Here is a 287,642-nt window from a genome sequence, read left to right as displayed (position 1 = left end):
AGATTAGGATTTTAACAATGAGCATACGGGCTTACAGCGCATCAACCAGAGTTAGGTAGATTTAGAATAAAACTGTCTTTAAAAACCAGTACAAGTATATATGTACGTTTCCGGAGTTACTTATAGTTTTTTCCGTGTAAGTGTTTAACGTTTACAAAACAAAAAAATTGTTTTACCCAGTCTACAAAAAAAAATCGACTGTATTACATTGCTGGCATTTATTCGAAAATTATAAATATATAGACTGTTATAAAGACGTTAGACTGTATAAATATCGTGGTACGTCTTACCTAGTTTTAACCCAGCTTCCTTTCTTAATTTAATTCATATTTGTTGTCAAAATCATTGGTTTACAACATGGACCAACAACATGGACCAACAAACTTGCGATGCGTCTATGTCTAAAGAATCTGTATGCTGTGACCTTTTCGCTTTTATAGTTCGTTCATAACGATGGATAAGGTCTTTGGCCTAATCGACTTCGCATTCCTGATCCAGAATATATATACTTTATATGGTCAGAAACGTTTCATTCTGTCTGTTACATAGTTTTCAAGTAATATAGTATATCCTTTCACCTTACGAGCAACGGGTATACAACTACAGAGGTTTAATAATACTATTACAACAAAGTGGTTGCCTTGCCGACAAAACAGAAATTGACAAATTTACACCGTCGACATATGTAAATATGTATATCGACTAGCTAAGCAAAGGGTGTTCTATAGTTGGGTAGTCAAGAATAGCGACACTTTTTGCTTTTAAAAGGTAATTTATTAATTAATAGTATAAAAACCTTTAGAAACTGGTATAAATTCATGCCAATATGTCGTAAAAATTGTATAATGAAAAACCGGTTGTGCATGTACACTTTATTTATTTTTGATTTATTATAATGTTTTTAAAGAAAGGATTAAATAAAACATAAATCCGAAAATGAGCAATCTGATGGCGCTCTTATAGATTACCTACGATGCAGATTCGGTATACTTTAAATCCAAATATATATACATACAAACATTAAATAAACTTTCTATTATGTATTTTGGGGATGTGTGTATACACCGCGCTTTCTACAAAAAGAATAAAAGTCCACTCGGAAATGCGAGTGCTAAAACAAGATGGGTGTAGGTGTAATTGGTCGAGGCCCCTTTTATCTTTTAAGAGGCCCAACAGAGACAGCGCTAACACCATGAATGGCCTGAAGAGGACAGGCCAAACAACACCGAACATTTGAATGCCACCCTGAGAGCGCGTGATGTTTTCGACCAATGGAAAGAGCTAGGGTAACACAGGGCGTGGCCTAAGCCGCGTTCGAGCTACTTGCACCCTAATGGCCAAGCCCTGAGCCATTTTCGCCCGACTCAGACATAGTTTGAGCACCGCGTCGACCGCACGTTCCCGTTTTTCACTAAAATCTCGATTGATGAAACTTTAAAGAAAGTCACATCAAAGCCAGTGTATATTCGCGTCCATTCCATTTGTGCTATAATCGTGTTTTTATGAATAGTTATAGTTTCCCATTTAGTGACAGTGATAATCAGTTGTTGTCCAAAGTAATTACTATTAAATGTACTAGAAATGGAGCGCCAATTGCAGTCATGCTTTAATTATACAGTTGTATGCAGATAAATCGTAAGTTCAGACGGTAAATATATTATAAAATACAGGAGTACTAAGAACTAAATATTTATTTTAATACATATTCTATTTATAAATATCGATTCTAAATTAAAAAGTGTCATCTATCCGGGAGAAATTTACTATACTCACCTTTTTTTAAATGAAAGATCTGCAATGGCAAGCTGAGTATTTTTTTTATTCTTAAAAACGGGATTAAAATAGCCCCGTTCTTCCCGATAAAATTAAAAGACAAGTATTTTTCATTACTTTAAGAGATAGTAGTAATCTAAACAGTTTTTTTAGAAATAAAAATAGTGTCAATAAATGGCGTTACCAAGCGTTTATTGTGTGGCCATGTGATGACGACAAAATTGTTTTGGAACTAACTTGCACAGCTGTATGCTTAATTGCAAGAACAGGCGGACAGGCGGCGGACATGGCTCGATCCAGTGACTAGTGATCTAAATCAAAAGTATGAATATATACGTTATACGGCCGGAAGAACTGTGGCAGTGTATCGCGTCGCACCGGACATGTCGATTGCCTTAATGGAAACACCCGACATGCCTGCTCCAAGGAAAATACAGTCATAGTTGATGCTATGGTGACGATTCCACAGCCTCTTACTGAAAAACTGAAGCCAACCGTGGCCTACACAATGGATCTCCGTTCGCTGGACTTTTTGAAAATATTGATTATCGAGGACTTTCCGCTGTTGTCCAGTCCCAGCTCCTTTTTAATCTTTATCAAATCGGCCAAATGAGCAATATTCCCATTTTACTGGCGGACACCCATCAATTTTATTTAGTTTACCGCGATTTTACTGACATGTTTGGCCCTGCACAGGACTTTCAATGGCCATGGCAACCCGCTTGGTGTTGGCATCGATTTATGGAAACTTATGGCCACCTTCAACTTTGGTATAATTTCTCAGATCGAACGACATTATCAAATAATCAGCCCCACAGAAAGATCATGTTAACACATTTTTGCTTGTTTAAACAAATTTTCAACATCTATTTTGTTACTATTTTGTGGAACGCGTTCAATAATTTTGATTTCTACATACCATCGCTCAAATTGAATTTAATATTTCATTGGATAAAATCATCCAAAGCAAATAAAAACTTCCATTCCTTCAAAAGTGGCTTAAGGAGGAGTACTTATAAACATCTGATTAAAAACTTTGCAGAACCTTACAGCAATTTAAACAGATGACCGTAATGGGACCGTCTTGCATTAGCTGAGGAGCTGATTTATATGTGGAATATTGAATAAATTACTTTTTGAAGTCTGAAACTTGACCACTTGGCTCAAGCCCAAGTGAACGGTTAGGCGGCTTCAAGGCGTTAGACTGGACGTGGCAAAATTTTTGTTGGAAAATCGGTAGAAATTTACACGACTAATAAAATTATAAAAAATATCGAACAATTTTTCAAAAATGTGGGCGGCATATTTTTTGGCGCCGCAAAATAAAGATATAAAAAAATATCAAGACGTTTTTCAAAAGTATGAGCGTGGCAGTTTTGTGCGGTTTGCGGGCGTAAGAGTGGGCGTAACAGCATGGGTCAACAAACTTACGCTGCGTCCTTGTCTCTAGAATCTGTATGCTTAATCTTAACCTTTACAGTTCTAGCTTTTAGCTTTTATAGTTCCTGAGATCTCGACGTTCATACGGACAGACTGACAGATCAATAGCCGATCAATAGCCGAGACGATTTGACCCTGTTAGTTTTGTAAATTTCTATCAATTTGACAAAAAACTTTTTGCCACGCCCACTCTAACGGTCACTAACCGTCCAAAACTGACACGCCCACAATATTGAACAATTTTTTGATCATTTTTAATATATACAATATTGAAAAATGTTTTGATATTTTTTAATATATACAATATTAAAAAATGTTTTGATATTTTTTATTTCTACTAGCTGATCAACGGGTATCTGATAGCCGGGGAAGTTGGCTAAAGCATTCTCTCTTGTTTTTTAATATACGCGTTACTCGAAAAGTAAAAGGGTTTACTAGAAGGAAGCATTTCCGACTGCCCAAAGCTGCCACACCAACAGTTTTGAAAAATGTTTTTTTCTCATTTTTATATTAGTCTTAACAGGTTCCATCCATATGCTAAAAATATTTGGTCTCGTCCACAAACAGCAAAAAGCTCCCATGCCGAGGATTTCGTATATAGTATTTTCTTTTTTTTTTTATCTGGTTGACTATATAATATAATACATATAATAAACTTATTTTAAAAGGAAATCTGTCTTTTTTTATTTTAAACAGGTGGAATTGGATGGTCTTCGATGGTGTCACCAATGTCGTTTTGGTGTGAATGTTAAGTAGGAAATGGCGCACTCTGACATATGTGCTTCACAGGCGACCACTGCCGACCAGGATCAGGGAACGTCTTCAAGCGACAGCAATGTTCCAAAGCCATCTTTGCCCAACATCTATCCACTTGGAACGACAAGAACTTCACAAGCTCAATCAACGACGATGAATTTGGAACAATACCGCCTCCAGCTGTATAACTATGCACTCAATATTGAACGACTACGCTGCCCCCAATATGGTGGGACGGGTGCCAGTGGAGCTAGTGCTCCTTGGTTGCATTTAAGCCCCTACGGACACCATGGCTCAGGCAGTTTTCCATCAGTTAATCGAATGGCCGCTCTTTCAACAATTTCTCTCTTCCCACAAACGCAACGCATCTTTCAACCCGAGGAGCCTAAACCGCAACACAGCTATATTGGTTTAATTGCCATGGCCATATTGAGCTCAACTGATATGAAGTTGGTTCTCTCAGACATTTATCAATATATTTTGGATAATTATCCTTACTTTAGAAGTCGGGGGCCGGGATGGAGAAACTCCATCAGGCACAATCTCTCCCTAAATGATTGCTTTATCAAATCTGGACGAAGTGCAAATGGCAAGGGGCACTACTGGGCAATACATCCAGCCAACATGGAGGATTTTCGCAAAGGGGATTTTAGACGTCGCAAGGCGCAGCGTAAGGTCCGAAAGCATATGGGTCTATCGGTGGATGATGCCAGCACTGACTCGCCCAGCCCGCCGCCTTTGGATCTTACAACTCCACCCCCACCGAGTTCCCAGTCCGCTCTGCAACTATCTGCCCTGGGTTATCCATACCACCAGCATTATATCGGCCAGTTCTTTAATCGGAGCTCAGCACCTGGTATGACGCATTATTCCCCCCCAGATCCATCCTTGTTAATGCAACGACAAGAGACGAATAACCTGGATCAGACAATCCAACCAACTCAGCTTCAGCAGCCACATTCCCATCATCAGCACATTGCCTATATCAACTCCACCACGACAACAACTATCGCGAATATGTTTTCGCAGACGCGAAAGCGCCAGTTTGACGTGGCTTCGCTACTGGCACCCGACGTCCAAATCGTTGATATTGTCTCTGAAGACCAGGAGTCCTCAGTTACGCCAACCACTTCGGCGAGGACAACAACTCAAACTCATCATACTGTCATTACCAAGCAAACAATTCACCGCGAAGTTGTGTTGGGATTAGAAAAGCCTGTGCAAGATGCAGACATTGACGCTGATATTGATGTAGAAGTTAATGTCGACGTGGTAGACGATAGCATTAATCCTGATACTGATTCTTATTCGGGTGGGGAAGAAAGGAAAAAAACAAGGGGCACTTTGAAGCAAATATTTTCAATTGAGGACAATAACTCGTACCTAACCGATGGCAGGCTATCTTCATTTGATGCCGGTCCCGATCATGACCCAGACCACGATCCCGAAGACCTTGAACAGCACAACTTTTCAATTGCCAGCTCCGCAGCCAGGTCCTTGGGTAGCAGTAGTAGCCAACACGAGGAGTCAAGCTCACTAGAGGAATGTCCTATACAAGATACTCATATCGTCAATGGCTACTGCGAAAACATCGACCCTGACAGTTCCCATTTCAGATGCATATATTGAACTGAACCAAGTTGATCCACACATGCTGAGTAGGTACTACGGGTCGTATATTGCCGCAGCTGCCCGACGAGCAAGTATAGATGCATCAAAAACTTCGCGGACTTCCTCTATTACGCCGCCTCCAAAAATAGAAATGCTCTCACAAAAGTAAAAGATAATTTCATTGGCAAGAAAAGCAAACAGTTATTGTAAAATATTTGGAAGCTAATTGTCTAAAGTTATTAACAACCAATATTAAAAACTGACCACCCACCCACAAAAATTCATACCATAAATTTATAGTTATTAAATAGAGTTCTTTCAATGTAGATTAATATTTAAACATGCATAACAAATGTTAAAATATTGTTAAACTTCATAGAATTCAAAATAAATTTAGTGAATAAAACAATTCGAATTTCAGTCATCTTGATGTTAAAAAGGTTATGTTTTCAGCGCGGTTCCAGTTCTAGTCATTACAAGTCTTTAGCAACACACAAAATGCTGGGTCTGACCAAGAAAAATGAACATTCAAGACTTTATTTTAATAATATCTTTCAGCTTAATAATAAATAACAATTTTCAAAAATGCATGGGTCTCAGATACTTTGGGCTTGTGGGCGCTAGTGTCGAGTCGGTCTTCGATATGAGATCGCACTGGTAAGGGTTACAGTATATAAGGTTACCTAAAAAAATGAACCTCATCTAGTGACTTACCCTGGTGTTCACGAAACCTTTTTTTAATAATCCAATTTTTGTTTTTAATTTGTATGTCATATTATCAGAGATAATTGAGAGAGAGTTTGCTATTGACCTAATAAAGTATGGAAGCTTTGGAGATGCTATTATTCGGCGTTTTGTAGGTGTGAGAAGGGGCGTGACCAAAGTGTTCTTGGTATATCGAAAGAACTTGGAAAGACAAATAATAAAACGAAGTATAATCGAAACATTTTTCAAAATTGTGGACGTGCCAGTTTTGGGCGGTTTGTGGGCGAAAGAGTGGGCGTGACGCATTGGGTGAACAAATTTACGCTGTGTCTGTGTGTTTAGAAGCTGTATTCTTCGTAGCCTTCTAGCTTTTATAGTTTCTAAGATCTCGACGGTCATACGTACATACATACTGACATTGCCAGATCTACTCGGCTACTGATCCTAATCAAGAAAGTATATGCTTTATATGGTCGCAAACGCGTCCTTCTTCTGTCTGTTACATACTTTTCAACGAATCTAGTAAACTCTTTTACTCTACGAGCACAAGAGAGAACGATATAGTCGAGATCCTAGAATATCAAATACCCGTTACTCAGCTGGCTTGATTGATAAACGAAGAATTTCAAAATTTTTGAAATCGACAGAAATTGGCATAAAAAAAAATAAATCTGAAAAACCCAAAAAATATATAAAATGGCAGTTTGAGCGGCTTGTGGACGCTGAGTGGACGTGGTTGATATAATATAACGAAAAAACTGTGAAATCATATTTCAAAAGTGTGAGCGTGGTATTTAGTTTTTTTTGGCAAGTGGATAGAAATTTAAAAGACTAATGAAAAATGAAAGAATATCAGCACAATTTTTAAAGTCAAGGTCTTCCGCGTTATATTGGGCGTGGCACCATCAGGAAACAAATTTGAGTGTCTAATCTCTTTCTAGCTTTTAGGACATGCTATTGATTCTGAATATATAGAGTCCTTTTTAGGGCTCTACCTGTTACATTCTTTTTCAACGAATCTAGTATACCATTTTAAAAAAGACACTAGAATAATACTGTTTCAGTCATAATTGCAGTAATAAAAGTGCCATCTATTGGTAATTTTTCATAACTATACTTAAATTTACAAGGTTGGTGCCCTGCCAACCTGCTATCTACACTTGTCAAGGGCTGCCATTCTGATTTCTACACATAAGTTACGATATGGCAGCGGTTCGTAGATGTTGGAATGGCAACGCCAACCATCCTCGCAAATCAGGATAGCATTTTTGGAAATACTGAAAAAATACCGGCGATTTCTGCAAAAGTATCTCTACTAATAACTTATGTTGGGCTTGTACAACCTTAGAAATCTCCAGGAGAAGCATTCCAGCAGAGAAGCGCATGGCTTAAGCTCAGCAGGGCGCGAAAAGCCTGCTTCTTCGAAAACTTATCGTTGTTATGAAAAGTTGTTATCACTTATAAAGTATATTGTATATATTAATAAGGATTTTTATCTACTATTATGTCATGCGGTTTTTATATTATGACATGTAAAACATCTTGTGTATATATAAAAGACCAAATTTATACAATGGGTGTTGCCTCTGCTACTGAAATACCAAATTTCAAGAAACGAATAATAATTATTTCCTACAGTTTTTCTTTTTAAAACGTTATTGGTTTGGTTCATGGTTCAACCCTTACACACCGATTTCCAACATCATTGAAAAATAAGTAATGGATTTGAATGGAATACACATGTATAATATAGGGATGGTTACAAAAGTTCATAATTTCAAATTGCCACGTTGCAAAGAAAAGTGTTGGTTAAATCTGGAGGGTTACATTTTGTGTATATTTACAAAACGAAATTTTTAGAATAGGTTTTGCGTCTGCTACAAAAATTAGTATTATTAGTATTCCTTTTTTAAAACGTTATTGGTTATTTTTTTGGTTCAAGGACCAAGTGTTATTTAACTTAAAGTTTTATAGACACTTAAACATTTGTATTTTAAAATACTTTAATGAACATAAAGACGTCAGGAACATATGTATATATAATAAAATGTTTTTTAATCTTCCACTTCTCTTTAAAATAGTTCTTTACTAGCTTAAACGTTTTACCAAATCCTAAATTACTGAACTTAGCAAAGTGTTAAACCAATCGGAGACATCTCACGAATTAAGCGAGCTCACTTACCAATTCTCAACAACATCAACAAATGAATAATCGATTTGAATGCAGTCGTGATGTTAACCAAAGTTCACAATGTAAAATTGGAACCAACAATTTTTGTTAAAGCATGAAGGTTGAGAGTAAACATGCAGATCTCATAGTATCTCAGATTATTGCCATGCCCACTCTAACCGTCATAAATTTTATTAATATTTATTAAAATTTTTCTAATTTATTATTTGCCTGTTAAATTTTTATCGATATGCCAAAAATATTTTGGACACACCCAGAGTGCGGACAAAATCATATAAAAATATAATCATGCTTACCATTACGTTTCCGCTTGATCGTATAGTTGTTTATAGACTTAAAGTAAATCATGTTAGCGATCTCAACCTGCGTTACGATCTCCCAACGAAAACAGTTCCCTGACTGCAATTGCAATTCCAAAATATCGGAGACGCAGAACGAAGCGTTAAATTCGCAAAGTATCTGCTGTAAAACTGGACGTGCGCAAGAATGTCAAACTTCAGACAGAACGCAGAGCCGCGATTGGATAACAAGTCACAAAACCAAATTCCAAATTGGCCACGCCTCTTTTACATTATTTGCTTCTCTGCAAAAAAAGAGAAAATTCATTTCAGAAAGAGAAACCAAACATGCCCAAAAAATTCTCTTAATGTTAAAACTTAACATGTGATTAACATGCAGTTAACAGGAAACAGCAATGGAAGTGGTATTGGAATCAGTGACCAGTGAACATCGCTACACAGTGGTGGTAACATTCCACGTGCGCGGGCTAACCTATGCTGCATAAGACCACACGACTTTGAGTCGGAACAAAATGACTTTTGACTCAAAGCCCGCAATGCACCGATTGCAAAGATTTGGTTGCACACACAAGTTGTACACAACGGATTCTCAGGGTGTTCTGCCTTAAGATCGTGCACTCACACCACTATAGGACCCAACACATTTTGCATGTGAATGCGGTGCACGTGCATCTGCCTTGTACTCTGTGTTGTGCATTTGTGTTAAGTGTTAGCTACAAATCATTTCCCTACAAATGTCCACTGAGCCTAGTGATGACGCAGAGCGTCATGTGTATTCTATATTTTCGTAGTATACCGTTCCATGTAGTTCACATTTTTCTTAGCATGGACCCAAGTCAACGCCAAGAAACAGCAATTAAGCTCAAACACGCTGAACAGTGCAAAACGGTTTTTGTGCGGATCAAAAATTATTCTTGCAAGCTCCGAGCACGAGGTGCATCCTTGGTAGAATCAACAGATACGAAGATGAATACAAGTAGTGTCTTTACACAAAACGCAAATTAGGAACTGGCAATGGGTTGTCTGGAAATCCAAACCAAATGGGAAAATGTATATCTTTAAGCTCATAGCTCGCGGGGGGACCGACTAGGAGGTTTTTGTATGGCCCAGAAAAGTATCAAAACGTTTATCGACGTGTCGTAAGGCACACAAACGGAAAATAATCGGGCGCTATAAATGTGACGCAGAAAAATAAAGTGAATTTTCAAAGTGCCATAATATACATAGATATACGCATCACATTTATATATATTTGTCCTATAAATATCTATAACTTGCCCACGGCCGATAATAAAATCCTTGATGCACCTAGTCAAATGAGTACAACTCAAAAATATCTAATCTCAACCGGGTTCCGTAAGAAAAGGTGAGTATACTATGTTTCCCCGCAATGGCACTATTCAAATTCCACATACGACAGTCGTAAAAGATTTCCCCTACCACAACTTTTGGCATTGTTCTTCCAAAAGCTGAGATCTTAGGCCCGTGGTTCGGCCAGAGTGCCCGAATCATCGCGGTTTGTTATGCCGGTTGCTGCTCTAAACAAGCATTGGTCGCGACAGGTGCATTGCCACGCAAGAATATCTTTCGGGGAGGGGAGGGAGGTCTAAGGCAATGGTCGGAACTGGAATCGAAATTCGGGCTGGTCGGGCTGATGGGTTGGAGGATGGGAGGAATACTTCATGAGTAGCTGGCTCGAAGAAGTTGGATATCGTATACGAATGGCTCAGAGTGGACTGGTTTTTTAAGTCGCATGTGCTTGTGTATCCGTGCCCGAATGGGGACGTAATCGAAGTCCTAGATATATTAATGTATTTTATTGCGGATTTCCAAATCCTGTACATACTAATAATTGGAATTCTACATTTCTGTTCTTCAAAGTATAGGCTCCAGTTTCGATCGCGATATCTAGTTTTCATTTGGCACTAATGATATGGGCATTGAATATCTTACACAATTGTACTTGTCGAGCTATTGCTTTTGTTGCCGCTTTCCGACTGTCTACTGGAATTGTTTAGTCGTTGTCCCGTGGTGTCACTCTGGATCGCCATAAATTCTGGAGCCCATAAGAACAGAAGGCCGTGTTGCGCATCGTTTTTAACAGGCACCTCGGTTACATCAAAGAGACAATCAAAGGAAAAACAATGATTAAAGCACCACCGTCTTTTAGGCATCACCTTTAATACTGTGGTTCATGCAAATCTATGCCAATCTATCTCAAGAAGCGCAATGATGATTATAGAACTGTAACATCTTTTTCTGAGAGTTCATATAAATGAATGATGGTTTAGGAGATGGTGAAGCATCGAATATATCGTTTAATTCCTTAGTGATGTTTTCATGAGCTTTGTACGGTTTGTAGCGTACACTTCACAGTACTATGCTTGTTATCAATTGCGGAGGTATATGGAATAGTTATTTTTGCGCAGAAATACTGCTTGCATTTTTAAAAGATCCACAGCGCTTACCCATTTGCACGCACGATCATTAACTTCAACTTGAGGAGTACGTACGGGGGCAACATGACAGGTTGTTTATCCAGTTCTGCCTGAGAGATCTGGCAAAACTGGCCCACAGAAAAATTAGCAACAACGAACTAAACAAGAAAATAGTTTTCTTTCGGGACCGAAGCTTGAAATACACTTGGAGTCGGTTTTGCTCGTATAGGCATCCTTTCATAATAATTAGATTAAATATGTTGTATTTGACCATCCTTTTTGGTACAAATTATACTAGCAAAATATGTTATATCTGCTAATTGCACAATTCAATTAGAAAGTTATTAACAATAGAAAATAACTATTCGTCTCTTTAATAAACGATTTTTAATAGATATTTTTTAAGTAATAAGTAAGTAAATTTTTAATAAGTAATAATTTTGTTTCTTTAACAACTTAACTCTTCGTGTCAATAGGATCTAATTAGAAAAGTATGTTCATAAAAGCTTACAACTAATTTCCATCCCTGCGAACATGCTTTTACGCAAGCGTCTAGATCTTGCAAACTGCAGTGAAAAACATGTTTTGGGTTATATAGATAAAGCCCGAATCCACATAGCCATGCTGCAAATAGCGTCGATCCGCCGGGAGGACATAAGACGACAGTTGGCGGGAATGCTGCATGAAAACTAGTTGTATAGCTGACGCTAATGCTGTTGTTTTTTACGGCGGTGCACAAAAAAACAGCAACCCAGTCGAAATATCAACAGGTGAATGCGTATCCAAGAAATCAATAAAAATGAAACAGGAAATATCTGCTAGCCGGATCGATGATGCGAAGGTAGCCTTTTGGCAAGCTGAGTAACTAAACCACAATAGCCCGTCGAGCTTTAGATGTTTAAATATCATTGTTAAACAAAAAAAAAAAACAATTCAGAAATGTATTAATCTAATAAGTATCCGATCCGTATCGACGTATTTGGATTTACCTTACCTTACTTTAAACATTCTCCATGTTACGCATAGAGATGATTACAATTATATACGCTAATCGTATTGTAATAATAAGAAGAATTTTTGACCAAATATAATAAAATATAATATATAAAAAATATAATAAATAAAATAAATAAAATAAAAATATATAAATTTATCATGACAAGCAGTCCGTCTGTCCATATGATCGATATGATCTAGCTTTAATATGATCTAGACGAAGAGATGATGTCAACGGTAAAATGTAAGTGGGTAGAATCAAGTCAATACGACAATTGCATACAAAAGTTGTTTTGTTTGTCCTATATGAATTACACTTCTCCACCCATTCTGATTTTAATCAACAGACGATGCGTCTGTTTTCGTATTCTCGAGTGAAATAACAGCGCGGCAGCCAGAGAGAGTTTCTTTGAACAATACAATTTGATCACAACTTTAAGATTGTCAAATGTATAGTCAGGAAGTTTATATTTTAGTTTTATATTCGCGAATCGCGTAATGCAGAATTAAACATTAGCTGTTGTGAAGGAAATGAGTCTATTACGTTCGTCGAGAACAGGCACAAGTAAGCGTTTCCGACTTTTTAGGGTAATACTAGCCGAGCAAATCTAGCCAGTTTTCCATTTCCCTCGTTCTGTATGGAATATCGGATAGTCGAGGCACTCCACTTCAGCTTGGTCAGTTGATTTTTTTATATTGTCTTTTGCAACAAACGTACATATGTGTGTTTGTACAATTTTCTCTTCTTGCACAAGGCCTTAAGAGCAAAATAAATGAAAAACAAACAACACCGCGCTTCGGCGCAAAAAAAAAATTAAAAAACAAAGATAACAAGAAACACAGAAAGAGTTCAAGTCAACGACTCTGTGACCATTGCAGATGCGGTACTGTGCCTGCATCTGAGGCTTCGCCCAACGCAAAATGATGTATTGCTGATATCCCAACGACGCGGGGAAACGGAAGGGACCAAACCAAACCACTTCGCTGCATTTCGCTTCTTCGTCTTACACGCAGTTTCAATCTAGTTGCCGATCGTCACTCACTTTCTTAAACAGTACAACACGTTTCCGTGCGAGTGTACTCAAATATAAACCTAAAACTATAAAACGAAGTGATACCCTTTCAACGACATGTACACACCATTTACACAATGCCTTTAGTAATGCTAGTATGTATAAGGCTGAATGTAAAAGGCAGATATTTAATTAGGGGAAGACATTTCCAATTACATTGATTGACTCGTGGGCGAAAAGTTAGCACAACGGGACCTATAACAGTGACCTCCCTCGTATTTATACCCGTTACTCGTTGGGGAAAACGGTATATTAGGACTCACTTCCAACCATATAAAGTATACAGATTCTTAATAAGGATCTCTAGCCAAGTCAACCGGGCTTATGGCCGTATGTCTGTCCGTTTGAGTGTCAGGATCTTGGGAACTATAAAAGCTAGAAAGCCATTTCTAGCTGAAATTAGCCATTTAGCCATTTCACTCCAATGTCCACAAGCCGCCGACACGCTCACAATTTTAAGAAATGTTTTGATTTTTTTTATTTCTCATTTTTTTGCCACGCCTATCTAACGCCCACAAACTGTCATCCCGCACTTTGCCAAACTTTTATCGGTATTTTGGCCACGCCCAATCTTATGCCCCAAACCGTACATAGCCGCCACGCGTTTAATTGTTTTCCGTTTTCTAGTCTACCAAAAAAATGTTAAAATATCATATTTGCACTCCCGTTCGCTTAGTAACGGCTATCTGATAGGCGAATAGCTCGACTAATCCGTTTTCTTTTGTTTTATATCCGTGCTTAAAATATTAACAAATATATAAACTTAACGTATTAGGTTTAAGCACCAACGATTGCAACGAGACAGAAGGCTGTAGTCGGGTTTTCCCGTTGTCAGATACCCGTTACTTATCCGTATACTTAATCTCAACATTCTTGCCTTTATAGTTCCTATGATCTCGACGTTCATACGGGAGGACAGACGGACATGGCCAGTTCGACTTGGCTATTGATCCTTATCAAGAATATATATACCTTATATGGTCGGAAACGCTTCCTTTTGCATAAACGTTCTATAGCTTCTGGCCCTAAACTCACGCATTAAAACTTTAAACCTGAATTAGCTTTAGGATGTGGAAGAGAGATGCATAAAAGGAGAGACCCTTTTTATACCTTTGCTATGGACATTGATATCAGTCAGAACGCAATGAAGGTTTATATATCCTTGATCAGTATCAACAGCTGAGTCTCTTTATAACTATATATACTAGTCTCTGTCTCTAACTGTATGAAACAAACGACAAACGTTTAAATCGAATAGAATATAAATGCTAATTTTTACTGATAGTTGTGTCATCTCATCGGCTATAAGTACATGGACATAAGTATGGCATGTGGACATCCATTAAAGTACTATACGTTCGCTTTAAAAAAGTCTAAAATTAACTCATATACTTACCGTTTTAACTTTAAAGTGACTTATTTTACCTGGCAGTACTCAATACTAAAAATAACTTTCAAAATGCACATTTGTGGAGTGGGTAAAGTGGGGATTGGCGTTTGAATGTACGTTTTTGTTAATATATGCATAAAGGAGGTGGTTGCATATGCAGAGCAGATGTGGCTCAGATGTGGTTTATAAGCAATGATCTCACTGTCAATCGGTTAAAAGTCTTATGTTTTAGCACTATAGGGAAAGTGAGTTTTCAAACATTTCTTCTTCATTTATGGTTTGTAAGAGATTCTACTAAAACGGTCAAAGCCTCTTTTCCTCAGTTGCAAAGGTCTAACCGAAACACTATCACATTCATAAATAATTTCGTGTTTTTTCATTATTAAGTTCCTCATGATCAAGGACTATCCCATTCTATTTTATATTCTCATGTAAGCCCAAATGGATTGGCGCACAGCTGCTACTGCCATGGACAATTTAAAATGAAACCATGAATACTCAATCTATCGAATGTCCGAATGGTCACATTTCAAGTATTTCAATAGCAAGAATATAAGTATCCCTATCTGGTCTTTTTATGGAGACACCATATGGAAAAAGGTTGCGTTATGAATTCTATCGTAAGTACTTTCTGCTGAAACATCATACATTATTAGCAGCGATTGAAAGGAAAGAGAGCGTTGGAGGAGGAGGTAGAGGAAATCTTAAAGTTGTGATGATTCTAAGATTAAACTCCACACAGCCAAAAATCAATTTTGTTGCAGATATCGTATCTTGAGAAGTGGGTTAGTAATTTTTTTTAAAAACTTGGCATCGATTGGGTAAAAAAGGTAAGAAGAAAAAGTGCAACTTTAAAAGCCTGTCAAACTTGGAATTTAAAATGAAAAGTGTAATTGCTTATATCGTAACTTCTGTATGTTGGAGGTGTGATCGTCACATGGGTGAATGCGGATGTTTTTGTTGCCTCATAACTTTCAAATGGGTGGGGAAACTATACATTGTTGCAGCTGTAGAACCTATGTGTTTTTATTTAAAAAAATTCTCCCAAATGAAGGCTAGAATCGACGCCAAACTCAAACCAAATTGAGCATCCTTTCAGGGTCAAACCGAGAGACACATTTCATGCTTATTACACTTGTCGCACCCCATTGGGTTTAGCCATGGTGTAATTCTTTCACCCTGCTGATTACTATGTTTTCAGACTACGTCACTCTCCTATACTTAATATATGAAATCTCCCTTGTCTACACGTAAATGCAAAGACATTTGTCGGCTTATTATTCTGGACGGTTTTCTTACCACATTTTAACAGTAGCGATGAGGACCTTGAAAGGGGATGAAACTTTTTTTAATACCATATTGATTTGCACTCACTCAAACGAAGTCTTTAATCTTTTGAGATCTTTTGTAAATCACAAAACAATAGTATATTTATCAAGAAATGTTGGTGCGTGTCGTGCAGTGGTAAAAGTGTCATATCCACAAAAGTGCTCTGAAAATTAACCCTTTCGGACCGACATTGTATGGTTCAGGTTAACATATATATAATAAAATTTATGGGGTCGGAAATGCTTCGTGTAGTGCAATTTTAGCTTATTCTTGACTTAACATAATGATCCTCTAGGGGTATTCAAAAATTATACGAAAGTCCCTCTTAACACTGCACTCGGGTAGAATATATCCATTAAACGTATGTATGTTACTGCCCAATACGAGTCTGTAAAAAAATGTATAAGGGAGTAAAAAAAATGCTGTTCAACAATATTCAAACAGCGCAGTTTTAATGTTAGCAGTCATATAATATTTATCAATTTAAACAATCAAAAAATGCTTAAACGTATCCTCAAGCACTGATCTTAGCAAACGAGCATATATGAATCAAACCAGTGTCAAAGTTATTCCTACAATGTTAAGCAGAGTCCTATCTATAAGTAAGTATATATTTACTAATGATAGGAAAATTTTCAGTCTTTGTTTCGGAAGGCTGCTGCTAGATAGAAATGCTCATAATAATGCACATAAGCCTACATAAATAATACATGGACCTGTCGGCGGATGGAGTCTCGACAGCCGGATAAACGGAGCAGAAAATGTAGTCCTTTGTAAGCTATGCGAGGTCCAGTCAGCCTTTTGTTTGCGCCTTTTTGACCAAACAAGTGCACCATCAACAAACAAACAATACACACACAAAGCGCATTCAGTAACAAAACAGTCTTAAACAAAGCAAACCACTCTTTGAACTCCGATTTGTATGAGCGCCTCGATCCCCATTCACTGCCTTGAGTAAAAAGAAAGGATTTGACAACTCTTCGTGGTTTTCATATGTAAATTTAAAATGGCCATAAAGTGCATCATAGTCTTAGAAAGCAGCGACATCTGACCATAAAGTAAATGAAGGTGAGTAGAATTTTTTTGGCGACACGACAAAACCGAATGAGTTAGTATTTATACCCGTTACTCATAGGCCAGGTTGGCTGGTCTAGTGTTACTGATCAAGAATATATATATTTTCAAAGAATATTGCATACCCATTTACTCCAATTGTTATGAGTATACCACGTAAATAATCCGTTCGGTCAACACTTTTTGAATTTTTTTTTAACAAATAAACTTAAGGAATGAAGGGTGCATTGAAATTACAAAAAATACCCTTACATCGATATATAGTTGACGATTAGAAGATTTTGCGAAAAGAATGTTTCGTTCGTCGAGCTATTTTCAAAAATGTAAATAGTTTTCAGTTAAAAACATTTCAGGGGGGAATACAGTTTGTAGTTGAAACCGAAATCGTTGAATCATAACGACAATAAAGTTACATTACATTACAATGCTATTAAAAAATTGAAAAAATGAGGAAAAAATTGGAAAAAATTCGCATTTTTTTTTGCCATATATGAGTCCGAAGTACTATATTAAAATTTGATTAAGGAAATCTATAAAAAGCTTCTCGTCTCTGTGATTTACGAAATATTTCGTTTTTAAAAAACTTTTTTAAATTTTGTATATTTGAACGCCTTAAATATAGTTGAAGCTGTTTGATGGAATTACATGTATGTGTTTCTTCAATTTGCAAAGTAGCAAACGATTCCTTTGAAAATGCCAGCAAGTTTCACCAAAGAACGCTCGTTGCCTTTTCCCCTTAGAACCGTATTCATTTTTAATGCCAGCACGTGTTTGAGCAGCCGCATTAGGTCTACTACCAATGCTCGTAAACAATGCTCGCCACAATCAATAGAACAGACCAAAAGTCATGGGAAGGTTATGACCTCAATTGAAAATTCATTAATGCACCAAAAGGATTTTTATGTGCTTAGGATGTTTTTTGTGGCTCTCAAAAGAGGGGGAACTAATATTTATTGTATGCACCTTCGAGCCCACACCAATCAACCACCGATTTGGGAAAGAGATCGGCCGAAAAAAAACCTTTAAAACGAGTGGTGTAATAACTGTTTGGCCTATGTTTTTGTAACCATTACAACTGTAAAATGTCTTTCATACAACCTATATGGTTAGCATTGTTATTACTAACAGGGAAGTACTATATCATAATATCATAATAGTCATTATCATAGATCATAATATCATATCATATCATAAGCAAGCTATTTTCTGCATGCCTATTCTCAGTTTTCTAGCTTTTATATTTCCCGAGATATCGCATGTCATACAGGCGGAACAGACTTACTGTCCTACCCGCTTAGTTATCCTAATCACGAATATATAAAATTCTACTTGTTGCATACTTTTCATCGGATCTAGCAGGTATAAATAGTTCGGGCATCAAACGAATTACAATTCTGTTTTCATAAATTTCAATTGAATTTTCAACTTTATATTGTATGGTATATACATATAAATTGAAATGTAGCTTTTTGTTAGGAAAAAACCCTTATTAGCCTTGACATATCAAAAATGTGTTTTAGCATACTTCAGAATCGGGAATTAAAGTATGCTGCTGTACTTTTCAACGAAGCATTTCCAATAACTCCCTTATCCCTCTGGTGTTTGCAATCCTACTTGCTTGCCGTAACTAATTTGTTATTTATTTATTTTCGGTTTCCATTACTAGCCCTTTGCGTGTCTTCTTTAATATACAGGATGTAATTTTTTTAACTTACACGCGTCTACGTATGTGTAGGTGTCTATAAATATTGACATTTTAATACAAGAGCAAAAACAGCCTGAGAGGAACAAACCATTGAAGCAAATTTGCGGAAGCTATTTGTAAGTGTACAAGTCAATATTTGTCTCTACAACTGTATAAGACTCCACATCCACATAGACGGGCTTATGTGCAACCCTCTATGCGCTTACATAGAGGAATACGGCGTAAGCAATATAACTCGTGCGGATGGAGTCGCACTGAACGGAAGTCATCATTATAAATAAAATGTTTAGTTCAAAGCGAATCGGGCAAACAATCATTTGTTGTGGAATGGCACGGTAGGCATATAGTGCATTGGACAGAACTTCGCTTTCTTAATATAAACTTTGGGTTAAGTATCTGCATATTTTTCTAGGCAAGATTTATTTTCACGTTGTGTATATACAAATGTATATTAAAAGACACCGGCCAAATAAAAATATTTTTTATTAAAGTAATTTCTTTTGGCTTTTGGGCGTTGAAGTGTTTTTGGCATATCGGTAGAAATTGACTAGACAAGTGAACTATTAGATACCAGTTACTCAGCTAAGGGGAATATAAACAAGAAATTTCAACATATTTTTGGCATATCGATAGAAACGGGACGAAAAATAATAACTTGAGATAAACTACATTTACAAAAGTGATGGCGGGACAGTTTTGGGCGGCTAGTGGTCGTTAGAAGAGGGGCGTGGCCAAAATGTTTTTGGTATACCGATAAAAACTGGCAACCTTATAAACCTTTTTTATAAGTTTGGGAGTATTTTTGGTCGTAACAAACGGGGTTTGTAAGACATATTAGACAATGTAAAAATGGTTTAAAGTAAAGTCCACAGTGTTACTTTCGATTGCGAGGCTAGATTCCTTTTTTTTTACCTATATGTTAAGAAAGAACATAAGTAAATTAAGAATTGTTTTCATTTTAAAATTCGTTTAACAAACATTTTACAGAGATTGCCGAAATGCCGATATGAAGCCTCCTGGAGAAGATCAAACGAATGAGAAGGAGCATTCCGACTTAGGGATGATAAAACAACTTCAATTAATACGTAATCGAATACTCAGTCAGGTGCGTCAAAACCCATTTATATAAAATTTAGCTGAGAACAATATTGAAACAATAGAGAACTCAATAGTCGAGTTCCCCGACTATCAGATACCCGTTACTCAGTTGGTGCAAGTGGGACCAAGAATTTTCAAAAATTTTCAGGAATATAGGTAGAAATTGGTGGAAAAAATTCATTTTAATCCTCTAAGGTGTGGGCGAGATAGATAAAAGTGGTTTTATGGGTAAGGGTGAGCGTGGACAAAATGTTTTCGGTATATCGATAGAAATTGGGAAAACAACTGTAGTAGGCTAGAGGGTATGTATGGTAGGTAGTATGTATACACATAGTAGATAAGTTAAGCATATCAACATTGTATATAAACATTATGCTTAAGTCATTGTTCGTTTTCGGGTGGCGTTCTCTCTGTATAGGTATAGAGGCAGATCGCAAACGGAGAGGGAGTGAGTAGAATGCTAAAGCTGAACAAGTGAAGTACCAAATAAGCCAAGAGAGGCTTATTGGTGCGTTTGTGTTTTATTTAAACAAGAGGACCTATGTATATAATACGCCTACCCAACTGATTTAATAAAAAAAAGTTTGTTGTTGCCACGCCCACTAACCCACACTTTTGAAAAATGTTTTAATATTTTTTTCCATATTTTTATTAGTCTTGTAAATTTTTGTCGATTTGCTAAAAACTTTTTGCAACGCCCTAAAACCGCCCGAAGCGGCCTCGCCCTGACTTTTGAAAAATGTTTAGATTTTTCTTCGTTTTATTGTTTGTCTTGCCAATTTTTATCGGTATACCAAAAATACTGTGGACATGCCTCTCCTTTCTCCTGCAAAATGCGCAAAACGGTCACATTCACATTTTTAAAAAATTTTTAAATGATTTCTCATTTTATTCCCAAATATCTTTCGATATCGCAGAAAAATTGTAAAATTTTGCATTCGCATCCCTACTAGCTGAGTAACGGGTATCTGATAGTCGGGGAACCTCGACTACGGCATTCTCTCTTGTTATATTTAATTTCATTTTTATTTGATTTACCCTGTGCCTGAAAAAGTTTTTCTTTTACTAACCTCTTCGCCGCTTTGTGTGTAAGACCTATTTGTTGCTTTCAGTTTCTTTCATCATTTGCACAGGTTTGAATAACCATTGTATTGTTTCGCCTATTCAGAACTCTAACAATAAGCTTTTCTTTTTCCTGTGTTGTACTTTCCATTCCATTTGGTCCTTCTTTATACATGTGCTTGCCACGAAGCTGTATTCACAGCCGTGGTCCTTCCACATTTACAGACGGTGGAAGGAAGTACATACATACATGTGAGCGCCGTCCATTATTAGTTTATGAATAACTTTGAGCAGGTGCAAGATTCCTATATCGATCTACATATGTACATATGTCATATATACCCTAGCAGTAATTAGATACATATATATTTTATCAAAAAATTATGCCCGTTAGTCGTAGAGTAAAAGAGTATACTAGATTTGTTGAATCGATAGAAACTTACAAGACTAATAAAAGTATGAAAATATTTTAAAATATTTTTCGAAATTTTTGGGCGTGGCATTTTGGACGGTCCATACGCGTTAGAGGGGTCGTGCCAAAAGTTTTTTGGCAAATCGATAGAAAGGAAGCGTTTCCGACCTTATAATGTATATATATTCCTGATCAGGATCAACTTTTGGCCACGATTTTTTGTCAGTATGTCGATAGAAATGGGCAAGGAAAGCAGTAAAATACAACTAAAGAGAATGATATAGTCGAGCTCCCCGACTATCAAATATCCGTTACTCAGATTGTGGAAATGCAAACGATAAATTTTAATATTTTTTTGGGATATCGATAGATATTGGGGATTCAAATAAGAGAACATTTTCGGGCGTTTTGAATGTGTGAGAAGGGCCAAAGTGTTTTTGGTATGCCGATAAAAATTGGGAAGACAAACATTTAACGAAGATAAATAAAAACATTTTTTAAAAGTGTTTTGGCCGGGTTGTGGGTGTTAAGTCTAACGCTTGGCAACAAGTTTTTTGGCAAATCGATAGAAAATTACAAGACTAATAAAAATATGAAAAAATATCAAAACATTTTTCAAAAGTTTTGGGCGTGTACGTTTTGGACGGTCTATAGGCGTTAGAGTGAGCGTGCCAAAAGTTTTTAAAGAAAAATATAAAATACAAATATCACCAAAATTTTCAAAAGTGTGGGCGCGGCAGTTTTATGCGGTATACAGTTTTTTAACTACGTTTAAATCTAACCCTAAAACTGACCAGATCTCCGGAATCTACATATAAGAAATAGAGGAAAGCAGAGTGTTAGGCGTCGAATTAGTGCAAGTTAGTTTCAGGATGTATAACAAATGATATTGATATTGAACCAATGAACTTTTGATATTGAACCAATTGGTTAAATTGGTTAAACCAAAGACACTAGAATAATTAATATAATAATAATAATAATTATTCTAGTGTCTTTGGTTAAACTATATTGATGCATTCATGACGACTTCAGGACGACACCTGCTTTACCGAGCTATAATTCAAGTTGTGGCAGCTACAAAAGCCCTTCCGGTAAATACAAAATTATACAATGTTTTACAAGATTGGATCTTCTGTAAGAGTTAGTATGTATTTTTCAATAAAGTATATTTCGACACATTATCCTTATTATTCTTACCACCACCCAATTTAAGTGTACCTATTATTCACCGGGGAGTTACTCTGGGCATTAAGTAACGGTGAGGTAGCAAATTTTTAGCTGAAGCCGTCAATGAATAAGCACATTCTATACATTTCGGATCCATACTCTGGCTTAGCTAAGCTAATCGGCTTGGAATCACGCTAATGTGATGTTTATCTGTGCAATACTTAGCTGAAAAAAGGGGATGATTGACGATGATGATGGCCACTGATTATTATTGTCAATGCGCAAAAGATCTAATGAAATCTCACTGTTTTTGTTTAAGCTTGCGTTTTTGGGGTAGTTGTCACCCGTATGTATTAAAAAACAAGCAATCATAACCGCCGCAAACGTAGTCCCAACGCATATACCTCATACCTTAGTCATCCAAATGGTTCTCATTAAAAGTATATAGCCATACTTTGTTTTGCTAAATATTAAAAATATGCAATTTAATTACAATGAATTGGTCAAGAACTTTTAAAGTACAGTATTAATGGAAGTAAATATAGGATGAAACGAGTTTATATTGCCACTAAAAGCTATTAGCTGTAGTTTGTAGAATTTGATATATATATTTTGGGAAGGCGAATTAACTTAACTAAATATCAATATCATACTTATTTTTATGTTTATATGCTTATGTATACACATATAAACTATTTTGAATACAATATTAATAAGGGAGAACGGAATAATCGACTTCCACGACTCGTTAATCAGATGGCAATGTTCGCTAGGTTTTTCAAAATCTTTGTTTCATAAACATATAAATTGCGAGGTAAAATATTACCAATAAAAAAATCGAAACATTTTTACAATTTTTGTTGCTGATTATACCCTTTCAGTAATTACATATGTATATCAAACCAAAACATCTCTAACGAAAAACAGAAAATTTCGGACATCAACTTTTTATACTCATTACTCGTAGAGTAAAAGGGTTTACTAGATTCGTTAAAAGGTATGTAGAAGGAAGCGTTTCCGACCATATAAAGGATAACGCCCACAAGCCGAACAAAACTGCCACGCCCACATTTTAAAAGAAATATATGATATGTTTTCATAATTTTATTAGTCTTGTATGGTTTTATCGATTTGCCAAAACATGTTTTGCCACGCCCTAAAACCGTCCAAAACTGGCAAGCCCACACTTTTGAAAAATGTATAGTTTTGTCTTTGTTTTATTGTTTGTCTTGTCAATCTGTATACCAAAAACACTGTGGCCACGCCTTAAAAAACGTCCAAAACAGTCAAGCCCACACCATTAAAATTTGTTTCTCATTTTATTCCCCAATATCTATTGATATCCTATGATGCAATGCCTTCGCGTTCCCACGATCTGAGTAATGGGTATCTGAAAGTCGGGGAACTCGACTATAGTATTCTCTTTTGTTTTTTAGGAATTCTGCAAATATGTTTTTGGTGAGTAAAGGTCGCCTCCGCACACAGTCATTTCTTGCGATTCGCGGATGCGGTCCAAAGTGGCAGTATTATATTGATATGGCTGCCGGAACGGGCCATATATAGTAACATAAAAAAGACTTTTGATACTATTTTATGCTTTAAAACCGAGAAAGTAATTTTCGTATACATATGGATTTGGCTTTAGCGATTTGATTTATAAGATTTTATAGCATAAAAAAATATTTATAAAAGGATAACGTTTTCATTGTTTATCATAAAAACATTTATGCTATTGATGTTTCACATATCCTGAAGATTTTTAAATTATAAAGTACATTTTTGTAAGTCGGTCGATAATATTATATATCAGCCTTACATATCAGCAAATATATGTTGTACATCGATTCATTACTAATATTCAACATATAACATAAATATCACATTATGGCACCGCGTAATACTAGCAACTGAAGACTGAACTTACTGCTGAGAAGTACGTTTTCATATAAATTTAAAGTATTTGTATTTTATGATAAATGGGACTTCGTACACTGCAAAGCTATAGCTCTAGTCACAATATAAATTTAGTTAGATGAATCTTTAAAAAGCATGTATAAATTCCAAAAAATTACGTATATGTACATACAATTTCGTGCATATATCCTTGACGCAGATACATATGAATTATCCTTGTTAAAAATATGCCGACATTGACTAGAAACACGCATTTGAAAGCTAATGCCGTTTTGCCGTTCGGAAAATGTAGGAACTATTGGAATATGCACATCGTAATTAAACACGTTTTGAAATAAATATTTTTTTCCTTGCTCAGTGTGGATGTTTATTAACAGTTTATCCAACAGGTGTAAATATTATTTAGGAAATTTAGCAAACTACAGCACACCGTCCTTGCGTAAAAAAATCAAGAAAGTTAGAAGGCATTCGCATTAATGTGGTAAACAGAGATTCTTTGTGTATTCATATCTATCTCTTCGTATCTGTAAATCGGTCGATATAATAAGAAAATCCCACGCAAGCTTCTCAAGATATTGGTTAGTCTAAATCATTTCAGTGAAGAAGCGCACATTTTACAACAATAATTATGAGTTTTGTGACATTTATGGATGATTCCACAATTTTGGTGTTGTCATGTGTATAAATTATAGGCTGAAATGTTTTGATTTTTCTTAGCCCACTCTATAAATTGGCTCATAGATTGAACAGCAATATAAATGGAAAATGTAAATGTTTGGTAACGCAACAGAGAGCCTTTCACGAGTTGTGTACATAAATAAGATGTATATATGTATGTAGATTTGGTCGTGCAATGATCTACATATATGCAGCATTGGAACATTATATTGTTTTTCATTTTTTTTTTTGAGATTTCTATATTTATATGGGTTGATTGCAAGTGATTATGTTTATGGCAGGCACACCTATGAATCGTTTATTTGGTTTCTAAGACTTATCCAAAATATAAGATAACGTAGTACGTATACATATATATATATAGAGTACCAGCAACAGTAATACACGTATGTGTATATAATTTTAATAACCTTTCCAGAGGATATGTTTCTTTCAGACAGGAGCATGGATTATAGATATGTATGTGTGTTAATATATAATCTTAAACAGTATCAACAGCAGAGTCTATATAGCCGTCCGTCTGTCAGCGTGTCCGTTAATTATCTGATCGATATTTTTCTAGACAAACTAGTCTCTAATTTTTAAAGCTAGTCCGAAAAATATTATTGTCGATGATTACCAACAAATCATAGTTCGTAACATCATATATTCTGCAAGGGTTTATAGTTTCGACTTGCCGAAGCTTGTTAATTTATTGTCACTTGCTACGCCTGTCATTTCTTGACGCTAGGAAGTTCCTAATAGGAACAGAGTTTGGCGTGATCAAATTAAATTGTGGAAAAGCATTTATTTTCCATTTTATTTTAACTATTAACTTTTTAAAAGACATAAAATAGTCTTTTACAGAATTATATTTTATTCTACCTTTTTTTAATGCTATTTCATAAGATTTGACTTCTGACTACAGTAGTCACCGGAGAAGTTATTGTGAAGCAAAAGGAAAATACACGTACATACATACATACATAAGAATTGGTATATTTTATTATACAGCAACCAAATGTGTTCGTTTTTCTGGCGTAAAATCTGTTTCTGTATTCATTCATAAGTTTTTCTTTTAAAAATAGATCTGTCTTTCCTTCCTATTTCTATTCCCTCGTAGTACCGCTCCCAGACTTACGATTGCATACTACTTCATACATATACATACATGCATGCATATGTACATAAATATGTATAAATCTTCCTTCTTATGCAGCGATGATGTTTTCTTGCCATGATGTTTCAGTCTCTTTGCAAGGTTAGCACTTCTTGATTAATGTTGAAATATTTTGAAAGATTTTGCAAGCATATGTATTTCCGGTGTGGTTTGGAAACCTACAACCAGAAAAGAACATTTCCTCAACAATTTCGAGAAGGGTCCATATTTAAAGTCAGCCAAAATTAACTCTTAGACAAAATATAAGAACTGATATTGCTTTTTTGTAACTTGAACATCGAAAAAATATAATCCATCTTTTAAACGGACTTCAGTCCGATGAACAAGACAACATTAAATGGGACAGGGCAAGTAACAAGTAAGTAATTTTTGTAATATACGTTAAATGGTATTTATTAATTTAGACTTGAGTAACGTTCTCAGAAACAACAACTTTTCGGTTGCCTCTACGAGACTCAACATAAGCCAAGTACTTTCGAGTCTCGACATGCCGTTTTTTAAGATAATTGCTTGCTTGATAATAGCTTGCAGTATGTGTAAAATGGTCGAGTTCTCTTTTTGTTTGAATTTGTTCGGCAACAAAGACGCTCTCCGTTGACACCGTAACTGTACCTTTCAGAATCAAAATAATCGGTGTGACTTCGGCAAACGTATTCGGCTAACCTCGTGCGGGCAGGGTTCCCGGTCAGGCGCTTTTTCCCTAAGCAAAGCGAATTTTTGGTAACATCCCTGAGTGAATTTTAGTCATAAAAAATCTGGAGGTGGACATTTTATTTGGAAAACAGGAAGCAACAGGTCTTCGAATAAGGCTAATGTTGCGAAACAACGTGTTCTGAAATTTAATGTCTTAATATATACATTCATATATTTTTTAATTATAATTATAATAAACATATATAATATAATAACTATACCAGTGTATAGTTATCAGTATATATCATGATATCAGTATATCATAATCCCAACATTTCCACGTCATAATAAAATTTATCTTTCAAACAAGAGAGAATGCGCAACTCGAGTTCCCCGACTATAAGATACCCGTTACTCAGCTAGTGTGAATGCGAACGCGAAATTTCATCATTTTTCACGGATATCCACAGATATTGGAAAATAAAATGAGAAAAAATTTAAAAATTGTTCCATATTGTGGGAGGTAACGGTTCGGCGGCTTCAAGGCGTTAAACTGGGCGTGGCAAAAACGTTTTTAGCAAATCAACACATTTTTCAAGAGTGTTGGCGTGGCAGTTTTGTGGAGTTTGTAGGCGTTAGAGTGGGCGTGGCAACATGGGTCAACAAATTTGCGGTGTGTCTTTGTCTCTAGCTTTTATAGTTCCTGAGATCTCGACGTTTAACGGACAGACGGACATGGCTAGATCGACTCGGCTGTTGATCCTGATCAAGTCGGAAACGCTTCCTTCTGGATGCCACATACTTGGCAACGAATATAGTATACGCTTTTTCTCTACGAGTAACGGGTACAAAAAGAAAAGAGAACGCTATAGTCGAGTTCCTCGACCCTATACTCAGCTAGGGGAAACGCGAACACGAAATTTCAATATTTTTTTGAATTTGCAAGTATTTAGGAAGAAAACTGTATTTTACGGAGAAATATCGACTGTGAAAAGTTTATCCCGATAAAAACGAATTTTCCTTCGATCTAAAACATACATTGATTCTGCGTCGACCAATTATTTTACTTTTGACTATACCCTAAAGATGTAAAATTTGTTAATACGTTAAGCTTAAGCGAAATAATTATTCCACGTTGGCATTTTATATTTATAATTGTGGGGCTGTAATATCAAGCAAAAACACCTGTGAACAGGGTAAAAACTAGTGAAAATCGAAACATACAAAAGTTCTGATATCATCTTTCGTGACATAAAACAATTTTTATTCAACTAAGAATAAACAAAAATGTATTCATTCGGCACGATTTATCAAAATATTGGTTTGCCCTTTTATTCATTTTCTATTGAAGTGTGCCGAATTAATTTACTAAAATAGCAGCATTAGTCCCCTGCCGCATGAGTTTAGTTATGGGTATAGGAGACATAGCTATTTACAACTGTTTTTTCAAAAATCAAAATCAAATGGAAATAGTTCTTAGAGTTAGTAAGACATCCGAAACTCATTAGGCGACCTAAGCCCATATCATCGTGTCCTATATAAAGAAGTGAAGTTTATGTAGAAAAGTTATAAGAACTTGGATGATTATAAGAATTTGGATTATTATAATATGTGTTATTGGAAATGACTTTTCCAACATCCAACAACCACAATTCCCAAAAAGTCGTTTGCATTATCTCTATTAAGTCCCGTAGAAAGCCCCTTTCTTCTAATAAAGCAAGAGAGCACTTGAAATAGGGCTGACTTCCTCTTCGTTTACGAAGCTAATGACTCCTGAAATAGCAAATAAATCTGTGACGAAGTGCGTGTTTGTGGTACACAATTAGTTAAAACATTGTGTCCGGTAAGTGTTGTTCGCACGTGTGCAGGTCATTAAGAGGATGGAGTAGTCACATAAAGAAAACTTTTTACCAGCTTACAAAATTAGCTGTGTAATTATGTACATTTAAGTGCAAATAAAATATAGTGTTAATCCGTTCTTAGGCCCAATTTTAAGAAAGAAATATTTATGAAAGCCATAGTTCAGGTAAGAGGAAAGTAGAGTATCAGTATATGTTTAGAGGCTTCAGGCAAGAAAAATACGTTATTTCGTGATTATTATACCAGTTCCTATAAATTCTTGATCTGGATATAAACAGATCTATCTCAGGAACTATAAAAGCTGGAAAATTGATATTAACCATACATATTTACGAGCAAAAGAATTTTAAAATTTTTCATTCGCACATTTATTTATGACAATTACCTATGATGTATAAAAGGTAAATTTTGTTGCATTTCGTATTTAAATTTTATTATTATTTTATTATGTTTCGTCGAACATATTATTATTGCCTTCGATTTTAGATTAGAACAAGAGAGAATGCTATAGTCGAGCTCCCCGACTATCAGATAACCGTTACTTAGCTAGTGTGAATCCGAACGCGAAATGTCATCATTTTTCTGGGATATCGATAGATATTGAGGAATAAAATGAGAAAAAATTCAAAAATTGTTCCAAAGTATGGGAGTGGCCGGTTCGGGGGTTTAGGGCGTTAGAAAGGGCGTGGCAAAAACGTTTTTTTTTTGCAAATCATTAGAAATTTACAAGACTAATAAAATTATGAAGAAATTTGGTAAAATGGTTCAAAAAGGTGGGCGTGTCAGTCTTGTGCGGTTTGTGGGAGTCAGAGTGGACGTGGCAAAATGGGCCAATAAGGTTACGATGCGTCTTTGTCTCTAGAATCTGTATGCTGAATCTCAACCTTCTAGGATTTACAGTTCCTGAGATCTCGACGTTCATACGACATTCATGGCTAGATCGACTCGGCTATTGATTCTGATCAAGAATATATACACTTTGTGTAGTCGGAAAAGCTTCCTTTTGCCTGTTACATACTTTTCATTGAATCTAGTATACCCTTTTACTCTACGAGTAACGGATATAATCATAATCCAAATTCCCTTTGATATAATTTTCTGACTCTATTTGAGTACAACCCATAAGTTTCGAACTATCAAGTTGTCAAGTCCTGAGGAATGCTATGTTTTCTTAGATTGGTACTGACATTGCTATTGCGGTGGCTGTTACTATTAAAATTCATTGGCACGCTCCGTGTGTCGTCTGCCAACTAGGCTTAATCTGATAAAAATTGAAGCAACCACAATCCCGCAACCACCAGCTGAGACATTCAGCCGCGTAGTTGTCGAATCCGAATTCCCAAGCGGCTGTTCCTGTCCCCGAAAGCTGTAACAAAAACCGTTAATATTCCAATAACACAAGGTATACGAACAGTAGTGACAGTGAACGAATGCGGGGGTATTAGAGCTGCAAATTACACAGATGACACGCTGTGTCATCGCTTCATTGACTGACTCCTTAGTTCTAAAGGATGACTCTGAAAAAAGTTTCTTTCGCCTTGAGCCTTTTCTTATTGAATAATTTCGCATTGTCGTACACATCTTGCGGCATTGTTGTTGATAGGAAGGTTGTACAAGTGCTTTTGGAGGGTTTCTCGAGACCATTTCTTTCTCAGATGGCACTAACAGAAAATCAATACCGTTCTCTTGTAAAAAGGAGCCATCCTAGATCCATTGATGGGATAAGATAAAAATAAATGTTTAAAAGCAAACCCCACGGGAAAACAAATTAGACACAACGGGTGGCTGACTAGCCTTATTTTAAATATTTTAACTTCCTTAGAGAATTCATAATAATGGTCCCGGGTTCACAGGCATTGGATGAACTGCGATACGAGCGATATTAAATATTAAATGCAAAAGTAATTATTCTGATTCACATTATTTTTTTCTTCGCCACCAAAATGCCGTGAAATTGAAATTAAATGCAACTCAATTATCATGATAAAATGATTCTGTTTTATTGCTGACGTTAGTCTACAATTTTGTTGTTGCTGGTGATGATACCACGTGGTACAGTAAGAGACGACTTTGTTATACTTCCAGCAAAATATTTATGCATAAATAGTAACTAAAGAATTTGAAACTCCCATTAACTGAGTAAAGTAAGGGGCATCTGCTGGCTAAGAAACTCGACATAAAACACGACCACTCAAACTCCCAGATGGCGGCGAAAACTATGAACATCGCCCGATCAAGGATTTCTTTATGTGCACGATGCAGACTGGTTAGCTCAAGTTTGTTTTAAACTTTTAAGTCTCAAAGTCGAAAACAAAACTTTAACAAGTGCGTACATATATTACATAGTATTTTATTTGGAAATAGTTTTATCTCGTATGACAGCAATTTTAATTATAAAAAAATAATTGGCTTGGAATTCAATAATGTAACTCCTTTATTTCTAGTGAGGTTACCATTTAAATATATATAAAAGCTACTAAATCTTTTTATCATAATTATGTTCTGCATCCCAAACTATTTATTTATCATTGTGTATTTAAATAAAAGTATAATTTCTTCAAAGTAATTGTAATCGAAATTATAAGAAATGTATGTGTATAATAGAAATTTAGGTCATGTTAAACATTTGTAAAATAATATCGATAATTAGACATGTTCTTAAATCAAGAAATCAATACTTCACGATTACAACAAACATTACTTACCTTTGCTACAGTTCGTTGTTGCTCTCACATTCTTTGTTTGGGTGAACCCCCTGGGCTTATCCCACCAGAGGTGGTAGCGTGTCCTCTCCTCTGTGGAAACACACCTGAGATTTTTCAACGTATTTGTCGATAGACTTTAAAAAAAGGCAAGCGAATATAACTTCAACGCTTGTCTTGATGGACCCTTAAAACAACATATACAAAAGGGAACGTACTGTAAGCAGGGTGATGCAACTGCACGTGCGGGTCATTGAATTGTTTGAGAATACAAATAACTGATTTGTATTTTCATGGGGACGACTATGAGTAGAAGTGGCAAAGGCGCTGTGGCTGCTGCAAAAACCGCCACTCAACTTCTGGCTTTATTCTAATTACGAATACAAGCCGCTGTAAAAACCACCCTCGGCCCACCCGCGCGGCTAATGTCAAGTGCAAATGTCTTGGTCAAAGCAAAGGTCGCGGCATATGAGGAACGAGATGGAGGGGCCCGTGGGCCAGGAAACAGCATTCACTTCTTTAATAGAACCGTATTTCATCTTGGACCGCCCATCGTTTGCTGGGTAATTGTTTTTTCTTTCTTTGCACGACGACTTGCAACTTTGTCCCTGCCCTTCGACGCCCACGAACAAACTGAATCCTGCATCCTGGGTCGGCGTCAACTCAATTACGAATTATTTAACGTTCGCACTGCAAACGTTATACGCATGAATCTTCCACATATCGCCCGCAACTCGCATCTCTGTTGCCCTTAACCAGGAAATTCAGAAGTATATTGGGGAAATTGAAATTTGAATTGAAAACAGTATTTGAAAAAATTGAAAGGTTGGGTTTCAAGTGCTTCGTCTATCACCAAGTTTCAAGCAATCCGATACAAAGTATTAGAAGCTGTTAGCAAACGCATCCCATCTCAATTTTAAAAGAGCTATTATAAAATTCACATGTGTAAGTTAGCTGCTCCAATCTTTTGACCACCCATCACTCGCCCTCCGAATAAAGCGCTTATGTAATACCGAAAACAATGGCAGCTCTAATGATGGAAAATGCCAGGCAGCTACAGACCCGGCTAGAAGGAGATGATTAAATCTCTGACAACAAAGGACAAAATAGCATTCAAATTAGATGCTCATTGTCAATGTTTTGTTGCCAAAGTAGCGCCACATTCAATGTATTGGGATATTCAAGGCCCATTGTTCCCGCCAGACAATGGGGTCACAAATGAAGAGCTTGGGCGTATTCACTCAAGCTGTAGCCTTCGGATGTGACGTAGATCCAAAATCCAGGACGGTGACTTCTACCAAGGATATGGGCAATAAAAGTAGCCGAGCAATACGGTATCACGCGACACAATTCCAAGAACAGCAGCAACCCCTCCAATAATATGGATACTAACGATCATCAATCGACGTCATCAATCTTCATCCATAACCAACACACTCAACCCAACAATTTACGTCAAATAAATAAAGCATTGGACATGCTTAAAACGTTAACTCGACTAGCACGATTGGCACCCCACTCTTACCCTCTTGCATTTAAACTTAACTCAATCCCCAAAAAGGTAGTGTTTACTTAACATCATAGTGCCCTTTTATATTTTCGTCCTAGGTTTCTTTTTGCACATTTGCATTTCACCTGTTCGTTCACCCATTAAGTCCGCCATGAAAATGTAGGGCATTTTTTTAAATTGCCGGTAAGGTTTTTTAATATAAAATTATGTGCTTTAAAATTTCTAATACATATACATATTTATTGGCTGAAACGAAAGCCTAATCGACTGATTTGTTTATAAGTTACCTGTTAGTTAGTTAATCAATTTTAAATGTAGACCTATAGTTAGCTAGGACTTTGATAAAGTAGTGTATACCAACGAAACTATGATTTCCTTTCTAATATTATTAATTTATTTTTTAACTGTTCCTACGGGACATATATAGGATATAGTCTTCAAACTTTGAAGAAATTAAAACCGAGATTAAATATTAATTTAACTTTATTAAGTTATCTATATTCGAATTCCGAAAAAGATATACCATGCAATGCTGTGGTATATGGTCTAGTCAACATCAGAAAGGGGTAAATACGCATTTTCTGTCACTGGTGTTTTTAAGACCCAAGTTGCGTCAGACAATCCTTTTGTGTTTTTATTATTGCTGACGCCTTCCCCACAATAATGAATAAATAACGAAAATAAAAGAAAAGTACATCCCCGCTAGAATATTGAGATGTTTGTCGCAACTTTGAGATATGTATAAGGGAATACGCCGAAGGACGCCGAATGATATAAACACACATCCAAGCACAAGCAACATTTGAACATGCATAAGTGAAGTTTATGTTACCATATATATATGGTACTTTCATATGTACGTATATTTTTCCGGCGCAAGGGTACACAACATTTTTTTAAAATGTATGCAGAAACTGATCCTGAATAGATGGGACAAAGTCACATTTTAATACCCTGATAAAAAGTGTTAGAATTTGAGTTCGCAACTGAGAAAAGGACGCTTTTCCAACCTTATGAAGAAGAACCACAAATCGCCGAAAACTATCACGCTAACACGTTTAATTATTCTTTTGATTTCTATACCCTTAGGGTATATACTAGGGTATATTAGGTTAGTGAAAAAGTGTTTACGCAACTGATAGTCTTCATAAATATTTTTCCCATGGATCACTAGCCGCGTCGACCTGGGGTACTGTAATATACTGTAGAAAATTTAGATTAAGCATATATATTTTTTAAACGTAGACAAAATTTGTTTTAAATGACTACTACATCACTCCAACGTCCTCAAAACGCCAAAATCGGTCACTTCCAAGGATTATAGTTTTTATACCAGTTACTCGTAAAATAAAAGGGTATGCTAGATTCGTTGAAAAGTAGCAAACGGGCAAAAGGAAGCGTTTCCGAGCATATCAAGTATATCATATTCTTCATCAGGATCAATAGCCGAGTCCGTTCGGCTCTCTGCCGCTCGTCCGTTTGAACGTCGAGATTTCAGGAACTATAAAAGCTAGAAAGTTGGGATTAAGTATGCAGTTTCCAGAGACATAGACGCAGCGCATGTTTATTGGTTCATGTTGCTACGCAGACTCTTTAGCAAACAAACCGCCAAAAACTGCCGCACCCACACTTTTGAACCACTTTTAAATTTTTTCTCATTTTATTCAGCAATACCTAATCGATATCCCTGAAAAATTATGATATTACGATAGTCGGGGAAGTTGAATATGGCATATAAAATAACGCATATATATCGCCATTGTGTTGATATTACGATAGAAATCAGAAAGGAAAATAGTAAAATAAAAAATGAACTATTTTAAAAAAGTGTGCGTAAAAGTTTTGGGCGTGGCAATGTTGGGGATACAGATAATAAAATGAATAACAATCGAACGCTTTGGCCAGTTTCGTGATTACAGCCTGCATTCGGACGCACGTGGCCAGGACCACTCGTCTAGTTAAACGTTTTTTGTCTACAGATAGCTACTTAAAATATAAATATATTAACTTAGTTTTGTATATCCATTTTTTAGAAACACACCATAAGGCAACCCAGCTTATAAAACTAACATTTCTCGTTAAGGAAAATTCTTGTTTAACTTTCAACAGAACCATAATTGAAACTAACTTAAGCAATTTGTGTTTGCGATTTCATTTGTCTATCTCGTTACTTTTGACATTGCCTTCAAAAGCATCTATGAGCCATTCGAAAATTACGCTTTTATAGGGATGGGTTGAAGGTGGGTCGGTGGAAAAAGATCAAAGGACAATTTCCTGATTGTTTTATTCCGTTATTTTATTTTGTTTGCGTTCCGTTTCGTTTTGAGCTGTTGTGTATATGTAGCTACGGTTTTATTGTTGATGTTTGGGCGTATGTTGTCTTTACTTATTTATTCGATTCGTTTACTTTGACATTCAGCGTCAGTCAGTTTCAAATACCCCTGGCCAGGCGCATCCGCTTCCTTTATTGACAACCACCCACCATGGTCAGACTTATTTATTTATTTGTTTATTTTCATTATTAAATTGTACTTCATTTGTATATTCCGTTTTGTTTAATCTTATTTATTGTTTTGGTATTACCGAAGTCTTTGTTGTGCCCCAAAAATTTAGGAATACAAAAGCTGTTCGACTTAATGCCGATTAATTAATTGATGAGTGTTTCTTTGATAATATATCCAAATTGATGTTTTCAATTTTCGCTTGCAGTTCGGAACATAAGGTGGTGGGTTTTTGCAATTTGAGATTGTCCACACACTAGTTACACAAAATAAAATAAGGATAAGTATCTGCTTTAATTAAAGCAGCAAGAGTTTTGAGGCCCCAGGCCCTCCAATCTGCACCAACAATATGAATATGAACACTCTGGCTTCCATTCTAGAAAAACCCGCACACCCGGACACCGGTACCTCATTAACGCCGCGAAACGAACTCGACACATTGTCAAGCTCTCAAGTATATACTTCTAGCCCAGCTCATCGGAACAGTTCCGTGGGTAAATGAGGAAGTGGATTTTGGGGATGGGACTTGTTGTTAAAATTTTTTGTTTACCACCAAACAATATCACCCCGTACTGAAATCCTTAAAGTCTTTCATAGAGAAGTATATATTCAGGAATGCTTAAGGTCATATAGTCAAGCCTGTTACGCATCTAATGATTCGGTCGGGGCTTCTTTGACTTCTTCTAAATCTGGGTGGTCACTATAACTGTCACCTGTTACTGTTTTGTTAGGGTAAATTAACAGTTATGATATTTATCCCAATTATTTCCAGAAAGCATGCTTGGAATTCGGACCTAATATATAGTTGAAGTTGAAAACTTTACCGGTTCGGATGCCATAGAAGTTTAAAACATATCCTTTGGCAGCTGTTTTCCCTATTTGTCTAGAAAGCAACAAAATTAAATTATGTGTTTTATTCATATATCTTTTAAAATTAATAAAACGACGTACTTGATGTCCAAGAGGTGTATTTATTTAGCAAATGCAAAGTCATCATTCTTCACCAAATAATATACTAGTGATTTTGTGTGCTAAATGTGTGATCTTCTGTAGTTTTTACCTCATTCAGAGGTATGTATATATTTTATATATATTCCTGATCAGGATCAATAGCTAATCTCTCTCAATAGCCAATCTCAATCCCTGTCTGTCTATCCGTCCGTATGAACGTCGAGATTTCACGAACTAAGATAGCTAAAAGGTTGAGATAAAGCATAAAGCTTCCAGAGACATAGATACAAGTTTGTTGACCCATATGGCCCGCCCACTCTAGCGCCCAAAAAAATGTAAAAATTGTTTCTCATTTTATTCTTCAATGTCAGAAAACTGTTCTGAGTAACTGAGTATCTGATAATCGGGGAACTTGACTATGGCATTCCCTCTTGTTCTTATTTTATTCCCCAATATTTACCGAAAATTTCATGAAATTTCGTGCTCTCACTTCCACTAGCTGAGTAACGAGTATCTGATAGCATGGGAACTCGACAATAGCATTCCCTTTTGTGTTTGTTTATTGTATTTTTACAAATTTGTTTAAGAATCTTTGTTAGCATTTAGAAATGGCGATTTTTCTTCTGAATTATATGGTATCAAAGTCCTGGGGTAATTGGTGTAACACTCGTAATGATCGGACAACTACAGAAGATATTCATGTCTATGTGTACTTTTAGTAATCACAGTGATTCACAGATACCTAAACATATTCTTGATCGGGTTTACCAATGTGGTTTTTTATCTTATTAATTTACTGGCCAATATTTATCATTTACTATCTCATAATAGCGGCTGTCTGACAGTCGAGGAACTCGGGTTTCACTTGCTATTTGTTTTGATATAAAAGACCAACAATAATGCGTGTACAAATGCAGCCATTACATTCATAGCTCAAAATCAATTCTTTGACGAGTTAAGTCATTTCCTATTATTTTCATTCTTTTGTATATAATATAAAAATTATTTTACGTTAAGCAAGCAATTGAATGGCTTTAAAACGTAGGAACTAACAGAGGCAATGAAAATAACATTAAAACATAACAGCAAAGATTAATTATAAATTTGAATAATAAGTTCGATCAGCTAATAGTTTTCGCTAGCACTTGCGTTCTTTGCCTCCCCCTTGTCTAAAGGTCTCCTGGATGTCGCCTCAGTCTTTACCTGGTCGTCGTATTAGCCATTGAAGCCGATTTGTGGTTGGTGTGAGCGTGAAGCCGATCGCATATCGACTTGAATGGCGATTGATCTGTTGTCTAACTGTGGGGACGTTGACGGCGTCATTTCCTATTTTCTTCCAAAAATACATACATACATGTTGTATATTTTTTCTACAAAATATGCTTTGTGCTAAAACTGGCCATAGAGAGTTTCCTGGCTACGCCCATGCGTACATGGCCAAAATTTAAAGGCTAAAGGGCAGGTAAATAATCACTCACATGTACGAGTTGCCAGGGCGAGTCCATGTGTTGCTTATAAATATACCAGCTTCCCGCTATTCGTCCACCAACCGAAACGCAATACTGCAGTACAATAGCAAATAATTGACGAGACAATTGGCTGAGACAAGCGGAGCAGTAACCACCACTACTCGTGACGTCGCTGCACGAAAAGGGGCGGAGCTTCATTGTACATAGGTACGATTTTGTTGGACAATGCCCTCCTTGGCTTTCTTTCTATCGATTTTGGAGTCGAGTAGAAACAAAAAGGTTTTTGTTTCTTGGCATTCATGTATTCACTCGGCTGAGTTAAGCATACTCGCGTACAGGCTAGACAGAGACAAAAGCTGTTCTATGGGGAAGGGGGCTGGGGCCGATTGAGTGAGAGAGATAGAAAACCGTGGCTTTAAATACAAGGAGCGAAAGAGACAATTCTCGTAATTCGTGCAACAATATGTATGTGCAGAACAATTGAATCCACGCCCACACACATTTACGTCGATCCCCAGCCAACCACTCGGCGAGCTGTTTCGTGACCTAAATGGGGGAGTGCTTATGGAAAGCGAATAGCAGCATAAAGAGATGCGAAGAGCGCATAAAGAGTAAACTGTAAGCTGCACAGTGGGCGGAACTGCCGAACAAAGTGAGGAAGATGTCGCTCTCGGACTAAAAGCAAGATGTAGTTAATCTTTATATTTTTGTGTAATAGATAATATAATTATTGCAGATCGGTCGTAAAATATTAACTTCCTATGTTGTTGGTGCGGGCTTAAATGTTAGTTAAATGCTGGTGTCCAAAAAAATTCTTACATATTTGGTTAATGCCTAAGCTTCGATTGAAAATGTGTCGCAATGTGAAACTTAATTTCCTGTAATGCATTTTTTCAATTTTCAATATATGACCATTTATATATCAATGCACCCACTATGCGCAGCTGCTGATTTCTAAGCGTCTCGAAGAGTAATGCTCTGACATCACATCAGCATCCTCAGCTGTAGTCGGATGTTCCAGCGTCGTCAGTTTCCCGCGATGGCTCGACCGGAGAAGTAGATGCCAAGGCGTCTGCGACGACGAGGGCTACCCTAACCTAAGTGCGCAAAGAACGGCAAGTTGATTCGGAAGCTAAAGGCCCGAGGGTCAGAGCAGAACAGTTGCTCGGATACCCTCTGCCTGATTTAACAGCGTATGTATAGCAAACGCTGCCCGCAGAGCTGAGCACTAAGCAACGAACACCGAACAAAAAATATGTGGTCGGTGGCGGTGGAGGGACAGTGTTGCTTTGCAGTGACGTTTACGGGTACTGATACCGATAGTGATACGGGTCACACTCCGATTTGCCATTGTGTCGCATTGCCCTAGCCAATCAGGCGCAGACGTTTCTGACCATCCTCCCTATTTAAATTTTTAACAGCTCGATTGGATTGACTGCTGTTATGGCACAACTTCTGAGGGTGCGTGAGGTGAACCATTTGATAAATAAACGAAAGCCCATGGCTAGTGTGTGAGAGTCCAAAGCAAGAAAAACAATATTAAACTAACACAGGTTTGGTTTGTGCAAGTGAAATAAAAAGCCCCACAAGCTAATAGTGATAATTAAAAAAAAAATATTCGGAGCAAATTTTCAATTTTTAAAAGTGGTTAATGAGATATCTTTATATTTTATGTTCAATATTAATATTATTTTGTTCAAATATTAATAGTGTGTTCCATTACCAATCCCTTAAAAAGGTTGTAGATTTATTTACTTTTTTATTCAATAGGATTAATTTTTTTGCCAAAAAAAAAAAAAATTTAATTTTTAAAGTGAGGGCGTAACAGTTTTTTCTGGTTTGTAGACATTAAGCGGAAAAATGTGTTTGGCATATTAATAAAAATTAAAACCACAGACAGTGCGGCAGTCGAGTTCTCAGACTTAAGATACCCGTTACTCAGCTAATGGGAGAGCGAACGAAAAATTTCATAATTTTTCTGGGGTATCGATAGATACTGGGAAATAAAATTTAAAAATGTTTCAAAAGTATGGGCGTTTTGTAGGTGTAAGGAGCGGCGTATACAAAGTGTTTTTGGCATACCGTTAGAAATTGGCTAGAGAAATGATAAATTATAAGACAAAAAAACATTTTTCGAAAGTGTGGGTGTGGCAATTTTGAGCGATTTCTGAGGCACCGTTCGAAAACAAACTGCGTCTGCGTCTCTAGAATCTGCACGCTTAATCTTACCTTAGTTTTCTAGTTTTCTTTGTTCCCGATATTTTAACGTACACACGGACGGTCAATCAGACATGCAGACACACAGGAGGACATGCATAATTCGACTCGGCTAGTAATCCTGATCAAAATGTACCTTAGAAAACCAATTTACTACACGAGTAACGGGTATATAGTGTGCGCAGTTTACAAAAGATTACCTCAAATGTCATACGGCGAAGAATCTAATTTTAATCAAAGATAGGCAAATAAAATCGTTAATTGTCTTCTTGTTGATGAGTTGGCATGGCTCGGAACTCCCGAAAAATGTCTGAATGCCTTGAGGATTATTGCCGCATGCAACAGCCTTGGCCCTGTCCTACCCTGACTAGCCGATAGTCGTAGCTGTGATTCCCAATGCTTACAATGAGAAAGCACATTCTTTTCCTTTCCTTTGACTTTCAGATTAAGGAATTTTTCAGGAAGACGTCTTGTGGGATCTTCAGCAAAACCAAAATGATAAGCTAGAATAATCAATTTCGATTCCCCGTTTAAAAGATTATAAAGGAAGAAGACTTTTCAAATTGAAAACTTGTATCTCTGAATCAAAATTGGAGAATCAGATGCTGAATAATTATGTCCGAGGTCTCGAAAAGACCAGACATGCTTAAACTAAGCTAAAAGCTGCAGTGGCTTCGGCTGGGTATAACTTCTTAAAATTATTTTTCTTTTTCTCATATTGTATGCATTGCTGGGTAGTAATCTAGTATAATTGTTGTATAGTACTCTGAAGTATCGAAATGATATATTTAATTTCAACATGTAAAAAAAATCAGAATAAAACATTCGAAGTAAATTAATAAAAATTTGCTTATCAGATTTGGAAGATTCGACCCCACAACTTTTATAATGTATTGTGTAGGGGTATAAGTCCGGTAAATGCTGCAAATGATTCCATTGATTCATTTGGAAACAAACTTGACCTGCATCTATGTATGTCCTGTCTTAACCTACTAGCTTATATAGTTCCTGAGTCCGAGTAATAATCTAACTTCTAGCTTTAAGTTGCCAAGATCTAAAGGTTCATACGGACGGAAAGACAGACGGATTGACATGGCTAGATCGACTCGGCTATTGATCTAGATCAAGAATATGTATACTTCAAGGGTGGAATCTCTTTCTTATACCTTCTACATACTTTTCTACGAATCTAGCATATTAACTTCCTATACGAGTTACGGGTATAAAAATGTGGATTGCAAATGTCTCATTCACTGTGTTTGCAAAGTACGACGACAAAGTTAGACGATTTTTTTTGGTTTTATGGACGGTCAAATGATATCTTCAGACATTTTTGAGTTTATGTAGCTTTTGTTGTCTTTTTTCAGGTCCATTACGATAGCATGACCGACATTGATGCGAGTGCTCAACAGCAACAACAACTTCAGAACGTGCAGAGACTGCAGCACGAAAGCTGCCTTCAGGAATTGCACAATCATCTGAGCAACCAGTTCGGGGCAGGTTGCTTTGCTGCAGCGAACCCCCAACATCAGAATCAACAGGCAGTTTCCGTATCTTCCGGAAACTTGATGCCATTCCTTCCGGCCTTCCTACAGCCCCCAATGCCTCCCCAACAGCTCCTGCAGCTCATTCCCGGTCATGAGAATCCCCAATCTGTCCCAACTCATCATCACAGTCACCCGCAAAGTGAGCCATTCAGCACACACAAAATGGCACTAGCTCCTATGTGGTCCACTGCGGCTGTGGCAGCTGCGCACATTCAAGCAGCTCTGGCGGCTGCAGCAGTAGCAGCTGCCAAAAATAACAAAAACAGCAGCCATTATTCGAACAACACTAATATAGTCGGTTTAGCCACCAGAGGTAATGAGCTACTGAACACAGATTCTAATCCCCAAATGGAAATCGGAGAAATGAGAAGGGACGGCAATGGGGGGTCCTGCATGTCAAGGCCGGAGTCCCCAACATACGAGAATCCACCTTACGAAATCCTCTCATACAGCCATAACACACCTCCGGAATCTCCACATGGTCGGATAGCTGATTATTCCAAAAACTTTCCACCATCCCCGACAGACAATCACAGCATTTCGAGTCCGTCTGAAGCCCAAGACTCGGAAATGGATGCTCCACTTAATCTCAGCAAGCCAAAGGGATCACCAAGTTCATCGCCGAACAACTCTTCTCAAAGGGATCACTGCGAAAGTCTTACTCCTGTTGTGTCCAGTCCTCCCCTCAGTTGGCACCAGGGGCAACCACATTATGCGGAGATAGAGTCGCCCCTTCTAAAAAGTCATGTAAGTAAAATTAATTTTGTAGATTTTTTTTTAAATCGGATTAATTTATTTTATTTAATAGCACGTCTTTGTGAAGGTAAATTATCTTGCTAAGCAAAATGTAAACCATTTTCTTGATAATAATATTTGGCTGTAGTCCCTCTTGCCTATCTTAATCTTGCTTGCACAAGTGGTATCTATATAACGTAATGTCGACCGCACTCTTTCTAAAACAGCACTTGGTCTTGTTTCTTTTGAAAACGAATTTACTTTCTAGGTTATTAATGCGGACTTCTTTAATTTGTTCTAGGGGAGAGTGTGGAACTCATCTGTTGTATGTTCTGGAGGATCGCGGGCAACGCGAGTGAGTCGTGACTCAGTAAATAGTTGTGGTACGAATTCAGAACGATCGGCTGCGTTGGACCCAGAAAGTTTGAACTCAGGTCAACTAGGCCCTGTACCTGCATCGCCCTCATCGCAGCCACTGAGACAAGGAAATGGTCATGGACACGGAAGCAACCACGGCCACGTGCACAGCAAGCCACACATAAAGAGGCCAATGAATGCGTTCATGGTGTGGGCAAAAGATGAGCGAAGAAAGATACTCAAGGCTTGCCCGGACATGCATAATTCGAATATATCAAAAATTCTTGGTGCTCGTTGGAAAGCTATGTCCAATGCCGACAAACAGCCGTATTACGAAGAGCAGTCAAGGCTCTCAAAGCTTCACATGGAGCAGCATCCGGACTACCGCTATAGACCTCGACCCAAGCGCACCTGTATTGTGGATGGTAAAAAGATGCGTATTTCCGAATATAAGGTCCTGATGCGAAACCGGAGGGCTGAGATGAGACAGCTATGGTGTCGCACAGGCGGGGTCAGTGGGGGCTCAGGAAGTCTCTGCGCAGATTCCTGTCCAAAGGGATCCGGAGGTTCTAATGCTCAGGTGGCGGTTGCAGCCGCTGCAGCTGTGTATCACTTGCAGGATATGGCATCTTCAGCTGCTTCCACCGCTCATGGGCATGACTGTGGACATACGCCCCCTCAGCAGTTCTTCTATCCCCCAGAAAGCTTATCGCCTTCTGGTTTTTCTTCCGATGATGTGGAACTTGCATCTCAGCGCGAACCAGACGACTAGGATGGTGATTACCGAAAGCCAATTCCGGAATAGTGGCAGTTCTGTCCAATGGTGCCAGTTCTCAGAAGATAAATGAAAAATATAATTAAAATCTGTTTGTAAATACACAAAAATAGGATAGTCATTATTTAAAGTAAGTTTCAGTTCAAGTGCCATTAACGTACATAAATACACATACATACATATATAAGTAATTTGTGAATCCATAGTTTACAGGGCATTCGGTCTTGGGAACCTTGCAATTTTTGTGCCATTTACGCACCAATGCTGTAGCCATAATAACATACCCCAGATTAGCCGTAAACAAATAGGTAGTTAGTATCGATTCAAAAAAATACAAAATATACAAATATGTACATGTCAAATTTGTATGCGTCCAAATACTCAAATCTAGTTTAATAGAATTCACTTAAATCAATACATATTACATATATTTAATTACTTGTAGATTTTCATAAATACTGTCAAATTTATCATAAAGATTGGCTTGTGTGCATACTTAGTAAACACATTACGATGTTGTTATAATAACATTATAGTATTCCTATTCCGGCCGTAAGCCGCTATTTCATAATCCTGGTATTATAATATGCTGGCAATCTAAATGCAAATTTAGGAAATCTAATTCACATGTATTGTATATGATGAACATGCCTAAGTGTACATTGAAATTATTATTTCACTCTAACCTAATTAATTTTTAACATATACAATGCAATCGAATCAAAAAGCTCACAATTTAAATACAAATTCAAAATTGCTTTTCAAGCAATTGTATATTAACTGCGAGTAATAGAACACTAGAATAATGGCTTGGAACCAATTAAACAAGAACACGAAATATATCTTTTTGAAATTTCAATGAATGATTTCTTTTTCCTTAATCCCAAATCCTTGACAGCGCATCAATCCCGATCCCGTACCCCTCAAAATTGTTATGTCACTAGAAATCAGTGTAGTGACTAGTGAAGTAAAATTGTATTATAACTTGGTTTTTTTGATTGAACTTTCTTTTATTTTCACATTTGTATCGATTAAATTAAGTTAACAACAGGCAACAAAGTATTTTAAAAATTTAACATTTTGTATGATATTGGGCTAATATCGACACAGTACTTTTCTGTTCAGCTGTTATCTGATTGTTTCCTAGATGTTGACACATGAAAATTCAAACAGTCTCTCCGGGCGACGAATAAATATCAAGAAATCAGTAAATATTTTGAGAAATTAAGAATTACAACAATTTCAATTTGAGTTGCAGCCAGTCTACAGTGTAAATGAAAGACAGCTTTCTTTTGGGAAAACTTTTGGTATTTATTCCAGATCCGACCAGACACAGTGGAAACTTCGTAAGCCTTAATTGGCCTACCACCATTATGTATTTTTTTTTAGCATCGGGAGCCTTAAAGCTGTTGCAATTAGTTTTAGTATATGGTATTGTAAATAAAGGCCTTATTTTTTTGTTTTGTGTTAATATTCTTAATTCATTTATAATTTCTAATTTATTGATCATCATCCATATGCTATCCTAATATTTCGTTGTTTACCATATATTTACCATTTACTTATGTATCTACATTATACATTTGAAATTACTTGTTTGGAATTGCATCAACCGATACGGAAAGCCCACCGAAATTTTTTTTAGATAGGTGTGTTGGTCACGATCCCGTCAATGCCCTCCACCTCGCCAAAACTTGAATTGAACACGTTTTTTATTTTTATATTTGCTACGGGCAGAACGTGGCTCCTGGAAGACGGCGCAGTGCGTCGTGACCGGATTGAGAGTTCGACGAAGAAGACCGAGGAGAGGGAATGAGAAAGTCCAGAAGTGCCAGGCCTCTGGGCTGACAAAGCTCTTATTTTTGGGTGACATAGGTTTGCCGCCGGGTAAGTATCGAAAGCCCACTGGAGTGATGGCGTTAGGCCATCGACCCTTATAGACGGTTATCGATACATGAGAAAATGGCGTGGTAGGCATGCTCTAGTATCCTCTAGAAACGAATGGAGCGTGTCGAGCATGACTCCAAGGTATTTTATCGAGCGTTACAATGTCACTTTGGTGCCTAGAACTTGGATTCTTGCTGCCTCGACCAGCTTTCTGCTCGAGTTACGGACACCTTCCGTTTTTTAGAGGCCAACTCCAGGCCGGCAAAAACTAGCCATGCTTCGACAGCCGTGATCGCTGTATTTGCTGCTGCTTCGGCCAACTCCTTTGCGACCACTTTCAGCGCCACGCCGTCAGCGAAGCCTTGGTGCTTTCCGGAAGAGCAAGCTTTAGAACACCAATGTGACTCCAGCGTCCTTTCCCAGTCAGCCGCGTTGAACGCGTTACAGTTGTCAATCTTCACCACCAGGCAAACTTCTTCGTACCACCCTTCCACTTGGAACCTGCAATGGCTCTGGCAGCAGTGTTGGTGACCGTGGAGATAGCGGAATCCGGTTTGGAGAAAGTCCCCCTGCACCTTTCCAATCGTGTCCAGCAGAGAGATGGGTACGAGGATAGTTCGCCCAAGGGCAAGCTAGCTCGGGAGCCGGAGTTAAAAAGCGTAGCCACTGTCTTTTCGATTCCGAAATATCCACCAGTGGTGCAGTTATGGGTGCTGAGTAAGCTTTCTTCCAAAAGAGGGCGCGACACCACGAAGGCGGCAGATCGTGCTTCCTAGAAAAGGTCGCAAAGTGAGTCGTCTCCGGATAGAATGCGTACAATAGAAAAAGTCCAGAGGGATAGGGACTCCGGGCGATTTGTTTGCACACAATTTTTTGGTGCTTGTTGTCTTCAGGCTCTTTCGAATTTTTGTTCAAAAGCAAGAGAGCAGAGCTCTCTGGCCAGCAGCTCTCTTGTACGCATAGAGTGACAGCCGAACACTGTATGTGTGCACACGTTCCCAGTCGGAAGTGAAAATACTCCGGAAGGCCTTTTCTTCGTCGAGTGCAAGTGCTGCCTCATATGTAGGTAAGTTACCCCACACCAAAGACACTAGAATAACAAGATGCGTAACGCAATACAAATTTTTGGCACGCGATTTTTTGGCCGTGGCTCCAGGCTCTCTCGAGTTTTTGTTCGAGAGAGAAAGAGCAGAGAGCGCTACAGCAAACAGCTCTTTTCTACGCATACAGTGATAGCAGACAACTGTATGTGTGCACACGTATGTTCATGCATTGTAAATTTGACAAAATATGCCCTTCATCTTAGAAGTTCGTTGACTTTAAATCTATATTATTTTTTATCAATTCTTCTTTTGCATTGCCTTAACGGTTTTATTATTTATTATTTAAATAAAGCTTACAAATAGCCGAATCTATGTACATCACAAAATAAATTTATAAAATGACTTTATATTAGAATACTTGTCATTAGGGTATTCATTCGACATGAGAAAAATTAATAAGGCAGTGATTGTTGAGTGCTTGTGTCCGCACTTCGTGCCTCCAGATATGACTTTTGCAATAAACAGTTTTCATATTTTTATTTATTTTATTAATTTTTATTTTCTACTATGTATTATTTTTATGAAATATTTATTTCTCAATGTAATGTGTTTCAAATTACAATAATTTCCTTTGTATTTGCTTTAATTATTTTGAATACTTATTAAGTCATTTGAGTTAATATGACGTATGTAAATAAACAATTTTTATTATTTAAAATGCGCATTATATTCAGCTTTCAGTTTAATTTTTTTTTATGGTCTATTCCAATTTTATATTTTTAAAAAGCGCGCACTTTTGGGTGGAAGAAAAGCGCGCTTAAAGTTGACTATACGCAGAGCTCCTCGATTTTTTGATCTTTTCGCATATAATCGAGTTTATATTCAACTAAAATCGTTTTTTTGCAATAGTGAAGTACCGAAATATAATCCGAGCGGCGATTTTAACAAACGAATTTAAAAAACTTTAAAATTATAATAGTCAGGGCGTTAATTTTTAATTATTATTTTATATCATATTGCTACGAAATTGGCCACAACTCCAAATATGTAAATTCGTTTCTTCGATCATAATTGATTTCGGCCCGAAAATAGTCTTCTAGCTCAACACGCACACATATACGCGTTCTTGTCTCTTGTTTTTACTCACATAAGCAAGCATATTCTATTTTTAGATTTCTTACTCAGCGTCAGCGAGCGGAAAGAGAGCAAATTTGGCCTTCACCAAAAAAGTGGCTGCATAGTGCCAAACCAATATATGGCCGTTACGCATCTTGTTATTCTAGTGTCTTTGGTAAAACCAAGATGCGTAACGGCCATACATTCGTTTGGCACTATGCAGCCACTTTTTTGGTGAAGGCCAAATTTGCTCTCTTTCCGCTCGCTCACGTTGAGAGCGTAAGAAATATAAAAATAGAATTTGCTTGCTTGTGTGAGTAAAAACAAGAGACGAGAACGCGTATATCATGTGTGCGTGCTGTGCTAGAAGACGATTTTCGGGCCGAAATCAATTCTGATCGAAGAAACGAATTTACATATTTGGAGTTGTGGCCAATTTCGTAGCAATATGATGAAATAAAATAAAAATTCCCTGACTATTATAATAATTATTATAATAATAATTAAAGCAAATACAAAGGAAATTATTATAACTACTGTAATTTGAAACATAAATTTTCCAAAAAGAAGACATAACATTGAGAAATAAATATTTCAAAAAAATAATAATTATTTTTTAATTTCATAAAACGTGAGCGAGCGGAAAGAGAGCAAATTTGGCCTTCACCAAAACAGTGGCTGCATAGTGCCAAACGAATGTATGGCCGTTACGCATCTTGTTATTCTAGTGTCTTTGACTCAACAATCATTGCCTTATTAATTTTTCTCACGCCGCAAGCTGAATACCCTAATGACAAGTATTCTAATATAAAGTCATTTTCGAAATTTATTTTGTGATGTACATAGATTCGTCTATTACTATTTCTAAGCTTTATTTAAATAATAATAACGTTGAGGCAATGCAAAACAAGAATTTTTCGCATGGTGCCAATTGATAAAAAATAATATAGATTTAAAGTCAACGAACTTCTAAGGTGAAGGGCATATTTTGTCAAATTTACAATACATGAGCATACGTGTGCACACATACAGTTGTATGCTATCACTGTATGCGTAGAAAAGAGCTGTTTGCTGTAGCGCTCTCCGCTCTTTCTCTCTCGAACAAAAACTGAAGAGAGCCTGGAGCCACCTCTAGAGCCACGGCCAAAAAATGGTGTGCCAAAAATTTGTATGGCCGTTACGCATCTTGTTATTCTAGTGTCTTTGGTAAAACCGTATACTAGATTCGTTGAAAAGTATGCAACAGATAGAAGGAAGCGTTTCCGACTATATAAAGTATATATATTCTTGATCAGTATTAATAGCCGGAGTCTAGCTAGCCATGTCCGTCTGTTCGTATGAACGTCGAGATCTCGGGAACTATAAAAGCTATAAGATTCAACATACAGATTCCAGAAGCAAAGACGCAGCGCATGTTGAATCTTGTTGCCACGCCCACTCTACCGCCATAAAACCTCCCAAAACTGCCACGCCCACATTTTTGAAAGATTTTTCGAAAATTCTTAATAATTTTATTAGTCCTGTAAATTTCTATCGATTTGCTAAAAACTTTTTTTCCACACCAAGTCTAACGCCTTGAAGCCGCCGAACCGTTCACTGGTATTATATGAAGCAATTTTTAATTTTTTTTTTTAATTTCCCAATATCTGACCATATTCGTGAAAAATAATGAAATTTCACGTTTGCATTCCCACTAGTTGAGTATCGGGGCCGGGGAACTCGACTATAGCATTCTCTCTTTTTTTTTTTAATAATTCCTTTCTTTTTTTAAATTATGTGCCATTTTTTTCGATATATTAAAGGCTTCTGTCTCGATTTCTTTGGAGTTGGTCCATTATGATAGACTTCTATCAAATTTTTTACCAGATAGTTTTTCATCGGCTTGCTAACGTTGCCAGTGTGAACAAGCATTTTTCCTGATTTTGTACTAACCGTTTATGTGGCTTATTATATGAAATATATATTTTTATCAACACAAGGCTTCCAAAGATTTGCAATAAGAAAAAATATATACTCGATTTTTGAGGTGAAAATAAGTAGTAAGTTAACTTTGTTTCAATTGTGAAATGATATCTTAACTCAAGTTATGGGAATTGGTAATTTTAAACCGTTCGTCTGTTGTTGAAGAACAATATGTATTTAATATGTATTCATGTTTATAAGGCACCGAGAGCACTTGTTTTTTACACATCATAACACACTTAAAAAATCATTCTTTATTGGACAACGGGAAAAATCCAAAACGACAAAGCAACAAAACCTTCATTTTCTGCTCTGGTATATTTCCCCCTTTTGGACCAAAAATTGGCGTTTATTTTCTTTGTATAATCTTTTAGGTTTTCATGCCATCATGAACACAATTCCTCTTTAATTCTGTTGGATACTAGTATGATCAGGCCTTCCTGTTTGAAGATATTCACGTGAAAGTGTATCGATAATTCTTTAATACTTATCGATTTTCTACCACCCTTAAAGTGCAGCTGTCATTGGTAAAAATGGCGAATTGTGATAAAGTCGGGACGTCGACCATAAATTATTAATTTACGTTATTTTTGGAGAAATACAAATTTTCATATTCAAGGAAGTGCGCTGAGGAAGCACAGACTTTACATTCGAAGTGTGCACATTTTAGTTGTAAGCATAACGTTTGAGCAATATACGTCTTGTATTGGTGTGAGTGTTTCACAGACACGCTACTAACTCGGACATTATACTTTTTCAACTGCTGGGTCTTCAAACTTTATTATATGTTTTGCAACAACGTGAAGTGAATACACCTTATTACTTTTAATTTTCTACCGCGGATACTTTCCTAATTTTTCTAACTTGGACAGTATTTGCATTTCGCCGTCCCTTGAATCTGGATCAGGGCAATCTTTACACACCGCAAGATATAAATGAACCAAATCGAAATCCAGGAACTTACGACTCACCTATCCCAGGCACTTGATCAAAACTACGATGTAAGAAAACGTATTACCTTATCAACAAATCAGTTAATATAAAGATATTTTCAGGTCGTCAATATGGACGCAGTGCTCTGTGTCATATGTGCATTGGAGGGTACAACTATCACCAAGGAGCAGTTGGAGGCCACCAGATTGGCTAAGTACATAAATCAGCTCAGAAGAAGGACTAAGAATGAGCATTTGGCTCGACGTGCAAAATCTTTGCTGAAAAAGTGGCGGGAAATGGTAGGAATTCAGCAAACCGCCACTGAATATTTGGCACATCCCAGTCAAATTTCATCTTCACAACCAGCATTAAATTTGGTTAAGTCCCCTATCAACAGCTTTATTACAGAACCAATTGCTCCTTCGCAGCAAATAGTTTCAGATATGCATTCAAATATCGACTCTGCGGAGCCTCCGCTTTTGGGTGAACATACCCTACTTCATCCGAACTTCTCCAACCTTGTAAATAGTATAAAAGATAGCGATCGCCACGAAAACATCGCTATAACGACATTTCATACTCACAAGGATCGGCGACATTCGCATGCCATCCGAAGTCGCCACGTGGCCTCTCCTCAGCCGATCGTCATAGATCATTCAATAAATTCCGTGATCAACTTGACCGAAGACAGCACCGTGAAGATAAACGAAACTTCAGTTGTTATTGACATAGCTTCGGATTCCGATGAGAATGACAATAACAGTTCGTTAAATCCAAAAAAATTTAACTCAATTGTTCCTGCGCCACTTCCAACACCATCTACACCAAGCTCACGGCAACGCAAATTAAAAAAGGAAAAAAGAAGTAAGGAAAGAGAAGGACAGGTCGCAACAAATACAAGATTTGGTGCAAAAGTCAGCGACACGTTTCAACAGGCCGCTCTGACAACAGATTCGGGTATGATTCATTTGTATTTTTGTTTGATTGTCTATCATTACCCTTACAGAAGCTCAAAGAAGCTAAAATCAGAAAAATCAAATTTTTTAAATTTGAAAGCTGGAATCGTTTGCCAATTCGTTTTTTTGCCCACGTCCAGTTTTTGAGATAAGAATTTTCGAAAAAGTACGACGTTTTTCGAAAATAAAAAAAAAGTTTTGGAAAAAAGTCAAACTTGATTTTCGAAAACTTTCGTGAACAAAAAAAAAGTTATTGGCGGGCAAAAAAAAGTCTTAATTTCTATTTTTCCGAACCCAGCTTCTTTAAGCTCCTCGCAGAGGATGTTTGTAACGCAATTGCATTTCCTCATCTCCAACGCTTTTCTAACGCCCACAAATCGCCAAAAACTGCCACGCTTGTTAAAATTTTTTTTGATTTTTCTTCGTTTCATTGTTTGGCTTGGTATTGGTATACCGAAAACACTTTGGTCACGCGCCTACAAAGTCACCAAAACGGTCACTCGCATGTTTGTATGTACATATATCACTCTCAGTAATGTTTTGGTACAAACATTCTGATGAGATTTTTTCCATAGTTGCGGGCCATTGGGTTTGTTCAGACACAGATAATTAGTTTTTTTATTTTTTTATACATAATACAGTAAATACAGTAAATTTAAAAGTGACTACTTATTTAAACATTATACCTATAAACATTTTATTATGCGTGTTTACAGCGCAGAAGTTTATTGGTAACTAAACAGCGTTAGAATATGCGAACAAAGAGTGATCGACGATCAGTAGCGAAAACACTCAAAAACGAATTAACCGTTGCTCGCCGTTGCTATATTCAACACATTTCATTTAAAAATTTTTTAATATAAATATTAAAAAAATGTATTTATATTTTCAGAAATATTTTCCCTTTCAAACAGTTCTATGAGCTCAATTGTATCTGGAGATGCTACATTAAGTTATTCGCAGAATAAATCTCGACTAAACTCAAACGAATTGACCTTTACCGGTCGGTTTAAGGCGGTTGACCATTTGTTTCGAAGCACCGAGTCAGGGAAACGCAAAATTGATGAGTATAGTGCTTACGACTCAAACGCATCATGTAGTCGTCTATCGCCTTCAACTGTAGACGAAGTAAAGAAAGCTGAACATTTATTTGATGCTCAGTTAACTAATGCAACCGCGAATCAGATGCCTATGTCCGCTGTCGGCTATGAGTCAAATACTAGACATGAGTATTTGGAAAGCGAATCGCCTTCCCAGATCCCAAAACGACGTGGTAGGAAAAAAGGATCAAAAGGAGTAGACGCACTTATTGCAAAGGAATCATCAAGCCTGTCTCAACAAATATTTTTTGGTGGCTCTGTTAAAAAAGTTAAGACTACAAAAGAACTTTTTAATGAAATTCAGAGCAGAAAATTAAGTGTTTCTATGCAATCATCTGCGAGTAATCTTTCAAATTCGTCAACAAATCGAGATCTGACTTCGCATACCACATTTCCGAGACAAACTTCATCTTGCTCAGGTTGTTTTTCGTAAATGCTAAATTTTCACAATTAAATTGTACCACAATCTTTCCAGACACTTCAATGCATTCTCCACATATATTGGAAACTTTATCTGGCAGTGCTATCTTCGCAAGTAAAATAGATGGTAAGAGCAACTAATTGTTGGAAAATCGATGACGCAGATTAGACCTGTATGATATAAGAATGTTCGTTACTTTTTCGCAAAAATAAATTAAAGTAACCGAGATGCCATCGCTTACTCTGTATCCAAAAAAATACTTTCCCGGTTTTTGAACAGCCCTTTTATATATATTTTTTACTTGCTCATATATGCGCATATATCTGTTGAGTAATATGATTATTATACCCTACACTAGTATATATACATATATATATATGACTTTGCGCTACGAGTAAGGCGTTTTCTAGATTGGTACAAATGATCTTGAGCATGACTCATAGGTCCGGGAACATAATTATACCCGCCCATCTTTTTTAAAAATTAATGGATATTTTGTCACAACTTAATTATACCCTAAGCGTAAATTTCTATCGATTTGCCAAAAATTATTTTTGGCACGCCCACTCTAACACCCTAAGGCCTCCAAACTGGTGACGTTTAATTTTTAAATTTTTTCTTAATCTATTCCCCAATACTCCCCCTGAGTAACGGGTATCAGATAGTCGGAAAACTCGATTATAGCATTCTCTCTTGTTTAATGTAAACATTTCTCTCTTTACAGATCTGGCAAATACTGATAGTGATACCGTCACTTCAGATCCATCACACGATAGTAATAAATCACAAGAGATAAAGGAATGTACTTCGTTAGATAGCAATAGCAATTCTGTTCAGAGCTTACCTTTAGCTAATAATCGGGAAAACTTGATTCCCAAAAAGGTTAATAATATCACCACTCAACTAATGCATCTAATTCACAGCTTAAACAGCCCGCTGAGTATAATTGAAATTGAGAGGGTGTACCAAGAAAAAATAATACCATGTACTTGCATAGTTATCGAAGAGGTTGAAGGAACATTAGGAGAATCGAATAATTGCACTTTAGATGACCAGTCGAAGAATGCAAAAATAAGTTTAAATTCTAAAGACAACCTTTCTTGTCACAATCAAGATAATTTTCCTACTTCACAACGCTCTATTAATGGTGAAGTAATTGACACTCAGCCAAAATTGGTAAAGTCCATATTTGATCTAGATTTTGATGATAACGACGATCCATTAAATTTAATTATGGATGAAATTCGAAAGCCTATTGCCAGAGCCGAAGAGTTAAAAAATAATAAATCAGATACCAAAAACATTCATTTTGGTGCATCTGCACAAAATGTTTCGTTTAATATCAATTTCAGCGATGATGCTCAACAAGATAATTCGAATCAAGAAAGAGAAAAAAGTGAAACACAAAATGCTATTCCTGCTTTTACAGTTCACGAAGATCCGGATTGCTTGGCAAGGCAAAGGTTTTATATACAAACAAACAAAGTGACCAGCTTTCACATTAATGCGTTGCACAATTATTATATACCAAACATAAATGGTAATTGGGATAGTGTGGAATCATTTACAAGTTTTCAACCTAAGCACACAATTATGGATACCATGGAATCGTACACGGTGACTAATGGAGCTGATGTTGTTCCTAAATATGGACTTCTAACATCAGATCGAATAAGAAAAGATCTAAGTTCACTTAAAAGTATTAAACCTTATAGGGTAAAAAAATTTACATCTTTATTTTCACCGTTTCTTGGTGTTGCAAAGTGTTTACCAACGTGTCGAAGAGCTAGACGAAGGCTTAAAAATTTTGTTAGCTTGTCCACTGCGAATGATAATATAGCTAAGAATTTTGAAAGCCTCGAAAATATGAAAGCTTCCTTTAAAAACTGCAACCCGCTAAATGTTAAAATCGATGGTACAACTTCTGCTATTTACAGCCATAATGAAAACCATGTGCCAATGCAAGTCAATACCAACGGCGAACAATTACCGCCGTCGCAATCATTCTCCGGTAATGCCATCAGTTATAATTTACTAAAGCTGGCCGATGATAAAGTGCGTAATGACGAAATCAGCGATAAAAGCAGTAATCACGGTTGTCAAGAAAACAGTCCATATAGCAGTTCTAGCAGTAGTGGCTACTCCGATAGCAAGGAAGATCAACACAATATAATCAAAAATCAGCAAAATAAAAGCATTCAATTAAACAGTAGAAATTCAGATATGAATAGAAGAAAAAGAAGAATATATTTAGAGGATGATTCAAAAAAGAAGAAACATTATCGAAAACGAATAAAGGCTGCTGTAAATGGAACTTGTTCAAATCTGCATAGAAATTTAAACAGCAGTGACAGCGAAAATGGAATGGAAAATGATTATAAAAATGAATACGGAAACAGTAATAATGAAGAATATGCTATTGTTCAACGTCCAGCAGGTGATGGGGAAAATTGCAGAAATCACATTGTATTGACAATAAAAAAAACTCCAAGTAAAATTAATTCTCCAGCTAACTCTATGAATGCATTTTCTCCTTCATCTACATCAGATGCAGCAAATTTGAAAAAATCGATTCTAGACTTTTGTCTGGAAGATACAAATATATCACAAAGTATAACAGAAATTCCACAAAAAGAAAAAGAGGATTTGTCGAAATCGAACAGAATTGTCCATCAGTCTCGATGTTCTGCCTATCGCAGAATATTTCGAAAATCTGACAAAAGTCAAACTAAATTTATTGATCTAGAATTAAAACATTTATTTCATTTGAAATCAAATCCACCATGTATATTGGCAAATTCTAAGCTACACAACAAACTATTTTTCCCTCACGAATTGTCTAGGGATAATACTTCAGGCATAAGGGAAAGAATAATAAATTATAGCAGTAGCAGCAGCTCGAGTTATGATGATGATAGCGAAGTTGAAAATACTTCTTCTGTTAAAAAAGCTAATGTAAAAAAATGTTCAGCTTACAATAACCATAATTTAAAAACTGAGACTGAAACGTGTGCCGCAACTGCGATTTCTGAGTTCAAATTCGAAAGTGATGAAGACTCAATGTTAACTTCATTGGGCGATAGTGATATAGATATTCAGGATGAAATACACGCAACAAACGATTCGGTTGATTATTGCAATGATTTTCAAAACAACAAAATGCTAGAATCTTTTAATTCAATATTTGTTGACAGTCTACGGACGAACACGAAAAATGCATCTGGCAATATGGAATCATCTCCGCATATAACATCGCTGGAATCATTAAAACCTGAGAATGAGGATGCTATTACAAGATATTGTAACAATAACAACTTAGGTGTAAACTTATCCCATGAGCTCAGTAACATTAGTGCGAAATCGATCAAATCGTTGGATTCAACAGAGAAGCTGCCATCACTTGGCATTGAGCACTGTACTGGGATTAAAACATCTTCAGATTTGGCCTCTACCAGTATTGCTGATAAAAAATTAACTAGGATTCAACAATTCAAAGAATGGCATCAAGTTCTTCAGTTAAAATCGTACAACAATGAGCCCCTAATTGTTTTGCCTTACGTTTTGCTTGAATAAATTTAACGTTTCTTTCACGCTGTGTGATAGCATTTCCGAAACAAAAAACATGAGAAGGCGTGTAGCAAAATATAATACGTTAAAAAATATTTTTAACTTACATTTAATCTTATTTAGTATACACTTAGTACGTTTTGATCAGATCACAGCACGGTTGGTTAATTCTATATCTAACAGGAATAAAATATAACAAAAAAGGAAAAATAAATTTGGTTCGCAATAAGAATTTTCGTTACTTTGTACTTTTAAAAAATGTAAATTTTTTCCACTTTAAGAAAATTAATTAAATTTATAAATATAACACTTGATGTATAATTGTATATAAACTAACCTTCTAGTTTCCCAATAAATTTTATTTAAAAAAAGACTTCCTGATCCACATGGTGGGGGGTTGATCTTTTAGCATAAATGTTGCTTATAAAATGAATCCATATTGAATTTAATTCAAAAATAATTACAATTTGCTTAGAAATTGGCACCCAATAAAAATCACGAAAAAGATCGTGTTCCTTTTAGAAACGTAATCCGTTAATCCATTTCGTTCTCTTATTGGTATTTTGCTCGCCTTTTGCTCGTCCCCGTCTCTTTTTTGCCAACATAATTTGCTTTGCATGTTCCGTTGCGCCTTACATATCTAATATTTTTTAAGATGCCTATGTGCTCGCCGACTGAGAGCGACCGACGGCTTATCAATCGGCTAGAAATTTAAAATCAATTAATTTGTTTAAAATATCGCCAATTCTTCTCTATGATTAGGCACATTAACTTCACTTTATATTCTTAGGAGAGAGATGGCACTCGATACAGTCAGTGAGAGCGTCGTTAGCCAAATTTGTTTTCTTAATTTTCGGACCACTGTATTATGCCTGGTCCTTCGGACTCCGATGATGAGTTTAACATCAGCGCCTCTGAGGTACGAAAACTACAGAAAATGAGTCAGGCACTTAATTCTTCGTTGTCAGAGTTTGAAAGGAACTATCAGCCATAATACCAACAGCAATACTCCCTAAAATATCATCAGAAAAACGTTGTCTCCATTATGCCTTCTGATTCATTCCTTTGCTGTTAAGAAAGAGTCTTACCTTGAATGGCCAGACGGTGCAATTTGTTAATAGACCTAGACCTAAAAACCGCTTCCACAAAACCAAGTTCGCCAACCTAGTAGTTGTTGAATTGTCACCGTCAGCTAATAGCAAGGAAGTCCACGATATTAAAACACTTTGTCGGCAACGAGTTTCAAGTTGAAGTCCCTTAAAAAACGTTGATATATATCGGTGCCAAGCATTTAAAAACACCAAAAATTGTTGCCAAAATATTCCCATATGCCCATATTAGATGTGGTCTGAAACAAGGCTTGGATGTATAAGGGATGTTTAACGTGTTAACTGTTGCGAAAACCACACAGCCACCTATTAAGGTTTTATCGTTTTTTTGTTTTTAGCATATTGCAAGTCTACGCAAAAGTGCCACATCCCAGCAAATGTTCAATGACCAATCCAAGGAAAGACTATCGATCCTAGTTTCTCAGATTGGCATGCCATTCCAAATGATGGTGTCCATGATACGCCTTGTCTCAAAATTATCACAATTATTAACGTAGCCCAACCAACACTTGCTCTAGGTCGTACGTCAAACTATTGTCTTGTCTTAAATGGCGGTACTTGAATTAAATCCAAAACCTTGGTGAAATAGCCATTGCGTGCATCTATTGTCCACCATATTTTCAATGCTCTACTGACGACTTCAAAAAGCTCTTCGACGACCTGGGAACAAAGTTCTAATTCTGGGGACCCCATCATCCGTGGGGTCTCGAAACTCATCCACCCGCGGAAGAGCACTCGCAGACTCATGTCTGTTCAAGTTTCCATGTCCTTGCTACAGAAGGGCCCATGCATACAGCCCATCTATACAGCCAAAGAACACAAACAATTGATTGACTTTTGCTGTCTATAGAGGGCCTTGAGCTTTACTCTGATCACATTCCATTGATCATAAAATTTCACGTCGCTGTGGGAAACATTTTGCCAAGCTCTTTTAAAAACTGAGGTTATGGACAATAATTGCCAAGGGTTTACCCAAGAAGGGAATCCTGATTCTTGATTCTCTACGATCATATCAAGACAAGGAAACCCGAAAACCGATAAGCTTGCGAACCACATTCTCTATAATATTTTGGGGAATAAATCTTAGCAGAATAATAGGAGTAGGGAGCGTGTTAACTTTAGATCTGCAGTGTTTTAATGTACCGGTTACGCTTTTGGTAAAGAATTTATGGACTTGTACGGCGAGTCGCAACCGTGGAACATCTCAATGAAAGGTCAGACCATAGGCCCTTGCATATGAACTCCATATTCCCACTGCAGAGAACAGATCAACCGTCACTCAAGCCGATACAACGAACGCCTCACAGCTCGCATTAACCACATGGCATTGGCTAACCCGATGACCCGATGGCTTAAACCAAAAACACCCTGGACCTTTGTGGACAAGAAGACAAAATGTCTCTTAAGTTCTGAAGCAGTAATGGTTTTTATCAATAGTTAAAAAATTTTTTTTCTTTGTCCTGTTATGTATTCACGATATCCTCTCTCTTTTTTTTAACTCAACGTATTGTAGTCATTAAGTTGGTTGATGTACGTTTTAATAAATGTGTGTGTTACAATAAAGAAAATTTAATGTTTTTACCAAAACCGTATAGCTCGACCAGGATTCGGACCCATTGCGGTTGTACACACTATACACTTGTGCGTACACTTATTGAGTTCAATTCGGGTGTTTGAATCTAACTGACTCGCTGCTGCGAGGGCATCGCCTTTTATCCATTCTTACATAGGTTCTTATCATCTAATTATATAATGCAGCGCTTGTAAGACGCCGCAGTCTGCGTTGGTAAATGCAGCTGAGTTTTATTCTTAAATCTATGTTTGAGGACTCCCGCGTGGTCATGTCACTTGACACTCCGGCAATAGGCCGCTGCAATCGTACTCATCTGTAGTTTCCACTTATGCTGTCCCGTGACATGTTTATTGCAGCCCATAAATATAGTTTGGCTACTTATGTCTAAACACATATGGTATTTAGACATTCTCCGGGGGGAAAAGTGTACGGCCAGTAGTCGTCTCTCATTTATGCGTTGACTCCGTTATAGATGGCGTTGCAGCTCCAGATGGTTTTGCTTCGCTAACAGGAAGTTGACAGATCTTGTTTAGCGATCTTTTTACTTCCCCATCGTTTGTTTTTACCGTGACTACCCGGACTTTATCGTCTTGTCCTTTAGTCGTACTAATGATTCTTCCCATTGGCCATTTTGCAGGGTGAGTGTTCTCATGTTTTATAAGAACCAGCTGTCCCTCCTTCAGATTCGGCTTTTCTTGGCGCCATTTGTTTCGCTGTTGCAATGACACCAGATACTCCTCTTTCCATTTCTTCCAAAAATCACCTCTGATGCGTTGAATAAGCTTTCATCTATCCAAAGAGCTGATTGTCCTACTTTCGTCAACATGTTCAGGAGCTCCAATTAGAGGTCTTCCCACCAGAAAATGACCCGGCGTTAATATGTCCTCACCATCGTTTTCGCTCCTTACAGTGACTAATGGACGCGAGTTTAGCACTGCTTCGATTTGACATAGCAGCGATGCGAATTCTTCATATGTAAAGCTGTTTTCACCAATAACTCGTTTAAGGTGATGCTATACTGATTTTACAGCGGCTTCCCATAAACCTGCCATGTGGTGGCTTCCCGGGGAAATAAAGTGCCATTTGATGCCTTCTTTTTCTAGCGTTGGTGCTAACTCATTATTGTTTTTAATGGCAGCTACAAATACTCTTGAAGCTCCCACGAAGTTTGTTCCATTATCTGAGTATTCTTTCATGAATTCGTTGTATGCAGCCCAGTTCTTTGGGTTTTTTTGAAACTTCTTTTCCATTTGCATAAGCCTTGCCATTGCCTGTTTGCGAGAGTCTCCCAGCTTTGCCTCTTTGTGGAATGGAATTGAAACCACAAATCTGCCTTCCTCGTTGGTGACAGTTGTTTCTTGGAATTTTCTTTCGCATTCTGCATTGTCTGTAATTGTATCATCGGCCTGATCTTCCAATTCCCAAAAGCGTTCCAGGTCCTTTAGATTTATTGTTGTACTGGCACTTATTATTTTTTGCTTTGCTGCTCGAGGTATATTTCCGGACACAATCCATCCAAATCTGGTTTTCTGTCCCAAGATTCCATTCACGGTTTTTATTTTCTCCATCACAATCAGGGGAAATAGATCCACACCTATCACCATGTCAATTCTGCTTGGCTCGTTGAATCGTGGATCTGCTAGCCTGTAGCCCTTCCACTCTTTGTTGATATCAATATCAAACTTTTTGCTGGGAAGGGCTCTATGGAGTGTTGGTAAAACCAATGCTTCCGTTGATGTTTTGAAGCTGCTTGGAATTTTTGGTTTGATCGTCAGGTGGAAGCTATTTTTGGATAATTGAGCAGTCTCGGAGATACATTCGACCTCTATAGTACTCCTTATTCTGGGAATCCTTAATATTTGAGCTGCTTCCTCTGAAATCAGCGTCTTCTGGGATCCACCGTCAATAAGCGCCCTCAACTCGTTGTAACCTCCAGCTTTGTTTTTCACTAAAACAACAGCTGTAGCCAATAGTGTGTCTTGGCCTTGCTTGAGGCTATTGCTGTTGATATTGCGTTTGTTGTCTTCATGAAGAAGGCTGTTGTGTCCTTTGGAGCATCGATTGCATGTAATTTCCTTTCTGCAGTCGATAGCATTATGCTTTCCAAAGCATCTAAAGCACATGCTGTTCTTTTGAACGAATTCTTTCCTTTTTTCAATAGATTGTGCTCTGAATTTGAGACACTTTATCATATCGTGGCCATCCTTAGAGCAAAAGGCACACGATCTTACTTGCACTTTTCTTGTAGCAAACTGAGCGGTATTTTTCGTAATGGCATTTACTGAGTTGTATTGTTGCTCAATAAACTCCAGTACGTCTTGCAAGGACTGTATAGCTCTTGCCTTTTTTACATGCTGTTCATACAGCTGTAAGGCTTCTGGCGAAAATTTCCGCAGTAGAATTTCTGCTAAAATTACGTCAGCAGAGCATTCTATTTTTCCTTTTTCTTTTATGATGAATATGCTCTCAGTGGCAGTATCCAAAAACTTCCTTAACTTTTTCTCATCATGGGGCAGCAAGCACTCCAGTTCCATTAATTTGTTGAAGTGTTGGGAGAATATTTTTCTGCTATTCTCATAGCGTTTGCAGATAAGCTCCCACGCTGCTGTATAGCTAGCCGCTGATCCCGTTATCAAATGGCTAACCACCATTTGAGTTTCTCCTTTTAAGCAGGCTCTGGAAGGTCCACTTTTGGGAGTTCTGGCACGTCGTAGTTGGAATTTGGAACTGTTCCAACTTCATTTGAAGTACCATCTCTAAGGCGGCCACTTCAGCTTGCAGAATGTCGGCCTCATCTTGATCAAAGGCAGTTCTGTTATACTTGTTTTCAAGCAGTTTCGGTGTGTCCGTCACGTTGGACCAATGACTTTTCATCATTGCCATCTGCTTGACTAGTTCAATCTCACTTGAACTATCTAGGGTTTCGTAGATTAGGCTCATCTGTTGATCCACCAGTTGAACCAGATTATCAACTGGACTGGCGCTCCGAGCTGATGCGGTATCAGATAATTTTGATCCGCTTGGTATATCTTACCACTGGTGGGGGAAACAACAGAATCACTCGAATAACCTTGCTCTTTCTCTTCGAAGCGCTGGTTTTTTCTTCTGTGTTTCTTACCACTGGTGGGGGAAAACAACAGAACTTCTCGAAGGACCAAAATGTTTCTTACCACTGGTGGGGGAAACAACAGAATACGGCTCGAAGGACCAAAATGTACACACTATACACTTGTGCGTACACTTATTGAGTTCAATTCGGGTGTTTGAATCTAACTGACTCGCTGCTGCGAGGGCATCGCCTTTTATTCATTCTTACATAGGTTCTTATCATCTAATTATATAATGCAGCGCTTGTAAGACGCCGCAGTCTGCGTTGGTAAATGCAGCTGAGTTTTATTCTTAAATCTATGTTTGAGGACTCCCGCGTGGTCATGTCACTTGACACTCCGGCAATAGGCCGCTGCAATCGTACTCATCTGTAGTTTCCACTTATGCTGTCCCGTGACATGTTTATTGCAGCCCATAAATATAGTTTGTCTAAACACATATTTAGACAGCGGTGAATTGAAAACGTTTCCAATGTCCAGGCTGACCATCAGGCAGTGGCCTTGGTGGCTCCTTTCCATTTGGTGCCTTTATTGAGCAATTTTTTCGGGTCGAAAGACATAGGCGTCATGTTCGTCTTTTTGACTACCTACCGCTAACCGAAGGGTCACGATTAGCTGAGTCCCCATATGTCCAGGAAGCATTTTTCTTGCTCTCCCGAATGACACGCTTGGGGGTTTTCCTGCGGACACTGTATTCTTTTTGCCTCTCGGCAAAGGAGCCTGCAATTCTTTGCGTCGGTGGCGACGCCTAGAGTAGAGATTAGCCGTTTCAATCTCCGAGATTCACCAGTTGGCTGGGCCTTTATGTAGGTTATGGATCATTCTAACTTGTATGCTGGAATTACACGTAGACTTCAGATGAGTCTTCACTGAACTGTCTGTCATAAGTTCAACTCAACTCACCGGTGGTACAAACAGCTCAGTATACGTGGACATAGAGTTCGATTTGTACATCGTCCTACTCTGAACAGCTGGGTGGACTCTAGCCTGTCTTAACGTCCCAGTTCGTAGATGATTGTCAAGTAGTCGTTGGTAATGTACTTCTCGCTAACACTCCTTTTAGTATGCCAATACATCGATCCTTTGACGAAAGTTAGGTTAATCACTGAGTCAATTCCGGTCCGCCTTAATGTGTCCCTTAGTTCAGTTGCGCAAGCCCTGCAAATGCCTCCAGCACCGTCCTGTCTCTTTGTTTGGTGCTCCTTTGTGTGGTGGTAACCATTTTTGGTAGGTATTTGGTCAGTTTTTGACTGGATGACGTAATCGCTTGTAATTATACAGTTGATAACGATGATATGTTACTCCAAGAACTTTAGTTGTTATTATTCACTTGAATAGTATTATGAAGGTATCCCGTTTAATTGACTTTACCATGGGCAATAAAGAGAATCGCAATTTTAAGTCAGTAAGAAAAATCTCCAATTGTCTTTCATTAAAATAATTTTTGATTTTAAGGTTTCATGCTTTTTTGAATGCGTGAAGCCGAATTTGTCCAATTTTTTTATTTGATAGAGGTTTAAGATGTTTATTAAAAAGGCCAGACGTAATCTATAAAATGTTTAAGGCACTCCCACTTATTACAATATTAAATTGAATGCGGATTAAAAAATCATTATTTCATGTTCAATTAATAGGAAGCTATTGTGTTAGAAAAACGATAGAATGAAATAACAGCGGGATGTAGAAATCAAGATAACTAGACTAACAAATTTAATGAATTTTTGTGTTTTTATTACTTCCCTTTGTCAGGTGGAGGTGTGTCAAACTTTCTGCCAGGAGCCATGACGTCTGTTGAGAATAATGTGAAAATAAACATGTACGACATCTAGCTTGGTAGAGTAAAAGTGTGTAACAAGAAAACGCTTCCTGTACAGTGAAATATATTAATAAGCAAGTTCAATAGCCCAGTCGATTTGGCCATGTCTTTTCCAACGCAGGTAAGGAATTCAAATTTATGATAAATACACCTTGTAGATAACGTGGAAACCAAATGAAATAATTATAACTTTAAATTTGTGTAATGAATTTTACATTTATTTTTATGTCAAATAGAGCCCGCGTACATTTGTCTTTATGTTTCGTAAGTCATACAGAATTCTGTCCGAGAAGTAGAGGTTTCAACTACTTGAATGGCTAATGAGGTTTAGATCTTATTGTTGAGGATGCCAGAAGTCACTCAAGTAGCGAAGGTCTCGTTATTTTCGATCAGTACCTGTGAGTTCATCAAAATATGAAGGTTTTCTATTACAATAAATTTCTCTTACATATTATTTTTTTGATTAAAAGTATTTCTACGTATAATGCGTGAATTATGATTTGTGAGTAAACATATAATGTTGCAGAATTATGGACGATTTGGTTGAAATGCATAAACTTTACATATACTTATATACATAAACGCCTATGTATAGATATTTGAATGATGAATGTGACTTTTGATGAGCAGTCAAATTTTGACATATGTATATATATGTATATACCATATATGTGCTGTTTTTATCTTTTTTCTAACAATGTAATTTCTATCCGAAGTAGCTTAGGATTCGGCTGTGTGAACGTTCATCGAGAACGCACATATACTTTCGGCCTTCTTAGATACCGCTTTAGCTTGGTATTGACCGACATCGTCCATATTACACTTTGCCACTGCAAAAGAGTATCGGTGACCATCCTTTGTAAATGAGTAACGTGGAAGTGTTTCGTCAATGGGTTTGCCATCTTTCAACCAAACCAAATTTATGAGCTCAGAATCTATTTCGCATTCAAATGTGGTACCCTCTCCCTCAAGTATCGAAACAGACGTGGGAAACTTAACAAAGGCCGGCTGCTTAGACTCGTCTCCTGGCACTGTTACATTTATTGTGCAGGTACTGAATGATTCGCCTACATCATTGAAGGCCTCGCAAGTGTAGGTGCCGCCATCTTCGGGAAATATCTCTGCAATTTGTAATCGATATATATTGGCCTCGTTGGTGTATTGGAAATCCTTGCTCGGCTTTATCTCTTTGTTATTATGCAGCCACACGACATCGAAATGTTGAGCTCCAATTATGCGACAAGCCAGATTCACTGCATCGCCATCCCTAACAAATCTCGACTCCAAGTGACTAACTATTTTCGGCGCGTTATCGCCGGCATTCACTTTTCGCTTAGTTAAGTTTTTATCCAGGGCTTGAAAAGAAAATTGATTTTTATTTATATGTTTAGAAACCACAGAAATTCAAAAAGTGAAGGAGAATTTTAGATAAGAACACGAAATTTATAAATTTACACGAAATACAAAACAAAAGTATTTACTTAATCATTATAATCGTTAGTAAACGAGGATAAACAAAGAAGGTAAATCAGAAAACGTGCTTATAATCCCCGGATCAATTGGTAAAGTATTTATTTAATCATTATCTACTTACGCTGTATTGTTAGTTTGCATTTAGTTTCCACGGCTCGAATAGAATTTGTGGCCGTACAAGTGATCACTCCCTCGTCTTCGGGAAACACTTCGTTGATGGTTAAAGTTGCAATACCATTTTTATACCTTAAGTCCATAATATCAGAAGACGATAGGGACTTTCCATTTTTCGACCAAGAGATTTGAGGCTCCGGATCTCCTTTTACATGGCAAGTTAATATCAACTGTTCTCCATCGCGAATTGTTAAATCGTGAAGGGGCTTCGTGAATTCCGGCTTGCACATTAATGAATCATCTGGGGGAACTAAGACGACATATATATGAATACGAAGTCTTTTATCAATAAGTTTTAATAAATACGTACGTATAAGCTCTTTGGTAGCGCTTCGTGATCTTGACGGGCTTCCGGGGGCCTGTAAACTATTTGATGCATACTTTTTCTTGTTTGAAATGCCTGATGAGTTTGAGTTGGATACATTCGCTTTGTCAGCCTATAACAGAATAATAAATACAAAAAATAGCATACGATTTTTTTTTACTTACCTGTGGTTCAGATGTGTTTTGGACTGAAGATGATGTAAACTGCCGGGATGTCACTATTGGGAGGGGAGCTGGCTTAATTGGCTGCTCTATGTATTTCCTATCTGTTTAGATAAGCAGAGACAATTCATTTCAAAATTTAAATGTTTAAAAGAATGTACTGTAACTACAGTTTTCATGATTTGGGAAAACGGTGTGTTAATATTTTGTTTTAGATCGACAAATTTTTATAATAAACAATACGCTTAGTTCCGTATAACACCTTCTCTTTACTCGAACGCCTAAAAGTCTAAATATAGTCCAAATAAATGTAGTACCAAAATAGCATCGCATTACGTTCCAATTTTGGTTAAATCGTGGTCAAGCAATACGTTTGGGAGTCGTTTAAAATCATATAACTGTGTTACAAAGTAAGACATTTATTAAATTACATTGATGGGTCCAAAAAAATATGATTGATTACGATGTATAAATTGATATAAAATTTCCTGGTTCTTGGGTTTCAAAAATGCAGTTTATTGCCGTTTTAGGTATTATCATGCGAAAGTATTATGAACTAAATTTTTTGGGAACCTCCAATGTTATTCTTTTATATTACAGTATAATTTTGGTATAATTAAAGAAAATAATAACGGTTATACAATTTTTGTCGTCGAATTAATTATCCCTTCACTTTTTTTAGAACGTTTGATTGAGTGAGTGTATATTTTAAGTATATAAAGAAGCATGCTGACGATAAATATGTATTTCTAGTTTGGATTTGTTTCATTATTATCATTTACCTCCTGAGTAAAGAAAATTGTGGGCGAGTTGAGCCTGCTCAGGCGTAACCCATTCTCCTGGGAAAATTGAATTTAAAAATGTATTATAGAAAACAGTACGAACCCATAAATATACATGTAGACAGACACGCCTGTTTATAATATTCATACGTCTTAAAATTTAACCTTAAGTCGATTCTAGATTTTAATCAAAAAATGTGCTAAAGGATAAATAACGATTATATACTAGTAATTAATCTTGAATCCTAAAACGCAACTTAAAGTGCTCGCAACCATCAAAGAAAATTAATATATATTTTAATTAAATCCAAGCGAAATTTAAAAACATCATACTTAGAAAAGGATTATCCAAAAGTGTCTTAAATTCCATTGCTGTATACGTCGGAGGAAAAATTAATGAAAGTTCAACCCTCATACAGTAAATAAATATAATATAAAAAATACAGTCGGAAGATAAGTTAATACTTTGCTGGATACTTACATTTCAGTAAGTTTTTAATGTCTTTTTTTTTAATCGGTGAAAAAACAAATTAAGTAAATGAATCAGTAAAGCATTATGAGGCCAAATTCTGAAGATAATTAATTTACTGATTAATATTATTATATAGTCAACGTTATACAAATAGTCTTTAATGCGTTGTTTTATATATATCCGTTTAAAATAAATGAATATTAAATCCATCTACCAGTAAAGCATTATAAGACAAAATTCTTAAGATATGTAATTTACTAAATACTATGCTATGGACAACACATTAATCTTTATCTGAAAAATAAATTTGTTCACTAAACCTTTCCCTGCTTTTGATTTTTTAGAACTTAAAAAGTTAGTGTTCTTTTAGTTTACCTTCAACAATCACAACACAATCTGTTTCGTCTGTTCCGTGACAGTTTGTTGCCTTACAGCTGTATTTTCCTGAATCGGATGGCTTGCAGTCAATTATTTCCATGGTGACAACTCCATCAGAGTGAGTCATCGCATACTCGTATTTGCTAAGTTCTCGACCGTCCTTGTACCACCTTACATTAGGTACTGGCTTGCCACTTAAACAACACAGTAGTTTGCATGTATCGCGGGCTTGCATGACGCGTGGCCGCAAAAGGAATGTGAAACTGGGCGCCGTCTCGGACTCTTCCTGCCAGAATGTGTACGGCAAGGGTTCACGTCTGCGCACCGGAGTTGATTCCGTTCGGTACCTCGGCTGTTCTTTTGGTAAGGGCTGAACATTTAGGAAAACGACTTCTTCTCTAGAGCCATAGTGATTTTCTGCGCGAATAATATATTCTCCTCGATCGTCCAACTTGACTCGGTTAATGATGAAGTAGTAATCATCTCCAGCGTATCGTTTCATAAACTTGACACTCTGTCGCAACTCGATATTATTATGTGACCAAGTGAGGGTAGGTGTGGCTATTGCAATGCATCTGCAGTAGAATTTTACGCTTTGGCCCTCATAGCAAAATTGGGAAGATGGTCGAATTACAAAACGCGGCGCTGCTTGACGCCTATCAAAAACAGCATCATGGATCTTGTATTTCTCCATCAGCAATTTTCTTAGAGATGAGTATTCAGAAAGCCGACCAATTGGCAACAGGTACCTCTCGAAGTCTTCATATTTTCTTCTCAATTTTTCTCGATAGGCTAGATAACGATCACGGTTGATTTCCTGTTTCATAGCACTATGGTCACCAGTCAACCAAGGATGCAGAAGACATTCGTGAGCAGTCATACGCTTTTCTTTGTTTCTAACGAGCAATTTTCTTATAAAATCTTTAGCTTCTTCAGAAATGTACTTAAAGGATTCTACGTCGAAGTCCCAATCGCAAGCCTTTACGTTTTTGAGAGTTTGAACATCATTATCACCAGCAAAGGGTGATAATCCGCTTAACCTAAAATAATAGATTTTTGAATTTTGTTGTATTAAGCTGGCTCGAACCTATAACAATGCATCTGGATACTAGAGCTCTTAAAACATTTCTCAGTTCCGAAGTTCGGAAAAACGCTTATGTACCCGTAACTCAGATAATGAAAGTACATGGAATGTGGTATTCCGCAGGGAGCAAAGCAAGTGACAAATGCTTAAGCATCCATTTTCCAAAGAACTATTAGTTAACTTTTTATGGGTTTTTAATACACCAAGCAAGACAGATTTTATCGTTATGGAGGTACAAGTGGGCTTGGTAACGTAAACAAACTTTCGCTGCGTAGGTATCACCTTTATGTCTTACGTCATATAGTTCACGAGGTCTAAGAGTTCATACGGACTGACAGACAGCCGGAAATGGCCCTAGTGACTCTGGTGGTCGACCGGACCAAGATTATATATACGGTATATATCGAAAACCTGATAGGAATTTATAACAAATCCCAAAAACCCTTTTACTTTACGAGTGACGAGTATGCGGGTGTACAAATTAAATCCAAAAGATTGTCTATATTCTGCAGCTGCCATATAAACATTTTAGAACAGGAGAATGATATATATTATATAATAATTATACCCGTCGTAGAGTAAAATGGTATACTAGATTCGTTAAAAATTATGTAACAGGTAGAAGGAAGGCACGCCCACACTTTTGAAAGATGTTTTGATCTATTTAAAGCTAACATAAAGTATAAAATTATAAGGCAAAAAAGAAATAGGAGCATTAGCAGCTATGGCCTTCCGCTCCTCTAGGGTGACAGTGGTTTATACAGAGCGAGAACTAAATATAGTTCTATATTTTATGAATTAGGTTGTACTTTAGCAAAAAGGTTATAATTTTGTAGATGTTATCGTTCGGTGGGTTAGCCGGTGCGGTTATTGGTTGAAAGGTTATTGATTGAAAGGGAACTGTTCTATGTAGGGAAGCGAATTACAGTTAACTAGAATGTGTTTAAGGTTATGGTACTTGACATTTGCGCTGTTAAAACTCATTTTGCCGCTAAGCAAAGAAGTATACGGAATTAGAACAATACAATTTACTGGTAGACTAGAAGGGTATACTAGATTTGTTGAAAAGTTGTGTGTAAAGTATATAGATTCTTGATTAGGATCATAAGCCAAGTCGATCTGGCTGTATTTTTCTGTCCGTAAGTTGAGATAAGACATTCGGAGATATATACGCAGCGCAAATTTGTTTGCAAATATATATATTTTACCAATTTTAAAACAAAATCGCCCACAGGACATAGAAACCTTGCATGTATATTTTTATATAGTAAATTAAAAAAAAATAAACATGAAAACTTACAGAACATATGATAGTACTCCAGTAGCCCACATATCTGTGTAAAAGCCGACTGGCTCTCTGTTGACGATCTCCGGTGCAGCGAACTCAGCCGTGCCTGTTGTTATTTTAACAACTTCATTTGGATCGAGGCGCGTCGCTAGTCCAAAGTCAATAAGTTTAACATTTGTGCTAGAACGAGTTTGACACATTATATTCTCTGGTTTTATGTCCAAATGGATAATATTTTGTTCATGCATATGTCTGATGCCGTCGCAAATTTGCCTCATATAGTTTATAACTTCAGCTTCCGTCATTACGTAACCTTCAGCAGTAATGCGTTCAAATAATTCACCACCAGATAAGCTAAAATAAGATAAGTAATAATATTACTTACAAGTAACAATAATAATAATATTATAAGTATATTTTGGGTGTTGCTTACAATTCCAGTATTAGGATCATTTCATCGTCGTCTTCGAAAGCATCGTGTAAGTTGATAAGCTTCTGATGGTGCAGTTGATTCATTATATCTATTTCACGACGTATCAAGTCTTTTTCAACTGTGTGTGATACTGGAATGAACTTGGCCGCAAAAATATTTCCTGTGCTTCTCTCACGACAGCGATGTACTACTCCAAATGCGCCTGTTCCGATTTCCTCAAGAATATCATACCTATCATATACACTTTGCTGGGATATTTCCACGGGTTGCGGAACGAATTTGGAGTAGATATCAAACACATATGAATCGTAGTCTTTAACTGGTCCATCTGCTTTTCCGCGCAGTTTCCGTCCATTTGCATCAACTTCCCATTTGCGTTCAATCGGCTTCTTTCTAACAGACTCCTTAGTCTTGATAAGAGTACTTGTGTCTGAAGCATCAGAACGTCCATATACATTATCAGCAAATATGCGGAAATCGTACTCTTTTCCTGGAGTCAAGCCGCTGACTGCCATAGACGTAAACCTAGTATTTCCGACTCGTATCCACGAAGATAATGGGTGCTCCCGCCGCTCTACGTAGTAATTCGTTATGTCGCTGCAACCGTCCCATACAGGTGCTTTCCAACTAAGAGACAACGAATCTGTGCCAATACTTTCAATTAAAGGGAATCGTGGGGGATCTGGACGATCACTAATTTGCACTTGTATTATAGCTGTATCCGAACCAAGTTCATTCTCCGCTGTTATCCTATAAGGTCCTGAGTCCAAGTGCGATCCATCACGAATGATAAGAACGGCATGTCTTTCTTTAACCTCCACAGTGTAATGACCACCGGATTCAATATTCTCGCCGTCCCTAACCCAGTGTATACGTGGTTTTGGGAAACCAGTAAAGGGAATTTTGATTACAACATTTTCACCCTTATCGAAGTAAGCAGTGTCTCTAAATCTTGGAGGAACGTTTAATTTTGGAGCAGCTAAGAAGTTTTCAAATATTCAAAATATTTAGTATACCAAAAACGCGCAATATGTATATTTATTTACTTACTCATAATGGCCAGTGCGGCGCGTGTTGATTTTGCTCCAGCCTTGTTTACAGCGCGACAAACATATTCATCAGCGTCTTCGCCGAATACGTCATTAATATTTAGGAAGTGATTGTCCCCTTCTGAGTACATGTGATATCGGGCGCCGTTACTGATTTCGCGAGCTCCTTTGTACCAAGTTATCGTTGGCTTAGGAACGCCATTTATTGTGCATGTGAATTGGGCATTGTGGTTTTGAATGCAATTGGCATCGCGTAGCGGTTTCACAATCAATGGAGGCGAAGCCGCCTGTGGATCTATTATCTTGACTGCTTGGGAAGCGGATGATTCTTTTGAAAGACCTGCAACATTCTGGGCAAAAATTCGAAACTCGTACTGTCGACCTTCAATGAGATTGATACAGTTTATTTGATTGGCAGCACAGATGGTAGTGTTTACACGCTGCCATGTGTTGCTGCCTACTTCACGCTTATCGATCCAATAGCCTTGAATGTGAGCACCGCCATCCGATTCCGGTTTTCCCCATTCCAAATGCACAAAGTCTCCTCCGATCTCAGTAATTTGAGGACTGCCCGGTGGCGATGGTGGGTCAATTGGGTCTTTGGCTCGAATTGGATTTAAGCCCTCTAGTGGTGGACCCATTCCGTTCTCATTTACCGCCATCACTCGGAAAATGTATTCTTGGTTCTCAATAAGACCTTGTACATTGAAGGCGGTATCCTTGCAGGTACTAGAAACAGTTATCCAGTGTGGAGATGACACATCTTTTCTCTCGACGACGTAGTGACTAATTTTAAGACCACCATCGTAGGAAGGGGGACGCCAGTTTAACGTACAGGAGTTTTTGTTAATGTAAGAGATACCCATAGGTCCAGTGGGCACTGAAGGCATGCCAGTAATGTGTACATTAAACTGCCCTGTGGCACTACCAGATTCATTCGTGAATTCTATTTGATATGTACCACCATCACTTTTTACAATGTTACGAATGTAAATCGCTACATAGTCGTCAAATATGTTTACCTTAACATGCGAATCGTCATTACTGTCAGATATGACTTCATTATTTTTCTTTAATATCACAGTTAGTGGCTGGTCGCCAGAGTAGAAAATCTTGATCTTTGAATTATCTCCTTCTGGCAATTTTAGTTCGTTTGGACATCTGTTAATAATTGGTGGTGATCCAATTTTTAGATAACCTGATGTGTTAACAAATCCGAGAGAATTCATTGCCTCACATGTGTAGTCACCATCGTCTCCAGCTTGCACATTAGATATGTGCAGTCGGAAGACCCCATCTTTACTGTCGCATGTCATTCGGCCCCCACTCATTTGAATTTCTTTTCCATTGCGAAGCCACCTTGCGGTTGGACTTGGCTTACCTGAGGCGGCGCATTGTAAAGTATAATCCTTGCCAAAGGGTGCTACCTTGTCTTGCAGTCGTGTAATCCAATCAGGTTTCTCCCCACCTAGTACCTCGCAAATCTTGATTGGCATAGTACATAAGCTTGGTTCTGAACGTCCAGCGGAATTGACAGCATATATTCGGAATTCGTAATCACCCATCTCGATGAGGTTCATAACGGTGTATTCGGTATCCAAAACATTGTAATCATTACACTTTACCCATACGGCTCCACCGATGTCCCTTCGTTCAATAATGTGACCCGTAATGCGGGAGCCACCATCTCTTAAGGGTTTCTCCCACTTTAGGTCGACATAGTTTTTGCCGACTCTGGTTACTTGTGGGGCCCCAGGAGGTGATGGCACGCTGAATTTTCCTTTCAGCTTAAATCTAAGAGATGGTGAAGATGGCTTACTTAAGCCTGCAGCGTTCTTAGCCTTTATACGGAATTCGTATTCACTGCCGTTGATTAAGTTGTAAAGTTGATACTTATTGTCCTTTATGATATAGTCATACGTATTCCAAGACGAATCGTTTAAAATATCTCGATATTCAATTTGATAGCCTTGTATGCGGGACCCTCCATCACTTAATGGTCGGGTCCAAATCAAAGTGACATTTCCAGAGTCCCAGTCTATAACCTTTGGCTGACCAGGCTCATCTGGGACTGTAAATTGATGTTTGGCAACAATAGGTTCAATAATATCCAATGGATCAGACAAACCATATTGGTTTTCTGCTCTTACGCGGAAGTTATATTTGTATTGAGGTTCCAAGCCCATGACATCGTAGTGAGTGTTACGAACAAAACTGCTAATCTTTACCCATGAACCACTGTTATCCAGTTTTTCAACGACATAATTTGTAATCGGTGAACCTCCATCATCCAAAGGCGTCTTCCAGGCCAGGGTGCAAGTGTCGGGGGTAATGTCGTAGGCATTAAGTGGACCCTGAGGGGGTAATGGCCTATCTACCACCGTGACGTGGCATGATGCAGTATCTGAACCTTTGTTATTGGTAAGTGTAATGGTGTACGATCCAGTCTCATCTCGTTTAGCTGATTTATTGTAATAAATTGAAGCATAATCGTTAGAATCAAATTTAATACGTTCGCTGGGAATTACTTCTACACCATTTAAACTCCATGATGCAGTTGGGCGAGGACTGGCGTGATAAGGTACTGTTATACGGAATTCATCTCCTGCAATTACTGTCATATCCCTAATTGACAAATCTGAAGTAATCTTTGGCGCATGAGGTGGTCGGCGGCAAAAGATGAGGTCGCTGGAACCGCTATAGGCCGACTGTCCGGCTGCATTTACTGCGGCTACCCTAAATTCGTATTCAGCATTTTCAATAAGATTTGGAATTTTACAAGAAAGGTCTGGACAAAGTGCATGAACTGCCTTGGTCCATTTATCATCACTCAATAAGCGTTTTTCAATGATATATCCGGTTATGGGAGATCCACCATCATGTTTAGGCTTCGTCCACGCTATTGTTATACTATCTTCTGTCGAGTCAATACCATGCGGAATACCGGGAGCATTGGGAATATCAAAGGGATGCCTTGCAAGTATAGGCTCAGATGTATTGGCGGGATCGGATTGACCATATTTATTTTCAGCTATCACACGGAAATTGTACTCTTTATTGAGTGCAAGATTTCGAATTCTAACAAACGGAACTGTGCAAAAGCTGCTGACTTTAGACCATGTGGACGATCGAGCTTCTTTTTTTTCAATAATATAATTTTGAATAGCGGAACCACCGTCATCGTTTGGTGGATTCCAATACAATGTTAGAGAATCTCCAGAAAACTCATCAGCTCGTAGGCGTGTCGGTGGAGATGGTCTATCCAGAACCCTAACATTAATGGTAGCCGTATCGAATCCTGACGAATTCTTTAATTGGAGCCTATATTGCCCTGAGTCGGCGCGTTTCGAGTTTTTTACCACAACAGATGCTGCATCATCAGTCAAATGTTTGTGCACACGATTATTGTCATCCAGCATATTGTCATTAGAATACCAAAATGCGTTGGGCTTGGGGAAAGCTAGATAGGGTACGTGAATGCTAAAATCATCACCAGCCCTACACACTATATCTCGGACCTTTCCGAGATCCATGCAAGGCTTATTTGGTTGCTCCTCAATTGTGATGGGCTGCGATGGCTTAGATGGATCTGAACGACCAACTTCGTTTTCAGCAACAACACGGAATGAATACTCTTCTCCTTCCTTAAGGCTTGGTACTGTGTATACAGTGGAATTAATAGGTATATCGTTAACAGTTTTCCAATCCTTTCCGTTTTTGGGACGCATTTCGACATAATACCCTTTGATTCTGGACTTTCCATCGGTCCGAGGCGGGCGCCATGATAATGTGACCCCATTCCTGGTAATACGATCTGGTTTTGGTGGCTCCGGCGGATCTGGACGATAGCGCTGATGTTCAGCAGTCATTGGATCAGAAGGCTTTGACGGGTGGCCAGGCCCAGCCTCATTTACTGCGAGCACCCGGAACTCATAACGAGCTCCATCCCGAAGATTGGATACTGTATATGATGTATTCGGTGTTGGGTAATTGTTGCACTTAATCCACTCACCCCCGCGTTCGCGTCGCTCTACGATGTACCCCGTAATAGGCTTACCACCACAATCGTCTGGAGGATGCCACTCCAAATTAGCTGAGTTTGGTGTATATGCAGCAATTGTTGGCTGAGATGGTGCCCCGGGTGGATCAAAAGGCGATTTAGCCAACACCGGCTTACCTTCGAGAGCTTCGGAAGCTCCGTAGATATTTTCAGCTCTAATACGAAAAACGTATTTCTTTCCCTCTACTAGATTCTTTACTGTAAAGTTGGTGTTGGGACAAGCGCCCGGCACTGGCCTCCAATCATCTACACCAAACTCAGTGAACTCGATTATGTATCCCGTTATTTCGCTGCCACCATCGTCCTTTGGCGAATACCAATGCAACGAAATGTGATCTGGGGCTGTCTCCGTATAACTCAAAGGTCCTTCAGGTGGCGAGGGCTTATCTACGACAATAACTTCAATGTCAGCTGTATCCTTACCAAACTCATTAGCAGCGGTAACAGTGTATTTTCCAGAGTCCCGTCTGTTTGAATCATCAATGCGAAATAGAGTACGCTCCGAGTTAGTCTCATAAGATATTCGTTTTCCTTCCTCTAATTTCAGATCCCCTCGCTTCCATTCAATTGTCGGAGTAGGTGCCCCAGATATGGGAATATTTAAATTTACAGGTTCACCTGCACGAACTTTAATGCGCTTTCCTACTAAGCCATCAAAATAAAATCTTGGCTTTTCACGCAGTGGTCGAGCATTGAATATGGCCGAAGGTTCGGAAGTCTTCCCGTTGCCGGCAGCATTAACCGCCGATATTCTGTATTGATATTGATGGTTCGATGTTACTCTGTCGTCTTGGTATTCAGCTGTAGGTACTGGTTGTCCATTTATCTTTATCCATCGTCCTGTGTTTACGTCGCGACGTTCAATGTCGTAACCAATAATGGGGGATCCTCCATTACTAATTGGTTGCTTCCATTTAATTGTAATATGATTCTTATCGCTATCAGTTAGTTCTGGCTTCCCAGGAGCTCCTGGCACCGTGTACTGAGATTTTGCAACCACCGGTTTGTCGGAAGTAAGTGGATCGGAGCGTCCTTGTAGGTTTTCGGCCATAACTCTAAGCTCGTACATTGTTCCTTCCAGCAGTCTGGGAACCAGGGCATGGTTGTATTTTGCACTAACATAATTTACTGCTGGTACCCAACCCCCGCCATGGGTAAGATCACGCTTTTCGATAATATAAGAAGATATTTCAGATCCCCCATTATCTTTTGGTGGTTTCCATGATATAGTCACAGAGTTCGCAGTTATTTCTTCATATTCCATTGGACCCTCTGGCGGCCCCGGGCGGTCGAGTACTACAAGTTCGAAGCTGCCTTCATCGATTCCAGAACTATTGCGTAGTAATAAGTGGTAGATTCCAGAGTCAGACCTTTGACAGTTAACAGTATGTACTACAGAGTGGTGACCGATAGATGTAATTGTCGATCTGTCATTCGACAATAGCTGATTATTATTAAGTGTCCACGTCGCTTCTGGTGCTGGCTCACCGATAAAATGTATATCTGTGTGAAATATGAGCCCACATTTAATGCGTACTTCATTTAGTGGAGTTATTATTTTTGGTGGCAGATAGCGCGGCTTTGCCATAATCATATCAGACGGCTCTGAGGGTTCAGATTGGCCTGCTTGATTAACAGCAATAACTCTAAATTCATACTCTTGACCCTCAGTTAGTTCAGGAACTGTGGTTGTGTTCTTATTTGATGGAACATGTCGTACATTAGTCCAGTAAGGGCTGCCCTTTTCCTTTTTCTGTATGATGTATTCACTAATTGGAGCTCCCCCGTCACTTTTTGGGACAGCCCATTGCAAGTCTATATGGTCACGATCCCAATCAGTAATAACTGGTTTTCCAGGCGCATCAGGCTCGTCAAATTCGTTCTTAGCAATTATACTATTTACTGCTTCTAAGGGATCGGATTCCCCAATTGCATTGACTGCTTTAACGCGGAACAAATACTCCTTGCGGTGGACAAGGCGAGTGACATCATGGACTATATGTGTGCTCATGCCAGCATCGGACCACGTGCTTCGGGATAAGTCCATTTTTTCGATAATATAATGCAATATAGGTGAACCACCGTCATCATCCGGAACATTCCAGGTTAGGTGGCAGCCATCCCTTGTTATCTTTGTTATATCCAGAGGACCTTTGGGTGGCGATGGTCGATCCAATACAGTTGCATGAGCAGACGCATCAAATGATCCATGCTCATTTTGTAATATTAAAGTATAACGACCTTCGTCGCTTCTAAGTGCGGATAAAATTTCAAAAGTTAATTCGTTTTGGAAAAGACCGGACTCGCCTCGTGAATTTGAACCGATTTCTTTTCCATTATATAGCCATGTGATGGATGGTTTTGGAGACGCCTCGATTGGTAATGTCCATCCTAATCGCTTTCCAGCATGGACCGTAATATCATTTAAAAGGGACTTGTCAAAGAATGGAGCAAGGAAACGTGGCTTGCATATAATGGTGCTAGACGGATCAGATGGATCACTAGGACCTCCCCGATTGACGGCAATCACCCGAAACTCGTATTCTCCACCATTTGTAAGTTCCGGTACATGGGCCTTGCAATCATCGCCTGCCACAACAACAGCCCGTTCCCATTGACCAAACTTTGGTCTTTTTTCTATAATATACGAAGAAATGGGTGCTCCCCCATCTCTCTTTGGAGCGCACCACTCCAAGTCCACAAAATTTTTACCCCAATCTGTAGCTTGCGGTTGGCCAGGCTTATCTGGGTGTGTATAAGGATCTTTTGCTGTTATAGGCTGAGAAGTTGTGAGTGGTTGTGATTGCCCTTGCTTATTAACAGCCCTTACCCTAAAACTATAATCATGATTTTCAATTAGATTATCCGCTCTGATTTCGGTATCAGTGCAATCACCAACGGGCACCCAGCGCATGGCCTCATTATCCATTTTTTCCACAATATAATGAGTAATCTCTGAGCCACCATCATCCTTGGGTGGCCGCCATCGAAGTACTATAGAGTTTTTGCTAACATCACCATTACGTATTGGGCCTTCCGGCACACTTGGAGTATCCAGGATTGTAACTTTTACAGTGTGCCTATCTGTACCGTTTATGTTACGTGCTGTTAATGTATAGACGCCTGTGTCGGATCGCTTTGCATCAAGTATTCTTATCTTAGTGCGGTCATCAAAATTGGAAATTTTTACTCGGTCTGTGTTTATGATCATATTGCCTTCGTGAGTCCAATCTTTGCTTGGCAAAGGCTCCCCAGTTACTGGTACATCAAATTCAAATACATTTCCAGCTTTAATTTTAATATCTGACATGAAGTTTCGATCTATTTTTGGAGGTGTGTTTTTGGAGCGAGCCACATGTGTTTCAGTTGCATCACTTGGTGAGCCTGGACCGGCCTTGTTTACTGCTCTGACGCGGAATTCATATTTAAGGCCTTCAATCAAGTCAGGAACGTGAGCATTGGTGATGTCATCACTGATTTCAGCGCATTTTTCCCAATCAGGGGAAAATTTGTCGCGCTTCTCAACTACATATCCGGTGATTGGAGATCCCCCATCAGCCTCTGGTCTAGTCCATTCCAGATCAACAAATTCTTTGTCAAAGTCTTTTATGGTTGGAGTTCCTGGTTTTGTAGGTTCATCGAATGGATTTTTCGCAATAATGGCTTGTGTTGTTGTAAGTGGTTCTGATGTTCCCTGACGATTTTTGGCACGTACTCGGAATTTGTATTTATGACCAGGGGTAAGGCCCTTGACTTTAAGTGCAGTGACTGGCCCGTCAGTCTGCCCGGCAGGTATCCAACGTCCTGTTGCTTCATCTAATTTTTCAACGACATAGTTATCTATTGGTTGTCCTCCATCGTCGTCTGGTGGATTCCAGTGCAGAGTACAAGACTCGGAATTTATTTCATCAACCTTAAGCGGTCCGTTTGGCGGTGCAGGTTTGTCAATGACAGTTACCTTAACATCTGCACTGTCTTCTCCATTTGCGTTTTCTGCAAACACTGTGTATATACCGGAATCAGATCTGGTGGCACTATTTACTTTTAGTTTGGTATTGTAGTCAACATTAGTCACCTTAACATTGTCTTTTGAATAAACTTCCTTTTTCTTAAGCAGCCATTTCGTCTTAGGCGCTGGCTCCCCAGATACCTTACAATCAAATGTAAAAGACTGTCCAGCTTTAATACGCACTTCCACTAGACTGGATCTATCTATAATAGGTGGTTTATTGCGAGCTTTGGCAATTATTGGCGGTGTAGCATCAGATGGCTCTCCTGTCCCAGCTGCGTTGACCGCGGAAACTCGGAACTCGTAGGTTTGGCCCTCGACAAGATCTGGAATAGTCGCTTTGCATTGATCAGCAGGAACGTCAAGGGCCCGCTCCCACTTTCCAAATTTATCCTGCTTTTCGATGATATAGCAAGAAATTGGTGATCCGCCATCAATTAGAGGTGGGGTCCACGCCAAGTCCACGTGATCCTTATCCCAATCAGTTGCTCTAAGGTTCTCGGGCTTACCAGGTTCATCGAAAGGATTTCTTGCAACAATAGATTCATCGCCTACCAAGGGCTGTGATTCCCCTTCGGCATTTACAGCTGATACTCGGAACTTATATTCATTTCCAGGAGTAAGACCTGTAACATCAACTTGAGGTTCTATAGATCGACAAGACGGAACCCAGCACCCAGTTTCGGGCTCTAATTTGTCAATTTGGAAATACTCAATTGGCGTACCCCCATCATCGCTCGGACGTTTCCATTTAAGGTGGCAACCCTCTTTGTGCACATCGGATATTTGAAGTGGTCCATTAGGAGGTGAGGGTTTATCTGTGATAATTACATTTACAAGCACACTATCTTTTCCAGAAGTATTAGTGGCCGTGACCAAATATTCGCCAGAATCACTTCGCTGGGTTGGTCTAATAACTAATTTTGTATAGTAGTCAGGAGTTTCGATTGTAACATTTTTTCCTGATTGCAAATGGTAATTTGAAAGTTTCCACTCTACTTTTGGAGCGGGTTCGCCTGTTATATTTGCATCTAATTTAAGAGCGGTTCCGGATGACAGAGTAATATTACGTAGATTTCTACGGTCTATCTTGGGAGCAAGATAACGCGGCTTAGCTGTAAATATTTTGCTTGGGTCCGAAGGCTCCGATAGGCCACCCTTATTCAAGGCAACTACTCGGAACTGGTATTCATTTCCTTCAATAAGACCTTGAACCGTTGCAGTTGGAGTTGGGGAGCTGGTTTCCAAAGCCTTTTCCCAAAGAGGGCTGTATTTGTCTTTTACCTCAACTATATAGCCTTGTATCGGCGATCCACCATCACTTGCTGGTTCTGGCCAAACAAGTTCTACCTTATTTGCAGTCCAATCGGTAGGTTCTGGAATTCCGGGCTTTGATGGAACGCCTAAGCAAATATAAGAATGTCTTATAAAGTTTTACATTTCTTTAATTTTTGAACTTACTAAATGGATCCTTGGCAATTATTGACCCCAAGGTTTCCAGTGGCTCCGATTCCCCTTCCTTATTTATAGCTTTTACACGGAACTTGTAATCATGACCTGGGACTAAGCCATCAACGTTGTACTCAGGTACGTCAGACCTGCCAACAGGTAACCAAATACCCGTATCTGGGTCGAATTTTTCAACCAAATAGCTTTCAACTGGTTCACCTCCATCGTCCTTGGGTTTTTTCCATTTCAGCTTACAACCATCCTTGTGTACTTCTGACACTTCTAATGGACCTTCAGGTTTGCCGGGTTTCGCTAATTAAACAAAAGGAAAATGTATCTTGTTTTTTTAAACATTACAATAGTTGTTAACTTACTAATAATATTAATCTGAAACTCGACTTGATCCTGACCGTATAGGTTATGCGCTGAGATCTTGTAGAGTCCCGTATCTTTCCGTTCGGGGTTGTTATTTATATATTTAGTGTTATACGGAATATTCTCAATATGACTAAATGATGTTGTTTGAACAGACTTGTTGTTTTGATTCCAATTAACATCCGGTGCGGGCTCTCCACTGATGTTGATGTCCAAAAATATCGGCTCTCCAGACTTGAAGTTATAGGTACGAATATTTTTGCGGTCAATTTTGGGGGCCACTATTTTATTATAAAAGCATAAAATAAAAACATTATTTAAATTAAATTTACATTTATATAAATTTACCATGATGAAATAATTTTTGACAACGCGAAATTTCATAATTTTTCTGGCTTAACAATAGATAATGGGGAATGAAACAAGAAAAAATAAAATAATGTTTAAAATCATGGAAGTGGAGTTTTGGGCGTCGGAAACGGTCCTTCTACCTGTTGCATACATTTCAACATTTCTAGTATATCCTTTTCCTATACGAGTAACGGGTATAAGCTCCACACTAAACTGTATCATAAGTTGACCGATTCTTATAAGTTTAAAATTGTTATTACTTAATTTTAAAATATATGTTTTATGCTGAGTTTTCTAGTGATTTTATGGCATAAGCAAATATTGAACCTTTTTTTATTCGCATCTGCTACTGGGGAAACAAAAAATGCTGATAGTCTAAAAAGGAATCGCGTAAAAGATGACGGACATGGTTGCAATTTATATTGCTCTGTATAGACTTACACTTTCTTGGCTTTGTAATGATAGGTTTGCTTGCGTCAGATGGTTCACCAGGCCCAGCAGCATTAATTGCTTTGACTCGGAATTCGTATTCACAATTTTCATTTAGGGTTGGCACAGTGGCTTTGCACTCCTCGCCAAGGCAAGGGATAGCAACTTCTGTTCCCTTTATCCACTTGTCAGTACCTTTCTCACGTTTTTCAACTACATAGCCAGTGATAGGCGATCCACCATCGTTAATTGGTGGCCTCCAAACTAAATCGACGTGATCTTTGTCCCAGTCGACTGCTTCCGGAGTTCCGGGCTTTCCGGGCTCATCAAAAGGATTCTTGGCAATAACAGACTGTTCTCCAGTTAATGGTTCAGATTCACCTTCAGTGTTTACGGCAAGCACTCGAAATTTGTACTCATGACTAGGCTCCAAATTGTTCAACTCGGCAAAAGATTCTTTAAAGCGTCCAGATGGCAACCAACGCCCACTCTCAACGTCCATTTTCTCAATAATATAATGGTCGATTGGCAAACCTCCATCGTCCAAGGGAGCGTTCCATTTCAGCTTGCACCCTTCTTTGTGCACATCTGTGACTCGTAAAGGACCCTCTGGGGGGCCCGGTTTATCTAAGACTATGACTTCAAATGAAGCCTCATCCCGTCCAGATTCATTCTCTGCCTTAAGAGTATATTTTCCTGAATGGAATCGCTTTGAAATTGGCACGGCCAGTTTTGTGCGATATGATTCCATATCAATATTGTAGTTACTATCGTCATTTTCCAGTCGTGCTTTGTTGTGAAGCCATACTTTTGTAGCCGGAGGCTCTCCAGAGACCTTAATGTCGAATCGAATGTGTTGTCCAGCCGTGATGGTTATGTCCTTAATGTTTGTTCTATCAATTTTGGGTGGAGCAAATCGGTCCTTTGCGGTCATCTGGTCGGACGGCTCGGACGGTTTGCTCTTTCCTGCCTTGTTGACAGCCTTTATTCTGAACTGATATTTGTTGCCTGCTATTAAGTCATTTACGCGTGCCTTACAGTCAGGTGTACTTGTTTCAAGTGCCTTTTGCCACTTTCCTGTATTGGGATCCTTCCTTTCTACAACATAGCCGGTAATGGATGCCCCCCCATCGTCTTCGGGTGCCCTCCACTTTAGATCACAGTGGTTACCTGACCAATCAACAATTTGCGGCTTACCTGGGGTGTCGGCCGCATCAAAAGGATTTTTGGCCTTTGTTGGAATATCGGTCACCAAAGGCTCTGATTCGCCTTCGGAATTGACCGCTTTTACTCTAAATAGATATTCCTTTCCTTCCGTAAGACCTGTAACATCGGCTTCAGGTGTTTTAGTTGTAAGTACAGGTACCCATCGACCTGTTTCCGTATCCATGCGTTCAACTAAATATTGTTCAACAGGGTCGCCGCCATCATCTTCGGGCTTTTCCCATTTCAAGTGTAAGGTCTCGGCCGTTACATTAGAAACAGCTAGAGGGCCTTTCGGTTTACTTGGCTTGCACAGTACTTCCAGCTCAACTTCTACGGTGTCGGAACCTGAGTCGTTTTTGGCAGTGACGATGTAAATGCCTCGATCAGCGCGTTTCACTTTTGGCATAATGAATGTCGTTTTATAGTCCTCGTTTTCAATTTTTATGTGATCTGAAGTTTTAATTTCTGTTTCGTTGTAAGTCCATGTTATTTTTGCTGGAGGTTCCGCCTTTATTAATGCGTCAATATGAAGCATTTGACCGCTGCGCATAATTTTCTTTTGTAGGTTCTTGCGATCAATGTGAGGTTTAAGAAAACGAGGTTTCGCTATCACAGATTTTGAAACATCGCTTGGATCACTAGGTCCCGCCTTATTAACAGCAACAATACGGAACTCGTATTCATGGCCCTCTTCTACGCCAGTTACGGTACCATTACACTTATCCCCAGGCACGGTTGCAGAGTCCACCCATGCGCGTCCAGACTTATCTCGCATTTGAATAATATATTTTTGGATTGGTGCGCCACCATCGTTTTTCGGCGGGTCCCAGGCTAAGTCGACAAAATCTTTATCCCAATTAGTTGGTTCAGGTTTCCCTGGTCTATCTGGTTCATCAAATGGATTTTTCGCTATAATTGGCTTTTCGGTTTCCAAGTCCTCAGATTCTCCTTCCTTGTTTACAGCCCTTACTCGGAATTTATATGCCTTTCCTTCATGAAGACCAATTACCTTGGCCTCCGGCTCGGTACTCTTTCCACATGGTAACCACTGACCCGTGTGAGGATCAAGTTTTTCAATTTCGTAGTAGTCGATGGGTGAACCACCATCATCATCTGGTTTTTCCCACTTAAGCTTGCAGCTGTGTTTTGTTATATCATTGACTTGCAGTGGACCTTTTGGTTTTCCTGGCTTGCCCAAAACTGTGACTTCCAGTTCTGCTTCGTCTTCACCAACTTCGTTTGTTGCTTTGATTGTGTATTTTCCACTTTGAGATCTCTGTGCACGCATAACAAAGAATTTCGTATTGTAATCAACATTATCAATTTTTACACTATGTTCGTCGCTTGTAATAGATAATTTATTGAAGAACCATTCAACTTTTGGAGCTGGCTCTCCTCGTATGTTAATATCCAAGCTAATTGATAAACCAGTTTTTACAATCACGGGTTTTAAATTCATTCGATCAATATGGGGTTTCACTAAAAAGTATATATTTAAATGTTAAGAACTTAAAAAAGATTTTTGTAGGCAACTTACGGAATCGAGGTTTGGCCACATGCCAATTCGTTTGTTCGGATGGGTCCGATGGACCGGCCTTGTTTACGGCTCGAACTCTAAATTTGTATTGCTGTCCTTCTTCAAGTTTCTTTACGACGCCTTTACAAACTGGACTATCAGTTTCAACTGCCTTCACAAATTCCCCTGAATCTTTATCCATTACTTCGATTATATAGTTGGTAATAGGAGAGCCCCCATCCCGAATGGGTGGTTCCCATTTTAGTTTGACATGATGCTCATCCCAATCTTCAAGCTCAGGGAGACCAGGGGGAGCAGACACGTCGAATGGATTCTTGGCAGTAATAGCCGATTCAGTTTCAAGAGGTTCTGATTCACCCTCCTCGTTGACTGCCTTCACTCTAAATTGGTAGCGATGATTTGGATCCAAGCCCTTTATCTCAATATCATATTTTTCTGGATCTACGGAACCAGCAGGAACCCATTTACCAGTGGCGGTATCCATTTTTTCTATTACATAGCCAGTAATAGGTATACCTCCATCATCTTTAGGTTTCTTCCATTTAAGCTTGCACCCTTCTTTATGAATGTCCGAGACTTCAATCGGTCCTTCAGGCTTTGAAGGCTTATCTAATATAATGACTTCAACTTCAGCTTCGTCAACGCCATTTATATTTTCAGCACGTAACTTATACTGGCCACTTTGCTTGCGATTCGTATCAAGCAATGTAAGTTTGCTATTGTAATCTATGTTTTCTAGACGTACTTGACCCGTAGGCGTTAGCTCGGTTTCTTTTAAGAACCATGTTAAAGAAGGCGCCGGTTCTCCCTTGACATCGACATCAAACTTAACGGGTTGACCAGCGCGAACCTTAATAGGCTTCATTTTATCCCTGTTTATATATGGCTTTACTAAAATTGAAAATATCAATGGGGGAATTAAATATTTAATGATAGATTGAATAATGTGGTATGCTAGTGTTTGCTTTGGCTTAACACTCGAATTAATGTCGTAATCCAATATAACCACTATATTATTATTTGTAATTTATTAATTCAAAAAAAATATATACGGTCTTACGATTTCTTGGCTTAGCCAAATGAGGCTCTGTTGCATCACTCGGGTCGCTGAGACCGGCCTTATTAACTGCCCGAACTCGAAACTGGTAGATATTGCCTTCAACAAGACCTTCAACGGTTGCTTCGGGAACGGATGTCTTCAAAAATAAATTTTTTTAATGGAATTGCTTTGATAAATATCTTATAAAAAATAAAAGCTGAATATAACTCGCAATACTTACATTGGTGCTGAGGATTTCATCCCAAATAGGAGAGAACTTATCTTTTTTTTCAATGACGTAACCTGATATTGGGGCGCCTCCGTCAGACCTGGGTGCTTCCCACTTCAATTTTACCATATGCTCATTATAATCATCAATGTTAGGTGTACCTGGCTTACTAGCAGCATCATAGGGATTTTTAGCTATGATGCTATCATCGGAGTCCAGGGGATCGGATTCCCCCTCTTCATTAATTGCCTTGACGCGAAACTGATATTCATGGCCTTCCTGGAGGCCCTTTACATCAAATTCGGTATCATTGGCAGACGTTCGACCAAGAGGGACCCAACGACCTTGTTTTTTATCAAACTTTTCAACCTGATAGGCTGAAATGGGTTTTCCTCCATCATCTTCTGGTTTTTTCCATTTGAGCTTACAGCTGTCTTTAGTAACATCTTTAACATCCAAGGGACCCCTTGGCTTGCTTGGAGGAGCTAGAATATTAACCTCAACTGTGGCTTCATCCTGTCCGTGTTCATTAACAGCCATTATCTTGTATATTCCAGTATGTTTACGAACAGTTTCAATGATTGAAATCTTAGTATTATATGGGATGTTCTTGATCTCGCTACTGCTAGGAAGTTCTTCTGGCTTGAGCTCTTTATCATTTTGATACCACGTTATTACGGGTGCAGGTTCACCACGAACATTAACATCGTACTTTATTGGCTTGCCGGCTCGAATGAGCAACGGCTTTAGGTTAGATCGGTCAATACGGGGCTTCACTGTAAAACAGAAAGAAAAACAATAGATAACGCTCTAGTCCTGTGCTGCAACTCGATAAAGTCACCTATCAGTTATATATTGATCATTACTCTCTAATAATTTATCATAATCTAATTAACGTCTTATTAAATACTTCTAAAACTAGGAATCCAAAGTATTGGAGTGATTTAGACAATTTTTGGTGTCTCGCTAGATATTTACATTTGGTACATCGATAGGAAGGAGAATTATAAAAAATAAATTATTATTTTATTAAAAAGCTTTTTAAACAAGATTTTTAGATACCCGTACTCAGGTAGTGGAAATACAAACGCGAAATTGCACATTTTTTCTGGGATATCGAGAGATATAAAATAAGAAAAAAATGTAAACTTTCAGAAACTAGGCGACAATAAATTTAGCGAGCACAATTATAATTTTTATGCTGATATAATTCACAGGCGAACAGGACTATGATATATCCTTATGGTGTAAGAATATAATAATTCTTTGTAACGATATATGGTAACTCTTCCTTCTACTTGTTACATTAAAATAATCTAGTAAATATATAAGTACCGGTAAAGGGCTTGCAAACGCATAAGGGTTTAAGACTTACATTTTTTGTACTTCACTATTTGGGGAACACTAGAATCTGATGGAGGGGAAAGTCCGGCTTTGTTTACTGCTATTACGCGAAATTGATATTCTCCATATTCTTGAAGTCCGGCAACTGTGGCTTCCAGTTGGTCTCCCGGTATTTCTAGAGCTTTTTCCCATTCTGTCTTATTTTTATTCTTTTTTTCTATTATGTACTTTTGAATTGGGGCTCCGCCGTCATTGTTAGGTGCAGCCCATTTTAAGCTTACACTTTGATTATCATAGTCAGTAACTTCTGGAGTTCCAGGTTTGTTTGGCTCATCAAATGGATCTTTAGCCACGACCCCTACCAAAGTAGTAAGAGGTTCCGACTCTCCTTCCTCGTTAACAGCAGAAACACGGAACATGTACTCTGACCCCAGATTTAAGCCAGTAACGTCAAAGCTAGGGGGCTCTTTTTCACCAGGAGATCTTCCAACTCGGACCCATTTTCCAGTTGCTGTGTCCATTTTTTCAACAACATATTCCTTTATTGGCACTCCACCATCATCTTCAGGCTTCTTCCATTGAAGTTTGCATCCATTTGCAGTTACATCGCTTACAGCAAGGGGTCCTTTTGGCGAACTTGGTTTTCCTAGAACAACTAATTCCACGGTCTCGCGGTCAATGCCATTGCGGTTCTCTGCTTTTAAAGTATAAAAGCCACTATCCTTACGCAAAACATTTGTAATGCTAAAATCAGTATGATAGTCGATATTTTCTATCTTTATTCTGTCTCCGTTGGTTAATGGAATATCATCCCGCCAGCTCCAATGTAGCTCTGGTATTGGTTCCCCAAGGACATCAACCGACCATTTGTGAGTTCGGCCGCTCTTTATTGTTACTCGTTTAAAAGTAGACCGATCTATTTGCGGCTTAACTAAAAGTTGAATAAATGACATGAATAAATGAAAACATTATATTTTTTTTTTGGGGATCTAAGCGTCTTGCAGTACATACACAGTAAGTGCGTTGGCAGTTAAGCTGATGCGAGATTTTCTAAGCAATTTCCGACTGTCAGCGCTGATGTAAATCAAAATGATTCATGCATAAAATTAAAATATGCTATATTAAAGTCTTTTATAATATATCTCGAGCATCCACGATCATGGAAATTGTGTACCGTTGAATGAAACATAATGTCGTCTCTCAGTAGAGCAAAAAGAAAAGATTATTTAAAAATAATACTAAATACATTTATTTCAGAATAAAACAAGATTCAATGGTCCAGTTCCCCGAATATCAGATACCTGTCACTCAGCTATCGCGAAATTCCTTATTTTGGCATATCGATAGATATTGGGGAATAAAAAGAGAAACACTTAAAGAATTACCAAAAGTATGGGCGGGGCAGTTTTGGGCGGTTTCTGTTCGTAGCAAAAAGTTTTTTGGCAAACTATTTAAAACTAATAAGAACATTAAGAGTATCAAAACATTTTCCAAAAGCGTGGGCGTTTTGGACGTGGCAACATTTGGAATCAAACTTGTGTCTATGCCTCTGGAAGCTGCAAGCTCAATTCAACTGTCTAGCTTTTATAGTTCCTAAGATCGCAGCGTTCATACGGATAGACGGACAGACAGACATGTCCAGATCGTCTCGGCTATTGATGCTGATCAGGAATATATATACTTTATATGTCTGAACACGCTTCCCCCCTTTTACTCAACGAGTAACGGGTATAAAATCAGCCTTAGCCAAAATGCTTTGTTTAGGTGCTGTCTACAAAAATTTCGTTAGCCAAGTTTGGATTATTTTTGGTCAAATAAAACCTTTTAACACATGACAAATAAACAAATTATTGTTATTCTATTAAAAAGCAGTTTAAACAAGACTATCAGATGACGTTTGCAGCTGGTTACCTGGTTGAAGAGCCAACGAGAAATTTCAAAATTTATTTGCCTAATCGATGAAATATCAATAATAAAATGAAAAATAAATTAAACATTTTTTTCAAAATTGCGTGCGGCTTGTGGGCATTGACGGGTGGTCAAAGGACAAAACGAAGAAAAATCAACATTTTTCAAAAGTGTGGCAATATTTGGAAGCAAACTTGCGCTGCGTCTGCGTCTCTGGAATATGCATGATTCTAATAAACTCAACAAATCTCAAACTTTCTAGCTTACATAGTTCATAAGATCAAGACGTTTATACGGACAGAGTGATCATGATCAGGAATATATATATCCTATATGGTCAAAAACGTTGTATACCTGCTACCTACTTTTCAAGTAACGGGTTTAAATTCGGAAAATAAAATCCACGACTTGTGAAGACTACTGATTCTCTACGTCCAACGAATCAAAAATGGATGGTTCGACATGGTTGATTGTGCTGTGTTTGAAAAGCTATGTAGGCATTTGGTATGTAAAGCAAAAATATATCCCAACACATATATGTATTATTTAAATATCTGAAAGCAATATTAGTTAATTAATCTTAATATTGTTTGCCAAATGTGTTTAAATGTTAAGCCAAAGCAGGTTTATATCTGGACTGACCTGATAATGTGAATACTTACGATTTTTGTGTTTGCACAAGTGATTGTCAGTGGGTTGGGAGGGCTCGGAGGGGCCTGCCTTGTTAACGGCTCTAACTCGGAATTGGTACACCATTTTTTCCTTAAGGCCCTCTACGTTACATTCAGGGTTGGGATCATCAGTCCTTGCCACCTCACTCCAGGAAGGTGCGAATTTGTCTTTTATTTCAACGATATAATGGGTAATTGGGCGTCCGCCATCTGACGGAGGACGCTTCCATTTCAAAAAAACACTCTTGTTATCGTAATCATCGATAACTGGCTGGCTGGGTGGACTTGGAGGATCGTATGGATTTCTTGCCACGATTGCGTCGAATGTCTCAAGTGGCTCTGACTCGCCCTCTTTATTAATGGCCTTCACGCGAAACTTGTATTTCTTATTTGGCGTTAGTCCCTTAAAATCGAATGAAGTCTCATTCGGACCCACTTCTCCAGCTGGAATCCAGCGGCCCGTCTCTTCGTCCATGCGCTCTAAAGCATATCCACTAATTTCACAACCACCGTCATCCTCTGGACGATTCCATTTCATTTTTATATGGCTGGCGCGAATCTCTTCCGGCTCAAATGGTCCGCCAGGAGCAAGTGGCCTGTCAAGAACCACAACTTGAGCCTCGGACTCGATTGTCCCTGAGCTATTCGACAGTACTAATTTGTATTTGCCTGTGTCCTTGCGCACTGATTTTTTAATAGTAATGGATGAGTTCCTTTCCAACTGATCTAAGCTAATGCGCTGGTTGTCAAACTTTAAATTGTCTGTTCCCTTTACCCATGTAGCTGCTGGCTCTGGCTCACCATCATATTTAATGTCGAACCGAATAGTTTGTCCCTTTTTAACGGTCACATTTTTAAGACCTTCTCCAACAATGAAGGGCTTAACAAAACGGCATTTTGCAATAATGGATTTAGTCTTGTCGCTGGGTTCACCTGGGCCTGCCCTATTAACAGCACGGACTCGGAATTCATACTGTTGCCCCTCTTTTAGACCGTCAACAGTAGCAGTTCTAGCATCGCCGTCAACTTCCTTGCCGGCAACCCACTCGTTAGAGAACTTTTCTTTGTATTCCACAATATATGCAGTTATAGGATCCCCGCCATCAGTCTCGGGGGCGTCCCACTTCAGATCTGCATGGTCTTTATCCCAGTCGGTAAGATCGACTGCCTTCGGCTTTCCAGGCTCATCCCATGGGTCTTTTGCAAGAATGGTATTTTTGAATGTGGCTGGATCTGATTGGCCGATTGCGTTGACAGCACGAATGCGGAATCTGTACTGCTTTTTTGGGATTAAGTCATCAATTTTTTTTAGACACGGTTCACTAGGTATAACCTCAGCGACAGACTCCCAACCATGTTTTTTGCTTAAGTCCTGCCGTTCGATCACATATTTGGTTATAGGAGTACCACCATCGTCAGACGGGGGATTAAAGCTTACTACACAGGATGTTTGATAGACGTCTGTAATGTCCACATCCTGAGGGGGCTGTGGAACATCTTGACAAATAATCTGTACATCTTTGGTATCTTCCCCTTGTCCATTGGATATTTTTATTTGATATGGCCCAGATAAATCTCTTGACGGCTTTTTTATTTTAAATGTGACCTTGTCATCGGTAACTGCAACCTCCACATCCTTCACGGGCAATGGCTTTCCGTCCTTGAATAGTTTGGCCTCTACTGGTGTTTGCTTTGTACCGGAAACTAAATAAACAAGGTTTAAAAAATTTGTTGCGCATGGAAGGGAACATAAAAAAAGAAGTTGTGGTGTGTATGATTGAACGAAGACGTCTGATACCTTAATCACCAATGACAAATATTTTCGGATTATAAAAAGAGACCAAAATACGGAATACAAAATCAACCACTTGATATATCTGTGAACCAATAAATTGTTTGGAAGTACCAGCACAGTTTGACAATTCATGGTAGTTAATATCATAAATTACTTTTGATGCGAACCGATCGATTTCGAAATACATCTTTAACAAAATATTCTTCATTGTAAACTTATAAGTTGTGATACGGAAAAATTTCAAAATATAGAATACGAGTTACTATTAATATTGGTACATTAAAATGTAATTATATTTTTCACCAATTTTTTTTAAATAATTCTTAAGACAATAGAACTTCTTTTCTTTGGAATGTTCGGTTTTTTTGTTTTGTTTTTTTTTTACCTTTAAATGGCACTTCTAGAAGCACAGGGGCACTGATAGGACCAGCAAATTTATCAGGACAGTCTATGTTTGGTCTACTTTCTCCCTTGCGAATAGAAAGCTTGCATTTCGAACTTAGCTGGCCAGACTCGCAAGTTATTTCGCCCTCATTAGACATATCCAGGCTGTTAAATATGAGTTGATGCTTGCCGCCACCCATGTTCTTGATTTCAATACTTTCACTTGGTACTATGGGCTCTCCGTTAAATTTCCAGTCGCATGGTGCCGTTTGATCCTGAAGCTCGATGTCCAGAACCAATTTTTCTCTCTCAACAGCTTCAGTATCCTTGAGTTTTTTGTTAAAGCGGTTTTGGTCTATAAAAAATATAGTTAAACAGGGAATACCACCGACATTATGTTATTAAAAGTATAAAAAATGTATTACCGGTCCATTTTCATTATTTTGGCATAAAATCAAACTAGATATTTATATATATATATATATATATATATATATATATTTGTAAATTAAAATCTATAAATAAATCGATTTTTATAATTGTTACTAAACAAATTTATCTCGCTAGCTTAGATACTTTATTTTATGCCAAAAAAGGCAACTAGTATTCTAGTACTCGTTACACTGATTGCATCATAAGAAGAGACAAACTTACAGTTAATGACAATTTCCGACTCTGTGGTGTCGGCATTCGTTGTACATTTGAATTGGCCGGCATCGGTAACCTTGCAGTCCTTAATGACTAGCTTTCGCTTTCGACCATCTTTTACAACTTGAATACGTTTATCGGGCTTGATTTCTTCGCCGTTACGGAACCACTTCACTTCACCCATAGCATCGTCGATTTCGCATGCGAGCGTCACTGTGTCTTTCTCAATACACTGTTGTGATTTTAGAACCTTGACGAACTTGTAGGGGTACTCTGTGACCTTAAGGTTACACTCGGTCTTATCAGGTTGCTTATCCAGTTGACACCTGTAGAGCCCCGCATCATCGAGCACAGAATCCTTAATAATAAGTTTGAGGTTACCGTTTATATCTTTAGAGATAAGGTAGCGAGGATCATCGGACTCCAACTTGGTGTTATCCTTAAACCAATGCACATTAGCCATACTGCTACTGACGGAGCACTCAAGAGTGGTCTCATGCTGAGTGAATCCCTCAAGTTTCTTTTTAAGGGGTTTCGTAAAAGTGTAGGTGGGATCGGCTTCTTCGACATTCAAAAATGCTGTACTTGAAACACCGCCGATTTCAATGGTGTACTTGCCGGTGTCCTCGACTTTCGGTGTCGTAATAATCAACTGATAAGTATCATTTTCTTGTTTAAATTTAAATTTACTGCCGGTAAACACCTCCTATAATTAATTAAGTATTAGAAATGGGAAAAAGTCTTCTTTAAAAGCTCTTAGTAAATTGAGCTGTATTGGGAAACTTACGTCTTTTCGAAACAGCCACTTGGGCTTGCAATTGGGTTTGCTGAATCTGGCTTCAAAAACAACCTTTTTGTCCTTTCCCTCCTTTGCAAATTGATCGATAAGTGGACTGAGGAACGACTCAACCTTCTGTGCTCACATATTTTAAGTTGATACGTTGTCAAAAATGGGTAAAGGTGTGTAAATTTGATATACGATTACTAAATGTATTTCTTATTATTTTAAATATAATCTTACCAAGATAGTTCTCACATATAGATGGATGTAATTAAATATATATTACAAAATCATTTATATGTGTGATGTATTTTGATAAGATAGGTTACTTTTGTTATATTTCTAATTATTATAGATCCGAGCCCAAAAATCAAAGTTTTTTTTTGCTTTCTTTGACACGTATTAATATTTAAACAAAATATACTCGTACATACATACATACGTAACACATAATCTTTTAGCATAAGTCAAAGTCAACTTATTTGTTTCAAAGGGCACATAAAAATCGCCTTGGTCAACTGAAGGTACAGACTAGCGGTCGGACATACTGAAATGATGGTCGTGCCCTCGATTTTTTCTAGGTTATCGGTAAATAAAATACTGGTAAAGTAACATCGCATCTTACATATATAGAAATTTAATTTATTTATTTTCTGCGTTGAAAGTTCTTGACTTAATAGTCTGTCTGCCGGTAACACGCTTGAAGATTATGATAATGCGAAATTGTAAATTAAATTATTGGATTATCAAGCTGATAGAATCGTGGCAATTTTTTATTTATTTAATAAAATATTTTGAAACAAGAAACCACTTTCTAATACCAATAGTCGCTTTTGAGTTTATAAGTATTCTCGTTATTGTTATTTATCGTATATCGAATTTAAACTACAAGCTTATTGTCTTTTTTTTAATACGTTTAGCTATGAATAATGTACTTCCAACTTTGTCATTTTTGTCAAAAATTGCATTGCCTTTGTTACTTTCACAAAAGGGCTTACACACATTTATATAATATAATTAGACCATACGCAAACATAAACATCCAGAATATTCTATGATAACTCACATTATTTTGATTTTTCAAAAAATGATTATTAAATGGTAAAACGACCATTTAGGCCGATTTATATGGTTAGGGTTACTTTTTCAAAGTATGTATACCTATATCATATGAGTTATCACATAATATTGGGAAATTTTTTTTGAATAAAGAATATAGTATATCTGGTATGCTCATTTGTTATTTTGTCGGTACTTTTATGTCAAGCTTTTTATGCATAAACTTCGCTTCTAATTTATGCAGGTAAAAACATTTAGCCGTATGTGCGATGTTTTTGAGTGGAAAACTCTTTGTGAAATGACACATAGCTTAAGAAACAGATAACAAAATTCAAACAATTATAATTCAAAATAAATACTTAATAATTGTAGAAAACCTTTTCGTGAGTTAATTCGAGATCATGAGTCAAAATTGGCTGTAAAATAATTTGATATCCGAACAGTAGCTGTACAAAATTACAAAAAATTCAATAGTCGCTTACACTACTGAAAAGTATAGGCAATAATACTGAGTATTAATTCGGTAATAAATTATTAAAGAGAGAGAGAGAGAGAGAGAGAGAGAGAGGGAGCGCACCTCCTCACGCCGAAATGGATGTAATGTCGGCCAATCGGGAATCAGCTCTGCCAAAGATGGTCTACGCGATCCTGGACCCTAAATTTCAGGTATATCAATCGAAAATGTTTATTGGAAAATATTTCTTTATAAAGTTTTAAAACCTTAACCTGCCTAAAAATTCGTTAAAAGAAATAAAATTTTACCGATACGGGTGCGATTTACAATTTGGATTCATTGGATGTATCTAAATGAAACATAAGCTGAGGCAAACACTTTGATGCCTTGTTGATTGATGCAGTTTACATTGTTTTAAAATATGTATAGGGCTACGCTAAGAACGAAATTCACGAATTCAATAAAAATGTAGTCAAGCTTTTAAGCTGAACTGAATCAAAGTGCCAACAAATTATAGAGAATTCCACCCTGTCATCAGCAAGTCTGATAAAAGCGAATAACTTAGTTCTTACCCTTTCAACTTTTTTAAGGGCCGGCAACGGCTTTTCCGTTTCTTTAAGGTCGCCCCAATTGGGGTCCTGTTCGTCTTTGTCCCATTTTTGATAACGACGTTTTTTGAGCATGGCACGGAAGTCCATGCCACTTGAATCAGATACATAGAGTTGCATTTCGGCTGAATCCTCGCCGTGAATGTTGGAAACAACTATCTTGTACTTGCTCTCATCATTGGGCTTGCACTTACGCATACACAAGGTAATTGTGTTTGTTTGCCCATCTGTGAGAAACTTAAACCGACCGCCCTCAAGAATCTCGCTAACTCCCTTGTAGAACTTGAACGTAGGCGCTGGACTACCTTCGACGCCGACAGTGAGGTAAGCAGTCGAGTCTAGAAAACAAGTACAAGGCATGCTCATGTTAACAACTACAACTTAGTTAGATATACGATATAACATATATGTATGTGCTTAAAGGAAAATAAAACCAACGCAGTTGCTTTAACTGATTTACGTATTACAATGGGGATATTTATGATACTTGGTACATACCTGGAAAAAGTATGTTATTTCGTATTGAAAAAGTTATTTCTTTAGCACACATACATACCTTCCACAACAGAGTAAGACTCTTGGACATCAACGATAGAAGGAGGACCGCCATCGCCGACATCGCGTAAGGGTGTGGATGGCTTGTTGATAAGATCTTCTAGGTCTTGTACGCTTGGACGACGTACATCAATCGACGGTCTACGCCGCTATAGACCACAAACGTATACATTGACACAATTGGCGATAAAAACAGGGAAAATATAAACAGATAAACATATATTAAGCACATTAATAACTGAAACGCCTAATAATCATTCAAGATGTATTACATACATCAAAAATAATGAGGCTTAAACAATAATCAGGCATGTTCCGAGGAAAATGAAGAGAGAAAGTCTTAGTCGAGTTTTGTCGACGGCCGAACTATACCCGTTACTCAGCTACAAGGTGTGCCATGAAGAAATTGCACAATGTTGGGAGCATGTAGATAGAAATTGGCAAGAAAAGTAAAAAAGGGAAAAAGCGAATAGTTTTGTAAAATAGTTGTCGCTTGTTTCATCTTAAGCTCATTCGGATAGACGGACAGGCATGACTAGATCACTTTTTAAAGTAACGCCTTTCTTCTGCCTGTTACACACATTTCAACTAATGTTTTAGTTTTTTAAATCCCTTTATTCAACGAGTAACGGGTATAATAATGTAACACCAGCTATTCGGTGTTTTTTTTTTTGGATCGGAAAAGGCCTGAATAAGAAGTATCTATCCGTTGTTAATATTCAAAAGTAAAGACAAAATAATTTTTAAAAATTAAAACTTAAAGGCATTCCGCTAATAATGTATAAAAACTTTCAAAGTACCATTTAATGAATACTACAATCAAATTCTATGTGCTGAAGGTTAGACATATTTATGAATGAATTTAGTTAATAGAAGTAAATTCCGCTAATAATATATAATAACTTTCAAAGTACCGTTTAATGAATACTACAATCAAATTCTGTGTTGAAGGTTAGACATATTTATGAATGAATTCTGTTAATAGAACTAAATTTCCAGACCATCACAAAACTAAAAATCAAACTGTTTCTTTAAGAACCATAATATACAACTCCGTTTATAATTTAAAGTTTAAAAGTATGAGTTTTGTAGTTTATAAGTTTATATCGATCTATATTCTAACAAAGTGGAAAGTTCAAATAATACTAAGTACAAAGATGCAGCGTTCTAAGTACTATGTAGCTGTACGGCAAATGTAAGTCGCAATGGCGTAAACACAAAAAACCTCCTTTTAAATTAAATACAAAAGGATGGAAAGTATTTTATTGATCAGCTTAACAATAAGCCTCTAAAGTCAGTTATATGGGTTAAGAATAACATTCTAAATCGAAATATACACGTAAGATCAAGTGGATCGTTGGAGGCTTAAAAGCTTTACCGTTATAAAATGTAATCATATAATCATTCTTTTACTTGCCCAATTAAACTTATTATCACCTTTTTTATCCAAAACTCGAAGCTTCTCATTAAATATATCTTACAGCCGAACAACAATTTTTTTTACTCGAATTGGTAAATCATATTTATTATCTTTATTACTTTCCTATTAATAAAATATGTTAATGTGATATACCTCTAAGCTATTATTTTAGATTTTTTAAGATTAGTGGTCTTAACTTTTTTCCTACAAAATAATTTTTAAACTTCTTCCAATTATCTCAGAGAAAAATTCGTTTGATCCTATTACCAATTAAAAAAAAAAAGCTGAAGAAACCTAGTCGCTTGACAGCTGGGAAAAATGTACTACCCGCAAAAAAATATTTAAGTTCTACAATAGTCAGCATACCGTAAATAGTCAGCATACCGTACTTTCTGCATAGCTCCATATGTTCCCATATGGAAAACCAAAATCTATAAAAATAAATCTCCGAAATCAATTTTCATATTTCTACATCATTTTTGAATGCGATTGAATTAAATATATGGGTATTTACATAGTTGCTCCTATTGTTACATATTTACATCCTCCTACTGTTTTATATAATATAACTTTGAATCATTTTCATAATCAATAAAAGGCAAGCGAACACTAGGTAATAGCAGAAATGAACGAAAAACTCGACTAAAATTTCAAAGACCTGTTTCGTGTCTCCCATTTCTCCAGGTCGTTGTTGCTTTTGCTAACGTTTTCAAAAAAAAAAAGTAGAAAGTGAGAAAACAGTTAGGTCATTCGACTTTTCCCATGGTCTTAATTTTGTTGTAAAAATTATGTAATGTGTGGTTCTATTCTCAATTAATTTGTACGCTACCGTTATGACCTGATTTCTTAACAAGGCTTTCGAGAGTATTGGTTAGTGGATTAGATTTATTTCCAAGGTCTGATATATTATGCCAAGTCGCGAAAATGTTATAGTTCCTTTTTTGGGAAAGGTTTTTTATTATGTAAAATTTAATGTATTCATGCTGGCTTAGTACTACAGCGATCAAGAATAAGGCAAGTTCATAAATTTGAAACAAGTATTTATGTATAATTGCAGTAAACGATATTGGGTGCAAAGAGATTAGTGAATGGCTTTGAAAAATATAAATTATTCTTCTTTAAGTTTCGGTAGTCAAGTTATTAAACCCCTTGCACTTCTACAGGTAAATATGTTAGGGCTTGGCATTAAATATGAATAGTGTATTTTAATATGTGTTTCAAGTCAAAGGACTACTATCTCCGGGGTTTGGCTCTTTGCTCTCTTGTCTTGAGATGGAATGCAAATCACCAAGTTATAGAAAAGTTCTACTACAAAACGAATTATGTAACAACCGTGTGCAGCTAACTCTCACCTGTCCTTCACCGACCTCGCCTGGCCTCAATAACTGTAATATTATTGAATCGTATTATAATGCTGAACAATGCGTTTGACACTAGCATAGCATACGTCATATAATTAAAACTTGTAAGTAAGGTAATTTGTTGATCAGTCTGTGTAGATATTGGCTTTGTTTGGTTTGGTATTTGAAAGCTTTTCGGGACAGTATAACTTGAAAAGATTGTGTACTTGATGTTGATTTCATTGTTAGAGTATTTATCTATTTTTTAGTTCACGTACTAACAAAATAAAGTTGCTATTTTGAATAAATACTTATCGTTACATTATACCGAATCGAATGCTTATGTTATTCCGAATCTGTGTTTCTGGCGTATAGAGAACTAGGTATTGTCTGAGCACTGGCAATAATTTATTTGAGCGTAAGGTTTTGATGTTGAAATTACCGGTTCGAATCAAAACTACGTTTTCGAGAGGCCACCATTCATTGAAATGGAATCAGAACAAAATTACGAAATATTTCGAAAATATATGGAATCTTTCTTATACGATGTATGTATATCGCAACACATGTGAATTTCCGTTGCACAAAGGCCACAATTATAATTATGTACTCTTTGGCAGTCATGGTTAGATATCTTAAAGCAATCAACTGTATCTGAGAAGAAATAATGTATTTTTAATCCTAGCAGAATGTTCAGCCGCTCGTTCGATATATTTTTAGGTTTCGTTTGTCAACAAAAAAATAACTAATAATAGTTTCACGTATATCTGGGCTCTTGCAGACTATTTTTGAACTATTTGATTTTATGTCATTTTTAGATGTTTTTCATATATACATATGTACCAGACAACTCTGCGATTCTTCTTGACCCAACAAAGCGGTACGCACCGATTTCGAAATTGATTATCCCAAGTGCCTTTGCAAGCTAACTGTTTTGCTCTAGAATAAATTCTGCTTACGGATATTCTTAGTAGACTGAAAAACTTCAAATGAAACCAAAAGTAATTAGATTTCTTACCCGCGTGTCCATTACTTCCCCAGGACGGAGTTTCTTCTGTTTTTCGTTGTTGATTGGTGGAGGATTTGCGGAGTGGGTGTACAAATGGTGTTGTTGAATGCAAAGGGTGTGCGTTGGAGTATTTAATGTTTTGTTGTTGAGATTTTAAGAACATTTTTTGTTGGTTTGTTATAAAAATGAAGTAGTATTGACAGATTGTTGGTTTTCGAGGCGGGTTGTTGTTTAGTTTGAAGGGCGTTTTGCATATATGGTAGGTACATAAAAGGGAACACAGGAAATACGTATATTTATTAGGTACATTGCAGTAATTTACTTTTTCTCAGGGCAACACTTAATGCGAGATTGCCATAGGTAATTGACAAAGAAGCAATAACATTTAATACATTTCTCTCCTTTACAATTAAGACAACTGAGCTACTTAAAAAATAGTTATGGGTACCCACTAAGCATAAGTGTAAAAGTATTCCAAAGCTTAGGATTGAATATTTTTAATTAATAATACACACATTCGTTTCCTTTTCAAATGAACAGCTTTTCGACAATTTTATTGAAGCGTCATGAATAAAAGGACACAAAATGTGTTATATTGATATGAATATACGCGTGTAAATGCATGCATACATATAAAAAGTTTGAAAAAAAAATTTAATTGTGCCACGTTCAAATGTCTTCTTTTAAACGTGTTTACTTTGAATGCATGACGTGCCACATTTGAGTAGTTTTTAACCAAACATTTGTCGTTCTTAACATTTCTAACAAACTACGAATTTAAAAAAATATTTGAATACAAAAAATTAGTTTGAAGTTTATAAGAAAATTATGTTAGAAATAACATTAATTTTTGAAGATATAAATGGGATTTGCTTTAATTATTATAAATACATAATGATTTTTTAAGCCTGAATGGCAAGATATCTAATTTTTCTTTCCTATTTTACTTATTATGAAACTATTTCCCCAAATTCTTATTGCATACCATATAACTCAAAATAAACTTTTGACGAATCTTTTTTACAACTACTTTTTTAATAGGTGCAATTTCTCCTATGATCCCAAAGAGAATAGGCGATGCGAACTTGTCTCCACTACTTACCTCGTCATTGATGATCAGAGATGGTCGTCGACCAGTATCAGCTGGGGGTATAAGAGATCCGCGGCGACTTGGGGGCTCTGGTGCCAGTGATGGTCGCTTCTCCCGAATCACTTCGATCTTGGGTGGGTCACCTGGAGCAGGTGGTTGCATTTTAGGGACCTTTTGTTTCTCCTCCTGTTGAAAGCAATATACAAATTATTAGTTCAGAGTATGGAAGAAGGCTCTTTTTATTCTAATAAGCCGTCAGCGGAGTAAACTCAACTCATTAAGCAGCCGTTTCGGTCATTTTATAACAACGTGTGGGTTGTTGGTACATTAATAGAGTGTGTAACTGTGAATCTAATAAAATACCCACCATAATTGTAAAATTGAAGGCTGACATTTTAATTACAAAGTGATTGGACCGCTTTGAAGGAGATGTCGAAAGAGCGCAGTTTATTAAAAATTAAATCTAAATTTATTTTTAACGAGGCGAATACGCAGCGACAAAAACAGACAGACATTAAACGGATTATGAGCGACTGTTGCATATTTATGACAACAGATATTTCAAGACATTAAATAACAACATTTCTTTTTACATATATTTTATAAGCTATTTATATACTAAGTATATATAATATATGTATAATAATAATTATGTATATATTTCACATATTAAATGTGTGGAAACATATGTTACATTCTAACTAAACTGCGTGTTGGTATTAGTTTTATACACTATTTGTGTGTTCAAAAGCATTTACATGCACACAAAAATTCATACAGACGGAAATGTTCAATGCGCATACACTCAGCGGATAGGACTGGTTAATGGGTATTGTGAGTGCTTACCTTGGTTTCTTGCACAGGCAACATTACTTCGGGACCTTTAGTGTCCGGTGTGATAATGGATGGTGTGAGTTTCTCTGATTTGATCTTATCAATGCTAAAAGGATCATATTTTTCTAAAACGGGCCGCTCATAGTTATCCTCAAGGGTTGCCAAAGTTTCAGGCTTCTTCAAGTCAGCCACTTGTGCCTTGACTGCCTTTGTGGGAGAGAACTGCTCCGTTGCATTTGCCTTGGGTGGATGGATTTTATAGGGGTTATAGGATGATTGTATACATTTATTGTAGTAGTACAAAAAAGTCACAGATAAGGAAAGAGAGAGAGAGACAGAAATTGAAAGGGAAAGATACAGAGACAGACTAAAACAGAGAGTGAGCCAATATATATATAACATTTTCAGTGAAAAATGGGGCGTAGAATTACCCAAAGATTGAAAGTTTGTAGTCCATTAAATAGATACATAACAGAAGAGCATTTTTCGCAAGGAGGTTCTCAAAGCTGTTACCTTTGTTAATTGTATAGCTTGCTGGGGAGCAGCTTGCTCTCTTGCATCCTTTATCACGGGCTTTAAAACTACCCCAAGGAATGATTCATTTTGAATTGGTTCCTTAGTCATCAGATTTCTGATAGAGGATCGACGTCGCTGCTTTATAATGTCTAGTACAGTTGGTTTGTTGCCGTGCTATATGCATTTGCCAATGGGTTTTTACAATTAGTACGGATAAGGGAACTATACTACGCAAAATGGAAACATTTCTCATAAAATATAGTTTCCGATATAAATTATGCACATATCCTTTCTGTGTGATCATTCTGTTTTTAACTTAACTTACCTCACTATGTTCTTTATTTCCGAGATCCAATATTTCCTTCTGAAAATTGTTGCAAAAAATATTGGTTTGGTGTGGGGGAAACAATTAAAACAAAAATAATAAATAAAAAATATAATAAGGTTTCGTGCGTTTAATCCTTTGCAGCGTATATGGTTAAATATTTTACAAATACAATATATAATTACCTCGGGCTCAATGATGACTGGTTTGAGCACAGCGCCATCCCGACCGTCACCTTCATCAGGAAGTTTACCTTTGCCGACTTTCAAGCCCTTAGGTTCCTCTGCGTACTGTTCAATAATGTCCGTCTTCTGTATACGGTTATGTTGTCAGTTAATAGGCTTTTCAACTTTTATGTTCATACTAAGCACAAAAAGAAAAAACAAAACATACTTTGGGAATTCCATTTTTCTGTGCAAGAACCGCAGGTTCTTTCTTTCCGCTGTCTATTATGGGTTTTTCCATCTTGTTTGGTATTTCCAGATCACGAGCAAAGTCGGATGGTGTAAAATCGGATTTTTCATACTTTTCAAGCTGCGGACGTTCATAGTCCGGAATTTCTGGTAGCTCTTCGTATTTCGGTTTTGCTTTTGCTTTGGCCTTAAGTTTGGGCGCCGCAGGCTTTGCCTCCTCTTTAACTTGGGCGATCGATGCCTTTCGCAGCTTTGGCAGACCTTCGTCAGGCTTTGGCTCCTCTATGACCTATACCGCACATTGAATGGATAGACACAGTAACAAATAAACAAGTGTTGGGAACAGGCATATAAGCACGTACAGAAACTAGACGAATAGACTTACATACAAACAAAACAAGAGAGGCCGCTGTAGTCGAGTACTTCGACTATCAGAACCCCGTACTCAGAACTCTCAAATTTTATTAAAAATTATCCATAGAAATTGCCAAGAAAAATAAATGTTTTTGCCGAAGCGGTATAAATTGGGAAAACAAATGATGATATGCAAAAAAAAAAGAGTGTCAAAGATCTATAAGTTCTTAAAGACGGACAGACGGGAATAATAATTAATAATAATTAATTAGGATTTGAAAACGCCCCCTCATACAACATGTTTAAAGTAAGGGGTAACATCAATTGTCGACTGCCTTTGCTATCCGGTTAATATACAACATAGGATACACACGTCCTTCTTTAAACTTAATGACTTAATTAAAACTTTGTGACTAAGCAAATCAATAACATTGTGTGTTTTGAACGCTGAAATGAGCGTATTAAATATTAAAATAAACTAGAAATGGATTGGTGACTCCCAGCTTATGATAACGATTATATATTCATCCATTTATTCCCGAATAACAGGCATACAAATGTTTGTTTTAAATTAAAACGGTATAGATTGAGAATGTAAATAAGCATTGGTTTATTTTTAACCGGAAATGCCCGAATAGAAAAATTAATATAAATTTGAATAATTTTTTAAGTTAATACAATTTACTAGTTATTCACACATAACATTAAAAAAAAGAAGAAAATAGAAAGATAAACTGGTTCTCGTTTAAGCCTCTCACCTTTGAAGTTCGTCGTTTTTCAGCAGGTTTTAGCCTGGGAATCTCTTCTTTTAATGCTTGTGGATTTTTGTTAGCGTCAATGGGTTTATTATCAACCTGCTTCAGGGGAAATGGTTTCTTATATGTGTATGTATTGGGATTTTAAGGGATTTAATATATAATGACCCTAAAAATCATTGTTAGACAAGATCCGGTTTGTCATCTTGAGTCTACGTAACTTCCATGACACTTTTGGAATAGTCTAAATATATGTATCTTTTTGGCTACTTACCTCCAATGGCTTTTTATCTATGATAGATGACCTTCGGGACTCTGTGTTAGATTCCTCGACCTTATGGTTAAGTACAAAATGGACATATTCCACGGTTAATGCTACTCTGAACAACAAATGACAGGAAACGACTTACCGCCAGGGACGATCTTCTAGATGATGCCTTCTTATCATCGACCGTGATTTCCTCTTTAGCTTTAATTGTTGATTTGCGGCGAACGTCAGAAGAGATCTCCTCTTTAACGGACACAATACTTGCCTAACCCAACAAGAAAACATACAACTATAAAATTACGTACATGTAGAATAAATGTCATAAAAGCTACAAAAATATACATTTTGATATGTTTACAAGGGCTAACGATGAACGACATACCAAAGGAGCTAGGCAGAAACAAAATATGAATGCACATTAATTAAAATCTTTAACACTAAATACTAAATGGTATATGTTGTGTATTGCCTAGATGTACTGCTACAATATAACTTCTAAAAAGATTTCTTAAGTGTAAACTCAATTTTCTATGTTATTTATTCTCTTTTTAATACAGCTCTAATATGGTTTTCTCACCTTTCGATCAACTTTTTTGAGGCCAATTTGTTCCGTTGCTTGTTGCTGTGAAAAAAAAATTAAAAAATATTTAATCATTTCTTATTTAATTATATTTTGTATACATCAAATAATACAAAATAAATCAGTAAGAACTTAGGGGTGGTCCAGATTTTTTAAGAAAATGTACAAACGTAATACTACTCCAAATCGCTCATTAAGGCCATACAAACAACAAAGGCCTCAATTGCAGGCTTCATATGTAGGTACATGCATCAAAAAGCGGAGTATAATGTTTTAAAAGTGGACCACCCTCGGAACATGCTGTGGATTTTAGAGTGCTTGTTCAAAAATGAGTTTAGGTTGTTGGCAAAATATACAAGCGGGGTATTTGGCGGAAGAGAGGCTGATACGCCTTTAAATTTTACCTCTCCGGAGTCTTGTTTATTGGTTTTAATAGGTTCTGCCGTGGATTCATTTTTATTAGTCTTAGACTCAGATTCTGATTGACCTGGCTTGTGCATTTTGTCGGAGTTCTTTTGGTGTGATTGGTCAAGCTTTGAGTCAGATTTAGCTTTCTTTGGCTCTGGAACTTCGTGGCCTGCGCTATCTTGCAGTTCAACCGAACTCTCTTTTACTTCCTGCGCGTGTTTTTTATCCAGAATTTCTTTCTTTTCGGTGGGTTCTTCTTCTGGGTCGCCCTTATTTATCTGCTCTACATTAATTCGCCCTTCTGTTTGAGCAACAGATTGATCGGATGGATTTTTGTCTTCTTCCATCTCCTTTGTGTGGTGAGTGTTTTGTTTTGCAGTGTATTGAAGTGTATTGTTATTGACCAAAACGAAAATTAGTAGATGTTTAAGAGATAAGTAATGGATTATAACATAGAAGAAGAATATAATTATTAAAAGACTCAGACTATTCGTATACAGTTTTTATTTAACTCTAAAATACACACGAACTGGATTAAGAAAAACACTCATGTGTGCGTAGCAGATCAAATATATAAAAGTGTCGTCAAAGAAGAAAATTTTAGCGGAAAGACTTGGAGAAATTCGAAAGAAAGTTAAACTATAAATTTTATTTTGCAACCGAAAACAATTATTTAATTGCAAACCTCTTCACTAGGAAATTGACCAATAGGCTTTAATGTTACACCAAATATATCCTTTGATGAATTTGTCTGTGAAGTGTCCAGAGGAGTATTCGTTGCAATTCTCCTTTTAAATGTCGGTAATTTATATGTAGTGACTTCACTCTGTATGGTAAAAAATTACTTTTTATCGGTTGCTGTTTTAAAAAACGACGTGATTTATTAAACTACATTTCTAAATTTTATAAAATTATTGATTGCAACCGAGGAAGTGCAGGAAGTATCTTAATGGTTTGGCCTACAAGTTGTACCTAAAACTTAACTGCTTTTGTTTTGCTAGGCATGCAATATCAATTATATGTTAGCACATGTAAGCCTGATCAATATACAAACATTATACACTATATGTGAAAAACGTGTTTGCACACGCTTCATTAGTGTGAAATTGGTGCGCATACGGCTTTTAAAAAGAATGCATCGATAAATATAAATATTGGCTTGACAATGCTAAACGTGTTATTTACTAGCCGATAATTGTAAAATTGAAGTTGGCTGCTGGGTTATATTCTGTGAAATTTCCTCGTTAACCTCTGAACCTAATGATTCATCGCTAATTGTGACACTTTTAGTGCTTTTTTGTCTTTTTCAACGAAAACCTGACTTCCTGTGCTGATACAGACTCTAACTTCTGACGCGGGTTTTCTACTATTTCTAAAATTACTTATCTTTGTTTTTCATTTACCTTTTGCTCCACTTCTTTTTCATTCTTGGTCTTCTCCTTTTCTTTCGGCTTCTCTTCCTTCTTTTTGTCACCCTTTTCTACAGTTATTTTGCAAGAAGATTCGTCCTTGCCGACTTCATTGGTCACAATAACCTTATAGTTTGATGTGTGTTCTGTCCTTGCTGAGCTAAAAGTTAATCGTGCTGTTGTTCCATCAAACGTGGTGGTTATATCCTTTGTTTCACGTATAACAGTGCTTCCCTTATACCACTCAACCTTACACTTGCGGTCTGACTGGGACAGGCTGACTATAAGCTCAAAGGTCTTCGACTCCGCGACCTTCTGATCTGCTAGCTTTCTCGAGATTTCCGGTTTGCACGGCTTTCGCTCTTCCTCTGGAATGTCAACGAGGTTGACAATTTGGGATACCGCCTCTCCTTTTTCGTTACTGGCCACCAACTTGTAGGCGCCCTTGTCACTCTCTTCGACATCGTTGATTTCCAGTTTAACGGCGAACTCTCCTTCCTTTGTTTGCTCAACCAGGTAAACGTGTCTCTTGCTCTCTTTTACAGAGCTGGTTTCCTTGTACCAGGTACACTTGGGTTCGAACTTTGATGCTACTGTGCACTCGATGACTACAGTACGTTTTTTTATAATCTTTATAATTTTGGGCTTATCCTTTATAACAGGAACGACTGGTGGAGAACGAGAAAAGAGGAATTTAAAAATATATTAATTATAATCAGTTTCATATGAACGTGTTTGCTTTCGGTAGGCAAATACGCACTCTCTATATTCAGGGTAAGGTTTGCATTAAGCTCGCCCAGCGTGTTCTTTATGTTACACTTGTAAAGGCCGGAGTCCTCTAGTTGCGGATCTAATAGCTCCAGCTTGATGTAGTATTGATCGCCGCGCTGTTCAATAAACGTCTTAATTTTGTTGCTTTCCTTGATGACTTCTCCGTTGCGAAACCAAATGACATCTGGTTTCGGATCTGCCTTGACCTTGCACTCCATTATAACCAATTTGCCGTTGTTCTCAGAAACAATGCGCGGCTTTTCTATGAATGTTGGCCCCTCTCCATCGGGCTCCGGCTCCGCTTCAATGTTAAGATTAAGATTTGCGTTTGATTCACCGTATTCGTTTTTGACATTGCATCTGTAGGTTCCACCATCGGTTGCTCCAGGATCCTAAAAGAGATTAAATGAATTAAATTATAGTTTGCTGTTATGCTATCCACATTGCACTTCACCTTAATTTCAAGTGTCAGCTCATACGTGTCTTCAGCAATAACGGTTGTGTTAATTTTTATCTTCTTACTCTTCTCCACCAAGTCTTGACCCCTGTACCAAGTTACTGTGGGTTCGGGCTTGGCCTTGCACTTGCACTTCATGGTGATCAATGTGCCGGATTCATTTGGGATAATTCGCGGTTTTTCGATAAAAGATGGCGCAAACCCGTTGGCATCGCTCGCACCTTGTAAACAAAAAAAACACAAATTAGAGGAAAATGCTGTGAATAGCAAGCGAAGAACAAATGTGGAAGCAAGTCTATTAGTTTAAGACACGGTTTGAAAATGTATTGCGGATAGATATGGCCAAAATCAAAGCAGTAGGAAAAAGTTGGCTTATATATCGGGCAGAAATTAAGCCGTCACGGCCGACATAATTGCATGCTTACTATAAACAAATCACTAAATTATTGCTCAAAAAGTAAAGCGTTAAGCAAGATAATATATCCGAAGACCTATTTAATGGATAGAATTCCGATATATTCGTTTTGGAGGAGTGGATCAAGTTTTGAAAAAACATTTGTTTTCCAAATAATTAACTTGCAAGAGGTATAGCTTTACCAAAGACACTATACACTTCTATACCTGTGTATAGTTGTTAGTTGCCTTTTGAATAAAATGATATTGCTTTAAAAAATAAACTGGATAATTTTCATATAGTAGTAGTATAGTATCTTAGATCACGGGGTAACTCAATAAAATGATCAATGTTAAGGTTAAACAAGAGAGAATGCTATAGTCGAGTTCGCCAACTATCAGATACTCAGATAGTCGAAATGCAAGCGCAAAATTTCATATTTTTTATGGAAATCAATAGATATTGGGAAATAAAATGGGAAAATTTTTTTTGGGCGTGACCGTTTTGTGCGTTTTGTAGGTGTGTGGAGGGGAGTGGCCAAAGTGCTTTTGGTATACCAATAGAAATTGGCAAGTCAAACGATAAAACGAAAAAAAAAACGAAATATTTTTCAAATGTGTGGGCGCGGCAGTTTTGCCCGTTAGAGTGGGCGCTGTGGAAGCTGAATGCTTAATCTCAACATTCTATCTTTTACAGACAGACGGACATGGCCAGATTGACACGGCTGATCTCCTGATCACATGGTCGGAAACGCTTCCTTCCATCTGTTTCATAATTTTCAAGGAATTCAGTATACTAGTTCTTACTCTACGAGTAACGGGTATTATAATAATGCACTTAAATAAACATTACACAAAGTTTGGAATCATATATAATATAAAAATGGTCGAGGTGCATCATGAGGACCCGCCAATAAGAGTGCGCCGTCCCAAATTGCCCTTCTCAATTTTTCCTCTAATAAAACAGAATCTGCCTTCAGGCTTACATTTATATAATATAATTATATAAATCACTATATAGGAAAGAAAAAATGTAGTACCTTGAAAGTTAAGCGCAATGTTTGCATTACTTTCGCCATACATATTTATTGCGTTACAACGATAGTTTCCGCCATCTTCTTTGGTGGGATTTTGGATTTCCAGAGTCAGAATGTAGCTGTCTTTAGTTATTGCCTTGCGAGTCATTTTCGTTCTTTGATTGTTACAGATTTCCTTTTCTGAGCAATACCAGACTATATCCGGAACCGGATGCGCTTCCAAGACGCATTCCATGATGAGTAAGTCTTCTTCTTGGCGGATCGTTGGTTTTTTTGGAAAGCGCGGCGACTTTCCATCCGGAATTCTGTATTAAGTTGGAAAAGGTATAACTTTCGGTATTGTTTATTATCTCTAAGTGCGTTTTTGCTGCCTTACTTTTTCGAGCCGCTTTCGAAATTAAGATTAATGGTTGCGACGCCAGAACCGTGCTTGTTTTTCGCTTGCGCGCGATATTCACCCTGGTCAGATGATACCACACTGCCAATCTCAAGACACGCAATGTGATATAGTTTTTGATCCATTGTCAAAGACATTTTGTAGCGATTGGATTCGTTTAGTTCAGTCTCGCCATGGGACCTTTGTGCACACGAAGAAAAGTATTTGTAGAAACGTGAAGTGAAGTAAATTTAATTTAAGTCGAATCCGTTTATTTCTCAATTCACAACAAGGTGTCACTTATGCTGTTTGTTTTTTTTTTTTTTTTGCTACCAGATATATCCGAATTTATTTGAGTCTCTCTGAATATATCGATAAAGTTATTTTCGTACCATGTGACTGTTGGCGTGGGATCTCCAACGCATCTACACTCGAACGTTACATTTCCACCATCTTCGCTTTGACGAATTACCGGGCGTTCGGTAAAAGTTGGCTTAATGCCTTCTGCGCTTTCCGGCACGGGGGCTTCGTCGCCTATAGAGTTGAAATATCCATATAGCGCAATTTGAAAATGACTGTCTGTTCCAATAACAAGGTCTGTGCGTTAAATATGTTAAATTACCTTTACATGCCTACATGACTATATATATTCACAATGGCAGTTTTATGTTACCAAATCAGTATTTTGATTTGCACTTAACAACTCAAACATTTTAAATACTTCCTCAAAAATAGCGATACGATCACATATGTATGTGTTTTGCGGTTACATTAAATCGTAAAAAATATTGATACCCCATAAAATGATCTCAAAGTTTGTCACATTTTAAGCATTGTTGATTAAACATGATTAAGTTATTTCTGCGGCTTTCTTGCAAAACAATAAATGTAAATATTGATTGTTAATAAAAATCGAATGCGATATTAATGTTCATATCAAGCATTCTTATTAAGACTTACTGTCGAAGTTTAGGCTTATTGTAGCGTTGCTCTCGCCCAATTCGTTTTTTGCATTCACTTTGTATTTTCCAGCATCCTCAACTGTTACATTTAGTATTTCAAGTGTTGCAAAATATGAATGAACGTCTTTGTCCACAGTAATCTGTAAAAATGACAAAATAGATAAAAGAAGTCGCGTAAGAAAGAATATTTCGAGGAGTCGAAGCTTGTGCCGAACTTGATTTTTTCTAACAATTTAACTAAAAACTGATCTTGATGGTCTAACTATTCTACACATTCAATTGAAAATTGAAAAGTATGAAAAGTATTGGAACATTTTCTTCGCGCTCACACTAGTTGACTAACTGGTATTTGGTAGTCGAAAACCTCGAGTATGGTTTTCTCTCTTGTTTTTACTATCAAAGTGACAGAGACCCGCATAACTGTTAATAGATTGATTTTGCGTAACAAGATATGCTAATGTGCTATAGTGTTCAATTAATCTTAGATAAAAACAAACGCGTTTATGTGTGTCATTGCCTTCATTCGAATAATCATATATTTAAGGTATGTATACCTTATGCCGTTCTGATTCCTTGACAGCAGCTCCATTATGGAACCAAATAATGGCGGGTATCGGATCAGCGTTAACGCGGCACTCGAATAATAATCGTTTTCCATCTTCTTCCTGTCGTATGGCGGGTTTTTTCGCGAATGTCGGCGCGAATCCGTCGATTTGTCTGCAACATACGCATATATTAAGAAGCGATCTTTTTATCTGGTAGCTTATTACATTAATCATATCGTAAGAAGTCAAGCATTAGGATAAGTATTCTACATTGCACAAAAAATGTTAAAAAAATGGTGTTATTGCCTGTGCTACAAGCAACAACAACATAAAAGTAATATAAAATAAAAAATGAACAAAAAATTGTATAAAATGGGGAAAAATATAACCATTACTCAAAAAAATGTTCACCACACAGTTACCACACGATTTATGTTTAGTAGACATTATTATTATGTACAAATTAGCTTATGGTATACCAATATTATACCAATATTATTGAGAAAGTCTGGCATATTTTTTTCAAACTTATTGTTTCCCAAATGAGTATTTAAAAGTATTTAAAAATGAGTATAGAAGTCCCACTCTCTTATGGACATTTATTAATTTTTAAATGGACTGTAGGTACTTTACTAAACACATTAAATATCATAATATTTTATATTATTTTACTTACCCTTCGTTTTCCAGGAGAGAAAACTTACCATCTGTATTGAATTTAAAACCCCCATTAGTAAAAAGAGTAGTTTATAAAGAATAACAAAGCAATTCTAAAAATATATTGCCGGTATTATCATGCAGCTATGCTTAATTGCTCAAATAATTTTTGCGTAATGCAAAAAATAAATATCGTTATTTTAGGCATTTAATATATAATGGAAGATCAATTAAAAATAGCATTGTTAAGGCTCATGTTTCTTTAAAAATAAAGCAGTGAAGCTATAAAAATGGCTTACTTTTCTTTTGGTTCGTCAGCAGCTAGAGTTTTTTACAACGGTAGAGTAAAATTTTGAAATTATTTTAATATTTTTGTAGACGCAAATGTTATGAATATTAATTAAAAAAAATCGAATATTGTAAACGAATCATTAACCATCAAATTAAATATAATAGAAAGATCGTTTTGGCAAGTCGAGGCTTGTATATGCTTGCAATAATTGCATATTAAAAATTACAGATACACGAAGTATATTGATTTCATTCAGAAGTTTACAACGCTGATATATGTATATGTACATATCCAAACAGCTGAAACGATGTAGCCCACGAAGCAGAGACGAGCTTTTGTTCGTCCACCAGTTTCTACCCAAATTTGTCTCTCAAATTTAAAACTTTCAGCATGAAACTATCCCAAATAATAAGTTCATATTAATATTAAGCAACAGTCATAGAAACTTGCACCGGCAATCCAAATATATATAGAAACATAACCCAATCTGTTCGAGCAAAACGTTTCATTATAGAACCGAAAATGAATTCTTCGCTATTTATCGATCTTTTTCCTGAAACACTAATTCATTTGGAATGGTTTTTAAAACCGGCAGACTTACGTGAGAAATTTAAATTAATAGACGCAGAGACTTCGCCCGACTTGTTTTTTGCTTTGACCTTATAAAGTCCGGCATCCGTTTCAACTACATCGTCAAGCTCCAATACAACCGTATATTTATTTTCTCCGACTGGTTGAATTTTGAATTTGGTTCGGACATCTTCTACTACTTTATTGTCACTTCGAAACCATTCAATGTCCGGTTTCGGTGATGACAATAGCTGGCACTCAAATATCAATCGATTGCCATCATCTTCTTGATGCAGTTGTGGCTTTTTAACAAAGCTGGGAGCGAAATCTTCAGCCACCCCCATGCTGAGGGCTTTCCTTAAGCTTCGTCTTTAACGGCTGTGACTCTATAGCTGAATGAAACAGAAAAAAATGAAATGGAAAAAATACCATTTGGGGCAATAGACAAACAAATACAAATTTCATGTTGTAAAGATTATTCAATGTAAGTTTTAAAGCATGATCAAACTAGTAAATATTCTTTGGGTTTTACTCTTAAACGGCCCCATTAGCTCAGGGCATTGTACGTTTTACTTAAAAATTTAAGGACATTTTTTAGGGTTTAGAAATGATCCCAATATATTAAATTTAAATACTCTATGACTGGCTATTTTTCCGTTACCTAACAATGTAACTGTAAAATAAACCGAATCACAATAAACTAGAACGATACACACGTATTTAGAGTTGCACACGACCCACTAAGTTTTGGAATTTGGAAATTCGATCGCCTTTCCTTCATTGAGCATAGATATTGTTGATGGAAAACATTTTACTGAATAAACGAAAATTCATGTATTGCATGTCTATTTTTAGCCGTTCGCAGTCACCGGCTGAGAAATAAACCTGAACATTCGAATACTAAGTTCACACAAATATGTATATATTCGTAGATAGATTCGTGGCAATATATAAATATCCGGATACAGCATAGATTATTTAAACAAAATATAACGGTATAAAGGAAAATCAGAAATAGAGAATATCCGCTTATTATCTAAAACACGCTTGCCTCCTATTAATAAAAATGCAACCGTTTTATTGAACTGAGTTAGGAGTTTTCGAATTTCTCATAACAGTTTTTTTTTTTTGGTTTTGTCAAAGTCTATTTTTATCAACAACAACGTGTTACACAACGCCATGAGCAGATCTGAGGTATCTGTGTAGAATAAAACGCACTCATTTCTTTACAATATTCTAAAAGCGTAAAACACTTGCATATCGTTTTTCTTAATTATGGAATTGAAACAATTCTAGAATAATAATCATTTTAGGTTTAGTTTCACTTCACTTTTAAAATAAGAACACTTAAGAACTTAAATTATTCGTAGCCATATATATTTAGTGTGCATATGTAGGATGAGCCATAGCCCTTAAAATAACAAAGTGGTGGACAAAAGGGAATTTAAATAAAAAATACTGCAACTATAGCTGTGGTCAGCCGTAGAATATAAACATATACTCATTAATTAAATATTTATTTTGAGTAGGTGTGTTTAATAATTTTGTTTCACTTGGTACGTACTAGGCTACAAGTAACACAGATTGAACACAGCACGAAATTAATTCTTCTGCGAAAACGAAGCGTACTCCACGAGCTTTTGTCTATTACTGGCAGGTCCAAAGAATAGGTGCTCCTGATCACCGAAGCATATGCACTGCTTTTGTAGCAGGCTGTGAGATAGCGCAGGCGCGATTTGATTTTGACAACAACACCCAATTTCTACAGTCTATATACAGAAGATGTATTTATGTAGCCAGGCCAGTACAACCAATTTAAAGCCCTGAACGATCGACTTATTTTACAATTGATTGTCAAGTCCACTCTAACGTCCACGAACTGCTAATTTAAACAAATTCACAAAATCGTTTGCAGGAGTGTCTAACAGCTGACTGCAGTTAAAAACTACTTAGCTAGCGGGAAAGCGAACGGAAATCTTATTAATTTTTCTGGCGTATTGATGGGTATTGGGAAATAGAAAAAGAAACATTTTTTTTAAAATACAATAGAGTGGGCGTGATCGGTCGGTCGATTTGTAGGTGTTAGGAGGGGCATTGTGTGTTTTGGTATACCGATAGGACAATCCTGAGTAATGTTTACGAAAGTATTGCAATATAACTATTTTCGAATACTTGTCTCGAAAAACTTCCAAAAGCCTTTTAGGGAATGCATAAAGAAGGCTTTCACGGAGTGCTTACAGATGCGTTGCACGAGAAGTATGAAAGATTCTTCAGGGCGTCAAAATGGAACAGTAACTTTCGGACTTGTGCCATTCAAACCGGCAAATGAAACAGTCGTGTTGAAGTCGTGAAGTTGTTGACGATCGTGCATTTAAAAGCGCGCGTTGCCGACTTCAATTCATTCAATTCAAACGGCACATTCTGAAACAAATGAAGTGAATTCCGAATAAAGTGAATGGGTGATTCAAATGTCATGTCTGTTATTTTCAATACAAGACAGTTATGGTATGCTGAGTTTGTGTTTTTATATTATTATTTATTATTACTTAAATGATTATACATTATATATTTTATAAATATACTAATTTTTAGTTTTCAATATTATTAAGAAGAAACATTATTTTATTAATATTCTCTGAACTTAGAGAGAGGGCAGAACGTTTGTCTGTTATTAAATTTCGAGCGTCTGAAAATTATCTTTCAAACGCAGCGCTAGTTGCTGGTATGCAAACAATTTTGCAACTGGCTTCATATAAGTTTTGGAACATATTTTTATGATCGTTCCTCAAAGCCAGACAGTTAAATCCGTCAACATAAATAATATTTGTATCAATAAACATATTAATCTCTTGATCGAATTGATCACTGCTATTGATGTCGTTTCGTTTTTCTATGAAGTCGTCAAATGTATAATAATGCACTGGTATATTTTCTTTATTTTCCATTTCGAAATTTTCAAATTCAAAACGGGCCAAGAATTCTTTGCAATTCTCAATAATTTTTTTTCTGTTGCTGAAAATTTAAGTAACTTTTTTGTGGGTGGAAGTAGAAATAAAGCGATTTTGTGGAACTTTGTTACATATGGAAGAATTGTTTGATAGATCCAACAGATAGGAGGAGAGTTGACTTTATATTGGAGACAAGGTCACTATCCGACAAATGAATAGTAGGAAATTGGCTGCTTTCAATTTTTTTTATATATCGGTAAATGTTTCAAGAACTCTTGTGATACCTGTAAAGCTCGTTTATATGTTTGGTTTTTTTCTTTCAAAATGTTTGAAATCTCAATCTCAATTCAATCTATAGATTTCAATAAAAGGAAAACTGTATTGGGCACAAGGTTTTCAACTTCGCATTTAAAAAAAAATGTATATTTACATAATTATGCAGTCGACAATGATTATATTTTCTTTTTAAGTCATTTTATTTGTACAGTTCATTTAAATCAATTTAATATGTATGTAACGAAAGGGATTAAATTTAGAGTGCATTGTTACGATATAATCTGTATGTCCATCAGCTAAATGGGGTAAAAAATTAAGCTTATCAAATCTGTATTTATGAACCATATTAACTTGCTGGGAAACATGTACACTTAAAACTGCTGAACACCCTAGACAAGAAAGTCACCCTGAAAATGAAAGAAATATAGTTCCGGCAAGCCATGCTTATATACCCTTTCAGTAACTATATATATATCAAATTAAAATCAATATTATTTATTTAAAAGAATGTAAAAAATATATTTCAAGGAATGAAATGTATTTAGAATGTTCAGATTCCAGAGACGCAGACGGAGCGCATGTTTGTTTCCAAATATTGTCACGCCCACAACCGCACAAAACTGCCAAGACACTTTTAAACAAGAGAGAATGCTATCGTCGAGTTCCCCGACTATCAGATACCCATTACTCAGCTAGTTTGAATGCGAACGCAAAATTTCATCATCTTTCTGGAATATCGATATGTATATCGATATATATATAGAGATATATATGTATATATATATGTATATATATATATATTACTATATATCATAGTCGTTAGAGTAAACTATTAAAATGGTATAAAGGTATAAATGCATTTAAGTAATCCATGTAAAGCGAACGCGTATTCGTGGGTCTAATGTAGAATGTAGAAGCCTAATGTAAAAGTAAGTTCCATTTGAAAAATGTCGGTCTTTTCCAGAAGGTTGGGACAATTACCATTTGTTGGGATGTAAGAAACTCCAGAAATATTGGCGAATCTTGGCCTTTTATGCCCAATCTCACATTTTTTAATATCTATCTCTTTAATAAAAAAGTCAGCAGCAAGCCAAACAAATTACTCACTCAAAATTATTATTAGCAGTTAAATAATAACATGTCAATAATAAATACCATATTCCAACCAGGAATTCTTGTATAAACGTCTTGTATAAACTTTTATTTTAATCAAAAGATGTTGACGATGCAAAAACAAGTTACGAAGGCGATCGTTCGATCAACATACAAACGTTGTGATATAACTTGTATTTCAATTATATTTCACTATTTAAAATTAGCTTGTTCGCGAAGCTTTATCAAAGTATATACTGTTCCACCCAACCATTTTCTATTAACCTGGCCTTAGTTTATCCGTTGATAGATTCCGACAGTGAAAATGTTCACTGGTTCGTGTCTAAATAAATAATAAATGTCATTTCACTTCAGTAGTGTTGGATAATGCCGTGGGCAATACTAATAACTTCAGAACGGAGAGAGATATTTATCGACGTAAATCCCAAAAACTGTGAGCCTTATTTTGAATTAACTAATTTTCGTATAGGCTTTCTTTAATTACGTATGTATAGCCTTGTGACCCCCGAGGAAAGTGGGATCACACTCTCTTCCAGTCGAGTTTTATTAGACCGAACATATGTTTTTAGCGTTGTTGAGAGTCGATCTGATAGAGCTATGATAAAAGATATTGCATTTGCATTTTTACGTTTTCTCATATGTACTTGAGGTACTTGTAATCATTGTCCTTGTTATTGAAGTAAAACGTACGCAATGCGATTGAAGAACATAACAATTTGTAAATGTATTTTTAGTTAAAATAAATACTTTTTGAGCAGATAATTCATGTATTTCATTGTAATTTGGAAAGCAGTTCCTGTTTAAAATTTTAGATTTTGTAAAGGAACACATAAAGCTTACCACTAAAAAGGGTCTGGGATGGATTGTTTCTTAAAAAACTAATGTTCAAAAATGTCTTCTCTGTAATATTAAATTGCGAGATTTGCCATTGAAGTCACTGCATAAATATTAATATCAGGTTTGCGTAGTAACCACTTAATACGTTAATATTATTAAGACCTCTTAAAAACAAGTTTTAACAGATCAAGCATTTTGATATTGGAAAACCAACTAAACACTTACTTTTTGAAGATTCCAAGAGAAAGAATAAGGGGAAATTGAAAGAAACAACATTTTTTTCTTTTTATTTGTCAAAATTATATCATTTAATTTACACCAATTATTCTACACTATAGATTGGATTTAATGGGCGGAACTATATAATATATACATACAAATGTATTTTCCTACAACCTCCATTATTTTTCAAGAGATATGTAAATTCGATTTATTATGGCCTCCTTAAGATATACATAGGCCGTCATTCAACTAGGTAAATAGTCCCTTTCGCAGTTCTTCTCTGATTGAATCGCAAGTTTGTACCTAGACCCACGGTGAGTAGAAACAGGAGGCGAAGAACTGTTGTTTTCCAGGGGCCACGTGTGCTGATGTGCCGCTGGCGGAGGAGGGCGTCATGCTGTTGTTGGCGGACGAAGCGTAATTGTAGCTCATATGTGCATACGAAGATACAGCCGGTGAAATCGGGTCGGACGAAAACCCAGAACTGTGAGCAACTCCAAAGTGGCTCGCGCTGGAACAAGGAGAGGGACATGATTCCTGGGCTATGGTGTGATGTGGGGTCACATTGGCGCTGGTACTGGACGCGGCTGAGAAGTTTGAATCAGCAGCAGAGCTCGGCGCCATAGGGGGCGGTGGCAATGCGTAGGCAGATAGCACTTCGTATCCAGATCCGCTGCAGTTTGCTCCCAAATTCGCAGATTGGCCACTGCCTAGGCCAACGCCCGCAGGTCTGCCACCGTCACCCGTCACGATGTGATGGTGAGCGGGAGCCATCGGAGGGGGTCGTAGGGTCATGTGGCACGGATATAAAGAGGAAGGGGTTAGATCGCCCTGTTGCGGTATTGGCGATGGCGGAGCCAGCGGACCGACAGATGAGTGGTTGAAGCTCGGAATCGGCGTAACCGCCCTGAAAATAAAACCATTTAAGTATTGACTTTTACACGATTATAGACTATGACTATGGATTAATGTACAAATGCATACTTAGTTAGTTTGATATTTTTGAGGCTAGAGGTTATTAGCAATAAAACAAGAGAGACTCATTACTTAAATAGTGGGAGTGCGAGGCTAAAACTTCAGAATTCTTTTGGCATATAGAAAAAAAGTGATCGTCGCACTTTTTTATATTATTAAACTGCGTCTACGTCTCTAATAACTCCATGCCTTGAGTATGCCTACCAGCTTTTATAGATACCGTGATATCGTTTATACGGACGTGCATCGCTGGACTTACTCGATCCTAGCAAGGATATATAAGCTTTATACGGTCCAAAAAGCTTCCTAATGAAATGGAACTTTACAAGTAAGATGTATGAAAACATAGGGAGTAATACAGAATTATTATGACTTTACAAATTTGTTTTGGTCAATATGGTAAAATTTATGGCGCTGGTTACATGCACTTTAGGACGCTAATTCCTAATATATACTGACAAATGTATCAGTTCAAAATCGATAAAGATGTGTTGACATATCCCTTGTGTTGTTTTCTTTTGAGTTTTTATTCTACCGTCTAACTATTTTACCAGCAATAGCCTCAACGAGTTTTTTCAGTATTATGCAAATATATAAGTGGGATGACTGAACAATTTGAAAACTCTAGTTGCTTACCCATATGAATCGCTCATGGATAACGCCGTATGATGCATGTTGGAGTACATCGCGCCGAAACTACCACTATTAAAATTGAGACGTGGCGAAATGGCAGGAACAAGTGCATGAGCTTGGGCGTGACCATTGCTCTGGATATGATGAGTATTTTGTTGCCCGCCAATGCCAAGTGGGCATGGAGAACAAACTCTTCTGCAATCTTCACTTTGACGACCACTGTCATTGTCAGAGGCGCAGCTAGGCCGAATATGCAGGATTGGTGTTGGGCTTTCAGATCCATCGATCCCAGCGCCAAGCGTTGGAGCATTGACATTACTAGACAATGTGCTTGGAGACGATAAGCCATTAATGGTACCTAAATATGGAAAAGGCAAATGAATTTATCTATTTGTATTTTACGATCCTTCTTAAATTAGGGTCACACATTTCAAATAACATGTCATACTTAATACCTTTATAACTTTAAAAAATACATTATAGATTATTCAAGAAGTGCCAGAGTGCTTGGTTTTGTAAATAGGTCTGCCGAATAATTTCAAGCATATAAAACTAGTTCGTTCAAATTAAAAACTATAGAGAATGCTATAGTCGGGTTCCACGAGAAATAGGCGAGAAAATAGTAAAATGAAAAAAAAAGTTTAATTATTTAAAAGTGTGTGCGTGACCGCTTTGTGCGTTTTATGGGCGTGTCAAAAAGGTGTTTGGCAAATCGATAGAAATTGACAGTTGGTGGCAGTTTTGTGCTGTTTCGAAAATACGCTTAAAGCAACCATTTGTACTTGTGCTCAGTTATGCATAAATTGAACTTAGTTCAAGAATCCAAAATTTTAAAAACCAATTGGTTGACAAACGATACACTGTGTCCTTTGCTATCTCCGACTCAACGAAAATCGCACCAAGTTGGGTTAACCAAACCGAAAAGTCTCGTATGCCGAATGTAGGATCTCAATTGAGATTGCTATCAACACTCCGGAAAGCAACGAAGAGTACGAGAAATCACCACAGCTTGGCCCTTCCATCGTCGATTCTCTGCAAGATATGGGAAACTGAAGTGCATCGGCCTATAAGCGCCGGCACAAGCAAACGGTACAAAAGTGCACCAGCACGTGACAGCTCTACTCAGCTCGTAGCCCCTGGGATGGATGTGGCACCGGTCTGAAACAATCTAGCTCACCTTTAGCGTAACTGAAATACTCAATGCTCCTAGGTCAAATCGACACACATATTATGCATTTAAATATGGAAAAACTAGACTTTTTTTAGAATATTGAGGGGAGAAAAAACGCAAGCCCAAGGTCAAATAAATTCCAGTCCCACCCCTCCTAACTACAATACCAATGGGAGACTAAAATCGAGCTTGGGCAAATAGTCACGCATCATGGGGGAAATCTACAGACAAATAATTAACTTTTCATTTAAACGTCACACTGGGAATAAAACAACAAACCAACAAGAGACAAGAAAACTCCATGTGTTTATAAATATGTGCTCTTCACGGCATAAAGCCTGTTTGGAAATATCACCGTTAATAATGGGACAGCGCCAGTAACATAAATTCTGATACAGTGAAGAATTACAAATCGAAGCCCAGCCCTCGAATCTGTTTAACCAGCCTAACCAGTACCCGCCTAAGAAGAATTGAATTACCGGCCGCCACAGGACCAATTGATGTGTCAAAGACTTTGGATCCAAAATATAATACCTAATGCAAGGGTAAAAATGTTTAAACAAAATACTTCCGAGAAAAAAGTCGAAATCGATTTGTTGCGGATTGATTAAGACTAACAGCAAAGGGAGGTTGTTTTAAATAATCATTATAGCGTAACCTGTATTAAGATATTTTTCTGCAATGTAACGACCATGTTGTAATCTCTTTCATAAGAGCGACCTTGAAGTGTGTCACGACAAGGTCTTTTGATTTCAAAATTATTTATACTTACTGACTGAGGGACCCCCAGCTGATCCGGACAGCAGAGAGGAACAAGCACTTAGGCTGTTAGGGCTGTCAGTCAAAGAGGCAGTTGCCGATGTTGAGGACGAAGTTGCACTAGCTCCTGTGGAATTTGGTGTCCTTCGCTGGTTTCGCAGCTTCTCCTCACGGCGCCATTTTGCTCGACGGTTAGAGAACCAAACTTGAATTCTTGCCTCTGGCAACCCAATCTTTCCAGCCAAACGTTCGCGGGCAAAAACATCTGGATAGTGTGTTCGTTCAAACTCTAAAATAAATATTTTAATAATATGAAAGGTATACTTTGTATTCGTTTTTACAGACAAATTTTTATGTTTTTGAATTTTTAATGAAGGTCAATATATGTAATGTATTGTAAACCTACAATTTGTATTATTAGTAAACTATTGTTAATCGTTTTTACCTTTTTCAAGACTATCTATCTGGTCGTTCGTGAAAGATGTTCGATTGCGTTGCAACTTTCTTTTAAGTATGAGCCGAGCTTGATCATCCTCATTGTTTCCAATATTTGAAGCGCCACCATTGGAGTTTTCACCTTCACCGGAGCCCGTTTCATCGGACTGATGACCATCAAGTTCTGGCAAAATATAGTTTTAAATTGCAAACATCATAAGACGAATCGGTTGGAATTTCAAATATAAATTAATACCATGCCAAAGATCGCATGCACAATTGTACATATTGTTACATATGCAGTAATTGTACATATTAAAGAAAATTCATGTGTATACACTTTATGATCGAAAACATCGAAACTATTATCATCATATCAGCTATATGATATAGAGGCCCGATTTTATTCTACAGTATTTATACCCGTTACTCGTAGAGTTAAAGTGTATACTAGATTCGTTGAAAAGTATCGTTTCCGACCATATAAAGCATATACATATATATGTATATTCTTGATCAGGATCAATGTCCGAGTCGATCTAGCCATGTCCGTCTGTCCGTATGAACGTCGAGATCTCAGGAACTATAAAAGCTAGAAAGTTGAGATTCTGCATACAGATTCTCCAGACGCAAGTTGGCTGACCCATGTTGCCACGCCTAATCTAACGCCCACAAACCGCACAAAACTGTCACGCCCATACTTTAGAATAATATGTATTGTATAATATTTTCTTGTAAATTAAGATAACGAGCTTTGACTTATTTCATATATATAATATATATGCAGCTATTAATAAATATTATAAAGCTACAATTCTAGTAAATAATTAAATCTGCTATTTGTTAGCACAGTTGTTCTTCCATAGTTGGAAGGCATATCATGCAGCTGGACGACCTGCATCAGCGGCCACATTAAAGAAAAATGCAAATCATTTGTATGTCAGCTGAGGTCAGCTTGGACCGGTAGACGAAAGCCGTTCCACATTGTGGAAATGACGTTGATGTTAGTGAATGTGACAAAGCAAATAGATGATGATAGCCCAGAGATATGCCGCGGGAAAGGTATAGACTCCGTCCAGAGCCTTTAAAGCACATGTCACTAGCTGGCGAATCGCAATGTTCTGACAGCGGCAACAGCGTTACAATGACAGACGGCGTCAGATGAGGGGCAACCAAATCGACGGTATCTGGAAACAGAGAGTAGGTCTGCTGATATGGTGAGTTGGAGGTGGAATCGAATACGGAGATCGAACCCGGAGAAGGGACGGACGGACTGCGAAACTGTCACATTTTTATGCGCTAAGACAAACCCTGATAAGGTCAGAGCTCTAGCATGGGGATTTGAAAAATAATTTTATAAATATGTATTTCTGTAATCTATTTATGCACCCCAGCATCCAATCTAGCACCAACCATCCTAGGCCTGTCCGTGAACCCATCCCTAACCACAACCACCCTCACGGTTTGTCGTTTAATGAAGTGTCATCGCCTGTAAAATGAGTCTGTAAATCGCATTAAAGCAAACTACACGGTTAAGGGTAAACCTGTCAACCACGGCGGTGGTAACGGCAGTGGTTGCCCCACAGCTATGCTCGATCAAAAGTGGAAACTTTGGGAAGTGGTTCGGGGGAGGTCGAGCACTGACTGTTTTGACACACATGCTCTTGGGCAAGCTTTGGGCGAGAATATGTACTGTTATTGAAATGATACCTGTTTAGCCAATTTATTAGTAACACATTGAGATTAAATTATCTATGCTCTGGCCTTATTGACCTGAATAAAAAAACAAATATCAATATTTTCGTTAGTTTTGAATGTATTTAATTTAATTAAAAATTGAATACATTCACTCAAGCAAAAACAACTCTTAATGAAGAAAATAACTCTATTGTAGATCGCACATAAAACATACAAAACTTCGGATATCATCTTTTCTGACGAAAACAATATTGCATTTGACCAAATGAATACAGTATCTAAAACTTACTCATTCATGTCTCAAGTTTCAGGAAACTCGAATTTTTGAACGAATTAAATCATCGGGTTGTCAACGACTGCAGATTTGTATGTATGTGCGGTCTGTATGAGCCGTGAAGATATTTCCGTATAATTATATACGGAATATAGTATATAGAGTATATTTATTATAAATGTGAATTAGCTAAGTAAAGGTTATATGAGATAAAAGGAAGCGTTTCCTAGCCAATAAAGTATATATACACATGATCAGGATCACTGGCCAGTTAATTTAACCGTTCGTGTAAACGTCGACATCTCGGGGATTGTAAAAGCTGAAAACTCCGATTAAGAATTCAGACTTTACTGACTATAAAAGCTGGAATGCTCAGACCTAAAACGCAGACTCTATCGACCGCAGCGCAAGTTTGTTTCAAAACGTGGTCAAGCCCAATGAATCATGAATAAATTTAATTGATTTAATTTATATACGCTCAAATGTCGTCACTGATTAAAAAATATCTCGTTTAGCTGCAGGAATTGGCTTAAATCGGACTCTCAGATTCCTAATAATCCTAATCCAAATACTACATGCTTTATACAGCACTCGCTACGTCTCATCGCAGTAACGGGTACTTAATAGTCGCAGAACTCGGCTTTAGCGTTCTCTTATGTTTCTTTGTAAAATCCTTACAAGACTTGCGGTGTTGACACAATCAGAACAAGTGTATTGCTCGTTGGTCACGTGTCTGTCGGATTTACGCACGACGCGACAACCTTTTGGTGTAGCTGTAGACTTTTATAACTGAAAAAATAAAAAAACGGCCTATCAGCAAACGAAAATTTGCAAATGCCAAGTTCGCTCGTGCGTAATTTGACAAAAAAATAAAATTTCGTGATTTTTGGGATGATAGTGAAATTGCAACTCGAGAAGATACGGCTGTGATATATTTTTTACGTTTTTCCGCTTATTATTTCAAATGATTTTTTTAACTTCTTTTCTTTGGAAACTACACACTTAGCTAATAATAGGAGTCGTACTAAAGTATAAAGTTTTGAAAGCCTGCAATTAAACCCAACATAACTCCTTGATCAAAATACCGTTACTATTATCTGACTTGTTATCTCTTTAAAAGCTTTAAAGCTGATTTATCGTGATAATTTAAGTTTTCTAACGCTTGAGCTTTACAATAAATCATTCAAAGGATGTTTAAATGACCGAAAGACGGGAATTGCTGTATCAAATGGACTTGGGACGCTAATCGATTTAGCTTATTGCTAAATCAACAATACCTTTTATATAGACGTAAATCCTTAAATAGCGTTAAGTGTTAACTTTTACCAATGGTGATTTTGGTGCCTGTCACTAATGAACAAAATAGTTAGGCAATTAAAACACCACAACAACCATTTTATTGATCGGCGACCTATTTAGGACAATTCAATGAACATAGTATATATTTATATTTATTTATGTATATTTACTGCAATTACTATATATGTATGAATCGCCTCTTCGGAACGAATATGCTATGTAACAATTGCATTCCGGCACACGAAATTTTAGAATTCCCGGTTTTCAGCTCACCTTTTTTTAAAAGTATGTCCTCCGTTGCAACGGGGCAGTTTCTCTGGTGACCGATACTGGCCAGGCTTTCAACGTCGTTCGGTGGACTCAGTGAGTGAGCAAGTGAAGGTCCTGATGCATACGCCGTAACGGATGCGATATTGGGAGCCGATGAGATGGGTATTTCGCTAAGAGAGGTGGGGTACCAAGATCCGGAATAGTGACGGGGCGGCCAGCTCTGCTGTTGATGCTGCTGTAATGCCTGATGGTTACCGTGCACCAGCTGGGGGTGGCTGGATCGGGTTCCTAGGTGGTTGGGTGATTGACCTACCAAAGGCGCTGCTCTGGCAGGCTCCAGTGATCCTGGTCCTGCAGCGTGCTGGGTATTTAAGAGCCGAAGCTTCTCGTAAATCGCCTCCTGTTCACTACCCTCCCCGGAGTTGCTTGCGCCACCGCTTTCCGAAGAGTTAAGTGGCGTGGCTGTCTGCATAAGATCGGTGGAAGAGCTCAACGTGCCTCTCGATCCGCTTGCCACATTGCTCACGTTGCCACCGATGCTGACAGACACTTTTGCGCTGATTGAGTTGCCGGCGGCTGTGCTGGAGCTCCCGGATCCCGAGCTCTGCTGCTCCTTTTGCGCAGCCAAATTTCTCAATACACGGTTTATGGAGGACACCTAGAATGTACAGTTGTGTTGATATAGTTATAGCGCTGTAGATATACTAATATACACACTAATACTATACTGGCATGTTTCGTAAAGAATTCTAAATCGGCGAAGGCAAGTAAAATCTAACATCAAAAAGCAAATTTTCTGTTACTTCTGGTAGCACTCAGAAAAGACGCACGTTTGTTTGCTTTGAATTGCAATTTATTCAGTTTCTTATTGTATTAATGCTGTGCCTGCGCTTGACAACGCTTTTCAACCGAATTCAAAAGGAAAGAAGGAAAGAAAACGAAAACGAAAAAGAATAACCGGGCAAACATATAAATGAGCGAGTGAGCGAGGAAGAACAACAGAGAAAAGTGCATTTGAGTGGAAAAATTAGGCGGAATGTCCTTCGCCAGGGGGCCGCACAGAAACTCATTTCTTCTAAAATAAGCACATCCGGTTCCTAACTAGTGTACAGGCAGGCACACTGGACCAATCCGGTGGATTGCATTCGTTTCCTTCGGGGACAACAAGTGCATGCGCAAGCTGCACGCCAAAGGATACCTTTAGTATGTGCACTCATCGAAAGTATCGCAAGCTTAGTCGCATGTACGCATGTAAGAGGTCAGCGCGTAGATATTTTCCGCATTGTCCCGACGGCCATCGTGTGGACTTGAACCCGAGTGGTCGATTCTCACCCTTAGTTCAGAACCGACCCGAATACGATTCCAGATGTAAACGTGATTCAGCAGTTCCCCCTCGCACTGGCGCGTGAATTTCAACGCTTAACGGTTTGTGGTGGCGGCGGGCCGTATTTATTTAATATTGTATTTTTTCATACATTTTTCTAGCACTGATTTCCCTTTTAGTCGTTTAATGCGCATAAAAGATTTTCCCTTCCATTTGAACGAGCACATTTTCCACACAACTGTCAATAGGAGTAGAACAAGGCGAGCTGGCAGGGCCACATCGGCTATGGGGCGGCTATTGGCATGAGCATCGCTGTCACAATTCATTTGGCTGGCATCTTTTTTGGCATACTTAATAAATAATATGATAAAAAAAGGAAAGGAAAGGAAAATGTTGTTGCGAGCAAAGAAAATGGCTACGTCGAAGAGTCAAAAGAGTCGCCCGCAACTGCAATGATTTGATTCGAGCGGCGTAACTAAGTATTTAAAAAAATGAATGCTTATTCGAAGTGAGTGACTTACACTTGGGATATTATCGTTAGTACAAACGTTCTCCTGAAGTAATCTATCCCGAATTTCCCAAGCAAATATGCTAGGACACTCGCGTTTGTACTGCGAAATTTTGCTAACCACTTCGGCTGTGGCCACACGTGGCTTGGATCCTCCGATAGCACGAGGTCGTATGCTTCCTGTTTCATAATATCTGAAATAAATCCACCATTTTAATTAATATGTTGAAATAGTCTATATATATAATTTGCAATTTGAATTATACTTTGTACATATTCGTAGGAAAGCTAGAAACAGATCTTGCGTCCAGCGAATTCTTGCTAGCTGTTTAATATTATTAGTCCTTTTTCCTTACCCATTTTATTCTTGGACTCCAGACAATAAGAGGTAGGATCTTTTAAAAGGTGCATCGGGTGCTTAGTTCCAGTTCTTAGTTCTAATAAATAGGCCCCATCCTATACTCAGTCTTTGCTTCGGACATGCCTACTCCACTACACCAGTCAAAATTGTTGAGGAAGAAGATGTCCCCAAAGCCACCTACGCTGACGATACTGCTGTGTTCACGAAAAACACAATTCTCTGTGACGTTTGCCAAGCAATCAGGTAGTTGTCCGGGGTTCTGCCTTACTGGTAAAACGATCAACCACCACCAGGCCAATAAATACCTTAATATAACCCTCGAATAGGAATTGCAAATATACAGAAAGCGTTCCGGAACAAGGTAGCTCGAATGGCTTGGCTTATTGCGCCACGCAACAAACAGTCGCTTGACTGCAATGTGAAGATTTGCAAGTCTACAGGTCTACAGATATACTATAAAACTTCGCGCTTAGTCTTAACGTAACAAGCCCACAATGAAAACTGAAATAATCTAAGCAGATCAGTTTTAGTTGCCGCATAGTGTGTAACTTCATTATTTTGTTGAAAGAAAAAAATAAATTATTAAATGTACATATAGGTATTTTCTTATATTCATATTCTTCGAGAGCTTGAGCTTATGACCAATATTTTAGCGTCGTTGTACTTCTTATCAGATAGTATGACTAGTTAAGGAATTTTTGAGAAATAGTAGGAAATAAAATTTTGAACTATGTTCTAAACTATATGAATGTGTACACCCTACACACCATTGTCTACACCAAAAAACATCATTTTTAAAACGTGGTTTCCTTTCATGATTTTGGTTGAAAAATACAAAGAACACAAGTACACACGTTTGATAAACAATATATAAGAAATGTGTTATTGCATAACACAAAACTTAACATTTCATTTTATATCTGAAAATATAAATTTGATATAATTTTGTCACTGTGCAGCTTAACTTAGGTTATGGTTAAGCCAAGCAGACATCATTTTTTTTAAAACCCCGTGCGAACCCACTCACCATCCATTGTATAACCTCGTTTCACCAAAACTATCTATTCTAAAACGAATTAAGTGATATACGGAAATGGTCCTACCTCCCGAGAATTTTGCTCACACATCCATTTGATACTTGTAGAATTCGAGAAATATCACATGGCCGAGCTCCAGAATGTGCCAGTTCGACAATTTTTTGCCGTGTTGAATCTGGCAAAGGCCTTCCTCCAACAAAAACGCCACCCAGCTGATTCACTCCACTGTGACCTGCAATCATATAATAAAAAGTATTGAAATAAATGCACTATGTTTTACTTTCGGAGTTATATCTAATTTAAATAGTTGCTGTTTCATTTTTCATCATACATTTTAATATTTTTGCTCACACGCACTACGCACGAGGATGCATACACACACACAAGCTTGCGCCAATGAGGCGGATAATTTAGTTTGTCACGCTTTAAAAGACGTCAAAATATATTCGTCGACCCAAATTCGAGATGGATATTCTGAAGGGGAGAACAGCTTCGTGGGTATCTGTCTTTGTGCCTTTGCGTCGGAACTTAGCATCTCAATTTGTATACAATGACCGTTCCTGGTTAGTCTCAACAATTTAGTAATAATAAGCACACACCCTTGCACCCATGATACACTGAAAATGGTAGTGTAGCTTAAGCTGCATTTTTTTTAAATTACTAAAAAAAATTAAAAGTTTGACTAAGTTTGGCTGCATTTTACTGCATTTATTTTACTTTGGATAATAAATCATCATGTAGACTTTCTTGATATTTGATTGAAAAAAAAGTCATGTATTCGTCAAATAATTCAAAAGTTCTAACGATTTTGTTGTTTTCGATTCGAAAGATAGCAAACATATTTGATGTGTATTTATTGAAAGTACGAAGAAGAGCACAAAGGGGAAAGCTAAAAGGCTAAATGGGCACACTCGTCGCTCAGGTCGAGCATAAAAACGTAAGGGTTTTATACAAATTTCCGAGTATTTGGACTTATAGAAATAAAATCCTAAAGTCTCCGTATCAATTTACCGCTTTATTGGAAAGGAAATCACCGAAGCAGCAGAAAAACATAGATACATGTACATAGATGTATGTACATACTTATACGTCCATAGGCTTATACCAGTTACTCGTAGCATAAAAGGGTATACTAGATTCGTTGAACAGCATGTAACAGTAAAAATATAATATATTATTATACCGAGTCTAATTGGCCATGTCCGTCCGTCCGTATGAGCGCGCCGATCTCGGTGAGCATGAAAGCTAGAGATAAAGCATACAGTTTAGTCCGTGGCAATTTCCACGTACACGAGGGTGGCCAAATAATTCCACGATATCGCGGTAACACAAAAAAAACGTACAGATTCAAGAGAACTTTGCGACGACCACTCACTCTAATGCTTATATTTTGCTATTTTTTCGTTTTAATATTAGTTTTTCATATTTAAATCGGTATACCGAAATCGTTTTGTTTTGAAATTTCTTTTTTGCTGAAGCAGCAGAGTAGCGGGTATCTGAAAGTCGAGAATTTCGACTATAGCTATTTCTCGTCTTAATCTGTTCATGTAATGCAACATCATCTGACTCAGTTATAATCCAAATGATCTTTCTGTATTCAGAATCAGATCGGAAAACCCCTGGCGAGCCCTTTTACCTTGATTCCAAACAAATTGAGATTCCTCCGCAGATAGCTCCAAACATTGTGTTTTGGATGCAGTTGAGCGCCACATCCAGTTAACTTTACCGTGAGATCCGCCTGAACACGTTCATATTATTCAGGAAACCGGCCATGACGGAGGGTACTTGCGGTATTAGTGCAGGGACTCCGAAATTGGATTGCTTTCCAAAAATGTGATTTGCAGTGTGACAGGATACACAATTTACGAAAACATCTTGCCAGTGGGATTAATAATGTAATTGCAGCACAAATCCGATGGGATGAAAAACAAAGCCTTTGCAACAGGAACTGGAGATGGACCCTCTAGGGGACTGGTCGGTCCATTCAGGGGCAGGGACTGATTTTCCTCGCATGCGAAAATGGACAGAACAGCGGGGTGAGTCTACAAAGACCACGGATACAATGCCAATATGCGTCGGTTCCCGGCAGCCGCTAAAGAGGCTCATTTGGCATTTTTGAGTGCATTGTGTGTGTTTGTATTTACTCGACTTCGGCTTTCAGTGCCATTAATTGTTTCCATTTGTAGCGACTTTACACGAAACGGTCGACAACGAACACACACTTCAAGATCATTAAAGCTGGAAAATTATTGTATTGATTCACGGGCACTACAATAGGGTGACCTGACAGAGAGAGTACTTAACAGCTCGACGGGCCAGGGATGAGGTTACGTTTAGAAAAGGGAGTTGAGGAATGCCTATAATCTACTCCGCAATTCGTAAATTATTGTTTGACTCATCACCGTCTTGAAAGTCTATGCCGATCCCAATTGTCACCGATGATCACCTCTGCCCATTGTGCCACTATAATTGGCAGCATGTGCGATATTTGGAGTCAGCTACTGAACAATGCCATTCCATTCAGCTGTATGCTATGGGCTTACCCAGACATTGAGCTGTTTTCACGCTAATAACAAATCTTTTTGACACATGTTTAGTAATACAAAAAAATTAGCGCGATGTCTTTATACGAGTGTGCTACCTGATGATGATGATGTGCTACCTGGTATTTAGGGTAAGACACTGCGATTACACACAAAAGTTGCCAAACTTATGGATCGGTTAGACTCAATAAAATCTATTAATGGTGTAAAGACGGTCTGTGTGTATACATTTTAATTTTAATCTATTGGTGAATGTGACGTAATAGTATTACAATCGGGCTATCTGAAATCAAGTGAAAGCGGGAGGGGTTTAGCTATGCGTTATTTATTAAAACGTACATTCATCATCAGTTAAATGGTAGTAAGTTGTGGCGAAGTACGAAGATGTCGAATGGGGATGTGACGCTGTGCTGGCTTCCACGGCTTCCATAGTAGGGGAAGGTTTCCCAGCAATACCGCCTAGTCCGCTACCACCAGCGGTACCCAAACAGGGTAAATTTCTCATTGCAATCACATTGTCTATAAAAAAGAAGATCAAAGGGGTAAAATTCGTATCAAGAAGTCAGTTTGTACTTGGAATTCATTTATAATAATAGTGGAATAGTTCTTTAAATTTGAACCAAGTTTGAACCTGCTTAAGTGTTTATAGAAATGGAACAGATTTACTAGATTCGTTGAAAAGTGTGTAACATGCAGAAGGAAGCGTTTCGACCATATATAGTACATATATATATTCTTGATCAGTATCAACAGGCGAGTCGTTTTGGAGATGTCCTTCTGTCCGTATGAACGTCTCGATCTCAGGAACTGTAAAATCTAGAAGATTGAAATACGGCATACAGAGTCTAGAGACATATATGCAACGCAAGTTTGTTGCCATGTTGCCACGCCCATTATAACGCACTAAAACCACACAAAACGACCACGCCTACGCCTTTGAAAACTTTTTAGATATTTTTTCATAATTTTGTTAGTCTTTTAAATTTCTATTGATTTGCCCCAAGCTGCCACGCCCATACTTTTGAAATATGTTTAGATCTTTTTCTTTTCAATTTTTATCGGTATACCAAAAACACTGTGGCCACGCCTACACCTACAAAATGTCCAAAAAGGTCACGCCCACACTTTTAAGCAATTTTTAAATATTTTCTCATTTTATTCCCCAATATCTATAGATATCCCAGGAAAATGTTGCAAATTTGCGTTCGCATTCCCACTAGCTGAGTAACGGGTATCTGATAGTCGGGGAATTCGACTATAGCATTCTCTTTTGTTTTATTTATTCTCTTTGTAATCTATCTATAATCTGAAATCTATTGAAAAGTTTCCGAACACTTTGTAGATTTTTTGTAATATTCTCTAAAGAACATTCTTGAACACTCTGCATTCGGGAACTAAAAAACTAACAATTTAAAATTAGACCTGTGCTTAATCGAGAAACTCTACTACAACGTACAAAGAAGTTGAGCCAGAGTGCATATGTTGGAATTATAATTATTTCACTGGAATTTCGGAAGCTGTCGCAATATGAGAGTTAGTTACATATTTGCATATATCAGTTTTCAACAGTTTTCTACAGCTTTCTATATTAAGCAGTATTCCAATGTTCAAATGTCAGTGGTGCCATGTTCCTCAATTGGCGTAGGAATACGCGCTAACAATAAATGTAGTTCGAATTGGGTGAGTCGGGCTGAATCAGAAATAACGACAGCTAACAATTTTCGCGGAAGCCTGGTATTTATTTATTAAAAGCTCGGAATCTTCAAGTACAGTTATTTAGAAAGTTAAACAGGAATCAGGCTAACAGTGAAAAAAAATAAATTTATATGTGTAGAAATTTATCAAATTAATCGACAAATTTATATAGTATAAATTATATATAAACATATATGGTAAAAGAAGTAATGAAATTGGGTATATTCCAGTTTTTTTGACAATATAAAATTGCATGCCATATTTTCGTTGTAATTTTTTGTAATATATTTTATGTAATATATTATACCTGCATCGAAATAAAACCTCAGGATTACCGAATTGTTTTAATTAAATTGAAACCCAAAAACATAAACTATGTGTTTGGGTTATCATTTTATTGCAAGATAAAAGCGACACTACACCTTTAACTCTAAATATTTTTGTTAACAACTATTGTTAAGCATTCTAAAAATGTATTAAAAGTAATCAAACTAATTTCGATTTCAGCAGTAAGCCGCATAGTTGTAAACCTTGCAAGAAAAGACTTCGCAACTTGCGTGCAGAAGCTAGTCGTGAAGAATACAGACGGTTAAAAACGCAAAAGAAAGGAGGTGATAATAATGTAATGCCCATTAAAGATAGTTATACAAGCAAATGGTTAAAGAATTCAATTAGAATATCACTATTGACTTAAGCTAATACTTAAGAGAACTAATTTAGAAAAATCTCAGTATGAACAGATATATACCACAGACTACTTGGGCCGTTTATCGGGCTTTTAGAAGGAGGTGCGTAGTCTTTTATAGTTAACGTGATGGTGATTATGAACTGAAACACTACAGAGCCATAGTCCAGTTTCCCGACTATCAAATACGCGGTAAAAGGAAAAACAAAAATCATTTTTCAAATGTGCGTGCGTGGCACTTTTTAGCTGTTTTGGGTCAACATGTCTCTAGAATCTGTATGCGTAATCTCAACCCTCTAGCTCTTACAGTTCATGAGATCTCGACGTTCATGCGGACGCACAGACGGACATGGCCAGATCGACTCGGCGAATGATCCTGATTAAGAATATATATACTTAATATAGTCGGAAACGGTTCCTTCTACCTGTTGCATACATTTCTAAAATCTAGTATACCCTTTTCCTCTACGAGTAACAATTATAGAAATTTATATAAAACGAAAGAGTCATCTAGTATGAAGTACCCAATAATCACATCATAAACGCGCGGAGTAGCATGAGACGCCATTGATCATTTAACGCCTTTGTGTTACCTTACACGTTTTTCATTGAAAATTATTGAAAAATGTCAAAACCCTATCTCTGACGGGGTTTATAATTTGTGAGCGGTGTGATGCGTTACTGTGTATGCGTTACTGTAATCTGCACACTTCCTACTTATTTCGCTTCCCAAGATCTTGACGTCAATACTGACGGATAGACATGCTAACGGTCATCGGAAAATCCACTAGTCCAGTAATCTAATGAAGAATATACATATGGCTCACTTTTAGGGTCGGGAACTCTTCTTTCATCAGTCACTTTAAAAACAAATCTTTTAATTTTACGAGCGAGCAACGGGTATAATACAAATATAGGGTTTTCTAACTATAAGAGTCACGGCGATGATTGGAATATCTTTGATTTTGCCAAATGCAATGGCATAAGGAGTATAAAGCCGTCTTACTCGCGTGAGTTGGAGTTTGAGAAATGAGTTTGCGAACGATTCAGCGCAGAAGCTTTTAATTTAATAAAAGAGACCAACAGCCAAACGAAACTGCCTTCGCCTAGTAGGACGGACCGGAATAGCTGTCCATGGGCAGCATTAACTTAGGCGTTGGCTTAGACTCATATTTATAAAAGAGTGTCGGATAGAGACGATCATGCCAATCGGGACTTTTAAAAAATTCGCTTACCCTTGTGAGCCATGTCTTCTAAAGACGGCAAACGCTCTATCAATGTTCCCGCTGACCATGGAGGAACCACGGTGCCTATAGCAGTTGGAGTTGGTTGCAATGTAAACATAGTTCGAATCGTTGATCTCAGTTTTTATTACGTGCACTGCTCATGAAAGCTTTAGCCAAAAGACTGCTGTGTTCAGCCAAACGCACGCCGTGCGAACTCTTGCAGGGCGAGTCAAGAGTTAAGAGTAAATTTGCGCAGATGGTGGGAATGACGTCCTGCAGTGATCAAAAACCTATTGTTGATCGCACCGTGAGGACCTAAGAGTCACTAATTCGGAAACACAAATATAACTGAGCAGCCGCTTTTGTTTTAGTTCACTTGTTCATTTTTCGAACGCCACTTTTTATTGCACTCATGTTAGCATCATATTTTTACTGCATGTAACACGTATTATTCCCGGGTCTACCGATTGCTAACGTAGCCGGCAATTTCATTTGATGTAAAGATTAATACGCACGGCTAAAATCGCAAAAAGTGAATCGAACAACCTTTCTTAAACTTCCCGACACGGCGGCGGAACAGTATTTACCTTAGAAGCCCAACACGAAATAATAATGTCACGACCTGCCTGCCCGGATCCGTTTCAGAAACCGACTAGGCCGACCCTCGGCTGGCCAGCACTCCCCTGCGCAAAAGGCTGGGTTTGTTGCAACGGAACCGGCTGCGATTGGCGAAGACCAGCATGGCTGCTCCACTCACCACCATTTGCGATAGGCTAGCGCTATGATTGGTTGTTGTCTGAAGCACACAGTTGTCCCTCTCGCACCCGTGTAATGGTAGTTGGCGGAAGATGAAAGCGATTTGCGGCACGGTGCAGTTCTGCAGCTGCGTTGTGTCGTAAAGCATATCGTGGCAACGGAATCTGAAAATAAAGGAAGGACCGACTCCAGACGGACCAGCAGCACATACTGGAATGGTTTCGTCCTGAACTGTCTACATGAAACTGCTGGTCTGGAACTGGATGTTGTTCCTTCCAGCAAGAAGCTGTGTGTAAACGGTGCAGTAGCTACCGCTTTCACCGCCTTCCGAGAAGGCGCCCAGTGCCACACTCCTCCAGCAATTACACACATGTTGCATTCCATTTGAATTCAAGCTGGCCAGACAAGTTGCCAGCAGCACACTCGTCCAATGGAATTGTTCCATTCCGATACAATAAGCGCTTCACATTTCCGTTAACTACCCGCACGTTTCCGCTTCGGCAGTGCGAGCCTACACACACTGCCATATCGAGGGGAACTGGGGTGTGGGCGTACGGTTGTTTAGTAAAATGTCGACAAGCCTAAGCACGGTCACACCCACCAAGCCACCATCCCATAAGCTGTCGTAACATGTGGAGGCTGGGCCCCAAAAAGTAAGTTCCTGTCCTGCTTTTGCGCCGCACAGCGAGAGGACGTGTTGCCAATAGCCTGAAAGGGACGGCCAGTGTTCTGGCTAAAATGCCATGTTTCAAAATGCTCTAGAGAAATATTAAAAAACTATCGCGCGCCTACACGACTGCATGGGATAATGTCTATTTAAGTGCAATGTAAAAATTCAACAGCAATATTCCGGCCAATTTTTCTGTTTCCAATACAATACAATTGAGCTCTCCAATGCGAAGAAGTTCTTCTCACTAGGCCCTCGGGCGCTGTCACTTTTGAAAGGTTCAGAACGTCCTTATGACTTTTGAAAGGTTTCAACAGAAACACCTCCTAACTAAGAAAATTGACATTGACATCATAAACACATACATATATATGCATGTATGTAATAACAATGCATATTACTTCTAAGTCATTTCCAAAATATCTTTAAAATACATTGTATTTTTAATATTTAATTTTGTTCTGTCGAAATTTGTAGCAAATCTGAAAGAAATTAGCAAAACAATTAAACGAAACCCGTTGATATTTTGGTAAATAAAATGCACACACGATCGATATCTAAATATATGTGAATATATGCAACTAACTGTTCTAAATACATAACTTTCTTGGCGTTTCATTGATTATAAAATGTTTGAACTTACTTTCGCACATGTAACATACTCAACCGTAATTTTCATTATTACAGGTAAGACTAAATCATCTTTATTTGATCCGATTGCCATATCCTTTTATTATATTCAAGATTTAATATGCACAGATTACATCATAAAACGCCTGAAGGTGGAGGAAACAAATGTTTTTATTAGGCTACATGGTAGCACATGAAAGTATGTCCCCCGCAGGAAGCTGAATCAGCCCTGCAATCATCATATTATCTTCGCACTGGTGCTGAGGATGGAACGCAGCCCAAGCAATCGCCACGTGGCACGTGCCAACGACACGGCACATGCTCGTGCAGCAAAAAGTTTTTCCGTTTCGGCTTAGTCTGCTTCAGCTGCAGACCGCCTCCGAGGGTTTCGACACCCATATATTAATAATAGTAAGAATCCCCAATACATTACAATATGAGGAGAAAATGCTGTAGTCGAGTGCCACCATGGTAAATTCTTCGTTCGGAGATTGGCTGGATCGATTCAGTAAGTGATCGAGATCTGAATACATGTACATATGTACATGCATATGCAGTTATGTGAGTACCGGGCACACAAATTAAGAGTAGAAACGAATGGGAGGGAGTCTGGGTAGACGGATATGCCGGATCAATTTGCGGTCAAAGTGACTCTGAGGATATATGTATTAAAATATAGGCACTATAGAACTATTTCTAACTGTTTTGTGAGTACCAAGTTAACAAAATATGAGTAGAATCGGACAGAAGGCTGGGTGGGCGAAAAGGTTTGCTACAATAGTTATATAAAAGCATATGTATTTACTTAAGTCTCTTCTCTCTCATTTGTGTACAAAATCTTATCTATGTGTTACCACCGTCAACGAAAATATCTGATATGAAATGCATTATCTGAATAGACAGAATAAATAAATAAATGTCCAGGAGTTGAAATACATAATGTATATATAATGTATTAATTGGCTCTGTTAACAAAGCTAATGTTTGCTTGAAAAAGTTGCCACGCCCTCTATAAAGCCCCAATCAAGTCAGTGAGTCGAGACCCTATATAGCTGCCGCCTTTCCCCTTGCATATCTCCATCTAGTAACTGGAATCTAATAGTCGAGGAACTCAACTGTGGAATAGCCTCTTGTTTAAAATAGACGTTTTTGGCGAAGCAAACATGGATGTATCAAATCAGAAAAGACAAACTCGAAGGATTTACAATAAGGAGAGATAAACCGTTTTTTCGGCTTAAAGCGTTATGTTTTAGTGAAAGCGCTGCCTGTGACAAGCTTCAGTATTTAGCTTATACAATTAAGGAGAAAGGAGGCTAATAGCTTGCCACTCACCAAAGAAACGACCTACCACCTCTCCCATCCCTTCCACCGCGCCCACCACCAATTTAGATTTAAGATGATGAAAAATACCCAATCCAGATGGCTATTACATGCAGCCAGTGTGTGTGCGGCAACAGTTGCTTTTGTGCTGACATAAAAAAGCGTCGTTCTTCTTATCGTCTGTCCGCAAGACTTCACACGGCCACGCAATGGTATTTAGGGGTGGGGAACGAGAAAAGGTTCGTCTAGCTGTTATATCGCTGAAGTTCGTAGAAAATTCAATAAGGACCGTCGCAAGTTAGTCCATAATCTGTCACAAGATTCAGTTTCTTGAGAAGAGTTTTAATTTGAACAAGGAAGGAAATTATGGTTGGCGTACCGGTCAAAACCCCCTTTCTATGTAAAGTCATGTCTTCCTTTTTGCTTTTAGCAAAAAAAGTTGAAGAATCTACGTAATATGTTATTTAATGTGTGTGTATTCAAAATGTAAATGAAGAATTTTTATTTGGTTTTCGGCTTGAAAAAAAATGCATTCATTTGACTCGGGATGAGAGCAGGGACATTCGGCTCGTGCTCGTAATCCTAAATATGTATAAACTACAGGGTCGAACAGGTAATTTGTTCAGTTACTAAATTATTTACAGCTACAGCTTTTATTGAAGCATTCAAATAAATAAGAAATGAGCTTAAAAAACAATCTGATCTTCAATGTGACATTGACCATGAAATAAATATATATTTTTCACGAAATTTGCTTAATCCGTAATAAAACGCTACAATTATCACTTGAAATTACAAGCTAGCAGCAACGTATAAGGAGTCCCCCGCTGGGAATCCAAATAACGAGCCATTAAACAATTAAAGCAGCCCCAGACTCGGCTCACTGAAAACCAACCATACCCGGACGGCGATGACCAGCCAAGCATTTGGCCAACCAACCAAATACAAACAAGGAAAAGGCTTTTGGAAAGGGCCCAAGGGGAATCCCTAGAAGGGATTGGTGTGGGTGCTTCACGCTCACGGGGGGTTCACATACGCCCTTTCTGAAAGAGGCAGCCACTGTGAATATGCTTCAATTAATATGATCATTCTGTGTCCGCTTCTTTCGCGCCCGACCACCGACCACGCACGCCCATTGCCTGAAGTTTCCGACTATCACTTAACCAAAAGTACTTCGAGTGACAATACCCTACAGGTGGTACTGTGTACAAAGCTCATTCGTAATTAAGTGAAACCATGCTGAGCTTTCAGATTATTTGCCTTCAAGATAGAGGCACAGTGTTGGAGTTGGAGTAACTAATACTAAATTCAATGCGATTTTCATTAAAAAAAAAGGTTTAAAAATTGTTGTAACGTGTGGGCGTGACAGTTTTGCTATGTTTTTGGTATACCAATAGAAGTCAAGTAATAAAACGAATAAAATCAAAAACTTAAGTGCTTTGTGGGCGAAGCAACATCAAGAATCAAATGTCCGCTGCGGCTATGACTCTGGAATGTGCATGTCCACCTCATACATTTTATTGTTCCTGAGATCTCGACATTCGTACGGAAGGACGGACGGACATGACCAGAATATAGTAGTACGCTATAACGCTATATAGTGCAAGTGCCCTTCCTTCTCCATACAGTTCAACCAATCAAATGCGTGTAACCAGAATATCTATCTTAAGACTTCAATGCAATGTTGATTGTATCCCCTTGTTTTATACCCGTTACTCGCAGAGTTTGATTTTTGATATTTCTTACAGTATTTCTTTAAGTATTTCATAAAAGGCCAAACATTTAAGTTTGTAACGATATCGCCCTTTCTGGCACGAAAATTCATGTACACTCTTTGTATACGTTATGATTAAATCGCATTAAACTCAACCGAGCGAAAGAGAAAGTCTTAAAATATTATCAGCGGATTAAAATCAAATTTAACAAAGTAAAAGTGGTTGGAAGTTATTGCTAGTGCCCATTGGCCTTGCTCAGCCATATCAAGTGCTTTTCACCCATCCGGAGCGTAAATATAGCACAATTTTAAAACTTGAAATAACAGCGCCCTTAACAGCGATGAATGTACCGTAAAAGTGCTAACGTCTCTTTTAATATATTAAATTTGTATATTACCTTTGTTTAAACCCCTTACCCGTAATGTGCCCAGCTAGACTATATTCTTTGAGTTCGCAACAGGTAAAAAGAAGCGACTTTTACTTTTTATTCACATATTTCAGGATCACAAACGGAGTTTGTGTCTGATAGGGTTTCATCAAAGACATTCCGAAATATACATTTTAATTACATCAAAATTAATCGTGGTTTCTTCCAACACTCACATGCCTTCGCATTTTTTATATTTCTTATACAAAACAATTCGGGTTGCCACGCTGTTGGGCTTTCACGAACAATAGCTTCTCATGATCATGAAAATTTCAAACTTAAGGTTCTATTTTGAAAACAAACAAAAACTTGTAAATGCAAACTACGAATAATACAAATAAAACCATAATTGCATGTGTTCACACGAGAATCGATAGCAGGCCGGCTAACCCGCTTCCCGACTTGGCTCCTAGGGGTTGCACTGCAAAGATCGTGATCGAACAGTTCTAAAGTTCCCTAAACCCATGCAAAGCAACTTTTTTACCCGCTGTGAGGCACAACAAGGAAGATCAAAGTGTTCGATCTGCCCAAACAGGAAATAACAAAGAGGAGACGATGTAAGCGTCTTACGGTAATGCCTTTAGTACCAAGCTTGTGGGGTTCACTGGGATAAGTTCCTGCATCCTGGGGTTGAGACCTTTAAATATATTGAATTCTTGACTAGTCACAAGGCCTGCGATTTCTTAATTAACAATGTTATTTTATTGACTGCAGTTTAGACTTGCCAACTGAATCCCAATAATTAAATTGGGTTGCCAAAATAAAAATCTATTTTTATAGAGTTGACTTGCAGATTACAGAGACATAGATGTAGCGCAAGTTTGTAGACCCGTGTCCACATAACCCCATAACCCATAACCCCACGTCCGAAGTCTTGAAATTTGTATTGATTTTTTGTATTTCAATGTTTTTTCCGGCCAATTTTTATCGATATGCCAAAAAGAATATTGATTATTGTTATCTGAGTAGCTGGTTTCTGATAGTCGATGTCTTATTGCTGTTACTATTTTCAAGTTAGAACTCAAGACATCTATATTTCGATGATATTAGCTCCTACTCACCTATTAATGAGTTAAAAACAAGTTAAGATCGAACCTTTAATACGCAACGTTGTGATAAACACACTATATAAACGGTACTCATTCCGCAATTCCTTTTTACTTTTCCACCTTTCTTTCCACTTTGATTTGAAGCGTGCCGAATGAGTAACGCCCACAAATTACAATAGCAAATAATCTAACCGCCACCAGGTTGCGCTTTTGAGCCATATCGAAGAGTGTTTTTTCTTTTTATTTGGTTTATTTTATCTCATCTTAAAAAAAAAGTATGAGTTAACACTCCTACCAGCTAAGTAACGGGTATCTGTTAGTTACGATCTGCATAGCTATATTATAATATAAATCATCATAGCCTTATCATAAGTGTTATAACTCGGTATATATAACTATTTCCTTTTAAGAGCGGTGTGCTTGTAAGACTTCATTCTTCAACTTTCTCTCCCAAAAACTGTGGCGATCGGACTATATCACCGAGTGAGTGGCAAGCCAAAGTTCCCATGCATTGCATTACATACAATTTTAAAAAGAAACGGTATATTCCGAACGGGAGCAATGTAATTTTGTGTATTACACAAAATAAAAAAAATATGATTTCTCTTCTAATATTTTCAATTAAATTTCCGACCATTCATAGTCGTCGATTTGACAGTAGTGCGATTTTGGTTAAAACAAGTCCAAAATTAATTACGGTCAAAGCCTTATTAAAATACTTTCGAATCATAATCATTATTTCGACTTATATACTCCCTAAGAGGACTTTATTTCATGTAGATGGGTTTAGTTAGTAGTTAATAATATTTATAAAATATATAAACATATCTATATTTCACATGGTCGCACATGTATCCTTTTCACTGCGTTGCATCTTTCTGAAATCAACACACTTTAGGGACAAAATGTAATATACCGCATTTTTTGATCTGACGGATAAATTGTCCTTAGTAATATATTTTGTATTTTGTTTCTTATAAGAGATATTATTATTAGAAAGATATTCTTAGATAAGTTTATAACTATGATTGTCACACATTGTTTTGTACGAGTCGAACAATATTTTAATGTTTATTTTCTGTGTATTTTGGTATTTTGTATTATCGATTGGTCACCAGCAAACATCTGCTCGTATCAGGATGGCAACTCTCAGCGTGAATAAAAATACAAATGGCAACTCTTAACATATATAGAAATTGGTATGGCAGCCCAATACCAGTGATTGCGTAGAGAGTCCGTTATTTTCAAAAATGCGATGTTGTAAATAAATAATTTCAGAGATATAAGTAATTGACAATTGAGCAGACTTAAAGAATCAGTCCATTAATAAGTTATTAAATATTAAAAATAATCTACTCATTGAAAATGTGAACATTTTTTGAAAGCCAACTTAATTGTTTTCTATTGTTAAACCATTGCAGTGCATATAGCGTTTTTCGTCAGAAGTTTACAACGTAGTGGAAATAATAGAAATAAATAATGAATTTTTGTTATTGATCATGAATTCTTTTAATTTTGTATTTATCAGTTGATAAAATGCAAGATCATTTTTATACATAGATAAATATGGCTCCAGGTGGGCTTGATCGCTATTTTCGTAATATTAACTCTATCGCGCGATTACCGTCTATATGTGCGTAGCTATAAGCTAATATAGCTATTATTTTATTTCATTTTTATTATAACCGAAAGAAATCGTAAGTTGTTAAGCACAATGGAAAAAATAAGTAGCTTACAATCCCAACCAATAAATAGTTTCTAATCAGTTACTTTGTTGTTAACATATAAAAATAGTCTTCTCCTTTCCAATTACCATTTTTAAGTAAAACAACAGTATTGGTGATGAAAAGCACTAAAAAAAGTTTGTACAGTGTGAACACCTATAGGAAACTGATAAATGCATGTGTGGAAAGGCTTTAACATCCGTACGGACGTCGATATATCGACAGCTAATCTGGAAAAAATATCGTGATAATTATCCCTCCCCTATTTATGGAGTTCCCAGATTGCCTTTTTACAAAACTTTTTTAATAGGCATAAATTATAAAAGAATTCTCCAGAACAAAGGGGGAGCCGCACGAATATGTATATATGCATATTTCAATTTATTCAATAATATACTTGATTTAATATAAGTATTTCTTATACACATAAATTTATTTTTGCATATTTATGTAAGTGCTTTGGGTACTTTTTATTGATTATTTTCTATTAAAGAGTAACGAAATTTTTGCCTTTAATTTGAAACACAAAATGCTGCAGAATTTCGGATAAATTTTAAAAATTCCTTTGTATCAACATGTAGTCATTCGAGTAGTAATTAATACGTATGTAATTTTTGTTGAATAGAAGCGCTCAATTTTGTGAAATAAAAACAAACAACTATTAAACCAAAATTATAAAGACAAATCAAATCCTGCTAATAAATCTACACCTTATATAGTTGCTTTCTGTCACACCACTCTGTTCTAAATCTTTGAAGCTAAAATACCTTGCGGCATGTTTCAATTATTTGCCAGGAATTACAATTTTGTAGAGGGTGATAGATAAAGACTGTATGTTTATATTTCCAAACTCATAATTTATAAAAGTTAACACGGCCTAAGGATTAAATTTACAACAGGTAGTGATTAACGACATTGGCAATTTAAAAAAAAATGTTTCTTAAATTGTAATATGGTAATTTAAATAATTTACTGGAATGCGTTTCAGCAGATACATTTTTAAAAGCGGCCTGTTATGCCAACTAAAACGAAATTGCCGGTGCGCCGTATGTATCCGATCGCATCTGATCAGCTGCTTTCAGTTCCACTTCGTCGTTCAATCGCACAGTCAGCAGTACAGAATCTCTGCGGGTTTCCAAATATTGGTTCTCTATGAGAAATATATGATTATTATTTAGTGCGCAATTGAATACACAATTATTTCAAACTATGTGTTTTTGGACAATGAATACTAAATTTAACAAAAGCGGGTTGCAAGTGAATAATGTTCGAAACCGTAGGCCCACTGTTACTTCAATATAAAACATTTAATAAGTACATACTATACATATGTTAAAACACACAATTGCCTAATTTCAAAATAGATTTTGGTTGTACAAGTGTATAAAAATAAAACAAATACCGATAGATAAGTATATATCTACTTATGTACAATTGGTAGGTGTTTAAAAAGTTTGTTATCGCTAAAATAAATGTACATTTACGTATGTATAACTTTGTATATACACAGATTTACAAATGTACATATGTGCTTATATGCATACTATTTATATTGGTAAATTAAGATGTATAATTTACGTATGTACATACATATGATATATCTCATTTACGTTGCTCTGTTTGTAAAAGGGGAATAATGCACTTCCAGCGATGAACTGAAGTTCAAGAGCACAATAATTTATTATGTTTATAAATGGTTTTAATTGAATACAATAGTGGTCATCAAGAGGACTCATGTGAAACTTTTATGAACGGGCTTTGCATATGTGCATGTACATATGTAGCTTAAACTAACTTTTACGACTGTGTGCACATTAGGGTGGTCGTTTTCTGCTGGCGCATCGCGCTTCCAAGGCGGATCAAACAATGCAGATACGATGGGTTGTAGCTTCAGTTTTTAAAAAATCAATATATCCGGTGCTGCAGGATTTTCGACTTTTACTATATTCAAAGTAAGTTTTTTCGTTGCCTGAAACAAGTTTTTGATGGGGTGCAGAAATTATTCCGAGTTTTAAAATTTTCATGAGCTTACAAATCAATTAAAAATGAAGTGACGATCGCACCCTCACCGTGCCGATTTGTGACGATACATGGTTTTGCAATTGACAGTGTTTTTCCTGAACCATATATTTTTCCCTATGGCAGGTATATATGTGTATGGTCGACTGATTTTGATCAATTAAAAACCTAAATTATATATTTTCAAAAAAATGTGCATACCGAAGAAGAACTTTTTTTATTTGAAAACAACGAGTCTATAATTTTTTCATAAGTTAGCTATATGATATGTCCAAAGTCTAACAATTTAAAACCGAAATATTATATTGTCCGAATTTTGCTAACAATTTGAAGATTTTTGAAATTAGAGGCGGTCAGTCATATTGGTGTCGTAAGCTATTCAAATTTTGTTTTTTTTTTGTATTTCCTTACGAACGTTCATCATTGACTTCCGTGCTAATGCTTTGTTTAAAGGGGTCCGCTTTTCTTTTTCTCCGCACAGCTTTGCCTTTCTCTATTTAAGGCATTGCCGTGGGAACCCTAATGAATCGAATAAGGCAGATTATTTAACAAAATTAATAGGAGTAAAAAATTAGCCGTCATTTGAACGTAACGTGCAAAAAGTAATCATCACAGCTTGGACTTCGCGATTTGATTTAAAAGAACTGTAAAATAGGGCCAACAAGAGCCAAGGTATTGATTTTTGATTGGATGACAAGATTACCAGCTGCCGTCTCCATAAATAAATAAAAATTATTTATTTTTATTTTATCTTATTTTAAAATATATCAAGTATATTTATAAATACAATACCTTTTCAGCATTCACCAACGGTTTGATCAAAAATCATGCTGGCCAACTCATTCTGCGGTTGGAGAAAATATAAAACCCATGATCAACATCATAGAACCCTAAAGAGAAAAAAACGACAGAACACATCAGAGACAACAGTTCACATAGAAGTAAACTCCAACGAAATCCAGTTTCCAGGTTCTTACAGATTTAATTTTGACTCAAAAAACATAAATATCGGGCGAATGAATATTCTTGGACATAAGAGAGGTAATTTCCGTGTAACTCGATATGTCACGGTCACCGTACTCTTAATTTTATCGACTGCAGTCAATGCTTATGCTCAGCCAGAAATTAAAAACTTCAGTAATTCTTCCAACGGCGTTAGTCCGGAAATGGTTATGTTGAGTAACGAAACAAGCAATAGTGCAAACGTACTATCAGAAAAAAATGATTCTTCTTCAATATCGGCGGATGATAAAATAAATGAAAATATGGGAATATTTCAAATGAAAGTACAAAGTAAACAGGGGAAAAAAAGTACCCCTTTAGCAAAGGTATCAGAGCATGGAGATCTATCAAGAGTTCAAAGTGTATCTTTGTATCGCAATACCTTAATAAATATAGAAAGTATGCTACAACGTCAGTTGCGTGAGAAAGCTAAAGTGGATAGTATAGAATCGATTAAAATGCACATACTTATGCGCTTGAATTTAAAAAAACTTCCCAATATAACAAAACCAATTTCAGTACCACAAAATATAATAGATAACTTTTATAGAGATTATAATGCATCTTCAAAAAATACTGTTTGGAATCGCATGGAAAACATTGACGAATCTCATTTATCTATAAATGACACTTATGGCGGCCACATAATGACTGATTTTTCTGAAGAAAGTTCATCCTCCCAAATGCAGGGAGATGATGCTAACACTGTTAATGAATTTTTGGTAGATTTGAATAAAAATCAAGCTAAAAAATCGGACATTCCCATTAATACCAACGATGAGGAGTACGAAAGTATTTTGTCTCACATCAGCAGTATTTACATCTTTCCCGAAGGTAAGTAAACAGAATTTTTAAAATAGATATAGATATAAGAAGATATTGGATAGGAGAAGATATTATATATAAGAGTATTGAAAAAGGGAGGCATAGACAAGGAGAGCTAACGAGAAGTAAAAAAGCAAATATACGTCACTAGAATCTGTATAAATATATTTCTAGACTTTTTGGAAATAAGAAACGTACGTCATTAGAATCTGCATAATTTATCTTATATTTCTAGCTTTTTTGGTCCCGATTTGGTTATAGGGTTAGATTTCGGACTTTTTTCCTTTAATAAGATTTGGGTATGGGGTTAGACTTCGGACTTTTTTCTTTAATAAGCAAGGTAGAAAATACATATGACTTATCCTCTGTGTTTAGCAATTGTTTTCCTAAAATTCATTACCGGAGTGTTTTTTCAAATAAGAATTGTCACAATTCTTAAAGTCTTGACGAAGTAAAAAACAAGTAGCATACACCTTTAACATACAGAAGATTTTCTGTTTACAAGAAACATTAATCAATACCCAATTTTGCTTTTAAGAAATCAAATTTTAAATTTTCAATAGAAAAATTAATATTTTTCATTTATATTTTCGTTCTTCTAGAAATTCAACCTCATGTTCGACACAATCGCAAGGTCGATGTTTTTCGATTTCAAATTGACAGTAGCTACTCTGATTTGTCTTACGCTACCCTTCATCTATATTTACGTGGTTGGGATTGGATAAGTGCTCATCAACCTGGACTTCTTGAAGAAATTAAAAAACAGCCACGTAAAGATATTGTTGTGACTATTCACCGCGCTATTAGGGTTGCAAATACAACAAGCTTTACTCCGAAAGTCAAAATGTTTGAGTTTCGACATAGTATTCCCTCAGGACTTGGACAATGGGTTGCTGTGGACTTAAAGTCTCTGCTTGGTAATCTAGGGTCTAATATGACGCAGGAAATTCTAATAAAGGGCGCAGAAACCTGGATGAAGACATTAGTGGTGACCACAGACAACACATCGAAAAATCCATTGGTTAGACGCCATGCCATTTATAATGAAGTTGAATACTTACTCTACTACATATATTTTAAATATTTCAGACTGTTCACATAGAAATTGGGTCGCAAAAAAAGCATCGGAGAAAGCGCAGCGTATATATGGACTGCACAGAAAATGATCATGACATGCGCTGTTGTCGATATCCCCTTAAAGTTAATTTCACCAGTTTTGGATGGCATTTCGTTGTAGCACCAACGTCCTTTGACGCATACTTCTGCAGTGGTGATTGCAAAGTTGGTTACCTAGAGCAATATCCCCATACACATTTAGCAGCCTTAACGACATCGGCCACACCGTGTTGCTCGCCGACAAAAATGAGTTCCTTAAGTTTGTTATATTTTGATGATAACCATAATCTGGTTTTAAGTGTTATACCAAATATGTCTGTCGAGGGTTGCAGCTGTTCTTAGCGAACAAAATTCGAAAGTGTCCTTTAAAAATAGATCTTATACATATGGTATGTAAATAAATTAACGCAAAGGAATATTGACCTGTTTAAGAACGCTAGTTTAAAGTACAATTCTCAGATTTTATATAAAATTTACACCTTTTAAATGTAAAATATACCAGATTGCATTCTGATGATTCCCAAACGAATAAATAGATCGCAATTAAAAACAGTAAAAATTGAAAAAAATATATATATTTAAAAATGAATTCCTACATTACCTTATAAGATAAATATAGAGCCAAGCAATATCTTTTAAACTGTGCATTACAAATTACAAATGAAAAGCAAACAAAAAATAATCGTTTTATATAAAATGATTGTATGACGCATAAAGAAATACAAGGTTAAAATAAACTAAGTACCTTAAGTTTTGATAAAAATCGAATGAATAACAAATGGCACCGTAAGACAAATATAGTCTGAACGGCTAAATGTGGATCATTTACGGCTGTGTGATTACCTAATTTGGATACACAGCTAAATGTATAAAGATGGTCATATCCTATCATATTCATAGCATAGAGAATATTTTACAGTGAACGGATTCGTGCGTGTGCAAACGAGACTTCTAAATGCTGTTCCTTTCAAGACAAGTAAGGAATTGTCTGAATTATATTGATTAGAACAGAGGCTAGCCTTAAGTTTCGCCAAGCACACAGAACCTATTTGAAAATCATTAGAAGTTAAATAACGTGTCAGAGAAATAGAGATATACAAGTAGCAATGCAGCGCAGTGGCGCTACAGCGCTCACTATATCTCCATCTTTATATTGTGCTTTAAAAAAATATGCTAGAATAGGTTAGTTTTGAAACATATTCCGATTAGTTCCTACGATATAAGCTCGAATGCATGCTTAAGTGCCAAAGAATTTCTTTTTCTAATGCGTTCTTTTCGAATCTTCTATAAACACCTATACTTGTCGCGGAATTGGCTTCTAAACGTTTTCAAGAGTACTTAGGAGTCATAAACTAGTTTGAACTATTCCTTCTTAGCTAAAACACACAAGAGATTCTCCAATTCCGGCCTACCCAACTAGTTTCCGCCCTAACCATTTATGTTGCCAATAAATATAATTTTGAGAAGTGCTCCAACATCAACTGGTAGGTAAGCACTTATAGGCGATAATCGTGAAATGGTCGTGTGACATTCCGAATATAGAGTGGGTGAAGATGTAAGATGTAAACCCTTGAAAAAAGTTACTGCGTTTTGACAAAAACACAGGCGCGCTAAGGAGTACCATAGTATATATCGCCAAGGAGTCATACGATCTTTTCCGGATTACACGTCTAAGGAGTTCTCTTGTTTTTTTATTTTAATTGAATATCGGTTCAATTAAGCTTTCGGTATAAACTCAAAATGTCAACCCCCTCCTACTAATAAGCCAACAAATTTATTTCCGAAAAATTTATTATATAACCATTTAGTGATACATTACTATATAAATTGATATACTTATATTTCCATAAATATTTCTCATATAAACTTAGGGGTCTCGGTTCTGAAGTTGGCCTTTTAATATGAATACTAATCAGTAAAATGGGAATGCCGATCTGAGTCGATATATGAAATGTACTTTAAGATATTTTACTTTCTGCGAACACAATACGGATATTTTCATATTTTTAATATTGTTTATGTTATTGGGCGCTTACTTTTATTTTAATTACTTTTGTATTATACTTATAATTATAAATTTTAAATTAGCTGAATGTATTTATACTTTACATATATATTTATTCTTATTGTTGTTGTTTTGCATTGATTATTTGTTTTTGTTTCGCAATTAAAGTAATACCTCGTTTGAATTAGTAAAACATTCGTTGTAAATGTATTAGCCGCCAATTATAAGTTAAATGCAAGTCCTTACAAACTGTGTACAAAAATATTTACTTCTCTTTTTGTTTGTACGTATGTACCAATTCCCACAAATTATATTTTTTGAAGACTATTTAATCTTTTATTTGAGCGTAGCACAATAGTATTTAATGCAGAACCAAACGGTTAGCCGAAATAAATACGCCACCAAAATGTTAAACTTGCTGAAAATAAATATAATGTACATTCTTTACGTCTTTGTTGGAATTAACATTTTATTGTTGCACAATTTTTTGCGCTATTCTAAAATAATAAAATAACATAAACATTAATTTGTAACAAAATATGTACGGAACACTTTCAGGTAAAAACATTTTAAAATATTTACTATATATTGCAATTTTGATGATATTGATTTTCGATTTTTTCAGAAATAAAAATGTCTCAATTGCCTAAGTCCGTAATTTAATCTGAACTCGACTGTTGGGTATCCATATTTCCCATCTTTAATTTTCCGTGAATTCATTTTCAATGTTATATGCGTGTTTTTTTTCATTAAACAATAATTATGGTTCAAGTTTGTTATAAGCACCATAGATATCGTTTTACCTTTGTAAAAACCATTAAGTAAAGGATTTTTACAGATTAATATGCTCTATGTATATTATTTGGAAATACTTATTCTTTTTCATATGAATGGGAACAACATTATGCTATCTTATGAAGAATATTATTTAGGGCTAAGTATTACGTATATATAATTATATAGTATGTATATATAAATGCACAATATATTTTTAAAAAATTTGTTTATGAAATAAAATTGTTCTAGTTATATCTCATAAATAATGTAAGAGGTTTATTTTGTGCGATTAATAAATTATTTAGTCTCACTCGTTTGAAATTTTGACCTTAAAGATTTTATGTTAAAAATTTATACATTTAAATTTATAAAAGCCAGCCGCTATTACAAATTTTCGATTGATTCATTTAACCTTGAAGTACAGTACAAAATTTTAAAACAAAGGTATAACAAAAATTCTAATATTAAACATCCAATTTTAAACCGAACCGAAATACGTTTGGTTTTATAACATTCCACGCAACTCGCATTGTATTATAAATATTAAATATGATTGACTATAATATATAAGTCTTTTTATTCACATTAATCGTAAGTTTTTAAAGGTAGTTGTCACATGTGGGTCATATATCGTAGATTTAAGTATATATAACTTTTGGATTTTTTTACTTGATCTATTGTATTGTATATATATATATATAATGTGTCCGATCTTAATATTATTGCTAATTTATCAGTCGATTTAAATATTTCAGAGAGTTAGTATCATAAAGTATACTTTATAGATACAATATATTTTTCATCATGTTTGTTGTTTATAAATAGTTGTTTTGATGGCTTATGTTATAGGCTGATTAAAAATTGCACATGGGGAACAGTAAAATCGAGACTTAATTATTTGTGCAACCTAAAATTACAACAAAATGTTCATTAAAAGTATTTAAAAAATGTTATTTTAATGTTTAATTGACAGAAGTCTAAAGAAAAAGTTTGCTCAAAAACGTAAATAAAAATTAGGCAACTTCATATAAACAAAAAGGTTTAGTTCCTAAGAGACTTCCAAAACATTCTAAATAGAACCATGGTCAATAATTTACCTAAGCGTCACAAATTTCAGAATTAGTGGTCGCATAATTTTCCATCCACAGTATTAATAAATATGGGTTTCCGATATTGGAAACGGACTATTGCTAAAATATGCACAAGATTAATTCTAATTGTTAAAATAAAAAAAATATATCGGAATCTTAATTTCCACTCGCCGGTAGATGCCAACACGTTGTTGGCATGCCATTGACCTTGTTCATATGTTTTATATCAAAATGTTGGAATAATTATTCGATTTTTAAAGTTTTATGCGTCCCAATAATAAACCCAACAATATTTTCTTTAAAATATTTGTAAGCTGAATCCCAAATCTTCAGCTATAATAGACCACGAATTTCACAATGTCAACAATCAGACGGATATAAAAGGGCAATTTATATGAAAAACTCAAATTAAATAAAATAATTACATACTTATCTCCGTTAACCACAATATTTACTTAAGGTACAAACTAACTAATTAAATTGGGTGTAAAAAATAATTTATAGTTTATATGATTTCGGCAGTTTGCTAGTTTGCCTAAGTTCTATCGATTTCTCCGTATCCTTTAAAAGTATAAATTCTATGTAGCTCGAAATCACTTCGTCAATTATTTTTTAACCATTTAAAAGCTCAGTGAACCACATTTACTTAAAAATACAGAAAGTCAATAATAGAGAAATTATGCTAAAACATTTCAACATTGCCTGATATCACTGTATAACATGAAAGAATTTACATTGATCCGGTCCCAAAATTTGATTACGTACGATGTACGGATGCCAAAACCGGTCAAGAAAATTATCCCTGAAGCTGGTTTCAATAAAAAAGCTCCTAAAAGTTGGAAATAACTATGGTATAAGAAGCATTTGGAAAAATTTTGTTATTTTTTCAACGATGATATACGAAAAAAATAGTGTTTATAACTTGCTAGCATATATGTATAAACGTATTTACATATACACATGTTATTTCGCACGCAATGTTATAAATATAAATGTGTATGTGTGTAAAACCTTTTCAAAATGTAAATAAATAAAAATATTAATTTGTTAACGCATAAGGTTTAATTTTAAGACATACCCTGGGCTTTCAGCAAATTAGTTGCCGTTTGCCTTTTAATGTCGTTAGGATAAGAAAGTATTTTTCAAATTACAGATTTAGTTTTACGGAACGCTATCTTCAATGAATTATTTTTTGACCAAATTCGCAATTTGTGCGCCGTAATCAAAATTTTTGGGTTCCCATCAGCGTAAGTTTTTAAAGGTCTCACTTCGTTACAAAATGTATTTGATGTAACCAATATGAAGCCCTGTTTAGCATTTAAACCAGAACTGAGACTTTGCCAATTCTTTAAATTATTTTTGGAATATAGAATATAGAAATTGACTAAAAAATAATGTCAGATTTATACACATTTAACATTTTTATGGGAGAACGTCCACTAGTAAAAATAAAATCGATATATTTCCTATTAAAAACGATTTTGCTTTCATTTTTTATAATCAAAAACGAATATAGATTCACGTTTCTTAAAATAAAAAAAAAATCCAATATTTACCCTTTACAAAATAATATTAAAATATAATTAACCAGTATACCTATGTTCATTGTTTATACTATTAAAATTCATCACTAAGGTCTTCAATAGAAATTGGGTTTGGTATTATTTTCGTTAAATTAAAATATTTACTGTTTGTTAGAGCCTCTTAATATAACGTTCAAACTATGAAATGTTTTAGCTACACGATTTTTTTAACTTTCTACTTATATAAATATTAATTTATAGTATATTTATTTATTTTATAGATGTCTCCCTAAAACACAGAACAATTTTTATATCCGTTATTTGTAAAAGTATGGGATGTATACTAGATTCGTTGAAAAGTATGTAGCATATAGAAGGAAACATTTTCGAACCTATATATATAGTAACTATGTATATATTTTTTAATAGTTGATCTCGCCATATTCGCCCGTATTTCGGTATTTATCGAGTATAGAATGTTCAGGAAAACAATTTGAATTTTTTCATTTTAATTTTATTTGACAACTTATATCGATATGCCTCCAAAAGTTTTCTAAGTCGCAGCCGGGAAGTTAGCTCTTGCGATTTGAGCGATGCGAACAGACCACTAATAAGATTACAAAATATAAAACAAATGAAAGATGTGCAAGTTCTAGAGTCGCGAGTTGTGTAGACGTCGGAGTTGGCTTGACAAAAATTAATATACACATAAAAAAACTCTTCTATCTGCCTGTTAAATACTTTTCAACGATTCACGTATACTAATCCTTCTACTAGTAACGGGGTATAACAACAAAACTTTTTTATTCGCTCATTTCCAAAAGTTTCTTTTTGAGCTGTTCCATGGGATGAAGATTTCTGTGAGACAGCGCAAACTTCAAAATAAAATGTCATACTCTCTGTAGAAAGAAAGAATATAGTTATACTTTTCGTTGAAAACTGTATTAGATGAAAGCTGTTGAATATAACTTCGTAAACTTTTTAAAATGGTTTAAAGGGGTATTCCTATTATGGCTGAACCGAACCGAAGTGCTACAGATTTTTTGGAAAATCAAAACGGACCACTAGCCAAAACTCACTTTTTGTTTAAATATGGATTGATTTAAGAAAAAATAACTATAATATTCAATATTTGGAGTACTGATAAGCAATACGATTTTTTAGAAATTAATATTATGTTTATAAAATCAGTATGAGAATATTCACTTAATAAAACCGCAAAAACTGGCAGTATTATTAAAAATTATTTCTGCACAATATTCATTTTTTTTCAGTTTTAAAAATTGTCAAAGACTTGTAAAATGCTATTTAAAATATTTGCAAAAGAGAATCGCCAAACGTTATATAAAGTTGACATCACGTTTAAAAAAATTATAATATTAAATTTGTGTCTTGTCCCCAGAAAATTTAAAAATATTCCTGGAATTGGTTTATTATAGACAGCAGTTAATTTTAAATTAAGGAATCCCTTTAATCCCTGAATGTTCAACTAATGTTAATAGACTTCACGGAAGCCACGACTAGATGTGTAACCGACTAACTAAAAACTGACAAATATTAAATACAGAAAATTCAAATTATCCTAAAATCCGCATTGCATGGTAAACAATAGAATTACAAACCGGACAAACTGCATCCATAGAAAGACAGATGTGATTAGCGCACTCCATACAAAACATATTGTGACCACAAGGAACCAAAGCTGTGGTAACAGTATTTTCATTACATACATAGCATTCCCGATGAACTAAATAATTGTCTGCGTTAGATTGCACTTGAATGGCTTTTATCTTCTGGGGGATATTAGACATAGTGGGCTCTTTAGCATGTTTCAGATTTTGTTGGTTTGCAGAATGTTCACCCATACCTAAAAGTGAGTCGGTAGGACTAATTGATATTGTGGGCGAGCAGTGAGCTGTGGGTATGATATTTGCCGGTTGGTTCCAAATACTAGGAGAGTCCCCTATACCCTCGTCAACGTCAATTGAATCACTAATACTTTTCCATATATTTAATATTTCTGGAGGTGTATTGGCGCTATTGTTGGTACTCTTTGTAGAAGTGGTAGAAGAAGCAGATGAACAAGATCTTGTTAAAATATTTGCATTACAGTTGGAATGAAACGATGCCGATGTAGATGTGGGAGGACAGAAAGACAATGTTTTACTAGACGTAGTGCGAAAAACAATATTAGCAGCATTAGCTTTGGCCAAAGGCACCGAAACTTCATTTCCAGGAAGACGTTTGTCTAATATATCTGTTGCTGTTATATTTGCTGCCATTTCCATCTCAGCAAACTCTGATTTTTGAAAACAGTTCCCAGTAGGATGTCCTTGCACAAGTTTCACTGAATTGCTTACGTTTACAACCGTCTTCATTGAATTATTTGTATACTCCTGCGTAGACGCAAGGGAATTTTTGTATATGGACGATAGAATTTCCGAATTTAAATCATCATTTAAAATTTGAGTTAATGAAGGCAGTGACGCGTATTCTTTAGTCTCAACCGAATCACTAATTTGCATAGTAATAGCATCACCACTTCCAGATCCGCTTCCAGTTCTAAGGGCAATATGAGCTTCTATTTGCTTTCGTGCAGTATCAACGTTGTCTGGCAATCCAGTCACTTCAAAAATTGGTTCCTTTTCTCGCGATGGTGTCACAATGTAAGTTTGCGTCTCTTGTTGAATATGTTTGATCGTAGCACCTTTTGGCCCAACAACGAGTCCAACTACCCGATAGGGTACACGTACCTGTATGGTAACCTGTCCAGGCATACAAGGGGGACCTGACATGCGGGGAACTGCACCACCACCGGAGCTATTCGCACTTCCTACCATTCCATTGTTCTGACTATCACTTACAGGCTTACGTGATGCGCGAATTAAGCTAAAGTGGTCGGCAGCGGAGAGTATTTCACGTTTAGCCTTGTTTACATCTTCCTTACGACCAGTCACAACGAACACAGGCTCCTCTCCTCGAACTGGTGTCTTGATGTAAGTGTTGGTTTTGGCTCTCAAAGCTTTAATTTTGCACCCTAAAATGGAAAGAGGGTATTCATAAATTATATATATTTAAACTTATTTTTACGGACTTTGATCACTGTGGACGGCAGTCGCATTTATTTAACACCATTATCTGTCTTAAACAGATAGGTATAAAATAACTATAGTTATAAACAAGGCATTCAATCGATACTATAACCGTAATTTTTAAAAAAGCACTACCAAATCTAGACCATAGCCTAACCCAAAAAAATTATAAAAGAACTAAACATACAATTGCACTTACACGAACCTTGACGCCATCAAAAAATTTGCTGATACTTATTTCCATTTAATGTTATTTCCATTTAATGTTATTTCATTGCATAATTTGCTTAGGAAAGGTCAATCTGCACGAGTGTTAAAAACTGAACAGAAAAAAGGCAGCTTCGAAGCGTCTCAGGAAGGTGTGAAAGGCGACATATATACGAAGACATGAAAATCTTGTTGTTGTCCGATCTTTAACATTGTTTACAAATACCATATATACATACATAGTGAACCTAACAACTAAAATTTAAACAAAATTTTAAAGATGGAGCATGTTGTGCTGGTTAGAAAACTGCCTATAAACATATTCTTAATATGTATATAATTATAATGTGTACATGAACAGCGTGAATGTAACAGGTAGAAAGAAACTTATTGCGACCTATAAAGTATACATTTATATTTTTGATCTGAATCACTAGCCAGTCTGACCATGAACAGTGATTAAAGATTAAGGATGCAGATTCGAGGACTTGACAGCTTTTCGCAGTTTCTGGTCGTTAAAGCAGTCTTCGACAAATTGATTTGGAACGTGGAAGAATCAAATAAAAACTATCAGATACCCGTTACTCTGCTAGTGGAAGGCGAACGAGAAATTGTATTATATCTGGCATGGCATATCGATAGAAATTGGAGAAAAAAAAAATTAGTTTTCAAAAGTGTGTGACTGTTTTGGGCGGATTGTAGGTGCTATTAGGGGCGTGGTCGAAGTGACCGATAAAATTGGCAAGACAACCAATAAAACGAATAAAAATCAAAACATTTGTCAAAAGTAAGGGCGTGGCAGTTCTGGGCGATACTAACTTGCGCTCAGTCTATGTGCACGCTTAATCCAACTTTCCATATTTTATAATTCCTGAGATCTCGACGTTCGTAGGGACGGACATATATATATATATATATATATATCCGTCTTCATATATATACATATAATATATATACATTATATATATTATACATATATCCGTCTTCATATATATACATATAATATATATACATTATATATATTATACATATTTATATGTATATATATGAAGACGGACTCGGCCAGGTGGACTAGGTGGTATCGATCCCAATTAAAAATTTATTAGGTCGTATACGGGTGTACCAATTTCCTTTCCATTTTTTGACCACTTAATGGCAATTACATACATATATATATATTAAAACAAGAAACTTATGGTAGCAAATCTCATGTGCAACGAGTGAACATGACTAAACAATAAGTATAATCTAATTTATAAAATGCTTACCCTGCCTGCCCACTATTTCCGCTACATGTTCAGAACTGGGAACTGGAACACATTCGGTCATATTTTGCGACTTCTTAGATCGATCTTCTGAACTGACGGCGCCGGCATTCGGTAACAGAAGACAGTTCGTTGCCGATGGAATTGGTAGCGTGCTGTTGATAGTCCCAATTTCAAAGTCACTTCTTGCACTTAGGGGCATTGGTAGCGGTTGAGCAGGCTGCGCATAGCAATTTTGATTGTCGTTAAATCCGACCAATGATAGTTCCAATGCCAATTGCAGTGTCCTCGGATCTTCGGATAGTGGTAGCGTTGATTCATTGACTTTGGATTGTTCAGACATATCGTGATGTGCTGGATTTTTTTTCTGGTTAGACCCTTTCGAGTTAATGCTAGTAGCGATCTTTGGTGTGACCTGAGCCGCCATGGTAGTTGCAATCTTGTCCCTTTTTGAAGCGAAATAAAACCCGGTGCAACAGCAATCTCGCGCAATGAGGAGGAGCTCGGTGCCACGAAAGCCGATGAGAAGTAGACGGATGATATGGAACTAGATAGAGAACTTGAACTCACTCTATGAATCCACTTAATTCCTTGGTTACGTGTGCGGTCATGTCAAGGTTTTATCCAGCTTTAAGCTAAAAGACTACCTCGTTTAGCCACATTTGGCCAGACCCAAGTCGAATGTTGGTAACAATATATTCGTAGTTCAGCCCTTGCTGGATTTTCTGCAATACACAGAAAAGATCGAAATTGCATTTGGTATACATACGTATGCTTATGGGAATGATAGCTGTGCAATTTGCCTAATGGTACGAATGCTCTTTGTACTTAAGAATAAGCACCTTGTATATAATTACGTACTTGGGGTACTTTGTTTATTCTATACAGCTATTATAATGTATTAGTTTCCGACAAATAAAATAAAGTGTGGTCTCTCTTACTGATGCGATGACTTAGCACCCAGCATACAGAATACCGCGCTCGTGACCAACCCCTAACTTACAACTTCTGTGTCACTCACCCCTTGTAACTTCTTTTCTTCTCATACCCTCTCTAAAACACACATCACCTAATACCAAATGAACGATGAATACATAGTTATGTAGGCACCGATCCTTAAATTAAATAGGGCAGCTTATTGTCTAAATGCAGTCCATTAACAACGCGGTGAAATTTCAATTAGCAAATTCACGATATATTTCTTATAAATAACACTGTTATCAACGCCCGCCCAGTGGCCCAAAATTACGTGTGTACACTAGAAAACTTGATTCCCCAGGTACACATTCCGGCAGTGTTTCGACACGCCTTTTGTATGGGAAGATGGTGGAGTGTAGAGGTACAAAGGATAATTAGTATACGGAAAGCGATTCTTTAGATGAACTGTACTAACAAAATTGTCATAAAAAGGACACAGTATCAGTTTTTTTTATTAAGCACACCAAATTCAATTAAATGAGATTACCGGCATTTAACGCACGATAAAGAATACAATCAAAAATATAACAACTATCGATGTCTCAGAGATGAGAGCCGGTATACTGGAATATTTAATTATAGACCATTGACACTGAACCACTTATGATAAATGCAATAGCTTACTTCTTGTACTTAAAAGTTATTGTTCTTATATGTGCAGACTTTCATATCTAAATTTTTAGTTTTAGAGTTTGCAGAATTGAATATTGCAGTTGCAGTGCAACATTAGGCTTGGTTCTCTAGGTATCGTACAATATGTATTAAGGAACCTCCTATATTTAAAACAGAAGTTTTTCAGGTAATAAAAAAAAGAAATAATAACACCCTTTTTTAAAAACAATGATTTAGATTATGGGAAATTGTAAACACATATTTTTTCACTTTAAAACAAATCATACGCCAAAAATCAACAAATAATGCCTCTGGAGTCAACAAAATAGGTCAATAGAACGCGCGTTGAACGAAACCCAGTTTTGCGAATCATGGACTCTTTAGAAGTTAGACAGAATCCTATAGTCAAGTTCCCAGACTATCAAATACCCGTAACTCACGTAGGTGAAGTGAGAACAAGAAATTTTAACATTTTTCTGGCATATCGATACAAATTGGGAAAAACAATAAAACCAAATAAATAGGTTTCAAAAGCTTGGGCGTGGCAGTTTTGGGCAATTTCTTGATATACGAATAAAAATTGTCAAGGCCAATAATAACACAAACAAAAAAACAAAACTTTTTACAATGTTTTGGGCGGTTTGAGGACAATAGTCTGCGAAAGTTTCTAGCTGATCGATAAAAAACTTGGCGGTTTGTGGGCGTAGAGTGGGCGTGTAAAAAACTTGCCCTACGTATTTGTTCCGAGATATTTTAGAATCGATAGTTCAAAAGAATATACATACAGCTGCGGTTAAAATAATAGCACTACTGCAGGTGGAAAGTTGATTTCCTAAAAAAGGTATTGAATGTTTATTTTTTTAAAAGTCTGATTGCATGAATAATAAGTACCATATGTTGTCTCTCTAAGCAAGAAATTTTGACTCTCTCAATGTAACGGTTCTTTATGTTTTTGGGCACTTTCTGCAAAAGGGCGCTAAATGAGGCGGTAACAAAAATAGCACTGACCACGTTTTTGCTGAATAAAATTAATAGGAGTGATTGCTTTGGGTTTTTTTTCGACATATTTTGAAAAAAGGAGTTGCATTAAAGGTTTTAATTGAATTTTTTTCAAAAGAAGACCAAAAATTTTCTAGTTATGGGTCGGGGAAAGCATTCTACCGTCGAAAAAAGGAATTTGATTAAAAACATGATCTCTGAAGGTAAAACCTACGCTAAAATGGGACGGTTTGTTGGTTTTTCAAACAAAATGATCCGCAACGCACTTCTGTTTGTCGAAAATAACGAAAAACGTGGAAGAAAGCCCTCTATGTCCAACGTGGAGATCAAGCGCTTGGTTCGGCAAAGCAAGAAGGAGCCTTTTAAGCCGGCGACGAAACTGAAGAAGGAGCTCCAGATAGCTGCAAGCGTGGAAACAGTTCGCAAACACTTAAGACAAAACAACCTTAATGTGTGCAGTCCCAGAAAAGTCCCGCTTCTGACTGCGAAGCATGTGGCAAAGCGAATCTTATATGCCAAGATACGCAAGGACTGGCCTGTGGAGAAGGGCGCCACATTTTGTGGTCAGATGAGAGCAAAATTGTTTTTTTTTTGGTGGGAAAGGCTCTCGGTCTTATGTTCGGCGTCCACCACGAACTGAAAAAAATCCTCGCTTCACCTTTAAGACGGTAAATCACGGGGGATCCAACATCATGGTATGGGCGTGCTTTTCATACTATGGAGTAGATCCGATTCATATGATTCAAGGCATCATGGATCAGCACATTTACACAGATATCCCGGAAAATGTGATGGCGCTATATGCCGAGGATGAAATGCCGTTTTTTTTGGACATTTCAACAGGATAACGACCCAAAACACACGAGGAAGAAGGCTCGAAAGTGGTTTGAGCAGAAATCGATCCGAGTAATGAAATGGCCTGCTCAGTCACCCGACTTGAATCCAATCGAAAAACTTTGTGCGGACGTGAAAAAAAGGTTTCTGAAGCCAAACCCAACCATAACGAGGAACTTTGGATTCATGGGGGATCGAGGATCAAGGATTCATGGAGCAAAATTCCTCAAAAACGGTACCAGGACTTGGTGGACTCCATGCCAAGAGGATGCGCAGCTGTCATTGCCTACAATGGTCACGCAACCAAATATTAAGATTCTTTAAACATAGTTCTTAAGATATAATCCATTTGTTGAACTCTTATTTTATTTTTTTAGTTAGTTTTAGCAAAATACGAGAAACAGTGCTATTTTTGTTACCGCCTAAATTTGGAGGTTTTTTTTTGTTTTACCAATTATTTTTAAAATATCCATTAGATCTGTTACCAATTTTAATATTTCGATTGAAAATCATTGTAGTATTTAAGATTAGTGGAAAAAATGATGAAAAAATGTCAGAAAATAGAGAAACGCTGGGGCAAACACGAAATGTGCTTTTGGTGCTATTATTGTTACCGCAACTGTATATACTCTATGGTGTCGGAAACGCTTCCTTCTACCAGTTACATCTAGTATACTCTTTTACCAAAGACACTAGAATAACAAGATGCGTAACGGCCATACAAATTTTTGGCACGCGATTTTTTGGCCGTGGCTCTAGAGGTGGCTCCAGGCTCTCTTTAGTTTTTGTTCGAGAGAGAAAGAGCGGAGAGCGCTACAGCAAACAGCTCTTTTCTACGCATACAGTGATAGCATACAACTGTATGTGTGCACACGTATGCTCATGTATTGTAAATTTGACAAAATATGCCCTTTACCTTAGAAGTTCGTTGACTTTAAATCTATATTATTTTTTATCAATTGGCACCATGCGAAAAATTCTTGTTTTGCATTGCCTCAACGTTATTATTATTTAAATAAAGCTTAGAAATAGTAATAGACGAATCAATGTACATCACAAAATAAATTTCGAAAATGACTTTATATTAGAATACTTGTCATTAGGGTATTCAGCTTGCGGCGTGAGAAAAATTAATAAGGCAATGATTGTTGAGTGCTTGTGTCCGCACTTCGTGCCTGACGATATGACTTTTGCAACGAACTGTTTTCATATTTTTATTTAATTTATTAATTTTTATTTTCTACTACGTATTATTATTTTTTATGAAATATTATTATTTTTATTATTTATTAATTAAATTATTATTTTTTTATGAAATTAAAAAATAATTATTATTTTTATGAAATATTTATTTCTCAATGTTATGTCTTCTTTTTGGAAAATTTATGTTTCAAATTACAGTAGTTATAATAATTTCCTTTGTATTTGCTTTAATTATTATTATAATAATTATTATAATAGTCAGGGAATTTTTATTTTATTTCATCATATTGCTACGAAATTGGCCACAACTCCAAATATGTAAATTCGTTTCTTCGATCAGAATTGATTTCGGCCCGAAAATCGTCTTCTAGCACAGCACGCACACATATACGCGTTCTCGTCTCTTGTTTTTACTCACGCAAGCAAGCAAATTCTATTTTTATATTTCTTACGCTCTCAACGTGAGCGAGCGGAAAGAGAGCAAATTTGGCCTTCACCAAAAAATTGGCTGCATAGTGCCAAACGAATGTATGGCCGTTACGCATCTTGTTATTCTAGTGTCTTTGCTTTTACTCTACGGGTTTAAAAATGAGTTTCAATTCCAAATACTCAAGACTATTGTGGATAAGGCACTAAAATGTTAAAAATAGGTAATTGACCTGGGAAATAAATTTAGTTCAGAAGCGGCAATTTTGATACTTTTAGGGACTACGATTTTTGGCATTTGAAATCAAAACAAGAGATCGCTATAGTGGAGTTCCACGATAGATAAGATAATTCGAAAGCAACTTTTTTGACACGATTTCTTTATTTTAGATAAACAATATCTTAAGAATTACTTGCATTATGTTATAGCTAACTGAAGGTATTTCATTAATTACATGTGTAATATGCCGTAAATAATTGTGGCGGCATCAACGAGGACTATACACATTGTAGGGTTTATTTAAACAAATAACTAGTATAGGAACAATTCACAACAAAAACCCGATACAAATTAGTTTTTGAATTTTATAACGACCCCCAAAACGTTTTATTTCAATTTGGTCACATCACAAAATACCAAGCCTACATAGTTAGATTTTAAAATTTTAAAATGGAATTGTGACAAATCTTGCTTATGCACTTCGATAATCTCTTTAAATTTTGGTGACGTCCAAACAATTAAATCAAATACAATTTTTCGACAGTGAATATAATTTGTGTTTTTAAGACTGTTGTTAAAGCTATGTAATTTTTAAATGTTCCAAAAGGAAAATGTTACTGTGGCTATTGTTGCTGAGGTTGCGTCTGATGATGTCTCTTCTCTCGAGCTCGTTCGATATGCCGCTTACGTTCTTCTTTTGTCCAATAACGACCTATTTTTACTTCAGATATTGTATCCTCCTCCGTCGTGGTAACTTCGTTGCAGCGCATATTTTTCCGAAATGCAACTTGGGGTCGATTACGAACTGGCCGTTTTACTATGTACCGCGTTCCATCTGGTCGTCTTTTAACCTTCCATACCATGGGTATGTCCTCAGCACTTTCACCGTTAAGCAAAGTTTCATTTTTTTGTATACTTGTTGAAATATGACATCTGTTTGCAACCTTCACAAAAAGAATTATTACATTTCTTTATAGAATATTGACAAAAATATATATACAATGGAATGCCTATTTTATAAGATACACTTAATAGATTTGCTGGCCTACTTAAATTGACCTTTGAATTTGATTGAAAATGTACAATGTTTTTAGAAGTGTACATTATTTTGATGCAACATTTTTCAACCTTAAAATATCTTTTCATGTTATCTTTTAATGGAATGATCTCAGAAAAAAAGTAGTATAAAACAGTAAATAAAGAGGTAAAAATATAAATTTTCCTGACTTGTCTACAAGTCAACCTTACAGGTTTTAAATTTAAACCCCAAAGAAAATAAAGAAAATAATTCAGTAAATAAACTTGTAAGAAAATTGTATATTTTCAATGGATGATACTTAATTTATTAAGATATATTGTGTAATATTCAAAGGAAATATTATATTTAACCCTGAACTTTTAAAATCATCGTCATCCATGCGTTTAAATCCCCTACTAATACCATCTTACCATATGCACATACATTAAACGTGTACTTACCTCTTGACTACTAACAAAGTGGTAACTACTCAAATTTGGGGCGTTAAACTGTGGACAATGGCTATAGGAATCATCTGTTTGTTTAACTCTTAGTATTTCAATGTCGCTTTTAAGTGGATGGATTTCATTTTCGGACCCAACGTTGGTATACCGCTCTGAAGTGGAAAATATTAATGGAAATTATATCAATTTCACGATAGATCGTTTTCAGTTTGTAAATCTTGTAATTAGACGTAATGTTCAGTAAAATATTGCACAAGTTTGAAAATCTTAATTGTTTTAGAAATTTTTTATAAGGGCAAAAATGATAAATCGTTTTATACCCGTTACTCGTGAAGTAAAAGCGTAGATTCGTAGTAACAAGTAACAAGTAGAAGGAAGCGTTTCAACCATATAAAGTATATACATATATTCTTCATCAGTGTCAATAGGCAAGTCGTTCTGGACATGTCCGTCCGTATGAAGGTCGAGATCTCAGGAAGCTGGAAGGTTGAGATACGGCATACAGAGTCTAGAGACATATACGCAACGCAAGTTTGTTGCCATGTTTGTTGCCAAAAACTGCATCGTCCACAATTTTGCAAAATGCTTTGATATTTTTTTCATAGTTTTATAAGTCGTGTGAATTTCTATCGATTTGCCAAAAATATTTTTGCCACTCTAACGCCATAAAGCCGCCAAACCGGCCACGCCCACACTTTTGAACAATCTTTAATTTGTTTCTCATTGTGTTCACCAATATAATTCGGATTCACTCTAGCTGAGTAACGGGTATCTAATAGTCGGGGAACTCGACTATAGCATTCTCTCTTTTTTTGTATTCTGTGGCCAGACAGACTCGTCTAGTACTCAAGAATAAATACTTTACGTCTTGTCGTTTGAACGTTGGTAATGGTTCACTTTCCGGATCTTCTGGAATGGTCTCATAGGTGTGCGCGCATCGTACTCATATTGCAGATGAACTTCTTTTTGGCTTAAAGATTGATTGAAGCTTTTTCTATAATCCAAGTTTGCATTCGGTCGAAGCTTTATTTTTCTACACGACTTGGTAGATTGCTCAATGATATTTTTCGCCAATAAAGATATTTTAACATTTTAATCAGATGAGTTCTTTTTGGTGGTATATGGTGGCATTTGTCAGATTGCATAGCGGATTCATGGGATAGTTCTTCGAAAGACTGGACGTGAGTTCACAAAACCTTGTCCAGTTTATCCACTACATTTGTATAGTCATCTGGCAGAAATGTATTAGCATACTCAAAATGTATATCTTCGTCATCATCGTCGTCCTATAAAAATTTGTTCCCAAGTATGGCAACTAGTTAAAACATTTACACCTTTGAACTTTATATTTTGATTAATAAAACTGGTTTCTATCGATTCTCAATGTAGGCACTTATTTTCGATACAACATTCACTGCGTGTCTTTTTCTTGAATCCAATCGCAAACATATTTACCATTAACATATTGACTTTTCCAATTCAAATATTAGCCTTTAGTTTCAACTTTCTAGCTTTTATAGCTCCCGACATCTCAACGTTCGTAAGGACAGAGGGACATGACCAGATAGACTCGTCTAGTAATCAAGAATATATACTTTACAGGGTTTGAAATTTTCTTCAAACGTTTACTAGCTTTTTAACAAGCCTAGTACCACTTAAGTCAAAAGTTTAAAAGTAAAAGGCGAAGAGTTTTCAAAGTGGAGCACGCCTGATATGTCAGACGCTACCTACTATTTGCAACTAAAATATAATTGTTATTTTTTCCTTAACTTGAAGTGCATACCGCTGACATATGCTGTTGGCAGATTGGAAGAGCAGAGACCAATACGGCCAGACTTGCCGAATGGTAATAGCAACATACTGCTTACACCTGGGGAATCCAAATGATCATTGGGGCTATCAATAACTGTACTATCTAGCTTGCGACCAGTGGCGATGCCTTCATCAGGATTTGTAGTATTTTGATGGGGGGAGGCGCTATTATTAGAGCCACCAGTGTTGTAGGCACTTGAGGAGTTATCGACCTCTTCGCCAGGAGCCGCGGCGTTCCCTGTAACAACATTATTTTGTCCATAAGAGCTGTATGCCACTCCACTACTGCTGGATGCGCTTGTGTTCGTTAAGGTGCTTCGCAAGGTAAAAACACGACTACACGCAGGTTGCTGTACTAATTTCAACGGCGGGGGTCGACCAACTAGAGTTTGTCTAGGTTTCTGGTATGTGGCTTGTGGCTTCAAGCCCAACCACTGGGCGACTCTTTGAGTTTGTTGTTGCATTGTTGTTTCTAATGATTCGGCAGGTTTCGATGCTATTGGAGATGCACAACAACCTATTGACGTCTTGTTTGAACGTTGGTACGGTGAACAATACACTGGTTCACTTTCAGAATCTTCTGGAATGGTCTCGTAAATGTGCTCGCTTTCATCGTACTCATATTGCAGATGAACTTCTTCTTGGCTTAAAGGTTGATTGATTTTTGTTCTATAGTTCAAGCCTGCATTCGGTCGAAGCTTTATTTTACTACACGACTTGGTAGATTGCTCAATGATATTTTTCGCCAATGATGATATTTTAACATTTGAATCAGATGAGTTCTTTTCTGGTATATGATAGCATTTGTCAGATTGCATAGCGGATTCATGGGATAGTTCTTCCAAAGACTGGACGTGAGTTAACAAAACCTTGTCCAGTTTATCCACTACATTTGTATAGTCATCTGGCAGAAATGTATTAGCATACTCAAAATGTATATCTTCGTCATCATCGTCTTCCTATAAAAATTTGTTCCAAAATATTGCAACTTTGATTAATAAAAGTGGTTTCTATCGGTTCTCAATGGGTCACACAACTGTAGACTGTTATTTTGGATAGATAAATAATATTTTTCTGCAATTCCTCACTCGTCCATTTGTCTTTTCATGAATACAATCGAAAATATATTTACAATTAAAAATATTGACATTTCCAGTTCAAATATTATATATATCGTTATTAACTTTATAGTCCAACTCCCATTTCTTCTAGATGGAATGTGGGTATATAATATTAACCTGGTTAAGCACCTATTTTATTAAACTATTCTGAGGATTCATTAAAGGAAATCGTTAGTAAACGTATGCGAATAAGGTAAGGGCGTCGCCAGGCCATCAGCCAAGGGGGGCAGATAGTAGAATTCATATTCCAACACTGGAAACTCTTAGTAAAAGCACCTATGCATATCGATAGAATTAGAGGCAGATTGACTAAGAGAAGAGGAACAGTACATAGTGTAAATAAACAACGGGAAGTTACGTGATAGGCAGCAAATTATAAAATTTCTTGAACATTCGTTTCAGGTCCAGGGGCAGCTGACACCCCCCACCCCCCACCTCCCTGCCCTACCCTGGCGACACCCTTGTACGGGATTGAAGGCGGTTACTCTGAGGCAATAAGTCAAGATCGTATCTAAACTTAAAATCAGAATGAACAATGTTTTGGTTTTCATTTAAGGATGTGCATTTTCTAGCGTAATAAACTCTACAGTGGTATAACCCCTTACTATAGTTATGAACTAAGTGTTTAAGAATTATTTTTGAATTTTTTTTTTTTTGTATTAGAAATTTTGACTTACAGGGTATATAATTCGACTAACTAGTAGCGTTACTGATGTACTACTCCCTGCTATTTGAGTTTCTAACTCCTCCTGGTTTTTAACATCCAAGCCGTTAATACGAAGAATTTGATCTCCCTGTCGAAGGCGCCCATCACGATAGGCTATACTTTCCGGTTGTACACCACTGATGAACACATCCTCACTTTGTTCTAAGACGTTACGTAGTTTATCGGTGTCGGTACTTGATTGCTGAAGTTCAGAGGAGGTAACAATGAGCCCGATTTGATTGCTGCTTGAATGTTCAACACCTTTAACAAGCGTTACTTCCTGTTGAATATAAAACAATACTATTAATTTGAATCCCAACACACTTATCTAAGTATCTGACAGCTTTAGGATCTGTTATAAATAAACCGGTTACAATAATATTTATGTAGACGGCGAATACTCTCGAAATAAACTACTGGAGTACAAAAGGTGACTACCTTACATATCACAAAAATATATATTTATTTTATTTGATATTTTTGATCATTGATCATTTAAAGTCTACAGATGGCTTTTGTTGGTATATAGTCTTCCCTCAATAAGTATAACAAAACTGCAACATACATATGTATGTACATATTTTACATATTTAAAATTTTTGCACTTCGCAAAGCGGTTCTTTTCTTACTCATTACACTTAGTTCTTCTTTTCGTTCGTTCTTCTTTTTTGGACAATAAAGCAATGCAATTAGCTCCCTTGTCGTTGATTCGTAGGTCATGCCATTGCTAAAATAATAAAATGCTTGGGTAAAAACTACTGGTACTAGTACTGTTTTTTACTGTTCCATTCTATCCGGTTTAGAATAGGCCTTCGCACATACCCTCAGTGCACTTCGACACTACTTGTACTGCCATCTAGATTTCGTAGGACAGACTAGAACAACAATTTTGTGGTACTGCTGAAGTAATGTATGGTAAATACCTCAATGTCGATTTCCGGTTCTAGGCATTGTTCGAACAAGTGGTGTTCATGCTCTATGAAGTTGTCGGTAATTGTTTTAACCAAATCGTTATCCTTTAGAACGTCCATGCGAACGACAGATTGGGTTTGAGTTTCCTTCGATTCGGCTTGTAGACTGCCCAAACGATCCTCATGACTTCTAGCCCGCAGAGTTAAAACCACAGGAGTTTTCGTATCGATTTCTTTCAACGATGGTGAAGAAGGGCAACTTATTTCTTGAGAGGCACTGGCAGCTGTGATCGTCGCTTCTGCTGACTTGTCAGTTAGGACAGAAAGTTCTTCGGGTTTGTCCACTTTTGATATTTTGGCATTGGAGCCTTGTTTTAATTCTAAATCTAATGCATTGTGTTTCTGTCTTCGTATTTCTACAACAAGGGTTTCTTTAGCTTGAAGGAACTTTTGAACCGCTTCATACCTCGACAAATGACTAATATCGTATCCGTTTATCTGAAACAGAATAAGTGCATTTTGTAACGCTGAAAACCGATTTCACACGAATTTAACTATTTATGTTAAAAACAAGAACTCGGTTCACAGTCCTACTTTATATCAAACTTACTTTTAACACAACATATTCATACTCCACGTCGGCAATACTCATAGTGATGCCTTAAAATCCAAAACTCATATTTATTTTCATTTAATTGTATACATATTTTTTCTAAAGTGTGGCCAAATCTTTAGTTTTCAATTAGGGCATTTACGTTTTCTTTTTGATAAGAATGGCAATCGATTATCTTAAGTAATCATTCAAAAACCCGCAACAGAATGGAAACAGTTATCGGATTGAGAAATTATTACAATTGAAATTATCCGCTTATAGACGCATATTTACAGACTGTGCAAATTTCCAATGCATATTGTTGCATATTAAGTTGGAGTTGACTGTAATAAAATTGATTATATGGTAGGCAATATTTTAATGGCTTAAAAAGGGTTGCAATAACGTAGTATGTGTAACCACTATTGTGGTTATACGCACCTCTCATTAAAGTTTTTGTAGTTTCGTATATATTTTGTGCTGAGTATATGAAATGGAAATGGCCTTAGTTACTCAACTGTGTGAACACAATATAATAATTTATTTCCGATACTTTTATCTTGATCTATCGATGTATGCGTTTTTCTTCAAGATATATACATATACAATTATAAAGAGCTAAAATAGCCGGATCAATTCTTATTTAAGGTTGTATGATGGTTAAGACGGGAAATCGCATGTAATTATCATTTAAATAGTAAATTTAAACTTCAGTAAAAAGATCGTAAATAATGTGCAGACAGTGTCAAGAGCCAGCCGTCCGTCCGTTTCTCAGTACATCTTTCTAAAAGCCCTGTTGCCGATATTATACATACACATGTATAAGTCAGAAAGATAGTGACAAATAAGAACATATCTTCGTTTTTGTTATAAAGTGTTTTTTCTCGGTTTTGAACCGTTTTCGACAATACGCCTTGGCTTAAATTTAATAAACAGTATGAAAACTATTTTCTAGTTAACGGAAAAGTCAAATTGTTGCTGTTTATGATTGCATATCAAAATCGTCTTTTTTTTTGGTTTATTTCCTATTTTATTGCTTGTAAAGTAAAAGCTTATATTAGATTCGGTGCAATGTATGTAATTGGTAGAAGAAAGCGTTTCGGAACATAGAAAGTATATCTATGTACATATATATTTTTGATCCGGATTAATAGGAACGCATTGATCCCATTATATACATACGCGCAGCGCCAGTTTGTTTCCAAATGTTGGGACGTTTGTTCTAACTCCCACAACCCGGCCAAAAACTGTCAAAAACAATTTTGGCCAAATACCTACAAGTCGCTTAAAACTGTCACGCCCACACCAATTTAAAAAAAGGAGCACACTGCTGTTATAGTTCCCGAGAACACAGGGATATACGGATAGGCAAACAGATTGCCGGATCAGTCTCAGGCTCGTAGATTAAAATCGTTTTTTAAATTCGTTGAAAAAAATGTAACAGGATCAGAATCACCAGCCGAGTCGATACGTCCGTCTGCCCCAGTGAATGTTTTGATGTCGGGAAGCACTCCTCTGGCTGCCAAAAATTAGTAAGGTAAATAATCGAGAGCTGGGCTAGTTTGATTCTAAGGTTCTATATTTATTTTTTATTATATTTGCTTTCTGTATATTGTGCTGTAGCAAGTGTAAAAATAATGCTTGAAATTACATTACTTTCTGTTTTATCTGATATAAATCGCATAGTATTTTACTCATGTAGTTTCCAAATCCGCAGAGATCATTAACTAGTCTCGGAAACCTTTTTGTCCACCTGTTACTTTCTTATTGAATTTTTAATAAGCCCTTTTACTTACGAGTGAAGTGTATAAAAGAAATATGAATATTTATTCAAGAATTCAGCTAAATAGATTTATTCCATTTCATGATGGTATTTAAGGTTTCGCCAAAGACACTAGAATAACAAGATGCGTAACGCCATACACATTTTTGGCACACTATTTTTTGGACGTGGCTCCAGGCTCTCTCGAATTTTTGTTCGAGAGAGAAAGAGCGGAGAGCGCTACAGCAAACAGTTTTTTCAACGCATACAGTGATAGCAGACAACTGTTTGTGTTCATACGTATGCTCATGCATTGTAAATTTGGCAAAATATGTTCTTCACCTTAGAAGTTCTTAGACTATATTATTTATATCTATATTATTTTTGATCGATTGGCACCATGCGAAAAATTCTTGTTTTACATTGCCTTAACGTTATTATTAATTATTAAAATGTGTATTAATTATCAAATGTGTTTAAAAAAATTTATTGTTAAGCATTAGGTGCACAAATAAAAGTAGTGTATATATATTACACAATAATTAATTATATTGGAAGGAGAGAGCGGAAAGAGAGCAATTTTGGCCGTCACCAAAAAAGTGGCTGCATAGTGTCAAACCAATGTAAACCAGCAAACCACATTTACTTTCAGAACAAAGATGACAACACACGATGGGGCTCAGTCGTACTTCTCACGTCTTAATTCAATTTCCCAAAAAATTACCTGCGATCTCAATAAAGTTAAATCAACACACAGTCAAGACGCTTGGCTTAAATTGACTTTAAACGAACAGGAAAAAATATTGAATAACCACTTAATTGATCCTGTTATATTTTCTAAGTACTGTCATAGAACTAAAGAAAACTATGCGGCACAAGATCCGCACGAAAATAATGATGTTACTAAAAATGATTACCGTAAATTTTGTTTCAGAGACATTGTATATTTATATAACGGCCAAGATTTACACACATATAATTATCAAAACGTTGGTTTAAAAATATTACGCGATGATAACAGCGGAGATTTTCAAGATGAACATTCGTTTCCATTTTCTTATCGAACCAAATCACAAATAAACATAGTATTAAAAGAATTTGATGATATCTGCCTTGTCGAAACTCCCACTGGCGTAAAAAAATCCATTCCTCTAAAATTGAGGACAAAAGATTCAAGCACTAAAAAAATGCCAATTCTCCACCTTAATTCTAATGATAAGACCGACGTTAACACAACGGAAAAAAAGATTTCCATTCTTGAAAACTTCTCAAAAACCCAAAATGTTTATATTGACGAATGTATTGAATCTAATGAGAAAATGCAACTACTCTTTAAATGTGGATCGAAAAACAGCGTATCAAACAACTTGTCTGATTATGAAAACGAATTTAAAGATGTACGTCATGACGAAAATACAAAACTGTTATCCCCTGAACTAAAAATGCCTAAGGGTTTCGATTTTCTCAGTAATTGGTAAAACCTATATAAATCTCATAGATAGTCGAAGGAGAGCAGTTTCTTTAAAACATAATTTCATTTGACTTCAAGGCAAAAACACCAAAACGTACATATTAATGTTGATCGGCCGTAAGTCCAAACTTTGCACTTTATATAAGCATAATTTTATTAAGGTGTCTTTTTTTAACATAGATTTAATAAAATAAGTAACATATTATTAAATGAATAGTTTTCATTCTTTAACTTCAGTCTTTTACAAAAACGGAAAATTGCTGCTCGGTCGTACCTAGTAGCTTGCACGATTGTTTTGCAAACTATGTGCGTTTCAGTTATTTAAAGTTAATTTTAAATCTGCCAAAATAGTCATACCTCCTCGGACCTGTCTAATTTTCATTTCCGAAGTGATCACATTTATTCGGATTTCCCAAACCTGTTTCATTTCTCGCTTCAATAAGGCTTTAACGATTATAGATGCTTGTTATCTCACTGTATTATTTCAATGTCCGAAATTTCCTTTGAATGTTAGAAATGGCCGAGAGTTGTATAAGTTAGAGCTTTTTTAAAACAGCTCTGATTTGAATTATATCAAGGAAGCTAATTTATTTTTATGAATTATTCCTTCTGTTGTGCTTGACCTTTTTCTTCGGTGTGAACGGGTCACAGCACTCATTTTAGGAAATTGTGTAAGCTGGGTATTACCTAAGATTGATTAATATCGATTGGTTTAAGGAAATATCGGTCAACTACCTAGAAGAGTGTCGTGATCTAGGCGAAGTGCGAGTGAGAGCATCGTATTGTTACTTTTTATTTAAATCGTGTGTGTTAAAATGAATTAGCACGAGTAGTGAATGTTTTTGTGTGCGTACTCATCCGAAAACAAGCGCTTTGTCATTAAAAAAAAAGATTTCCAACAGCCCATCACGGATAGAATGTACGAAGTATAATCATATGCGTTGGTATTATAATGTAGCTCAATTGAAGTAAAATAATGTACAATGTTGTAAAATAATAATGTTGAATGCGGACTCAATACGATCAAAAGCGAAACTTTCTGACATAACCTAAGTGTGCATAACCTAAATGGTCGCAAAAACCCAAGCGATTAGTTTCGGACATACGCATGTGTGTATCAGTGCAGAATAAATTCTGTTCGCTTGTGTATCGTGCATTGGAAAACGTACATATGTTCCAGTCAAGAGTTGCCACGCTTTAAATCTTTTACATAATGACAAAGCATTTGGGAACATAAATGTGTTGCATTTGCCTTGAGGTTTTTCACAGCAACTGTTAAAATTAAGTCATAGTTAAATTAAAAATAAACTAAACATTATATATGCATTAGTCTTTATACTCCACAAACCTTTCCACTCCGTCTTAAAATTTTGACTAGGTGGCAATATTGCAAGCAAGAATATCTGTATGGGTTTATTTAATACACTAGTAACTGCCGTCCCCATCGTCGAACGTGCGCAGAAATTTATATTCAATTACATCGAAATATAATTATTGTGAGACTAGTCAGTTGTCGCATCCAAGATTGTTATTAATCCCAGTTTATTTTGTGAAATATGAAAAACTATAATTGATTGTAGAATGTGTGTATGTTTTACACACATACACACTTTGTGGAATCGTCAAAGTGGCTTGGCATGCATACATACACAAAAATACACATATATCTATATATATTTACATATATAGAGAAAATTAACTTCTCGTTCGGTAAAGGCAAAAATTGTTGCGAATATTCGGTGAACTATTGGCGTATACACAAGTGTTTAATTTTACAATAAACGCAGCTGCTGGCAATAGATATTAATTTCTAATTTCTGTTTGGTAGGTTAGTTAGATCTCCAGTTTGTGATGTTCTCAGCTTTTCGCTTGTATTTTCTACACATAGGGTACAAAAAAGACACGCGAATATACTAAGTATTGTACAATGACTTCTCCACATATGCACTAGCGTACTGAAAATGTATTCATATGTATATATATTTATATATCTATCGAATTAGTCTTTTAAGTATTGGCATAAATACTGGTTGTGTAAATACACTTCAAATTCTATGTTTGTTTGAGCCTAATTGCAAGTGCGAAATTAGGAAAGGTAGACATAAAATAAGGTGCTTCCGTCAATGATGGCTGCCTGCCTAGAGTTGACAAATTCGTTTTACTTGTATACATATGCATATGTATATTTATACACCATTACAGTGCTGTGAATTTAATTTTTATTTTTTTGGCATGCATTCGTTTTTCACACGTGAATTTGTCGTTGATGTGCGTGTGGGGATACTGCCGGTTGGGCAGCAGGCCTGGTAGGGCAGCGATCGCGATGCATATTTCAGTTTTATAATTTTATATGTACATACTAAGTATATATGTGTAACTCCTGTCAAATTACTGCCACTATATACTCATATGTATGTCTTCAGACTTTTTAAAACGATTATAATGGTTAATTTTTTATGATTTCTCCTTCAGAATACCATAACATCAGTTAAAAGTCTGTAAAGAAGATATTGATTTCTTTTTTATTAATTTCATTTGGCCAATGAAAAGATTATCAAAAATTTAAAATTTTATTAGTAAAAACCAACAATAGAAAAAAAAACGTGCACAACGTAGGCGTCACTAGAATCTGCACGCCTATTTTCAACTGTCTAGCTTCTATATATCCCGGCATGTCGGAAACGCTGCCTTTACCTGTAACATACTTTTGAACGGATCTGGTATACCATTTTACTCTACGAATAATGTGTATAAATCATTAACGTATCACTGTGATCAAGTTTATTTATCCTGTGTACATATTTACTTTAAATATAACTGACAGCAATTTAATTTAGAATTCATATTTTGTAATATAATAATAATAAATGTTTTCTATATTTATACAGAACACGGAACGAACAAGGATTCAGATTAGGTCAATTATTTTCGATTAAATTAAATAATTCTTAAAAATTGCCATAAATGCTTATGATAATGAAGTTAAAGATCAAGTGGATGTTGGAATAGTAAGGAATGCTACTTTTGAAGCTGACAATCAGTTAGAACACTTGAGCACTATGCGTGAAGCCCTTTTTTCCCAAGATGGCTGGGGCTGTCAGCATGTTAACCAGGATACTAATTGGGAAGTTCCCAGTTCGCCAGAACCAGCCAATAAAGATGCACCCGGTCCTCCAATGTGGAAGCCAAGCATTAACAATGGTACTGATCTATGGGAGTCCAATTTGAGAAACGGAGGTCAGCCGACCGCACAGCAAGTTCCAAAGCCGTCGTGGGGTCATACACCATCCTCCAACCTAGGCGGAACATGGGGTGAGGACGACGATGGCGCCGATAGTAGTAGTGTGTGGACTGGAGGATCTGTTAGCAACACGGGATCCGGAGCTGCAGTGGGAGTAAACCAAGCCGGAGTTAATGTCGGTCCAGGCGGTGTCGTTTCGTCTGGCGGACCTCAGTGGGGACAAGGGGTCGTTGGCGTCGGACTTGGATCAACTGGTAGGCCTAATATCTAAGAGAATTAATTAAGTAAAGCGCAAACTATAAGTTTAAGGCTCTAGCTTTTCCCCCAAAATTTTACTAACAATACATGAATAATTGAAGTTGGAGCCTTATCTGGGGAATTACCTATTCTAAATATTTCTATTGTTATTTTAGGAGGTAACGGGTCAAGCAATATAACTGGAACGTCTGGAGTCGCAACAGGTAGTAGCGGAAACTCCAGCAATGCTGGTAACGGTTGGGGAGACCCTCGTGAAATACGCCCTTTGGGAGTCGGTGGCTCAATGGATATTCGAAATGTTGAACATCGCGGCGGTAACGGTTCTGGAGCAACTTCGAGCGATCCACGAGACATTCGCATGATCGATCCGCGTGACCCTATTCGAGGAGATCCCCGTGGAATATCTGGTCGTCTTAATGGGACCTCTGAAATGTGGGGCCATCATCCACAAATGTCCCATAACCAGTTGCAAGGTATCAACAAAATGGTTGGTCAAAATGTAGCAACTGCCAGTACCAATGTCGGAACATCTGGCTCGGGCATCGGTCCTGGAGGCCCCGGTCCTGGTACAGTATCGGCCAATATGCCAACACAGTGGGGGCCTGCTCAACCGGTAAGCGTTGGTGTAAGTGGTCCCAAAGACATGTCGAAACAGATAAGTGGATGGGAAGAACCATCGCCACCGCCTCAGCGTCGCAGTATTCCTAATTACGATGATGGTACATCGTTGTGGGGTCAGCAAACTCGTGTTCCCGCTGCAAGCGGTCACTGGAAAGACATGACTGATTCGATTGGTCGTAGTAGTCATCTCATGCGTGGCCAAAGCCAAACGGGAGGTATAGGAATAGCCGGCGTTGGAAATAGCAATGTTCCAGTGGGAGCCAATCCAAGTAATCCTATAAGCAGTGTAGTTGGGCCTCAAGCTCGGATTCCATCTGTGGGCGGCGTACAACACAAACCAGACGGCGGCGCTATGTGGGTGCATTCGGGCAACGTAGGCGGCAGAAATAATGTTGCTGCTGTCACTACTTGGGGAGATGATACTCATAGCGTTAATGTCGGCGCCCCCAGCGGTGGCAGTGTAACCAGCAACAATTGGGTTGATGACAAGTCCAACTCAACCTTAGCACAAAACTCTTGGAGCGACCCGGCCCCTGTTGGAGTTAGTTGGGGCAATAAGCAGAGCAAACCGCCAGCTAATAGTGCTTCATCAGGTTGGAACACTGCTGCAGGCGTGGTGGATGGGGTTGATCTAGGATCTGAGTGGAACACGCACGGGGGGATTATTGGAAAATCTCAACAACAACAAAAACTAGCGGGACTTAACGTGGGAATGGTGAACGTTATTAACGCGGAGATCATTAAGCAAAGCAAGCAGTACAGGATCCTTGTCGAGAACGGCTTTAAAAAGGAAGATGTAGAGCGGGCATTAGTGATTGCCAATATGAACATCGAAGAGGCAGCCGATATGCTCCGTGCCAACTCATCCTTATCAATGGATGGTTGGCGTCGACATGATGAGTCTCTTGGATCTTATGCCGACCACACTAGTTCAACAAGCAGCGGTGGATTTGCTGGCCGTTACCCGGTCAACAGTGGACAACCTTCCATGTCCTTTCCTCATGTAAGTATCGTGGAACTAAGCATAATGAAGTTTTTTCGCCTAATGATAACAATATCTGAAAATGTATATATGTTATCAATAAATTATGTATTAAAAACGCGCCCTCGTTCTCGTGGGCACACAAATTCTTAATTAACGGCGGTCCCTGCCAACAGGTGGCACATTTGGCAGTAATTTTAATAGAAAGTTGTATGTACTTGACTATAATATGGAAAGTTTGTTTAAAATATTTTGTGAATCAAATCTACTGAAAGGTTTCTTGTTTGTTCTTTTTTTTTTTGTTGCGACAGCTGTGAGAATTGTTATGTTGGTTTTATCGTTGGTTCAGAAACCCACATTTAAGAAATTAATTCGTCCTTTGGCTTTTATTTACCGTAGTTCCGGTATTCGCCTCGTTTGACTCTTGGACATTTTAAAACAATATGTATTCCCCTTTTATAACCGTGAAGATTTAGAAAGTGCGTGTGCTAGTAACGCTTACGAGCGTGAGTATGAATCAAGCTGTAAGCATAGTATTTGTAATTCATTTACATTTATTAATTTATATTTATACCTCTTACTCGCATAGTCAAAGGGTATAGTAGATTATTAGAAAAGTAAGTTGCGGGGCAGTGAGAGGATCCGCGACTCTGTGGTGTGTGTATTCATTATCACTGTCCGAGTCCTTCTATCCGTGTCCGTCCGCCCCACAAAAGCGTTCTCTCCCCTTTGAAATTTTTTTACTTTTCCTTTTAATTGTATGAAAAAAATATTTAAAATCTCTTTTTGGAAAATAAACGATATACAAAAATCCCTATTAAAAAAAATTACTTAGTTTCATTTTGTTTACTATACATTTTTGGCTTACGATGTTATTAGGGATATTTAATAAAACTATTGCTTAATTAAGTAAGATTAATACATTTTTTAAAAAACAATTAAAGAAAAACGTAGCGGTCAAAATGAAATTTAATTTAACAATAAATTTCTTATTTTTTATCGTCCACCACCGTCCGTACAAACTAAAAACTGAGACTACTTGGAATATGGACTTCGAGATTCATATCCTCTCGAAAAAACGTACAATAAAACTTTTGAAAACAATCGATTTCAATTTTTTTACGTTCTTAATCTAGGTGTGGTATTTCATAGTCGAACTATTCGCCTGTTCCGCACCTTCGAGTAAAAACTTTTAAATCTAAAGACCGATGATATTTTAACCTTTCTTTGTTTTGCAGAATAACCTTATGAATAACATGGGAGGTACCGCTGGTTCTGGAGGTGGTAACAACAATGCAAACATGACAGCTTTACAGGTGCAAAAGTATTTAAATCAAGGCCAACATGGTGTTGCTGTTGGACCGCAAGCAGTTGGTAATTCCTCAGCCGTATCTGTCGGATTTGGGCAGAACACATCTAACGCAGCAGTGGCAGGAGCAGCCTCTGTAAATATAGCAGCAAATACAAACAACCAACCGTCTGGTCAGCAAATTCGAATGCTTGGTCAGCAAATTCAGTTGGCCATTCATAGTGGTTTTATATCTAGTCAGATATTGACTCAACCGCTAACTCAAACAACCCTTAATCTTTTAAACCAACTTCTTAGCAATATTAAGGTAATTATCAAAATCAAAAGGCAGTTCATGTTACGGAATTAAAACTAGTATATTCGACCGGAATAAAACTGTAACATGAAAAACTGTCCTAACGGGACCCAAAAAGTATTTGTTGGTTGCGATGCACAGATTTCGGAATACAGTGCCTGAAGCATTGTAATCAACAAAAATTGTTTGATCCCTCCAATGTAATTTATTAAAATAATTATAACACAGGGACATTCTTGTGATGTTTTTGGGTAGTAAATATAGTTAAACATAATTATATTAAAAATGACATCGTCAAAGATTCATCTGATTAGACATTATTATTTTTAAATTTGATGATAATCTAAAGAAAAGTTTTGTAAAAGACATTGCGAAGTGCAATCAAATAAATCCCCAAACACATGGTTACATTAAAAACAATTACACTAGTTTAAAAGAAAAATATCAGCCGTTATTGAATTTAAAATGTGTTCTTTCAGCATCTCCAGGCTGCGCAGCAATCCCTCGCCCGCGGGGGAAATGCAAATCCAATGGCAGTGAATGTAGCTATATCTAAATACAAGCTGCAAATCCAGAATTTACAGAACCAGATAAATGCACAACAGGCTGTGTACGTAAAACAGCAGAATATGCAACCAACTTCACAACAACAACAGCCCCAACAGCAGCAACTTTCTTCTGTTCATCTAAGTAACTCAGGCAACGACTATTTAAGAGGTCACGATGCAATAAATAATTTGCAAGGCAATTTTTCTGAGCTCAATATTAATAAGGTAAAAAAAATCTCAAGTCGTAAATCTGGAATCTTGTTTCCCATATCGACTTACTTTTTTTAGTGGTTTCCGTCTACGCATTATTTTCAGCAAGTTAAAAAATTGGCAATAAAACTAATTAATAACAATTAAATTTAGTAAAAACAAAAGAAATTTATTCTTGTCCGGATCGGAAATTTAGAAGACTAGATCATTTTTGTACCAGCTTTTATTGCCACATTTTTTAACGCTTTTAATAACTTATCTCTTAAGTCGCTTCTGCTAGCGAAGCAATTTGCTTTCAAGTGTCACACATAAATTCTTCGCTTAATTTTTATTATTTAGGTTTGTAACCTTTTTAATCATCTATAAATGTTCAAATAAGGAAAACGGTAGCTTCCAATTATTTGTTTTTATTTGTATATTGATGTTTGCTATGCTTTGAGCACCTCTGGTTTAAATAAAAAAAAATATAAAGAGATTTTCCGCTTGTAAGTAATCAGCACATGGTTCCGTCTAGACTTAATGACGTCTCTGGAGCTACTGTGTCTTTCGAATTTGAATATGATGTCTTAACAAATCACTAAAACACTTTCAGCCAAGTGGATATCAAGGAGCGTCCAATCAACAATCCCGATTAAATCAGTGGAAGCTTCCAGTATTAGATAAGGAGATCAACTCCGACAGTACGGAATTTTCTCGTGCCCCAGGTGCAACTAAACAAAATTTGACGGCCAACACAAGCAACATAAGCTCATTGGGTCTTCAAAACGATAGGTAAGAATAATTAGATAACTTCACCTTTACTCTCTTAGTTAATACGCCTACCAAACAGATCTGAAAAGATATATTCTAACTTTGGGAATGATGCCAACCATAGACTTTCAAAGGCATACTAAGCTTTTCTTTATGACAGGTTGCTATTGTAATTATGCGGTTTAAAAAATTTAACAAAACAATGATATAGTTCGTGGGACTTTATATTCCTATATTTACTTGTAAAAACTACTAAATTACTAATTTAGTAAGCTCACCATATTAACTATTGCCACGTCCACTCTAACGCGCTAAAACCGCCCAAAACTGCCACGCCAACACTTTTGAACAATTTTGAAATATTTTCTCATCTTATTCCCCAATATCTATCGGTATCCCAGAAGAGTTATGAAATTTCTCGTTCGCATTCACACTAGCTGAGTAACGGGTATCTGAAAGTTGGATCGGTCAACCAGAGATCAAGCAGACAGACCGAGCCAAAAGATAACTGACAGTTCCGTATATAATTGTATACCCCGCGGCAAAACGGTGGTGCTGGGCAAGAAATGTGAAAAATAATTTTTTAAGGATTTTGTTCAGTGAAATGAGGAAAAAACGCAGAAAGTAAAAGGCTAGCTTGTCGAACGAGTGTGCCGACCACATATTTTGTTTCACAGTGGCAAATCTAGTTTCAGTAACTAGTTTGCCCGTTGAATATTTAATACTTATCGTGCCAAAATGTAAAACAGCTTGTAAGCCTTTTATTTTAAGCCAATATGAAGCTAAATAACATAACATAAATCTAATGTGATCATCGAATTCTATAGTACATGGTCAACTGGACGCAGTATTGGTGACGGTTGGCCTGATCCATCATCTGATAACGAGAATAAAGACTGGTCAGTTGCTCAGCCAACTTCAGCAGCAACTGCTTACACTGATCTGGTCCAAGAGTTTGAGCCAGGCAAGCCATGGAAGGTAAAACTGTTAATTTACATAAAATGTAAACATATCCAAGCAGAAGTTTGATTTTAAGGGTTCACAGATCAAAAGCATAGAAGATGATCCCAGCATTACACCAGGAAGCGTTGCTAGATCTCCATTGTCTATTAATTCGACGCCAAAAGATGCTGACATATTTGCCAATACCGGTAAAAACTCACCGACTGATTTACCGCCACTAAGTTTATCGTCGTCTACATGGAGTTTTAATCCAAACCAAAATTATCCGAGGTAATGTTCGAATGTCTAAATATAAAATCACAAATATCTGAATCGATAATATTTTAATACAGTCACAGTTGGTCTGACAATAGTCAACAATGTACCGCCACTTCGGAGCTTTGGACAAGTCCGCTAAATAAATCATCGTCTCGAGGTCCCCCGCCAGGATTGACTGCCAATTCAAATAAATCTGCAAATAGTAATACATCAACGCCAACAACTATTACCGGAGGTGCGAATGGATGGTTACAGCCTCGAAGTGGCAGTGTTCAACCCACAAACACTAATTGGACAGGTGGTAACACTACTTGGGGCTCCAGTTGGTTGCTTTTGAAAAATCTAACAGCACAGGTATGTTCAAATTGTAAACTTTGCTGACCATACAAAGTTACTATTGTTGTATATTTGTAAGTTGTTCCCTTAGCTAGTCCAACAACTATTTTAATTAGTCATACGTTAAAATTTTCTTATATTATTGTTTCTATCGATATAGCAGAAAAATATTGGAAAAATGTTTAGTAACTGGTATCATATAGTAAAGGCACTCGACTATTCGGTGCTACAAATTCAACTCTTTATATTTTACACAGTTTTTTAGTATTAATATGAATATATAAGAAACAAAGTAATAACTTTAAACTTAAAATTTTAATTAATACATTAAATCCATATAATTTATAATTTTTAAATAATTTATCCCATACATTATTCCTTCCCATACCGGTCAGTTTAAAATCTACTGCAGCTGCAGCAGTAGGCTCAGCCATCCTGGCGCACAAGCCTATTTCTTATTCTCTGACATAGTAGTGATATCAAACAACCGCTAAACGATATTTCCCGAACAAACTTGCTTTTAATAGCTGACAGCTATTGTGGGGCTCCCCCAGGACGAACTTAAGAGGCAACAATATAGCCAAATTTATAGATCGTTCCGACGCATTATCTTTAACGACAAATTCAAACCCTCTACTCAACCCACAACACCTTTCTTTATCTTGTCTTTGTTAAATAAGCATCAAAAACTAAATGGAAGTTATCGACGACTTTAATGGATGGTAGCAAACAGTTTCCCATTTATATCCTTCATATTGAAAGTTTTGCTATCACAACAACATCATGAGCACCAACATGCAACATAATAAATGGATTCCAAATAAAAACTTTATGACAAGGGAATATGAACTCCAGTCAAGTAAACTTTATAACAAACTCACACAACCCTTTACACAACCCTTAGAGGAAGCCTTTTTCTAAACATTAAAAAAAACCATTAAATATCTCAAAACAATAGACCAAATAATAAACATATGTATGGATGTCAATATCTCAATAGTAGGCAACGAAACATTATAAATTAGTGTCCAAAAACACCACTTGTATATTATCCTAACTTCAACTCCAGCGCCAGGCACACCAACCTCTCAAATGCCCACATTATGCCTCCCTAACACATGCCCACTTTACTAAAGGTCCCTTTCCTTTATAGCTACGATAAAAAAATCTAATAAAATTGTTATCTCTCATCCATCTACTGTAAAATCATTGTCACCTTAGTCGAGAGAAAGCCCTTGGCAGCTTATTTTACTTATAACTTCAACTTTAGTTCGTTTTATAAAAATAATGTGAGTCAAAAAAATTATACATATATAGCCAAACATTTGTTTCAATGGAGTGCCTATATACTTATCAACATGGTAAGAAACTATGCAAAGAAAGCAATGTTATCCCGAAACTTGTGGATGAGTATACAAAATTCGTTGAAAAATGTGTAACAGGTCGAAGTAAATGTTTCTAATCTTTAAGTAAATATAAATTAATTAAAATTTAGAAACAATGTATTTATTAAATCCGTAGTGTTTATTTCAAAATCTATATATTGTATATTATGTAGTGAATTCTTCGATAGTTGCATTATCATTATTATTATATTTTCATGTCATTACTTTTTTTCAGATTGATGGTCCTACTTTGCGTACACTGTGTATGCAGCATGGGCCCCTTGTCAGCTTTCACCCGTATTTGAACCAAGGAATTGCCTTATGTAAATATACTACTCGTGAGGAGGCGAACAAGGCGCAAATGGCGTTAAACAACTGTGTCCTCGCCAACACCACAATATTTGCTGAATCTCCCAGCGAGACCGAGGTGCAAAGCATTATGCAGCACTTACCACAAACTCCTTCCTCTACAAGCTCTTGTGGAACTAGTGGGGGGAACGTCGGAGGCGTAGGCACTTCAGCCAATAATGCAAACAGTGGCTCTGGAGCTTGTCAGTCCGGAAACAGTAGCGGAAACGGAAACGGCAGCGCGAGCGGTGCCATCAGCGGCAACAATGGCAACAGTACCGGCAACAACAGTGCCGCCGGTGGGGGCAGCAGCAGCAACAACACGATTACCACTGTAGCAAATTCGAATCTGGTTGGTTCTAGTGGCTCTGTCTCAAATTCCTCTGGCGGTACTGCTAACTCTAGTACAGGTTCTGTAGTTAGTTGTACAGCGAGTGGTAATTCCATAAATGGGGCAGGTACTGCGAATAGTTCTGGTTCAAAGAGTAGTGCAAATAATTTAGCTAGCGGCCAGTCTAGCGCTTCTAACTTAACTAATAGCACCAATTCAACATGGCGACAAACTAGCCAAAACCAAGCTCTTCAAAGTCAAAGCAGGCCATCAGGCAGAGAAGCTGACTTTGATTATATATCTCTTGTTTATTCCATTGTTGATGATTAAAAGATCAATTACCAGTTCCATTGGTCATTGGCCATTGACTATCGCATTCTGTGACTCAAGACACACACACCCAAAAGCTTCAAATTATATGATACTAAGTATGTATGAAAAGCAAGACCATGTTGTGAGGAATACAAAAGTGGATCGACTGATAGACGAATGGACTTAGAATTTTGTATGCCTGTAGATTTATTTTTCTTCATCGTTCATAGATATAACTTCGATATGTAAGTTTAAATTTAACCAATATAAAAAAACATCCAACATATATATGTATGATGTCAAAAAAAAAAAAAAAAAAAATGGCATGCTGCTTGATGGTTTGCAAACCTTCCTATTTAAGTAAAGTGTTTTGACTCTGGCTCCCATAGCTTTCCTTGGGAAACGTGAAAAATTCTCTACAGTGTATATGTGCGCATGCAAACTCATTTGGTAAATTACACATTAATAAATATGTATTACAACAACTATGCATATGTTTATGGAAAATAAATATTTTCAGTAACGACTGAAGTCGAGTGTCGGTAGCATTAAGGGACAAAGTCGTCTAATGTTATTATCTAATTTGCAGCCTGTATTGTCCAAGATACAAGATATAATAGATGCACTGTATATCTTTTGTGTACATAGATATATGTTAGACGTCCTATTTTTCTGCTTGTGCATATCGATCAAATGCCTACTATTCATGAGTGTTTTTGTGTTTCCAGTAAGGAAAAAATACCTGTGTTATATTCATTAGAGGAAGTTGTAATCGTAATACGGTTTTGCTTTCATTAAAGCATTCCCACCGAAAAAGTTCGGTTATACATTATAAAATCACAATAAAAATATCTAAGAAGTTATTTGTTGCCTTTAAATATTGAGCTATTATTATTCTGCGTGGGAATGAATACCATAAATAGATATAATGTCTGTTTAGTAAAAAGAACATGAATCTGAATTTACTAGATGAGAGAGATATACGAAATACCAATATACGAAAATAAATAGGGAACCATTCGTACATAATTTGTATTTAGATATATACCTTCATACCTAGGTCAAATTGGCCAACGGTTCAGTATCAGATCAGGTTCAGTAGAAGATCAAGCGATATCCGGCCGTCTGCCTGCCAGTGCGTCAAGACTTGAACTATATTAAATAGAGATGTAATAAACGAAACAAACTATATTTACAACGGTAAGGTATATTGATTTAGTTTAATTAATTAATTTGCAAGCAAATAACACATGTATGTTAATTTGTATTTACAGACAAGTTTATATAGCTATGTCCGTCTACTTCCGTTTATACTCATACTAGACTGTCTGTCCCAAATGTCTCTTTATTACAAGGTGTATACTCAGGAGCTAGTCTAATCGGACCATTGTCACTATGGCTGCCATAGGAATATGGGATACAGAATGGAATGGAATAAAAAAAATTGTTGAAATTTTTATGATTTATGTATTAGTTTTGTATTAGTATTTGTATTTGTATTATGTCACAAAACTTTTTCCCACTTCCACTCTATCGTCCACAAACCGCCCTTATCTGACACGTTCACGCTATTCATACATTTTCTAATTTGTTTTCATTTTCTCAAATTTCTACTGATATGCCAGAAATATGAGTAACGGATATATTTTTTGAATGTGAACACTTTTTTGGCGCTTCGTCAGTACGTGAAAAGCCTCCCAAAGTGTCAGAAAACCACATCTTACTTAATTAATTTAATGTAATGTTAACATTAACTTAAAAAATAGTTGGTATGACATATATGAGGATCAAAAGCAACAACTGATAGTTTTTAATAAACTGCGGAATAAACTTAAAAGAATTTACAAGAAATTTTGCTGATCAGAGTGCACACAATGCTATATGCAAAGAGGGGATAATTGCTTAGCTGCACTGAGACACTAACAAAAATACATATGTGTACATATGTATATCTTAAAAAAGGAAATGACCATTAAGTACACAGTGCTTAGAAATTTTTTCATTTGGCAAATCCCTGCAGTTATTTACTCCAAATAATAACTTTATTTTAGTTTTATTTGTTGGTTTTTGAAAAATGTATTAATTTTCTGAATTACTATTGAATTCGTTTATAACATTTTCTAAAATACTCCTGAATAAAATTCGCGATTTTGAAAGGAGCTCGCCTTTTCAAAGAGGAATCTATTATTTTCATTTCGCTTCGTCCGTTATCCCTAATTCATTAACTTGATGATTGATTAACAATGAATGCGCGCGCAACATATCACTGAAGAAATGAATATATAGCTATTATTCAGAGAAAGAGCATGTTGTTCTTATTATCAATCCCAACCCACATAAACTGGTTGTGCTCGGTTTGTAAATAAAAACGTTTAATCAATTTGATATTCAACTTCTAGTGTGACAAGAAGTAGAAAATGTTATACCACTTTCGCAGAGCAAAATAAATTTTTCTTAAATGTTGTTTATTAATAGAAGCGAAAAAATAATAACAACGGTATTTTACATTCGGAACATTTTTTCGTTCCCGTTCTATACTCTTGTGCGGCTTCAGCTGTAGTTTTCGTACTGCAAAATAGACAACATGATTTTAAGCCAGTCGTTTCTTTTTTGCCGAAGCGGTTGTACTCGCAATGTTCATAGCGAGCGGCTTATTACTGCTTCAGTTCCTTTCATACACCTTGGGAGTACCACCCTTGGTCAGAGTTGGTAAACCGTTCAGAAATTAGTAGAATCAATCTTCTAATATTTTATTTAAGGCGCAATATTTTCAAACCAGCCTGGAATGTATAACTCGGAGTTAGCGTTTAGATACGCTATTCATAGACTTAATATGGACAAAAGCCTTTTGCCTGAGACTACTATTGATTACTATGTTGAATACGTAAACCGATTTGACTCTTTCGAGACAGTTCAAAAAGGTAAGATTATGATTGGGAAATAATTACTTAAAACGTAATCTGTCTTCTAGTGTGCAAACTTATACAAGTTGGGGTTCAAGCGGTTTTTAGTCCAACTGACTCTGTTTTGGCGACCCATATAAATTCAATTTGCGATGCACTGGACATCCCAAACATAGGTCGGTCTGCCCATGACTTTTCTATTAACGTCTATCCATCGAAGCAATATGTAAATTATGCCTTTAACGATGTAATACAGTATTTAAATTGGACACGCTTTGGGATCTTGCATGAAAAAGAAAATGGTAAGTCCCAAGTTGTTAAATCCAAGTGTTGTTAAATTCAGTTTTTGGTGCCCGTTACGATGCCAAGACTCCTACAAACAAAAGTGGGGCCAAGAAAGTTTTGGGTATCTTGTGAGCGTTATCTTCGGTGGCACACGTGTTCAACGTAGTTGAAGCGAGAATCTTCATCATTTCTTCGTTTTTGTTCTTAAAGTACTAGAAACCACAACACCCATTACATTTAAGATAGTCAGATCGAGATCGACGCGTTCTCAGTTTCCAAATGACTACTTATCTCAATTTTGAGAACAAGTGTTTCACCTTCGAAGATGTAAAAGCTTTCAATTCCCTTGTTATCCCTTCAGATAACAATATTTATACACGTCAATAGTAGAGTAAAAGGGTATACTAGATTCGGTGAAACGTATGTAACAGGCAGAAGGAAGCACTTTCGACCACATAAAGTATATATATTCTTGATCGGGATCAATATCTGAGTCGAACTGGCCATGTCCGTCTATGAATGTCGAGATCTCAAGATCAATAAAAGGTAGAAGGTTGAGATTAAGCATACAGGTTCTAAAGACATAGACGGAGCGCAGGTTTGTTCACCCATGTTGCCACGCCCACTCTAACACCCAAAATCCGCCCAACATTTTTTCAATATTTTCCCAATTTCTACGGATATTCCGGAAAAATTTTGAAAATCCTCGGTCTCGCTTTGGGCTAGCTGAGTAACAGTATCTGATAGACGGGGAACTCGACTGTAGCGTTCTTTCTAGTTTTTATTTAACAACTTAACAAAATAAAGTTATTATTTTATTAGGCACAAGCCTTGTGGAAAAATCCGTGCAAAAACCAGGAAAGTGTGCTAAGTCAAATATCATATACAAGAATAAATTTAATTTTTCTGTGGTTCTCTGATGTTAACGTGTGATTCAACAATAAAACAAAAACTTAGGGTATTGCATACAAATTTAATAAAATTATAAACAATAAAAAATATAAGGCTTAGTAGAAAGCGGTGAAACTGTACAAGTCAGAATCTAAAAATTGTCCTTCACTCAAAAAAAGCATTTACAAAGCATACGATTGTCGAGTTGTAATGATTCCTTAAAAAAATATTCTACGAACATGAACAAGATTTTCGCGAATTTTTAAAAATGAAAAGGCTTAATTTCGGCCGCCAATAACGTTCAGCTATTTAGACACCTGGGGGTACAGAATTATGCTTTCAGTCATTGAAAAGCCGTTTTCATTTGAGTTCTTTCATCTTTCTTTTCATACGTATTTTATTTAAATATAACATATTAAAAGCTATACAGGCTTAGGCTTTTACACTTTTTGGAGCATTGAAAGCACTTGAAATTCCCAAACTATTGATATATAATGTATAACCGAATACACTAAAATTATTCTAATGGCTTTGGTATAGCCGAAAGTTATTCCGCCCAAAAAAGAACATGCCTAATCTAGGGATCCCTGGTTTGTGCAAGTACGTTTCATAAAATTGCCACGCACACTTTAACCCCCACACCCACAATTTTAGAAAATGCCTTAATATTGTACATTTTATTACATGTATTATAATTTTATGTTATCGATATGGTGGGCCAAATATCGATATATATGGGCCACACCTACTCTATATATATTGTTTTTTCTTTTGGTCTTCATAATTTTTTTGCCAATTTTTATAATCATGCCATACGCTTTTGAATTTTATTGATTTTATTATTTTTCTTGTAAATTTCTATCGACTTGCTAAAATACGTTCAAATTTCTCCTTCGTATTTCCACTAGCTGAATAACAGGAACACGACTATAGCTTTCTCTTTCTAAAAAACTTGTTACAGGAATTATAAACTTGCATCAGCTATCCCGGTCATTTCACGGAGAAGTTCATATGCGACAAGTTTCTCGAGATTCATATGTATCCGCATTAAACGAATTTAAAGGAAAAGAAATACATAATATTATTATTGATACAAACTCGAACGGTATTTCCATTTTGTTAAAAACTGTAAGTAACATTTTAATATTGAGGGTATTCAAAATGACTTAAGGGCAACATTTGTAACAATGAGCCATTTTTAAGTATTGCTTATCGTTGGTTTCACTTTAACGCCACAAGCCGCACAAAACTTCACGGCCACACTTATTAAGACTTGTTTGATTAGAGTAGAGTAAAAGGGTATTCGTTGAAAAGTATGAAACACTCAGAAGGAGGCGTTTCCGACCATATAAGGTATATATTCCGTCCGTCCGTGTGAACGTCGAGATCCCAGGAACTATAAAAGCTAGAAAGTTGAGATTCAGCATACAGATTCTAGAGACACAACTTTGTTGACCCATGTTGCCCACTCTAACGCCCACACACAGCACAAAACTCCCACGCCCACACTTTTGAAAAATGTTTTCATATTTAATTTGCAAATTTCATAAACTTGTAAATAAAGCGTAACGGATATCTGATAGTCGGGGAACTGGAACTGTCTCTTGTTTTTCATTTTATCTGTTTTCTTGTTTTGGTTGCCAATGCCTATCGATGTGCCATGTGCCACTAGCTTAGTCACGGGTATCTGATAGTCAAAGAAATTGCCTTAGCATTCGCATACCATACCATTTGTATATATTTATTTTATGCCGTCTATATTAATGTTGTAATTGTTGTTATTTTAAGTTTACATATATTAACACATTTCAATTCCATTTTCTGTTTTTTTTTCTCTTTTTTAACTGTAGATATTACAGCAACAAATGAATGAATACAAGTATCATTATTTGTTTACAAGCTTCGATTTGGAAACTTATGATCTGGAAGACTTTAAATATAATTTCGTGAACATTACATCGTTTCGATTGGTCGACACTGCGGATGTTGGAGTAAAGCAAATCTTGAAGGATATCGGATTGTATAGTCACCATATATTTAAAAAACCTTATTTGAATCTACACTTTACAAAATCAACCGTTCTTGAGGTAAGCCTAATAGAAATGACGTGGTAAGTGCACTATAATAAAAGCGTTTCAACAAATCTTTAGTCAGAGCCAGCCCTAATGTTCGATTCGGTGTACGTTTTCGCGATTGGATTACAGACACTGGAACAATCACACTCTTTAACCCTTTCAAATATAAGCTGCGAAGAGGAAAACTCGTGGGACGGGGGTCTTAGTCTTATTAACTACTTAAATGCGGTGAGTTCGACTACAAAACAAGAAATAACATTTTATTAAAAATAGCGAAATTACATTTTTAAGTTTGGGGTGATTGTTTCAGTATGATATATGTATATGTATATCAAAAATTGTGCTCTACGATGAAAAAAGTTTACTTTACTCTAAAAATGTTACATTATGTGACGTTTAGTAACCCCAATAACAAAATCAAAATAACTTCCGAATATATAGAGGACACAACATTGAAAAATTACCGCAGAAAGTTAATGGTTTATAACCAAAAATTTTTTTAATAAAAGTAAAATAAAATTTTAAAAAGCGGCGGATGTTTCATATGAATTTCATTGCTCAGACTCCAACATCTGTTTAAGCTAGGGATCAAAATAAAATTTATCAAAAATTATTGTTCCTTTAAATATTTTTGTAAATACTTTACTAAAATAAATGTTTGGTACCCAGAGGCGTGCTCGGACGCGAGTTTAGGCGTCACCAGAATGTCTAATCCTGAACTTACCATCTTACTAACTTACGTACTATATACATATGTTTAAAGTGTAAAATGGCAGAGATTGTTATAGTGGAGTTCCCCCGACTAATAGATGCCGTGGCTCAGCTAGTAAAAATGCCAAAGCGAAATTTTATAATTTTTATCAATAGATATCGGAAAATAAAATAAAAAAAAGTATTTGTGGGGGTTAGAGAGGGCGTGGCAAATAAATGTTTGGGATAGCTGTGGAAATTGATTCATGCTAATTTTCAACGAAATTCAACGAATCTAGTACTATACGAATCTTACTGTATGATTAAGATTTTATACAAATCTTGAATAAAGAAAGCGACGGGAATTTAAAAAAAAGTTCTTATCAACTTACCTGTCGCGTGCCATTTTGAAAAAATAATGGTTTGTCCAAAGGATTCAGCCAATGAACATCAATTTTTAGTGTAAACAAATATATTTACTAAAGAATATGGAAACGTTTTTCCCCAATAAAGTACATATATTGTTGATCTAGGTCACTAGCCGAGTCGATCTGCATATATCCATCTGACTGCCAGTGTAAACGTTGTATTCACTGGAATTATAAGGGCTAAAAAGATATAACGTAGACGCTTATTTTATTAGTCTTTCTGCATATTTGGCCCACGTTATACTCGTTAGAGTAAAATTGAACACTAGATCGTTAAAAATTATGTAACCGGCAGAAGGAAGCGTTTCCGACTATATAAAGTCAATAGCTGAGTCGATTTAGCCATGTCACGGTCACGCCCACTCATTGGAACATGAGTTCCCACTCTATCGATATCCCAGAAAAATGATGAAATTTCGCGTTCGCATTCACACTAGCTGAGTAATGGGTATCTGATTGTCGGGGAACTCGACTATAGCATTCTCTTTTGTTTTTATTTATATTTTTGCTTAAATATTTTGTATACATAAAATGTTTTATAATTATGTTTATTCATTTTTATACTCCTTAAGGTTGAATGGAAAGGTCTGACAGGTCCGATTCAGTTTAAAGATGGCCAGCGGGTCCAGTTCAAGTTGGACTTAATTAAATTAAAGCAACATTCCATTGTAAAAGTCGGGGAATGGACCCCTCATGGGCATCTGAATATAACTGAACCATCAATGTTTTTCGATGCAGGGTCCATGAATGTGACACTTGTAGTGATAACAATTCTGGTTTGTGAGGACGACGAATACAAATTTTTAAAAGTAATTGTAAAGTTAATTTCTAGGAAACACCATATGTAATGATGCATTATGGCAAGAATTTTACGGGAAACGAACGATTTTATGGTTTTTGCGTAGATATATTGGAAACCATTTCTCGGGAAGTTGGGTTTGACTACATACTGGATCTGGTACCGGATAGAAAGTATGGGGCCAAGGACCCTGAAACTGGGGAATGGAACGGAATGGTCGCTCAGCTGATGAAATATGTAAGTTTGTTTATATTTTTTATTTTTTTCGGATTTTTTCAAGTGACAAATAACACTTATAAATATACTTAGAAGGCGGACCTGGCAGTTGGATCCATGACTATAACGTATGCAAGAGAAAGCGTCATTGATTTTACCAAACCATTTATGAACTTGGGGATAAGTATTTTATTTAAGGTATGCACAAATTTCCTTTTAGTATAGATGATTATGTTAATAGAAAAGACTTTTCTTGTTCTTGTTCAAGGTCCCAACATCAGAGCCAACGAGACTGTTTTCTTTTATGAATCCATTAGCGATTGAGATTTGGATATATGTGCTAATTGCATATTTTCTTGTGTCTCTCTGCATATATATTGTTGGAAAACTTTCGCCTATCGAGTGGAAGTGCATCAACGCCTGCGATCTAGAAAATATTTCTATTGGCAACCAGTTCTCCCTGACTGACAGTTTTTGGTTTACCATAGGGACTTTTATGCAACAGTCTCCTGATATTTATCCACGAGCTATGTCGACTCGAATAATTAGCAGTACTTGGGGTTTTTTTTCACTTATTATTGTCGCATCTTACACCGCTAATCTAGCAGCTTTTTTGACAACGGAGCGCATGATTAATCCTATTGAGAACGCAGAGGATTTGGCTTCTCAAACTGAGATTTCTTATGGCACTCTAGATAGCGGATCTACAATGACATTTTTTCGGGTATGCAACTAGTTAAGTGACAAATCTTCTTTGATGACTAAATACATTCATTGTGTAGGACTCAGTGATTGAAACTTACAAAAAAATTTGGAGAAGCATGGATAACAAAAAACCATCTGCATTTACGACTACTTATGAGGATGGTATTAAGCGAGTAAATCAAGGTAATTATGCGTTTTTGATGGAATCCACAATGCTTGATTACATCGTTCAGAGGGATTGCAATTTGACGCAAATCGGAGGACTTTTAGATACAAAAGGTATGACAATTTGCCTTCGTTGTTTCCCCAACGTAAAAGAATGTGATTTGAACAATACGGGTGCTTAGCGATGTGGATAAAGTTACAAATTTTTAAAAATAACTACAAAAATATTAAAATGATATCTATTTTTGTAAACTTATCAAGTCTGTAAATCGTTTCCTCTTGTGTACATTTCTATTTAACACTTCTGTAGGTTATGGTATCGCTACACCAAAAGGTTCGCCTTGGCGAGATAAAATTTCATTGGCTATACTTGAGCTCCAAGAAAGGGGTGACATTCAAATGTTGTATGATAAGTGGTGGAAAAACACTGATGAAACATGTACTCGCAAAAACACAAGCAAGCAATCAAAAGCTAATTCACTTGGTCTGGAGAGCATAGGTAAGTTTTCACAATGCAATTGGCTTATATGTACTACTGTTGTCTTAAGGCAAATATGCTGTTTGCTTGTAAGTTATTGCTTATTATTGTCCACTTGATAATGATGTTTTTCCAAGGATTTGCTTTAATACTTATTATCCGTTACTCACCTAATCAATTTTAAGGTAATACATATAAATATAAAGCATAAATACGAATGGTAAAACTCTACAGTGACGCTATTGTTGGCATTCAAAACGTAATCCTTAAATAATAATTTCATTATAATTCGATTTGGGGATAGGTAAAACAACTGTGTTCGAATTTTCCTAAAAATTGACAATGGTCAATGGTTTGCCGATGGCAAACTTTTTAGTTTGTTTATCAACTCTTTTCCAGTTTTGACTGCCGACAAATGGAATTAAATATTCCTCCTCCTAAGGTAATCACCTTGTCAATTTAACTTCACAGAAACTCTCTACCAAGCATAGTTTAGATTAAAACCGCCAACTCGAAAATTTAATCAATTTAAATTATTATATTATATTATATTATATATTTTATATTTATAGCAAATTCTTTGATATTTATCATATTTATATTAGAATCATATTTAATTTATGTATACATATTTTTAAAAATTTTTGCAAGTCCTTGCTAGAAATGTAACTCGTATTTGGGTGAAATATGTGAATACGCAAATAAGGAATATTCTTTTGGGACCTATTTTTACCACAGTTGTTTGGATTATAACCGTTACTCGTAGTTAATGGGTTTACTTGATTCGTTGAAAAGTATGTAACAGGTATAAGAAAACGTTTCCTACCATATATGCATATGTATGTACATATATCTTGATAAAGATCAATAGCCGAGTCGAACTGGTCATGTCCGTATAAACGCATCGATCTCCGGAACTATAAAAGATAGAGTCTTGAGCCCTCTACCACGCCCTCTCTAACGTCCACAAGCCGCCAAATATTTATAGAAACAACAAGTTCGATTTTTGAAAAATTTTATTTCGATATTTAAGTAAACATCCCTAGCTTAAACAGATGTTGGAGTCTGAGAAAAGAAATTCATATGAAATATCCGTTGTTACTTTTACCTTTGAAGGAAATGCAGACGAACGAACTTTTAGATCTTCGACCGCTTTTTAAATTTTTTTTTTATTTTTACACTTATTGCATTCTTTCTCATTAACCAGTTGATTTAAAATAAATATTTGGTTATAAACGATTAACTTTCTGCGGTAATTTTTCAATGTTGTGTCCTCTATATATTCGGAAGTTATTTTGATTTTGTTATTGGGATTACTAAACGTCACATAATGTAATGCAAGACATTTTTAGAGTAAAGTAAACTTTTTTCATCGTAGAGCACAATTTTTGATATACATATACATATATCATACTGAAACAATCACCCCAAACTTAAAAATGTAATTTCGCTATTTTTAATAAAATGTTATTTCTTGTTTTGTAGTCGAACTCACCGCATTTAAGTAGTTAATAAGACTAAGACCCCCGTCCCACGAGTTTTCCTCTTCGCAGCTTATATTTGAAAGGGTTAAAGAGTGTGATTGTTCCAGTGTCTGTAATCCAATCGCGAAAACGTACACCGAATCGAACATTAGGGCTGGCTCTGACTAAAGATTTGTTGAAACGCTTTTATTATAGTGTACTTACCACGTCATTTCTATTAGGCTTACCTCAAGAACGTTTGATTTTGTAAAGTGTAGATTCAAATAAGGTTTTTTAAATATATGGTGACTATACAATCCGATATCCTTCAAGATTTGCTTTACTCCAACATCCGCAGTGTCGACCAATCGAAACGATGTAATGTTCACGAAATTATATTTAAAGTCTTCCAGATCATAAGTTTCCAAATCGAAGCTTGTAAACAAATAATGATACTTGTATTCATTCATTTGTTGCTGTAATATCTACAGTTAAAAAAAGAGAAAAAAAAAACAGAAAATGGAATTGAAATGTTTTAATATATGTAAACTTAAAATAACAACAATTACAACATTAATATAGACGGCATAAAATAAATATATACAAATGGTATGGTATGCGAATGCTAAGGCAATTTCTTTGACTATCAGATACCCGTGACTAAGCTAGTGGCACATGGCACATCGATAGGCATTGGCAACCAAAACAAGAAAACAGATAAAATGAAAAACAAGAGACAGTTCCAGTTCCCCGACTATCAGATATCCGTTACGCTTTATTTACAAGTTTATGAAATTTGCAAATTAAATATGAAAACATTTTTCAAAAGTGTGGGCGTGGGAGTTTTGTGCGGTGTGTGGGCGTTAGAGTGGGCAACATGGGTCAACAAAGTTGTGTCTCTAGAATCTGTATGCTGAATCTCAACTTTCTAGCTTTTATAGTTCCTTGGATCTCGACGTTCACACGGTCAGACGGACATGGCTATATTGACTCGGGTTTTGATCCTGATCTATAATATATATACTTTATGTACTCGGAAACGCTTTCTTCAGCTTGTACATACTTTTCAACGAAGCTGGTATACCCTTTTACTCTACTAGTAAATGGTATAATGCGGTCAAATATGTTCCTTAGCTTTATACTCTGTAATTACTGAAGTACATGTATGAATAATAATTTTTTCTTTTTTGAAACCCCCATGTGAACCTTTAAATAAATGTAAATTGAGTATCACCATAATGTTTTTAAACAGTAATAAATCAATTACACAGGCGGCGTATTTGTAGTGCTAATAGCTGGAATTATTGTGGCTGCGGTTGTTGCTTTCTTCGAGTTTTGGTATAACTTTCGATACAACCATAAAGCTACAACATCTCAATCGGTCGTTAATACTAAATACAATCAAGATGGGATCCTCGAAAGCGATAGGAACTATACCCCACCTGACCGTTCATTTTGGATCGAAATTTCCGAGGAACTACGCTACGCATCATGGTGCATGAACAAGCAAAAGAGGCCTGCACTTCGTCGCACATGTAGCAAATGTACCATTCCGAAAGGCCAACGAATTAATAAACTATGAAGGTTTAATGCTTCGTAGTATTGATGATTATTTTTTCGATTCGATCTAGTTTTGATAAATAAGTACAAAATAAGTTTTCTTTCATTAGAAACAAAAACAATAATAAATACCCAACTAGATTCTAATATATTAAGCTATTTTTTAATAAGATTTAAGGATGTAAGAAATTAATTCTATTAAATTACACTATATATTACATACATACATTTGGAAATTATAAAATTACAAATTTATAAAGAAAGCTAAGATAATGTTGAGCTAAAAATATATAAACTCAATTACAAAACAAGAAAGATCGATTTTCTCGTTTATCAGATACCCGTTCCTCAGAAGTTAAGAAGATATTTCAAAATTAAAATAGCAATAAAAAATCTGAACATTTTCCAAATTGTGGGCGTGACAGCTTTGGGGTTTGTGGTGTTTGTGGGGGATTGGCGTTGCCAAATTGTTTTAGGCATATCGATAGAATTGTCAAGCCAAAAAAAAACAACAAAAGTGCGGAAGGGGCCGTTTTTGGGCGTGTTTTGGGTATAGCAACGGTGTGAAACAAGCTTGCTCTGCGTCGTCTACGGCTCTCAAATCGGCATGCCGAAAGCTCGACTTTCATAGGGATGCATCTCTGTTGAGTTTTATTTATTTATTTTTACTTGATTTTCACTGCATCCCTCTTGAGTTTTGCTTGGGAGTATGAAAAACATCTTTACTTACGTCACTGAGCAACACGCCCATATTCACTCTTGTGAAATGACACTTGTGTATTGTGTGTGTGTGTCTGTTTTCTAATAAATATGTAATTCATAGCGTTTATTGTATGTACACCTAAAATTCAAGCTTCATATGTGAATTATTTTACAGTGCGGAAAGGCTAGAGCGTCTACAATCCCTGTGTTCAGTATAGTTTCATGTCCGTCCCCATTGCCAAAAAATTTAAAACTCAGTAAATTAATAAAATACGTAATTAAAACTGGCGATTCTTGAAAAAACAAAGACTTATAAAATCTAATGTACGTGAGAAAAGAATGTCGTCCAGTCTTTGACTTTCAGATATCGGAAAGTCTACCCCGTTAATCTTCGATTAAGGCTTGTGTGGATATATATTCAATTTATTTGACACGTTAAGCAACATATTGACATTTTATAGATAAATTACATAGCAATGCCTAAAGCACTGTCAAGACATTGTCAAAAATAGTTCTGTATATATATGGTGTCAATCTTATTACATAACATTACATTACATAATTTCATTGCGGATAATATATCTTATTTCTAAACACAACTAGATCTCAAAACCCTTTCTATTCTGTAATAGTTTTGAAAAAGATGTTTATCTCACTGATAAAGCCAAAGTTTGATTTTGCTGTTGACATGTTAAAGCCATGCAGATCTGGAAGTCATTCTTGATAAGCCATGCAAAAAACATCCTGGGTCTATTGCTGCGGACTAAAACTTACAATGGAAGGGATGCATATATAAATAAAATTTCTCTCTGTCGCTGCTGAATATACGGACATTGTTTATATAATGTTTCTTTTGTAAATCATTTAATGCACGTATTCTTTAATGCGTGATTCACACAATGTAACATGAGGGACAAATGGCTTTTAGAACTCCATGGATTCTTCATATATATGTTTATGCTTCAGAAGCAGAATATTCAGAAATTCGTGATTCTAATTACTCTAGATATTTCTGGCATACCACCTTAAGTAAGTACGACAAAAAACACTGCAATAACCATTGAAAAACCTTGACCCCTTGCGATTGATTAAAAAGACTAGTTCTGAGTTATAAAGGGAACATAAATGAAAATATAAAACTGTTACAATGATTCATTGCAAATGTCAAAATAGGGAAGTTGATTTTAAGAAAAGGAAAACTTTCAAAATAAGTTGTCTTTTTCCAAATTGTAGAAAATTAATTTAAATAAATTTAACTGATTGAATGGCCAAACAAAAAGTACCTTACAACAATATGAGATAACTTAAAAACGTCTATAAAGAATTAAATTCTATCTCCTTGACATAAGCTTCTCTCAGCATTTTCTCACGTAACCGGGTTACATCCTCGTCTATCCGTACAAGAGCTCGAATTTTCTGAAAAATATTTGAAGAACTTACAAATGTCCTGCAACAGTTGTTTACTATTTAATTAAGATTACCTCACTCAATTCACCAGGAGTTCGTTTCCACAACCAAAACATGTAAAGTGGTATGTAAAGCATTGATGACAACGCCGTAAACCAGCCAAAAGCATGCGCCCACCATGGATAGCTGTAGTCCAAGTACTTAATAGGAGTCCACTGAACTATGTTGAAGAAAAACACTCCCTATAAAAAAAAATAATTAGATAAGAAATGATTATTTAATCAAAATACTAACCAAGCATATAGCGGGCGTTGTGACACACCAGCAGAACTTCCACCAAACAGTGGGATAGTATCCGATCATATCCTTTATTCCGTCATAAAATCGATCCACTCCATAGCACCAAGATATTGAAACACACTCAAAGAATATGAGCCACAGTAAGCAAAAACCGCTAACTGCATATGAATCCAATATTTGAAAGATATACATGCCACCCTAAAAAATAAGGACACCCAGTGAATAAAGCACGACCAGCAGTGCCCACCTTATAACATACTTGTGTAATACAGGTTAAGCCCACTAAGTAGCTAAGAGCGCATACAATAGCAATAAATATTTCTTTCCGCTTCCGCAGCAACTGCGGCCATTCATCAATAATGGCAGTGATAAAGCCCTCCATTGTACAAAACTGTGAGTCCAATCCAATGAGCAGAAGCATGAAGAAAAAGAGGCAAGACCACATTGGAGACCCTGGTAACTGCAGAACTGCCGATGGATAAACAAGAAATGCAAGGCCAGGTCCTGATGCGGCTACATCAGCCACTGGTCGCTGTTGCTCGTGAGCCATAAATCCTATTACCGAAAATATTACGAATCCAGCAAACATACTGGTGCTAGAATTGACTGTGCAGACAATAAGCGCGTCCCTAGAAATATTTTTTTACCAACAAAATTTAATATTTATTTGAGTGCGATGACCTACTTGTAGACATTATTGGTAAACTTGTTGTAACTTCCTAACGCCACCAAAGTACCGAGTCCAAGCCCGTATGAGAAAAATATTTGGGTGACAGCGTCGATCCACACCTAAAACATATTTTAAGATTTTTTATCAATGATATAACTAAGACTATGTTTTTATTCCATAGCATTCATCATTAGTTTACTTCAATTTTGCCGGACTCAAACTTTCCAAAACTGTTTTGGAATACGATAAAGAACTCAGTAAAAGACAAGAGAAAATGCTATAGTCCATTATTTATAAAGTATAGACACAGACATTTTTCTTATATCGATCGTCACTTCGTTGAGTAAAATGGTATATTGGTAAGGAAGAAGGTTTTTATAAATATAAATGGTAGAAAGTTAAGTTGAAGAAACGTATACGTTTCTCAGAATGTTGCCACGCCCATTCTAAAGCCCACAAACCGTACAAATCTGTCATGCCAACACTTTAATTTAATGGTATGCACATATGACTTAACTAATACTTCGGTATACGAAGAACATTGGCCACCTTGGTCGGGAAACTACACTATAGTTTTTTGTTTTTATGAAAATAATAAAACTCTTATCTTACCTCAGAATTGGTCAACTTTGAAAAGTTTGGAATTATATAAAATTTAATGCCCTCCAAAGCGCCAGGTAATGTAATTCCGCGAACCAGTAGAATCGTCAGGAGAACGTAGGGAAACAAGGCAGTAAAATATACTACTTTCCCTGTCCATTTTACTCCCTTCCAAATACAAAAGTAGCAGAGGATCCAAACAAGTAATAAAGTTCCAGCCAACTCCCAGCGAATATTTCCAATCTCCTCAATACCATGCGATATTTGAAGAGCTCGCCGCCTTAAACAAAACATTTTATTGAATGATTTAATGAACTCGCACGTGAATTACGTACTCCCAAAATTCTTTGACTGGATCTGTGAGTTCTAAAGATGTTATGTTAAGAGCAGATACGGAGCAAACCTTTTGCGTGGTGCCGTTGATAATCTTATCCCAGCAATGCAAATTTTTCCTTTCATATTGACTGACACAGTTGACTGTGTTCCACCAATTGTTGCACGTTCTCCAAGGGACATCTGAATGATGGTAATATTTTTGTTTGTATAAAAAATAGGGGATTTTAGTGTATTTAAAATTACACCGATTACAAACCTGCTCTCATCGACATGAAGAAGTAAAATACCGCCCAAGCAAGAATGACAATATAGTAAACATTCATCCAACAAGACATCACAGCAGCAGCATACCCAATTCCTTTAAAAGAGATACAATATAAAAGTGTTTATGTTGTTTATTGCATAGCCGTTACTTGCAAATAAGCGTAAATTATAATCGTTTAATAGGTATTTATGGTAAAAGTCAAAGGTAAGACTAACAAAAGTATTTTCTTACCTTTAAATATGGGCGCAATTTTGAATACACCGAGTCCACCAATTGTCAACATTTGACCAAGAGCTAGTTCCATGAAAAACATTGGAATACCTGCCAAAAACAGCGTTATAATGTATGGTAATATAAATGCACCGCCTCCATTTTTGTAGCACAAATAGGGAAATCGCCAAACGTTTCCCAAACCTATAGCTAGGCCCACTACTGATAGTATGAAATCCATTTTGGAAGACCATGATCCGCGATCGGGGAGTTGCTCAATTTTTACCAACTGAAAAATATAAAATATATATAAATAAAAATGTACAGATTAGATTTTAAATCGAATCTAAATATTGCTCAGTTGTTATTAAAACGAGTAAAAAATGTTTTGATATTTTTTCATATTTTTATTAGGCTTGTAAATTTCTATAGATTGACCAAACAATTTTTTGCCACGTCCAAATATACCCACAAACCTTAATTTTTCTCAGCTATAATACACATCCTGCAACTACGTTTAAGAATAGGGAGACGATAGACTAGACACTCAGCTAGCGGAAAAGCGAACGAGGAATTTCAAAATGTTTCTTTCATTTCTTTAGAAATTGGTAAAGAAACTATAAGCTGAAAACAGTATTGGGATGTTTGTAGGTACGTACGCACTACTTGGGGCACGGCCTATATGTTCTTGGGGCAACGATAGGAATTGGTAAGACAAATTAATGAAATTAAATAAAAGAGAATGCTATAGTCGACTTCCCCGACTATCAGATACCTGTTAATCAGCTAATGAAAATGCAGCGCGAAATTTTTTGGGATATCGATTTACGAATAAAATGCGCAAAATATTTAAAAATATGTTCAAACGTGTGGGCGTGGCAGTTTCGGGCGGCTTGTGGGCGTAACAACATGAATCAACAAACTGGCGCTGCGTCTATATCTGTGGAAACTATATTTAATCTCAACCTTCTAGCCTGTATAGTTTCTGAGTTATAGACGTTCATACCGACGGACGCACAGACGAACATGGCAAGTTGGGCTCGGCTATTTGTGCTGATCAAGAATATATATACGTTATATGGTCGGAAACGGCTTCTTTTGCCTGTTACATACTTTTCAACGAATTTAGTATACCCTCTTACTCTACGAGTAACGGGTATAAAAACTTGCGCTGCTACTTTGCCTCTAGAGTCCGCATGCCTAATCTGAACTTTCTAGGGTTTTTATAGTTCCTGAGATAGAGACGTTCAAAATTGCCAGATCAACTCGGCTATTGATCCTGAAACGATTCATTCTACTTGTTACAAGCTTTTTAACGAATCTAGTATAGCGACCTGTTTATCAACAAAAAAAAATAAAAAAGAGAATTCTGTAGTAGAGTTCTCCGACTATCAGATACCCGATTCTCAACTAGTGGAAGTGCGAACGCGAAATTTCATAATTTTTCACGCATATCGATAGATATTAAAGAATATAAGAAAAAATGGGCGGTCCAGGCTCCATGTTTATAAGAACAGGCAAGCGGACACGGCCAGAGCAGCTTAGAAATTAATTCTGATCAGGTATTTATACAGGTCAACACATCTTATAGTAAAAGTATATAATCTACAAGTGTCGGGTTTAAAAATAGTGAGTTTTATGCTGTTAGTTAGTTAGTTAATTAAGTCGAATTTGGCGCGAACGGCGATCTATAGGGTCGGAATCATATCTACTACGATTTACTACTTATTACTACTTCTAATAAGTTGAGACGTATGATACCCACAGAAAACAGTCGTTAAATAAATAGAATACCAGAGAAACAGAAGCAACAAGAAGACATCTTTTGTTCGAGGTCTTTAGCTTAAGACATCAAATTCGTATATAAAAGGTTTTTGAAATATAACAAATACTTCAAACATAAAGGTGTAAAAAAAATCCAACAACTAGACGACGGGCGAATTGATTGATTAGCTTTGTGAATTTTTTCCTTTGAAGCCTCCCCGCAATCTGATATAGAAAAAGTCCGAAAGTACTCAAAAATTGAGCAGCCGAATTAAAAGAAAAATTTTGATTAATGTATGGGTTCAGCTTTGGACTTAATTTTAAGAGCATTACATTATCACAATTTGATTAGCGTATATTTTTATTATTATTCCAGAAAACCAACTGTGATTAAAGATTTCACATGGTGAGATTCAATAATAATATATAAGGTATTTGGGGATGAGCACCTTTATAATTTATATACTAACCTGCTGTTTATTGGACGTGTCCGTAGTTGTAGGTGGGCTGGACTGCAAGCTGGCTGTGTGGCCCAATTCTTTACTCATTTCAAGAGATTCGTGCTTACGCACATCTCCTCCTCCGTCACCATCACTTGCGGAGTTTGTGTACATTTTGACAATAAATTTTAATGAGTATTAAGGACGACAAACGGATAGTCTAGGACAATCAAACACTGCGGATTTTGCTCTCGTTTTTGACTTTGTTCAGAGTCACAAAAACAGCACCCTCGCAGGGCAATTGCTGGTATTAAACTGAGTAGCTAAGCTACCTAATACTATGCTCTGTTCCGCAACGGAGATTGCCCCATTGTAGCGATGATAATAAAAGCGACGCTTAAAAATAAGGGGGCTGGTTAGTTGACGTTTTTACATACAATTTAATTTAATAATGATTTAAGAAGGGGGTTCAGACATTGCCCAATTTAACAATGGGGACGTAGGCGCAGTGGTAAGTTTGTGTAAATACACGGTGTGTTACAAATTTAGTTCCGGATGTTAAATTAAATAAGATTTACGCTACTAAATTGTGGTTTCCCCCACAAAACAATCATTAACAATTTACTGACCCATTTAAAATATATATTTAAGTCTGCTGAATACCAGTGTGCAAGGCACCCCACAAATAGAGATCCTAAGATAAACGCACTATATTAAGAATATTTAAAATAAATGACTTCGAAAGAATCCCTCATGGTGTACAAAATATTGGATTTCCAAATTAAAACGATGATATTTATCAAAACTCTGAGGAAGAAAGAATCCAATTTTGTATAGCATCATCGGGCTTCATATAGCGATTACGTCGGGTAACCCGACTCAACATTCTAGCTTTTATTGCTTCTGAGATCTCGACGTTTAGCTATACGTACTAATACCATTTTATATCCAGGTGAAGAATGTGTCACATACACATATGTACATACATATACATACATATTAATGTACATAAGTACACTTTTTATACCCGATACTCGTAGAGTATATGCTAGATTCTAACCAGTAGAAGGAAGCAACTCCGAACACATCAAATATGTATATTCTTGATCGGGGTCGATCAAGCCTAGTCGACAAGGTCGTCGCCATGGTATTGCAGGGGGGGCTACTGCCCCCGTCTGGACCTAAAAGGAATGTTCAAGAAATTTTATAATTTGCATATCATATCACGTTCATATCACGTATATTCCCGTTGTTTATTTACACTATGTACTGTTCTTATTCTCTTAGTCAATATGCCTCCAATTCTATCGATCTGCTTCAAATACATAAGCTGCTTGATAGGTGCTTTTACTAAGAGATTCCAGTGTTGGAAGATTAATTCTACAATCTGCACCCAAATAAATAAATATCCGCTAAATATTTTGTATTTCATTATGTTTACCGATATTCCATAAATTATCAAAATCTTTTACACTTACAGCTGAGTACGGGTTTCTGATTAACGGGGAACTCGACTTTAGCATTCTTTCTTGTTAGCATAAATGCTAATGCTAATACAGGGTTAAGAATCTATGGTTTGGACCAATACACGAGCAAATTTTTTTCCCATTTACAGTTAAAAACCTTAGAAGCTGACATACTCAAATAAAAGGGGTTCAGCCAATTTACCCAACCCCTTTTTCAGATCTGTATACACGCCAACCTTCCAGATAACGCCCAGCTTGGAAGTCATAAAAAGCATTCACAAAGGGGAAAGTTAAATATTTGTCTACCAGAACGACTTGGAAAATGAATAAGCTCAATGCCATTTATTTTCAAAAGCGTTTAAAAGGTGAATGCTCGCATTTAAGAATGTAAAGTTAAAATCCTAAAATCTGTTTAAAATCTGCATTCTTCTTTGAATAGTAAGTTATTATGTACAAAGTATGAAATTTACATTAAACAAAAACATTGCTCGGTATAGTCGAGTTAACCAAATATCAGATACCCGTTAATCAACTGGAAGTGTAAACGATTCCAATATTTTCTGAAATATCGGTAAAAATGGGAAAAAAAATATTAAGCTGAAACGTGACAGATTTGTTAAATTTGCTATTTGTGGGCGTTAGAGAGAGAGCGTAGCAAAAAGTGTTTTGGCAAATTGACAGAAACTTACAAGAGTAATAAAAATATGACATACCATATATATGTATATATATATATATATATGTATACCTTAAATTTATGGTCGGAAACGCTTCCTTCATAATTTTTAACGATTATAGTATACCCCTTTGCTCTACGAGAAATTGATATAGAAATGTGGAAAATTCGAAGTACGAAGTACGCACTTACGTTAATCACATCTAGACAAGTTTTTTAATATGTATGTACATATGTATTCTCAAGTATTTTGATCCCAATTCAAAACGCATTCGTTAGCATCCCGGAAAGGCTTCGGCGTGTTTTCCGAAATACAAATTTCTTTTCTTGTATAAGTAACACTATCAGTTGCCGTGTTAGTATATTTTTTTGTATCCTGGCAACATCTGCAAGATCGATAGAAATATAACGCTTTTAGAAAAAAGCAACGAACAAGAATTAAAAAATGTAAAATAGAAATTGAAATGATCTGTTTAATGCTGTTAAATGAAAGAAAAATTCACAATTAAATTCATATGAAATATGTATACATATGTATGTATTAACATACGTACATACCTGCAAAATCTAAACCCATAACTAAAATCCGTTAAAACATTTCTGAGACACCAGAAAACTCTGACGGTTCTGACGATTCAAAATGTAAAATGCAAGTGAAGAGAAATAAAAATAGAGAGAAGAAGGTGCTTCTTTATCTGCACTCTTTTTTGTCATATACTTTTCCTAAGTACCGTTGGTCAGCAAATATATCAATATTAAATATATCAATATAATTACGAGTACAAAGAAAAACTAAAATATAATCAAAAAAAGGTGATAGTATTAGGAAAAACTGTTAGGCAAAACATAGTTTCCGGTTGTACCTGAAAATACGCGATTGTAAAAATATGAGCCATGGAGCCACCTTAGGGTTTTTAAGCCCGTTACTCGTAGAGTAAATGGAAAGATTAGATTCGTTGAAAACTATGTAACAGACAGGAGGAAGCGTTTCCGAGCATATAAAGCATATGCTTATATTCCTGATCAGGATCCATAGCCGAGTCGAACTGGCCGTGTTCGTATAAACGCCTACATCTCAGGAACTATAAAAGAAAGAATGTTGCCATTAAGCATGCAACTTCTAGAGACATAGACGCAGCGCAAGTTTGTCACGCCTTTCTAACGCCCTAAAACCGCCCAAAACTGGCACGCCCACACTTATGTAAATTTCTATTGATTTGCCAAAATAATATTTGCCACACACAAACCGACCAAAAATGACACCTCGCATTCTTGAAATGTTTTTTCTTCGTTTTATTGTTTATCTTGCCAATTTGTATCGGTATACCAAAAACACTTTGGCCACGCCCCTCCTTACACCTACAAAGCGACGAAACGGTCACGCGCACGCTTTTGAACAATTCCAAACAATTTTGTCTCATTTTATTCTCCAATATCTTTTGATATACCAGAAATATGAAAATGAAAAATGGAAATCCAATGGAAATCAGGGAAATCGAATACAGCATTCTCTATTGTTTATATTCCTTAATATTTCCAAAGGAATTTTAATGCTTCTAGCAGACTTCATCGAACTTCCGACTGGGTACTGATCATGATCCGATCTGATTATAGGAAAGGGAGCCCATCCTGTGAATGCACGGCGGGCGGAGTATAATCAAGCAAGACGTCAGGGATGTTGGATGTGAATACGCACGTACACATGTTCACAAAACTCTACGCGCAGAAATTCTTGTGTTTGTAAGACGTGCATGCGTCCACTGCAGATGTGTGGGTGCGTGTGATGTCCATATTGCTGCTGTTAAGTAAGCATTTGCTGTGGGTATTTTAGTCGAATTTGAAGCAATGCCCGAACAGGTTCAGTATCGATGTGTACAAGAATGTTAATGAGAGTGGGAACGAGACGAAAATATACACACATTTTCGAGAAACTGTGATCATGTATTTACTTTTACCGAAAGTATTTTTTGTTTATTAAAATTAATTGCCGTAAACGAATTCCCAAAAAAAAAGGTCAATGCAATCAACAAACTCGTGCAAATTGAACCTAATAAGTAATGAATGTGGATGTGAACATTTTTACAGAGATTCTAAGCGTACATATGTAGATACTTGCCAACGTTCATAAGTATGTACATATATACATATGTATGCATGCGTATATGTAATTTTGAAGAAGAGTACATACTGGAAGATCGAAAAAGTGGAACGATAATCATTTTTATAATTAATATTAGTAAAGGGACCCTGATGGCCATGCGAAGAAAACATGATAATAGACATTAATCCAAACTTAACGCCAAATAAGGAAACAGCTGTGTGGTTCGACTCTTTTCAACATAAATGTAAAGTTAGTAACCGTACAATAAAAAAAATTCCATCGCATTGGAACAGATCCAACTGGATCGTTAGTATTTTGTGGCATATTTATGTTTACCGTACCATAACTATAAGAAACTCTAAAGAACGAGAACCTCCTTGCAAACATTCGCCTATTACTGATAATGCTGAGGCTAAGCTCACCCAAGTTTGTAATAAATCACTAAAGCTTTACAAAATATGGTTTATATTGATTGTATTGTTGCCAACTCAGCATCAAGTCAGTGGCCATGGTATATTCCGCCAAACGTCAAATTCAAAAGCAGTATTTTCATACTATCAGCATAAAGAAAATATTACGTTTACCAATTCGCAGCTTAAAAATTTAGAAAATGAAGCTAAGATACTAAAAACAAATCAACATCCAAGAATCCGAGCCAAATCAACTGCGAAAATGGGTCTTCAAAATGTATCTGAAAGCTTTAGCAAAGAAAGCAGAGACTCAATCTACAATGCCAGTTCAAATAAATATAGTCTGATTAATGTAAGCCAGTCAAAAAACTTGCCTCAATTATTCAATAAAAAATTGTCAGTTCAGTGGATAAACACCGTACCAATTCGAAGTAGGCAAACGAGAGAAACTAGGGATATCGGCCTAGAAACTAAGAGACATAGTAAGCCACCAAAAAGAGTAGATGAAGCCAGACTAAAGCACCTCGTTTTAAAGGGCCTTGGAATTAAAAAATTACCAGATATGAGAAAGGTAAGATTTAAATTACAGCCATTGTCACGTTCTGTAAAAGAAAGTTGTGCAGTGTTATACGAAACCGTATACAGAAGGGGCCACCTAAACGATATTATTTATTTACAGGTCAATATAAGCCAAGCTGAATATTCAAGCAAATATATAGAATACTTAAGTCGCCTAAGAAGTAACCAGGAGAAGGGCAACAGCTATTTTAACAACTTCATGGGAGCTTCCTTTATAAGAGACCTTCATTTTCTAAGCATTACCACAATCGAATTCAATGACATAAGCAGCAAACGATCGCGCCATAGAAGGTCGCTTAAAAAAATTAACAGGTTAAAGCAAACCAAAAAGCATCAAAGTTATGGAGATTTACTACGTGGCAAACAGGAAACAACAAATATTCTCTTACACTTTCCACTGACAAATGCACAAGACGCAAATTTTCACCATGATAAAATCGACGAGGCCAATGTTAGGCTTATGCTTCTCTATAGCTCATCGTTGGCAACAAATTTCCGACGAGGGCCAGGATCTAGAAAAAATAAGCTCGGTCACATTTCTGGGAAAGATAACATCGAAAGGCACTGTAATTTTGGTGATGTCAATTTGAACCAATCTAAAAAAAATATTAGCCAGCAATTAACTTTAAAAGTATATCAACTTCTTTCAGCGAATAGACGAAGAAAGATAGCGTCTCGTAAAATTGAATTTGGAAATGTTGGCTTCGAAGAAACTCGAACACAGTGGATAGAATTGGACGTGACCAAAGCTGTTCGTAGTTGGTTGAACAAAAGCCATGAAAACTTGGGGATAGAAATTCAATGTGATAAATGTAAAAGTATAGGGGCTCGTATATTGAGTGATTTCAGCTCGTCAACACCACCACGCTCGCCCGCCTCAAGCGACGAACACTTAAACCTCATGCCAGTTCTTAATATAATTGGACACGGAACGCTAGATTCCCAAGAGCATGGCGTCTCGGATGTTCACCACATCATGCTGACCAATAATAGAAGCGATCAATACGTGCATCACCGTTCAAACCATGATAGCGCCTGGAGAAAAGATAAGTGGAGCAACAACTGTTACAAATTGCACCAACGATGTTGCAGAAATCAATTGGATGTTGCCTTTAAGAACATTAAGGGATTCGAATTCATTTTGCAGCCGAAGGTATTCGATGCAGGGTACTGCCACGGAAGATGTCCTCCACGTCACAATCCGGCCCACCACCACGCCCTACTGCAAAGTCTAATATGGCAAGAAGATCACAAATTAGCCCCCCGTCCATGCTGTGCACCTTCAAAGCTTGAAATGCTAGAAATATTGCATGTTGACGAAGACCACAGCGACAAGCTAAAAATCTCGACGTGGAGTGATATGCAGGTTGTAGAATGTGCCTGTTCGTAAAAAAAACTTTCTCTAACGAATTATTCTGACATACATATTTTATTATTCTTTTTAAGTATTTGATTAAAATTTTGTTTATCCTAAAACATGTAATAATGCTGAATAAATACAAATATTTTTTGTTCGTGCACTTATAGCGGCATTTATTTATTGTGTTTTTATTGCTGCATTAATGCACTTTTGGTGAGTTCGTTGAGGGAAAATAAATACGTTTATGTGTAGAAGGCAGTCCTATGCAAAAAACCCGTGATGCGCAGGAATCCCTAGAACCACTAATTTCGCTTAATAAAATTAAAAAAAAAAAAGAATCACTAGATTCTTCATGATTACTGCCCTGGTAATATCAGAAAGAGGGCTCGAAAAACGTGGTTACAACGACTCGTCTGTCTGATAATCGTAAAAACACTAATATGACTAATTTAACAAATCGAAAAGAAACCTCAGTACATCAGGCGCACATTGATGTTCTTGTCGAAGTTTGGGGAGCGCATAGGGCTTTAAAAAAAAATAAATAAATGCATTCACTTGAATTTTTTGAAAATATAACCAAATATAAAAACCCAAAGATTGCCAATACCGTATTCCATCCATTGATGTACAAATGCTAGCACTTGTTTAACATAGTGTCTTACATAGCAATTGTCTAACATAGATATGTTAGCTATTTATTTGAATTGCTTGAATTAACAAATTTATGTAAAATTAAAACACAAAAGCGAAATAAAAAACAAAACTACATCCAAATTTAGTTAAACTTACTTTATTTTTGAACATATAGGTATTATCTGTTTTTGTGTTTTTATATAACTTATACCTGTTAAGACGCATTGCCTAGAAAGCCAAAATTGCCAAAAACATGCTGTCTTATTGGGTCTCTTCACTTGCATTTTATACCTCTTAGAGTAAAAGAGTATACTATGCTCGTTGAAAAGTATGTAACAGGCAGATGGAAACGTTTTCGACCATATAAATTATATATATTCTTGATCAGGATCAATCGCCGAGGCGATCTACCCATGTCAGTCTTTCCGTCCGTATGAACGTCGAAATCTTAGGAACTATAAAAGCTAGAAGGTTGAGATTCAGCATACAGTGCCCAGAGAGAGACCCAGCGCAAGTTTGTAGATTCATGTTGCACCACCACACTTTTGCAAAATGTTTTGAGATTGTAAACTTGATCTATTAGGTTTCCCTGCTGATCTTCTAAATTGGATTTTAAGCTGAATTGCAAGACGCAAAAAGTCCTTTTTAAAAATTCTCTATCTTGAATTCTCCGAGTAACTTTCGGTGTCCTACAAGGGGCCGCTTCTTTTTACCCTATTTATTAACGACCTCCCCTTAGTAATAAAACATTCGCGTGTACTTATGTAAGCAGACGATGTTAAAATATGCCTCCAGCACATACAATCTGATCTGGACATCTTTCAAATATGGTGCCGTGATAACGTATTGAACTTAAATGGCGCTAAGTGTAAAGTTATGACCTTTTGTCGTGTCAAACCAATACGCACGACTTACACTTTAAGTGGGTGCCCTTTGGACAGAATAGCACGGGTTGATGATCTTGGTGTTCTTCTGGACCCTAAACTAAAATTTTCTGACCATTTTTCGACTATTGTCAATAAGGCCAGGGGTGTGCTTGGTTTTATAAAAAGGTGGTCTAAGGAATTTAATGATCCTTACATGACTAAAACCTTATTTATTTCGTTAGTCCGTTCGATTCTTGAGTATGGATCATCTGTTTTGAGTCCTCAATACGTAGTCCACTCGGACCGCATTGGACTTTTTGCCTTGCGGCGCCTAAATTGGGGTGCAACCAGTATATTACCTTCTTATTCCAGTAGAGTACTTTTAATTAATTTACCTTCACTAGCTAACCGTAGAACTATGCTTGGAACAGAGTTCATATTTATTTTAGTCTTCTTTCGTTTGATTTATCTATAGCATGATCATTCGGCACATTCTGCTAAAGGATTTTCTACTTGTAACCACCAGCTTTCCAACCCTACTTAATCATCGAACTGTAAATAATAAATAAATACGTAAATAAGTTAAGATGTAGATACTTAAAATATGAATTTTGCTGTAGGCAATCCCACGGTAGTGATCAATCATATCAGTATGTTTGCTTTGAATTGAAGGAATAAATAAATATGCATATTTAGTGCAAATATAAAATTATATACTAATTAAAATATAAATGAAACTATATAATTTGCAATTACATTATCACCTAAGAATATATAGGCCAAAAAATATAATATATTTCTTTTTTTAAGTTTGTATATAAATTTAACATGCCCATAAGAAATGACAAAATACAAATAAAATCTATTTTTTTATAGAAATGAAAAATTTATTTCTTAGCCAGCAATCTTATCGGAGCTTTCTATTCACGGTCGGGCATTACCTTTAAATCCACCAAGCAACGTCCAGGAGAGTAAATCCGGTGGGAAACCCTGACATTGTTATGGACTAATGAATTTTTTTATTTCTAAATTCAGGCACGAAGATCGTTTTCCATTGGAATACTTACTAGACATAATATATAATGATATTTTGAAATCCTACCAATTTAATAATACTGATCAGTGATAACACGGTAGTAACATTATGATTTAGGCCGGAATACCGCACCTTACGTACGAGTGTAATTTTATTGAGTTTTTCACTATTTTATGCAAAGTAAAATTATAATCTAATAAAGATGAATAGTTTTGTTAATTCCACTTCTATCACAACAAAAAAAGGTAAAATATAGCTAGGCAATCATAGCGCCACTAAACTTATATAATAAGCTTGAAAATTGTTCGTATGATAAATAATTGGTACACATTGGTATATAAAGTATAATTTTTAAACAACGTAAAAACAATACTTTTTCTATCATATATTCTATTGTTCTTGTTAAGAGAACCTATAAAATCCTTATAAAATGTATGTGTTTTTGTATCTCACACGTGTCAATTACACTCGAACTTTCCTAACTCGAAATCTGGTATAAATCGCACTTTTTTATTGGCAAAAGAAGATTAAAATGCACGTGAATAATATTGTATAACTTGATTTTTTTTGCTGCAGATGTTGATTCGAAATAAGAAAGTTCCACCATATATTATATTATTTATATAATACATTATGTATTTTTTTATGTACACCTTACACTACTTTGTAAAAATTAATTGTTTATATTATAGTGTCGAGTTGCCGGGCTTGATGTAAAATCTTTTTTTGGTGTCCAACTAAAGTAATTCCCATGTCCGACAGTTGTTGAGCTGTTAACCTAGATATCTGCACACGAAAATTACCATTAATATTTGATAATACAAAATTGATAATTAGAAGAGTTTACCTGTTGAGCATTTATTAAATTAGCCTCTTTAAAATGTTGACAGTATCTAGACATTTTAATGTGCTCTAACCAAAGGTCGGTGCTTATGAAAATATTTTGACCACGCTGTCCATCCAAAATATGATTACCGTCTGATTCTGGTGAGGGTCGTGTTGTCAATAATGACTGTGGTTGTCGTGCCAAATTGTCAAGAGTTGAAACGATACTTGCAAATGTGGGGCGATGAGTACGTTGCTTTTGCCAGCAATCCAACATTAGCTGATAAAGTGCTTCTGGACAGTCCATCGGAGCTGGTAAACGGTAGCCCTTTTCAATACTCTTTATTACGTCCTAGAGATTGGATAGGTGTATTGTAGGGATTGTAGGTGTACAAGTATTAATAAAAATATACTAGATTTTTATCGAGGTCATACCTGATTTGACCAGTTCCAATATGGACGTTCGCCATAAGACATGACCTCCCATAGAACTACTCCATACGACCAAACATCCGATGCTGAAGTAAATTTTCTAAAAGCAATGGCTTCAGGCGCAGTCCAACGTACAGGAATTTTACCGCCCTTTAAATAAAAAACATATAAACCTAATGTAAAAATGAAGGAAACACTTGAGGAAAAAAATCCCCAAAATCACACAATATTACTATGCTCACGCCGCCTTTTTAAACTATTTTATTCTGGGATGTTGAGGTCTGTAATATACTTCAAACGGGGATTACCTTAATCTAAACAAGATAAATAATTTTATTACATTTTTGTAAATGTTACTAATATTCGTCCCAAATGAAATATTTCTGTAGTTGAATGTGCATTTTAATTCTTCAACATTCTTGCTTTTATAGTTTCTGAGATATCTATGTTCATACGCATCAAGATATTCTCTGGCGTAAGAATGGGCGTGGCAAACCCTTTAAAACACTAAAACTTCTTCATATAAAAATTTGTAATACAAAAACCGCTCTCCAAAATCACCTAATGGCATTAAAAGATGGTTTAAATCTATTCTATTCATAATAAACACATCGTAATGGTACTGTTATCATATTAAACAAAATTTCTCTTGTTAGTTATATATCGTACAATGTTACGGAGTATATTAAATGCCTAACAGCTAAATTCATAAGTTATTCGATCAGTTTTACTTACCCGAGTCGTGTATGCATCACTTGCATTTTCAATTTCACGTGACAATCCGAAGTCCGCGATTTTGCATATTAATTGCGCATTTACAAGAACATTACGTGCCGCCAAGTCTCTGTGTACATAATTCATATCACTTAAATATGACATCCCGCTGGCAATACCCCGAAGCATAACTATAAGCTGTAATGTTTGAAACTTTCCATCATTCACCCGAAGAAATGTGTCTAAGCTGCCATTTTCCATGTACTCAGTAATAATCATAACTGGATTAGACCGAGTAACTACTCCCTGTAGATAAATAACGTTTGGATGATCAAACTGTCCCATAATAGAAGCCTCTGTCAAGAAATCACAGCGCGCTTTTTCCGAAGATCCTGTGAGAACGAATGTTTAAGATACTAAGACAAATACTTGTTAAACCGCATGCAAACTTGCCTGGTTTTAAAGTCTTTATTGCCACATCAATGTCCTGTACAAAGTTTGGGGGTATTTTTAAGCGACCACGACATACATCGCCAAATTCTCCACCTCCTAAACAATGTTGTTCGTAAGATACTAAAAATAGTATAAATGTAGCAAAAAAAACTTACCGATAATAGCTTCTATTGTAATGTAGTTTGCATCGATTTCTCGAGCGAATTCCCTTATAGCCTGATTAGGATCTTCATATGTATGGGGATCTACGTAGCTTCTACTATTTCCAAATAAAGGCGTCGTCACTAAAATGGACACCGGAAAATAAGAGTCTTGACAAAATTACCAGTAATCCTAATAAATATTTACGTATATATACATTATTAATATTAAAGATACAATTATTAGTATGGATTGAAAATAAATAACAAGCCAAGATTGTTGCATACCATATCAGTCTGTTTTTCAATTTTGTTAAAATTTTTCTAACAAGAAGAAAGACATTTTCATCAATAAAGTTGAAGAGAGCTCTAAAAGACGGAGCATTTAAAATGCTTTATTTGTTTCTATTTATTTTTTCTTATAATAAGGCCTGACAAAAGTTACCCATAAACATAAAGAATTTCGGACGCGGAAATTAATTATATTTTATTAGTTTGTACAAACACAACCGTTTTCCGAGGCTAGATTCGGTTCTAATTCAGAGACTTGAGTTCCAATTTCACGTATTGTTACGGAAAAGTTAGTGTTGTTTATTTGTAAAACAGTTAAATGCTGAACTCACTCACTGCCGGTTCGACAAGCACAAAGACAAAAACTGCAGACTGTCAGCTAACCAGGAAAACTATTAATTTAAAAGTGAACACGCCTTTAGAAATGGATTTCGAAAACTGATATTTTACATATCTACTTCTAATGAAGACACCATCCATAAATATACTAAATGCATGCGACCAAAACCACTTAAGCTTAGAATATAGCAAAGATATACAAAGTCACGAAAATTTATACCGTTTAAATGAAGTGTTTTAACAATTGGAGTAGTATCCATAGAATTAACTAAAAATAAAAATAAAAATATGTTGTATTGTATTGATATAGCATTTATATAATTACCAAATGGAAAATTCACGAACAAAAAGGTTATACTCGACGACCCGACGCCATCTACGCTATACGTATTCATCGACAAGCCGGTATTTCTTTTCTTTCGGAGGTTTCAACTAGTCCGACAAAAAACGTAATAGAGAAGCACCCACTGACAACAGACCGTATCCAGATCTTTTAAATCGCTCGAAAATTTTAAAGTAATTCAGCCGACAAAATGGATACGGAAAATATGCCTTATCTGCACACATACACATTTATGTAGTCAATTAATACTCATTTTTATTATAGTCAAATATTATTCCCCTTGCAGAGGGGACACAACTTTAAGTCAGTAGTTTGGAACATACGTTTGTGCTGCTGTCTGACCGTTCTCTCAATTTGAAAGTTTTTTTCGTTATATTACAAGTGGTTTCGGCACGCACCTGATTGCATAATCATACAAAAATAAATAAATCCTCGAAATTGATTTAAATCAATATATACACATCTTAATAATGGATACTACCTGAGTCGACTTGCTCATGTCCGTCCGTCCCTCTGTCCGTATGAACGTCAAGATCCGGAAACCATTTCCAATTCTCGACATCGCAAAGGTGTCCCTACTTAAATCAAAAATGTAAGAGAATGCTATAGTCGAGTTCCCCGACTATCAGATACCCGTTATGCGAACGCGAAATTTAATTTTTCTGGGATATTGATAGATATTGGGGAATACTATTTTTGTTTTTATTTGCAATCTGTCTTGGTAGAGAATAAACCAATTTTGTAGCGTTAAATAATTATATCACCGGATAAATTGAGCTCCAGTGAGAAAAATTTTAAAATTTTTCCGAAATGTGGGCGTGGCATTTTGTGGCGGTTTTAGGGCGTTAGAGTGTGCGTGGAAATACATTTTTTGCCAGATCAATCGAAATTTACAAGTCTAATAAAATTATGAAAAATTTCGAAAAATTGGTTTAAAAATGTGGGCATGGCAGTCTTGGGCGGTTTGTTTCTAGAATCTGTAGGCTGAATCTCAACCTTCTAGCTGAGATCTCGACAGACGAACATGTATAGATCGACTCGGCTATTGATTCTTATCAAGAGAAAACATCTAGAGAGAAAATATTATCATATTATGAAAACATAACACTTAGGGAACTTGCCAAAGATCAAGTTTTTTATCAAAAACTTGTGTTCAGCGAATTCTCGATTTGGAAGTGAAGATCAGTGATAAGCATTGCAATCCAGAAAAAGTTACAGCTTGGCGCTGTTGATCCCACTGCTGATTGGACCGTTCTTCAAAGAAGATGCGAAACGTAAGGTAACTGTTAATGCTGACGGAGCTACATGACAGTAGAAATCGGTTCATTGAGAGACGAATTCGGTGAACATTTTATTTCCCGTTCGGGATCAATCAATCGGGCGCCTAGTTCCTACGATTTAATGGCTTTAGACTATGTTTTCAGGGCTATGTTAATTCACATATCTATACAGAGAAGCACGATTCGATTGACCTTTTGGTAGACAACATTGGAACATTTATTCGTGGCATTTGTGCTATCAGTTCAAATAAAGATTTTATTCGATTTTTTTATTTTTTTCTTAAATATTTTCTCCTATCTTCCAACAACAGTTACATTCCAAAATAAAAATAAAACGCAAAATACGAAACAAGTCCTATAAATACACTCAAAAAGCAATAGCTATAAGCAATAGATACAACAAACTAAACACAATCGCCTCTAAGCCCTTGGTTAAAACACTTTAAACCTAATCTTAATAATAAATTCCATTTTACTTCCATAAATACAAATATACAAAATAAATAAATGGGACTTTATAAATCGCATAAAATCTATGCAAAACTCGTCTACAACAACTAAAAACCGTTTCCCAAATAAATACATTGGAACAAGGTTAATAGATCTTCTCACTTCCACCTTAGAAGTGATGTTAGAACATCAGGAAATAATTTAAATTATTGCAATACAATAGACAAAAAACAGACATGTATGAACTCGATAAAAAAATTATCTGCATCGCCGTCCAAATTCGGCATAATAGACAAGGAAAACGTTGTTTCTTTTTTAAACTACAAATTAAGCGAAATTTATTTCTTTGCATTAAAAAATACAACAAATAGCTGTTCGACATTAACTACAAAAGAATTCCCTACAACTTTTCAACGAATCTAATATACCCTTTTACTCTACGAGTAAAGGGAATAATAATACTCTTCCTGCAGAATTTGTTATTATTAATTCATTTGACTCGTCATGAATTGAATAATCGATTTGCCAAAAACCTTTCAGCACACCCACATTAATGCCTTCGGTCAGCAAAAAGCTCTCACGCTATAATTTCTATTTGAGTCACATCCCTTTTTTTTAAAAGGTCTAATTTATTATTATAATTCCTTTTATGAATAAAGTGTATGTCGCATAGCTAGTTTATCAAGTTATGATATGTTTCTCATAGTTTTAATTTGTAACTGCGCAACTAGCATATTATTTAAAAAAGTACTCTTACCTTCGTTGCTGGCGTAGTCAAGTGGTAATGGCAAATGATTAGTAGATTTTTTATCAAGTTCATCCTGATGCTTGGATCTCATGAAATATACTGTAGCTATTATAAAAATGACTAGAAATAATACTCCCGTCACGATGGCTCCAGCAATAAATCGTATTTGCACAGAATCGTCATATACTGTTATGATGGAATACATGATTAAATTTTACTGGTGCATAAATATAAGGATGACAATTACCTGAACCAACGGATTGAAGAGTTTGGGCGTAAATCATGTTACTATAAGAACCAAACCCATTAATCGTTTTACAACGAACTTGAAATCCATACTCCGTATTTTCTAAAAGTCCTACTATATGTGCCTTGGTTTCCTTTGTGTTCAAAGCTGATTTATTTATAGCATCTAATTCGACCTTTGGAAACCAGCGAACTTCATAAAATTCAAGTGGAAAATCACTTTGAACAGGTTTATCCCATTCTAGATCGGCATCCTTATTAGTTATAGCCAATATACGCAAATTAAAAACTGTCGAGAGCAAAACCGACTCAGTTGTAAAAACGATTTCAGCTTGACCGGTCTTTACTTCGTTCAAATCCAAAGGTATATTTAATAAAGATGTATTTGAAAATATTATGTCATTGACTGCCACCAGGGAAGACTCGTTGGAGTGCCTATTAAATTCGTTAATATGAGACACGCTATTTATTGCGTGTATCTGCACAGTGTATGCCGTTACCGGTTCCAGATTTGTAAGTGTTATTTTCGTTTCGTTAAATGTATCAGTTGAGGGATTGTATACCACATTTGGGCTGCACATATTACACTTGATCTTGTACACAATATCACTGTGGTATATTTTAGACTGAGTTTCGGATGAGAGCGATTCATTTTTGACCGGTGCGCTCCAAGATATTATTGCACTTGTTTGATCAACAAACAACAACGTGAGATTAGTAGGCGCGGGTGGTGGACTATAACATGGCATATGTCGACCATCATTTGGATGTCTATAGTATCCAGACACACACTTACAGAAAGGTGAACCAGTTTTCGAAGCATTTGAATTGGGAGGACACGGAGTACATTTTGTAACCTCTGGTGATTTAAATGTCCCAAGTGGACATTCTGGAAAAATAAATTAAAATAACATTAAAAGCTAGAGCTCAGTATTATATCACACTTGAGAAAAGTCGTGTCTTCGTTCCGCAAAGCATGTTCAAAGTGCACGTGTGCAGTGCAGGACAGCAAACGCGCAACATAACCTAAGCGACAAATAAATAGTCATGATGGGGATCGAGGCACTCTACCACTACCGAACTATTAACATCTCATGTTCCAAATATATATTTGTATACTAAATATTCGGATATTCGATACTGTTATCGAGAAGCAAATGGGTTTTGCCTGAGTAGGTGAAGTCTAAGAATGCAAGAAGCTTAGGTTCACTTCTAATCAAAATATAGAACAACTTACAAAATAATAAATTTATGCAGCTCCCACATGAACGCTATTATCAACAACTTCCCTTCTTATAAAGACATTAAACTAAGAGAACTGAAGAGCAATTCATCTGAAGTAAAAAAAAAATAAAATAAAAATAAATAGTAATCTGAAAGAGACCGGCCTTATAATATTTACATTTAATATCAGTGCTCTTCCTAAGTTCATTAAGTTCATTATTATTGGCAAAAAGAACTCAATTCGCAAGTGGGAAAATAATAAGGTATTAAACATTGGAAAATTATAAGTAATACCAACCTGTACAAGTTTTATTTATGTAATTCGGCTCATAGCCAGCCTTGCAACGACAGCCACCAGTAAGAATTGTCCATTTTCCATCACCTTTACATAAGTACGTTGGCGTCTCATACGGTTCTGCGTTTTCGACACATGTTCCATTTTGTTTCTCAATTATAGTAATTTCTCTTCCCGTAGGTGTTTCGTTAAAGTGCGCAAAGTTTTCGGTAACAGCAGGACACGTAATATAATATACTTTTACTGCCAGAACGCTAATACAAGCGCCCTGATCTCTGAAAGCAAAATATACGCCTTTTTTGTTCACGGCTATACTTTTCACCTCTGTGTTAATATCTACATCAGAGTTCTGATTGAAGCGCCCCTCGCCAGCCGCGATGCGAGCAATCAGCCTGTAACTGTCTGTTTGCCATGGAGGAGGTTCTCGAGTAGCCGCATCAAACTCGTAAAAAAGTAAGCTAAATGTTTCTTTGCATGACAAGGCGTTTCCTAAAAAAATTTAAAACATTTTTCTAATTAAGATAATTACACTAAATAATACCCTACAAACCGCATACATAACCGGTACTTCATAATTTGTTCACCGATATTGGTAGGATTTTATTGTGTTTAGGAACAATTTTATACACTTACCTGGGAATAAAGAACAATCGCGTATTGTGAACTGAATCTCAATGTAAAGTCGGTTTGCTGATCCACGATCGATAAACGGCGACCACAACCAGTTATTGACGTTGTGATATGCCACATCGCAAACCACATAGCTTCTCCAGTTTATGCCCTTAACGAAGTCGGTAAATGACTCCTCCACCCACTAAAATAAGTTAATATGAAGGAGATATCGTACCGGTTAATAAAATGTAACTTCTCTAAGCCAAATCTAACTTTATAGGATCTTAATACACTATAAGCTTTAAATTATGTACATGTAAACATGCAATATTTAAATATTATATATACATTTGCAGTTATTATCTTTACATATAAAAAGTGGGTTATACCGAAAGAGGCATTTTATAATTAGAAACGACGAAGCAATGAGTTCTTTTCCGATTTTTTTAAATAAATTTCCCGATCGTTTCTATGGCAGTTGAAAAATGTAGCCGGATCAAAAAAAAACATTATTTTAAATTTTGTCAAAAACCCGGTGTATACCAAATAAAAACACATGATCAAATCATATATGATTTTTATATGATTTTTCTCCTGCTTCTGAGAAAATCAAAAGTCGAAGGCAAAGCATAGGCAAAAATCGACGGTTTTCTTGCTTTCTGATTTGCTGTTGCTTTTGAGCGGCAAGTCATAAATTCTGGAAGTCGTTGGCAGACGCAGCAGCATAAGCATATTAAAATCGATCAAAATTAAATGATTTTCAATAAGAAAAAAAGAGCACATCAATAATTGAATTGAGTATATATTAAATATAAGATATACTGAATTGAATATCTTATCACTACCAACAATTTATTGTCGACGTAATTTTGGCACAGTTTAACTAAAAACATTTTTGTTGTTTAAAAAAACAATAGCATATAATTATACGTACCCCTGGTGTTTGGGCTTGAGGTCCATATGGATACCTGGTCCACTCTAATGTAGCTTCTCGAGTTGTATCCAATAGAACAACTGTTGATATTCGTAAGCATTAGAAAGATTTGCTGTTAAGGCTTAATATTGTTGAGCAGTACGTACCCTGATCTGCAAGTGCCAATTTGAAGTGAATGGAAATTATAATAAGCAGTATTGTGCTTAATAATGACATTCTCGAACAAATTTGAGATCTGTTTTGCTCGCTAATTGGAGCTTGCTCTTTGTAAAACGCGGACTTAAGGGTTCTTATAGCATCACTTTGTACGGAAGTTAGAATGGTTACGGAAGAAGTTTTGCTTTTAATACCATCATATTTCACCTCGTCTTTGTCATTTGGGTGGTACCCAACCATTTTCATTTTGATGGGATCGTTTTCGAGCAGTTTTATTTTATAATTGGCTTGTACGCACTTTGATGCGGATTTACCAATGTCGATAGCATTATTTGTGTTTCGGGTCCAGTTTAAAATCCAAGACTAAAATATTAATTAATTATCTTTAATGAACTTTGAAGAAATATGAATGTTATTAATTTGTAAATAATTTAAAGGGACCAATTCCCAAACATTTTGGAGTCGGTATTCACTGGCATATGTGCTAATGCATATACATATATATATATACGGAAGCGTATACACATATGGACCTGCATTGATACCTGCATTTTCCGACGCTGCTATATACATGCATACATATGACCATACATGTTATACATATTTACACAAAATGATAGTGTGTATGTATTCTTGCAAAGGGACGCTAGCTTTGATTTAAGCATTACATGTCACGCATGATTACTGTTATCATTTCAAGATCCATGGATCCATGTTATGGCCTTGGAACACAAGATGTTCGAACGGATTCAATTATTTTATATGTACACTTTGTACTTCAGGATCACTTTTATTGATACCTTCACAGCGGACTACTATTATGGAAGTCTCGTTTTTATTTTAAAGTGGTTCTTTTACAACCACAAAATCCCTTGAAGATTTTCTATTGATAGTTGGTAAAGACCAGAGGGTCATTTTCAGTCTTTTTTGTTTTTTTTTATTTTTTAAATTCACTTATACTCAGCAATTCTGTTAAAACATTTGGTGTCGATAACTTTTATAACCACATTCAAATCCATGAAAACAAATTTTCTGAAAATAATAAGTTAACATAGCATCGACGATATACCACAAATTTGGAATAATGGAAATGGTACAAAATGTCCTAACAGCAATAACTGACGTTCTTACAAATACGAATTATTGACACTTGGCTTTATTAATATTGTGTCGAAAGAATATGCATTACAAATGATTGACTCTCTACTGAAATTATATATAAAAATATCTTGCTTGATAACTGTATTAATCTGACATACATATATGTATATGCATAAGCATATGTATTCATTGCATATCTGCTGATCACTATACGATTCGATTGTTTGCAAATGCACGTTCGTTTTTGTGAAAGCTGTAATAGTAAATCTAATGATTGATAACTTAATTTTCCATCTATTAAAAGTAACTCGGGAAAGAATACATAGGAGACCAAAACGGATGTTCAATTCCGATTAATCACCAAATACTTAGACCAAAAGACAACACTTGGCAAGTTTAACAACATCAACGTCTGCATCGTTGTCCATAAAGCCCGATGTCACCGCCTACGAATGGAGTTTTAAAGTAATATGGTTTGTATGCCAAAATGAATGACTAATGAATAAATACCATTTTTGAAATTTTAAAGCTGGAATCGTTATCCCATTAGTTTTCTTATGTGTTTTAATTTTTTTACCTCACGTCCTATTTGGAAAAAATACATACATATGTACAAATTTAGTTTTAATAAGTGGGCAAACGAAATTATTTATTTTTAAGAGCGGACAAACAATAAAAACTAATTTTAATGGCTGTGCCAACGATAAAAAACTATTTTTAAAGGGTGGGCAAACAATTAAACATATTTTTAAAAGTGGGAAAACGTGTTCAGTTAATACTATTTAGTTTAAGATCTAGGAAAAAGTTTTATTCTCTAATAAAAACATTTATTTTTCATGGGATATATTCTCTAAATTATACCTTTTTTTAAGTGTAGGCAAGCGATGTCATTGGAATACAAAATAAATTTAAAGAGAGTCAAAGTCAAAAGATTTTCGAAAATATTTAAATGTCATAAATTGTCAGGAGAATGGACACACTACGTATTTCTGCACTTTAGCCCAGTCTGCTTAGTTTTGTGCAGACCCTCAAAACTCCGAAACGTATTCAGCTAAAATAAAAAAGTGTGAAAACTGTCAAGGATACAGCAGATTACAGAGTACCCAGAATTTAATATAATACCCAGATTACATATATTCTATACAAACGCCCTAAGACACGGAAAGAATCATGCAGAGCCGATAACTAAAAGTGTATGTTAATAATACAAACTTGTATAAGATTATCTTTGTGAAATGCTGACTAAGTTCACGGCATTAACCGAGAATACCGAAACCGACGTCATGTTGTTTGAAAACGCACCTTCAACATTGAAGTACGAGCAAAGACACTAGAATAATAATAATAGAATAGAATAATATTCTAGTGTCTTTGGTACGAGGGTATACGTTACGTTACCAAGACTACTTTTGTTAATGGCTTGCTACGAGCAAACTACAATAAGATAACGGCAACCATGCCATAATCTGTCTGCTGTCCACTTTAAAATCATGGTGCTTTACAATTTACAACTAATGAAGTAGTCCCTACAAGTCCTTGTTAGCCCTAGAGGAAGGCCACCATATATAAGGTGCAACAACATAGAGTACACTTTACCAGTAAGTACTAAATTTAATGCATTTTACGGATACAAAATATCTTTCGCAATTAGAAAACTGCAAAATTACTATGAAAACTAACTGACATAAATACAAACATTTAAATTCCTTTAAGAGTGTTTCAGACACAAGTTAAAGTATATATATTCATTGTGATTCTGCATTCGCCGAGCCGATCTGGCCATGTCCGTCCATATGAACGTCGAGATCTCAGGAACAATACTAACTAAAAAGTTGATGTGCATGGAGCTTCCAGATACATATGTACGTCGACGCAGAGCATGTTTGTTTCTACATGATGTCAATCCGAAAATTTCGTATACTACGAGTAAGGGGTATAAAAAGTTTTTTGATCGCAATGACAAGGTTTTTAAAAAATTTCGGTGAGTATAACTAATTGCAACTTGTTTCATTTTAAATGTGTAGTTTCAATAATTTTTAGGATTATCGTTAAACTCCAGTTTGAACCCTTCTAAACCATATTGGAAAAGTATGCTCGCAAAATGGATAATGATTGTAGGTATGCACAAAAAAGGTTAAGCCTTGTCAAAACAATGCGAAATATAATAATGCAAATATTCTATAAACTTATTTATCTTTTTAGTGGTGAGCAACTCCGAAGAATTCTGGAATGCTAAATGAGTCAAGGGCAGCCATGTTAGTGGCGGAGAGAACGTAAAATAAAGGTGAGTCCATGGACTTTGGTCTACATCGTTGGACCTGAAATGCCGCAACCCGTGACCACTCAATCATTATACATGTCCGAGAATCACAGTACAGGACCAGGACGCGTGCGTGACGCCAGACAGTTGGAAAGACGAAGACATGTCATACAAACCAATATAACGAATCGATCAAAGGGGACAAAAGCCTTCCCATAAGGAACACACTAGATATTGAATAATGAATATTACATTAAAATATAACTTTCTGCTGCTTAAATTATGTACATTACATTACCAATAATGATCAGGATCACGGTTCGATGCGCTCTAGCTATAATAGCTATGTTATATTACTTAGAGCGCTGGGATTTACCATGTTGGTTTTTGTGACGCCTACGTTGGCCCAGCCCACTTATACGATAACTAAATTCTAACATTATTAGTTGCTTTTTCAATGCTATATGTTGGTCAAAGCCATTTAAACCAAATCCATTTGTCACTTACAATTATAAGCTTTAATAACTTAACCAAACAAATGGATCAGGTTATTTTGAATCAAATAACCATTAAGCCCCCAGCTGCAAAACTGAAAAATATACGCTACTTTAAACCCACCCAAAAAAGTAAAGCAAAGCAGTAAACAATTCAGTAGATCCCAGTTCACTTTCTCGCACTGCGCATGTTCAGGCTTTCGGGGTGGGGTTTATGGTTTGTGGTGCACTGTCTGCATGTGGCAACCCTTAGCTCGATGGTGGTGCGTTGTGGCCGTTAATTTTATTTCAGTTCCGTTGTGTTTGGTTTGGTTTCGTTCAGTTCGAATTGAGTATAATTCGCGTGAGGATAAGTCTTCATGGAACGCGGCGGTCACATAACAAACTTTCGGAAAAACCACCCACATGTGTGTACATGAGTGTATAACCGTGCATGCGTAGAGAATTTTCTGGCCGAAGGTTTCAGTTGTGAAAACAGACGAGGCGCTGTGCCGGAGCCTCTAGGTTTTCCTCAGTTTGATCCAGTTAAAAGCTGCCTTATTTTTAAAAAATTAAAGCCTTCTTACACGGATTCTAAATACATGAATCGCCTTCGTCTGATTTGAATTAGATCTCGGCTATTGGAACGTTCCAGTCAAGAAACCGAATGAAATTTTCTTCAAAAATCTTAATTGTGATTTGTGTAATACCTAATGCATAAATTTGGTTCGGAATGTGCAAAGGAAGACGTATCCGCCTTTCTAAAGATCTACCTTAAAAGTGGACTAGCTTTTAGGTAAGGTAAACTCTGCCAACAACCGGTTTTATCAGCTTAATTATAGAAATCAACATTTAATCCAATTTGTCCCTACGTAAAAAAGGGAAATATATTAGAAAGTGCAAGCCACCCCCTACACATTGCCTTATCCGTATGTGTAAGTAAGTACGACCAAATACTTACGTGTACCTATGTTTGTGTGTTTACAAAGCAACCCTTAAGGTCGTTCGACGATGGCAACGACAAAAAATATATTGTACAACTAATAAATAACAAATATACCACGAAGGCAAGAACTTTAAAGGCAAGAACTTTAATGGAAATGTTAAGAAATATGTGTTTTAATTGTTTCTCTATGAAACTATTAACTATCTATTAACTATAGGATATTAAGATCTAGTGAAAGTTATATAAAAAAGACACAACTTTTCAAACGCTTAATATGAATCTATTGACTATCATTTTTTTTCCAATTTAAAAGCACTTGAATGGTACCGTAACTCAAGCGTCATCTTGTATGGAATGGATTCCTTAAATGAGATAATTGACCACCAAACATTTAGCCAGGAGTTAGTTGAAGATGCATCGGAGTTCATCACTGTGGGTCATCATTCGGAGCGCCCTTCGCAGTCCAGTCAGCAGCCTAATTCTGGACAGGATCTGACAATGTCTATGCAAGACATGATTCCCTGTCCCAGAACAAACTCTTTGAGTGGAGGGGGGAAACACCGGCCCTGCTCTGCATCTGGGTCGGGATCGGCATCGGGATCCGATTCCATTGTCATGGTTATAGACGCACTGGGACAAGGTAATAGGCAGTCATCATATCAAATTGTGCCTCAGCAGTTACAGCAAAGAACATTGTCATTGCCTTTCGGGTTACTTGAACAAGATAGGCAGCATATGCAGCATGAGCGTGATGTCAATACTAGTCCAGTGGACTTTGTATCACCAGACATAAATTTGGATGGCCTGACTGTAGACGCAGACGTCTCCCAGACGGATCACTCCCAAGAAACGGCGATAAAGCAGGAGCAAAAGCTACTTATTGTGCAATCAAAGAGCCAGGATCAAAGCCACAGGCGCATTCGAATGCTTGTGGACGTTTCGAGCGCAAATTCAGGCCTTGACGTGCACGTGGATAATATGGATGAAATTTCCTCTGATGGCGTTGGCTGCGACGACGAAGGAGTTACGCTGAGCCACCAGCATCTTTTGGAGCCGGAGGAACAATTCGGCCTAACAACCCACCATCCGCATCACCAACCTCATACACAGATCCTCCATGGCTTGCACCAGAGGTCAACACATTCGGAAATGGGACTGGACAGTGGGCATGGGGAGGTTCTATCGGTTATCGTCCATTCACAGGACAGCGACAAGGAGGACTGCGACGAAAATGATGATGGGGATGCAGAAGGAGATTTAGAAAATGAAGACGATGATGAACGCGACTCGCGGAGTCGTGAACAGCTGCTTAGTCACAGCTCGTATCAGGCTCTGACCTCGGTGAATGATCGCCTATCTTCGCCTGGGTTTAGTCAAACATCGTATGCTACACTCACCCCCATACAACCACTTCCGCCTATATCAACGATGTCCGAGAAGTTCGCGTACTCTGGACACATTTCAGGAGGAGACAGTGGCGACACGGATGTCAATGGAGATGGTGCAGGTGGAGGAGTCGTTGGTGAAGTCATCAACCAATCCGGCGAGGCAACAGGGACTGTATCAATAACTAGTGGCAATGCTACATCCTCTGTGTGCTCAAACAACGATTGCAGTTCTTTTTCTGGCCTTTCCATGCCCATAGGAAGTGGCCATTTGGGTCTAGGTGTTTTAAGCGGCGTCCAGTCACCATTTTCTTCATACGAAAAGCTATCTTCGATGATTTCCCCTCCGCCTAATAACTATTTGGTCTCATGCGATCTAAATGGCTCCGTTTCGGGACGCGTTATAAATTCATCGCACTTGCAGCTAAGTCACAACGGCAATAAAAAGGAGTCTGGAACACACGAACACACACACAGGCCTGCTGATGTCAATGGAGGGAAGTTTTCCTATACTGGCCACATCTCCGGAGGTGATAGTGTAGATAATGATGTAAACGGTGAGAAGTTCTCTTTCTCTGACCATATCTCCGGAGGGGATAGCGGAGATGAAGATGTCAACAGAGAAAAATTCATATACTCAGATCACATCTCCGAAGGAGACAACGGACCAGACGTCAATGGCGGAACGTAAGTATTTTTTTTAGCTACTCTGGTCGTATTTTATGTTGTCGAGGCGTTCATACGGACAGAATGATGTGTATATGTATTTCATGTGGTCGGAAACGCTTCCTTCTGCCTGTTACATACTGTCGAGATCTCTGGAACTATAAAAATATGTGTCACGCCCACACTTTTTCAAAACGTATTGATATCTTTTCATATTTTTATTAATTTCGTAAATTTTTATCGATTTAAAAAAAACCTTTTTCACGCCCACCCGTACACCTACAAGCTGCTCAATATTTATCGATATCCCAGAAGCCACTAGCTGAGTAACGGGTATCTGATAGTCGGGGTTATCAACTATAGCATTCACTCTTGTTTATTAACTCGGCAGAAGGTGTTTTTGTTTGATACTTTATAGGGTCGGAAACCTTACGAGTAGCGGGTAATTCTTCGAAATAATTGAGTTTTTTAACTCAAACCAATAAAAGGGTGGTGTACCTTCAAAGTTTGTTTAAATATTTTTCGTTGTGTATTTATTAAATATTACTTAATATTGTCAGTATCTGTAATGCTCGACTTTATGCAATGCATTTGGAAATTTCTACTGGGCATTTTGAACCATACTATTAAAAATAATATTTAATTTATTCGAAGGAATTGGCTCCAGATGCACTCTGAGAGGGAAGTGCGGCTCCATATGTCCGTGCCGGCTGATCTGGAAGCGAGGTTTCACATTTCCTCAGAGCGAAGGACTCGACTCAATGTGCCACCTGCTCGAGGTTCTCTGGGCCGACATCTTGCTCCAAACGCTCCGATCTGCCCCGCGGATTGGAAGGCGGATGATTGGAAACACAGCAATTCTGGCATTGTCAGTTTGACCGCCGATATGCCCGTGGTTGTGTCTCTTACTCCTACACCGCCTCCGATAAGAGACGACTCTGTGAGCGGTATTAAACAAAACGAGCGATCATCACCAGGACACAGAGAACAGTACTTCCTGGATAAAAGCGAAGAACCCAGTTCCGTGATAGCAGATCAGTGCAGTCCGGGCATCCATGGCACCCCGCACTCGGTGTGTGTCATTCACCAGCAGTCTCAATCAGCTCTCGGAAACGGGCTTCAATCAAGCAGCCAGCAGGCCAAGGTTTCATCGTGCGAATCACCAAAGGTGACTGTGTCCTCTGGAGGTGGAGGTTCCAGCCGCAATGCAAATTCCACCGACATGGAGGAGATCAATACTAAGGATCTGGCACAGCGCATCTCAGCCGAACTCAAGCGATATAGCATTCCGCAGGCTATATTCGCACAACGGGTACTCTGCCGATCTCAAGGCACCTTGTCCGATTTGCTGCGAAACCCAAAGCCGTGGTCAAAGCTAAAATCCGGCCGAGAGACGTTTCGCAGGATGTACAAATGGCTCCAGGAGCCCGAGTTTCAGCGCATGTCTGCTCTGCGAATGGCCGCTGCCCAAATTCCTCAGCGAGCTCCTTTAAGCTCTGGAATGTCCCTTGGGTCAGCAACATGTCCAAGTGGCTCCACCGGCACAATGCCGACGGATTTGGACACACATGGCGGCCCTACGATGACCCCAAATGGTAAGTAAATATTGAGTTTCAGGCTAATTTATTTTTCACCAATACTTTCATCGAATATTGTTTAGGTATTTAATAAGTACATGTAGTGAAGAACAAGTCTCATCAAAACAAAAAGCATTAAAGCATTAGACGAAAATATACAAAAAAATACCCATTGTTATTTATTTTATATATTTAGTCAAATGTAAAATGGCTTTCAAGATTTTCACTATTTTATGTCTCGTTAAAAAGTTGTACCTTATCTACTCTTACCTTAAATGTAGCAAATTAGTAAACCATTTTTGATATTTTAAGGTAAATTACATATAGTACACAAATATATACATATAAAGGTGATGCGTTCCCTTGAAATTATTTTCAATATTTGTGTCTAAAGACACAACTATCACAACACGACTATTAGATACCCGTTATTCATCTCTCTTGAAAAACTGTTTGAAATTCGTTCATTAATATTCATTTTGCCAATTTTTTATTTGAAAATTTGTTGTCATTTTATTATATTTCGTGCCAATTTCCATCGATATGCGAAAAAGAATCTGCCACTTCGAAACTTCGAAACATTTATTGCAAATATTAGAACAGAAAAAATAGTTTTATTGTTTTTTTATCATAAATTGTTCCCATTCGGTGTACAAAAGGCTTTTTTAATTTTAATCTAATATAATTATTGCAAGGGTATATTAGCTCTGGATTTCCCATTTTAGCATCCTTTCTTGTTATAATATATTGTAATAAAAACTACTTTTTGTATTGAATTCATTTTTGTTCAACTGCGTTTTGGGCTTTCATCAGTTCTGACCAACGAGTCGGACTCTTCGCCTTCATCCACACCTGTTACAAGCGTTTTGGTTGGCGTGGTTAGCTGTCGTCGAAAGGAAGAGCCCCAGATCGAACAAATGCCCCAGCCTAAAAAGCCGCGATTGGTCTTCACCGATCTCCAGCGACGAACCTTACAAGCTATTTTCAAAGTAAGTATAAACATTAGCTACTATTTTAGAAAATGTAACTATTTCTTATAACTCTGTCATCGTGTTGTCGAGGGGGGGGGGGGGGGTTAGATGGTTTTGGAAGTGGATAATTAATTATTCCTTTACAGGAAACTAAAAGACCTTCGAAGGAGATGCAAGTGACCATCGCGAGACAGCTAGGACTCGAGCCTACTACAGTGGGAAATTTTTTTATGAACGCCCGAAGAAGGTCGATGGATAAGTGGCGAGATGATGACTCCAAAAGCACTATGCATATGACACATAACCGACAACAACAACAAGACGAGCAGGAGAAAGATAATGCCCATACTCATAGTCAGTCTCAAATTCAAGTTCAAAATCACACTCAAAATCAAGCTATTAATAATAGCATGTCGCAAGATCCCTATTCAAATCTTCACACAACTGCTATGTCGCCTCTTGGAGCTTTTGATGAAGAGGCTGATATGGACTTGGAACTAGAAAGTCATGACTTTGATTTAGTGGACCCCGATGAACATGGGGATACCAATGATCCAAACGGCGACATGTTGTGACAGCATAGCCAAAGCAGACGTCGAACGATCAACAAGCCCAAAGTATTGGCTCCGAAGACATCGACTCTCTACTTTAACAGCACCTGCATTCAGTCTCGTACGCACATGGTTTCTCTGAGAAGAGAAATGGATGTTAATATAGATTGCATTGTCAGAAAGAATAACGAAGGTATTAGCAACGGGAGCTATGACAAAAACCGGGGTGATGTTTCGTCGGACCATTTGCATCAAGGCGAACGTCTTTCAGATGAAAAGATTATAATAAAGCAAAGCTTTCGCCAAGAAGCACTCGATAAGGAGGCCCATATATTCATTGATGATATAGCTATTCGAAATGGCTTGGATGACCTGAAGGTAATGATTGTCTGCTAAGGACAGACATAATATCTAGCGATCTCATTGCTTAATTGTCCGAAAGTTTAGCAAGCTCTTCTATTATAGGCTTAAAGTTGATTTGAACCAAAATATTTTCAAAGCAACAACAGTAAATACATATATCAAATACTTTCAAACAAATATCTTTCCTCCCAATTCTAAATTATGAACAGAGATTTTAATTGTAAAATGTTTGACCCTGTTTTAATGCTTATCTGTTATTGAATTTTCAAGATGTAATCTTAACAAGGAAAGCTTAAAGAACATAAAATTTGATGAAATCTTTTTTAGAATCGATAGTATGGTCCATATAATTTAATGATGGAGATTATTTCATGGAAATGTGAAGGCGAAAGGCGAAGGAAATGGTCAATTCGCTTAGTCCAATTTTGGCACACTCTTTCCGGCATTTCGGCCGGTATCTCACAAATAAATGCTTCAATGCTGTTTCCAATGTATCAATTCAAGCGGGCTTGTCTCGATAGACATGGTCTTTAACACATCCCCACAAAAAATAGTCTAAAGGCGTTAAATCGCACCATCTAGGGGGCAAACTAACCGGTTCCGAACGTGAATAAATAAATAAAATGGTCACCGAACTGGCCAACAATGTAAATTTGGTGCGAAATTTAGACACAAAAGACCGAATTGCCGCTTAAGTGATCGATTGAACTGACCGTCAATAATTTCCAACCGCTCCTTTGTAAGACGATTTATTGTTAAATTGCAGACCAAACTGAAGATGTTTCACAGTGAAAACAATATAGTATAACCATATATTCTTAATCAGGAGTCATGCCGAACTATTAGTAGTCTAGCTATTTCATCTGCATGTAAATCAAAGCCTCGCGAACCATAAGACCTAGTTGAGATTAGGCAAGCAGACTCTAGTGATACCTACGCTGTGCCCATAAACACAATTAAAATCTCACCGTCACCCTTTATAATTACGTTATAATTTTCAATATTGTGGGCACACGGTAAAGCGCACGAACTAATTCGCTTTGCTGCTTGCTTATCTCCACTCCCCCGCAGGGAGTGTCAATATCCGTAATCGAGGTATTTGACTATGGTTTTTTTAATTTATTTGTGAAACGAAACTAAATTTGACATGTTAAAGCTGCAAAAGTACAAAACATATATTTGTTGAATTAAGCTTCCTTGTTATTATAGAATAATTTTTTTTATTTATTTAAAAATTCGTTATCCTACTTAAAACATTTATATCTTTCTTAACGTTTGACTGAGTACGCGGTTAAGCCGCGTACGCACGCAGGTATATTTTCTCTTCAGCAAAATTTAGAAGGTCCTTTATACGACATTATTGCCCACTAGCCTTGTGTAATATAAGAAATGTCTCAAGAATTTACAATTCACAGATATAATATTCTCCACTTGCAATATCGGTACACCTTGTACAATATATCGAGACAGTCAGTTAAGCTTTGAGAAAGTAACTATGTCGTGCTTGGGCGTACCTATTTATATGTTAAAAAATAATATATTTACCTTATCGGAACGGAATGCAATTGGCCTTAGGCAAAAAGATAAGACGTCCTTGGTAAAGCGGAAAGGTGTACGTATGTAGATATTAGTTTGAATCAAATTGATGATATGTATATTGAATAACAAATATGTAAAGAAAACTGTATCTAGTCAAATTCTTAAGATAAAAAATTAATTTACTCATTTCATACAAATATAATGTAGAAACGTTTATTTAACTATAATATTATAATTCACTCATCCGCATTAAAAAATCCTATATTGTACCTTAGTATTTACCTTTTTTGAAGAAATATCCGGGTTAAAAAAATTAATTTTAAATGTTAATACTTAAAAACAATATGGCTATCAAATAATACCTAATAATTTTTAATATAAATGTAAGAAAGTGTATATAAAAAAATTTTCTAAAATCCTTCCAGTTAAGTTTGAATGTAGATTTTCCATAAACAATAAAAAAACACAATAAATCACCATTTATTTTAGAATGATACCAAATAATTTAAAAATACTCAAATGTCATTAAAGTCATTATGTTAATATCTCTAGGACGTATTATGAATAAGAATATGCATCTTGGTGTATGCTAGTCAATTTAGTTAAAATAAAATGTAGAAAACAGCGCATTAGTGAGGTGGGTATGTCTAGGCACATTTTTAATTTAAGTATATATGTAAAAATCAGGCAATGCAATAATAAATTAAAGGCAAACTTTATTGAGTATTATTACGTGTGAGGTTTTACCAAAGAGGAGCGCGCGGAGAAGACGGTAGGAGCAGCGAATTTGCAAGAAGCCATCAGCTGCCCAATTAAGATCCCGGAACGAATTTAAAAGATGTAGCCACCTGTTAAAAGATTCCAACTTCAGGGAGTTTAGATGAATTTACAGACCGAAACAGCGACTGGCCCAGTCAAAACACGAACGAAACCACGTTAAAATCGATTTCTTTGACTATCCCGTTACTCGATTACTCGTTACCCAGCTAGTGGCGGATTAAAAACCAAAAACAGAATGCGCAAAATGATGTGCAGCTCGGCCGCCTTATTCAGCGGGGCTACCGTGGGACCGCAGAGTCCCGGTGCATTCACCTTCCCTTTAGGGGATACGTTTTTAATCCTTCAGAGTGCTGATTTTGAGAATAGCATCCGGTGTTGCACCACCATTGGCACCATACTAACTCATATGTATGCATGTTGCAATAGAAAACATTTTCACCCATTTTAGCTGCCGTACCAAACCACCAGCTAGAGCAAATAAAAAACTGACTTTTTCATCCAATGTTTAAGTTAATTACACCAACGGGGGCGTGGTAAAAATTATTTTGGCAAATCTATTTAAATTTACAAGGCTAATAAAATATGAAAAAATATCCAATAATTTTTCAAAAATGTGGGCGTGTCAGTTTTGGACCAACAAACTTGCGCTGCTAATATGTCTCAGACGGACAGGGCCAGATCGATTACTACTGATTACTGATCTTGCTATTGATCTTGATCAAGAATATATGTGGCCGCAGGGTTCCGGTTTATGACCAAAAACTCCTGCGGCGACGTTGTATTATTATAATTATATTATTAATTTTTTAGCAGAAAAAGTGGAAGTGATTTTAATCTTTAAGGAGTTTACAAAAATGTGTGGTTCAATGTGTTACGCTTGAGATCTCGGCACGGGCTGCTCGTCAATCCGATTGATCTCTCTATTAGGACTGACGACCACTCCGCTTCTCTCGGTCAATTTGCCTTTCTGGCTTGTTTCCGACTACTATATTTGGCCCGATCTCCTTCTTGAACTTAGATACAGTGGATGTTTCTAAAGGACCTTCACCATCTCCCACTTTCTCAACATCATACCTGTCATGCTTGTGAACCTTTACTATCTTGTAAGAGGCAAAACAACTTTCCTTTTAACTTCAGACAAACGCCATACGTCTGAGTAAGTCTGATTGCAATAAGATCGTTGACCCTGATCTTTTCGTCCTTTCTCTTCTGATTGAAAGCTCTCCTGTTCTCTATCTGCTACGCATCTATATTATTCCTAGCCTCTTGACGCATATGTTAACGATCTTTGTCCAACTCCTGTATCAAAGACTGCTGCATCTGTTTTTTAGGCTCTGAACTGTCAACAACTCGCATGTCAACACCTATTAGTAGTTTGAAAAGGACACTTGTGCTTCTGGGCTCGATATCCATTGTTGAACTTTACCCATATGCTTGTAGCAATTTCCATGGCTCTCTAGCCTCATGGTTCAACAACATCTGCACCACGATTTTGTGCATTCTTTCTACCTGACCGTTACCCCGATGTACACCTGTAGCGATCAATACATGCCGAATCTGCTGTTTTTCGTAATATTCCTTGGACATACGTGATGTGAAAGCTGAACCACGGTCTTAAACAAACTTAAATGGCTTACCAAAATTTACCTAGGCAATTATAATTTCTCTCTAGGCAATTAAGTACCTTCTCTACCCCAGTACTTCGCGTCGGATACAACCAAGCGTATTTTGGTAATGCATCTACGATGACTAGTATGTGATTACACTTCTTTTTGGTGATCTCCATCGGTTCTACGTGATCTATACGATAAGTGACGAGTGGTTTGTCTCCTGTATCAATTGGATTGAGATATCCCTCCTGTTTCCTGCTTCTGAGTTTACTAAAATGCACTTAACATAACTTACCATAACTTCCAACACCTCTTTCAGCTTTGGAATGAAATAAGATTTCTCCACCAGATCCTGTGCCTTCTTCGACGAAAAATGACCTTGCCTATGAGCAATCTGAATGATTTCAGTCTCCATTTGGTATGCAATGACGATTATTTCTCTGCCTGGATCCTTGCAAAATATCTGATTTATTTAATTTATTTATTTAATCCCTTTGTTTCAACTAAACTTCTGATTGCCTTGATCCAATCACCTGTCAACTGAGCTTCTTTTAGCGTATGCATTCCGCTTTCTGGCTAAACAAAACATTCCACTCTACTGAGAGTGTCTACATGCCTCATCTTTGTTCCTGATCGATATTCGATTTCGTAGTCATTCGTAGTTGTAAAAACATTGCCCACCTAGCTACTCGCAACGGAACTTTTTTCTTCTTCACCGCCATTGCAAACACGTTACAGTCTGTGACGATTTTACACATTATTCACAGGACATATACACGCCATTTTGTCTGTGCTGCAATGACTGCAACAACTTCCAGTTCATGACTCATGTTTTCGATGACGTACCCTAGAAAGTCTACCCTCTGTAAGATCTTAAACTTGGCCCAGTTAATTCGCACCCTTTTTTTAGCTTTTTCAAACCTTCTTCTACGTCTCTACTTGGAATTATAATATCTTCCATATAGACTATAGTGTCATCAGATTAAACAAGATCTCTTAGAACTACCATTATGAAACTCGTATTGTCATTTCTGTGTAACAAATGAACTGGGCTTAATAATCTTCTGCTCAGTGTAAGCAAAACGTGGAGCATGTTGAAACACTGGTGTTTCGTCTGTAGGGACGTTTTTCATCTCGATCGCACAATAAACGTTTCTTTTCGGCTTGTACTTTTCTATCAAACGTTCTACAACACTTCACTTCGAATGTGGCAAATGCGACAACTCTACGTCAAGCTTGCCTGCTGTTCGCTCTACAGATATCATGCACAAGCTCTAAAATTCGTTCAGCAACTCCATGGATGAACCTCAGTTCTGCTCTTTATCGTAGACCTGCTTCTTTAACCCTGTCACTACCTGCCTGTCTGATTTTAGTCTGAATTTAGTAGCACCCTTCGTGATTTTCATGTCTACCATTAGTAAAAGAGTTCTACTTAAAATCGCATCGAAATTCATGTCTTCGTCGGCTATGAAGTGGAATTCTAGGTTGAGATCTATATCATCAATTTGAACTGGGATTGGCAGGCTTCCAAAAGTTACGATTTGACATTCTCCGATTCCAGTCAAACATTATTCGGGCCCCATTAAATTTCTTTTCCCTATCTGCAAATAAATGCTACGACGTAGAAAACAAAACAAATTATTCTTTTAAAAGTGTACGATGAACCTCTACCGATGACACCCCTACCACCAAAACCGTCAAGCAATGCGGTTTTAAAAGTTTTCCAATCACGCTGACTACGAATAAAAAGCTTTGCCGTTCCACTAAATAATTTTTTTACATGTGACTCCTGCAGTTGACTCCATTCCACCGCAAGTGGAAATCGAAAATACTTACCTTTCTTTTTTCTTCTTTTATAGTTATTCATTTACTCATTAAATTGTTTCTCTCAAATATCTAATCGCACGTGAATCAGCGAAAAAAAAGGCTCACGCTCTTTAGAAAAGGAATCCCATAACCCATTCCTTTCTTATATTGCCCTGCCTTGGTCCTTTTGCCTAATTTTACAAATTTAAATTTTCTTTTGGATCCTCTGCGCTCCCCGACTTCGTACCAAGAAGCTGTCGGCTTTTAAAGAAAAATGTATGAAATTGGTTGAAATATAATCACATAAACATTAAACAAATTTTGCGGCTTTGTGGACGGTTCTCTAGCATTGATAGTTCTTGAGATCGATGCGTACAGACAAACATGGCTAGATAGACTCATCTATCCTACTAAGTAAATAATTTTGAACAACTCATTTACTCAACGAGCAACAAGTATAAGTCAGTTAGGAAGACTTACTAAATTTATTTGTATTAATGGGTGTTAGTAACACATAGTAACGATTTATTTAAACAACTTTTGTGTGTGCACATTCATACTCTAAATGTAAGATCAATCTAGCATGTAACTGCGAACTAATTTTAGCCTACGACAATACACAATACGTGACAAGTATACTTGTATACAATACTTGTTTGGATAAGGTACTGTAGTAGAGAAACAAGTTAGGATCTAAACATAAGCTGTAGTTCAAATGCTTGTGTCTCAATTGTTCGCAACAGGCTTAGAACTAAATCAAAAACTTCTGTGAGCATTTAAAATGCAGTAATCTATAATTCAAAAGAAAAACTATCTATCTATAATAACAAGCGATAAAATCCGTATCGTTCCAGATATTCCAGCACGATAACACGATCGTCCAACTTTTAGGTGCTCAAAGTGGAGTTGTTTCTTTCACACAGATGACGTCACATTTTGGCCGCTATCGATTGTCAGGCTAGACGCACGCATACTTAGCGATGCCAATGATAAGTTGCTGTGGTAAATGACTTTGGGAGACAGGAGAGCGCTGTTTTCAGTATCTAGAGCTGGATTCTGAACGTAGCAAAACGCAGCCGAAGGTAAAAGGATGTCGGAGTTTATCCCTAGGAGGCCGTCGACCGACAAAGAATTCGTATTGAAGGTAGAAGCTGTGCCGCCTCTGTTGGTGCTTTCACTTTCAACCGGAACGCTGCCGCAGAGATGTGTGCGTGAGCTGATCAGTTTGTTGCAGGCGGGGCATGATCGCGGGGCATTTTTCTCCCGCCGTCGCAAAATTTCATAGGCACATCTGGAAGGGGCCACATACATATGAAAAATTGAAATAAAAAAAATTAATACGGTTTTAAAATTATCTTTTCTTTATTTATAATCTAAAGCACGGACGAACACGACCAGTTGAAGAGGAGCGGTCTGTTAAGGCTGCAATAACTTTACAAAAATTTGGGTTTTGTGAATTCGAATTTCAGACGGCCATAGGGATTCGGCTGGAGATCGCGGTCAGAATTAGGTTAACTAAGTACGGTCGAGCGCTTCCCAGTATACATAGCTGTCACCTACTTTTTAACGAATATTGTTACGTAGTTAGGTATCGGCGAGCTAATCAAAATGATTTCAGACCTTCACGAATGCCTCTGGACGCGAGACAGACTTTAGCAATATGCCATGGCAAGATTTTAAAACAAACAAGAGCTGCGAAGGCGTCATCCCCTAGGTTGCTTTCAAGAATACTTATTCTTTGTAGGGACGGAAACGCTCCCTTTTAAGGAATTGATACCGAAAATAGTGTTCATACAAATTTTTTAAAAAAGCTTACCTTGCATGAAGAATGTGTGCACAGGGTAGAGCTTCCAAGTTTTCTGGACGAAGTCCAAGCAACTCCCCACACGCTCCGCAATTTAAGCCTAGCGCAGCATCCGTTTGATTAGCTAGTCTAAAATGAGTGTTGTATTGATCTTCGTCTCCTAGTGCCCGGTAGATCAATGCCAGTCGGCAACGAATTTTGCGAACCAGAAACTAAACAACCAGCACAATTTCAACATTCGGTTATCAATGAATATCAGAGCAGGCAATTATGAAACATAAATTTCAAATTAAAATATGTCAAAATGTATACCTCTCGGAAATTGTAAGTGCCGAGATTTCAATGTTCTACCGGACGGACACCCTAAATATACTTTCCTAGTGAGCCATTTCAAGACTATATAAGAAACATGTCCTAACGCCATGGTAAGCATAAGGTTAGAATCGTTCAAAGAATCTAGAAAACCTATTAGTTTATAAGTTATGGGTATAATACAGATAATAATTATCTACTGACCTATCTTTAAACGCAACTGTAAACAATCAAAAAATTAAATTTACAGTAAGGGGATAAGCTAAATTCGTTAATAAGAAGGTAGCAGCTAGACAGAATTGGTTCCAGTCTATAGAGTATTTATATTCTTGATCAAGCTCCCTATGATCCCGTTATGATATAATAATCGCGATAAAAATATCCCCTTCCAAAGGATCTTTAATTTTGTCAAGGGGGATCTGTATTTATTCAATTTAAAATTCCAAATCGCGAAAACTAAAAAAAAATAAATTTTCCAGAAAAATATAGGGTAAATAGACTGTGTTTGTATGTGTATTTTCGGTGTCACTCCTATATGAGGCTAATATAACTTTTTACTCTAGAAGTTATACAAATATTTTTTTGACTGGGCATATCGAATATATGGGTTATATGCATTACCTTGGCTCCAATTGAGCTGGCAACTTCCAGAAGTCTTGTGTTAAATTCTAGTGGTCTGCAATTGCAGATCTTGTTCTGTAGACGGAGTGTTTCCAAACAACGAGCTGCTCCATCCATAGCCTCCATTTGGGCCATACGATCTCCTAAGCTTGCCGACGTACCCATAGCTTGTTCATATTGCCGGAATGCACGCTAAAAAATTGTTTTATTATCATTAAAAATATACATAATATGTAAGTAATAATTTAAAATGGAATATAATAATATAAAATAATTCGGATCTGCGAATTAAGTAGATATTCAAGCTAATCTTTACCTAGCGTGTGATAAAAAAAAGTTTATTAAATGGTCCGATTTCTGTGGCTGTTTTAGTCGTTTTCTGAGCTTGGCTACATATCAGCTTTCGCCTTGAACTTATTATTATTATTAAGTGGGTTTCTATGTGTACTGCGACCTATTCTGATCTATTGTACTACCCCTCAAAGATCTCCCTGAAGTCCAATGCACTGTATAAATGCCAGAATTTTATTGGGGTTCAGGGCTGCAATTGTTTCCCGTGGGACTACATGCCCAGGAGTCTGTTCCTCCTGATGGAAAGCGCCATGCAGTCACATGTAATATGTGCAGAGCTCTCCTCCTCCATACAGCAGAAGCGACAGAGTTCACTGTCTGCAATGCCAATCTTAAGCAAATGACTGCGAAGTCGGCAGTGCCCCGTAAGAAGGCCAGTTAAAATGCGCACGGTGTCTTAAATCTTTTATGGTTATATTCGCGAAGGAGGATCTTAGACTGCCTAAGTCCCCAGAAGGACAGACGTTTTTCTTCCTCTATTGACTTAAGTAAGCCCAGTACTCTGTGGTGACCAACACCACAGAATGGTCCGGGCCCAATTAGAGGGTTCTCTGCCCCTTTTCTGGCTAGGTTGTCCGCTAGCTCATTTCCCGGGATGTTGTTGCGTCCCGGGACAGTTTGTTGACAGCTCCCAGTTTGTCTAGGGCTGTCCTCACTTCATTTACTAGCTTAGATGCTATCTTAGCTTTGCTGAGCGCCTTTATGGCTGCTTGACTATCAGACAGTATAGCAATGTCCTGGCCACGATAGTTCCTTTGCAGATTAAACTCCGCACAGCGTCTAATAGCACAGACTTCAGCTTGAAAAATGCTGGTGTATCTGCCCATTGATTCGTGATATTTTAACCTGGGGCCTACAACCCCCAGCCCACTTCCCTCGTCGGTGAGGGATCCGTCTGTATACCACTTTATTGTTTGTGGTTTCATAGGGTGTACTTTCCCCAGGATTGTCCAACTGTTTTTATTACTGAGAGGAGTGCTGAAGTTCTGAGCGAACCTGTGCTCAGCTGGCATCTCATCCCTTGGTTGCATCAGCAAAGGGATATCCCTTTTTAGGCTTCCAGCATCCTTTCTTGTGAGGTTGCAGTCATTTCCTGCTCCCTGAATTCTTATTAGGGTGGTTTTCCGTTTCATTTTAATGACGATATAAAGTGGCGTTACCTCCATTAGTACTTCTAGGGCTGCAGTGGGACAGGTATGCATTGCTCCTGTCATGCATATGCAGGCCATTCTTTGCAGCTTATGAAGTTTCACCTTAGTGGTGCTAAGGCGTGCTCTATTACCCAGGTTATTACCCCATAGGTTAGTATGGGTCTGACTACCATGAGGTACAGCCATCTTATTATGCGTGGTGAGGTTCCCCATGACTTTCCAGCAATTTTCCTACACGTGAAAAGTGCTCTGGTGCACTTATCAATTGTGTTATCGACATGAGTTTTGAAGCTAAGTTTGGAGTCGAGATACTTAACTTATTTGCTGGCCTCTATGCAACATTCTGACAGGGTTATTGCCTTCATTGTCTGTAGCTTGTACCTATTTGTGAAAGGAACAATAACAGTTTTGCTGGGATTTAGGCTCAGGCCGTCTTCCTTGCACCATTCGCTGGTGATATTGAGGCCCAGTTGAATGATATCGCAGAGTGTTTCCTCATATTTACCTTTGGCTATAATGACAATATCGTCAGCATAGCCTTGGCAAAGTATACCTCTTCGGGTCAGTCTGTCCAGCAACTCGTCTACCAGCAAGCTCCACAAGAGAGGCGAGAGGACACCCCCTTGGGGGCAACCCCTTGTGGTAGATACTGTAGACGACTCCTATAGTGGGAGGCTCGCCTAGATGCCAGTAGTGATTTGATCCATCTGCTGGTTGTTGCATCTAGGTCTCTTCTTGCCAGGGATGCGTTGGCAGTCTCATGGGAGGTATTGTCGAATGCACCCTTTATGTCTAAGAAGGCACATAACGCCACTTCCTTATGAGTAAGGCTTTTCAGGTGATATAGGGCAGTATCAGTTGATTTGCCCGCCCTGTAGGCATGCTACGTCCGTTGGAGCGAATGCTCTACAAGCAGAGTGCTTCTTGAACTTAGTTCCGACTAACTCGTGAGCAACCACTGTTCACACGAAACCCTTATCCACTTCAGTCCTCCAAGGTCTTATTATATGATGAAGGAAGAATTGTTTTCAGTCAGAAGTAAGATCGTAGTCAAGGAGATATAAACGATCATATTTGGTTCTAATTTGGTATACAACAGTTCTTTTGACAATATATAAATTTATCCGTTGCTCGTTACGCAAAGCGAGCCCGACAATGTATTCGTGCCTGTCCCTCCGACTGTCCCATCCCATTCAAGCAGCAAATTCCCTGTCCAGCTGAACTAGAACTCTTCCTTGCGTTGAATAACATTACATAACTCCTTAAACAGTTCGATGCGAACAAAATTCACAATTTACTTAAAGCATTCGTGAGCACCATTTTTGTTTTCAACGCTGCCTTTACTGTGCAATACTTACATCCATGTCCATTTTCTTTCGGTAAATGTCGCCCATGACGCGAATACTTCTCGTGTAAGTCGCCTGGTCTCCAGAAATAAGGGAAAGCTTAGTGGCCTCCTGAAACGAAATAATTATACGGCGTGAACACATCTTGAGTTCAGTTGATGCACAGTCTCGACGATACCTTACAATAATCTTGCGCGTCTCCAAGCTCACCCTGCTTTCGGAGAGAAACTGCCATTCGCAATAGAGCTGCTCTATGGTGACATGAGTTTAGGTCACCCAGTTGCAGTGATCGTGATAAGTCGTAGGCTTTAGAAGCGTATGTTGCACTTTTATCGTTATCCTGAAGGCGTCCGAAAAGCTCAGAAAGCGCGACATACACTTGTAACTCCAGTGATGGATCTCCAATAGCTGTAGCAATTTTGTAGGCACCCTGCAAGCCCTCCAAAGCCCTAGAGAACCCACCCATTTCTAGGTATACACGTGCAACCGTCAAATGGACAAGTCCACTTCTGCATTTAGTGCCGCACTCATTGTAAAGTGAGTGCCTGGCATAACTCAGCGATCGCTCTAAACCTCCCAAGCTGGCGTGTGCCCTGCTGAGATTTAAATACGTCTCGGCTCTCATATTTGGTGAATCCAGCTCCTCTGAAATTCTAAGAAAATCGAAGTACTCAGCTAGGGGGAGTGGCTGGCGAAATTTCAAAAATTAAAAATGCATAAAGACTGAAGAAAAAACTTAAAATATATTTCATAAGTGTGGGCGTGACAGTTTAGAGCGGTTCGTGTGCTTCAGAGTGGACGTGGTCAAAAAGTTTGTAATCCTTTTTAATATTAATTATACTTTGTAGAGTTGAACACGTTACCTATCTTGTTACGAACTTCAACGAACCCAGAATGACCTTAAAGGTACATATTCTTGACTCACTCGCCCAGTCGATCGAGATCTTCAGGTAAAGCATGCAGATTTTAGAGAAGGTAGAGTGCAAGTTTTTTTAAGAACGACCACCCCCACTTTGACTCCGATTATTAGTTATGACAATTTGGATATACCAAAATTATTTTTGTTTTGGGTTTTTTCATTGTTTTTTTTTTTTCAATTTTTATCGATATGCTAACAAAACTCCACCAAACTCCCACCAGCTAAGTAATGGGTATCTTAAAGTATATAAATATTTAGTCATGATCTCTTTCCTAAGAAATATTACTAATAAAAATTATAAATAATAAATCCCAAAACTTACCCGAGCTGCTGATGACTAAATTCTATTGCCTCACGAAATTTTCCCCAGTCCATATGTGCCTGATACAAATATCCTAGTAGCTGGAAGCAGTCCTCTCTTTGGCACGTCCCTTTCAGTGCACTACGCCAAGTGCGTACGGCCTCCGTTTGATTGTTTTGTTCATATAGCCGTCGTCCTCGCTCGATCTGGAGAAGAATATATCTGTATTGGTGATATACACATGTGTATTTCTAAGTTTCACACCTTCCGTTTAGCTATGTACTGCCTTAAGCTTTGCTGGCAGGACAAAAAGCAACTGATAACAGAACCTGATCGTAATAGCGCCTGGCTAGCCCATGCCGAACGTGATCCTACGTCTGGACTGGATCCATATCCCGCCAACCGCGAAAAACTCTCATCTAAGTGACACAAGTCTGTAAAATATGTAACAAATGTTAAAACATTGAAAACATTCCTTTGAAGCTTCAACAGAAGTCCAAATCACTGTTTTCTTTCAGTTTTCACAAAAGTTTTCGTTTGATTATGAACAAAATTCATATTATTTACACAAAGCCTAGGGGTGGAAAATGTGTATCTTTTTTTCTCAACACAAGATGTTCAATATGTAAATTAGTAAATATAATATAAATAACCAATTCAAAACTTCTATTCAATGCCTCAATTTGACATGCTCGTAAGTGGTTCTGTCCAAAGACTCTAGACTAGCATAGTTATTTTAGTGTCTTTGTCCTGTCTATTAGTTATAGGGCAGTAAATTAATCAATGTATAGTCGAGTTCCTTGACTATCCGATACCCGTTACTCATCTTAATGGAGTGCGATTGAGAAATTCCAAATTTGTTTTGGTATATCGAAATCGTAAAATCATGTAAGTAAAAAAATGAAAAAAAAAAAGCAAAAATATACTTCAAAAGTACGGGTGTGGCAGTTTTGGACGGCTTGTGGTGCAAGACCATGCCAATGGGCATGGTTGTATAACGATACAAATTTGCCAAACATATAATAAAACAAAAAGGAATAAAAACATTTTTTAAAAGTGTTGAAGTGCAAGACATTGGCGGTTTGTGAGTGGTGTGAAAAACAAATCTAAAATTAAAAAAAAAATTAAATTATATAAAATTTATTTTATATTTTTTTTTAACATAAAAAATAATATAAGTGTGGGCGTGGCACCTTTGGGCTTTAGAGTTGATGCTTAGAGTGGAAATAATAATAAAACCAATTTGGTGTTTGGGTCCTTCATACAATATATATAGCAATGAGTTTGAGATTGAAAAAAGATCAACATAACAACATTATTAAATACTTTTACAGAAGTAACATTCAAACCGCTTGAATTTTCCAATAGGTAACGAGATCCATCAGGTGATGTAAGTAAACGTGTTGCAGACAGATTCTGGCTTGGTGGGATGCTAAGGACAACATGAAAATAGCGCGTAAACAAATATATAGATATATAAACGTAAAATAATAGTTTTCAAAAGGAAAAATGCATTAAAATACCTAAGGAGATCCTTGGAATTAATGCTCTCCCATGACATGGCAGGCTGCTTTTCTTTTCAATCTTTTTGGAGCGTACTGAAAGTAAAATATGACAATATTACACTTTTATAATAATAATAATAAATAATATAGGCGTACAAATTAAATGGTCCAATCAGATCGAGCTAGCTTTAGTTGCATAAGACTTCTCACCACCGACGCCCATGAAAGTTAAAATTGCAATTTTCTTGTTTAATCTTGTGTTTCTGTACATTATAGAAAACTTACTCATTTATAAATCTTTATGGAGAGTCAGAAAGAAAAATGCTGTTAACATTTAATATAAACTAAGTAGTCGTAGAAAACATGTAAGAAAATACTGAAACTATACTTAAAGGTAATTAAAGTCCAGCGTCGACATCAACCACTGTACCTTAAACCAGCAATAAGTCCTTATTCCTCACAGGAGTTATATGTATGAGTGACCTTGCTCCAATATTCGCTTCTTTCACTGTCACAAATATTTGTGGAATAGTCTGTAATGTCTTCCAAAAAACGAAGAACATGCACATTTGCACTGTTTTTACCCTCAAATGGTCGTTAATGCTATTTACTAAAAATCGGAATGCAGTATTACAGTTCTACATCTCTGCTGAATCCGCAAGAACATACACTTCTATAAACTGTGCGTTCGACAATGTAGTAGTCCAGTTGGAGGTTCTTGTTCTTTTTGCCCGCATGGTGGTGGTGCTCTACGATTTGTCGGAGGATGCGCGGTGAAAAACATATTGCTGTAGATGGTTCAGTGGAACCAGTTTTAACCAGTTCACTCTGTCACACCACCTCTTGAGAAAGACCACGGCGGCAACTGAAATATGTAAATAAAAGGAAAAAATAAAAAACCTGAGCTCTCCTGAATACACACAACGAACTTAGTATTTCTTTGATCAACACTCAGTTAATAAGGAGAACATTTGCGATTATATAAAGTATATTCATATATATAGCCAAGTCGATCTGGTCATGTCCGCCTGTCCGTGTGATTGTAGAGATCTGGGCAACTAAAAAACTAGAAAGTGACTTAGCTCGCATATTTTGTGACACCAGTGCTGTTTCAGAACGCACACTCTAAAGACGACAAACCGCAAAAATATGTTTAAAATGTTCAATTATTTTTGTTGGCAATTTTTCCATTTTTTACGTTAAGGGGGCAAGATTTTATTATCCAATCGAACGATTAGTCCAAACTTAGTTAAGTTCTCCTAACTTGGATATGCCTCAGCCATGTAAGTCGTTTGTCAAGGCGTTACATCGCTAGCCAGTTGCGTTTTATTCAGGGTTAGCGGAGTACTCGTTTTATCATTAAGAGTAAACGGTATATGTTTAGACTTTTTCTCGTTTAGACGGCAGTATGATTACTACCTGTCCAATACCACGATGTGAAAAGTAAGTGCGCTGTTGCCATAATTTAAAAACTGGGCAAATTAAACTCGTTTGCCTTCGTACTGAAAAAAAGTTTATATAAAGTATAAGAATCAATCAGTAGAATAATCTTTTTTATCTATTAGGACAGATCAAAGCGGCTGGGTTCAGCAAAAATGGAATTTTTTAAACTGTAAAGCTGGAGTCGTTTGCCAGATAATTTTGCCCACGTCCAGTTTTCAAAACAAAACGAAATATCGAAAAGAACATTTTTGAAAATCAAAAAGTTCACTATTTTAAAATTAATTTTTTTTAACCGCACCCCTCGTTTGCCCACCCTTTAGAATTTTGAAAAAAGAGATCCTTTAGAAAATATAAGACATGAAAGACGATCTCGGTCAACTCCGGAAAAAAATCGTTTGCTTAAAGGAATAATATCATCGTTAAAAAACGTTTGCCCAATCGTTTTTATCGTTTGCCCCTTAAGAAATGGTTATCGTTTCCCACTCAAAAATAATTTATCTCGTTCCCACCCTTAAAAATAATTATTTTCCTTTGCCGAAATAATTTATTTTTAAGAGTGGCCAAACGACCTTTTTTTATTTTTAAAGCGTTAACATCCCTTTGTTTTTAAAGATGGGGATTACTGCTTATGGTTTACTGTTTAAATCGCAATAGTTTCTCAATATGCTGTCAATTTGTCGGTTTTTTATCTGCCCTAATTTAGGGGTCACCAATGCGAGAATTGTAGTCCCCCGCTGATATGAATAGAAGAATAAATAATAAGTAGAATAAATAAACAAATTGCAGTTGAAAGATAATTGGAGGTGCGGAAGATATAGAGGTGCAAGGGTATAAAAGTATTCACTTTTGGTTTTTGCTTGGTACCTACAAACTTTCATTTTAAGAACATTACCAAATTTGCGGTATTTTAAACTTATATGTATGTACGTTGATTCAAATTTTTTTATTTTTATTAATATAATTAATCATCTGCTTGCCACATCTTCATTAATATCTTGGCTATTTTTTATGCTCACACAGTTTTTTTTTCATATGCACTTATGTTACTCCTTAATATATGTATATACATATATATATATATATATATGGTTGCAGTGTAAGAATTTTTTATTCGATATTCTTTTTTTATTATCAAATCATTCGTTAATCAATCGGCATGAATGGTTTTGAAAAATTATGTTTACAATTAATTTGTGCATCGTCATTGCGTTCTAAAAACGGAAACATGAATTTAGATGTATGCTCTTTTTGCTCTTTCAGAAGAGTCATATAAATCAAAACAAAACGACCAGCTGCTTAATATATTCAGTTCAAACACTAATTCAGAATACAAATACTTAATTGGGTGTTTTGTTCTGCATGCACCGCTTACAAAAAACTAATTACGAGAAAGTTTTGGTCATGGAAAAACTTTCAGTAGCCCTAATGGTGATGATGGTGTGGTCGGTGTGTTAAAACGAAATCCTTCCTTAAGAAACGAACGAAGGTATGTAGGCGTTAAGAAAATAGTATTAAAAATCTTCAATTCTGTCCTCTGGTCAAAAATATGCTGATAAAGAATGTATGAAATATTGGATTTTATTTTTTGTTTATCCACGTCCTTTACATTTTTAGAATGCTGCTCGCTTATAATTCTGTATTTATGCAATCTGTGCTGAATGATTATGTGTTATCCTAACGATTCTTTATATTATTCTGACTCTTGAATTATTATGATGATAGTTACGGTTCTATTGAATGAATCTAAGTATGTTGTATGGGATGTTCCTTGTAAGTATGATATTAAGTAATTGATTAAGTAACAAGTACGGTCCGCATTAATATAATCCTGCCAAAGTAATAACAGCCTGTAATTCTAAAAAAAAAAATTCGTCGCTTTAAAGGCTTTTAATACATTGACAGAAAATTTTGGATACAGGTCTAAGTAGAGCAATGCATATTTTTAAGGTATTCACTCATAGAATTGGACTGAATCTAGATTTCGGTTTCCACCGTTGGATCGTAATAAATTCGGTTTAGTGTTCAGGTTAGCTGTGGCAGTATAAGAATATAGTTGCCCGAAAATTAATCAAAATTTCATGGAGTTTAAGAAACTTGTGTTTTTAATGCTATATTGCAGTAAAGAAACCAAAAGGCTACACAAAATAAGCGAAACAGGACAAACACGACGAAGTTTACACGTACTTGCACAATATGGATGTTACTTTTCAAATTAGTCGCGACAAAAACACAGTTTTACAACACACCCCACCGATAAAATATGTTAATTCTGCCTATCTTCAATTATAATTTGTAAATAGTGAACTCGCTGTGGCAAATTATTTTAACCACATGTTTATACGAGAAAATTATACCCACGCCCTAAATAATTAAATTGTTTACTATATATAGACTATGTATATAAATTTTAACCTTTTTTCACATAAAGGTAGCACAAGATGCCTCAATATATATTTCATAATTTACGATTTTTTAATAATTCTTATTTTTCGATATATTTAAATTTTTAGTTATTTAAATTTACAAAGTTTATAACGTTTCACCTAATCATTTCTTGTATATAAGTATGTGAATGCTATATGTATATACATATATATTTTATTAAAGGTTAAGAATCACTTCTCTATACTGCTTGGTTCATTTACAAAATAAAATTGTATTATTGTAAGGAAAACAAAAAATAAAACAAAACAAAAAAGAACATAAAACTTATAGTTGAGTTCTTTAAATTTCACCTTTACCATATTCAAAATACCTACCATGATTTTAAATACATGAATGCATACTAAACACATACATAAGTTTCATTTGATCTTATACAATTACAATACTAATGCGTGGCAATCCGCATGCAATATGTCTTTAAATTACTAATGTTTTATTTACTACGTGTTTTTTAGTCAGCGATGCTAATTAATTTCAGTCGAAATATCCTTCGTACAGGATAACTAGTTTTCAAACAGTAATGGGGCTTGTAATGGGAAATTGTAATTAATTTAATCCATTCCAAAGCCATATGATTCTCTTGTAGTATATTTTAACTATACTCTTTGACATTTCCTTTAGTATGTCGGTAAGAAAAAAGAATTTCGGAATGATCATTTTAGCTAACAGAAGTGAAGTCAGGTAAAAATATAGCTGTAATGATTTTGTATTTGCTATATCGCTTTACCATTTTTCGTTATAAATGGAAATATTTTATATTTCTGTCTCACGCATACAGCTATATAAGTATTTTCGGAAAACCAGAAGGACACAATAAAAGAGAGGACAGAAGACACAGTGGCTAGGCGGTGTCTAGTGGCCTTTCGCATTAATCTGTTTTATAATAGCATTCCTCTATCCTCTGTCTTTTCTTAAACAATATTAGTTAGATCTAGACCACTAAATCTAAGTTTTAATGTACTTGATATATTTAATTTTTTTACTTATTAATTCTATTTCACCTTTCTCCTTTCTTTCTGATCTATTATTTTAAATTGTGAGTCACAGTAACTCGTTCAATTGCAATTACTCATCCAAATCATTTGATTCCAACCTCTCACACCCAATACTTTTATCACTGTTTAAATAGCAATAGCCGGAGAAGAGTGACAAATAATTTTGTGTGATACTGTTATTCTTTGAAATAACGTTGAACATTGGAACACAAAATCGAATGTTCATTAAAAATTCACCGGTCATATTCAATAGTGCCGGCATTCTGGTCAAACATCCCGTTCATAGAAGTCGCGGTGATTTCAACCATTCCAGGACTATATCGCTGCACTGTGGTTTGCAACGTGCTTTGAATAAGATAATGAATGCCAAGAATCGCGATAGTGCTGACTAAAAGTGGTCCGTTTATCCAATATGTAGACAAATGGCAAGATTCAATAGATAGCAGTGGGAAAATTGATAAAATCCAGATCCATAAAGCGAAGATGTTACCATCCGATGTCGCTGCACCACTATTATATGTCAGTTCTTCATTTTTTACAACCTCGTTGGGATGTTTGTTGTAATGATGGTGGTCATCTGAAAATATTTAATATAATTATTAGAAATATAAACAATATGAAGAATATCTATTTTTAGTCGAATGTCTTGACTTAGATTCAGGTTTAGGTCGCTATGAAAAATTTATACTGTGTATACACTTGATAAAATTTAAATAAAAATACTTTGAACCGAGGTATTTTATGTAAAGTGTTCAGTGTATCAGCTTTTTATGTGCTCTATGTGTTTCTCTATCTGTATCTTTTTTCTGATATTATAAATAGGTTATAGATTAACAAAAGAAATGATTAGGATTACTAGGCGATGCATTTCGTCTGCCTGTTCGTACGTATGAAAACGAAATCTCAGAAACTATAAAAGCTAGAAAGTTGGAATTTAGCATGCAGATTCGATTAAAGACAGACAAAGAAAACAAAAAACCTTAAAATCTCGTTTGTATCTTTCTTAAGAATTAAAACAAAAGTATTTAAGTTAAAGTTTTTGTTTAAAAAAGCACTGGAATCGAGAAAATGTTGGTTCTAAGTAGCAAATGTAACTTAGTATATAGGTAACTTATTTCCTTAAACTAAAACCAGCTTGAAGAAAGCGTACGCAAGGAGTAAAATTTTGCCTGTAAGCTTCAAAAGTTCGCTCCTTTTGTGGATTTCCCAGAGGCCATTACGTACCGTTTCCGTTAATATTACTGTTAGGATTACCCTTATGGGACGGATAGTTGTGTTGCGTAGGCACATTGTTTATCCGTATCCCAGTTTGGATGTGGTGATGTCCGGGATATGCTCCGTTTATTCCACCTCGCCCTGGTTGCAGCATATTAATGTTGCCATGAGCATGGCCAGGAGTTAATATTATTCCTCCACCACCGACAATTCCGGTTCCTACGGCATTAGTCCCTACATGATTGCCGATTATGTTTGGCTGGATTGGAATCCGATTAAACTGATCAATGTTTGAATTAATAGTAGTGGGTATGCCATTAAGATTGTTATTCCCGCTTAGTGGATTAATTGGCATTCCTGCTGACTGAGGTCCCCCTATAATTAGGCCTCCATTTATACCAATGTTGGTTCCAATAGCTATGTTATTGCCCTGGCTATTAACACGACTTTCATCATTATTCGCTATATTGACATTAATGGCTCCTCCGGTGTCTGTAACAGATTTAGAATTGCTTATCGCCGTGGTTTTGTTTTTGTCCTCTGGGCCACAACACACTTTAAAGACTACTTTCATGTTATTTGTAGAGCATCGACCTCCAATTCTTCGATATAAATCATCCTTAGATGAAGTTGCTAAATAAATAGTAAAAATTGTATTTTTTTAAATAGGAGGAATGCAAAGGAACTCACAAATAAAGTAATAATCATTTCCAGGTAGGAACTCCAAGCCACCTGGCTGCGGTGTAAATGGCCGGAAAGTTATTGTAAAAAACATTAATTTCTGAGGTTTATCACATATAGCTATTACTCGCGGATCTGCATTTGTTATGCGACAAGTTTCATACTCCACTTTAGACACATTGTAAATTATGTATTTTTCAGTTTCGTTCTCAAAAGTCCCTGGCTCATATACGGGGCATATTATATGAACCTGATCGAACTCAAATGCAAGATTTCCTTTATTAACATCGATAATATGATCTGTGTTATCAATCCGAAATCTGTGGATATAAGAGTGTAATCAAATTATATTTTGTTTTGAGAAAGGGAGACAACGATTTTCAATAAATAAGTGCAAAATGAAATACAAAATTAGTGTCAATTAATGTGCAATACATTACACATAGTGACAATGAGCACTGAACGCACGCGTAGGGTTCAAGGAACTACATGTCATCTAGAGTTTTAGATTTGGAAAATGCTGCAGTAGTTCGCATATACTGAATTAAACAACAGTTTAGGAAAATGCTGAAGTTAACACTTTGAAAATGGGAAATTGGGTTGTATTTATCTGATCTAGACTTTACTGTTTAATGCCTTGGCTACAAAAACGTGGATTTTATCAATTTAGCGCAATCTTTTGTTTTTGGAGTTTGTGGTTCGATTTTGGAAACAACATTATCCTGACAAACTTAATGTCTCATTGCAATATGGGTGATATATATGATATGTTTATATCGAAAAAGAGAAAACCAGACAAAAAAAGTAGGCCATATACATGTGATTAACAAAAAAGTAAGTAAAAAGTAATCATGATTCTTAGGAATCAATGGAATCGCCCAATCATCGTCTGCACATTTTGCACAACAAATTATGACAATAATTATTCTATCGGAAATGTATCATTACTAATTGCTGGGAAAGTTTATATAAGACCTGCATGTTTATACGCGACATTAGGGATTAATTTATAAATATATATGGCCAGCAGTCTAATTATCAAAATGAGAAATAAAAAAACCCTAAACGAATAAATAGTACTCCTCATACTACTAACTTAAAAACTAAAATATAAATTCGACAAGACATAGATGAACATAATACATTTGTAGAGAAAAAAACATCTACAATTTTTAACTTCAATAAAATTATAATACCTTCTGCGTGAGTATACCACTATATTTGTGTACTTACATACTGTTCGATGTGTTCCAATGCATGTAAAAAGTCTTGGCGCAACTAGACATGGTGGAGAGCAGAACCGTTTCCATACAAATTAAAGTGAGCAAAGTAACAAAGGATGTGGCACCAAACTTTGGAAATGGAATCATCATTTTGCATCTCATTGGCGATGGCTGAGACGAAGATAACAGGCAGTCTCTGTTCTTAATCCTCTTTTTACCAACAAAATGCCGTGTTGCCTTTGATTCTATCCCTGCTTCCACCAGTGCTGATGAATGCTTCGCGGATGGTTGTCTTTTACTCGGAGAATAAAGCGGCTTGAGATTGTTAAAAGCTTGAAACTTGCTTTTGCTCTTAGACTTTCGATGCATAGCAGGTTGTTGTTTATTCGTTGTCGTAAGCGCCTTATGCCGAATTTTTGGGATACTCTCAATACTTCGTGGCACGTACAGCTTAATGCTTAAGGGTTTTCCAGAGTATAGCTGAACTTTATGTTTCTCCTTTTGTTTCTGATGCCAGAGAGTGTTGGAATTGGGGAAAGCTACTGGTGGATGTGAGTCTTCAAGCACTTTAGTGGTAGTTAAGCGCCTCTTACATGCCAACATGCTCCGACGTTGACAACTGTCATGAATCTTAGACTTTGACTGGGTCCAGGAAACAGTAAGACGCAGTTGCTTTGGTCGTTCTTGCATACCGCCAGCAATGCTTTCGATTTTAGATCGTTAGTAGCTTTCTTGCTAAATGCATACAATAAACCTCCGAAATAAGAATATGTTGACTGGCTACAGCTACATCCGTGTCATTCCACGCCAATGTGTCTTGCTCCATCTGCAACCAATAAAATAACTATTTTTACAACAAAACGCTGTAGCCATGTGTGAATTCTGGGCAATGCTCCCTTACATATCAATTAAAACACTCAAACTACAGTGTAACTTGTAACATGATTTTCTCACTTTGGACGGCATAGTTACGAAGCGCACCAACAGACTAAAGAGACTATGCGGTGTGGTTGGTTTCTTTACCCTTCAAAAGTATTCTTGTGAATGAGTAAGTTATATGTAGTGCGTTATAAGTCAGGTGCAATATAATTTTTAATCACAATAGTTAAAAAATACAGCTTTTGTATATAAAAATAGGAACATTCCAAAAAAATCAATTTGAAAAGGCCGTTAGATTATTGTTTCCATTTCATCTGTTATATATGTATAGTATACTTTTTGACGAAGGATGAGATAAATTTGAAGGGATACAACTAATTAACGACTTAGTTTTTACCTCTTCAAGGTTAAATTTTGATATTGAAAATGTTATTGATATAAGAAATACCTAGGGTTCACAGAAAATGTAACTCGACCTTTTAGAAGCGGAATTATTATTTTTAATTTATCTCGTCAAAAAGTTTACTAGACCTGTATCACAAATTAAGAAAGAAACAATAGAAAAAGAAAAAGTCTAAGACTGAAAGATCAGTTTGCGTCGCGTTCGGCAGCAGTCAGCGAAATAAGCAGCTGTTAATGCTGATCAAGAATATTTATATATACTATAGTATATATATACTATATACTACCGCCACCTGAGAGATTACGAGATTTTTAAAAGTACTTCATTAACTTTTAAAACGCCGAATTGATTTGATTCGACTCTGACTGATAAAAAATACTTATTTTACAAGGCCAGTAAACCAATTATCAATTTATATTGTGATGCTAATCATTAGTATATGTACATATGTACATTTCCGATACAAATAGGGTTGGTAATGGCTTGGCAAAATTTTAATATATTTATTAACATGCATAGTCATAAACAATCAACGTGACATAATATCAACAATATATAGCGGATCGGCAGTCTTGACATTCAATTTATAACGGAACAATCATATTTCTTAAAAATTATGTGTTCAAGTGATAAAACATCACAATAGCATTATACAATTACATATGTATGTATACACCAAAAGACTTTTCTGTATACATACACAGTGACGACACACTCCCCGAGGAGACAGAATAAACTCTATATATACACAGACATTTTACTCTCGGGGAAGCATTCTTATTTGATCCGATTAACAATCCGGGACAAATATGTTGGTATAACGATAGTTGACAAATAGAAACACAAACATATATGTATATGAACAAAACACCGTCTTCCTTTTTCTGGTACATCTATTTCAAAATTACATTTTCACATGATTAAAAATGGTTCCAAACAGGTTTTTGTCTGAAGAGAAATACTCGAAAGCAGCTCATTTAAATTAGTTTTTTCTACACTTGGACTACATACAAGAATTATTTATATAAATACTGTAGAGCTAGAGCTATTATAAAAAAAACTTGTTTAGAGCTGGAACAAAAGACGATGTTTACTTTAACTTTCGATGTATGAAGAAACTTAAGCGCATCGATAGTTTTACAAATCAATCGATAGCGATTTTTATACTAAGGCCCGTATCACCTTATGATATAAGTTAAATGGTTTGGTTTGTAATTTTATAAGAGATGTCTGAAAATTTAAATTAATTACAATTAAGAAACTGAGCAATTGGAATATAATTTTAAATTTAAAATATGATAATTTCTACTATAAGTAATGTTCACTGTAAAAAATACTATATTGACTGATAACGCCATATATATTATGTAAAGATTTCATTTATAATTTGTTGTAACAGGACCATTATGCAATTTCCTAGTGGATTTTTTAGCTAGGCTTAAACCTTATTTGATGTTTTACGAATAATTTTATTATTCTTAAAATTTATCTTTTACCCGTGGAACGTATATTGATTAGTGTCAGACGTTTGGAACCCAGTGAAAGAGTTAAGATTTTAAAGTAAATAAATTTTTTTTTAGTATTAAGAGTCAGTAAGCATCCCCTTCTGTCCGACTATCCGTTTTTACGTAAACTATCTCTTAGCACCAAAGGCATCTCTTTTGACGGCATAAAATGTCGGCTTAAGTTTGAATCGGACGATAAGTCCAGAAATCAATTGTTATAGAAATGAAATAGTTTCGTTGTTTTTAATCATAATATGTTCACATAAGCTCTACACAATTTTTTTTTTGTACATAATTACTACTAAGATATATAAGTATAGTCTTTTTATTGTGCTCCATTAACGTAGATATAAAAACTTGGGAAAAAGAGCAAGAGTAGATAAAAAAGTGTGTAATATATATTAAGGAATTTATGCGTTTTGCTTTTAATTTTCATGAAGCAACAACCTGCGATATATTAGTGGTGTAAATAGTATATAAGCTGCACTGGATTCGGTGGTTAAAGTAATGTTCGATATTTTTGTATAGAGTTCCGATTGCGGATAACTATTTGGTTGTATTAGATTCCTGAATTGTCAACTTAGAAACATAAATAGAGGAATTTTGAGTTTCAGGATGGCCAATATTATGAGAAGAACGTTGGTTCCCGGACTTTCACACTTGAGGCTGCGCCCACAACTTATTGCAGCTGGATCGGCCGCGTTAACGTAAATATTGAATGCTTACATAATTCGAATATATCACTTATTTTTGTACTGTGCATATCACATACCGGGTCCAATTGGAAACTCGGTGTTCAGTTCTCAGCAGACGCGACGGGGAGCTGCCAAGTGGTATCCAGATCCTGAGTTCATGAAGCAGTTTAGCGGTCCGGTGATGTATCCAGATGAGGTCACATCACTCTGGAGAGTGCCACCATGGAATAGTTAGTTGGTAACCCAATCTCAAGTTGCCCCTTGAACTAATCGCTTGATTTACCTGCTCTATTAGGCAAAGTAACGCCTGTCGAAAAGTCGGTGCGTAATCTGACCTTGAACTTCGGCCCACAACATCCCGCCGCCCACGGAGTCCTTCGTCTTGTGCTGGAGCTGGATGGAGAGGTTTAAGCTGTTAATCGACCACAGGCCTTGCGTAAATTAAAACCTCTGTTATTGCAGACCGTTATGCGTGCCGATCCGCATATTGGGCTGCTGCACCGTGGGACCGAAAAGCTCATAGAGTACAAGACATACACCCAGGCATTGCCGTATTTTGACCGGCTGGACTATGTCTCGATGATGTGCAACGAGCAATGCTACTCTCTGGCTGTAGAAAAGCTCCTTAATATTGATGTGCCTCTCCGTGCTAAGTACATTCGAAGTAAGAATACAGATTAATTTTCTCTTGCTCTAGTCTTTGTAGTCATTAAGATTTCAATAGTTTCGTTTATTTAATATATGTATATATATTATAATTTAGCATTGTCCCCATCGCCATAAATCTTGCGCAACAAAATCTTTTTAAAAGTTTTAATTATTAATTGGATTGGTTTGATTAGATTACTTATAAAAATGATTTTAATCTCAAATTCAAGTTAGAATGTTAACGTAAAAAAGTGAGATGAAAAAGTTATCACTGTTTTTAGCACTAAAAATTGTTTTTCTTTTACAAAAATAAATTAAAACGTGTAGTTCTTGCCTCTAAAACCATGTAACATACATATTTTGAAGTTTGACAAATGAGCCAAGATATGAGGGGAAGTTAATTATAAAAGAATAATAAATTCTACTCTTTTCTGGTAAAACTGACTTGTATGACTAATTACGGTCGTATCGAAGTTAAGATCGTCAGACCGCTTGACGATTTTTATCCAGACAAATTTAACTTAATAGAAAGAAATTTTTTTTGTCACCACTCTTCACCCTACACTAAAATTATAAATTTGTAATCATTTTGTGAAATTGTTATTTTTTGCGCAGCTCTCTTTGCCGAGATTACTCGTATTCTCAATCACATTATGGCCGTCGGAACACATGCCTTAGATGTTGGTGCTCTAACGCCATTTTTTTGGCTATTCGAGGAGCGTGAGAAAATGATGGAATTCTATGAGCGAGTTTCTGGTGCCCGGATGCATGCTGCCTACATACGTCCTGGTGGAGTGTCATTGGTAATGCATTCAAAATAATATTGAAAAATAATATAATTGTCTTACTGTATCTCAGGATATGCCTCTTGGTCTTATGGACGATATCTATGAGTTTGCATCAAAGTTTTCCGAGCGATTGGACGAAGTGGAGGATGTGTTAACTACAAATCGAATCTGGGTGCAGCGGACCGAGGACATTGGGATCGTAACTGCAGATGAAGCTTTGAACTATGGCTTCAGTGGAGTTATGTTGCGTGGATCTGGCATAAAATGGGATCTTCGAAAGCAGCAGCCGTACGATGCCTATCATTTGGTAAACTTTGATGTTCCCATCGGCACCAAAGGAGACTGCTATGACCGATATCTTTGTCGGGTCGAGGAAATGCGCCAGTCATTACGAATTATTGATCAATGCCTAAACCAAATGCCTGCTGGAGAAATTAAAACGGACGATGCCAAGGTGGCGCCTCCGTCACGGTCCGAAATGAAGACATCCATGGAGGCACTTATTCACCACTTTAAGTTGTTTACCCAAGGATATCAAGTTCCACCCGGGGCAACATACACGGCAATAGAGGCTCCGAAGGGCGAGTTTGGAGTTTACCTTATATCAGATGGGTCTAGTCGTCCATACCGCTGTAAAATCAAAGCTCCAGGGTTTGCTCACTTGGCAGCTTTAGAGAAGATTGGAAAGCAGCACATGCTAGCCGACGTCGTTGCAATAATTGGAACTTTGGATGTCGTATTTGGGGAGATAGACCGTTAGTTGTTTTTAAAGAATGTGTGCCCTTCTCTGTACGAAACTGCTTGTAAGGATATAAAATAATATAAATACGTTCAAAATAAAATAAATTATTTGCTTTTTAATTACTTGTAAAGTTGGTAAAAGGTAAAAAGAAGTTTTTCCGCTGTTATCGTTATCTCGGGAACTAAAAGTATTAAATTATCACAAAGCATGCATATTCTAGTAACGCCAATGCTAGTGCTAAGACCCAAACCCATGAACATTTTTAAAAAATGTTTGATGAAAATATCATCATATATACCCAAAAAATAAATGATGAATATATTGTTGTAGACATTTTAAAATTGGGGCTGATAGGTATGATAGGGAATAACATAACCCACAACAATGATTGAAAATACACTAGGGTCACGCCAAAGACACTAGAATAACAAGATGCGTAACGGCCATACAAATTTTTGGCACGCGATTTTTTGGCTCTAGAGGTGGCTCCAGGCTCTCTTTAGTTTTTGTTCGAGAGAGTAAGAGCGGAGAGCGCTACAGCAAACAGCTCTTTTCTACGCATACAGTGATAGCATACAACTGTATGTGTGCACACGTATGCTCATGTATTGTAAATTTGACAAAATATGCCCTTCACCTTAGAAGTTCGTTGACTTTAAATCTATATTATTTTTTATCAATTGGCACCATGCGAAAAATTCTTGTTTTGCATTGCCTCAACGTTATTATTATTTAAATAAAGCTTAGAAATAGTAATAGACGAATCTATGTACATCACAAAATAAATTTCGAAAATGACTTTATATTAGAATACTTGTCATTAGGGTATTCAGCTTGCGGCGTGAGAAAAATTAATAAGGCAATGATTGTTGAGTGCTTGTGTCCGCACTTCGTGCCTGACGATATGACTTTTGCAACGAACTGTTTTCATATTTTTATTTATTTTATTAATTTTTATTTTCTACTACGTATTATTATTTTTTATGAAATATTATTATGAAATAATTTTATTTTTATTATTTATTAATAAAATTATTATTTTTATTATTTATTAATAAAATTATTATTTTTTTATGAAATTAAAAAATAATTATTATTTTTATGAAATATTTATTTCTCAATGTTATGTCTTCTTTTTGGAAAATTTATGTTTCAAATTACAGTAGTTATAATAATTTCCTTTGTATTTGCTTTAATTATTATTATAATAATTATTATAATAGTCAGGGAATTTTTATTTTATTTCATCATATTGCTACGAAATTGGCCACAACTCCAAATATGTAAATTCGTTTCTTCGATCAGAATTGATTTCGGCCCAAAAATCGTCTTCTAGAACAAGTACGCACACATATACGTGTTCTCGTCTCTTGTTTTTACTCACACAAGCAAGCAAATTCTATTTTTACATTTCTTACGCTCTCAGCGTGAGCGAGCGAAAAGAGAGCAAATTTGGCCTTCACCAAAAAAGTGGCTGCATAGTGCCAAACGAATGTATGGCCGTTACGCATCTTGTTATTCTAGTGTCTTTGGTCACGCCTTATTCGTTTCGACACTAAAACTTTGCAAAATTTTCTGTTCTGTTCTGTTCTACCACTATTAAAAAAACCTGCTAGCCTAGCGAGAAAGCAGCTATAACTAGCTAAATTTTCTACTCCTATTACTTCAGGAACAGAATACTATATCATAATATACATATGTCATTGAATAGTGTTCAAATACTATCGACGCTTTTAAACGAATTGTGTAAATAGAAAAAATAAAAAAACGTGTTACCAACACCAAACTATCAACAGGTTTAATATGAAATGCTTGAGTGGGCAAATACATTTTTTGCTACAGCGGGTATTTTTTTAGTCGTACATATTATATTATTATATATTATATTATTATATATTAGTACATATTAAGTACTTAAAATCACCAAAAAGAAGTCAAAGCGAAAAACGGAGTTTTTTAGCATAAACCGAAGAATATAGAAATTTCTGTCTCCTTTTTCAATTTTACGAATTTAATAAACAATATTGAATTCTAATGATCCCATTTTTCGACTCTAAATTAGCTGCTAGGAAAAATAACAAGCCAATAAATTTCTATGTCTTCGAATAAAGGTCAGTACTGAAATCGATCGGGTTATCTTAGCAGATTTTTTATACAGCGGCATTCGAACACTCTTGGTCCGACTATGCAAGTTTAAAATAACATCCAAAATGCTAAATTTGTTAAAATTCAACTTTATTTCCATGTTATATTCACAAAACTCTTACAATACTTGTATTTTTGCAAACAACATTTAAGTTAACTACATATTATGTTGAATCTCTGTAACATCTTGCTGCTTACATTTGCACGATAATTATAAAGATTTTGTGTTTATAGTCTGATTAATATCGACTCTAGTATGGAAATTTGTAGGAATTTCGGATGCTTTAGTTTAAATAGAATTATAGTAAATTAAATTATATTTTTATTTCATCTAATGAACTGGCTTTCGATTAAATGAATAAAATCATAAATTTATTTGCGAATACATTTTTTTCTCTCTTTAATGAAAAATCATTAAATTATTTGCGAATACATTTTTTTGTCTCTCTTTAGTGAACCCAAAATCCTGATAAATTTCAATACTAAATAATTAGTACAGCTAATTTATTACTTAGCATACCCAATTTGTACACGATATTCCTTAATGGAAATTTATCCGGTATGTGCTTGTGTTGCGCTTCCGATTTATGTTGTTATTTTGCTATGCATTTTCATCGTACTTAGTAAGTTTTTATTCTACGTGATCACATGAAACTTTTGTTTTAAAAACGAGTTTAGGAGTTACTTTAATTTGTATTATTATATATATAACATATTATTTCTAGAATCTTTAACAATTTTTTAAACTTGTCAAAGATATTTCAAATTACATTAACATTAATTAATTATGGCATAACCCATAAACTTTAGGAATACATTTAATGAGAATTATGACTTTAGTGACACAAATTATCAATTTCAAATCGAAATTTCTATATATATTTAAATTTACAACAGAAATGGCACTACTTAAAATAATATCAAATAATATTCAACCGAAAGTGATTATTATTATTCGAAACTTGCAAAACATAGATTGTTATCGTTAACTGTTCATTATTAGTAGATCTCCGCTAACGTAACGTAACGTATTGAATCATAGAGATTAATTATTTTTGTTAGGAAATTAATTTTGTTGTTAATTTCAGGTTAATTAACGTTGTGTCAAACAGATTAATCGACTGATATGAATATTTTGTGAGTTCCGAAAACAATTAAAACAGTCAATACAGGAACACGGCTTTCTATTTTCACTTGTAAGGCAAATCAAACAAGTCAATGAATAAATTAAATTTTCTTGCACTAAGTACAAGCTAAACAGTCAGCCAAAAGAGGACATTTAGAATTCAAAATGACTTTAGGATTTAATTTTCTCTAAAGTAACTCTAACTAATTTATGTTTTTTTATTACAAAATAGAAATTAGCAATATAGAATACTAAAACATATTTGGCTAAATGCTACAAAATAAATATATTTGCGTGTCATTAAGGTTAATTAGTCGCATGATTTTGAATTTAGCCATGTCAAACATTACAAGCTTTACATATTGGTTGGTCAATCGCCATTAAAAATTTTATTTTTCGCGCCTTCTTATGTGACTTAGTAAATCACGGTATGTTGTTTATTTAAGACTATTTGAAGATGTAGGTAAGTTAATTTCGGCAGTAATTGAGTCGGACGATTTTTTCATTTTCTCGCAATAATCATTAAAAATATCTCGAAAGCGAATCCAACATTTCTCCGGAATAGTTATCGAAGTCCGGAAGTTATTTTTCACCTTGAAGTTTTAAAATACAAATAAATAATACAATACATCCGAATGCTGTATATAAATATATAAATATTTTGGTTATACTTCGCTTATCCGCATGTACACTCCTCGATTATTTTGTCCGATATCAAAATAAAAATTTTTATTATCCACCTTCATGTGTCGCTCTTCCGGTAAATCTCCTTTAAACCTGCTGAAGAAAAGAGTAACAATTAGTATTTGGGAAAATGGCAGAACAGTATTAATCTCCTTAGAATCTAACTATCCATAGCGCTCTTATTAGCTGTGTAAAGGGTGAAGAAATCGGACAAACCATTCTTTAGAATTTTTTAATTCCTGATATACCTGATAAAGTTCGACTGTTTTTCGCATTACGTAAACAGTCAAATATCATAACAATTCCTATGCCGATTTTTGTTTAAGACAATTTTTGTGGCGTCCACATTTTCCAGACGAAAATTTTAGCCAAAGTAAATCTTAAAATATCCCTTATTTACTACTCCTATGTTCTGATTTCGACAAAAAAAAGGTTTATTTTAACTATTTGCTTATCCGTATGCCCGCTATTGGCGTCCGAAATGGCAAACAGCTAAAAGGTTTTTTTCTCAAAATCGCTCCCAAATGGACAACTTTTGTTCCAGATTCTAATTTTTTTTTTTTTTTTGCATTGTGTTATGGATATATATTTAAATATACTTTACCCTCCATCATTAGCTCCAAACTCTTCTAACAAATCTGTAAGAGCGTCACGAAACTCGATCATTCCTTGAGCCGGTAAAGCGATTTGGGATCTAGGCCCCCCTCTTGTTATCGTTTGCGATACCTAAAAAAGAATCAGTTTATAACATTATACAAAGCAGAAATGTTACTGTTATAATTTTACCCGTAAAAATCGGCCACGCGCATTTTCCTTTAAGTCCAAGTAATACCTTCTGTAATCTTTTATCATCATTTCAGATTTAAGTTTACCATCTTCCGGTAAATTGTCGGTGTTTGGTGGACCTGTGTATTATCCAAAAATTCTTAACCAACATATGTATTTATCAAATCATCCAACACTGCTGAAAAATCTATATTTTTACCCATAACGTAAAAAGCCATAGCTCTTTTTCGAAATGAAGAATTCGATAATCTTTTGCAAATTATGTTTGTATCGGTTTGTTTGTCTGTTTGTACCAAAACGATATTTTGTTGTCTATCAGAATGCCACAGAAAACATAGAATAAACATAAAGCACTACTAATCTAAGTTTTTTATAATTTTTTTATGGGGAAACTTGTATGAAATTAAGTTTAATGCTAAGTTAAAAAATTAAGCATTGCACATCAAAACACTGGTTGAGTTCCTGCGGTATGAAAACGCATGAATACCAGATCGTTATGATGACAGGACAAAATGGAACTTAATAAAAAAAAAAGATGAGACATCTCAACCCTTTGGAAAGTCCGCTATTCAAAGCGGTAGTTGTTATTAAAACTGTTTTTCAAACATTTTAAAGAATAGATACGATACCTATTATTGATAAATATGATCGATCGCCTGTATAAATGGATCAGATTATCTTTCATCTAAGATACTTTCGCTGGATCTTCACAATTGCTAACAGTCATGCTAAGGATAATGTTGCCAATTTTGTGCGAAGTTGTTGCGATTCACATTTGAATAGATATTTAATAGTTGAAAAAAAGTTTTCTGTCTGATGCTGCATTCAATGTAAACTTTATTCTTTAGCTAGCTTTCAATAAAATAATAGCGGAATTATTTCCCGCTGGATTCTGTGGTACCACTGTATATATACGGCATATAGTGGGATAAGATGTATGAAACGTAACTACATGATTACTATAAATTGTAAGTTTCCTACGCAAGTTGCAGTTAACCCCTGGCGACATGTGATACATGTCATTATGATGTCATTTCGAAATTCGAAACACGCTTTAAATGTTAATATAACAAAATTCCGCCAGCCTAAAAATTATGGATGAAAAACGAAATGTTACGCTCTTTTACTTCACAAGTTAATTTTACAAAAGTGATAATAACGAATTAATAGTTTAGTCTCTAAAATTAGTTTAACATAATTTATTTGTCAACAAAGGTAGTATTTTTACAAATGCAGAACAACTAATACTATCTCATGAGCTATAAAAAATAAATATTTTTGATCAGGATCACTATTGTTTTATTATTATACAACATTTATTTAGCTATTGTAAGTGCGAATCAAATGAAAGTGTGTAAGCCCCAAAGCTAGTCTGGTAAATAGTCTACTTAAGAGATTGAACACGAGGTGATATTTCTTGCTTGAACTTTTTTTAATAACTTTTAATGGGAAATGAAGCGTGGGTCTTTCTTGTTCAGATAGTGATTCTGTGTGTGTACTTTTTGTATATGTACACATATACACTCTATCAAACCTAGTACGCAACCTTATACGCAAGAAGTAAGCCTAATTTGTTTGAATGGGTCTGGTAGGACCGCTGACTGAAATAAATTCAGAGACATTCGAACTTGCATGCGATATTATGAATGTATACATATATGTTAACATTTATAACTTGCTGTTATTTTTAAAGAATGTATTGAAAACTTGTATTCTACAAGCAGTGGGTTTAACTAACAGACTTTTAAAAATACAAAAACCATTTAAAATAAATTAAATAGTAAAGTTTTCGTATATAAAATAATATTGATTAAAGTGAACAATATACAATAGAACAGTATATACATACATACCTAGAGAAGCATAGTAATCGCTAAATGAGGACAAATGATCACGAAATTCGGCTGCAGTTGAAAGAGCCAAGTAAATTTGACTACGTCTACCATCAGCGCCAATCTGAAATTTATAAATCTGTTATACATAACATTCCACCGTTGTGAATTTTACAAAAAGGTGCTATTATAAAAATCAAATCAAAGCTTTTAAAGAAAAGTATGTTTATAAAGATAAAATAGAACTGATAACAAAATTCTTGTCGGATGATTTACCTCTGCAACCTTTATAAAACGGCCTCTTCTATTTTGTTTTACATCCAAATAAAATCGTTTAGATTGTATTTGCAACATTTTCGTAGCCAATTCCTGTTCGACGCCGCTTCCTCCTGAAGGGAAAGAATGTGACGCATTTGTATATTATAAATTATGTATGTACATATGCTGAATTTTTTACCTTTTGCAGAAGAATCGAAGTCGTTCCTACTTGAGGAACCCTCCATATTTGCAACATTATATTCTAGAATTTCGAAGTTATTATCAACATATTTATTGATATGCGGCTTACTTACTTGATCCTGAGATGCCATCATCTCCACTTCCCAGATCGGACATTACGAGACCACCTATTTATAAAATCTCGAAGCTTGATAAATAGTTACGCTTCGTTCCTTTTCAGCCGCGCACGTTTAATGTTACACTACACTTGTGCATCAACACGACAGCATATGGCTAAAAGTATAACCATTCATTTTGTCCGCTGAACAACATTCTCCTGCTTTAAATATATTACGAAATAAATGGTTTTTAGATATTATCTAAATTAAAAATGCTAAGAAGTGAAACACAATTTGTTTGCAATACGTATAATAGATTATATCAGCAAAGGTACTATATAGAACGAAAATTTTCCGTTAGATAATTATGATTAATATCGTAGAGTAGCACACAACAGCTGTAACGGTGCTTGTTTCATTTTCTTATATGTATTTGTTTTTGTTTGTAAGTACCTTTAATATCTAAATCATATGAGTTAATTTCGTAGGATTTTGTTGTTATAACTACAAATAATAACCTAAAAATCTTAGCTATAGTACCTACCTCATACTGCGGAAGCTAATTTTTATATATTTAAATATACCGTCCTGCCAAAACATATCACAGTGGACGAAAGTCCTCGTGGTGACGTTGTGCAGCAGGATAGTGGTCAAAGGCGGCAACTATATACTATAAAATGCAAATGCACATGCAAAAACTTAGGGGTTTGCATCCAAGATATGTGTACAGCTGCGGTTAAAATAATAGCACTACTGCAGGTGCAAAGTTGATTTCCTAAAAAACGGTATTAAATGTTTTTTTTTTAAGTCCGATTGCATGAATAATAAGTACCATATGTTGTCTCTCTAAGCAAGAAATTTTTAGTTTCTCAATGTAACGGTTCTTTTTGTTTTTGGGCACTTTCTGCAAAAGGGCGCTAAATGAGGCGGTAACAAAAATAGCACTGACCATGTTTTTGCTGAATAAAATTAATAGGAGTGATTGCTTTGGGTTTTTTTTTCGACATATTTTGAAAAAAGGAGTTGCATTAAAGGTTTTAATTGAATTTTTTTCAAAAGAAGACCAAAAATTCTCTAGTTATGGGTCGGGGAAAGCATTCTACCGTCGAAAAAAGGAATTTGATTAAAAACATGATCTCTGAAGGTAAAACCTACGCTAAAATGGGACGGTTTGTTAGTTTTTCAAAGAAAATGATCCGCAACGCACTTCTGTTTGTCGAAAATAACGAAACACGTGGAAGAAACCCCTTAATATCCAACGTGGAGATCAAGCGCTTGGATCGGCAAAGCAAGAAGGAGTCTTTTAAGCCGGCGACGAAACTGAAGAAGGAGCTTCAGATAGCTGCAAGCGTGGAAACAGTTCGCAAACACTTAAGACAAAACAACCCTAATGTGTGCAGTCCCAGAAAAGTCCCGCTTCTGACTGCGAAGCATGTGGCAAAGTGAATCGAATATGCCAAGATACGCAAGGACTGGCCTGAGAAGTGGCGCCACATTTTTGTGGTCAGATGAGAGCAAAATTGTGTTTTTTGGAGTAGATCCGATTCATATGATTCAAGGCATCATGGATCAGCACATTTACACAGATATCCCGGAAAATGTGATGGCGCCATATGCCGAGGATGAAATGCCGTTTTTTTTGACATTTCAGAAGGATAACGACCCAAAACACACGAGGAAGAAGACTCGAAAGTGGTTTGAGCAGAAATCGATTCGAGTAATGAAATGGCCTGCTCAGTCACCCGACTTGAATCCAATCGAAAAACTTTGTGCGGACGTGAAAAATAGGTTTCTGAAGCCAAACCCAACAATATCGAGGAACTTTGGATTCATGGGGGACCGAGGATCAAGGATTCATGGAGCAAAATTCCTCAAAAACGGTACCAGGACTTGGTGGACTCCATACCAAGAGGATGCGCAGCTATCATTGCATACAATGGTCACGCAACCAAATATTAAGATTCTTTAAAAATAGTTCTTAAGATATAATCCATTTGTTGAACTCTTATTTTATTTTTTTATTTAGTTTTAGAAAAATACGAGAAACAGTGCTATTTTGGTTACCGCCTAAATTTGGAGGTTTTTTTTTGTTTTACCAATTATTTTTAAAATATCCATTAGATCTGTTACCAATTTAATTATTTCGATTGAAGATCATTGTAGTATTTAAGATTAGTGAAAAATTATGAAAAATGTCAGAAAATAGAGAAACGCTGGGGCAAACACGAAATGTGCTTATAGTGCTATTATTGTTACCGCATCTGTATATGGCTCAGAAGAGAAACGGTGAAAGTGAAAATACTCTTTTAAAGTTTAGACTTATTGTGCTGTTATCTAAATTTAAAAACCGCGTTCCAAAAACGATCAAAGTATTATTATACTTTATTATAAAAAATATATATATTTTTTTTTAATATTTTACGGAATTTCTCGGCACACTTCAAAAGAAAATGCATGAGAGGACAACGAAATATAATGATAAATAGTGCCGAATGACTATACTTCAGATATAATAATTTCTTAGTTGAATATAAAATCATTTTTCGTTATAAAAGTACAAATCGTAATTTTTGTATTTTTTTCGTTCTTGTTCGATCGTCAGAAGTTAATAACTCGTTAGGAGTTGTTTTTGTTTGATCCAGTTTTAACTCCAAGATCTAAAGAGTTACAAATATACATGTATGTATGTTCATACATATGTATATATTCTTGTTCAGGATGGCATGAATTTGTGTAATTTTTATTTATTTATTTTGAAAAGATTTTATTCACTTTTAGTTTGAATTGGTTATTTTTTTACCAAACAGTATTAAGTTAAATAATAAGAAGAATCCATATAAACATGTGTAAATAATTAAAGTAATAGGAAGTAAAGTACATATAAATGTATATGCATATGTACACACATATACACTTTGAACATGTCTACTTTTACCAAACTGCTAATAATGTTCTTATACAAATACATACATTATTTATGTATTATTCTTTCAAGGCATTATATTTATCTGGCAATAAATTATGTGTAATTCCCTGTGCTGACAAACAATGAATTGAACTACCAGTCTACGAATTCATAAATTTTTATAAACAAACTAAAATCCCGTTGAGTACAGGAATTAGGTGTTTACATTGCATGTGTACGTGTTTGACATGTATCAGCTGTTCACCCATCGCATTCGTTGAATTGATTTGACTACCCAAGAAAACAGTTTCAAGGTTTTTGCATGTGTACACATATATGTATGTATTCAACTACGGGTAAAACCATTTTACACACACAATTTTAACTTAGCAAGCTGATTTTTGTATACATATTCATCTGATCCGCGCGAATACAGGAACTCAATCTTGAATTCAACATTGCCATAAGACAGTTTATGTAATTAATTGGGAAAATGTGCACCAAATACGAAGGGTGGGAACTTTTTAGATGGAGCTTTAAAAAGTACACATACATATTAGCAAAGCACAATTCAAAATATAAGTGCTCAGAATGCAATGCTAGAGCCAACTGCAAATAAATGGAGGAGCCTTATACTGTTCACTAAACGCATTCCTTACTCATTACTGCAACATTGCGTATTTTCACTCTAGCACTTAAGTGCTTGAACTCAAGTCCAAGAAAAAAATAATAAAATACGTACAACATCGACACACACACGCACTGCCCCTTACGAATGACATCGGCACTCCCTTATTTTATTTGTTCGTCGGGTAAAACTGAAAATTCGTAGGTTGAAACGGAGGGGAATGAAGCCCAAAAGAACTGAAATACCTTAACGCCTTTGCAGGAAGACTTATGCAAATCCGAGTTTTTGAGTGTTTCGAGTCACAGCAAAGGCTTGAGCATGTTGTACAGTCAATGTTTATGTGTAGATTGAGTAAAATGGCCTAGTTTGATTTGAATGACTGACTATCCATCCAAAAGGAACGCTCGATCTATGTACGTGTAGAATCCGGCAGAACGCGTTAGGGCATTTCTCGGAGCTCCGTTGAGAGCACGTAACGAAAGACAACGTAACCCATCCAACACGTCGTCTGACCGAAAAAGCTCCGATAAACTGCAAATAAGTCAGCAAAGCTCCTTTTTCCTAGTCTTTCTATTTGCGGCGTTATTGGTGTTGGTTGCTGTTTGTGGTTCGTCGTGGATGAGCAGCAGAAAGTGGAAAATTATAATAAATCTAATCGAGAATTCTGTTTTGATTCCGATACATCGCGAATTTAAATAATTTAACGACTGAACGTGCAACGGTGCTGTGAGGCAAATTAATAATTTCTGCGGCATACTACTGTTCTTCGGGTGTGTGTGTATTCATACACGACATGTGTGCACATACATATGCCTGCATGTACATTTGAAATTGAAATTATGCAAAATGTGCATCATACTGCGAACGCCAGTTAAGGAGCAGTGCTTCAATTGCTACTTCAATGGAAATATAACTGTTACGTACTGCGTTCGCGATTTTCCCTGTACTTATCCTGTGCCTAAACCGTCGAGCGAAACGTGAGTATATGACCACCTATATACTCGCACATTTTCTACATAAATACAAATACACGCAAACTTATTTTTGTTGGTCGTCTCTCAGTTCTCTCCTCGTTTCTGGTCATTCTCCTTCTCATCTCGCTGCCATCTGCCACATCCACTGTGGAAAGCGAAAACAGAAACAGCATCTCTGTGAACCCACAGAAATACATATATAAAGCAGATATGTAGATGTGTATATATACGTATATATGGATGTGAAAAAACGAGAAGAGTAGCGACTAGTCTTTTATCTTTTATTTTGGTATCGGGTCTGTATTTCGTATCCGTAAATCCGAATCCAAATTGTCGGGACAGCACTGACTAGTGTATAAAGTATAAGTAAAAATAAATTGATACATACACTTATAGATGTATGTGCGCAATACACCCTGTCAGTGTTTTTAATTCGTATTCGTATTTGTATTTTACTAATTTTAAAATATATCACAATGCCCTTGTAGTCCGAACTCCGACTTATTGGGCTCAAAAATGGATAATCCCTTCGAAGCTTCGAAAATCCAAGATTGTTGAGGATACTGCTGCTATATTGTTTTCGTTCCTATTTTCGTACATTTCGTGAACAGGGAGTTTCTAAGAAAAAGTTATGTAAAATTAGTCAGAAAAATAAAAATTGTTGGCCTGCCTTGGTAGCCCCAGCGATTTTCAAAACTGCTTCCATGTGCTCTTTACGAACGCCCATATTTTGTTAACTGAAATATTAGCAGCTAAAAGACAAAGACTCCGCAAATAAGAGTGCTAAAAAAATCGAATTAACATTTTAAAAAATAATATGTTGGGGCTACTGAAGCAAAATTCCATCTCCTTACCGCTATTATATTTGACTAATTTTTCTTTTTTTTTATATTTGACTAATTATTCAGCCATTTTTTAAAGCGTATAAAGTGTACATTTATAAAGTGTATTCCCTCTGAACTAGCGTAATCAAAATGAATTCAACTAATGTTTAATATACATATATAATAATATATAATAATTCGACAGAAAACAAATACGATTTGAAAAATCGTGCCGTTGCAGACGACAAAACACGCGGCAGAAATTTACAATTTAAAGAATAAATGTACTTCCGTTCATAGTGGAATCAAGAAAATTAAGAGTTGGATTGCAGAGCTTGCCACTCCAACGCAACCGCTATTTCAAATTTTTTGAATTTGTTGAACTGCGACCTTTTTAAGTTTGACAGTAGTATATTTTGGTTGGACGACCTTTTTAATAAAATCTTCAGAAATATGCGGACGACCAACGTGAGGACAACCTGGCATTGTCAGATCGACTTGTCTATATATATATATATATACTCGTGTATCCTTTGAAATGCTACATAAATTTCAACGAATCTAGTATACACTTTCTGTCCACAATCTTCACATAACGTAGCTAAATATAAAAATTTAGATAACCATAAAGTATTAATCAAAGCAAGATGGTTTGTGGACGTAGAGTGCACGTGGCAACATCGCTAAACGAACTTGCGCTGCGTCTATGTTCCGGCACCTGTATTATCTCAGCCCTCTATCTTTTATAGTTCCTCACATCTTTCGACATCTCGGACAAGACCTGAACGAATCGTCATTTTTGAAATTTTTGGCACATTGTTCTGGTAGTCGAATTGTTATTGGCAAAATAAATACAAAAGTTAAAAAACAAGAAAAAATTTCGAAATTTTTCGTATGGGCAGTTTTTTGGAAGTTTGTATATTGTTGCTTCTGACTTTGTGATGGTTTTAAACCTTGATGATTTTTAGAAGGCTTCCCTTCACTACAAACAAGGACTGACAATGATGCAACATTTTAGATAAAGTGATCATTCTAATGCTGATCTAAGTCTACCTATGTTAATAATGAATGAACTTTTTGTTTGCAATTTTGGCGACCTTATAAATTCGAGATTTAAATGTTAAACGTTTTCGGTAGGCCGGCTTGTTTTACGTATGGTATACATTATCGACACGCGGGTGAAGAATACACCGAGTTACCACATATTGCCTCTCTTAAAAAAATCTCTTGAACATATACGAACTCACGGCTTGAGCTTTTTTGAGAGTGCGTACTCATTTGGCTGTTGTTTCTGATTTTACTAAACTTTCTGGTACAGTAGTTTAGACTCACACATATGTAAACTCAACAGCGTACGGCCCTATACATACGTACTTGCATACAAATGGTAATGCACACACTCACAGCTTGCTACTGCCATTTTCGCTTCGTTGCATTTTGAGGCTCCGCTAAATATTATGTGTATGCATATTTGTACCATTGGTGTCTCAAAAGTTGATACACAGGCGATTAAAAAGAGTAAGCCAGCATTGTTTTTGTATTTGGGAAGGCTTGCATTAATAATTTTAATTTATTGCCATATATTTTATATATGCCATTCGCAAATAAGCTACACATGAAACTCCATTTATAGTACTAATATTTCAACAAAATAATTTAGAAAAAAGGCTGAATATCTTACCTTTAAAAAGTCCTAAATATAAAAATTCTTTAATTTATCTGGCTTATCGATAGATATTGTTCATAAGTGTGGAAGTGGAAGTGCCCGTGTTGGTCGTTTTGTAGGTGTAAGGAGGGGCATGGCCAAAGTTTTTTTGTGTTTTTATTTCTACCGTTATTCGCGGACAAAAAAAATAAAACCAAGAAATATGGACAGGCGGACGGACAGGGCCAGATCGTCTCGGCTATTGATTCTGATCAGAATTATATAATTACAATACCCGTTAACCCTGCAAATAGCGGGTATAATAATAATATATTTCCAGATTTATGATTTTAGGATATACAAAGGACGATTTTCTTATTAGTCAATTAGTTACCCAGAAAAAGGGTTTATTGCATTCGATGAATAGTCTGAAACAAAGCGAGGCCGCACGAATAAAAAATGCTTTGGATAAATATCAGTATTGGAAAATCTAAACATAGTCATATACCGAGCCGTATAAAGTTTAAATCGCGGAGAGAATAAGACGGTAAATAATGTTTGTGTTCGGCAGATGACGACGATTAATGTAAATGTAAGAAAGGTCTATAAGCATAGGTATGAAGGATTAAATATAGATCAGCATACACACTCCAATTCAATATAACAAAGCTTATTTCAGAAAAGCTTATTTACATTGCAACGTGGTATTCATTGTTGATCGAGCACAAAGACAAGGATGAGTTAAAAGTTGTGAAGTTTTCTTATGAATACTTTAAATTATAATCATTCCTTTATTCTTCTCTTTATTTTATCTAATTAACTGTTTGTGTGATTTATTTTTAGGCAGGCTTATAGCGCATCTGGCACATAACACGGTTCTCAAAAGAATTTTTTCAAACCTAACAAATTGTTAATTTGATCAAATTATCATATTTGATGAGGATGCTACTGGATGTAATTGAAAGCGACCATAGTTTTCTTCCTAAATGGACGGTTAATAAATAGGATATGCAAGAGGAAAGTGGAATCCCTCCACTGTTAAGTAGTTCCTTCACTTACACGCCTACAGTAGCTCCATTAGTCTTAAAAATAGCTCTAATACAAGCAGCTAGATCATTTGCTGACTCTAAGTATACCAATAAAGTTCTGCTTTCTTTAAACTTAGCTTTGTTTGAGCAAGCAATAGTTCAGAAGGCAGTAAAACCTATTTGCACTGTAATGGCATCAGAGGTGGATGCAAGTTCGGGACCAGAAGATGGGACGGTACCAACTTTGATGTCATTAACACCATATATAACTAATGTAGAACATGGCAACAATGAATCAGGCAAGTATGTCTCTGGCCTGCCCAATAATCGCAAACGACAGAAGCTGTCCGTTCTTGAACACAACAGCATTCAGAACAATGATGTGGACAATCCAGAAGTCGAGCCCAATATGGATCCGAAATCAAAAATGTCGGACACCAAGTCAAATAAATATCCTGAAACGGAGAAGCATTTGAATGACAACAGTAAGATCGTCATTGAAGGGACAATATCTGTAGGCAACTCAAAAAGAAAAAGTCCAGAAAAAATATTGCCATATGATAACGACTGTTATATGCCCCCAGAGCAGGCACTGGTCACAAGCGTGGAGTTAGTCGTTCCTGCCCCTCAAACGCCTTCATCGAACACACCGGGCAGGCAATCTGAAGAGCCCAATCTTAGCACTCTAGGCGAATCCTCGACTACACCGTCTTCGACTATTGATAACAAATTGCAATACAGTACGGTTGGTCTGTATAATTCTACTAGTTCCACAAGTATATTAGCAAATGATAAAATCGTTGGTTGTGCAAATGATTCTTCCAATTTGAACTTAAGAATTCCTACTAAGTTAGTAGTAACGACAGCAACAGGTGATATTTTGCTGGATGATCGAAGGGCTTCTTTATGGACGCCTCACCATGACCAATCCGGGCAAGGGCAACAACGCATAGCGACAGCAGCGAGTGACACGAAGCAAGAGCCCATGAATGTAAGCTCGGAGCTGTCTTACCACCATCAGAATCGTCACTCCGAACTTTTGCTACAAATCGAGAAAGAAAGCTCTGGTTCATTTTTACAAGCAAGTCCAATTCCATTGCAGGATAACCATAATAATGCAGCTTCGGGCCAGTTTGGCCAAACAGAAGGGACTTCTAATATCGACAGTCAGTCGCACAATAATTTTTATGCCCAAATGATGCAGCCGCAGCACCTTCTTCATAATCAGCATCAACAAAGCATGCATGAACACAGTCCTCGCCATCAGCAGGCTGCGAGTTATGCTGGCTATATCTCCCATTATCAAAATCCTCCGATGTTTGGTGCCCATCAAAGTGAGCATCATCAACGTCTTAACCAACAGCAGCAACCTCTTCAGCATCTAATGGATTGCCACGGGCATTTACATCAATCGACTCCTATTTCCCAACAACATCAACATCATCTGTCACAGCAAATCCATCAGCACCAACATCAACAGGCACACCAACGATTGCCATTGCGCGAAAACTATCATGATCTTATTATGGATGATTTCCACGAAGAACCCAGTCATGCCTTCAAATTGTAAGTAGTTACACACTTTAAAAAGTATTAACATATTGTCAGGCTGCATGGTATGTCACTACAGAATTTATACAAAATCTGTTATTATTTTTAAATGTCTTATTTTTTTTTGTGTCAGGCCAAGGTTGATGCAGCTTATACAGAAAAATATAAATAGTATTTTGCATTTCTTGCAGCGATGATATAAAGTGGTTAAAATGAAGCTAAGTTCACATTTTTATAAGTGGAGTTTTATGCTCAAAAAGCTAGTAACATTTTGACCACACTTTGAAGGAATCAAATCTGATTACGAAAATAAGTCTTGGTCATTGTAAGTAATAATATGATGACTAGAATTTATTGTTAGGACCTAAAAGGCAGAAGAAATTCGGATATTTGGATACATTCATACGTCAGCCCACGTACAGAACAACCAAGAATACATTGTCTAAACAAGAATGTAACAATTAGGTTTTATAGCATAGGAGAGCTTTTTTAAGATTTAACAAAATCAAATCACAGCTTAAGCACCTGCTCAGTTCAATGAAACTCAATAAAATTTATTAAGTAGTTTTTCAGTTTTAATTATTGTCTAGAAATTAAAAAATGTACTATTTTTCATTTCTTTTAAAAGCTTGTATTTAATTTTGCAGAACCCTCTCTCCAAGCAACACCAAACCTGAAAATCAAGATGATGGTTATGAGACAAGTGCTGGCGACGTTTTAACACCAAATTCTCATAGTTCGTCCACACACTCCATTACTCCTCAGCATCAAATGCAACATTCGAATATCGTGCTCATGACGCAAAACCAGAAGAAGCCTGATGATTTGCAATTGACAAAAGTTACACTCTCCGGGGAAGCTCACACTGACCCCAATGCTTGCTCATCAAACAGTAGTCAAGGACAGGTTCTGGCCTCCCAGTCTCACCTAGAACTGAGTGAGGGCACTCGATGCTCAAGTCATGCCTCTGTTGTCGATCCCTACAGTTTTATGGGTGAGGAGTTGCACATGCATTCACCATCACATCGTCATTTGGATGCTGTCACAACTGGGCCAGGGCGGTATGGGATTTTAGTGTCAAATGATGCTCCCGAATGTCTAAGCAGAGAAATGTATCGACACAGTCAACAAAGTACAACTGTATTGGAACAAACTGATAGCTCTCCGTGCGGCATAAATTTCAAGCCAATGCCAAAAAAAAGAGGCCGCAAAAAGAAGCTAGTAGCTGTTAATGCAGATTCCTCACAAATGACAACGCCAGTAGATCAACAAAAGTAAGTCGATAAGTTATATAACTTTCTTAGCATATACAATACTCGACCACAAGCAACAATATGATTACTTCCCGATTTCATATGGAACTGGTGGTAGTTTCGTAGTTTGATACAGGCTCCGAAAGTACATGTAAAGACGGATCCCCTCCAATTCGATTTACTGACAGGACCAAATTAGACAGCTTAATGCCATATTTTCGCAGGCTGGAGAATTATTTGAAATTTATTTCTACCCGTTACTTTATCTAGAGTAAAATGTTTGATTTCTTGAAAAGTATGTATCAGGTAGAAGTAAACGTTTACTTATAAATTTATTATTAGCTACGATCTTTGTCTACCCGCCACTTGTAGAGTATAAATAGAGAATCCGTCCATCCCGGAAAGCTGTCATGGCAGATGTTCGCACCAACGACTCATCATGCATTGCGGGGTCGACAAATCTGGCTTCAAGGAAGGAGTGCTGTCTGCTGTGGGAATTGAAGGGGTTAATATCCAAGTGTTGTCCTTTTTGTCAAAAGTATTTGCTGTTTGAATTTTCTTATATATAATGATCTGTAGCAGCCTCCATACAAAAGACCAGTGATCTCGGTGTTCAATCTGGGAAACAGTCGCTTTCTTGTTTTCATATCTTGCCCTCTATTTAGCAAAACAAAGAGAATCCGAACTCCAGTGTTTTGACTATATTGTTTTAATTTTGTTTGTAATAATATGGAAGGGATCCACAAAAAACAAAGCATTTCATTACTGTGTCAGCTACGTAATATTATTCCTTTAGATGTTCTGCTTTAAAAAAAGATTAACATATTATTATTATTATTATTATTATTAGGGTATCTGGTGGCAGAGCAGATTGTGAAGATGGTGGTGGCGATCAAGCTGCAAAACCCAAGGAACGCAAAAAACATGACAGATTTAATGGAATGTCCGAGGAGGAAGTGATTAAACGGACAATTCCAGATCATCTATGTGATAACCTTGATATCGTTATAGTGAGTTGTAAATTTCGGGTTTAAAAATACAAAAAAAACACAATTTATATTCAAAGAACAATGTTATTAACTTTTTCCATGTACGCTTTACAGGTCGGGATAAATCCTGGGTTATTTGCAGCATACAAGGGACACCATTACGCAGGTCCAGGCAATCACTTCTGGAAGTGTCTTTACTTAGCGGGGCTTACTCAGGAGCAGATGAGTGCTGATGAAGATCACATGCTGATAAAGCAAGGAATAGGATTTACCAATATGGTTGCTCGAGCCACGAAAGGATCTGCTGACCTTACAAGAAAGGAAATAAAAGAGGGCAGCCGAATTTTGCTTGAAAAACTTCAGAGGTTTCGCCCAAAAGTAGCCGTTTTTAATGGCAAACTAATATTTGAAGTGTTTTCGGGAAAAAAGGAATTTCACTTTGGTCGCCAACCTGATCGTGTTGATGGCACTGACACTGTAAGTATTTCAGCGCTAGTTGCCTAAAATCTGTATAGCGCGAAACCGACAAAAAATTTGTAAGATATGCTTTTAAATTACTTAAATACCATTTATAATAGCTCGCACTATTATTTGTCGATTTAAATTAGTAATGATAGCAGATTCTTTGAAATCATTATACCCGTTACTCGTAGAGTAAAATTGCACCTTTTTAAATTAGCGGTCTGCATTGGGACCCATAGGGGCTGCCATAGAAAAAAGCCTGTTCTTTCCCTGCACACGGACTTCGTTAAAGTTATGGCACTGTCTTCGAATCGTTTTCAGCGCTTTTCTTACAGCTGCAGCAGGAAACTGAATAAGTTGATATCCAGCCGTCGAAGGAAAGCAAAGCCTACGCTGCTCAACTATTTATAGATTGTTTTGATGGTGATGCATAATAATAATAATAAATTTCTTACTGTTATATATTGAGGTTTATTGTTTAAAGATCTAGTTTCCTGTTACATATTTTCTTTGCATTTCTTACATCGTGAAAGCTTCTTGCTGTTTGGGAGCGTTATAGTGACCAAAATGTTTTTGCCATGACTATGCAAGGATTTATATGCATCATGTAGCCGAACTATACAATATTTATGGCTTCCTTTCTTTCTTATATTTCAGTTCATTTGGGTGATGCCCTCATCCTCAGCACGATGCGCACAGTTGCCGCGCGCCGCTGACAAAGTACCGTTTTATGCGGCTCTAAAAAAGTTTCGGGACTTTCTGAACGGACAGATTCCCCATATCGATGAATCAGAGTGTGTGTTTACGGATCAAAGGATCCGGCTATGTAGCGAACAGCAACAGGTGGATATCGTTGGTAAAATTAAGAAAACACATCAATCTTCTCTTGGCGATCATCCATCCAGTTTAACAGTAGTAAGTAACTGTAGTGGTCCAATCGCAGGGGATGCAGAGTGTGGGATTGTCGCCGAGGAGTCAGATCAGGTTCAATCGGAGAAAATGATTCCCGAAATGGATCCCACTGCGCCATCTTCAAGTAATGCAACTGATGCGAAATCGTTTTCCTATGCGACAGAAAATACACCCTTACTCCCAGTGTCTAATCATAATCCTTCAATTAATGAAAGCAATTACTTATCCGTGTTGGGTTCTCAGCAGCCCTTGTCGCAGCAACCACTAGAGAAGAAAAAACGGGGCCGTCCGAAGAAAATAAAAGGACAAGATATTATTGATCATTCCGTCGGTGGAAAAGCTTCATTGGCCGGACAGCATATACCCAGTCATGATTTTAATAATATTCTTAACCTTTCGGTGATGTCTGGCGGTGGCAGCATTGAAACACCAAAAAAGAAGAGAGGCAGACCAAAGAAACTTAAACCCGCAATTGACAACATAATGGCAGTTAAACAACTTCAACACGGTAATAACAATTTAAACACAACAGCAGGATTGTCGGCAAGCTCAATGCATCCAATATCCATGGAGCATATTGCAGCGTCTCCGCAAAGTAGTCATCAAATGCCGCCAAGTTTGTACAATACCCCCCCACCGTCGCACCTTTTGTACACTGCATCAGCATCACCGATGGCCTCTCCTGCCCTTAACTGCAATTATACTCAAGTTCATGGACACGGAACTCCACCGGTAGGGCAAGTGGCTTCTGTTGCTCAGGGCTCGTCACCTGTCATCGATACGCAAAACGACCATCTTCCTCAACAAAAGCATGGAAACCTAGACGGTGGACTAGATATGCGGGATCATCCGCACTTGGGTGAAACACCTCCGCCAAGTTCACCAAATATGTGTTCAACAGTCGACTTCGATCCACCAGACGAACACTCAGGCTCTCAAGTGGGCTCACGGGTGCTAAATAAAGCCGTGGAATTGGATCATCAACACCCTCAAATAATGGATAAGGTCCAGTATGATAGCCCTGTACCTAATACCGAGGCGAACCCAGCTCATCCTCACGAACATTACCAGCAATGGCTTTCGCCTCATCCTCACCAAAGTAATCAACCAGCACAAAAACTGACACATAGGCAACAACATCCACCTATGCACCATTTCCATCTGGAGCAGACGGAAAACTGGCGCTACGAAGAACAGAATTCAAATCCCTATACGGTGATCTCTGCTCACCAGCAGCATTTGAGTCCACGACTTGGAAATCAAACTCATCAGAATTCCTCCCCATCAGGTCATATATCCTCAGATGTTGCTCATAAAAGCTTATGTGGACTCGAATCGCTGGTTGATCAAATACCAGCAATCAGAGAACAAGATTGCAGCAATATACCATTAGCGACAGTAGCGGCAGCTGCGGCTGCTGTGGAAAGTCGTATCTTGAGCTTGCAGCACCAGCATCAACATCCCCTGCAACCACATCAACAACACCAACAAAATCAACAGCAGCAACTAAAGCAATGCAAACAAGAGAACTCGGCGCAGGGAGAATCTTGTAGACCTACAAGTGAGAATAGCAATGTAAGCAATAGCAATTTCTCAGTAAGCAGTCTAGCCGCTTCTGCTTCGTCTGCAAGAACTGACAACGTTGCTATCTATGGTAATGGAGAAACAAAGGGCAACAATGAAAGTAGCCATAATAACAATTGTGACACCAATATTGACTATCCCATTCATAATCAATCGGGTTATCATCATACACCTCATTTGATTGGTAGCGCCCTGGGCACGAATGTTAATAATTCTGAGCCTAATCTTCACACGATTTCCCATCCTCATCCACCTCACTCACATCCGCATTCAATGTATGTGGACCAAGCGCACCACATGGCACATATCTCTTCCGTAAATGTAAATTCAATGTACGGCCCTGCATATGGATCCCATCCACAGCATACTACAGGAGAATACGCAGGAACACATGGTCACTATAGTCTTGGCGGTAGCGTTCAGACTACTGGGCCAACAAGCTCTGCAACTTTACATGTTCCGAGTCCAAATTATCCATTTGGACACCACCCATATGGTCATACGCCACCCCAAGCAAACTACCCAAGCTATACTCATCCACATACTCACCATCATCATAGCCATCCCTCACACCATTTAACCGTGTTTGATCACTTAAAGCCGTCCGACATAAGTGGGTACGGCGGTTTTTGATTAAAAAAATAGGAATATGGATCTGCAACCGATTTAATCGCAACTACCCGAATACAGCGACTTGATGTAAATGTAAATCTTTTACGATTTTGCGTCCCGCCGCATCTCAGCAATATTTATCAATCTCCGGCATTGCCGATTTTACTTTAAGGAATTTTTAGATCTTATATACAATAAGATAACCAAAGACTCCGCCTAATCTAATTATTCTAGCTTTACTTTCTAAAATTACAAAATACTACATATGATAATGTTCACTTAAATTATATACGTAACATACAGAAAAATACGATCCCGAAACAATTGTTTGTACTTAATATGAATTATTTAAGCATACTTTATTTTACTCACACACAAATATTGCTAAACTTACTAGTATATAATAAAGTTTTAAAACCAAATACAAAACAAAGTCATACTTAAATCTGCATCCCACAAAAATTATATTTTACAGTTGCCAATCCAGTTCATGAAGTTCATGAATATAATCTAAGAGCTGTTTCCACCAAAAATATGATATATTTTTTATTGTTTTCATCTAAAAGTGCTTTGCTGCGGACATAACATGAGAATGTGTTGTGATTGAGTGTTCATAGAACAGATACTAAAATGACAATGTAATTTCGTGTACTAACATACATTTTTTGGGTAATATCTCCTTAAAAAATTGGTAAAATTAATTTGAAACGCTCTTTCAAAAGCCCACATGTCAAAAATTTAAAAACAACCAAGAATCTGTTGAGCGATAATTGCCATTTAAAAATGACTAAATTTTTAATTTGATTGACCACATTTGGAATTAAATTCGTGCATCGCAATCAATTAGCTTTTGGGTCCCATAATTTTATTTCACAAATGTATCATTTTATACTACAGTGTAACTATGTAGACACACAGATGGCAAGAATTCTCATTATAACTTACAATTCAAAGTAATTTCCAACATAAAATGTTGCGTATTTTATATTTGTACGCATAATGAGACTTGTATATATATTTTTATACCCGTAACTCCTAGAGTAAATTGGTATACGTTGAAAAGTATGTAACCGGCAGAAGAAAGCGTTTCCGACCAAATAAAGTATCAGGATATTGATCCAATACCCAAGTCGATCTGGCCATGTCCATGTGTATGAACGTCGAGATCTCAGGAATTATAGAAGCTAGAAGGTTTAGATTAAGCATAAAGATTCTAGAGATATACGTCCACAAACCGCCCAGGACTGCCACGCCCAAACTCTTGCAAAATGTTTAATATTTTTTCATATAATTTCTTGTACATTTCTATCTATTTTTCAAACAACTTTTTGCCACAAACCCCCAAAACTGCCACGCCCACATTTTTGAGTCATTTGTTGTTCTATCGATATGCCGAAAATGTTTTGTCCACGCCCACTATGACCCTTAATTACCCAATTTCTACCGATATTCCTGAAAAATGTTGAAATTTCTCGGTCCCACTTGAACTAGCTGAGTAACGGGTATCTGATAGTCGGGAAACTCGACTATAGCGTTCTTTCTTATTTACTATTGTCATTATTTCTTTTAACATGCCAATGGTTTTGTGCGTATTTTGAAGTTGCGGTTTTTATATAGCAAGATACAAATTACCACACAATTTCAAATGCGCTTAGGGTGAGTGTGAGTGTAATTTTTCTAAATATGAACAATTCTTTTTTGAACATTTCTTTCCAATAGAATGTACAATTATTTTGAATTAACCAGAGAACCAAGTAAGTCTTTGGACATGTGTCGTATCGGTGTTGTAATTAAAAAACACCCTTCGAGATAGTTTTTAAGCATATTATATTAAGAAAAGTTAATGTACATATTTACATTGTAATGTCTGTGTAGATTTAATTTTGCTCTGTTACTGTACTACATCTTCGAAAGTAAATGCATTCTCGGGAATTTTGGGAATTTTAGGAAAATTACGATACTTTTAAAGTTATAGAACAAATTATTTTATTATACTCACACAATTTTTACGTTTTGCACATATTTATTTAAACAAAATTAAACTATTAAAAAAAACAAGTCATAAGATCAATTAATAAATGAAAATACTTTACAAATTGAACTAACCAAATGAACTTTCGATTTAATACAAATTAAAATATTGTGTTATTAAACTTTCGTTATAGGATCAACATAAAATTTGTATACCCCTTAATCGTAGAGTAAAAGGGTATACTAGATTCGTTGAAAAGTATGTAACAGGCAGAAGGAAGAGTTTCCGACTATATAAAATATATATATTCTCGATCAGGATCTATAGCCGGTCGATCTGTCCGTATGAACGTCGATCTCAGGAATTATAAAAGCTAAAAGGTTGAAATTAAGCATACAGTTTCCAGAGACATAGACGCAGCCCAAGTTTGTTGATTAATGTTACCACGCCCACTCTAACGTCAACAAACCACCCAAAACTGCCACGCCCACACTTTTGAAAAATGTTTTGAAATATTTTATATTTTTATTAGTCTTGTATTTCTATCGATTTGCAAAAAGACTTTTTGCCACGCCCAAAAACCGCCCAGAACTGCCGCGCCCAAAAACATTTTTTTTTCAATATTTTTCATATCACACTTTGAAAAATGTTTCGATTTTTCTTAGTTTTATTGTTTGTCTGGCCAATTTCTATTGGTTTCGCGTTAGCGAAATCGTATAGTCGGGGAAGTGTTTCTGTTTGGGTTCCTTAAGTGTATTTACGCCTTTAACTATTGTAAACCCCGGTTTTGAGAACAATTAAAATAAATTTTAGTAAACATCAACCTGTTTGACTCACAGAGCGTTTTTTCAAGCTTTCTAATCGGACAAACAAACGTGTTTTTGTTAGCTAGAATTCTTTTTCTTTTAGTGGAACCTTTGTCGTTTTATAAAATTTGGCGATTAATTTGCTGCCATAGGTAAAGCCGGACGGTTAATCAAAAATGTATCATTATTTCGTTGATTTAGATAATAACAGTTTTTGTTC

At 36.4% G+C, this 287,642-nt stretch overlaps 20 protein-coding genes and 1 long non-coding RNA gene across 80 annotated transcripts; 12 read left to right on the top strand and 9 right to left on the bottom strand.

Moving 5' to 3' along the window:
- Positions 1–1,352: 1,352 nt before the first annotated feature.
- LOC117146306 lies at positions 1,353–5,919 on the top strand. Its single transcript, XM_033312345.1, is given in 3 exon segments — positions 1,353–1,648; positions 3,910–5,528; positions 5,530–5,919. Coding segments are annotated over 2 exon segments (1,776 nt in total). The 5' UTR covers positions 1,353–1,648; positions 3,910–3,972; the 3' UTR covers positions 5,750–5,919.
- A 3,283-nt stretch (positions 5,920–9,202) lies between these two features.
- On the top strand, positions 9,203–44,389 carry LOC117146243 (transcription factor SOX-5). Of its 4 annotated transcripts, XM_033312164.1 has the most exons (4): positions 9,203–10,141; positions 19,768–19,885; positions 41,484–42,410; positions 42,700–44,389. In XM_033312164.1, the coding sequence occupies exons 1-4, from the start codon at positions 10,092–10,094 to the stop codon at positions 43,525–43,527; spliced, it is 1,923 nt and encodes a 640-aa protein (XP_033168055.1). In that variant the 5' UTR covers positions 9,203–10,091; the 3' UTR covers positions 43,528–44,389. The 4 variants fall into 4 exon arrangements, with proteins under 4 accessions (XP_033168055.1, XP_033168057.1, XP_033168058.1 ...); XM_033312166.1 differs by lacking the exon at positions 19,768–19,885; XM_033312167.1 differs by lacking the exons at positions 9,203–10,141; positions 19,768–19,885 and adding an exon at positions 38,925–39,000.
- A 5,664-nt stretch (positions 44,390–50,053) lies between these two features.
- LOC117146241 (mediator of RNA polymerase II transcription subunit 26) lies at positions 50,054–56,930 on the top strand. 2 transcript variants are annotated; one of them, XM_033312158.1, is made up of 6 exons: positions 50,054–50,210; positions 50,411–50,539; positions 50,594–51,428; positions 52,320–52,946; positions 53,003–53,074; positions 53,673–56,930. In XM_033312158.1, the coding sequence occupies exons 2-6, from the start codon at positions 50,474–50,476 to the stop codon at positions 56,519–56,521; spliced, it is 4,449 nt and encodes a 1,482-aa protein (XP_033168049.1). In that variant the 5' UTR covers positions 50,054–50,210; positions 50,411–50,473; the 3' UTR covers positions 56,522–56,930. The 2 variants fall into 2 exon arrangements, with proteins under 2 accessions (XP_033168049.1, XP_033168050.1); XM_033312159.1 differs by lacking the exon at positions 50,054–50,210 and having other exon boundaries at positions 50,233–50,539.
- A 7,386-nt stretch (positions 56,931–64,316) lies between these two features.
- Positions 64,317–115,048, bottom strand: LOC117146327 (twitchin). Of its 12 annotated transcripts, none has more exons than XM_033312405.1 (46): positions 114,976–115,047; positions 113,443–113,803; positions 112,849–112,870; positions 111,902–112,064; positions 111,346–111,487; positions 110,778–110,919; positions 110,386–110,586; positions 110,013–110,314; positions 108,577–108,800; positions 108,112–108,514; positions 107,346–108,019; positions 105,939–106,292; positions 105,532–105,576; positions 105,097–105,219; positions 104,961–105,020; positions 104,690–104,788; positions 103,558–103,866; positions 103,350–103,475; positions 103,165–103,203; positions 102,837–103,013; positions 102,336–102,563; positions 101,502–101,675; positions 100,409–100,444; positions 99,403–99,435; positions 96,632–96,779; positions 96,040–96,413; positions 93,961–94,086; positions 93,180–93,879; positions 92,527–92,880; positions 90,338–92,050; positions 87,799–88,698; positions 86,436–87,199; positions 86,216–86,351; positions 85,156–86,046; positions 82,425–85,097; positions 81,632–81,913; positions 81,270–81,569; positions 71,741–81,211; positions 70,691–71,669; positions 70,270–70,611; positions 67,883–68,925; positions 67,036–67,092; positions 66,257–66,357; positions 66,078–66,204; positions 65,715–66,017; positions 64,317–65,475 (listed from the first exon to the last, which is right to left on the bottom strand). In XM_033312405.1, exons 2-46 carry the CDS (start codon positions 113,753–113,755, stop codon positions 64,841–64,843), a joined length of 26,808 nt encoding a protein of 8,935 aa, XP_033168296.1. In that variant the 5' UTR covers positions 113,756–113,803; positions 114,976–115,047; the 3' UTR covers positions 64,317–64,840. The 12 variants fall into 12 exon arrangements, with proteins under 12 accessions (XP_033168296.1, XP_033168297.1, XP_033168299.1 ...); XM_033312406.1 differs by having other exon boundaries at positions 104,690–104,785; XM_033312408.1 differs by lacking the exon at positions 67,036–67,092 and having other exon boundaries at positions 114,976–115,048.
- Positions 115,049–118,845: 3,797 nt separating this feature from the next.
- On the bottom strand, positions 118,846–136,376 carry LOC117146274 (paired box protein Pax-6). Of its 5 annotated transcripts, XM_033312265.1 has the most exons (10): positions 135,850–136,361; positions 135,710–135,784; positions 132,434–132,613; positions 129,618–129,783; positions 128,167–128,347; positions 126,325–126,979; positions 122,791–122,964; positions 122,359–122,634; positions 120,419–120,773; positions 118,846–119,714 (listed from the first exon to the last, which is right to left on the bottom strand). In XM_033312265.1, exons 1-10 carry the CDS (start codon positions 135,860–135,862, stop codon positions 119,111–119,113), a joined length of 2,679 nt encoding a protein of 892 aa, XP_033168156.1. In that variant the 5' UTR covers positions 135,863–136,361; the 3' UTR covers positions 118,846–119,110. The 5 variants fall into 5 exon arrangements, with proteins under 5 accessions (XP_033168156.1, XP_033168157.1, XP_033168155.1 ...); XM_033312266.1 differs by lacking the exon at positions 135,710–135,784 and having other exon boundaries at positions 136,288–136,376; XM_033312264.1 differs by having other exon boundaries at positions 135,710–136,362.
- An 8,758-nt stretch (positions 136,377–145,134) lies between these two features.
- Positions 145,135–151,008, top strand: LOC117146330 (growth/differentiation factor 8). 4 transcript variants are annotated; one of them, XM_033312425.1, is made up of 4 exons: positions 145,135–145,302; positions 146,808–147,843; positions 148,437–148,855; positions 148,924–151,008. In XM_033312425.1, the coding sequence occupies exons 2-4, from the start codon at positions 146,835–146,837 to the stop codon at positions 149,290–149,292; spliced, it is 1,797 nt and encodes a 598-aa protein (XP_033168316.1). In that variant the 5' UTR covers positions 145,135–145,302; positions 146,808–146,834; the 3' UTR covers positions 149,293–151,008. The 4 variants fall into 4 exon arrangements, with proteins under 4 accessions (XP_033168316.1, XP_033168315.1, XP_033168313.1 ...); XM_033312424.1 differs by having other exon boundaries at positions 145,135–145,425; XM_033312422.1 differs by lacking the exon at positions 145,135–145,302 and adding an exon at positions 145,851–145,940.
- A 2,328-nt stretch (positions 151,009–153,336) lies between these two features.
- Positions 153,337–160,398, bottom strand: LOC117146329 (RNA-binding protein MEX3B). Of its 4 annotated transcripts, none has more exons than XM_033312421.1 (3): positions 160,376–160,398; positions 158,914–159,635; positions 153,337–157,383 (listed from the first exon to the last, which is right to left on the bottom strand). In XM_033312421.1, exons 2-3 carry the CDS (start codon positions 159,335–159,337, stop codon positions 155,924–155,926), a joined length of 1,884 nt encoding a protein of 627 aa, XP_033168312.1. In that variant the 5' UTR covers positions 159,338–159,635; positions 160,376–160,398; the 3' UTR covers positions 153,337–155,923. The 4 variants fall into 4 exon arrangements, with proteins under 4 accessions (XP_033168312.1, XP_033168309.1, XP_033168310.1 ...); XM_033312418.1 differs by having other exon boundaries at positions 160,304–160,388; XM_033312419.1 differs by lacking the exon at positions 160,376–160,398 and adding an exon at positions 159,932–160,218.
- Positions 160,399–164,325: 3,927 nt separating this feature from the next.
- Positions 164,326–170,939, bottom strand: LOC117146310 (slo-interacting protein 1). 2 transcript variants are annotated; one of them, XM_033312357.1, is made up of 6 exons: positions 170,825–170,937; positions 170,227–170,712; positions 169,275–169,583; positions 167,448–168,435; positions 165,662–165,816; positions 164,326–165,126 (listed from the first exon to the last, which is right to left on the bottom strand). In XM_033312357.1, the coding sequence occupies exons 1-6, from the start codon at positions 170,864–170,866 to the stop codon at positions 164,806–164,808; spliced, it is 2,301 nt and encodes a 766-aa protein (XP_033168248.1). In that variant the 5' UTR covers positions 170,867–170,937; the 3' UTR covers positions 164,326–164,805. The 2 variants fall into 2 exon arrangements, with proteins under 2 accessions (XP_033168248.1, XP_033168250.1); XM_033312359.1 differs by lacking the exons at positions 164,326–165,126; positions 167,448–168,435 and having other exon boundaries at positions 165,668–165,816; positions 170,825–170,939.
- A 435-nt stretch (positions 170,940–171,374) lies between these two features.
- LOC117146313 lies at positions 171,375–174,244 on the top strand. Of its 3 annotated transcripts, none has more exons than XR_004459791.1 (3): positions 171,375–171,454; positions 172,251–172,343; positions 173,221–173,814. XR_004459791.1 is itself a non-coding variant. In XM_033312366.1 (3 exons), the coding sequence occupies exons 1-3, from the start codon at positions 171,460–171,462 to the stop codon at positions 174,044–174,046; spliced, it is 945 nt and encodes a 314-aa protein (XP_033168257.1). In that variant the 5' UTR covers positions 171,388–171,459; the 3' UTR covers positions 174,047–174,244. The 3 variants fall into 3 exon arrangements, 1 of the variants encoding a protein (XP_033168257.1); XM_033312366.1 differs by having other exon boundaries at positions 171,388–171,485; positions 173,221–174,244; XR_004459790.1 differs by lacking the exon at positions 171,375–171,454 and adding an exon at positions 171,471–171,485 and having other exon boundaries at positions 171,961–172,343.
- A 554-nt stretch (positions 174,245–174,798) lies between these two features.
- On the top strand, positions 174,799–186,717 carry LOC117146307 (protein Gawky). 3 transcript variants are annotated; one of them, XM_033312347.1, is made up of 10 exons: positions 174,799–174,958; positions 176,928–177,534; positions 177,694–179,162; positions 180,380–180,757; positions 181,225–181,518; positions 182,096–182,274; positions 183,081–183,231; positions 183,290–183,486; positions 183,549–183,828; positions 185,431–186,717. In XM_033312347.1, exons 2-10 carry the CDS (start codon positions 177,099–177,101, stop codon positions 186,202–186,204), a joined length of 4,158 nt encoding a protein of 1,385 aa, XP_033168238.1. In that variant the 5' UTR covers positions 174,799–174,958; positions 176,928–177,098; the 3' UTR covers positions 186,205–186,717. The 3 variants fall into 3 exon arrangements, with proteins under 3 accessions (XP_033168238.1, XP_033168239.1, XP_033168237.1); XM_033312348.1 differs by lacking the exon at positions 174,799–174,958 and adding an exon at positions 175,478–175,867 and having other exon boundaries at positions 183,299–183,486; XM_033312346.1 differs by lacking the exon at positions 174,799–174,958 and adding an exon at positions 175,479–175,867.
- Positions 186,718–188,527: 1,810 nt separating this feature from the next.
- LOC117146308 (glutamate receptor ionotropic, kainate 2) lies at positions 188,528–199,082 on the top strand. Of its 8 annotated transcripts, none has more exons than XM_033312353.1 (13): positions 188,528–188,540; positions 188,946–189,107; positions 189,158–189,391; positions 191,227–191,393; positions 192,116–192,352; positions 192,416–192,568; positions 194,031–194,234; positions 194,291–194,494; positions 194,567–194,671; positions 194,742–195,197; positions 195,256–195,457; positions 195,654–195,842; positions 198,556–199,081. In XM_033312353.1, exons 2-13 carry the CDS (start codon positions 188,972–188,974, stop codon positions 198,864–198,866), a joined length of 2,598 nt encoding a protein of 865 aa, XP_033168244.1. In that variant the 5' UTR covers positions 188,528–188,540; positions 188,946–188,971; the 3' UTR covers positions 198,867–199,081. The 8 variants fall into 8 exon arrangements, with proteins under 8 accessions (XP_033168244.1, XP_033168241.1, XP_033168242.1 ...); XM_033312350.1 differs by lacking the exon at positions 188,528–188,540 and adding an exon at positions 188,798–188,895 and having other exon boundaries at positions 192,470–192,568; positions 198,556–199,082; XM_033312351.1 differs by lacking the exon at positions 188,528–188,540 and adding an exon at positions 188,798–188,895 and having other exon boundaries at positions 195,256–195,361; positions 198,556–199,082.
- Positions 199,083–199,970: 888 nt separating this feature from the next.
- LOC117146312 (sodium- and chloride-dependent GABA transporter 1) lies at positions 199,971–209,405 on the bottom strand. 5 transcript variants are annotated; one of them, XM_033312363.1, is made up of 11 exons: positions 209,129–209,405; positions 206,555–206,719; positions 203,356–203,445; positions 203,116–203,217; positions 202,859–203,039; positions 202,536–202,803; positions 201,939–202,042; positions 201,513–201,882; positions 201,248–201,451; positions 201,028–201,195; positions 199,971–200,962 (listed from the first exon to the last, which is right to left on the bottom strand). In XM_033312363.1, exons 2-11 carry the CDS (start codon positions 206,682–206,684, stop codon positions 200,861–200,863), a joined length of 1,719 nt encoding a protein of 572 aa, XP_033168254.1. In that variant the 5' UTR covers positions 206,685–206,719; positions 209,129–209,405; the 3' UTR covers positions 199,971–200,860. The 5 variants fall into 5 exon arrangements, with proteins under 5 accessions (XP_033168254.1, XP_033168253.1, XP_033168255.1 ...); XM_033312362.1 differs by having other exon boundaries at positions 206,599–206,719; XM_033312361.1 differs by lacking the exon at positions 209,129–209,405 and having other exon boundaries at positions 199,972–200,962; positions 203,356–203,623; positions 205,569–206,635.
- A 105-nt stretch (positions 209,406–209,510) lies between these two features.
- Positions 209,511–212,302, top strand: LOC117146311. Its single transcript, XM_033312360.1, has 2 exons — positions 209,511–210,762; positions 210,871–212,302. Exons 1-2 carry the CDS (start codon positions 209,950–209,952, stop codon positions 212,158–212,160), a joined length of 2,103 nt encoding a protein of 700 aa, XP_033168251.1. The 5' UTR covers positions 209,511–209,949; the 3' UTR covers positions 212,161–212,302.
- Positions 212,303–214,771: 2,469 nt separating this feature from the next.
- Positions 214,772–225,147, bottom strand: LOC117146240 (ephrin type-B receptor 1-B). 7 transcript variants are annotated; one of them, XM_033312157.1, is made up of 14 exons: positions 224,816–225,147; positions 224,138–224,510; positions 223,992–224,071; positions 223,079–223,259; positions 222,449–222,934; positions 220,928–221,815; positions 220,690–220,866; positions 218,080–218,127; positions 217,245–217,400; positions 217,090–217,185; positions 216,658–217,028; positions 215,926–216,072; positions 215,513–215,842; positions 214,772–215,451 (listed from the first exon to the last, which is right to left on the bottom strand). In XM_033312157.1, exons 2-14 carry the CDS (start codon positions 224,391–224,393, stop codon positions 215,347–215,349), a joined length of 3,321 nt encoding a protein of 1,106 aa, XP_033168048.1. In that variant the 5' UTR covers positions 224,394–224,510; positions 224,816–225,147; the 3' UTR covers positions 214,772–215,346. The 7 variants fall into 7 exon arrangements, with proteins under 7 accessions (XP_033168048.1, XP_033168044.1, XP_033168047.1 ...); XM_033312153.1 differs by having other exon boundaries at positions 224,833–225,147; XM_033312156.1 differs by having other exon boundaries at positions 224,948–225,147.
- An 889-nt stretch (positions 225,148–226,036) lies between these two features.
- LOC117146276 lies at positions 226,037–227,788 on the top strand. 2 transcript variants are annotated; one of them, XR_004459779.1, is made up of 4 exons: positions 226,037–226,846; positions 226,962–227,229; positions 227,289–227,362; positions 227,451–227,788. It is a non-coding gene; the product is annotated as an uncharacterized LOC117146276 (long non-coding RNA). The 2 variants fall into 2 exon arrangements; XR_004459778.1 differs by having other exon boundaries at positions 226,047–226,846; positions 227,289–227,366.
- A 576-nt stretch (positions 227,789–228,364) lies between these two features.
- On the top strand, positions 228,365–236,708 carry LOC117146275 (homeobox protein onecut). 2 transcript variants are annotated; one of them, XM_033312271.1, is made up of 5 exons: positions 228,365–228,409; positions 229,241–230,999; positions 231,633–232,573; positions 233,369–233,544; positions 233,673–236,708. In XM_033312271.1, exons 2-5 carry the CDS (start codon positions 229,282–229,284, stop codon positions 234,099–234,101), a joined length of 3,264 nt encoding a protein of 1,087 aa, XP_033168162.1. In that variant the 5' UTR covers positions 228,365–228,409; positions 229,241–229,281; the 3' UTR covers positions 234,102–236,708. The 2 variants fall into 2 exon arrangements, with proteins under 2 accessions (XP_033168162.1, XP_033168161.1); XM_033312270.1 differs by having other exon boundaries at positions 228,384–228,777.
- Positions 236,709–240,663: 3,955 nt separating this feature from the next.
- LOC117146316 (43 kDa receptor-associated protein of the synapse) lies at positions 240,664–249,507 on the bottom strand. Of its 5 annotated transcripts, none has more exons than XM_033312372.1 (11): positions 249,415–249,507; positions 248,916–249,350; positions 248,504–248,578; positions 248,330–248,412; positions 247,245–247,414; positions 247,002–247,186; positions 245,939–246,413; positions 245,773–245,871; positions 242,913–243,104; positions 241,992–242,191; positions 240,664–241,466 (listed from the first exon to the last, which is right to left on the bottom strand). In XM_033312372.1, the coding sequence occupies exons 3-11, from the start codon at positions 248,539–248,541 to the stop codon at positions 241,091–241,093; spliced, it is 1,818 nt and encodes a 605-aa protein (XP_033168263.1). In that variant the 5' UTR covers positions 248,542–248,578; positions 248,916–249,350; positions 249,415–249,507; the 3' UTR covers positions 240,664–241,090. The 5 variants fall into 5 exon arrangements, with proteins under 5 accessions (XP_033168263.1, XP_033168264.1, XP_033168265.1 ...); XM_033312373.1 differs by having other exon boundaries at positions 249,120–249,350; XM_033312374.1 differs by having other exon boundaries at positions 249,155–249,350.
- Positions 249,508–253,400: 3,893 nt separating this feature from the next.
- LOC117146315 lies at positions 253,401–258,844 on the bottom strand. 3 transcript variants are annotated; one of them, XM_033312367.1, is made up of 5 exons: positions 258,678–258,844; positions 256,498–257,313; positions 255,274–255,584; positions 254,593–255,216; positions 253,401–253,945 (listed from the first exon to the last, which is right to left on the bottom strand). In XM_033312367.1, the coding sequence occupies exons 2-5, from the start codon at positions 257,175–257,177 to the stop codon at positions 253,602–253,604; spliced, it is 1,959 nt and encodes a 652-aa protein (XP_033168258.1). In that variant the 5' UTR covers positions 257,178–257,313; positions 258,678–258,844; the 3' UTR covers positions 253,401–253,601. The 3 variants fall into 3 exon arrangements, with proteins under 3 accessions (XP_033168258.1, XP_033168260.1, XP_033168259.1); XM_033312369.1 differs by having other exon boundaries at positions 258,781–258,844; XM_033312368.1 differs by lacking the exon at positions 258,678–258,844 and adding an exon at positions 258,470–258,550.
- Positions 258,845–259,797: 953 nt separating this feature from the next.
- On the top strand, positions 259,798–262,266 carry LOC117146317 (NADH-ubiquinone oxidoreductase 49 kDa subunit). The gene is made up of 6 exons (XM_033312376.1): positions 259,798–259,981; positions 260,075–260,199; positions 260,265–260,374; positions 260,432–260,633; positions 261,233–261,420; positions 261,476–262,266. The coding sequence occupies exons 1-6, from the start codon at positions 259,890–259,892 to the stop codon at positions 262,163–262,165; spliced, it is 1,407 nt and encodes a 468-aa protein (XP_033168267.1). The 5' UTR covers positions 259,798–259,889; the 3' UTR covers positions 262,166–262,266.
- Positions 262,267–264,642: 2,376 nt separating this feature from the next.
- On the bottom strand, positions 264,643–273,258 carry LOC117146344 (transcriptional activator protein Pur-beta). Of its 4 annotated transcripts, none has more exons than XM_033312481.1 (10): positions 273,056–273,258; positions 272,925–273,000; positions 269,293–269,498; positions 269,178–269,240; positions 268,997–269,109; positions 268,742–268,844; positions 266,889–267,007; positions 266,707–266,828; positions 266,090–266,198; positions 264,643–266,011 (listed from the first exon to the last, which is right to left on the bottom strand). In XM_033312481.1, exons 3-10 carry the CDS (start codon positions 269,333–269,335, stop codon positions 265,856–265,858), a joined length of 828 nt encoding a protein of 275 aa, XP_033168372.1. In that variant the 5' UTR covers positions 269,336–269,498; positions 272,925–273,000; positions 273,056–273,258; the 3' UTR covers positions 264,643–265,855. The 4 variants fall into 4 exon arrangements, with proteins under 4 accessions (XP_033168372.1, XP_033168373.1, XP_033168375.1 ...); XM_033312482.1 differs by having other exon boundaries at positions 269,293–269,495; XM_033312484.1 differs by having other exon boundaries at positions 266,090–266,195; positions 273,056–273,257.
- Positions 273,259–273,348: 90 nt separating this feature from the next.
- On the top strand, positions 273,349–284,674 carry LOC117146343. 2 transcript variants are annotated; one of them, XM_033312479.1, is made up of 6 exons: positions 273,349–273,787; positions 277,101–278,847; positions 279,480–280,106; positions 280,936–281,095; positions 281,189–281,551; positions 282,194–284,674. In XM_033312479.1, the coding sequence occupies exons 2-6, from the start codon at positions 277,262–277,264 to the stop codon at positions 284,663–284,665; spliced, it is 5,208 nt and encodes a 1,735-aa protein (XP_033168370.1). In that variant the 5' UTR covers positions 273,349–273,787; positions 277,101–277,261; the 3' UTR covers positions 284,666–284,674. The 2 variants fall into 2 exon arrangements, with proteins under 2 accessions (XP_033168370.1, XP_033168369.1); XM_033312478.1 differs by having other exon boundaries at positions 277,097–278,847.
- Positions 284,675–287,642: the final 2,968 nt, after the last annotated feature.

Source organism: Drosophila mauritiana, chromosome 4 (genome assembly GCF_004382145.1).
Source record: "Drosophila mauritiana strain mau12 chromosome 4, ASM438214v1, whole genome shotgun sequence".
Taxonomy (NCBI): Eukaryota; Metazoa; Arthropoda; class Insecta; order Diptera; family Drosophilidae; genus Drosophila; species Drosophila mauritiana.
Note: the sequence above shows the minus strand (reverse complement) of the source record. Positions and strands in the feature narration are given on the sequence as shown.

Excerpts from the sequence above, each read along its gene's own strand:
- LOC117146243 (XM_033312164.1), top strand. The coding sequence starts at position 10,092 with ATGAGTACAACTCAAAAATATCTAATCTCAACCGGGTTCCGTAAGAAA. Across the intron at positions 19,886-41,483 it reads GTAATCGAATACTCAGTCAG|GTCCATTACGATAGCATGAC; the intron begins GTGCGTCAAAAC and ends GTCTTTTTTCAG. Across the intron at positions 42,411-42,699 it reads CGCCCCTTCTAAAAAGTCAT|GGGAGAGTGTGGAACTCATC; the intron begins GTAAGTAAAATT and ends AATTTGTTCTAG.
- LOC117146241 (XM_033312158.1), top strand. The coding sequence starts at position 50,474 with ATGAACCAAATCGAAATCCAGGAACTTACGACTCACCTATCCCAGGCA. Across the intron at positions 51,429-52,319 it reads CGCTCTGACAACAGATTCGG|AAATATTTTCCCTTTCAAAC; the intron begins GTATGATTCATT and ends TTATATTTTCAG. Across the intron at positions 52,947-53,002 it reads ACAAACTTCATCTTGCTCAG|ACACTTCAATGCATTCTCCA; the intron begins GTTGTTTTTCGT and ends CAATCTTTCCAG.
- LOC117146327 (XM_033312405.1), bottom strand. The coding sequence starts at position 113,755 with ATGGGGGTGGCTGAAGATTTCGCTCCCAGCTTTGTTAAAAAGCCACAA. Across the intron at positions 105,021-105,096 it reads CTAGAAGATCGTCCCTGGCG|GTCGAGGAATCTAACACAGA; the intron begins GTAAGTCGTTTC and ends CTTAACCATAAG. Across the intron at positions 103,014-103,164 it reads GAAATAAAGAACATAGTGAG|CACGGCAACAAACCAACTGT; the intron begins GTAAGTTAAGTT and ends AAATGCATATAG.
- LOC117146274 (XM_033312264.1), bottom strand. The coding sequence starts at position 135,818 with ATGTTTACATTGCAACCAACTCCAACTGCTATAGGCACCGTGGTTCCT. Across the intron at positions 132,614-135,709 it reads AGAAGACATGGCTCACAAGG|ACAATGTGATTGCAATGAGA; the intron begins GTAAGCGAATTT and ends TCTTTTTTATAG. Across the intron at positions 120,774-122,358 it reads AGCTGGGGGTCCCTCAGTCA|GTACCATTAATGGCTTATCG; the intron begins GTAAGTATAAAT and ends TTCCATATTTAG.
- LOC117146330 (XM_033312425.1), top strand. The coding sequence starts at position 146,835 with ATGCTGGCCAACTCATTCTGCGGTTGGAGAAAATATAAAACCCATGAT. Across the intron at positions 147,844-148,436 it reads TATTTACATCTTTCCCGAAG|AAATTCAACCTCATGTTCGA; the intron begins GTAAGTAAACAG and ends TCGTTCTTCTAG. Across the intron at positions 148,856-148,923 it reads ACACATCGAAAAATCCATTG|ACTGTTCACATAGAAATTGG; the intron begins GTTAGACGCCAT and ends TAAATATTTCAG.
- LOC117146329 (XM_033312421.1), bottom strand. The coding sequence starts at position 159,337 with ATGGCGGCTCAGGTCACACCAAAGATCGCTACTAGCATTAACTCGAAA. Across the intron at positions 157,384-158,913 it reads GGAAATAGTGGGCAGGCAGG|GGTGCAAAATTAAAGCTTTG; the intron begins GTAAGCATTTTA and ends TTTCCATTTTAG.
- LOC117146310 (XM_033312357.1), bottom strand. The coding sequence starts at position 170,866 with ATGAGTATTGCCGACGTGGAGTATGAATATGTTGTGTTAAAA. Across the intron at positions 169,584-170,226 it reads AACCGGAAATCGACATTGAG|GAAGTAACGCTTGTTAAAGG; the intron begins GTATTTACCATA and ends TATATTCAACAG. Across the intron at positions 165,127-165,661 it reads ACTTTGTTAGTAGTCAAGAG|GTTGCAAACAGATGTCATAT; the intron begins GTAAGTACACGT and ends CTTTTTGTGAAG.
- LOC117146313 (XM_033312366.1), top strand. The coding sequence starts at position 171,460 with ATGATGGTTAAGACGGGAAATCGCAT. Across the intron at positions 171,486-172,250 it reads GTTAAGACGGGAAATCGCAT|GATCAGAATCACCAGCCGAG; the intron begins GTAATTATCATT and ends AAAATGTAACAG. Across the intron at positions 172,344-173,220 it reads GGCTGCCAAAAATTAGTAAG|AACAAAGATGACAACACACG; the intron begins GTAAATAATCGA and ends ATTTACTTTCAG.
- LOC117146307 (XM_033312347.1), top strand. The coding sequence starts at position 177,099 with ATGCGTGAAGCCCTTTTTTCCCAAGATGGCTGGGGCTGTCAGCATGTT. Across the intron at positions 182,275-183,080 it reads TTGGGTCTTCAAAACGATAG|TACATGGTCAACTGGACGCA; the intron begins GTAAGAATAATT and ends CGAATTCTATAG. Across the intron at positions 183,829-185,430 it reads TGAAAAATCTAACAGCACAG|ATTGATGGTCCTACTTTGCG; the intron begins GTATGTTCAAAT and ends ACTTTTTTTCAG.
- LOC117146308 (XM_033312349.1), top strand. The coding sequence starts at position 188,820 with ATGTTCATAGCGAGCGGCTTATTACTGCTTCAGTTCCTTTCATACACC. Across the intron at positions 189,108-189,157 it reads TTTCGAGACAGTTCAAAAAG|TGTGCAAACTTATACAAGTT; the intron begins GTAAGATTATGA and ends TCTGTCTTCTAG. Across the intron at positions 191,394-192,115 it reads TTTCCATTTTGTTAAAAACT|ATATTACAGCAACAAATGAA; the intron begins GTAAGTAACATT and ends TTTTAACTGTAG.
- LOC117146312 (XM_033312361.1), bottom strand. The coding sequence starts at position 205,712 with ATGTACACAAACTCCGCAAGTGATGGTGACGGAGGAGGAGATGTGCGT. Across the intron at positions 203,624-205,568 it reads ACACGTCCAATAAACAGCAG|TTGGTAAAAATTGAGCAACT; the intron begins GTTAGTATATAA and ends TATATTTTTCAG. Across the intron at positions 202,043-202,535 it reads CAAAGTTGACCAATTCTGAG|GTGTGGATCGACGCTGTCAC; the intron begins GTAAGATAAGAG and ends AATATGTTTTAG.
- LOC117146311 (XM_033312360.1), top strand. The coding sequence starts at position 209,950 with ATGATAATAGACATTAATCCAAACTTAACGCCAAATAAGGAAACAGCT. Across the intron at positions 210,763-210,870 it reads AATTACCAGATATGAGAAAG|GTCAATATAAGCCAAGCTGA; the intron begins GTAAGATTTAAA and ends ATTTATTTACAG.
- LOC117146240 (XM_033312153.1), bottom strand. The coding sequence starts at position 224,853 with ATGGATCTTGAAATGATAACA. Across the intron at positions 221,816-222,448 it reads CATAAATAAAACTTGTACAG|AATGTCCACTTGGGACATTT; the intron begins GTTGGTATTACT and ends TTATTTTTCCAG. Across the intron at positions 215,452-215,512 it reads ATTTAATAAATGCTCAACAG|ATATCTAGGTTAACAGCTCA; the intron begins GTAAACTCTTCT and ends TTTCGTGTGCAG.
- LOC117146275 (XM_033312271.1), top strand. The coding sequence starts at position 229,282 with ATGGATTCCTTAAATGAGATAATTGACCACCAAACATTTAGCCAGGAG. Across the intron at positions 231,000-231,632 it reads CCAGACGTCAATGGCGGAAC|GAATTGGCTCCAGATGCACT; the intron begins GTAAGTATTTTT and ends ATTTATTCGAAG. Across the intron at positions 233,545-233,672 it reads CCTTACAAGCTATTTTCAAA|GAAACTAAAAGACCTTCGAA; the intron begins GTAAGTATAAAC and ends ATTCCTTTACAG.
- LOC117146316 (XM_033312372.1), bottom strand. The coding sequence starts at position 248,541 with ATGTCATGGGAGAGCATTAATTCCAAGGATCTCCTTAG. Across the intron at positions 247,415-248,329 it reads CCTATTGGAAAATTCAAGCG|ACTTGTGTCACTTAGATGAG; the intron begins GTTTGAATGTTA and ends CATATTTTACAG. Across the intron at positions 247,187-247,244 it reads AGTACATAGCTAAACGGAAG|ATCGAGCGAGGACGACGGCT; the intron begins GTGTGAAACTTA and ends ATTCTTCTCCAG.
- LOC117146315 (XM_033312367.1), bottom strand. The coding sequence starts at position 257,177 with ATGCAAGAACGACCAAAGCAACTGCGTCTTACTGTTTCCTGGACCCAG. Across the intron at positions 255,585-256,497 it reads TGGAACACATCGAACAGTAT|ATTTCGGATTGATAACACAG; the intron begins GTAAGTACACAA and ends TTATATCCACAG. Across the intron at positions 255,217-255,273 it reads AAATGATTATTACTTTATTT|CAACTTCATCTAAGGATGAT; the intron begins GTGAGTTCCTTT and ends CTATTTATTTAG.
- LOC117146317 (XM_033312376.1), top strand. The coding sequence starts at position 259,890 with ATGGCCAATATTATGAGAAGAACGTTGGTTCCCGGACTTTCACACTTG. Across the intron at positions 260,375-260,431 it reads TGCTGGAGCTGGATGGAGAG|ACCGTTATGCGTGCCGATCC; the intron begins GTTTAAGCTGTT and ends CTGTTATTGCAG. Across the intron at positions 261,421-261,475 it reads GTCCTGGTGGAGTGTCATTG|GATATGCCTCTTGGTCTTAT; the intron begins GTAATGCATTCA and ends ACTGTATCTCAG.
- LOC117146344 (XM_033312481.1), bottom strand. The coding sequence starts at position 269,335 with ATGTCCGATCTGGGAAGTGGAGATGATGGCATCTCAGGATCAA. Across the intron at positions 266,829-266,888 it reads CGCGTGGCCGATTTTTACGG|GTATCGCAAACGATAACAAG; the intron begins GTAAAATTATAA and ends ATTCTTTTTTAG. Across the intron at positions 266,199-266,706 it reads TTTGGAGCTAATGATGGAGG|CAGGTTTAAAGGAGATTTAC; the intron begins GTAAAGTATATT and ends TCTTTTCTTCAG.
- LOC117146343 (XM_033312479.1), top strand. The coding sequence starts at position 277,262 with ATGCAAGAGGAAAGTGGAATCCCTCCACTGTTAAGTAGTTCCTTCACT. Across the intron at positions 280,107-280,935 it reads ACGCCAGTAGATCAACAAAA|GGTATCTGGTGGCAGAGCAG; the intron begins GTAAGTCGATAA and ends TATTATTATTAG. Across the intron at positions 281,552-282,193 it reads GTGTTGATGGCACTGACACT|TTCATTTGGGTGATGCCCTC; the intron begins GTAAGTATTTCA and ends CTTATATTTCAG.